Here is a 288,358-nt window from a genome sequence, read left to right on the forward strand (position 1 = left end):
CCGGAAGATGGCAGGAGGGTTTTTTAGCACAAGCTGGAAAAAACATGTTTAGATTCCTCTTTGCTCGCTAGATGATGTTGTTGTCACCGGCAAATTGTTCGCCATTTCGTTGTATGGGAAAACTCGAAGTGAACCATATTGTTAATATAATATATTTGATTACATCCACCACTGGGACATTGCCACCTTGCAGCTTAGTATTCTCTAAGCACTTCCACACTTATTAACTGCAAGGTTTCAAAGCCAATGAATCGCCTGCTTTGAGCGTGCTTACAGCGGCACACTAGGAGTTAACTTTCTGAAATCAGTATGGCGAAAGGCATCTAAGGCTCGATTTCTCAAAAATAAGCACTTTCATCAAAAAAATATTTGGTAGGCATGGTAGCGGACACCTTCCTGCATAATCGGTACCAAATAGTTTTTCATGAAAAGTTTCTTATTTTGAGAAAACCCGCGTTAGATGACTTTCGCCATACAAATTTCTGGCGATTAACTCTTGCTGGCTGTTTTGCGCATATACTATAGCGCCTGGATGTGACGGCGGCGAGTAGAAAATCAGCCACTGCCAATAATTCATTTACCATTTTTGCATTCGTATATGATGGGGCTAACATGATGATACTTTATGCCCAGGGTAGTCGAGACAATTTCCAAACCGAAATTTGCCTAGACTGGCACCGCCTAGAATCGAACCCAGTCAACTTAAGCATGGTCATGCTTTGTAGCGCGCATCTTACCATTAGGATAAGGAGGGCCCCAATCAGCGGCGTTTGGGTTAGATAAATAAAATTCTGAATATTTTTGTAATTGGTTTTGTTGATATTAAGGCTTATTCTTAGTTGGAATCACTTCCTTTTCAATGTAAAAAGGAACGAAAATAGTCAAGTAGTAGTCAAGTTTGCCTGGCAAATCGTTCGGGTTCAGCTTAGGTTCAAATAATTGAACTATTTGGGGTTCGGATCGGGTTCGGGTTTAAATGAAATTTATTAACCCGATTATCTCTATTTTAAACGGCAGTTACGATGTACCATCAAAATCAGACAATTTTGGATGTTTTTACTGTTATTATGTATTCGGAGCTATATTGGTGTCAAAAATAGATATAATGTTTCCATTTATTTAGGTAGCAAACTTCCTTCAAAATGAAATAAAATGCGCCAGCTTTTACAAGATCGAAAAATCTTCAGTCTTTTGATCGGACAACTGCAAATTGAAATCCCATCATTATCCAGAAAGAAAACAACATCAAGAAATCATAGAGATGGAAGACTGAAATAACAAAGTTATAACTTTGGCAATGTAATATTGTTGCCACGTTACCCTTCGTAATAGGTGTTGTAGAAGTTATACGCCTCCGCAATTGTGTATATTATGGTTGCCCGAATGAGTTCAGACGACTTAAAACGGCCAGCAAATTATTGTCGCCATTTCTTGATAATCAATTGTCTCGCGTACCACCCAATGGACACTTCATTACTGAGTCAAATGCCGAAGATCGTGATAAGTGTCGTCGGTAAATTCGATGGACCTCAAAAAACCAGTTAACATTGAACATAACCATCACAGCACATCATACTTGACCGCATGTGTATGCTTTGCAAATAGAAAAATAGCAATCCGCGCTCAGAAGATTAAGCCTGGGTTTGGAACGAAGCGTGAAAGAGTCATCCATCCATCCATCCACCCATCCACGGGCGCGACTTCTTCTAGGGTACATGCTATTGGAAGAGAGTGGGGTTGTGGTGGCTTTTTGAAAGGTTGTCCCGAACTGGTCCGTGATGGAACAAAGCAGTTATTATTGGCAGCTCACAAGTGAAGATGCACTTTTCCAGTTTGGCAAATTCATTGCTTTTGAAATGGTTTCTGGTGTTGCACTCGTTAATACCCCAAGTATATCTACAGCATCCGGATGAGGAATATTTCTCTTGTCGAGGGGGAGGGATTTGCGTGCCGCCTTATTTGTGCAAAAATGGTACAGTAATTACCAACGGCGATGGATTGATCGACACTAGATTGAGTGAAAACAATTGTCCTGCGGATTTAGTATGTTGCCGCGATGCAAGCACCGGGTCTCAAGATGTGGACTGTAACGCAACGTGTGTTGAGCTATATCAATGCTTGGATGATGTTTTCGATAGTGGATTACGTGCTATTGGATCTAGTGAGAAGTTTTCCTGTCCAGATAATAAAATATGTTGCAACAGAGTACGACCAGTGGAATCAATAAGCGAAGGTGCACCACTTCACAAGTGCACGGGGAAATGTGTTCCTATTGATCAATGCGACAAAGGAAAGTCGAATATTACTGGAATAGATTTGATTGATTTGAGGTTTTCTGGTGGAGAATGCAATCAACCTGCATTTGTATGCTGTATGGACTCACAAATAATAGTACCACAGTTTGGAAACGCAAACGTCTGTAATGGAAAATGTGTATCTATCCATGAATGCATGAATACAACGACGGATGGTGCAGGGTACAATGAGATTGATCTGAGAATCAACAATGTTGGTTCTTGCACCGGAGATTTAGTTTGCTGTAGCGATGCAACGAAGTCAAAATTTGAGTGCCAAGGTATGTGCATGCCAATTTCTCAATGCGGAAAAGATCTGATAGATCTGAGATATTCGAACGAAGGGTGTGAAAGGGCAGATTTCGTCTGTTGCTTAGAACGAATTACTCCAAGCCCACCTTCGCAATCAGTTTGTAACGGCATGTGTGTTCCAATGTCCCAGTGTCCTGATTATGCTGGAAATGGAATAATCGATCTGAGAATATCCGATAAAGCATGTCCAATCAATACAATTTGCTGTACCACAGAATTCAAACCCGACTCTCTACAGTGCACATGCAGTCCTATTCATCAGTGTTTAGATGACATCACGGTCAACACCAGTGGAGGAGATTTATTAGACTTAAGAGGTCACGTGGGAGAATGTCCTTCAGAACAAATCTGCTGCAAAAACATTAAACCAAGTGGACATGAAATGATGATACCACCAGCAAGTCGTGCGTGTCAAGGAATGTGTGTTCCTTTTAACAACTGTCCAGGTGACGCATCGTCCAACTATCATGGATGCGCTGATAGTTTCGTATGTTGCAATTCTATTCAATCCGACATTCCTTCTCATCAAATGTGTGAAGGTGAGTGTGTACCTCCCGAGGAATGTCCTGGCGAATCGACAAACCCATTTGGATTAGGTTTGATCAACTTAAGGAAAAGATCGCATAATACCTGTATGGATAACTTAGTTTGTTGCGTGAACAGATTAGTAACTCCTATTGTAGTACCAGATGATGTTCAAAGTGCTTATACTTGTGAAGCGTCGTGTGTACCATCCTATCAATGTAACACTCCTCATACAAATATTATAGATTTGAGGGCACATGGTAATTGTCCAGGTGATTTAGTATGCTGTGAATCAACTGTTCTTGTACCTCAAACACCTACATATACAGACGGAATTCAACAAGTTGGAACCAGCTGCGTTGGATATTGTGTCCCCTTGGTGCAGTGTGCCGACCCACCTGTAACAATGATGATGCACTTAATTGACCTCCGATTCAGATCCAGCCAAAGTTCTTGTTCGGACGGATTAATTTGCTGTGGTAATCCAATCCGAAAGTCACCCGAAGAAGAGAAATGGCTGCACTGGATAGAGGATATGAACAACTTAGTTGATCTTCCAAATCAAGAGGAGAAAAAATCAGGGCAGTGCCAGCTTAGTATCGATCGAAGCACGAACCGAATCCAACCAAATGGGATTCCCTGGTTGGTGTCGATTTGGGAAAGCCTTCAATACCAGCAAGAGCGGCGTAAGAAATATATCTGTACTGGGATATTGCTTAGAGCTGACGTTGTCCTTGTTTCTGCCGATTGCGTTCAAGATGTGCCGAAAGACAGGCTACTTGTAAGAGTTGGGAATAGCAATTTGAAGTCTAAAACTGGTTTTCAGGTAAGCGCAAAATAATTAATACCCATTTAATTGTCAAAATTTTGTAAATACAATAGTTGTATTGTGTTCAATATTTTAGAAGTATTCTATCTTGTGTTTAGCGTAAGATTGTCCTTTCCAAATTAAAACAATAAATTAAGTCGCGGAACGTTTTCTTTAACGTTCTGGAAAATGTGGCCGATTTTCCCGAATTCGCGACTTAAATCATGGTATATTTTTGCATGAATTCGGGATCGATTTTTATGCGTGAAGTTCAATTCTGTAAGGCATGCATATACAATACACCTAGATATTTTTTACACGTTTTTTTGCAAGGTTTTTATTTACGAGTTTTTTTACACCGATTTTCGAAATAGTTGACGCCCTTTTGTAATTCAAGATGTCCGACTTCCGGTTTGATAAAATGACCGGAAACATGATAATGGACATGCAATATGGGTAGGGGTGGTGGAAATTCGCGGCAAAATTTTCAAAATTTCGCGAACAGCCAATTCAGAAAATCTGAAAATTCGCGGTAATTTCGCGGTAAATTATATTTCGGTATAAAAAATAAAAAAAAAAGACTACGTATGTAGATTCCATATTTATTTAAATTGTTGCGTTAATGATTTTAATTTTTTTACTACTTTTTTGCATTACTAGTCAAAAGCACTTAGTAGGCCCAATTTTTTTTCCGTCAACTTTTGGCGCTGGGAAGTGTTGATTAAATTGTACTGGCTGACACTACGTTCAGCATCTACCGAGTTTCCAGGAATAGACAGATATTCCACCGCTATTTTGAAGAGCTGAGGAAAGCGGTCTCGGTTTGCAAACCAAAACGTGAGTGGATCGGCATTTTCCTGTATTTCCGTAACCGCATGTTTGTAGGTGGATAGCTCATCCTAAATCATAGAATTCCTCCGGAAGTTCCTCCAGGAATTCCTCCGGAAGTTCCTCCAGGAATTCCTCCGGAAGTTCCTCCGGGAATTCCTCCGAAAGTTCCTCCAGGAATTCCTCTGGAAGTTCCTCCAGGAATTCCTCCGGAAGTTCCTCCAGGAATTCCTCCGGAAGTTCCTCCAGGAATTCCTTCGGAAGTCCCTCCAGGAATTTATTGGCAGTTTCTTCAGAAATTCCTCCAAGATTTCTTTCGGAAATTCCTCTAGGATTTTTTTCCGGAAGCTCCACAAAAGATTTATCCAGAAGTGGTGCCGTACACTAATTACGTAAGCATGTTTTCTGGGTTTTTCAACACCCTGTCCCCCCACGTAAGATTTTCTCCACGCAAATCATTTTTAATTTATATGAAGCGTAAGAAAATGGCAGACCCCTTCTCCCCCCATTAGTGCTTACGTAATTAGTTTACGACCCTTATCTCCATCCGTCAAGAATTCCTTCGAAAAATCCTACAATAGTTCCTTCGAAAATTCCTCCTTCTCCCAAAAAATTAAAAATTACAAAAAAAGATGCTGTAGTTGTGAGTTGGTCACCATGCAATATTTTTTACCGTACCGTATTTAATTAGACGTAAAGTAGACCTTATTGTGCTGTCCCGTCGTAATCTAAAAATTCCTCAATTTGTCCCGTTTTTTCATTGTTTCTTCCAAAGACCACCAATATATTATTCAAACAAATTCAATATGCCAGGCAGAAATTCAAAATCAAATACATAGAAAGTGTTTTATTTTTGTTTTTAGTAGAGTGATTCGCAGCCCTTGGCTGGTCCATCTCTCAACAAAGAAAGTGGACGAAACCCATACAAAAATTGTGAGATATAGGATAGGATGTAGATTGTAGATGTTTTGCATTTAACATTGATTGACTTTTCGGTTTTTAACATGGCGCTTCTCCAGGAGATTTCATGATTCTTCTCTATTTATTCCGGAGGCATTACAATTTAGATTGAAAGAAATTAGCAACTTGGTAGGTAAGTATTTCCTAAAAATCAAGTCGAAGTAGGTAATACAATATTGCCTTCCTCGTTGAACAAAGTTGTACCGAAAGGGTATAGGATTACTCCAAAAATAAACTTTTGACAAAAGTCTCGGCGACCCATAGTTTTATATTCCGATCGACTTAGGCTCGTCGATCCGAGGTAGTGTCTGTATGTGTGTTTTTGTATGTGTGTGCATTCGTGTATGTGTACACATTTTGAAGACACACTTTTTGGTACTTAGCATTACCCGATTAACTCGCTACAAGTTGCATTCGTAGAGAAATGCGGTCCCATAGTTCGCTATTGAAAATTGGCCCAATCGGACATTGCATTTCGGAATTATTGAAAAATCATTGTTTTCTTCGTCTCGCATATGTAAAAATACATGGGGAAAATCCGTGGACCAAATTCCCGAGGTGTTCGAACAACTTGTTTAAAGAAATCTCAACGTGCAAATTTATGACAAATGTTTAGCTTTAGAAATAATGATATAATAAATTAGCAATCATTTGTCATAAATTCAAGAATTTTGTAGAACAACGACTTTTGGGGGAAAAAGTATTTTTATGCACTTAAAAGCCTGAAAATCAATTTAACATGGACAAAACGTGAACGGAACGAATCGCAATGTTCACAAGACTTGTAGAGCACACCCAAAGCTTCCGTATAAAGGTTGTTGCGATAGTTTTCGACGTTTATATCTCTTGTTAGATTTTTTACAAAATTGAAAATAGCCCAAAAACACTAAATCGACTTGAGCCACCTCGAAATTTTATCCGAATTAGCTGAAAATTTGACAGGAGACCTATTTTAGCATAATAAAGCCTGTCCACGTTAAATTTCGGATACTGTGACAATGTCCAATTGATTTGTAGCCATTTTATCACTTTGGACAAGAATGAAAACACGCTGAACGAATCACATAAAGTGGAGAGATTGAGTTGTCATGTAAATTGATCTTCTTAGTAGTTTGTGAAAATTTTAAAAAATCGCTCTGGATGATGGGTGTCCGAAATTTAACGTGGACAGGCTTTAATTGTGATTCTGGGCTAACCGGTTGAATTTTTCATACTTTTTGAAAACATGAACACAAGCCTTGGCTGTATGGATCGATAGGTCTGAGCCAAAAACGAAGAAAACAAAAACGAAAAAAAGAAAACATGAAGAGGTCTAATAATTATGGTGCTACCCAAAATTTTTTTTTTGTTTTCGGAATATTTACATGTTATGTTTTTCAAAGTTGTAACACAGCGTATTCCAATCAATTTTGCTAAAAAAAACTTTTTCTGTAGCTCTTAAGTTGGCTGATTTAGAGCAATTTTACCTAATTGGATTAGGGTGTACTTCAAAAAACAGTATTTTTGATCTACTTTTTTGTTTTAGAATTCTCGAAAAAATCGTCTTCAAGTGACTTTTAGAGCTCAAAAAATGCAGCTTTTGATGGGTAAATGTGCTCAATATCTTTTTCCGATCAAGAGTTATAATCGTTTTTCGGTTAAAATTACATTTCTCTCATAAGTCGATATCTCCGGTTAGGGCAGACCAAAAAAATATGTTTACACGGCATTTGTACTTTAGGCCGAAAATGCATCTTTTATCGATAATCTTGCAATACGGTGATAATGATAAAACTTATAAAAAGTAATCAAGCTGTAGATTTTTTATTTTTTATTTTTCACGAATGTCACCTTCTGAAAACTTTTAGGGCTTTTCAATACGCGTGTTTTGCTATAAAAATATCGTCCGACCGAAAAACGATTATAACTTTTGATCGGAAGAAGATATTAAGCATATTTACCCATCATAAGTTTTTTTGGGTTCTTTCGAGAAATCTGAAACAAAAAAAGTAGATCAAAAATACTGTTTTTTGAGGTACACCCTAATCCAATTAGGTAAAATTGCTCTAAATCAGCCAACTTAAGAGCTACAGAAAAAGTTTTTTTTAGCAAAATTGATTGGAGTACGCTGTGCTACAATTTTGAAAAACAAAACACGTAAATATTCCGAAAACGAAAAAAAAAATTTCAAATATTTTTTGTATGATGAACCACCCTATTTTTTGTAGCACCATAATGATGGCCTAACTATTTCGAAAAGTTTTGTAGAACAACAGTTTTTTCTAAAAAATATAGTTTTGGCTTAAAATGCATCTTTCCGCGTAAATCTATATCCTGGACCATAGTGCAATGGTAGGGAAGTATGGCCAATATGCGTGAGCAACTTGACAGCTCCAGTACATTGTCAGTGTACCCCGAAAAATTGGTTCAGGTGGTTCTGTCAAACTCGATTATTTCGTGAGCATTTCCTGAATATGCCGTAAAAAATTAAAAATAAACCCCAAATTTTAATTATATATATTTTTTATTCATTTATCACACAATTACACTACTCATTAGTTATTTTGATATAGGCTCGTATATACACAAGCACTACGGAGCTGGGTGATGAATTATATAGATATCATCACAACCTGGTTTGGCGCTGGAATAATGGAAACAATTATAGGAGTACTTAGGCCGTGAACCATTCCACCGATTAAACTTTTAGTTACAATTTGACAGTTTGATGGTTACTGTGTTGTTGTTGAGAAAGTTTTTGTTCGTTTGATTTGAGATGGGTGTGATAAAAGCAAATAGCAATTTTTTTTCTTTATTTTTTGTGAATTTCGAAATGAATTCAATTCTTCACTTTAAATAGCAAATATTGACACTAGTAGAAATGGTTATATTTGTTTCATTTAAGTCATTATATTTTTATTAAAATAGGACAACGTGTGACAACAGTTAGCCCATATATTTTCTGTCAAATTTTCCCTTTCCGTTGCCGTTCCGCTAACATTGTGTTTGGGGCTTTATTCGGTGCGGAAAAGAATCAGTTTTATGAGTTTTATTACGGATAAATTTTTATGTTCAAGCCAATATTTCAGGTTAAAATCAATGCCTAAGTTCATCAAAATACTTCGATGATTATTAATGGCTTCCTGTGCTAAAATGTGTTAAGCTAACTTGATAAGAAAACATGTTGGTGGTTGTTGTAGTTGTTCATAACGATGCTATATCCAAGCTGCGCAATGTTTCCCGACGTTGAAGTTCGTGTTTCGGTTAATCGTTAATAAGTATTTTATAATCCATCTCCGAGATCTTGCAAATTAAAAGATCATCTTTGTTGGCCTCAATATGTTCTGAAGTCTGAACAAGCTCATGTTTACAATGCTCACATTTTATTTTTCCAATAAACCGTTTTGAACTGGTAAATCAATGATTGAAGCGAAAAGTCATCAACCACAGTGGCGGACGCAAGCGTTTCAACAACCAGAACATCGGGATCGTTTTTATCTTCTATCGTAGTCGAGTAGTATTTTTGTCGCAACTGGATTACCACCCACTTTTATTTTGTATATTATACTCTGCGCTTCGAAAACTCAATACAAGAAAAATTTTATGAAATCAAATTAGTTTTGTTTTAATTTAGTTCAATTAATGGTTCCAATTATCTCTACGCCTTTTTGTACTGCAACTCTTGCCCGTGGTTTGGCATCAACAAAAGACGAAACAAAAATATATTTTCCCTTACAACAAAACCGTGTCGGCGATGCAGGATGGCCCGTTGTTTACGTTGTGTGGCGCCATCTGCTATTTTCCAAGTGGGTACGAAAAACTAAGGCTTTCTGTCATCTTGTGGGGGGGTTGGCGCCCCCTAAGCAAATCTTTCAAGTTAAAGTGATTTCATCCGAAACCATGTATTTTCGAAGAGTTTTCTAATATCTCACTGAAATAGTCACTCTTTTGCATACTTTAAGGTAGTCAATGTTTTAGACTGATTATAATAAGGAGAAAATGATTTTTGTATCTAAAGAAAAAGCATTGCTGACATAAAAATCGAAATTGCATAGCAAAGGGATAGAAAGCATTTTAATTTAAAAAAACCAACTTGATTCACCGAGTAGTGATACTGCCTTCCCGCATTTAGCCAAGACACCAACCTTATATGGTGAATATGGTTCGATGTACCATTTTGTTTATAACTTTTAAAAGCAACGGTCGATCGTTTTATAATTCAATAGTGATCAACTAGCCTTTGCCCCCTGTCGAATGAAGCGAGGAAATCGGTTAAGGATTACCATATGAAAAGTTGTCTAATGTTTTTCTTAACTTTTGTGCATACACATACACACACACATACACACATACATACACACAGACAGACAGACATTTGTTCAGCTCGACGAGCTGAGTTGAATGGTATATAACACTATGGGTCTCCGAAGCTTCTATAAAAAGTTCGTTTTCGGAGTGAAATGATAGCCTTTCGGTACAACTTTATTGTACGAGAAAGGCAAAAAAATAAAATGCATAGTTTTTGACAAAGTTTTTTTTTTTTGGTAACGAACGACTTGCAACAGTTTATTGGCCTCAGTCGTTCAGGATTATGAGACAAAATTTAGGCTAATAATTAGGAAAACGTGGTAGTGCATTTTATTGAAACGGTTGATTTTATTACGGTATATATTTCGCCTACATGATAAAGCAAGAATTGCCGCTATGGACAGATAGCGCTACTGTAGCGTAATTCAGTCAAAACATCTTGTATACTAACACCGTTTTTCAGCCCAAGCTGAAAATAGCCCAAGCGACAGCTTCGTGATTTCTCATGAAAAAACTTCTAGTGTCTCTGTAAAGTGCAATAGTCTCCATTCGCCATTCATGGAACCCCACGTGATGCCTTCGGGGTACCTGCAGGAAGGGACTAAAACTTATCATGCGACTGCTATGCCTTCAAGATTTCTCACGAATAAACTTTTAAGCCGTTAGACCACATCTGCCTCTTCCGGAACCCCACAGAGTGCCTATGGAGAACCTGTAGGAGGGGTCATTTCCTTTTCCAGACCAGAGCGTGTTATGCGATAGCCTTTTCTTCATATTTTTTTGTCAATTATCTTCTGTTCATCGTCAAAAAGGGCAAAGGGAGATCTAAAGCGGAGGACATTTCCATTTCTGGCGAATTAACCTATTATGATCCAATATACCTCATTGACCGGGTTCTCGAGTAGCCTCGCGAGAAAAGGTGTAGGATTACCAATCCGGTTAGATTGATTCTTGGTTCGGTCTAGGATGTTTTCGGGTTGGAAACAGACAATTACTCGCGCTTAGTTTCATAGGGGCGTAACTGTATTGATCGATTTTTCGTCGTCGAAATTTTCTTTTTATTATTGTACCGAATTGCGCTAGTTTGTCGATGATTTAATGGTTTGGTGTGATAAAGGATGATTGTATCTTGCACTAGAATCAATAATCACGGTTGTAGCTTTTGAAACAATTGAGTTAATAACAAAATATGAAATCGATTTAGATAAATCGATCAATACAGTTACGCCCCTATGAAACTAAGCGCGAGATTAGCATTGATCACCATTGAGGAGGTGATTTATGTAAAATTTTGGCATCGGTGTATAAGCTTTTTCGACAATAATTTGTTGATAATCAGTATTTAACCAATCTCTGATCCATAATTGAACATCATTTTGTGTATGTTGTGGAAAAAAAGTTAACTTTTCTAATTATAAACATCCACATGTATCTCATCATTATTATGTTATCAGTTGGGGTAAATTCGACACCTGCCATCAAATCACGAAATACCTCTGTTTTATTAGACTCATCATTCGTATAATATAAGTCAAGTATTGGAAAACGAGGCGCTGGGGAATATAACTGTATCATAGACTGGTTACATACCTTATTATCATTGGGCGTGACAATAGGTCTAGGGGGTACTATTGAGTCATCAAGGAAAACCTGCAGGTCGGATAACAATAGCGCCCAAAGAAGAACCGTATTTTAAGTTTCTTTTGCTTTTAGATATATTCAATCCGTTCTCTAGTGTTGTTCTTTCGTGATCCATTTTTACTCCTGTAAACATGTAGCTTGTCACTTACGGAACTAGTCATTTTCATTTCTTGTCATAACTGCACCATACGCATTTATTTTAAATCGTCATTATAAACAACTTTTTAAAATAAGTGAAATTTAAATGTAGTCAATATTTACAGTAGTTAGTAAATATGTTACTAACATTCTTATACTCTATATATTTCTCACCCGACCCACTAAAGAAACTAAATAAAATATGATATGTGGCGATGATTTAAAATATATAAAAAAAATTCAGCCATCGTTTATGAGTGACCCCTAAACATGAATTTCATACACAAATATCAAAATGAATGTTGTTAAACATTTTCAATTATGTTTCAACATCATTTAGAATTGTTCTGATGTTCGATTCCATAACGATTTGATGTGTCGGTTTTACCCTCATGTGATGTCGATCTTACCCACACCCCAGCTGGTTGGGCTGTAAGATGGACTGTTCATCTGTTTTCATCATAAATCAAATTCTATCAAAAAATATTGTCCTGAGACCTCATGGACTGATGCATGAAGAGCCAAAGTATGCTTGTATGAAATTTCTAGACCGGAAAATTGCTTCATAGATTGGGGAACTGTAAAGTTGCTTAGGGTGTCGGTTTTACCCACTTTTCCCGTACTCATGCAATGGCGGGCATAGAAAAGCTTTCAATTAAAACTGAGAAAATGGTAACAGAATACTATGATGAAAAGCCGGCCAAACTCTAGCTGGAATGTGGAGCCATTGAAGAAGATATCCCATTGACCACTACCGGAACCTCACAGTGTTTGGTGTTTACACCAAAGCGCGACATACGACAGCTCCTTCTTCGTAGTTTCTCATAAACAATCTTCTGTTGAATCTGTAAAGGACGATAGACCTTATTGATCACTCTCGGAACCTACGATGATGCACTGGAAGGATGCACCTATCCTAGTGACACACACAAACACTTTAAAAATTCTAAAAAATTAAACATTGTTTAGTGTGGTTTTTCTATTAAGTAATGTTTCAGAGGAGCTCCATGTGAAAAAAAAGTTTTCATCTAAATACACCAAACGCTACTAGTAGAAAATCTGGAAGATATCTATGTCTATTATGACAAATATATTTCCAGAAAATACACAACAAATAGAAGCAGAGTTACAAATATGAACTCCACAACTTTTAGCAACGAAGAGTAACCTGTTTCCATTCTTCATCTCAAAGCTAGCATGTTCCTATCAGAAACAAGGAAATTAAAATCAGTTTCATTTGTTTCTTGTAATGCTGTATCGTTTGTCAAAGTTAAGACAATCGGTTATTTTCTACTTCTACTAATTGAATTCGGTTATATGTAGCACATCTAGATATTTTATGGTAAATAAAAATCATCGACTGATTGTATAATCCATACGGACTTGTAAAACCCTCCTCCGCGAAAATCATCAGTCATCACGCTTCTCGTAATCCTCCCTTTTAGTATTTAGGGTCCGGTCGTTGTCGTTGTCGGTTACCCACAGCATTAATAAATGTGCACGAAGCTTCTATAGTTGGATCATTATTTATTGCAATAAATTGCGCAATGCGAAGTGATCGACAGTGGAGGAAAGCACATGATCCATCTTCTTTTTCCTAGCTATTTGGGTAAAATCATGCCTCAAAAGACAGCCTTCAACGTAGATCATAGAGTGGAAGCATTGCTTCAGGCGATTCGTGTTCGGTATACATAGGGTAGAGAACCATTTGGGCAGCATCCCCTATTCCCGTCCGCAACGTTCAGTACTCTATCGCATTACAACCGAATTATTTGTTTTTTTAGTACATGGTTAGTTTTTGTCGATATCTAGTGATGTACAAAAAATCAGGCCATTTGGTTGGAACGCGGTCGAGTTATTAACCTTAAGGACGGGAATAGGGGATGCTGCCCAAATGGTCCCGCTCCCTACAAGTTGCAATCAATTTTAACTTTATTTTGTTTTAAAGGGAAAGATGGATCCTCTGTTTTATTAAGAAGAACCAAAGCTGTTTTGTGCTTGCGTATATTTTTACTAGCGACAAATTTGACATGGGTGACTTAAAGAATTATATACACGCTTTTTTTCAAGTACTTATTTTGGTAGTTGTATATAAAAATGTAGTGAAATTAATAGCAATATAATACGGAATTATATCCAATTTGAAATATATTCTTTACATGTACTTAATATACGAGAAAGGCAAAAATACATTTTTTTTTGCTAATTTACGAGATGAACCAGCCAAGGGCCGAATATCTTGTTGATAAAGATTAAAATAATTTCTGCAATACCTTTTGTTACATTATATTTCGGGTACTTATTCAAAAGGACGTATGTGATTTCATAAACAAAGATTCAAACGTCAATTTGTCCGTGACGTATACGCCATTTTCCAAAAATGGTGTTCACGAATACTACTCAACAAGCTTTTTAACAGAGGAATGAAAAACATAAATGTTGTAAATTGGCGCTTACGTCACTTTTCCAGATTATGGCAGTATGCAAACCATCACCAAAGACAGATAGGGGGAGGTATCAACTACCTGTGTTGCTTTGCTTGGGAGTGCCATTAGATTGGACAAATCGACGTTTGAATCTTTGTTTACAAAATCACATACACGTCCTTTTGAATAAGTACCCGAGATATATTGTTACATTTTCTAACAAGACCGCCGCTATTGGTACTACTGTTGGAATATCAGGTTGTGTGCGACGCTTCACTGTAGATCGAACATGGATAGTAAGCAGACGCCAGTTGGTTGTCGTTGATCTTGGGTAGATTAAGGAATATTGTTATGGATTTATTGAATAGAACTGCAGCTGCTGGCAGAAGTATCAGTCAGTAGCCTGCCGTGGTGTAGAGAGGGAACTCTAGTTGTTATTCTTTGTGAGGGGGTTCCCTTTTCCGGCCAACAACTACATGCACTAAAATTAACATAATAGAGTTAGTGTCAATGAAATATAGTTTCTTTTTTGGAAAAGTTGAAAAAAGTGTTGGAATCAATCGAACAAAGATTTCTTTAGGGGGGTCCCGTAGCGTAGTTTGCTACACGTTCGCCTTACAAGCGGATGGTCATGGGTTCGATTCCCAGCCCCTCCACCAAACCCTCGTCAGTCGCCGGATCCGCAGCCCATACGGTGGCGTTTGGGGTACGCGCCTTACCATCACGGCTGCCTGATGACAACTGACAACTTGTTCTTCTCGGAGGCATTCCTCCAACGTTACCCGGATAAAGGCTCCCCCAGACCTAAGCGATTTCATCGCCGCGACGACGACAACTAGTCGCCGCGATTCTATCGTTGGGTCGCTGCAAGCAATTTGGTATTTACGCTTCCATATTACCGACGACAGAATCGCTGTCGCCAAGCGATAGAATCGCGTCGCAACTGTCGCATCGCGTGTGTTTGGGGGAACCTTAAATGGCGCAACCGAACAATGCAACGATCATTGGATACACGACATGGACAAACGGACACAATGGACTCACGATGAGATGGACTGGCAACGACAACAATAATGAATAATAGAAATCTAAAAATAGATTCTGTGTGGATTCTGTACAGCAGAATACCACAGTAGATCTCGGCACAGTAGAGGTTAAGAAACACAGAGTGCTTACCAAATAAAGAAAGGAATATATAAAAAAAGATTTCTTTGAAAGGATTGATCACCCTTTAACAATAATAAATCGATAAGCTGATATTTTATCATCAATTTTTATGTCATTAAGGCTGTTACAAATATCAAGGGGAGGGGGAAGGGCTGATAACAAATAAATATTAAACTGAAAATCAAAAAAACTCCACGAATTTGTTCAAGATAGTTTTGAAAATTCCTCAAAATTATCCAATTCTTTTTGTTGTCTTCTCAAAACATTATATTTAAGCAAAAAATCCGATTGTTTTTCAAATATTTGTATCGGCTTGTATTGGAATAAAATGGAAGAAACTTAATAGTAAACATAGGTTGTTTAGTTGTTGTAGGGCCATTATAAGTTAATAGAATAGTTGTCATATTTGTCATAGAATCGGTCATCACGAAATTAACCATTTATCGATTTTAAAATTCTTCTATTTTCAGGAGTACCCCGTAATCAGAGAAGTGATTCATCCAGATTTCAATATGCCAATGAACAGCAATAATATTGCTCTGCTCTTCTTGCAAGATCATAATGGCATGAAACACCCCACAGCGTGCGTGTTCGGCATAAATGAGAATGTTTACGGCCTGGACTGTATTGTGGCTGGATGGGACATGCTTGAGGTTTTGGTTCCAAGCAGCTCATCTATCGTTCCTAAAAAGCATCACTTATCCATAATACAATTATCTTCCTGTTCTTCGCACGAGTTATGCACGGGAAAAAATCACCACACAAAGGACTGCAATAAACTGCAAGGCTCAGCGGTGATTTGTAACGATCAGTACAGACAGAGCTGGAAGATTGCCGGTATTGTTGCGAAAAATAATCAACTCTGTGACATGAGCGGAATCCCTGAAAGACTTGTGGGGATTCCCCCGCTAATGCCTTGGATTGAAGAGCAACTTTCGCCCAGCTTTGTGCAGAAACCGGCTGACCTTGGACCGCTACGAAAATATCTACCGGCTACGTGATGAAAGTTAAATTAAAAGTTGATGAACGAACATTTTGATCTTTCAAAGTTGATTTTGTATCATGCAGTTCAACCATCAAGACTGAATGAATAGCGTTGTATATATATGTACATATAAAAAGGAATTGTTTTATTTTACTGATTCTGCTGTGAAATGTTGAAGTCTTTAACTGTCAACTTTTCCGCGATGGATAATAAATAAACTTAGCAAGAGCACATTTTACGTACAATTTGTTTTCATTTTTGAGATACCCATTGTTTCGAAACTTTCTGTTTGAAGGCCAGTTAATATCAGTAGATGGTTTTTGCTATTGAAAAACCGTGCTTACCTCTGCGTCTCCACAAAATTCACAGGAAGGATTATCAGTTAGTCGGTAGGCATCGTTGAATTTGTATTCACTCTCATACGTAATGCGACCCTGCTAGTTTTTTACATAATGATTTTAAGGTGAAACTGTCCAGAATCCAATTTATTTTCACCTCGAATATTAAACTAAGAAGATTGCGTCGCAGCAAGCGTGGACTAAAAAAATGACAGCTGCTCGTTGCATCATTATTGAAAGTGGTGCTCTTGAAAACGCGAAATGGAATAAAATTGGCTTCCGAAAGTTCGTCAAATCAGATCACAAATCAGAACTAACAAACTACCTGCACACCGAGCAGGAACACGATCAAACGCGCACCAATTGTTTTGATTGCACAAATGTAGATGCAAATGTTTTTAACTCATAATATCTGACATCAGAAGTCTGTTCTGGTACAATTAGAATCTGTTTCTGGATCTCCCGGGGATCTGGTTCTCTAGGGTACTGGATACTTCTTATTTGGACTCAGAGCTCCCTCTGAAAAGTGGACCAATTTTGATTGGCTTTGAAACCTATCGTGGGGCATATGAAGCTTCGTGATTCTGAAAGATAATTCCAACAGATGAAATTATGGATATCAGAAGACCATCTTGCGACGTACGCATGGTTTTGAAAGAAGAAACCGATGAATCAGACCAAATTCTGAAAGCTTTTGAATACATTGGCTATGTCCGAAAATATTTCTTTGATCACTTTTCCGAGGGAAAAGGTTTTCTGGAAAACATGCGAACGTGATCAATAAGGCCAGAAGCATTTGTTAAGCATGTCTTTCAACGTCGTGAAGTTTGATGCATCACAAGACGTCACCGAATGTCGCAAAATGTTCAGTATCTATCGAATATGCATTTGTAAGCCTGTCGACATTAAATTTCGGACATCCATCTCCAAACGCAATTTTAAACATTTTTTCAAACTACGGAGAGAATCCATTATATGACAGCAAAACCGGAGGGTTTATGTGCTGCTTTCAGCGAACTGTCCGAAATCTAACGTGGACAGGCTTTAGAACTTGCATTTTGTGAGGATTGATACGTCGCCAGATGCGCTTCGAATGTCATCGAAATTCGTTCACTTTTCCGAAAGTGCCAGGTTTCAAAGAACACTTCCGGACGTGAAGTATCGGAGCGTATCGAAATTTGGCTACTTCCATGATGGAACAAGATGTAACCGATTTCAAAATTTCAGCAGTTGGGATTGTCTTTGTCGTTTTCGCTACGTTGCAGTATGCGTGAAAAGGTGATTTTCATGTAGAACGCCGATGTGAGAGCTAAATCGGCCATTGTGGTAGCCATTAGCGGACTCCAACGTGATTGTACGTTGACATGCTGTCGAATCTTTTCCGAAAATTTCATGACATTCGGACAAAAATGAGCCCACATTGTCCATTCAGATTCTTGTTTCAAGCCCAGACAAAAAATGGGTGAAGTATGATGCAACATATTTGTCACCATTCCTGTTTAAGGTGAAACCCGACGAAAACCGAAAACCGAAAATGAAAACTTTTTCGTCTTTGATGCGTTGCGGCTTGCGTGAAAAAGTGTTTGTCAGGTGTGTTGATAGTCTATTTATTAAAATTTTTTCGTTCAAAACGGCGAGGTAATGTGTAAGCCGGCCATTGTGACCACCATTAGACCGGAACAAATATAAATTCCTTATTTTGTCCTGCTGGTCTTTGGATAATAAAGGGAGTGGTAAATAAAAAAAAATTGTCCAGCCTCAATGGGACACATCATGTATGTTCTTCATTAAAATAGAAGGGGAAGGTCTCCGGTTGAATACTTTTTGACATGTGATAGATACGACAAATCTGAGCAAAGTCAAACTAGTATAGTTGGACAGCATAAATAATCAGAGCCAATATCGAAGCATTCACATGCATATGGTTTCTTGCCGCAAGCAAACAAAAAAAATCGTAAAAATTTGTTTGTGTTTCAAAATGTGCGATAAATCGAAGCAAATCATTGGAAAAAAAAGGTAAGTGTTACACTTTATCATTAAGAAACATAACAAAAGAAAAATGTCCATCATTTCCGGTAGTGGGCTACTAAATGTACCTGCCGCTGCAAACTCCACCCATTGCAATGATTGCGATCGTCCCGTGCGTTTGAAGTGCGCTGGTATGGCACCAAATGCAAGAGTAATTTTCTTCCATTTTACTATAAAAAGCCATTATTTTGTGATTTTTGAAATTGAAGGCTTCCAAAATAAATAAACTATTATTTCCATAAGCATTTTACTTCATATTTTATTCATTTCCAGCGGCTTTAAGGGGTAGCTCACAACCGGATACAAATTTTCGGTTGGTCAAAATACAACACTTCATATAAGTAGCCGTATTTTTTTTTTCGTTTGTGTAAAAACATTCCAGTTACTTCGGAGAAAAGTTAGCTCAGGTATGTAGCTTGCCAATTGGTGTTCATATTACTGTTGACTTGAAAAAAAGTATTGAGCGAAACACGCAACTATGCCCACAACCGGAGACCCTCCCTTACACATTTTGTAGGAAAAGCACACAATGAAAGTTTCGCCAAGGACGCTGGGGAGTCCAAGCTACGGATGTAGCATTATTTATTTATCTATTACCAGACTAAAGCCGGAGTGGCATGTGCCATACATAAAAGTCTTCTCCATTCAGCTCGGTTCATGGCTGCATAACGCCAACCACGCAGTCTGTGGAGGGTCCGCAAATCGTCCTCCACCTGATCGATCCACCTTGCCCACTGCGCACCTCGCCATTCTGTTCCCGTCGGATCGTTGTCGAGAACCATTTTCACCGGATTACTGCCCGACATTCTGGCTACGTGCCCGGCCTACCGCAGTCTTCCGATTTTCGCGGTGTGAACGATGATGGAAGGTTCTCTCAACAGCTGATGCAACTCGTGGTTCATTCGCCTCCTCCACGTACCGTCCGCCATCTGCACCCCACCATAGATGGTATCCTGGTGCGCGTTTGTCCTCCACGAGCATCATCCAGGTCTCGTGTCCGTAGAGAACTACCGGTCTTATTAGCGTTTTGTAGATAGTCAGTTAGGTACGGCGGCGAACCCTATTTGATCGGAGCGTCTTGCGGAGTCCAAAGTACGTACGATTTCCAGACACTATGCGTCTCCGAATTTCTCTGTTGGTATCGTTATCGGCGGTCACCATAGAGCCCAAGTACACGAATTCTCGACCACCACCACCTCGATTTCGTCACCACCGATAGAAACTCGTGGTGGGTGGCTTACATTGACCTTGAGGCTCTTCCTATCATGTACTTCGTCTTCGACGTGTTGATGACTAGTCTAATCCGTTTAGCTTCGATTTTCAGTCTGGTGTAGGCCTCCATCCTCTCAAAGCTACGTGTTATGATATCAATGTCGTCGGCGAAACTGGACGGACTTCGTGAAAATCGTATCACTCGTGTCAATCCCTGCCCTTCGTATTACTCCCTCCAAAGCGATGTTCAATAGCATATACGAAAGACCATCACCTTGCCGTTATCCTCTACGTGTTTCTGAGGGACTCGAGAATGCCCCTGAAACTCGAGCTACGCACATCACCCGATCCATCGTCGCCTTGATCAACCGTATCAGTTTATCCGGATATCCGTTTTCGTGCATTAGCTGCCATAGCTGGTCCCGATCGATTGTATCATATGCGGCTTTGAAGTCGATAAATAGATGATGTGTGGGCACGTTGTATTCGCGGCATTTCTGCAATAGCTTACGTATGGCGAACACCTGGTCTGTGGTAGAGCGTTCACCCATAAATCCCGCCTGGTACTGCCCCACGAACTCTCTTGCAATTGGTGTTAGTCGGCGGCATAAAAATGTAGCATAGCCAGCCATATTTTGTATCGGGAAGTTCAACTGTCGAAGACAAGTTTAGTACTTTACATTTAATTCCACTACGTTTGGTTATCTTTACCGATACGTTTTTCGAGCTTAACTGTGAGGCCGTCTTCAGTAATTGACTTGACTAAGCCTAAGTCAAAAGACAGTTGAAGACATTCCACTAAAAGAGCTTAATTTGTTTTTGCGAATCAGGAAGTGTTGCATCATCATTCGTTCATTATTATTTTGCAATGCGAAATTTAAGATAGGTATAAGGCTATGGCGGTGTGGTTATCACTTTCAATTGAATTTATGGTCATCGTAGAAATCTGCATACCCCTAACCAATAGTGAACCCTCTTGCCATATTTGCATTATAACAGCATAATATGATTTTTTTCCATGAAATTCCATCAGGAGTATCTAATCTACATTCAAATGATTTGATTACCTGCATTGGAAATGCAATGTAATGTAAAAATAGATGATTTTTTACAATTTTGTTGAAAATAAGCACGAGAGTGTCCTTTTTTTTTTTTTTTTTTTTACTAGGGAGAATGCATATACACACTAACCCAGTACACGTGCATTGTAGTTGCCAAACTACCACACGGAAGTGTACTGGAGTGTCGGACTCGACCATACCGGTAATACCGACTAAAATCCCTTGGGCTCCACCATCGTTTCCCCCAGGAACTACCTCGCAGTACTACTTCTGGGGGGACGGCAGTACTAAGCGTACTCACTCATTATCGCTCACACAGGCACTCGTCCCACGCGAGACTGACTTGGGTGCACGCACCCCATTCACTCCATTTGAGTCTTACTTGGATGCTCTCCCGGACGCTCCGCTGCCATGCCTCGAGGTGTCAATAGCGGTAACTTCCTGGGCCTACAGATATTGCGCTACGACACTCTGCCTCAGCACGAGCAGATCAATCACACCACTGCCGAAGCAGACCATACGCTACCCTGCCGAAGCAGGGACACTCCTCATGCACCACATGTGCACAACTGTAGGTGTGTGGGTACAACCCACTGCTACCCTGCCGCCGAAGCAGCTTCTCCAAAGACCATTCGCTCCATGTGACCCTTTTTCGGGTGCTCACTCTAACACTCCACTGCAATGCCTCGAGGTGTCGATGGGATACCTCGACTCCTGCCTCAGCATGTGCAGTCCATACTCAAACTTCTGCTGCGCTTTGAGGTGACAATAGCGGCGGAGACACGCTATGACACTCCTGCCTCAGCACAACCAGATCACTCACTCCCTGCCGAAGCAGCTCACGCGCTACCCTACCGAAGTAGGTACACTCCACAACTTATTCTAACACTCCACTGCCATGCCTCGAGGTGTCGATAGCGGTATGTGGGGACTAATCAACGATACTACGCTACGACACTCTTACCTTAGCATGTGCAGTCCATACTCAGACTTCTGCTGCGCTTCGAGGTGGCCATAGCGGCGGCGACTCGCTATGACACTCCTGCCTCAGCACAAACAGATCACTCCCTCCCTGCCGAAGCAGCTCACGCACTACCCTACCGAAGTAGGGACACTCCACATGCCAGTTGGCACTCCCTCCCTGGGCTTGTGCTTTTGAAGCGGCACACAGTCGCTTTGATAGAGTCCGCTTACGGGCACTTGTGGTTTTTTGGGAGGGATTTTAGCAGAGCCCACTGCTAAATCCCACCACGCCCTAGGCAGTTCTCCCTGACTCGCAGACAGCTGGGGAGGGGTCGTCAAGCCCTTGGACATCATGCTGTTCCTGCTGTCCCTGCTGCCCCCACGAGAGTGTCCTTTATAGGGATAGTTTTGTAGTCCATTATAGGGAAGAAGAACATCCCGAAATAGAACATGAAAACGAATAATGTCGTGTATTTGAGTGTTTTAGGATACATACTACAAGAAAGATACAGTACTTGTTATTAGACATCAAGTGAAAACAATATGTTCGAAATCTCCTCGATTTATGACGGGAAGTTAAAAATTCCACTAATAGTATTCACTAGGGTGGCTCAAATTAGTATGGGAAAAACTTTTTTCAATTTTTTTGCTGGGCCGCCCTCTTTTTCGGTTCTATTTGATGCCATGATGCTCTGGACAAAATTTCAGCCAAATCTGTCAACGTTTGGGCGGTGCTAAACTCGTAAGAAGTTTATATGCAAAAATGTATACAGAAACATCCAAAAACAGTGAATTGTAGTTGGACGGCACAACTTATGATGAAGAACTATGATACTCATTCAGATCTTGAAGAATTTAAAAGAGAATGTTATGCAGAAAACCGCGAGAAGATTGAAGTTTTCCCGGCTAAGTTATTAGCATTTCTCTGAAGTGGGGTTTGAGCAAATTTCGTTTCTTTTACCTTTGAAAAGAAATAAATTCACCCCCACAATACTCCAGTAAAATGCTAATATCTTTGCCTAATAAACTCTAATCTTCTCGCGGTTTTCAGCATAACATTCTGTATTTAATTCTACAAGAACTGAATGAGTGTCATGGTTCTTGGTCGTAAATTGTGCCGCCCAACTCCAAATCACTGTTTTTGGATGTTTCTGCATACATTTTTTCATATAAACTTCTAACGAGTTTAGCACCGCCCAAACGTTGACCGATTCGGCTGAAATTTTGTCCAAAGCATCAGGGCATCAAATAGAACCGAATAAGATGGCGGGTCATCAAAAAAATTGTAAAAGTGTTTTTTGAGCCACCCTAGTATTCACCCTAGTATTTAAAAATTCAAAAATAAGTGCAACTTCACTCCACTCCATTTAAAAAGCTTTGAAAAATCAGGTTAACCGGGAAATTGAAGAATACTAACCGTGTAAAAAACAATGTGGATCCACAAAAGAGCATTATACATATTTTGTGGGTAATGGTTGAAAAATTAAGGGATTATGGGGTCAAATAAGCATCAAATTGTATTTTTTGTATTTTTTTATATTTGCTTTGAAAATTAATAGTATTTACAGATAATTGTTAATATTATTCAAAATGTTTAACAGGTATTAATAAATGTTTGCTCAGCGATTACCAAATGATGGAGTTGTATTATTTAAATTAATATTTATCATTGCTTAGCTGTACATATCAATAGTTGCTACTCCGTAAATGATCAGAACTGGTGCAAATTACACTACGATGTAAGTGAATAGTGGTTGCGATTTTCCATCTATTCTCGAAGTGCACGTTTCAGCAGCTCGCAAATGTTGATCAATAACGGTACCAACCAAGTCCTAACAGTCAGTTGGGAAAGGGAGGGAATGTTAGTTTGTGGTTATTGATACTACTAGAGACCGAGAGTACCTCTGCATCTCCACAATTTCCACGGGAAGGAAGTTTTGTTAGTTGGGTGGGGTAATCAGTAACAAAGTTCGCGATTCACCATGTAAAGTGATGTGATCTATGCAACATCTACACAACAGTATTTGCATTTTCTTGATTTGTTCAATTGTTCATCCTTCACGGGAATAAACAGTTGCTACTAATTCATTTGAATTCCGGATTAGGCGCCCGCGTCATCATTTCTTTAAGGTAAGGAAAGTCAAAAGAACCGGGATTAAAAATGAAAATAAAGTAATATTTACGGCTGTTGAACTACATTGATAGTAATCGGAAAGCTAATGTCAATCAGCAGTAAGTTGACGTGGTGTGATTCGCGACGACAAGGTGGACAATCCCCCGAACACTCAACCGTCGAAGAAAGGGGCAAAAACTGGCTATTTCGGATTGCGATTCAATACGGAGTACGCGCTAGGTTCGACTTTCGTGGACCAGTGATCTATTTCAACTAAACTTTGGTCCATTCGTATAGATATCTGATTTCATTGTGATGGTGTGAATTGGATCTTTAGAGAGAAAAGAGCTCTCGTTAGGGTTTACAAACCATGATAAATTCGCAAATTCATTGAATACAATCTGCAAATAAATAGATATGCGTAAGAATTCAGATTTAGACTAAATTAGGTAGTTTTATCAATAAATGAATCAATAATAATAAATTCATCTCTAAACACCTTATTTTATCTCTATTTGAGGTTAAATAAAAATATTCAGCCAGACATATTTCGTTAATTTACGTTTATTTTACAAGTGGTTTATTTTGCATTACTTTGGCGCGCGTGGGTGTGTGTCGTTTGTGACCAGTATACCGTAATCAGGATCTCACTGATATTAATCCTGATGTTTCGGTTGGCACTCGTGTTGGGCACACTTTGAGCGGCACACGGCCGCTTCCCAGTCAACATAAAATTGTACATGGTTCAATACAATATGCTAAATTGAAGACGATATACATACATGTTGTACAGAGCATTACCTCTATCGCCACCATTGCAGCATCCTACACGACACCATATACGATCATGTGTTGACTGGGTTTGATAGGGCCTGCTTATAGGCACATGCTGCTTTTTGTAGATGTTCAACAGAGACCACTGGCAAACCCCACTACATCCTAGGCAGGCCACCTAACTCGCAGTGGCCATGAGGAGGGGTCGTCAAGCCCTTGGACATAGTCACTGCTGCCCTTTTTAAATTAATATTTACCATTACTGCTTTAAAAACAACGAATTATTGTATACTGCATCAATAAAATGATTTTAAGGGGAATTTAAGGTTAAACAATCTTAAAAACTTTTTAAATATGAACTTTCAATACAAACATTCAGAAATTTCTTCTCGAATATCACAGACAAAAGCTCATTCAAAAAAGAATGTTTCAATAAATTCAGTCAGTTCTTTTTCATAGATAGACGGAAAAAAATCACAGAAATAAGATCTCAATTCTTTTTCATTGCTTGAGATGAGATGAAGTCCATGAGCAGCAACCCTAAGAGTAATGGTCGAACGAATATAGAACGACTTCATAAATCGATTTTAGATGCCCTATCTATTTACTACTGAATTTCTTATGGCCAATGAATTAAATTATATAAACTCAACTCAACGACATAATTTTACCGGCTCCGGATCTCAGTAATACAGGAAATACAAATACAAGGAAATACAGTAGGAGATTGGCCGGCTGAAGAACAACAAAGCCCCTGAGGTTGACCAACTACCAGGAGAGCTATTTAAACACGGTGGTGAGGCACTGGCTAGAGCGCTTCACTGGGTCATTACCAAGATTTGGGAGGAGAAAGTTTTGCCGCAGGAGTGGATGGAAGATGTCGTGTGTCCCATCCACAAAAAGGGTGATAAGCTGGATTGTACTAACTACCACGCAATCACATTGCTGAACGCCACCTACAAGGTACTCTTCCTAATGTTATGCCGTCGACTAGCATCTATTACAGGGGAGTTCGTCGGGCAGTACCAGGCGGGTTTTGTGGGCGAACGCTCCACCAGGCACGGTGGTACTTGGCGAATGGCGAACTCTCGGACCAGGTGTTCGCCATTCGCCAAGTACTGCAGAAATGCCGCGAATGCAACGTGCCCACGTGCGATGGATCGGGTGATGTGCGTAGTTCGAGTTTCAGGGGCATTCTCGAGCCTCTGCGGGTTTCGAAGGGGCTCGTCTTTCGTCTTTCGTGTCTGCTATTCAACATCGCTTTGGAAGGGGTAATACGAAGAGCAGGGATTAACACGAGTGGTACAATTGGTACAAGCCGACGACATAGATATTATGGCACGTAACTTTGAGAAGATGAAGGAAGCCTAGATGATAAAGTGGATCTATACTCCCATTATTCGTCCAAAACTGACATATGCTGCTCTTGTATGGTAGCCAAAAACAAAAGAGGCTACTGCACAGAAGAGGCTGACAAAACTGCAAAGGTTTTTTTCCTGTTCGGGCGTGCAACTTTCTTTTTTTTTCTTCCTCAGCAATGGAGGGGGAATCTGCTCAACAGACATCCTGGGTTGATCAGGAAGTGCGGGGTTAGGGATCACCGAGGGAGGCAGGACTACATCCCCGACCCGCTAAACCGTTTCCATTGCCGCCAAGCCCATAGTTCCTTCGGTACAACCAGAAAGTAATGCTTCAAAGGGGGGCCAGTGCACAACGCACCCTCGAGGTTAGCTGTCCTTGCAGCACCGAACATCCTAACTCGCTTTTTTAGAAGAACACCATGGTATCGTGCCAGCACGTTGCCGGCTTTCCAGTTGGCCTTACCACGCCCTATGTCCTCGGAAGGTGGGAACTGCGACCAATTATTAGATCTATTGTAGCGTTACCCGTATCCTTAGTGTTTAAGTGCATGTCGAATTACTCCAGTGCTATTGAGAAGCAATGCAGTATCGGTTTCGATACAGCTGTTGTTTTGTTTTCTCAAGACCAACATGACAAGGTCCCGCTATGTAGACCCTTCATAGAGAGCAATCCCATTGAAGGCGCGCCCCTTATCAATAGGAATTCAATCCTGTCTTGAGAAAACAGAACAGTAATATTGTTTTTGGCCATGCATTGGAGCCCTAGTCGCATCCTTGTCTTGCTTCTAGAATATCACCAGTAAAACTCTTAAAACCCAGGATTTAGCTCTGTCTACAAGACCATTTCAAGCAAGAGAATTTGTTCAGTAATAAGAACTTCTGTGTGTTCCCTCACTACCATTGTTCACCAGTTCAAAAAGAGTTAGTACGTATTTAAACCCCTAACTCGATTTTTTCCAGCAGTTAGTTCAGCCTAGGACCGGGTACCGAGGTTTTTTAACTAATTGCTTGAAAAGTTGTTTCCGCTGCATACAGTTTAGACTCAAACAAGAAGAATTCGAGTCTTTCAACTGTCTGCAAGGTAACATTAATTATGTTTTATTTCTAAGACTGCTGTTGGTAGCGGGGACTAAACACGATAAATCCTTATTTACCACAACTTATTGCCCTAGCTAGAAAAATGGATTAAGCTAGCTCTGTTTGGTAGATCTTACACCGCAACACACTACGTCAAAGTGATCTACCGTGTTACGGGAAACCTGCAAAGGTTAGTGTCCATTGCTATAACGGGAGTGATGCGTAGCACCCCTTCAAAATCGTTAGATGCAATTCTTAATCTGTTACCACTGTATGAATTCGTGCAGTTAGAAGCAGAAAAGAATATGCAAAAACTTAAACGATTGAAGTTATTCAAGTCAGGCGATTTAGTGGGCCACTAGAGTATCTCACAAAATATTTGATATGGGCCAGTGATGAATATGAATGGAGACTGGACGAAACCTGTGAAGAACTATGACATTCCTTACAACATAATGAAATGTGCTAATATCTGTGTAGAAAGGAAATATAGATATGCAAATAAAGCATTGAGTAGCACGTGTGCTAGGTTAGTGTGTAAATGCATTCTCCCTTGTAAAAAAAAAAGATCTGTACTGGGTTCCAGTACACTGTGGCATTGGAGGTAATGAAAAGGCAGACGAGCTTGCGAAACGAGGTTCAAACACACAGTCTATTGACCCAGAACCTTTCTGCGGTATATCATACTGTACCATAAAAATGGAATTAAAATCCTGGAAAGCACAAAGGTTGATGACCAACTGGTTGGTTGCCGAAAAGTGTGCTCAATCAGCTCTTTGCACCTTTACTGGCCTAATAACTGGACACTGGCCGAGCAGATATCACTTGAAAAATATTGGACAGATTCAGAATGATATCTGTTGTTTCTGTAACATGGAACGTGAAATCTCGGATCTGCTTTGCGGTTGTGATGCATTGTACAAGGGTAGATCTAAATTTCTAAATAGTGGCTTATGCAACCAGGTGAAGCGAAGCCGCGTCCTCTCTGGAGTGGCCTCAGCCATCTCCAGCTCCTAGGGAATGTGATATTGTCGGTGGAGAGAAGAACAAGCTCTACCTTAACTCTAATTTTATTATCTACTTACATACTATATATATACATGATCAGGTAACTATCGAGAGGTAAATATTCATAATTATTTACCTATCGATGAGCTGCCTGGTTTTCATTGTCCTGATCTACCTTGACAGGTAGATGCTTTGAGACAATGTAGTGGTAGATCACCACACAGGAGATATTTGGACTGCAAGTCCTGGAAAGGTAGTGGGTTTTATACTCAATTATATTGCACTGGGAAAATGCGCGTCTTAGGTTGTTTACTTGACAAATGGTGATCAACCTAGAAGATGCGAACACATAGTTAATAGTAATCAGGGGTTTACCACAAAAGTTCAACTCAATGGACGCAGTGGTTCTACACCCCAACAAAAAAAAAGCCCATATCAGACTGAAGAAGGAAGCTAAGCGGTTCAGACTAGTCATCAACACGTCGAAGACGAAATACATGACAGGAAGGGGTTCAAGAGAAGAAAATGTGAGCCACCCATCGCGAGTTTGCATCGGTGGTGACGAAATCGAGGTGGTAGAAGCATTTGTGTACTTGGGCTTACTGGTGACTGCCGAAAATGATACCAGCAGAGAAATTAGGAGACACATAGTGGCTGGAAATCGTACGTACTTTGGACTCCGCAAGACGCTCCGATCAAATAGAATTCGCCGCCGTACCAAACTGACGATCTACAAAACGCTAATTAGACCGGTAGTCCTCTACGGACACGAGACCTGGACGATGCTTGTGGAGGACCAACGCGCACTTGGAGTCTTCGAAAGGAAAGTTCTGCGTATCATCTATGGTGAGATGTAGATGGCGGACGGTACGTGGAGGAGGCGAATGAACCACGAGTTGCATGAGCTGCTGGGAGAACCATCCATCGTTCACACCGCGAAAATCGGACGACTGCGGTGGGCCGGGTACGTAGCCAGAATGTCGGACAGTAACCCGGTGTGAATGGTTCTCGACAACGATCCGACGGGCACAAGAAGGCGAGGTGCGCAGCAGGCAAGGTGGATCGATCAGGTGGAAGATGTCTTGCGGACCCTCCGTAGACTGCTTGTTTGGCGACGTGTAGCCATGGACCGAGCCGAATGGAGAAGACTCTTATATAATTCAAATGATTCAAAAGTACCTATCTCCACAGCTCATTAGATACGAATTAGGTGCATCTGCTACAAACTTGATTGACTTGAGTTATGTGTAAAGGTGAAGTCAAAAGATTTCTCTGCATTTGTACATTATTGCTCGACATTTAATTGTACCATGCACTCTTGAGCTACATATTCTTTTACTGATTTTAGGCCTTGCTCTCCCCCGCCATCAAACAGCAATCCTGATTGCCCTAATTACCAACGCTGATATTTGACGAATAAGACAAATAATCGTTGCTCTGTAGCTTCTGAAGAAGCGCTTGCGCTTCACAGTAGAAAGGAATGGCCTAAAATGCATTCCTGGCGATTTGTGTTTTTTTTTCTAATCGAATGTTTCTATTATAGCTCCGCATTAGATAACCAGCATAACCGATTTGCCACAGAAACATTGAGATACGTGAATTTCCATTCAAACACTAAGGTGTCGTACACTAATTACGTAAGCAATTTTTCTGGGTTTTTCAGCCTTTATTAATAGCTCTATAGCAGGTATCTGGCACCCCCAATCCTACCCACTACGTTTGACAATAGCTAACATCTTTGAGTTTCCCATTGTTCGGTTGAATTTGGGTTTCCTACTGACAATTATATTTTGTAAACATACCACTAATCTATACATTGTTTCCAAAGAGATTTTTCATCATTTTTCAAGAACTTATGCGAAAGTATGTATGCGAGGTGTGCTTTAAATAAATTCTAATATTTCAATTGGCAAGCGCACTACTACGCCAAAATATCATGATTTTTAAAACATATTTTCAATGGCAGGTTTTCGACGACTATGATTACGCCTTCGTATAATTAATGGATGATTTCGATGTTGGCATCAAAAACATGGACGCTTCGCAGCAGACCCCTGCTCCATAGCTTGCAACTTTCGCAGAGGTGACAATTCCATGGCTCTTCGAAGGTCGGTGGCTGAGCTCCTCAACAGATATTTTCATAACATTTGGAAACATTATTATTATAATTGTTTTTATTTAAGAGGATTTCAGCGCTTGGCTGGCTCACCTCTGGAAAACCTGGAACCATTACGGCAAGTCTCCTTGCCGGAGTTTGATATCAGGGCCAGCGTTTCACGTCATTCCCCAACAGAAGTTTTTCGGGCATTTTTGGTTTACTCCAAGGCTATAAGTCCCAACCCCTCCGCAGTGATCCGGCAGCCTGGGAACCTCAACTCGGGTTCTAAGTCCCTCGCAACATCAGCAATCGATTTCATTCAGGTCAGCCGATGGGGCCTCGCATTTTCCCAATCCCATTTCTGTCGCCTCATCTGCACTGCCACAAATTCCCTGGTCTTTTACTGCAGCAATGCAAGAATGAAAATGCTGCTTTCAACAATTCCACAGCTCTAAAGATGATATTCAGCTTTCTGATTTCGTTTAATTTATTTCTCGGCGTTCTGTATAGCTGGACCAACCGTCAGATAAATTTAAACAATTTCGGAGATTAATTTCTGAACTCCGTTCTGAAGTCTTATGACCAGAAGGAACAAGAGGCTTGATCACGACAATTGAGGTAAGTTTCCTGCATCAAGCCGTTTCAATTGTCTCCGAAGAGCAGCGCACTCAACGACGCTTGGGCCTGAATTAATGCTACCAAAGTTTACCTGGATTTCCCTCACTACTTTCTTAGAGTTGGAGTTTCAACCATTTTTATTCACTAATAACCAGTTCTACTTAAATTTTAAAGTTTTAGTAGTAAGTTTTAAAATGTTTGTATTACTTTTATTTAATAACAATTTGCCAATGGAAGATCCCGCGGTTTGACCTAAGGGACGCCATCCTGCCCCCTCCCCCTGATAAGTGCCTCTGGCTTTGGTGCTCTTGATGAATGAAGAACATAAGATTTAAAAATTCACATAGGGTAAGTGTACCGATTTATTTAGTCTGATAATAAACAAATAAATAAAGTGTACCGGTTTTGACCACTTTAGTGCCTAATTTGGCCAACCCTGAAAAATGCATATTTTCCAAAAAATATCGATAAGTTTTAACAGTGAATAAAACCCTCGAAAATTGCTTTCTTTTTGGAGTAGCAATAAACTGGCCAATTTAGGAATATGGTCAAAACTGATACTGTTCCCCAAAATAAAGAAAAAAAAAACTAAATGAAAAAACGAATATCTTATTTTGGTAGATGGTACTGGCTTTCTCGTATTTAGCCAAGACACCAACCTTTCCGGTTTGGTTTACCATTTTCTTTATAACTTTTGAACGCAATGGTTAATTTCAATTTCAATAATAATTTTCTATAGCGATCAACAAGACTTCACCACTTTTCGAATGCAACTTGTTGCAAGACAATCGGTTAAGGATTACTTTATGAAAATTACATTTTTTTACTTTTTGTGCACACACGCACAAGCGCACGGACGGACAGACATTTGCTCACTTCATCGAGCTGAGTCGAGCCTTCTATAAAAAGTTCGCTTTCGGAGTGAAATGATAGCCTTTCGGTAACACTTTGTTGTACGAGAAAGACAAAACATTAGAAATGCATATTGGACCTTTCTCCCCTGTGGGGATAGTGCGCGCGTGACTCAGCTTCTTATGACTCTTGAAAGGTAAGCTTGGCTAATATAAGAGTCTAACGTTCCAGTTTTATCGGTAACGATGGCACTCGATTATCTGTGAGAAGCATAGTAATATTTGCTCAATTCTCGTTATACAACGTTGTTAACTATTAATGGTCTATCGTAATAGAAGACAATACAACTACGGTACACCGTGTTGTACCGAAAAGCTGGATGCTCATCTCACGAACAATTCTTATTATTTGAATCAATATGTATTCTTTCTATTAATATTTGCAATGCACTAAAACTACATGTACGAATATTCAGAGATATGCATCTCTGGTCGAGTTACAGAACAATAATTCCACAATAATCAGCAATGATCTCTGATAGTAAAACATTTACATTTAGGTGCGTAAATCATTTGGATGCTAAATCTTCCCTGCCATTCCGGTAGTCTAGGGCTTCCCGGTGACGAGAAACTTGTTTTCAGTTCCAGCTGATGTATCGTTTGCCTGGCTTATGTACCTGTACTCTTATTTATTGACCTTGTGCGGTGGTTCCACAACTAGCGTTACAGACAAAGATTTGTTTAATTTATTTTACATCAATTTACGATATACTTTAAATATTTATTTATTAACTATTTACAGATTGCTAAAAGAATGGAATGTTACCTTGTTCAACGAAGACCCCCGTCACAGTCTCGCTAGCGATCGTTTTTTCGGTTTATGTTGTAGTCTCTTGCCGCAGTGTATTGTCGGCTTCGTAAGAGTGTAGATTGAAGCGTGATCGCGCGTTCGTGCTTTGCTTGATCCCTCAACGATCCAGTGAGTTTTCAATTTGTTCAATTTGTTTTACTGACCTGCTATTGAACGGCTCCAGGCCTGTTTGTTTTGAATAATGAGGGATTTACTAATTCTGATTAGGCCGGCTTGTAGAGATATAACGTCCCTCTTCATGTGAGCTAAATCGTTAATGCTGTGCGTCAAATCAGAATTAGGCGGCTTTTTGTTAATCACTATCTGCATTGCCGAAGGTCACACTCTCCACCATGATTAAGAAACCCAATTCGATTGGGGCTCTACTAGCAACCGAAGAGTTTAGCGAAGCAAATGTTTCCACTTGAGCAGAATTGTTTTGCTCGTTGAACCGTTCAAGGACCTTTGTTTGAGGATTTTCCTTTCGTCTTGCAGAGCTCCAAATGAAGGTGGCTTTTGTGGTAGCGGCAATGGCCGTTGCAGTTGCAACGGCTCAATCGATCGATAAGATATATTTCCCAGAAAATGAAACATCGATTCTGGATTTTGCGAACCGAGCAAGCTTCGACGAAGTGGTAACACCAGATCCGCTAGGGGTAAGCTCCGAATGTTTCTACCATTTGGTAGCGACCATTGGTACCGGTTCTGATGGACAAGCCAGTTAATCTACAATTTTTTTTGTACATTATTTTTACTCCATCGAATAGCCTAATTCGCCGACGCTAGCCCCAATGACATTAACCACAGCCCAAGGAGAAAAATGCACCTGCGTTCCTTATTTTATGTGCAAGCCCGAAGCAGAATTCGCTGATCAAAACAAGTTCAACGAGATCGATGTCAAGTGAGTATTGCGACTGTGATTGCGGGATGAAATATGATTTTTAGGACACCATTAATTAGAAATTAGTAACGATTAGCTTGTTAGCATTACCCAGAAATATTGTAGACCATTGACCAAGACGATTAACAAGATTAGTTTAAAGCTCCGCATCTTCATAAAAATAATGCTGTTTCATGGTTAGCTTGCAAATATTTGAATATTGAATTGCAATATTTGGGAACCGGTTTGCAGCCCACAACAAATGAGTTTTTTCGTATACATTATCACTGTGATAGATACTACAAACATGAGTAATAGAATATCTTGTGAATATCGTACACAATTTTAGTGAATACTAGTTGACCCTGCAGACGTTGTCCTGCATAGTACACAAAAATGGGCGTTATGAGGAAATATTATATAAACCTGTCGGAAACTATAACGAATGTGTAATAGAATATCTGCCGAAGGAATGAAGAAAATCTATCCAGCCGTTTTCGAGTTATGCGGATACGAACACAGACCATTTCATTTTTCAAATTTGAGTTGAGTATGTAAGCGAACTACATATGAATCATTTATTTGAGAAACTGCATATATCCATTTGAAACAATTCCGAGAAATCAACATAAAACTGTTTTTGAACAAAGTGACACCGAATCTTTAGATTTCTGCGATACAAATCCAACACCCGACCCTGGGGTACTGCCAGTTCAAATACTGCAAGTAGTACTCCATAATTGACCTTCAAAATGCGTGTACATTTATTTCCTCAAACGAAAAACGAACAGAATAAGAATTTTTGGACGAGGATTCCAAATATAAAAATATCTCATTTTGGCCAAAAATGTCATATAAGCAGTTTCATAATAGGGTCCATAATAGGGTCTCCACTCTATTTAGCTTTGCAAGCAATGGCCTAGGATTACCAATCCGTAGATGAAGAGTTCAATTTTCGGTCCGATGTAGGATGTTTTCGAATGGGAAACGTTCTCGTGTGTCCATTATTGTGCATATTCAAGCAATGGTGGGCATAAAAGTGGGGCGCAGTTGTATGGAAAACGCAAACTTCACCCAATCAAGTGAGATCAAGGTTTTTCTTAATCGTTTTGGGACCCCAATCAACTGTGCAAAATATGGGCTAGATTGGTTGTGTCCTCGCTTTCCGCGTAGCATTTTAAATTTATATGGAGATTAGTATGCGAAAACTTCAATTTATTGTCAATCACGTGACTCATTACGTTTGCATATACGTAGCCTGAAAGCTGGCAGAATAAACGTTTTTTTTTCATATGGTTTGAGCAATCAATCTTTGAAGCGTTATAACTTTTTTCGTAGACGTCCCAGTAACAGTAATTCTTCGGCAAAGTTTTTCGGCATAAAGCCATTTGTCAAAAAGGTCGTTTGGCATAACGGTCATTTGACATAATAGTTGTGTAATCACCGATTAAAGAACTAATGCACAGTACGTTCAATCTTCTCTTCTACATATAAAAGGACGTCATAAGGTATTATGACTCAAGAAAGGATGGACCGATTTTCAAGATTTCCTCACTGATCGGTTCGTCTTCGGATCAGCTGTGTTTATATGTACTAAGAGTTGATTAGTTTGACAGGAAGAGTTTAAAATTGTCAAAATGCAACGTTTTCATGAGTTCTGAACAAAGTTATCAAGCCCGAACTGAAATCGGGCTAGAGTACGACGCTGCAATCAACAAAATTCTAGAGATTTCTAAAATAAAACCCGAGCGAGATCGGGCAGATCCGCCTAGTTATTAATAATTATTGTCGCTTGAGCATTATAAAAGAGACGCTGTTTAAAAAATGTGCATTAAAGATTGTATTCAATCACTGCTCGAAGGCATAAGGAAAAGGAAAGGAAGGATAAGGAAAAAAATGCATTTGTCCGGCAGAAGGCAAGAGACAATTTGATTCTTTTATTCAATTCAGGCATTTGCTCGGTTCAAGATAAGGGAAGATATGGTTCATACTTTCAAAGGATTCTTTGGCCAGCAGAAGGCAAGAGAGAATATTATTCCTTTATTCTATTCAGGCATTTGCTCGGTTTAAGGCAAGGAAGCATATGGTCGGGTTTCAGCCAGAACGCACCAAGCGGCTTTTTGACTGACTTGTGATATTTTGTTCGTACGGACAACGGAAATCGTTTCATATCAATTCAAGCGTACATTTGCAATAGGATATCCTCATTTATTGGATTGAGGGATATCCGATACGCTTTGCGATCAACTAAATCTGCTAAACGAAAGTTTGGGCAGAAAAATTGGTAATTTTTCGTTGGCCCTTGGTCCGTTTTGGCTGAACCCCAACCATATGATCCCTTCATTTGAAGAATGTGTCTTCCTGACAAACGGCTAGAGAAAATATGGTCCCTTATTTTAATTCGAGCAGTTGCTCGGTTAATGTTAAAGGAAGATGAGATTTCTTCTTTCAAGGGATGAATTTGCCCGGCAGAAGGAAAAAAATTATATGGTTCCTTCATTTAATTCAGGCAGTTGCTTAGTTTAAGGCAAAGGATTATATCACAGACAAACAGACATAACACTCATCAAATTTCTATCGTTCATTAATTTACTGGTCAATTCAAATAATCATTAGTTGGCCAATCGATCACTCGTGGCGTGCGCATCGTTTTTGCTCGAGTTTGACGTTTGCTCACTACCGCACCGTCCGCACCGCCATCTGATTCGTGATTTGTCCAACTAACTAATATCAATAGATGTCGTTAGTGTTTGAACGACAATGAATTTGATGAGTAAATGTTCAAAGTGTCATGTCTGTTTGTCTGTGATTATATCTAGAGCAGCGGTTCTCAACCTGGGGTACCTTCACTGGCCCCAGGGGGTACCTCGGACAAAAATGCGTAATGGCGGATATATTACAAATATTATTCAATCCGATTAAAAAAGTTTTGATAATTGTGTATTTTTTTATTTCAAAACTTTGTCTTGAACATATTTATGGCGATCAGTTAATTAAAGCCAATTGAATCATGCCCTTTACAATCAACCCAGTGTATAAGGTCTCTGGGACAAAACATCAAAAGGACAAATTGTCGAAAAAACAAATTTAAAAAATCTTTAATGTCTACCTGATCAAGACAAAATGTTGAATAAAGTGTCAAAATATGCTTCTGAAAATAAATCTAGAATCTAAAGCTTCGGAAGCCTTAATTCGATAGATATAACAATCAGTGGTGCGAATTCTCAATCTCAGTGACTGAAATTTGTTGAAATTGATACCATATCCTCTTCACACTCACTTCCTAACAGTGAAAACTGAAAATGGTTAGCAGCAACAATCAAAGAAAGAGTAAACAAAAGACATCTCTTCTCATTGCACACGCAGCCCGCAGTGACAGTCCATTCAGTTCACTCGCTGCTGCGTGAATGCGACGGCCCTATATAAATGCATGGGTGAATACTATCACTTGAAAGACAATGACAGGAGATTTGTGCCGAATGATCATCAGCTTCAGCCCGCTGTTGGCAAACCGAGTAAGCTAATCTACTCCTGCTTTGTCTTACTGACTGAAAGACACCGTCATAGGCGAAGAGGAACAGAGAAAAATACAAAACAAAAGAATCACACTCAGCAGGCATTGTTGATAAATTGCACCACTGATAACAATAGCTTCATTGCACGAGACTTTTAAGCCTCCTTCTAAGTGTCTCGGAAGCCTACTTCCATGCATTAGCATTAGCATTAGCATTGAGCATTTCGCACAAATTCGTAGGTGGTACACAACCCCCGAACAACTTGACATTTAGCCTTAGTTTCGCGTACCCACTTGGAAATCGCAGATGGCGCTTCGAAACATAAACAATGGGTCCATCCTACGCCACCGTCACACTTTTTCTCCATAGAAGTCATGTTTTTTGTTTCGTCATTTGTTGTCTCCAAATAACAGACAGGATCCTCATTTGAATAGGGCAGATTTTTAATTACGAAGTAAATATAAGAAAATAAAATGAACAAAGAGGAAAACAAATAATGTTTCTATTATTCGTTCGTTTACTTATTATGCTCAAGTGCATTAAGCGCAACGGAGCCAAAACCATTATTCATTGTTTTACAATTTTGCAGCTTGATGCTCAAATAAGGATTAGATAATCAAGAGAACAGTAAAACTGACTGAAAAAAAAATCGAAATTCCTCTATGACAAGGCAGTTTCATTTTAATTCACAAAATTACGCACAATATTTTTCATTTGGAATTTTGTGTTTAATTTTGTGCTTTGAAAAATATTCACAGGGACTTATCCTGATTTGCTTGGCATGTATCAACTTGCTCTCATCGAGGAATAATGTCCCACTAATTTTCAGTTCTTAACCACTATACCAGGATACTTACAATCCTGTTCTATTTTACAGGATTCGCCAATGCGTTCAGTATCTATTTTTAAAATTAATAGCGAGAATCTGTCTTTTGCGCTAGAATTCCGCTGGTGTTACTGTTACATCTTCTGTGTTCATTCTTCCAACTTTCTTAATTACTACATGGAATGCTTGTAGAATAGATTGAATGTATCCGAGGACAAAAAAACTGAATTAAAAGAGACCTTTTTGAACTATTTTAGTATCCGCACTCCTGACTGTCGGTGAAGGCGCTGACCAATTCCCACCCCTCAGACCCATTGTCACCCCCGACGGTGGTACTCCATATTAAAATGTCTGTATTCCAAAGCTAATATAAAATTGTCTGCCTCCAAAATTTGAATAAATTTTCAAGTTAGGCGACATTCCCGCTGAACGATAAACCGATAAACCGTTATCCGAGAAAATGAACCCACCAGAAATGTTTGAGTAATCCTCCCCAACAACCTTAAGGCGGTCATCTTAATACTCAGCTACGGAAGCCCCATTCTCCTTTGATTAATTCAAGTTTAGATTGATTTTCATTTAATATTTTTCTGCATTGCACATCAATTCCATTTTCGCCCTATTCGTGAAATGATTCGATTAATCTCGAGTTTGACAGGACCACCAGGACCAAAATTTCGGGGTGCCACGGGAGGTTTTTGGATTGTTACTGTTGAAGGTTTAACAGTAGGAATCGTTCTGGCAGAACGTGAAACACAGAAAGAACTAAGATAGAAATACAAAGTAGGAAAGGGACGAGCCTGGAATTGAACCCACGACCCCCTGCCTATAAGGCAGAAGCGGTAGCCACTAGACCACCGAGCTCGTCTCTCGGAAGCCTACTTCCATGCAGCTCGAAAGTTTCAAGAAGCTCCGAATGGTCATTCAAAAAAAAAATTAATCTTTATTTAGGATATTTTTTAATTTATAATATTAAGTTTAACACCAGCCTACTATCAAGAGGCTCCGAAGCCGCTTTTTAAGATGCTCCGAATTCGCCTATCAAGAGGCTCGGATGTCTCGTTTCGAGAGACTCGGAAACCTCCTTTCAAGAGGCCTCGAAAGCCTCCTTTCAAGAGGCCTCGAAAGCCTCCTTTCAAGAGGCCTCGAAAGCCTCCTTTCAAGAGGCTCGGAAGCCTCCTTTCAAGAGGCTCGGAAGCCTCCTTTCAAGAGGCTCGGAAGCCTCCTTTCAAGAGGCTCGGAAGCCTCCTTTCAAGAGGCTCGGAAGCCTCCTTTCAAGAGGCTCGGAAGCCTCCTTTCAAGAGGCTCGGAAGCCTCCTTTCAAGAGGCTCGGAAGCCTCCTTTCAAGAGGCTCGGAAGCCTCCTTTCAAGAGGCTCGGAAGCCTCCTTTCAAGAGGCTCGGAAGCCTCCTTTCAAGAGGCTCGGAAGCCTCCTTTCAAGAGGCTCGGAAGCCTCCTTTCAAAAGGCTCGGAAGCCTCAAAAAGTCCTCAAAGTATTGTAGGTAGCATGCTGTATGCACTCAATTTTAATCGGAAAGTTTTACCGAAAAATTAAAATTTGAAACAACTTTTTGGTGAGCTTTATATCTCGGTAGTTTTCAAACCGCACCAAGTGGCTTTTTAGATGACTTGTGATATTACAAAGAAAACGGAGATCATTTCGTACATTTGTTGGAGAAAATCCCAAGTTGCGGGGGTTGAGGAATATCCAATGAGATTTGTTATCAATTAAATCTGCTAAACGAAAACTTGGACTGAAAAAAAAATAATACTTTTTAAGGTGCGTGTGATTTGGCAGAACCCCGGCCACATATTTTATGAGTTATTCTTATTTTCATTCACGATTAAAAGAAGGGGGTACCTCGATGAATGCAAAAGCTCGAAGGAGTACTTCTCAGGAAAAAAGGTTGAGAACCGCTGATCTAGACCAACATTTGAAACGGGCGTAATAGCCAAAATTTATTCCTTCTGATTTTTCGTCTACATATATAGCTAGACGAGAAATCAGAATGGTCTAGATATGATCACTTCTTAAAAAAAATGTATTTGCCCGGCAGAAGGCAGTAGAGGACATAATTCCTTTTTCCATATCACGCATTTGCTTGGTTTAAGGTCAAGGAATATATGATCCTTTCTTTCAAATGATGCATTGCCCGGGAAGGTAAGAACCGATATGGTTCCTTCTTTAAGGAAAAATATGATCCCGGTTTAAGGCAATCGAAGATACAAAGCAGGATTTTTTAAAAGCAAAGGGAGTAATCTTTTTAAGAAAGCATGCAGCAGTCCTGTCTAAGTAGAGAACATATGATAGAAGGCTTGAGGTTCCATAAGGTTATAAGGGAGATCCCCCAGCGCCGGACTCCTCTTAATACCGGACACTTCCCAAAACGGCACTTGCTGAGATCCCTCACCCATCTTATTTATTACAAAGGGAAGCTATTTAAAATTCCTTATCCTGCATGTAATATCAGATTCTTCTGTTGTAAACTTTGTACAAAATTTAAAATTGACCAAAAATGCTCAAAACTGCTGATGTTTCGCCTTACTTTAGAAGATTCGAATCAACCATACTGAAAAAAATGGGCAGCAGGAACTATGTCCAAGGGCTTGATGATCGCTCCTCACTGAGTCCTCAGACCAACTGCGAGCTATGGTGCCTGCCTAGGATGTGGTTGGTTTCGACAGTGGGCTCTGTTGAACTTCTATAAAAAGCTGCATGTATCCGCAAGCAGGTTTCGCCGTGTGCCGCTCAAAGCACACAAGCCCAATTCCTGGTGTTAGGTTGGACCCCAAACAGACCTGACACAACGACCCTTCGACGAGACAGGAGGTTTACGCAGGCCCAACAAGCCGCCTTCAAAACCAATCATTACGAACAACTTTAACGAGTTTGTAGTGTGTGTCCTTCCGGAGGTCCTTCGTAGCTTAGTTGGTTAAAGCACCAGTCTAGCGTACTGAGGGTCGTAGGTTCGAGTCCCATCGAAGGGAATGTGGTTACCTCTAATACATTTTTCAAATCAATATCTTCCACATAACGTGCTTATTCATTATTCACCTATGAGTTTTCAGAACATTGTAAATTAAAAACCTATGTTTGAATGAAACGTTTAGTTGTGCAGTGGAAAGGGTAATTGAAAGATATGCAATTTTAGTAAATTATTTTCCAATTTTTCTCCGTCTGTTGGTTTTACACTAACGGTTCGGTTCGGTGATCTCCCTTTAAACCCTAAAAATAGCCCCGCGCGTTACATAACATAGAAGATAATACGACTTGATACAATCGGCAACGACCCAGGCGACGAATAAAGGATCACAATTGGAAGCTGGGAACATGGAACTGCAAGTCACTAGGTTTCGCAGGTTGCGACAGGATATTTAAGCTACCATGGATTACATCTCCACAACATCCACGTTGTAGCGCTGCAGGAAATCTGCTGGACAGAACAGAAAGTGTGGAAAAGCGGGCATCCAGCGGCTACTTTCTATCAAAGCTGTGGTACCGCCAACGAGCTGGAAACCGACTTCATAGTGCTGGGCAAGATGCGCCAACAAGTGATTGGATGGCACGCAAGGATGTGCAAGCTGAGGATAGAAGGCCGTTTCTTCAACTTTGGCATCATCAACGTGCACTCCCACACGAAAGGAGACCCGACAACGTGGAAGAAGCGTTCTATGTAGACCTGTGCGCCGCCGCGCCACGCCACCGCCGCCGACCCTTATTGACGTACGCCGACGCCGGTCAAGGTGTCGGCGGCGCGCCATACGCCGGTTGGCTCCACGCCGCCGAATTTCGTATTTCACGCCGATGTTTGGTTAACACAAAAATCACATTATGCAGTGCGTTTGCATCTGCCGAACCCAGGCAACCTATCAAGCATTAATTAAATAGCTATTATACCTTTAACAAAATTGTTTACTTTTATCCCTGTCACTTTAACTCGCATTGGCGTGTTACATGTTAGGTCATCCAAAAACTTCTTGGCTACAAATCTACAAATCAATGAGCGTGGTGATTAACTTCTAATCTTATATGTAGCTTCATGTGCAATAAACTCATTCTGGTCGCATTGGGTGGTCCATCATCTTTTTAAAGGTTGGAATGTTACATATCTTAATTGGTCCAGTGCTTATACACTCAGTTTTTATTTATACAGCTCGGCAAATTCCACACAGTTGTTAACCCAGCAAAATAAAAACTGATATCCCAGCAAAAATAACGTTTGTTAGCTGGTTTTCGACGAATAATTTGCTGATTTTCAGCAATTTTGACAGAAATCTCCGCAAAAAACACGTTTGCTGGGGCTCGGCTGATCGAATCTCGGTAAAAGTTCAAAAATTGCTGAGATCCCGGAAAAAAAATTAAATGTGTACAAACGCGGCTACAAATTAACAGCATAATGAATGTTGGATATGGATTCCCAGTCTGGTATGATTTTTTTTTTGCTTCCCTGGGCATGGAGTATCATTGTGTTAGCCTCATGATATGCGAATGCAAAATTGATCTTTTGGCTTTTGGAGCTGAGCACAACCAACAAATTGAACATTTCCTTCACTCTTCCTTGTAATTGCTAGAATTGTTTAAAAAAAATGTTTCGATTTATTTCGATAAACAATTTCAAAAGAAATTTCTTGGTTTTCTTGAAATAATTTCCAGGAAGTCCTGGAGGAAGTTCTGAAGGAATATGCGAGGAAAATTCTTAGAGCCTTGAGGAATTTCTGAATTTATCTCTGTTGTAATTTCTGAAGGATTTTCTGAAGGAATCTCTGTAGAAAATCATGAAAGAACTCTACTAGGGATGTCCAAAGAAATTGTTTAAGAAATTTAAGTATGTCAGAAATTCCTATGGGAGATCCTTTGGAAATTGCTCTAGGAATTCGTACGTAGATATCTTAAAATTCGTCCTACAGTTTTGGAAGGAAATGGTGTTGGAAATTCCGAAGGAATTACTAGATTAATTTCCGAGGGAATGGAATGTCTTATGAAATACCTGGAAAAATTCCAGTGGAATCGTTAAAATAATTTCCGAATGAATTTTGTAGAATTTTTTAAAAGTATGTATGTATGTATGTGGTTATACATCACCCTGGCTTGAGTCTTGCTCTGCTTGCGGCTCCACCCAATAGCACAATCGAATTTAATTATCATTCTGCTTTCAATGCACTTCTGTGCGAAGGGCAAGAAACGGAGGTGCCGGACCCGTAGCCAGAGACACTTACGCGAAGCCCGCGGGATAGAGAGAATCTCCTTTCAGCAATGAAATCCAACATATTAATAAATAGATTCGCAATCCTTTTTGAGCTTTCTGAGGGATGGCTTCTTTGAAGATGGGTACGTCGAGTCCATTACAACTGTGGGGAAGTGCACCCATGTAGATGAGTAGAAATTATTAAAAGTATTCCAAAAAAGAATTTCTAAGGGAACTCTTTATGGAATGGTCAGCATGAATCTTATATGAATTTTTGAAGGAATTTCCAGAAGAATTCCTTAAGAAATTTCTAAGGGTCCTAAGCAGTTCCGAAGCAATTCCTAGGGAAATTTAAAAGAACAACCTGGTTTTATTTGTGGAGTTTTTTAAATGACTTCTTGAAGAAATTCATGATCGGATTACTGTCGGAGTTTTTAAAGGTATTTTAGAATGAGTTTCTTGATGACTTACCGAATTAACTCCTGAATATTTTTCCTAGGGAATCACTTAAGGCATTTATGAAAAAAAAATCTGTGGAAATTTTCGAAGGAACTCGTGCAGGAAATTCCCAAAGAATTCTTGAGAATATCCGAATATCTGTAATCTCGTTATTTTGGGAGTTGTTCTTGGCATGTAGTCTTGATTCTAGACTGAGCCAAAACTGAGTTTGTTTTACTACTGTCCGGACTTTCGAAGAAATTCCTGGAGAACTAGGCTAAATGTACCAGTTGTGGCTATAGCACCAGTTGTCGCACTAGTGCTTTATATGCCAAATGGCCAATCAAATCACCGCAAACCAAGTTCATATCGATAAAGCATATTCATATGATACGATAAAACCTTTGATTTCCTCCAAAACAAGCAAAGCATAATTGTAAAAATTGATTTTGCTTATTTTTTGGCGTCCTTTGCACCAGTTGTCGCACTAGTGTTCCCTATTTGGCCAATCCCATAAGAAAACAATGGGATTTGCCAAATAAGAATAGTGTCACAACTGGTGCATGCGTTCCTATTATGGATTAATCAATTTTGATGATTATAACACATTTTATTGTGGTTTTCACAGCTGTTCTAAGGAGCATGAAATAAAACCTTTCGCTTGATATATAAAGTCCACCCACATTAGCATTAGCATTAGCATTAGCATTGAGCAATTCGCACAAATTCGTAGGTGGTACAAGCCAAGACTATTGTATGAGAGTTGCATCACTTTCATCCGTTACCACAGATATTGATTTGGGACTAATCAATATCTCTTAGATGGGAGCAATGCACTTTCCAATAGTCGAGATCTGTCCTGGCCACGTCCTTGCGAATGCTGAGGAAGGGGAAGGATAGTTTGTTGAACACCTACTTAAGAAAGATGCAGAGAACTCTACGACCTCTCATAGATGCCACGGGAGGTTTTGGGATTGTGTGGAAGGTTATAACAGTAGGAATCGTTTTGGTAGAACGTGAAACACGAAAAGAACTAAGATAGAAATACAAAGTAGGAAAGGGACGAGCCTGGAATTGAACCCACGACCTCCTGCTTATAAGGCAGAAGCGGTAGCCACTAGACCACCGAGCTCCTCATATAAAGTCCACCCACATGCCTTTTACTTATTTAAAAAAAAATAGTTGATCTTATGTATGGCGACAATTGGTACACCCACCCTATAGGAATTTCTGTGTACATACCAATAGCTTTTTGTCCGGTAAATCCATTAAACATTTCTTCGTAAATTTCTTTCAGAATTCTTTCGGATATTCCTTCAGAAATTCATTTATTTATTTTTATTCTTTATTATAGAGTTGATGTGATACTTATATGACTGAAAGAGCCGATAATAGTCAAACAAAATTTAATATAGAGCTTTTCAGCCCTTGTTCACCTCTTAGAAATTCATTTAAAAATACTGTTAGAAAATCTTCTAACTTTCGGTTATTCTTTCAAGAATTGAATCGGAAATTCCTCCAGGAGTTAATTTTTTTTCAGAAATTCTTCCAGGTGGTCCATAGGAAATTCCTTCAATAAACTATACAAAATTCATACAAGAATAATTCCGGAAAGAATTCTCATTTGGAGGAATTTATAAAGGAATTTTCGAAGAAATTTCGAAGTTCTACAGGAATTTCTGGAAGAGTTGCTAAAGGAATTTCCGGAAGAATGTTCGAAGGAATTCCTATAGGAAATTCAGAAAGAATTCCTGGAGAAAGTTCTAAATAAATTCCACAGGGAAATTTCGAAAGAATGCCAAAAATATCTTCTTAGAGTTTCCGAAGAAATTCTTTAAGATATTACTGGAAGAATTTCTATTAGAAATTCCTAAAAGAAATTCTTAAAGGAATTAAAAAAAAAACTAAATCAAATTCCGAAGGCTTTCTCCTAAAGGGATTTCTGGATGTATTCCTCAAACAGTGTCCGTAGGTATTCCGACGGAAATTCATGAAGGATTTTCCATCGGTATTTTCTAAAGAATTCTTAACCCTCGAGGACTCGCGCCGTTGTAAAAAGTACAACACTACATAAAAAAGCTCGCTTGTCGTACTCAACGGAGGCGAAACTACATGAGTGATTCAGGACATGAGCGAGTCCCGGAAGGTTAAAGGAATTCCTAAAAAAGTTTTCGAATGAATTTCCGAAGAAATTCCCAAAAGATTCTGTAAAGGAATTTCCGAAGCAATCCCTAAAGTAATTTCCAAGGAAATTTCTGAAGGAGCTTTTGATGAAATTTTGGGTAGAATTTTCGAAGCAATACCCGAATAAATTTTCAAGGGAATTCTTGGAGAAAGTTCTGAAGGAATTCATAGGGTAATTCTAAATAAGTTCACCGAATTCTTTTTTCGATTTTTCTGAGGAATATATTGAGGAATTTCCAAACGAATATCTGGATTTATATCTGAAGTACTTTCCACTGAATTTATGTGCTGTGATGCGGCAATATCCTAGTGGAGGATGTAATGTAAACTTTTGCTGTGGAGATACAAGCTATAAGCATGTTCACCCGACTTATAGGGTGTAGCAATCAATTGTACAAAAACCTAAAATACAATAAAAGCATGATAGGCCTTGCTGCGTGATTTTTTTTTCTCAGCTTAAAATCATTCACGCCGATTCACGCCGCCGCCGCCGCCGAACATTGCTTATGGCGTGACGCCGCCGACGCCGCCGCCGCCGGTGTAAAAATGGCCTTACGCCGCCGCCGTTCACAAATACTTCGGCGCACAGGTCTAGTTCTATGCACAGCTGGAGCAGACATACGATGGATGCCCACTGCGGGACCTAAAAATTGTCATTGGCGAAATGAACGCTTAAGCAGGCAGGGAGGAAATGCATAGACCGGTTATCGGACCGGATAGTCTGCATACCGTATCAAACGACAACGGCTAACAATTCATAAACTTTGCAGCCTTCCACGAAATGGTAGTCCGAAGCACTTCCTTCACCCGCAAGAATATCCACAAGGCCACATGGAAAACCATATCGACCACGTTTTAATAGATGGTATATGCTTCTCCGACATCACGAATGTCCGCACTTACTGAAAAATTCGTATACCTACTTGGGCTCACTGGTGATCGACAGATCAAAAATAAAACCCGAGCGAGATCGAACAGGTTTGCCTAATTTGGTATATAAATCTCTATTTTACTTATTTCTGAGGGTGTATCTTGAACTTCTGTTTATGATCCACTCCACACTGGGACTAGGACATAAAAAATGTACGCTTCGAAGCAAATTTCTTTATATCTATTCCATTTTTAGATGCTTTGTCTGATTATTGATTTCATAAACGTTGGTTCTTCATTCTTTCTCTGGTTCATAATCTGAAAACCGGGAAGGGACCCCTGTTAGCAATGTTGTTACTTCATTATTGAAAGGTTACGGTGATAATAAATATGTCGTCATTTCAGCTACAATCCGGAAAGCTGCCAAGATGTTCTGGATGTATGCTGTCGGGCTGCAGATTCATTGGTGGTTCCCATGAATAATACACCGGGAGTAGTCTCAAACCGAAAACCTACTGGATGTGGTCTCAGAAACATTGGTGGTATAGATTTCACGCTTACTGGAAATTTCGTAAGTTCTCTAAATTTCGCCCAACTTTATTATGTACCTTTACCTTTGTTTGAGTTTCGTTCTAGAATAATGAAGCTGGCTTCGGTGAATTCCCTTGGACTGTTGCCATTATCAAAACTTCCGACGGCTCTAGCCATTGTGGAGGTTCGTTAATCCATCCCAACCTGGTACTTACGGGAGCGCACTGCGTCCAAGGCTACCGCAGAGGAGATCTTAAAATTCGAGCCGGCGAATGGGACACGCAAACGACGAAGGAACGGTTACCTTTCCAGGAACGAACGGTTATCCGTGTCAATAGCCACCCCGATTACAATCCAAGAACATTGGCTTCGGATGTGGCCGTCTTGGAATTGGAAAGTCCCATAACCTTAGCTGACCACATCAATGTGGTATGCCTGCCCCCTAATAACTACGATACCCGGCGATCCGACTGCTTTGCTAGTGGTTGGGGAAAGAACCAATTTGGTAAAGCGGGCCGTTACAGCGTGATCATGAAAAAGGTCCCTCTTCCCTTGGTGGAATCGTCAACCTGCGAACGCCAACTGCAAGCGACACGTCTAACGTCCCGATTCCGGTTGCATCAAACGTTCATCTGCGCTGGAGGTGAGCCCGGTGTCGACACGTGTGAAGGAGATGGCGGTGCTCCGCTGGTGTGTCCGATTGGCCCTGCTAATGAGAACCGATATACCCAGATGGGAATGGTGGCCTGGGGAATCGGATGCCACGGTAAAGTCCCAGCAGTTTATTCTAATGTGATGAGATTCCGATCTTGGATCGACAATGTGGTGAGAACGCTTGGCTTCGATGTGTCCGTTTACGATGCCACGCAATCGCAGTTCTCCGCACTGTTCGCATAACTACGCTGAATATTTGATATGCTTTAAATAAACGAATAAAGACTTACGCATGTTGGGCTTATTGTATTCGAAATAAATGGGAAAGATTATGTTTAAGATTAGATCTGAATGGCAAACCTGTATAGTAGAGTTCAATTATTGCTTCCTTTCGAGCACATTTATAGAGCCCAACTTAATTCACCGAGTAGTGACTGCCTTTATCGCCTTTAGTCAAGAAACCAATCTTATATGGGGCTTATCTGGTTCGATGTACCATTTTCTTCATAACTTTCAAATGCAACGGTAAGGGGGTAGCCAACCCAGGACTGCAAACCTCTTTTACTGTTGGGGCGTATTGAGTTGAACTTTTGTGGTATACCCCTGATTACTATTAACCTTTACGATACCAGCAGACGAAAACGACTAAAAATTATTTTTCAATTTGCTCTCATTTCGTCAATGATCACCCGATTTTAACGAAATAGGCATGGTTGGATCGAAAATTTAATATATTTTCAGGAAATGGCTTGAGGACGTGAATTTTCGTAATGGTTCCGGATTGAGGCCAAAACCCCGTGGGGTACCTATGGTAACCCAGAATGTAATTTTTCCAAGAAACTCACGAAAAATGATTTTGTTCATGAAAAATCTGAATCTAAATGCAATCATATGTTATATTTGAGATTTCAAGGACCCAGCAATTGGTTCCGGGTACATGGCTGCTTGATATCGGTTCCGGTAGGGACCTAAAGTGGACACTTCCGAAATGGATATATTGGAACCGTATAAATACCCAAATGACTTGAATTCATTCGCAAAAGCAAAAGGAGCTCATGCATTATACTTTAAAGTGTGTTTGACCACCTTCAGGTGGCCAACCTGGAGCCGGTTCCGGTGGGAACCCAATGAGGACATTTACGGATTTGATCATATTGGTGTCGTTCGACGGCTTAAATTTCGGGATTTTACTCGAATAAGCGATTCGAACTCATGCCGAATATTTCCAAGTGAATTTGGTCACACTCAGATGGCCAACCTGGAGCCGGTTCCGGTGGGAACCCAATGAGGACAATTACGGATTTGATCATATTGGTGCCGTTCGACGGCTTAAAATTCGGGATTTTCCTCAAACAAGCGACTAGAACTCATGCCGAGTACTTCCAGGGGAGTTTGGTAACCTTTAGGTGGCCAACCTGGACCCGGTTCCGGTGGGAACCCAAAGAGGACATACCGAATTGGGCATATTGGTGCAGTTCAACGGCTTGAAATTTGGTATTTTCCACACATAAGCAAATGGAACTCATGCTGAGTACTTCCAAGTTATTTTGGTCACCTTCAGGTGGCCAACCTGGAGCCGGTTCCGGTGGGAACCCAATGAGGACATTTACGGATTTGATCATATTAGTGTCGTTCGACGGCTTAAACTTCGGGATTTTACTCGAATAAGCGATTCGAACTCATGCCGAATATTTCCAAGTGAATTTGGTCACACTCAGATGGCCAACCTGAAGCCGGTTCCGGTGGGAACCCAATGAGGACAATTACGGATTTGATCATATTGGTGCCGTTCGACGGCTTAAAATTCGGGATTTTCCTCAAACAAGCGACTAGAACTCATGCCGAGTACTTCCAGGGGAGTTTGGTAACCTTTAGGTGGCCAACCTGGACCCAGTTCCGGTGGGAACCCAAAGAGGACATACCGAATTGGGCATATTGGCGCAGTTCAACGGCTGGAATTTTGGTATTTTCCACACATAAGCAAATGGAACTCATGCTGAGTACTTCCAAGTTATTTTGGTCACCTTCAGGTGGCCAACCTGGAGTCGGTTCCGGTGGGATCCCAATGAGGACATTTACGAATTGGATCATATTGGTGCCGTTCAACGGCTTATAATTCGTGTTTTTTCACGAATAAGCGAATGGTGAGTACTTCAAAGTGAGTTTAGTCACAATAAGTTGGCCAACTTGGAGCCGGTTCCGGTGGGAACCTAAGAGGAAATTTACGGAATTGAACATATTGGTGCCGTTCGTCGGCTTAAAATTCGTGATTTCTCATGAATAAGGGATTGGAACTTATTCAGTGTGTTTGTTTTTCTTGACCTGAAACCTTGAATCGTTCCAGTTGATAACCCAATGAGGACATTTTAAAAATCGAACTGTGCGCATATTGAAATGTTATCGGCGGCGACGTGATAGACCATTTTCAGTCAGCGACGGCGGCGCGGCATGGCGAAGTTCCTCCAGGAATTCCTCCAGAAGTTCCTCAAGGATTTTCTCCGGAAGTTCCTCCAGGAATTCCTCCGGAAGTTCCTCCAGGAATTCCTCCGGAAGTTCCTCCAGGAATTCCTCCGGAAGTTCCTCCAGGAATTCCTCCGGAAGTTCCTCCAGGAATCACTCGGAAGTTCCTCCAGGAATTCCTCCGGAAGTTCCTCCAGGAATTCCTCCGGAAGTTCCTCCAGGAATTCCTCCGGAAGTTCCTCCAGGAATTCCTCCGGAAGTTCCTCCAGGAATTCCTCCGGAAGTTCCTCCAGGAATTCCTCCGGAAGATCCTCCAGGAATTCCTCCGGAAGTTCCTCCAGGAATTCCTCCGGAAGTTCCTCCAGGAATTCCTCCGGAAGTTCCTCCAGGAATTCCTCCGGAAGTTCCTCCAGGAATTCCTCCGAAGTTCCTCCAGGAATTCCTCCGGAAGTTCCTCCAGGAATTCCTCCGGAAGTTCCTCCAGGAATTCCTCCGGAAGTTCCTCCAGGAATTCCTCCGGAAGTTCCTCCAGGAATTCCTCCGGAAGTTCCTCCAGGAATTCCTCCGGAAGTTCCTCCAGGAATTCCTCCGGAAGTTCCTCCAGGAATTCCTCGGAAGTTCCTCCAGGAATTCCTCCGAAGTTCCTCCAGGAATTCCTCCGGAAGTTCCTCAGGAATTCCTCCGAAGTTCCTCAAGAATTCCTCCGGAAGTTTCTCAAGAATTCCTCGGAAGTTCCTCAAGGAAATTCTTCGGAAGTTTCTCCAGGAATTCCTCCGGAAGTTCCTCAAGGAATTACTCTGGAAGTTCCTCAAGGAATTACTCTGGAAGTTCCTCAAGGAATTACTCTGGAAGTTCCTCAAGGAACTACTCTGGAAGTTCCTCAAGGAATTACTCTGGAAGTTCCTCAAGGAATTCCTCCGGAAGTTCCTCCAGGAATTCCTCCGGAAGTTCCTCCTGCAATTCCTCCGGAAGTTCCTCCTGCAATTCCTCCGGAAGTTCCTCCAGGAATTCCTCCTGAAGTTCATCCAGGAATACCTACGGAAGTTCCTCCAGGAATACCTTCGGAAGCTTCTCCAGGAATTCCTCCGGAAGTTCCTCCAGGAATTTCTCCGGAAGTTCCTCAAGGAATTTCTCCGGAAGTTCTCCAAGAAATTCCTCTGGAAGTTACTCAAGGAATTCCTCCGGAAGTTCCTCAAGGAATTCCTCCGGAAGTTCCTCAAGGAATTCCTCCGGAAGTTCCTCAAGGAATTCCTCCGGAAGTTCCTCAAGGAATTCCTCCGGAAGTTCCTCAAGGAATTTCTCCGGAAGTTCCTCAAGGAATTCCTCCGGAAGTTCCTCAAGGAATTCCTCCGGAAGTTCCTCAATAAATTCCTCCGGAAGTTCCTCAAAGAATTCCTCCGGAAGTTCCTCAAGGAGTTCCTCCGGCAGTTCCTCAAGTAATTCCTCCGGAAGTTCCTTAAAGAATTCTTCCGGAAGTTCCCCAAGGAAATCTTCCGGAAGTTCCTCAAAGAAATCCTCCGGAAGTTCCTCAAGAAATTACTCCAGAAGTTCCTCAAGAAATTCCTCCGGAAGTTCCTCCGGAAGTTCTTCCAGGAATTCCTCCGGAAGTTCCCCCAGGAATTCCTCCGGAAGTTCCTCCAGGAATTCCTTTGGAAGATCCGCCAGGAAGAACTTCCGGACGAGTTCCTAGAGGAACTTGCGGAAGAGTTTCTGGAGGAACTTGCGAGGTAGTTCCTGGAGGAACTTGCGAAGGAGTTCCTGGAGGAACTTCCGGAGGAGTTCTTTGAGGAACTTCTGGAGGGGTTGTTGGAGGAACTTCTGCAGGAGTTCCTTGAGAAACGTCTGGAGGAGTTCCTGGAGGAACTTCTGGAGTAGTTCCTGGAGGAATTTCTTGAGGATTTCCTGGAGGAACTTCTGGAGGAGTTCCTGGAAGAACTTCTGGAGGAGTTCCAGAAAGAACTTCTGGAGGAGTTCCTGGAGGAACTTCTGGCGGAGTTCCTGTAGGAACTTCTAGAGGAGCTCCTGGAGGATCTTCTGGAGGAGTTCCTGGAGAAACTTCTGGTGGAGTTCCTGAAGGAACTTCTGGAGGAGTTCCAGGAGGAACTTCTAGAGGAGTTCCTGGAGGATCTTCTGGAGGAGTTCCTGGAGGATCTTCTGGAGGAGTTCCTGGAGGAACTTCTGGAGGAGTTCCTGGAGGAACTTCTGGAGGAGTTCCTGGAGGAACTTCTGGAGGAGTTCCTGGAGGAACTTCTGAAGGAGTTTCTGGAAGAACTTCTGTAGGAGTTCCTGAAGGAACTACTGGAGGAATTCCTGGAGGAACTTCTGTAGGAGTTCCTGAAGGAACTTCTGGAGGAGTTCCTAGAGGAACTTCTGAAGGAGTTCCTGGAGGAACTTCTGAAGGAGTTCCTGGAGGAACTTCTGGAGGAACTCCTGGAGGAACTTCCGGAGGAATTCCTGGAGGTACTTTCGGAGGGATTCTTGGAGGAACTTCCGAAGAAATCCCTAGAGGTACTTCCGAAAGAATTCTTGGCGGAATTTCCGGAGGAATTGCTTGAAGAACTACCGGAGGAATCCCTTGGAGAACTTCCGGAGAAACTCCTTGAGGATCCGCCCGAAGAATTCCTTGAGGAACTTCCAGAGGAATTTCTTCCGGAGGAATTCCTTAAGGAAATTCCGGAGGAATTCCTTGAGAAATTTCCGGAGGAATTCCTTGAGGAATTTCCGGAGGAATTCCTTGAGATACTCCCAGAGGAATTCCTTGAGAACCTTCCAGAGGAATTCCTTGAAGATTTTCCGAAGGAATTCCGTGAGGAACTTCCGGAGGAATTGCTTGAGGAACTTCCGGAGGAATTCCTTGTGGAACTTCCGGAGGAATTCTTCGAGGAACTTCCGGAGGAATTCCTTGAGGAACTTCCGGAGGAATTCCTTGAGGAACTTCCGGAGGAATTCCTTGAGGAACTTCCGGAGGAATTCCTTGAGGAATTTCCGCAGGAATTCCTTGAGGAATTTCCGCAGGAATTCCTTGAGAACCTGCCAGAGGAATTCCTTGAGGAACTTCCAGAGGAAGGAACTTCTGCAGGAGTTCTTTGAGAAACGTCTGGAGGAGTTCCTGGAGGAACTTCTGGAGTAGTTCCTGGAGGAATTTTTTGAGGAGTTCCTGGAGGAACTACTGGAGGAGTTCCAGAAAGAACTTCTGGAGGAGTTCCTGGAGGAACTTCTGGCGGAGTTCCTGGAGGAACTTCTGGAGGAGTTCCAGGAGGAACTTCTAGAGGAGCTCCTGGAAGATCTTCGGGAGGAGTTCCTGGAGAAACTTCTGGCGGAGTTCCTGAAGGAACTTCTGGTGGAGTTTCTGAAGAAACTTCTGGAGGAGTTCCCGGAGGAACTTCTGTAGGAGTTCCTGGTGGAATTTCTGGAGGAATTTCTGGAGGAGTTCCTGAAGGAACTTCTGGAGGAATTCCTGGAGGAACTTCTGGAGGAATTCCTGGAGGAACTTCTGGAGGAGTTCCTGAAGGAATTTCTGAAGGAGTTCCTGGAGAAACTTCTGGAGGAGTTCCTGGAGGAACTTCTGGAGGAACTTCCGGAGCAACTTCTGGAGGAACTTCTGGAGGAACTTACGGAGGAATTCCTGGAGGTACTTACGTAGTAATTCCTGGAGGTACTTCCGGAGGAATTCCTGTAGGTACTTTCGGAGGAATTCTTGGAGGAACTTCCGAAGAAATCCCTAGAAGTACTTCCGAAAGAATTCTTGGAGGAACTTCCGGAGGAATTGCTTGAAGAACTACCGGAGGAATTCCTTGGAGAACTTCCGGAGAAATTCCTTGAGGAACCTCCCGAAGAATTCCTTGAGGAATTTCCAGATGAATTTCTTGAGGAGCTTCCGGAGGAATTCCTTAAAGAAATTCCGGAGGAATTCCTTGAGGAATTTCATGAGGAATTCCTTGAGGAACTCCCGGAGGAATTCCTTGAGAACCTTCCAGAGGAATTCCTTGACGATTTTCCGAAGGAATACCGTGAGGAACTTCCGCAGGAATTGCTTGAAGAACTTCCGGAGGAATTCCTTGTGGAACTTCCGGAGGAATTCTTCGAGGAACTTCCGGAGGAATTCTTTGAGGAAGTTCCGGAGGAATTCCTTGAGGAATTTTCGGAGGAATTCCTTGAGGAATTTCCGGAGGAATTCCTTGAGGAATTTCCGGAGGAATTCCTTGAGGAATTTCCGGAGGAATTCCTTGAGGAATTTCCGGAGGAATTCCTTGAGGAACTTCCGGAGGAATTCCTTGAGGAACTTCCGGAGGAATTCCTTGAGGAACTTCCGGAGGAATTCCTTGAGGAACTTCCGGAGGAATTCCTTGAGGAACTTACGGAGGAATTCCTTGAGGAACTTCCGGAGGAATTCCTTGAGGAACTTCCGGAGGAATTCCTTGAGGAACTTCCTGAGGAATTCCTTGAGGAACTTCCGGAGGAATTCCTTGAGGAACTTCCGGAGGAATTCCTTGAGGAACTTCCGGAGGAATTCCTTGAGGAACTTCCGGAGGAATTTCTTGAGGAACTTCCGGAGGAATTCCTTGAGAACCTGCCAGAGGAATTCCTTGAGGAACTTCCGGAGGAATTCCTTGAGGAACTTCCGGAGGAATTCCTTGAGGAACTTTCGGAGGAATTCCTTAAGAATTTCCGGAGGAATTCCTTGAGAACCTTACGGAGGAATTCCTTGAGGAACTTCCGGAGGAATTCCTTGAGGAACTTTCGGAGGAATTCCTTGAGAAACTTCCGGAGGAATTCCTTGAGAAACTTCCGGAGGAATTCCTTGAGAAACTTCCGGAGGAATTCCTTGAGGAACTTCCAGAGGAATTCCTTGAGGAACTTCCAGAGGAATTCCTTGAGGAACCTTACGGAGAAATTCCTTGAGGAACCTTACGGAGGAATTCCTTGAGGAACTTCCGGAGGAATTCCTTGAGGAACTTCCGGAGTAATTCCTTGAGGAACTTCCGGAGGAATTCCTTGAGGAACTTCCGGAGAAAATCCTTGAGGAACTTCCGGAGGAACTCTTGGAGGAACTTCGTCACGCCGCCGTCGCTGACTGAAAATGGTCTATCACGCCGCCGCCGATAACATTTCAATATGCGTACAGCTCTAGCTCCCATAAGCTCGATTTTTAAAATGTCATCATAGGGTCATCAACTGGAACGGTTCAAGGTTCAAGTTCCAATCCCTTATTCATGAGAAATCACGAATTTTAAGCCGACGAACGGCACCAATATGTTCAATTCCGTAAATTTTCTCTTAGGTTCCCACCGGAACCGGCTCCAAGTTGGCCAACTTATTGTGACTAAACTCACTTTGAAGTACTCACCATTCGCTTATTCGTGAAAAAACACGAATTATAAGCCGTTGAACGGCACCAATATGATCCAATTCGTAAATGTCCTCATTGGGTTCCCACCGGAACCGGCTCCAGGTTGGCCATCGGAGGGTGACCAAACTCACTTGGAAATATTCGACATGAGTTCAAATCGCTTATTCGAGTAAAATTAAGCCGTCGAACGACACTAATATGATCAAATCCGTAAATGTCTTCATTGGGTTCCCACCGGAATCGGCTCCAGGTTGGCCACCTGAAGGTGACCAAAATAACTTGGAAGTACTCAGCATGAGTTCCATTTGCTTATGTGTGGAAAATACCAAATTTCAATCCGTTGAACTGCGCCAATATGCCCAATTCGGTATGTCCTCTTTGGGTTCCCACCGGAACTGGGTCCAGGTTGGCCACCTAAAGGTTACCAAACTCCCCTGGAAGTACTCGGCATGAGTTCTAGTCGCTTATTTGAAGAAATTCCCGAATTTTAAGCCGTCGAACGGCACCAATATGATCAAATCCGTAATTGTCCTCATTGGGTTCCCACCGGAACCGGCTCCAGGTTGGCCATCTGAGTGTGACCAAATTCACTTGGAAATATTCGGCATGAGTTCGAATCGCTTATTCGAGTAAAATCCCGAAGTTTAAGCCGTCGAACGACACCAACATGATCAAATCCGTAAATGTCCTCATAGGGTTCCCACCGGAACCGACTCCAGGTTGGCCACCTGAAGGTGACCAAAATAACTTGGAAGTACTCAGCATGAGTTCCATTTGCTTATGTGTGGAAAATACCAAATTTCAAGCCGTTGAACTGCGCCAATATGCCCAATTCGGTATGTCCTCTTTGGGTTCCCACCGGAACTGGGTCCAGGTTGGCCACCTAAAGGTTACCAAACTCCCCTGGAAGTACTCGGCATGAGTTCTAGTCGCTTATTTGAAGAAATTCCCGAATTTTAAGCCGTCGAACGGCACCAATATGATCAAATCCGTAATTGTCCTCATTGGGTTCCCACCGGAACCGGCTCCAGGTTGGCCATCTGAGTGTGACCAAATTCACTTGGAAATATTCGGCATGAGTTCGAATCGCTTATTCGAGTAAAATCCCGAAGTTTAAGCCGTCGAACGACACCAATATGATCAAATCCGTAAATGTCCTCATTGGGTTCCCACCGGAACCGGCTCCAGGTTGGCCACCTGAAGGTGGTCAAACACACTTTAAAGTATAATGCATGAGCTCCTTTTGCTTTTGTGAATGAATTCAAGTCATTTGGGTATTTATACGGTTCCAATATATCCATTTCGGAAGTGTCCACTTTAGGTCCCTACCGGAACCGATATCAAGCAGCCATGTACCCGGAACCAATTGCTGGGTCCTTGAAATCTCAAATATAACATATGATTGCATTTAGATTCACCATTCATAGATTTTTCATGAACAAAATCATTTTTTCGTGAGTTTCTTGGAAAAATTACATTCTGGGTTACCATAGGTACCCCACGGGTTTTGGCCTCAATCCGGAATCATTACGAAAATTCACGTCCTCAAGCCATTTCCTGAAAATATATTAAATTTTCGATCCAACCATGCCTGTTTCGTTAAAATCGGGTGATCCTTGACGAAACTCCCCACCTGAAGGTGACCAAAATAACTTGGAAGTACTCAGAACTGGGTCCAGGTTGGCCACCTAAAGGTTACCAAACTCCCCTGTAAGTACTCGGCATGAGTTCTAGTCGCTTGTTTGAGGAAAATCCCGAATTTTAAGCCGTCGAACGGCACCAATATGATCAAATCCGTAATTGTCCTCATTGGGTTCCCACCGGAACCGGCTCCAGGTTGGCCATCTGAGTGTGACCAAATTCACTTGGAAATATTCGGCATGAGTTCGAATCGCTTATTCGAGTAAAATCCCGAAGTTTAAGCCGTCGAACGACACCAACATGATCAAATCCGTAAATGTCCTTATTGGGTACCCACCGGAACCGGCTCCAGGTTGGCCACCTGAAGGTGGTCAAACACACTTTAAAGTATAATGCATGAGCTCCTTTTGCTTTTGTGAATGAATTCAAGTCATTTGGGTATTTATACGGTTCCAATATATCCATTTCGGAAGTGTCCACTTTAGGTCCCTACCGGAACCGATATCAAGCAGCCATGTACCCGGAACCAATTGCTGGGTCCTTGAAATCTCAAATATAACATATGATTGCATTTAGATTCACCATTCATAGATTTTTCATGAACAAAATCATTTTTTCGTGAGTTTCTTGGAAAAATTACATTCTGGGTTACCATAGGTACCCCACGGGGTTTTGGCCTCAATCCGGAACCATTACGAAAATTCACGCCCTCAAGTCATTTCCTGAAAATATATTAAATTTTCGATCCAACCATGCCTGTTTCGTTAAAATCGGGTGGTCCTTGACGAAATGAGAGCAAATTGAAAAATAATTTTGGGTCGTTTTCGTCTGCTGGTATCGTAAAGGTCAATGTGTTTTTTTAATCTAAAGATTAAGTTCAACACCGGCCTCTTGAAAGAAGAATTCTGAGCCTTTTGAAGGGAGTATTTCTAGTTTCTTGAAGGGAGTCTTACGAGTCTTTTTAAAGGAGGCTTCCGAGCCTTCTGAGAGGAGGCTTCCGTGCTTCTTGAAAGGAGTCTTTAGAGCCTCTTGAAAAGAGACTTCCAAGCCTCATGGAAGGAGGCCTCCAAGCCTCTTAAAAGGGGGCTTCCAAACCTCTAGCAACGAAGCTACTGAGCTTCCCAGAAAAAAGGTCTTTATGTCTCTCAGAGGCTTTCGCCTTCAGATTCTTGATTTTAATTCAGAAATATATTCCTTACATATTATTCAACATTTTGTCTCTATGGTAGATTCCATTGAAGATTTTTAAACGACGTTGTGTCCTTGGGATAAAAAGATTCAGGATTCAAAGGTTTTCGATTTACTGATCGCCATGCATATTATGTACAATACAAAGTCTTAGAATAAAAAATTGTCAGAACTTTATCAAAAAGTTTTTTATTACAATTTTTATTCATCCGCCATTACGCATTTACGTCCGAGGTACCCCCTAAGGCCAGCAAAGGTACCCCCAGGGGTACATGTACCCCAGGTTGAGAACCGCTGATGTAGGATATCTAACTTCTGCAACTTTGTAGGACAACGCATGCCGGCTTTGGAACTGATGGTCAGAAGAACTTTTTTGGATTCATGACATTTCTACAGCTCGCCTTTGAAGTCGAAGACCAACATTATGCTTATGGGAGAATTTTGTTGTTACATTGCTGCGGTTCATATTCAAAGCATGATCGAATGAATCAACTAGTTTTGGACATTTTTAAAAGTCAGCCCTCCAAAAACCGATAGTTTCTGTTATTTTTTTCTTATAGTCAAACGGGTGAGTTGAACACATTGGTTTTGTTGGTTTTGATTTTTCAAATTTATTTAAAATGCAATCGGAGCTCCAGAATATTCTCATTTGGGGTGTGCTGTCCAGTTCTTACTAAGAACTAAGAATATTATCCAATTTACTACTATCCATGAAATTTAAAGAAATATATGGGAAAATACACCTCTGTTACTATTTCGTACAAGAAATTGAATGGAAGAGCCCGATTGAGCCAAGATTTGCAAGAAATGAAGTTAACATGCCCATGAACAGTCCGACATAAAATTCTACTATCTTCTATATATATAAAACTCAATGTTTGTATGTTTGTATGTATGTTTGTATGTATGTTTGTATGTATGTTCCAGCATAACTTCTGAACCCATTGACCGATTTCAACCAAATTTGGAACACACATACTTTATCTTAAGGAGACGACGATAGGGGGGTTAGGGATGCTCTTTGGAAAAGGGGGAGGGTGTGGGGGGAGGTGTATTGCTTAGTTATTGATCAACTCAGTGTACCTTATGAACCCCTTGGCCGATTTCAACCAAATTTGGAACACACATTCTTTATCTTAAGGAGACGACATTGAAGGAGGGCTAAGCATGTTCTTTGGAAAAGGGGGAGGGTGTGCGGGGAGGAGTATTGCTCAGTTATTAATCATCTCAGTGTAGCCTCTGAACCCCTTGGCCGATTTCAACCAAATTTGGAACACACATTCTTTGTCTTAAGGAAACGACGATAGGGGGGTTGGGGATGCTCTTTGGAAAAGGGGAGGGTTACGGGGGTATTGCTAAGTTATTGATCAACTCTGTGTAGCTTCTGAACCCATTGGCCGTTTTCAACCAAATTTGGAACACACATTCTTCATATTAAGGAGACGACGATAGCGTGATTAGGGATGCTCTTTGAAAATAGGGAGGGTATGGAGGGAGGAGTATTGTTCAGCAATCGATCAACTAAATGTAAGTCTTGAACCCAATGACCGATTTGAACTAAATTTGTATCAAATATTGTATGTCCTAAGGAAACAATATAAGTGGATGTGGGTAGGTAATTTTAAAAGGGAATGGTGTGAGAGAGGGGTATTGTTTAGTTATCGAACAATTCAGCATAACTTTTGAACCCATTTACCGATGTCCACTAAATTTGGAACCCATATTCTCTGTTTAAGGAAGACTATATCAGATTGGATAGGAGTGTCATAGCTGAATGAGAGAGATGGTATATTTTTTAAACGAACAGTTTAGTATACCTTTTTACCGCATGGGTCAATTCAAACCAATTTTGTAAAAACATATTCGCTGCCCAAAACTATAATATAGAGGCTGGGAGAAACTTTTGGAATGTAGGAGGTTGTTGGGGTTAGGTATTGTTCAGAATACGTCTTAATTTAAAATCCCTCTTATTTAGTTCATTCGAGGTTCTTTCACATTGTACAATGCTCCGAAAACAAATTTCCCGAATTCCTTAAAAATAGCAAATCCTCGACAATAACATTTTCCCGTTAATAACAGTTCCCCAAAAATGACTTCAACTTTAACTTCCCTGAAAATGACATATCCCTGAATGAAGCAGGCCATTAACATAACAATATTTGGCTTAAGGTCATTTGACATGAAGGGCATTTGGGATAATTATGAACAGCATCAGAAAAATCTTTCATAGAAAGTATGCATTTGTTGGGTATAGAGCAATGATTATTGTTACCCTTCATCGGAATCATGGTTTGCCCAGTGAAAAGCAATAATTAATGTGTTTCCTTCTGGATGGTGGATGTGATTGCTTCTTTAAAAGTAGGCATTTGCCCGGAATAAGGCAATGGTGAGTGTGATCCCTTCTTTAAAAATGGACGTTTGCCCGGAATAAAGCATCGGTGGATTTTTTTGTTAAATATCTTGGCTGTGCATATGCACAGCATATGTTTCGAAATGGACAAATTGATATGAAATTTGCGAAAAAGAATCCACGTGTCTTGGAGGGACTCGAACCCTCAACCTCCTACTCTCTAGATAGGCGTGATAACCCCTACACAACAAGACCACTTAAAGGTCACGTTTGCGGAAAAGCCATCAGAATCCGAGTACCAACCTCCACCGCGGTTAGCTCTCTTTTTTGCAAATTGTACTTGACTCGACTGAAGTACGAGACACTGAAGACGACCTTACAGTTGAGGTCGAAATACGTATATGTAAAAGTGTTACGAGGTGGTAGAATTAAATGGAATTGTGGACCCTCCTTAGCCGTGCGGTAAGACGCGCAGCTACAAAGCAAGACCATGCTGAGGTTGGCTGGGTTCGATTCCCGGTGCCGGTCTAGGCAAGTTTCGGATTGGAAATTGTCTCGACTTCCCTGAGTATAAAAGTATCATCTTGTTAGCCTCATGATATACGAATGCAAAAATGGTAACTTGGCTTAGAAACCTCGCAGTTAATAACTATGGGAGTGCTTAATGAACACTGCGAGGCGGCTCTGTCCCAGTGTAGGGATGTAATGCCAATAAGCAGAAGTTATATCTCCCGAATCAGTTCTTTATCATGACAGCTCGCGAAAAAAGTCTCTCGCGGTATGCTACATAACGTATTTTGTTGTATTTGTATACTGAGATGATAAGTGAAAGAGTTTTTCATTCTCTTCAGGTTTCAATCCCTGATGTGGAAATATCGGAAAACAGTAATTTGGAGCTTGATGGCACCATTAACTTCCCGCCCACAGAAGGAATCACCTTTGAGAAAAATGCTAAATATTTAGCATAACGAAAAAAAAGTTTTTGATTGTTTATCATTCATGTGTTTATTGATTGTTTTCAATAGTTTCACTATTGGTTCTCGCGGTTTTCAGCATAACATTTTGCATTAAATTTAGCAAGGAAAAAAAAGGTCGCAGCAAGCATTGCGCGTGGACGCATGCATCTTAAAGTTGCTGTCATTTTTTTTCATTTTATTTTTCCGTTTTTCTTTTGATATGTTTTAGTTAATTTGAAAGTTTGTGTTAAATGTGGTTCGGCAAGTGAAGCAAAAAATAGTAGATTAGTAGGTTCAAGTGGTTCCGGTGAATATTTTTAAGCCATAAGTGTCGTGTGTGATTTGAAAAAAGAAGCCAAATTATATGAAGATCCCGTTACCAAGTTAAGTTTTTACCCTTTTAATATTTTCATTTTCTTTGCTCAATGAAATGCTTTGTATGAAATGATCAAAAATCCCATATTAATAACACCATAATGGAATACATTAGTTCACGAGATCCAAATTAAAAATATTACTACCTCTGAACTGTTGATCCGATTTTCTGCTTAATTATTACAAGCAGATACAACTCCATTTCCAGATAAAACATATGTATTCTGTTGAAATTTACTTCACAACAAATAAAGTAAATGCCATTTCACGATAAATAAAATTATACTTTAAAAAATTTCATAGAGATTGATATAGGTTTGAAATTCACAACTTCTTAAATAATCCAAACTGTTTTCATGGCTTACAGTATTTTTATTTCTTAAGTATTATCAACCTACAGTTTTATTTAAAAAAAAAAGTTGAATACATTTCCTTTGTAAAATTCACCTCATTTTTGTAAAATAAGGTGTTTCAAAAAGATAAGACATGGCGAACATAAAATTGAACGGTTAATAGGCTAGGCTATTAGCCAGGGCAAGGCTAATACCTTCGCCCCATCCGAGGAAAATCATCGGCAAGGATAATGGAGTGACATAAATTTCTTAGCAAAGTCACTCCCAACGTATTTCCACAAATTTTCTATCATTTGCTTATAATGATACTCCTAAACCACATACCCTACCCACCATCCAATTCCTTGACATCTATGAGGGCGTCGGTGAGTCGCTGGCCTCTCGTTAGGTAGATGTCATATCATCATTTCCTTCCCTTTCCTAGTAACGGAGAAGATGGGCGTGGCCGGCAATGATAGCTTTCATGTTTTATCATTTTGGACCCCCAATTGGATTTCCATTGAATCCCAAATGGAAATCCATAAGCAATTGGGGTAAGAAAGGTAAAGAATATACATGACAACTATCAGTATGCAATCTACGAAATACTCCGTTACAACGCAACGCAACGCAACGCATTTTGCATTAAATTTAGCAAGAATTTACCGTAACATAGTTCTAACATAGTAACATAGTAATATAGTTCTTCATCGTAAATGGTGCCATCTAGTTCCAAACTACTGTTTTTCGATGTTTTCCCATACATTTTTCTATGTAATAAATTTCCACTGAGTTTAGCACCGTTCAAACAATGACGGATTTGGCTGAAATTTTGTTCAGACCATCAGGGCATCAAAAAGAACAAAATAAGCGGGCGGCTCATCAATAAATTTTAAATAAGTTTTTACATACTAATTTGGGCTATCATAGTGTGCGTATGTGTGGAAATTCTTAAATTTACATATCGCTCATTTTTAAGGTTAAACATGATTAATTTAAAAAAAATAATCGTCCAAGGCGAAATTCATGTTTCAACGCTATTGAGTTTCATTCAGATCATGGACCGATTTAGTTAGTTCTGGATTATTTAATTTTGACATCTCTGGAAATCACGAGTATACTACCTTTGTAGCAAAGTTACCAAAGGTACCTCATAGATAGGCAGCTTGATTTGCGGGTTATCATTCGTTTTTATTGTCACCGATCAAATTCACCTACTGGTAATTAATTTTACCTTGACACCCGCTCAGTCGTGTTGGTTAGTTGAGTAGTTTGATCTCGTTTTAAATACTGGAGACTGAAAATATTTCAAGGTGGATTAATCTCGGTTTTTAATGTTAAACATGTTACTGTTTGGAGTATCATATCTACCGTACAACGCGGCTTTGCAATTCAAAACCAAAGTTTGTTTGAAGTTTGAAGAGTTGATCAGTATCTACAATTACAGTAATATTTGAAAACGTGATAGAATCGATGGTAGACAAAAACGGGGAGTTACAAAATCGAGTCGACACTGTATCTGTAACGGCCTAATATATGAAATATTATTAAATATTAAATATTTTTAATGCAATTGTCACATTTCGTATGGCTTATAAAATAATTTTAAATTTTTATTTTCATTCTATGATGACGCACCTTATACGTCAATAAGTCAAAGAGAAGGTAGAATTATAAAATATGCGCCAGCATAATCACCTATGCTCAATACATCAATGGAAACATGATGCTACCTCCAAGTTCCCTCTGTATGCGTTTATGCTCCAGCGTCGTTGCTATGCGCTTGTGTATACCGACAGAAAAGCTTCTTTCGACGGTAGCCGGTGCTAGCGGGCGCCACCGCTCTCGCAAAGCTTTGCGCTCCTCGGTGTATGCGTTTTGTGATGGTATTGTCGAGTTGTGATGCGCTACGCTCGCTCAGTCTTTGAGAGACCGTCGTGCGGTGAAGGCGTACTGCGTTTCGATATCGCGGAAATCAGTATCAGTACCGTTTTTTTTCTTGATTCAGTTTTGTGCATTAGAACGCGCGGAAGGGTGAAACGGCAATAAAAATTGCTTGCATTAGTTGCCTCTCTGTCGGTGTTTTTTCTTTTCCGCCGTCCTCGTTTCGCGCTGGCCGTCGTCATCGTCTGTCGTTGGGGACGACTGAGGAAGCAGTGAGAAGAGGGTGAACTGAAAAGGCGACGAGAAAAACATCGCTTACTACCATCTGAAGGGGGAGGTGAAAACTCGGATCATCCGCAAACTTTTGTGGGCAGTGGATTCGCGCGAAGGACGGGAAGATTGTTTTCGGGGGGAAAGGAATAAAAAGAAGAAGATTGGTGAGCTTGTTGAGAATCGTCAGGCTTGGATCGGCTCTATTGTGCGTATTTATGTTGTGTGGGGTGGCAGGAAAAGAAATGAATGAACCCCTGAGATAGAGCGTACATGACACACAGGCTTACTCCAAATTGTGCGATAAGTATGTAAGTGCTCGTAATGACATTACATTGATTATTGATAATAAGATAAAACTACCGAATTAGAGGTCTGCGAAACAACCATGATTCATTACCGTTTTGTTTCTTACCGCACAAATGGAAGTAAGCCTGTATTGTTAAGTATTGATATTATTATGCTCGCGTATGGAAGGCCAGTCAATATGGAAATTAACCCTGTTGGTTTTATAGCGAGAGCTCTTGCATCACAGACTTGTTAGTTTACGAGCAGCTAACGACGTAAAAAGAATAGCAACACAGTGTACGCACATGTCGCATATTGTGTGTGCTTTGAATGCATTTTAATTGTGCATTTGCAAGCAATCCATCGTCGATTTAGAACTCCCAAAAGGTGGGTGTGCACTTGTGACATTAGTGCCATGTTCTAGTGTTGGTGCTTATTTGTTCCGTACGGAATGGGTCGATAGCTCGTGGATGCCACCTGAATGAGTGTGTGTTTTTTTCTTCCGATCGTTTTGGTAGCTTATGATTAATTAAAATAAAATTAAACAACTGCGCCGGGTAGAATTGAATGCTTAAGAAAATAGCAACCTAAAATTCACATGTGCAAAGTGAAATGAAAAACGAAAGTGTCGAGAAGAAAACCAAGGGAAGAAGAAACCTAATCAAAAGCTAGAAAGTTAAACCCACTCGAAAGAAGCAAATAAACGTGCAAAGAGTGCAGCAACATAACAAGTGTATCATTCCTGTCCACTGCTTACAGGCAAATACAATTGCTGTAACGACGCAGACACAAATATTTATGGATTAATTTGTGCTGCCATTCTTGTTGCTTTATTAGGATTTAGCTGACATCGCCGTAGATACCACTATGGATATTAAGGTAAGTTGTTTAATAGGGAAATTAAAGTCATGTATTTATAAAATAATTATGGGAATGGCTCGCCACTCATAGCTCCTATCAGTGGTGTAGCCACGGGTGGGGTTTTGGGCATAACTCCCCCCCCTCAAAGATAACATTTTCAGAAGAAATTTTTTTTCGAACCCTCTCAAATTGAAAGAATGTTCAGAAATGTTCAACCCATCAAAAGAAAAATAATGAAAAAGAAATTGATTTTTGCCTTATTTTTGTGATTTTTTCAGCAGTAAGCACGCATGTTAGCAAAAATAAGCAACGAGATTTGTTTTGTATTTTTTATTTTGCCATAGGGAGCATCCTTAAATTACGTAACGCTTAGAAGGGGCCGGAGTGTGACAATTCGTACAATAATTTCAAATGATTCATACATAAAGTGTGACATAGGGGTAGGGGGTTGGAAATGATGATTTTTTGCGTTGCGTAATTAAAGGATCTTCCCAGGAAAATATTCCTCACGAAAAATATTCTTATTTCCCTCACGTCGCATTACAGTCATTCATCCATGAGTCGATATTGAAGAGACCATCAAATTCCTCCGAATATCCTCGGAAATTTCTCCGAATTTCCTTGGGAAGTTCTTCCGACTTTCCTCGGAAAATTCCTCCAAATTTCCTTAGGAAATTTTCTCGGGAAATTCGGAGGAATCTCGGTAAATTCCCTCGAATTTCCTCGGGAAATTCCCTCGAATTTCCTCGGGAAATTCCCTCGAATTTCCTCGGGAAATTCCCACGAATTTCCTCGGGAAATTCCCACGAATTTCCTCGGGAAATTCCCACGAATTTCCTCGGGAAATTCCCACGAGTTTCCTCGGGAAATTCCCACGAATTTCCTCGGGAAATTTCCACGAATTTCCTCGGGAAATTCCCACGAATTTCCTCGAAATTCCACGAATTTCCTCGGGAAACTCCCACGAATTTCCTCGGGAAATTACCACGACTTTCCTCGGGAAATTCCCACGCATTTTCTCGGGAAATTCCCACAAATTTCCTCGGGAAATTTCCACGAATTTCCTCGGGAAATTCCCACGAATTTCCTCGGGAAATTCCCACGAATTTCCTCGGGAAATTCCCACGAATTTCCTCGAAATTTCACGAATTTCCTCGAAATTCCACGAGTTCCTCGAAATTCCCACGAATTTCCTCGAAATTCCACGAATTTCCTCGAAATTCCACGACTTTCCTCGGGAAATTCCCACGAATTTCCTCGGGAAATTCCCACGAATTTCCTCGGGAAATTCCCACGAATTTTCTCGGGAAATTCCCACGAATTTTCTCGGGAAATTCCCACGAATTTCCTCGGGAAATTTCCACGAATTTCCTCGGGAAATTCCCACGAATTTCCTCGGGAAATTCCAACGAATTTCCTCGGGAAATTCCCACGAATTTTCTCGGGAAATTCCCACGAATTTCCTCGGGAAATTTCCACGAATTTCCTCGGGAAATTCCCACGAATTTCCTCGGGAAATTCCAACGAATTTCCTCGGGAAATTCCCACGAATTTCCTCGGGAAATTCCTTTGAATTTCCTCGGGAAATTCCCACGAATTTCCTCGAAATTCCACGAATTCCTCAGGAAATTCCACGAATTTCCCCTCGGAAATTCCACGAATTTCCTCGAAATTCACGAATTCCTCGGGAAATTCACGAATTCCTCGAAATTCCCACGAATTTCCTCGAAATTCACGAATTCCTCGAAATTCACGAATTTCCTCGAAATTCCACGAATTCCTCAGGAAATTCCACGAATTTCCTCGAAATTCCACGAATTTCCTCAGGAAATTCCACGAATTCCTCGGAAATTCCCACGAATTTCCTCGGGAAATTCCCACGAATTTCCTCGGGAAATTCCCACGAATTTCCTCGGGAAATTCCCACGAATTTCCTCGGGAAATTCCCACGAATTTCCTCGGGAAATTCCCACGAATTTCCTCGGGAAATTCCCACGAATTTCCTCGGGAAATTCCCACGAATTTCCTCGGGAAATTCCCTCGAATTTCCTCGGGAAATTCCCTCGAATTTCCCCCCCAGGAAATTCCTCGAATTTCCCCCCAAGGAAATTCCTCGAATTCCTCGAAATTCCTCGAATTCCTCGAAATTCCTCGAATTATCTCAGGAAATTCCTCGAATTTCCTCGAAATTCACTCGAATTTCCTCAGGAAATTCCTCGAATTCCTCCGGAAATTCCTCGAATTTCCTCGAAATTCCTTGAATTTCCTCGAAATTCCTAGAATTTCCCCCCAAGGAAATTCCCCGAATTTCCCCCCAAGGAAATTCCCCGAATTTCCCCCCAAGGAAATTCCTCGAATTTCCCCCCAAGGAAATTCCTCGAATTTCCCCCCAAGGAAATTCCTCAATTCCTCGAAATTCCTCGAATTCCTCAGGAAATTCCTCGAATTTCCTCGGGAAATTCCTCGAATTTCCTCGAAATTCCTCGAATTCCTCAGGAAATTCCTCGAATTCCTCGAAATTCCTCGAATTCCTCAGGAAATTCCTCGAATTTCCTCGGAAATTCCTCGAATTCCTCGAAATTCCTCAATTCCTTGGGAAATTTCTTCGAATTTCCTTGGAAATCCTCGAATTTCCTCGAAATTCCTCGAATTCCTCGAAATTCCTCGAATTCCTCAGGAAATTCCTCGAATTCCTCGAAATTCCTCGAATTCCTCGAAATTCCTCGAATTCCTCGAAATTCCTCGAATTCCTCAGGAAATTCCTCGAATTCCTCAGGAAATTCCTCGAATTCCTCGAAATTCCTCGAATTTCCTCGAAATTCCTCGAATTTCCTCAGGAAATTCCTCGAATTCCTCAGGAAAATCCTCGAATTTCCTCAGGAAATTCCTCGAATTCCTCAGGAAATTCCCTCGAATTTCCTCGGGAAATTCCCTCGAATTTCCTCGGGAAATTCCCTTGAATTTCTCCGGGAAATTCTCTTGAATTTCCTCGGGAAATTCTCTTGAATTTCCTCGGGAAATTCTCTTGAATTTCCTCGGGAAATTCTCTTGAATTTCCTCGGGAAATTCTCTTGAATTTCCTCGGGAAATTCTCTTGAATTTCCTCGGGAAATTCTCTTGAATTTCCTTGGGAAATTCCATCAAATTTCCTTGGGAAATTCCATCAAATTTCCTTGGGAAATTCCATCAAATTTCCTTGGGAACTTGAATAAGCCTCGAATTTCTCGAATAAGCCTCGAATTTCTTCGGAAAATTCCATCGAATTTCCTCGGAAAATTTTTCTTGTTGTGTGTTTCCTCTAGAGTTTTTTTTTCATTATTTTAGCATTTTTTTTTATATTTCATAGATTTTCAGGAACAAATCTTTTGAATATGACAACATGTCTTACACTATGTACGGAAATATCCATAAATGAAATAAAAAAAATCATAATAAAGTAACTGATATCAGTTACACATATTATATTTCATTATAATAAAATAATAATTTCTCAGTCTTGTGCAATCTAAACGACTTAACTTGCTTTGCTCAGTACTGGAAAAGTCTGGAAATAACAGGAATGACATTCGATAGTCAAGTCAATAGTCAAGTTTCTTTGTGTGCATTTGTGTGCAATTCTGGACTAGAATAATCATACTGTGATAATGAATATCACTACGTCGCTAAACACAATACAAACAGTAGCTATCATATATTCCATACATCACCAATCCATCCGTATCCGTACAGATAAATCGTTTCTGATTAATTTGATACCGGAGATTAATGAAAACTTATTCAAGTTCACGACTTTCAAAACGGCTCTGTTTTGCTTCTATCTCCGCATTTTTTTTCTGCCTCCAAGAAGCACGTCATTACCGCGCTTATCGCGAACACCCCTTTGCCGTGTGTAACACACAAGGGAAGCGAGCTCGCGCAACTACCACCAACAGTAATTAGTGCTCCACCATAAAATCGCTCACGCTTTCGTTGCTGAATTGGATCACTGACTGTGTTGGGCAGGGCAAAACAAGTCGAGAGTCAGATTCGTGATAGAAGAGGTGGGTAGAGTGAAGATGCATGTACCGTACCTCGCAGAACAGAACGCAAAGTAAAATGGAGCAAGAGAGGTAAAGGAAAAACTTTACACTTAGCATACGGAAAGAAGCGAGATGGAAAATACGAAACTCCATGCGAGCTGGGATGGTTTTATCAAGTTGACTGGGTGAGGTGCACTGTAGATGAAAAGAGACATAAAAACTCAAATACAAAAACTTGTGACAAAGAGATGAGGAACACGTTCGACACAATAAGGAAGTGTGGTTCAATGGGCTATCTTCATGCTTTTTCACTTAATAACTTTTCATCTATAAATTTTACCGCTTTTATCGGTTTCATTATTGCATTGAATTATTATATCAGGATTCTGGCTGGATAGCTGAATTGCTGCAAAGAAAATGTTTGTTTCGTCGATTCAAATTGGTACTTGACTGCTTTTGCTATGCATTAAGCAACTTAACGTGGGTGAATCATTGCAGACCATTTTCCCCAATAGCATGTACAATTGTAACGACGAACATGTGCGAGCGATATTAATGTGACCAGTTGGGGTGGATGTGTCGATGCTAGATGAGGTGATATTGATGTCATGGAGTTGGATATAAAATTGACACTAAGTAGATATGCAAATATATATTCTTTTTAAACAATTTGAATATAAATATTGAAAATAACGTGTCAAATGGTTTTCCAAGTTAACGGCACAGTTTTTAGCAAGGGTTATAATCAACTATCAAAACAATCACTTATTCTAAACATACTAAAGTTTCAGTATAAGTCATTTCCTCTGACTACATTTACAGAGAGGCACAAACAACAAACAAATCGAAATCAGAGAGCTCTTCGCTCCCTGAATCGGACTACCATCAACACTTGAGACGCAGTGCGAGAGAAAACGAAATCTAATGAATCGTTTTTGCACATAACACCGCACTAAAATACCGAAAACTTCTTTTTCCCCTATTTGATATGAGTATAATCGGACCCTGGATCTGTCTCGCCTTACCGGTGATGGATATGGTTTCAAAGTGGATAACTAATAAAATGACTATATCCTTCCTGATCTGATTCGCTGTCGGACGGGTATTGTCATCCGATTCACATTAGCTGTTCGTAACCAATATGGCCGGACGTATCACTGCTAGGTGGATGCACTTGGCGATCGTGATGGTGCGGTTTCTCGTTTCTAAGCTCGCCTGCCTGTTCGCTTCGCCAAATAGCAAACAGAACCGGAATATGGTGCAGCGCGGTAGGCTTAGCATCGAGGACGTTGGTGGCGGTGGATGTGCGCCGCGGTGCGGCCCGGTCTCGACTAACGCGTATGGCGGGAGGAAGCACAACAGAATATTGTATAATTAAGTTTCCACTAAAGATCGCACAGTGAATAAAATGTGCCCACGGGCCACGGTAAATTGCTGGGGCGATGATTGACTTTTAAATTCACGTTGATTTGCACGGGAATATGTGCCACCAACGGGGCAGATGGGTTTAATTGTGCATCATTGTGCACAAGATGTTAAGCTCATTATATTGCCATTTTAATTATGCGGCATTATTATAGTTTGAACACAGATAAGTATAACGATATTAGTTGATATTTCTAATATACTACCGCGTATTTTTAATTTTTCAACAGTAGTGCCTATCGAGTAATGTTATTGCTCATACTTGAAGAAAGGTATTAACATACACAGTAAATAGTTTTGAAAATTCAACGACGTGTAAAATTGCAGCTAATCCCAATAAACGAATCAACATTTTAAATTTAATCAAATTAGACTGAATTTTACAAACGAGCACGAACTTAGCATTTATTTGTATGCTCCAAATATGTGTATGGAATATGGAAATACCTTAAAAATCACAACATATTTGTACCTGTTTATGTATTATGTTAAAATTTTAATATTTAACGCGATATCAACTAATACCAGGAATAATCAAAGAATTTCACTTGAATTGTGCTTTTATTTAGGGTTTGTTAAAGCCTGATAATTCGGATAAGAACTCTAATTTTAAGAATGAATTTCGTCTGTGCGTATTTTAAACGGTATACCCTTTATGCAGAATATATTTTCATTTCCGATAAAATCCATAAATAGAAATCATTGGATAACGATGACGAGTTCACTAGTTTCACTTTATAAGCAAATGATCGTGGATTCAATCCCAGGCTGGTCCCTTTTCTACTTTGTATCTCAATTTGAGTTTTTATTTTTCCTGTGTTCACGTTCTACCAAAACAATTGCTACTGTAATACCTTTCACACTAACAATTCCAAAAAAACTTCCCTTGGCACATATGGGAGGTCGCAGAGTTCTCTGCCGTAGGTGTCCAACTAATCACCCTTCCCCTTCCTCAGCATTCGAAAGGACGTGGCCAGAACAGATTTTTTTTTTTTTTTTTTTTTATTCTTTATTTGAGTGATTTTTAGCCAGAACAGATCTCGACTTCTGGAATGTGCTTTGTTTCCATCTAGGAGATAGTGATTAGTACCAAATCAATATCTGTGATAACGGATAGAAGTAATGCAATTCTCATACAATAGTTACAATAATCAATCGGCAGTAACCACAAGTCGAGCACATTTGTATATGGGCCTCCATATACAGATGTGCTCGACCTGCGGTTAGCGGCAGTTTAGGACTGTTTCACTTACGAATTTGTGTAAATTGCCTAAATGCTAATACTGATTAGAAATCATTGGATAATTACCTACAACCTACTGCAACTAGCATTCCTAGCTAAAAAAATGACTTTGTTTAAGGCGAAAAAATGTTTTATTTAGAATAGAAGGGGGCTGTTTTTCAGTCATTTGAGAACACTTCCAACTAGAATTCTAGAATTCCTTTGGTATTTTGGTCTGATATTATTTTAGCAGTTCATGTGGAATATGTTTGGAAATTGTACGAGTTTTTTTAAATTACTTTTCAACTTCTTCTGGAAATGCTTTAACTTCAAGAATTTATATATATTTTATTTTCTTCAGAAACTGTTTCAGGCATTCCTTCGAGAATTTTTACTAAAAGTTACACAATATCTACCAGGAATTCTTTCAAGATTTTATAAAAAAAAAGTCAGTTATTCACAAACCAATAATTCCTAGGCGAATTTCTCCAACAAATCCTCAGGGAATTACTTCATGAAATCTTTAAGGAACTTCTTTGGATATTTTCACAAAAATTACATCAAGAATTTTTTCTAAAAGAAGAATCTCCCAGAGCCGTTCCTGTTAATATCTCAAGAAGATCTCCTTGAGGAATTTCTGAGTTATTTTCGAAACGCATTTCCGAAGGTATTTCTAGAACAGTTCTTGAAGTATTTTCCGCGGATATTCCTAGATGATTTTTTGGGAGGTCGTGCGAGATAATTTCTGGAGGAATTTCCAGGGTATCGTCGTCGGGGGGCGAGAATGGGTCACTGCCCCAGCAGGAGCGATCAGGCACATAACATAAGTGTAACTCCGAAGAGAAACCACAGCAAAAAGTTGACCCCCTTTTGCTCCTCACCAAAGTTGTATAACTGGTATACGGAACATCGTTCTGTCATCTGCGAAAAACGACACGGCACTTAAAAGTGGTATAAAAGTGAAGCCCTGCACGGACAAATAAATGAACCCAAAATTGGAGTCCCATTAATTGCATATTATTCGGCGATTGAGTCGTACGAAAAAAAAGTGTCTAAAATTTTACTTTATGTGTGCTACGCAACCGTGTTACGTTTTATTATCACAATAAATTCAGTGAATTGTGAAATAAAATGTTTGGTCATCATCTTTATCATCATGTATGTACCTACTTGAAACAAATATTCAAATCGTACAATATTTTACAAAATTAGGCCTCTATTAGGCAAAATACATGTTATTGTTGAACGCTATTGAGTTTCATTCAGATCAAGGGCCGATAAAGCTAGTTCTGGGTAATTTAATATTGAGGTCCTTATAATAAAATACAAAAATACGACTAGATTTATAAAACTTGCTCATCTTGTCGATAGCAATTCAGCCTGTACACGCTCAATCTCAGGGGGAAAATGAGTAGTTTTCTTTCGATTTTAATACAGGAATAATCTGAAGGATCATAAGGGTCAGAATAAGAGAAGGGTCAAAATCACACTGCAGATCTTGGCTGCACAGCACATGTTTTCGAAATAGACAGATTGATATTGTTTTGCGAAAAAGAATCCACGTGTCTTGGTGGAACTCGAAACCATAACCTACTATTTTATATATCGGCGTAATAACCCCTACCCTACACAACAAGACCACCACAACCTCCACGGCAAAACATACTTTTGCATATAAACAATAAACACGGATCCTTAAAAAAACGAAAATCGATCCATAAATAACTTCTGAATGTTCCATAAAACGCTACCATAAATCCATAAAATAGTTCAGGAGATCCCATAAAGAATATTTTTTCGATCCATAACTAAACTAAAATTTAGCAATTAATGGGAAAATATGTTCCATTAACATAGTCAAGAAAAACAATACAATTCCTGCTATTTTACCATGAACGTATGACAAATGATCCATAAATCTTTGGAAAATGATCAATAAAAAACTATATTTTGATCCATAAAACTTCAAATTTGCGCATTTTTTTATCGTAAGGATGATCCATAATTTCAGTAATATGATCCATAACTCTGGCCATTTGATCTATAGCTTTGTTCAAATGATCCATATTTTTGGTGATATGATCCATAAATTTTGGCAAATGATCCATAGATTTTATAAAATGTGTGGATCAATTAATATAGTTTCATTGGCCTTCTTTCCAAGCATTATGGTTCAATAAACAAAATTATGGATCATATGACCAAAATTATGGATCATCATCAGGATAAAAATTGCGCAAATTTGAAATTTTATGGATCAAAATGTAGTTTTTATGGATCATTTTTCAAAGATTTATGGATCATAAAATTATTTTTTATGGAATCTCCCGAACTATTTTATGGATTTATGGTATCGTTTTATGGAACATTCAGATGTTAGTTACGGATCGTTTTTCATTCTTTTATGGATCGTTTTTGCACATTGAACGGTGCAAAGTAAGGGCTGCCCAACCTCCACCGCGTTTAGTTCTATTTTCAAATTAAAAATATTTCTGATTCTTGATTTGTCTATCGTCAAATGTGATTTACTGTTATCGTTATATTATTTTTTTTACTGTTTATCAACTTTCAAAAAAACTTTCCCAAAGAACCTATATTTTTTTGAAGCCTCTAACTATTTTAAAATCGAAAACAAAAACCGAAACGCTACACGTGTGAACCGGCCTGAAAAATTCACCCGATGTTCATTCAATATCGGAAAAATGTTAGGCCAATCTTAAAAAACCGCACTATTTCGACTTTTGTTTAAAATTTTAAAAATACTTAGAGGCGTCAAAAAATGTGGGTTCTTTAGGAAAATTGACCTTAAATAAGCCAAAGAATCGATTGAGTGAATAAAAATGTTTAACGGGAAAGGTCAATTATGCCAACTAGGCCATTATTGCAAAAGATATTCGTGTGTTCGTGTCTTGTGCCCAACGTAAATTACGTAAAACATTTTGATGGAATCATACTTGAATATTAAAAGATAATTATTTGATAACTTATGTCACTAGTTTCGAACAAAACTGGCGTAACTCAAAATATGGAAATAAGCCATTTTATAGAAAGCTCAAATGACAGGAGACCTAACACTAATATTTACATTTTACAAGGAACATTTGCGAAAATGGAATGAAATGATGATGATGATGACGAAATGATGATGGTTTGCATGCAAATTTACCAAAACAAAGACCGAGCCGTCCACTCAAAATTTCGATCAGCTGTTCGAACCTGTCTCGTAAAATGGCTTATTGTTGGATAAGATAACTTTAAATTTTCACTTAGAGCACCTCCACGGGAGTCCCCATCTGGGGCCCTATCGCTATTTCCGGGCCCATTATAGGGACCCACTTTTACACCGGAGGTATCTAAACGGGAATGTAAAATAAGAACGCAACTCAAAATTAGCCGTGAGTTTCCAAATTTAGCGCCCCATACTGGGTTGCTAAATTTCCATACAGGGTTGCTATTTTGTGAAACGTCACTTTGGTATTGATAAAAAATTGCAGAAAATTTGTTTTTCTTTTTCAGAACAATTTCGACGTAAATTAAATAAGCAAGGGAAATATTATTTTTTTGGATCTAGTGCCCCAGTTCAACTTCGCGACGTAATTACAGTAATTAATCAACTATAATGAGAAGCGTTTCGCACCAGCGCCCGCTAGAGCCCGAAATATTCATAGATTTTTCGCGAATGAAAATTCTACTGTTTTTATTTTGCAAGTTAATTCGAGGAGGTCTTCCAGGATTCCCTCAGAAAATTTCTTTTGTAATTATTCTGTATGTCCTTCAAGTAGAAGTAGCTCCTCCAGAAATCTCCAGAAAGTTTTTTTTTGCTGTAGTTCGTTTAAAAATTGTTGTATTGGAAATTCATCTAGGATCCCTAGAAGATATTTCCGGGAGTTCCCCAGCAATCTTTGTGTTCTTTCAAGAATCTTTAGCAGTTTTCCCAGAATAGTTTCAGGCTTTCTTCCATATTCTTTCGGGATTTTTTTTGGAATTGCCCTATAATTTTTTTGTGGTTCGTTTGAAAACATAGTTTTATCAAGAGAATTCTCCGGATTCTTCCGGATGCTGTTACAAATGTTTTCCTTCAAAAACTCTGGAAGAATACCTGCAGGATTTTGTCAAGAGATTCCTGTAGGAAAACTGGTGGAAATTTCAGAAGGACTTTCTTCGACTGGAAGTATAAATTCCCGAAGGAAATTTCCAGGATGAAGGAAATCCAGAAGGAATAATGGTGAAAAAATTTACTATGACGGGTCTCCAGTTAGCCTTGCGAGCAAAAGCGTAGATTTCCCCTATGGAGATGGCGAGCTCTATTCTCGATTTGACCAAGGATGTTTTCGAGTGGGCTCCTTGGGCATAGTTGTTACACAAAATACATACTCAAGCAATGGCGGGCACAGGAAAGCTTACAATTAATAACTGAGGAAATGCTAATAGAATACTAAGTTGAGCAGCTAGCCAAGTTCCAGTTGGAATATAGAGCCATTGAAGAAGATGATGACTACTTTTAGCAATGCCCGGTGAGAACTTGATATGTTTACGAAGTCGCTATACCTAAAACAGAAACCACCGGTGGGAAGATGGGGCGCTATCCTAAAATAGCACTCGGGAAGGAGCGCTATTATAAGAATAGCGATGAGGCCTCCCGTGGAGGTGCTCTTAAAAGCTCAAATTTATTCCCCAATGGTGATGATCCTTTCTCGATTCCCTGCCGGACTCAACTTAGTGTGGGTCATGTATTCTAAAGTTAATTGCCTACATTTTGGCGATAAAAAGTTCATTTAAATGCTTAAAGCGCCAATGAAGTACTTTATGTCAATTTTCATTAGTTTAACGCTGATATTCAAAAGTTTCAATAAAAGTGGCACATTGGTGGAGAGTTTCCGAGTTGATTGATATATAAATCTCAAAAATCCATCGAAAGATAAAGGCGCTATTGACGTTTAAAATCGCCAGTTTTAAAATTTCCGTTTTAAACCCAATTTCTATGCACACTTTTGTTTTCGATATTTTATCAAAATCAAACACTCAATGATGCTGCAATATAACGATGTGTTATGCTTGAGATACTTGCTTCATTAAAAGAACTAGAAACTAGAACTTAAAAGAACTAGAAAAATAATTTATTTGCAGTAACTAACCGAACATAAATATGATCGCATTAACGATTGCGCCCTAACACCGGTTCTAAGCTTCGATGCAGAGTACACGAGCTTTGTTCGCCAGTGACAGGCTTGGTCAAAACAGTACCCATTAATGGGTAAAGTCATCTATCCGTGTAAGGTTTGGTTGTGTTTACTATATTTTTTCCGTGTTGAAAAGTAAACTGGTATAATGCCTTTGACGTTACGATGTTCTCTATACCACCTTTGAATCTGTACTTGGGTACAACTTTTTGAACCCGAGTTACACATATGTTATGTGGATCAGGGCTGCCAATAGTCACCGTCACAGTACGGAATGCCACAGTAGCGACGAGTTGCAGTGTTTTCGTTGCTATTCTACAGGGTGTTCAATAAGTTCGAATACACTTTCAAAAAATGTTTAAAAATTGTAATTAAATTATTTCTTTTCCCTGTTACATTTCATTGAAAGTATTTTTTATAAGAAACGTTTGTAACATTTCTTCTGGAATGACCTCTATTTTGTACTTCTTTACGAGCCTCAAACGTTTCTGAAATCCATCGCAAGCGGCACGCACGGTCTGCATGGGCATTTTGTTCCAGATTTTGAGAATTACGTCTTGAACTGGTCCAAGTTACTGACTTTGTATTTGTACAGCTTTAATATAATAAAGGACCAAACAAGAAAGTTAAGAGGGTTCAAATCCGGGAAGCTGGGAGGTCGCAAAGTTTTGTCCAAAAAGTCGATGAAATTGTCCCCATATAAGGCTTAAATCGCATTTTCCGTGTATAAAGGGTTATCGGTATTGTCTGAAGAAATGACGACGAATATCGTCATCACTTTTGGCTGCGCGACTATCTTCGTGGAACGCATAAGGCGCGAAGAAAACGAATAGGTGTTGCGTCGTGCAATGTTATGACGAAGAATTTTTTTTCGTTTTCTTCATACCACGAGAATGACTATTGTCAACCCTGGGAGCGACGACCTCGATAACAGAAATTGGTATGAACTAGCCTTACATAAGAGATAAAATACCAAAAAATAATATCAAAAACTTATATACAGAATACTTGAGGCATAGGTATGCATGCTTAGGTATTTCAATACCAAACGAGTAATGATTGGTTATGCATTTGGTATTGAAATTCAATTTAATAACTGAGTATGTTATGGCTCGAGTATTGTACATATTAGTTTTTGGTATTTAATCTCTTATGCAGGGCTAGTTCATAAGAAAGTATGATATCAATTACGGAATTAGGTATTATTGAGCTAATTTCTTCTGACATAGCATACTATATGTAATAGCCCTTTTTGTCTGTCCGGTGACTAGCCAACCAGACGCAGCACGCGGGGAAATTCTCACAAAAAATAAAATATTTCTCGGGTACTTATTCAAAAGGACGTATGTGATTTTGTAAACAAAGATTGAAACGTCGATTTGTCCTATCTGATAGCGCTCCCACGCAAACCATCACCACAAACAGATAGTGTGAGGCTTTGGCTACCTATTGGTGGTGTTGGTTTGCGTTGGAGTGCCGTCAGATTGGACAAATCGACGTTTGAATCTTTGTTTACAAAATCACATACGTCCTTTTGAATAAGTACCCGAGATTTGACATTTCATTTCTTCTTTACTATCAGATGCAGAAAACAAAACCAGTGACAATCTTAGACAACCAGACACAGCATTTGATGAAAAAAAAATCACAGACAACAGACGTTGAAAATTTTGATTTTATTTTAATGCATGAATTCTCGCTTAACTTTTCAAAAGGACCTAAGTAACATTTTTTTCATGAATTAATTTGAATACTGCAATCGATAGCTTTAATGTTGTTCTGTTGATTGCGATATTCAAATTTAATCATGAAAAAAATGTTACTTAGGTCCTTTTGAAAAGTTAGGCGAGAATTAATGAACCGTTTATACTGAAAAAAAAAACACTTGCTGCGGGCGCTACTGCGTCCACAAATTAACTAGACTTTGTAGAATAGATGGAATATATATGAGGACAAGAGAAGTTAATTATAAGAGACCTTTTTGAACGATTTTGTTATCCATCCTCCAGATTGTCGGTGAGGGCGCTGACCTATTCTCATCCGCCAGACCCATTATCACCCCCGACAATGGTATTTTATTTATGATATTTCATTTCCTTTCGGCAGAAATAGCTGAATAAGTTTTCGTGGGAATTGACGAAAGATTTTGTTAAATAATTTTCAGAAAAATGTTCGGATCAGAGTTGGGCTTAAAAGAATTTCATGTGAATTACGAAAGGAAATCAGATGGAGTTTCAGGAGAGTTCTCGAAGTAATTTATGAAGAGATCTTCAGGGAATTTCTGGAGAAACTTTAAGGGAACCTTCGGCAGTGACTGGTAGCGGATTTTCTTAACAAATTATTGGTGGAATTTGTAGATGAGAAATTTCCCCCTGTCCATGGATAAGGGGCTTGACGTTGATATTTCAAGTGTCTTTAAAAGATTTTTATTTTATTATTATTTTTGTTGTTTAATAGAGTGCTTTTTTCAAACAAAGGTTAAGTTCAACACTAAATTAAAAAATTAGGATATTTTTCAATTTTTTATATCTCCTTCACAAGAATATCGTTATTTTGATGGTAATGGTTTGAAAATAAGCTCCGTAGAGAAACTTTTATCACATCTTACTTAAATAAGGTCAACAGTTATACCAAACACTTGAGGTACCATGCCTCCAAGTTAACTAATAGTTAGTGTCGCACGATCTAACAACAACTGCCTATTGGTAAATTTGGAGGTGCCGGCAGGGCTCAGTAGGGGTCTAACTAACATAACTCTAATACTAACAAGACCCTGAAACAAACGCTTATCCAAATAGCATACATCTATTTATACTTGTAGTAGTAGCTAACAATAATTCATTTTGTACCCGTATAGCTGAAGTAGAATTTTAGTAGTGAAAAGTAGAATTTGTAGATTTACTAATTTGGCATTGGAGATAGTGAATGTATCTATTATATCTTCTCGATAATCTTTTTATTTTAGTCTCTCTAGCTGCATGGATCAACGCAAAAAAACTGTTTCTCTCTTCCTTCTATTAGGTTAGTTAGAAAAATTAGCGGATATATAGGGGACATGACTTAGTGTTTCTCGTATTAAGACAAAGTCGCTGACCTTTACCTTATAATAAAATAAATGACCGATAGTAAAATAAATGACTGAAATTTAAAGATATCAAAAAATTATAAAAAACGAAAATAAATACATGACCATCGGTGGACAGAAAGACAAGAGACAGAGTTCTGTTTAGAATAGTTAATTGAGACCATTGCACTCACAAGATAGAGAATAACTAGTACCACTATTATTGCTACAAGACTAATAACTTGACCACTTACGGAAATGAGGATAGACCATATGATGCGTTCATCCACTATTATATTGAATATTGTATACCCTGAATCTGAATAACTGAATTTTAGACCTCATTATTTTAATAAATAATAAAGGTTTGAATATTAGAAAAGGGAATAGAACTTGACCAAAAAAAAAGCAATTACGGAACAACTGGACAGAAATTTTGTATAATGATCACTATTAGACTACTGAAACTTTAACATATGACATTACTGTGACTGATAGTATACAATTAACTCGACGACGTATTGACAAACATCCGATACTCAACCGTGTTAAAATAAGGGAAGCTCTTCAATGTGTCCATTTATTACAATAGTACTTAAATTAATCTATTTTGAAACTACCCTACCAGAATGATATCATTACATCTTTATTCGAAATTGTTACTTGGAAATGGCAACAGTACCACCCGTTGTCAACATAGACTACTATTAGGTATTGAATGTCGGCTCCAAGTAACTAATAATTAAATTTACATGTTAACTACTTATTCAGAAAACATCTAATGTACATGTTGAGCTTCCATTATTTGTTCGGTTTATAATTGACAGACTGTAGATAGAAAGAATAATGTATCGGTATGATCACAATACAAACCCAGGCCGCAGTGACCTAGTGAGCAACATAGCTTGAGTCGTCTGCTAGTATTGTGTATCACATGGAGAGCCCAGCCGAGATACCAGTCTATTAAGACTACAACTGGTCAACTCTCGAAAAAAAAAAAAAAAAAAAAAATTGTAGATGAGAAATTTCCATACAAATTCCTGGTGGAACTTCTGGAGGAACTTCCGCAAAAATTCCTGGTGAAATTTCCAGACGAATTCCTGGAGGAACTTCTGTAGAAATTCCTGGAGGAACTTCCGGGGGAATTCCTGGAGGAACTTCCGGAGGAGCTTCCGGAGGAATTCCTGGAGGAACTTCTGGAGGAATTCCTGGAGGAACTTCTGGAGGAATTCCTGGAGGAACTTCCGGAGGAATTCCTGGAGGAACTTCCGGAGGAATTCCTGGAGGAACTTTTAAAGGAATTCCTGAAGAAACTTCCGAAGGAACCCCTGGACAAACTTTCGGAGCTATCGGAGAATAACTAGGTCTTCCTCTATCTCTACCTCCTACCACCATGCACTTTGTCTTGGTGGAGTTAATGGTTAAGCCTATCCTCGCCGTCTCCCTCTTCAGTGGGACGAAAGCCTACACTACTGCTCTGCGATCAATTCCAATAAGGTCGATGTCGTCCGCAAAGCCCAGGAGTATATGCTACCGTGCGATGATTGTGACGTTCCTCTGCACGCCAGATTTCCTAATAGCGTCTTCGAGTGCAATGTTGAGCAATAAATTCGAAAGTGCATCATCTTGCTTCAATCCGTCTATGATCACAAACGAGGTTGAAACTTCGTCTGCAATCCGACTACTTGATTACGAGCCATCTAGCGTTGCACGTATTAGTCTAATCAGTTTCGCCGAAAAACTATGTTCGGACATTATCTGCCACAGCTCATTTCTTTTCACTGAATCGTACGCTGATTTGAAATCAATGAACAGGTGGTGAGTCTGCATGTTGTACTCCCGGAATTTATCAAGGATCATCCGCAGGCTAAACAGCTGATCCGTCGTTGATCGGCCCTCACGAAAACCTGCCTGGTATTCGCCGACGAAGGACTCCTCAAGCGGTCTCAGTCTGTTAAACAGGTTACGCGACAGAATTTTGTATGTCGAGTTCAGAAGGGTGATCCCTCTGTAATTGACACACTCTAGTCTGTGCCCTTTCTTATAGATTGGCCATATGAGGCCATCCAACCAGCCGGCAGGCAGTTCTTCATCCTCCCATATTTTCTGGATAATGTGGGGGATTGATTGCAGCTGCTCACTTCCGTGTTTGAAAAGCTCGACCCGGATCTCGGTCGTACGTGAGACTATAATGCTGGTACAGAGCTAACAAATTTTATACTGGCTCTGTAATAGCCCTATATAACCGAAAAGGCGAAATATTGCTAATGGTTACCTGGGGATAGCGCTGTAGTCGCTACGATTCAACTTATCGCCTATTTTGTAGATAGGACACACGACACCTTCTACTCCTGTGACACAACTTTTTTTTTGTCTTAATTTAGGAGACTTTCAGCCCGAGGCTGGCTCATCTCCGGAGGTGTGACACAACTTGATCTCTCCAACTCTTGGTAATAATTCTCATAACTCACCATCGCGTTTCAGTAGTTCTCCTGGAAGTCAATCCCAGAGGCTTTATTGTTTTCAACCGATCAATCTCTGCCTCGATTTCCTGGAAATACAGTGCTGGAAAACGTATGTCATGCGTGCGTTCTCCCAGGTTCGTAGTGCTGCCTCAACCTTTGGACCGTTTGTGTGCTTACAGATTAGGAATGGTTCATCTTCTCATATGATTTTAGTGTGTTATTAGCGTGGCTCAGTTGCTCCGTCTCTTCACGGTATCGATCTTCCTGCTCACGCTGGTTTTCCGAAAAAATCATGTTCAGTCTGGTTCAAACAAAGTTAATTGCCTATTTTCCGGGTATTGGACCACCAGTTGATTCAAAAGTATAAGATTGCTAGTGTCGCTCCTAGCTGCGTGACCAACATCTAGTTTGCATCGGTCTAGCAAAAAGATATTTTAGTTACTAGATAAAGATTGTCGCTTCGGTTCCCTTTGTTCTGCTGTCCGGAACATGTTGGGTACCAAGCTGTCAAATCGTATGGATTTTCCTTCTTTGACATTTAGCTCCCCTATCCTCGCCAGCAAAAGATGTTCCGGACAGCGACGACAGCCACAATCTTTTTCTGGTAACTAAAATATCTTTTGCCTACCAGCCATAGTACTGGTTCTATAAATGTCAAACTGATGTTATTGGTGAAATGAAACATTTAATACAACATAGTACATAGTAAACAGCAATGTTCAGCTTATAGAAGCATAATATACAACTTCTGAAAGCTCAGATGGGAATATGTACATTATGTAAAAGAGTTTGATTTGAAAAATGTATTAGAGGTAATCACTTTCCTTCGATGGGACTCGAACCCACGACCCTCAGTACGCTAGACTGGTGCTCACATAGCACACACAACCTCTACTTGATCAGTAGAGTTGCTGAAAGCAGCGGGATGATTAGACTTTATCCGGCTTAGTTAATAGCATTTAAGTGTAGTCTAAGTATGTTTCGTTTCTTCTACTCTATAATGATAATAAATTATATCATTTAAATAGTCTAGCTAGAACACACGATCATCGAGGCCATTGTCTATAAAGTAACTCTTTCTTCCAATTTTTACAATTGAATGGCACATATTACCACGCATGATGCATTAATGTTCAGAATGTTGCAACTATGAAAACGTCACAAACGGTGGAGGTGGTGCGGATCGTCGACGACCCGTTGCATCAGTGCAATTCGTTTCCCACACTGTCATAATTGCTTTGGTCGAACAGCAGCAACTTGCAACCCTGGGCTTCAACAAAGACAATATAATATCATAACACGCGAGTCAGTAGATAGAGGTAAAAACACGCAGCTTTTTTATTTTTTTTCTCCGTTTGTTTCATTCCGTTCGCTTCCAGCATGTTCCACACCGACTGAGTGACCGAAAATTGGCCTCGTCAGAAAATAGAGATAGGAAAAAAAGCAATCGTAGAAATATTCGATGTATCGCTGCTAGGGTGATAAATATGTGGAGTGAATATATGACATTACCGATTATCATAAAGGGAAAAAAAATCTTTTCAATTGTCTTAGGTTTTGTCAAGATTGAACACGATGTGAACATTTTTGTAAACCACTCTACCATTTTCATTGTCACCCTGGCAGCCATCAAAATACTTTAAATTTGGTTATTTTCTTTTTTTTTTGCGTTCGCTGAAGGCCTAATACCTACATGCACAACTACGCGCTCATTCCGGTCGGTTACGTCACGACAAGATTTTCATTAGATTTCGCTTTCCGTTTCGGTATCGCATCGCTGTATGAAAGTTGGTGCCAAAGAAGTTTTGAGCTTTTGTGTTGCTGTCGTATGGGCGATGCCCAGACTAGAAATTTGGGTTTGAACATCCGAAAGTTTTTGATAATGCCATTGGCACCATAATGAAAACAAAACTAAAAAAAACTTAATTTTGAAATAAACTGGATTTGCATTTACAAATATTATGTACAAAAATAAGTGAACTCAGACTGTTAAGCTTTTGAGCGGTTGAATCCGAGAAGTAGTAAGAGTTCAATTACAGAGTTAAAACTGCCCTATTGCGAGAAAGCAAATACGTAACCAGAGTGAATGAGGCAGACGAATAAGCTTCATTACTTGTTCTTCGGTGTGGTAAATACAACAGCATTGAGATTATGAGACGCCCTCAAATTTGGCATACTCTTGGGTTAATTATTTTGCTCATCTGTGTGTTTCCAACAAGTGAAATGAGATAAAAATACACGTAAATGAAGTTGTGGATCGAAATAATTTCAAGCCTACTTCAAACAACATTTTTACGACACAATTTTCAGTAGGTAGTAGTAGTTAGCTTATTTTGAGAATAGAAAAGTGCTCCATAGATAATTCCATCTCTTTTACCTGTGGGTCAGCCTATTGGAATCCAGCTCAACAATCCTAAATCAACAAAGAAAATATACGAATCATGAATTTCAGAGAGTAAAATGCAATAAGTATGTGAAGTAGTTTAGGGTGATAATCAGAGATGATAATGGGCGGGTTTTATTGCTGCATACTTCTTAATTTATTGTTGATAGCACGCCGAACGCGATAACTGAGGTATATACTGATAAGAATTAAGCGAAATGAAGTTGCTATCAGTGGCGAACCACGAACAATAAATTTCGCTTGATAGATGTTTAACAAACATTAATGAATCACACGACATTTTGTCAATGTATACGTTGATGAGTTACTATGATTACTTTCTTTTGCATGAGTTTTTGCTTGATGTTCAAAACATTATTCAACTCTTTGTTGCGTTTCAGAAAGTTGAGATTTAAGGGATTCGATCAACAACTGCTGCTCATCTCAAATTTATGTTGTAAAATGATCGTTTTAGTCAATTTCAATCGCAGGTCATTTGCTACTTTCTGGGTACCGACCACCCTTGCATAAAGATTAATTCAAGACAAAATTTTCAAAACGACTTATCTGCTTTTGTAAACAAAGATTCAAACGACGATTTGACGAATCTGATAGCTCTCCCACGCAAACCAACACCACCAATAGGTAGATGAAGATTTCCGCTACCTGTTGATGGTGTTGGTTTGCGTGGGAGAGCTATCAGATTCGTCAAATCGTCGATTAAATCTTTGTTTACAAAAGCAGATAAGTCGTTTTGAAAATTTTGTATTGAATTACAATGTTTGAAAACTCGAACGCGGACTGGCTCTAAGTATGTTTGCACTTGAAAAAAGGCTCTGGTATAAATAGAACAAAATCTTTGAATTGGTGGAAACCGGAAATTTTGATTTATATAATTTGTTTCCATATTATTATCAGTGGATGAAAGAATTACGTTATGGGATCAAGTGAACTTTTGAGTTATTCAATCTGACTACAACAAAGGCAAGACGAATTTTTATTACGTTGGTCTTAAAAATAACAAAACATAATCTTAGGTAACATTGTTTTGAGCTTCACATTTGAAAAGGTTTGAAGGCGCAATGTAAGTAATATTTGCTTCTAATTTTAAAATGAACTAATATTAATGTTGCTCTTCGTTGACTTGTACCTTTGTGTACCTTTTTCTCGGGCAGTTTATGGACGTAAGAGCAATGAATTATAAAAAACAAATTTTGATAGAAGACGCAAGAACCCACAGTATTATTTACCAATATACTCAGAGGGACTCTTTATGACTTCATAACAAGCAAAACATTCGTAGATGATTTTGAGCTTGTTTTACATCGTTATCATTTTTTTCTTCAATGAACCGAAGCAGGTTATTAGTTCACTGTTTTAAAAATATACCATAATTGATAATATTTTTCTGGACGAGCATTATCTTTTTCGGTCGCACCTTTATTTATTTATTTATTTTCGGTCGCACCTATCTACAAAGTACTTAATGAGGACGGTATTCTGTGGTGAGATGACGATGATGTGCACTGGTTCAGTGCTCTAAAAAACGTGCTTTCCTAAATTTTTGACGCGTCGGGTATGCAAAACTAATAATTAAATACATAATTAGAATTGCTTTGTTTCTAACTATTAAGCCCTTATTTACTCAAGCAAATGTAGGGCCTTTATAGATTTCTTATTGATGATAGTATTTGAAGCTTAAAAATTCTATTTATAAAATTTGCAGGCTTAGGCAAAATGTGCTATTTTAAGGAAACTGTCCCGTTTTCCAAACAAAGAAATACAGCACCAATTTCGTTGCTTTTTTTTGCTAACATGCGTGCTTACTGCTGAAAAAAGCACAACAGTAAGAAACAAATCAAGAAGCAGTAACCCTACTAAAATAGAGGAGGTACTGCTAATACATCAACGAAAAATTATTTAATGTTTTGATTCCAAACTCCGAGTCGACGTCAAGTTTAATAATTCAATTTCTTAGAAAATAAAATAACAAAGAATAAGATATAGTTTATTTAAGTTATTTTTTCGCGGATTTTTCTAAAACATTTACATGTAATACAGCGAAATTTCTTAATCTAAAATGGATATTAACACTATTGCTGATTGTGCATCTTTAATTGCTAATGCCTACTGCAAATAAATTAAATAATTATTTGAATCAAATTTTCATTTTCATCAGTGTGGTTTATTTTTTTTGCTGGGGAATCAGAACGGTTATAGTATAACCATGTTTCGAAGTACGTGTCGTTTAGTACCAAGCACAACTTAACATATGGTCAGTCATGTGACATGACTCGTACCAATTCCGGGATCATGTGGATGAGCAGACCAAATCTCTCTAATTTTATTCTTCTTCATCCACCTCCGCTGCCCTCGCTGCCATCATCGGCCACTAATCGTGAACTCTGAGCGATGCGATGGGCGATTGCATCCATCGCAACCGACACCACTGCATCCGACCATCATCAAGCACAGAATGACAAAAAATGCGCCCATGCATATTCGCAGACCCACCGGCAGCACTACCGCTGGCACTAGTGACTGCATGCTGTGACTGCAAAAAGCACGTCAGTACGCGCTGCTGTCACAAATTGTAATGACTCGCACACGGCAGGCACTGCTTCTATTATACACAAAGAAAATCTTGCGGTGGACCCGAAGGCCCGTGACATGTGTCCGAGTCGATTGATATATAAATCTCCAAAATCCATCGAAAGATAAAGGCGCTAGTAACGTTCAAAATCTTCCCTTCCAGCGCAACGCTCACGATTTCCAAAAATCTAAATGGCACCCAGTTAGGGATGAATCGATACTAGTAAATACGAGTAAATACTCGATACTTTTGATTCGATACCAAGTACTTTTGGAATCGATACTTTGATATCGGATACCAAGTAAGTATCGAATTGAAGTACTTGAATCAATTGAGTACCCGGTTTAAAGTCTATTCAATTTAATGAACCTCAATAGAAACATTCATATTTTCTCCGAAATAATCTTCTATGCTTTAGTATTTAATTCGAATAAAAATTACCAAATATTTTTTTTTGCTGTTCAACAGTTATTTGTGCTAATTGCGGTATGTTATAAGTGAAATTCATAAAAGTGTACTAAGCTTTATTCTATGGATTTCGAATCATTCACTTTAAATTGATGATCGTGAATGTGGCCTATGCTCAATCCAAAAGTTACCATACGTTTCGTATTATGCGGGGAAGTCACAGACAGTGAATTCGATAGACTATGGAGTATCTAGAAAACCCTAGAAATAGCATTTGAATAACCTTAAGGGTCTGGAGAATGTGGGAATATTGAAAATTAGTTTAATGTAAGGAACTAAAAATATGTCAAAACATTCTGAAAAGTTTAGGTAATGACTATGATCTGAGTCGGAAAGGTCTGAGTCACTTCCAGGATCTGAAAATCAGGATATCAGAAAATGTGTAAAATCTGAAGCATCCATAGATCTGTAAATATCTAAAAAATCTGTAAAATCAGGAAAACGCCTGAAGCACTTGATACATACACATTCTATACCATACGATCATACTACCGGCGCCGCAAACCGCATTGTCACGAGATCAAGGTTGTAAAACATTTCTTTAAAAAATATTAAGAAAATTTAAAGTAATCGTTTCTAAGAAATCGAGTAGTTGGCGTCATACTGGGTGTTGAAGGTTGATGGGACGCTACATTATTTTGAAACGATTTGATTAAATTTTGAATAAATTATTATTAATAATAGAATAATTACTCATAACAATATTGCTCAATAAAAACATCTTTCAAAATGAATAATGCATAAACTGACCCGGATTGATCCAAGAAATAACTGGTCACTTTACTCAATCCTATATTGGTTTTGAAAATTCTTCAAACCCGATAGCAAATGACTCAAACATCTGGAGTAATCTCGGATTTGAACTAATATTTGCAGCTGTGTTACGAAAGTCCCATCCCATTGAATAAGCATCAGAGAGATTCGCATTTTTAGGAACATGAGTTAAAATACAGAAAAATGCATTTACAATGCAATGGTCAAAAGATGAAATTGGTTTACATGTTTAATGTTGAAATAAAGTAAACGTGAAATAAAGTAAAACAGCTTTTAATACACTCTCGAGAAAAGTAATCTAAAGTATCGAAGAATAAATAGTAATGAAATGTGCTTCATTCATAAGTGTTCCATTCAACATAAATAACTGACAAAACAATCGTTTTCGAATTTTACTTCAAATGTATGAGTACTCATATGATACGAGTAGGTATCGATACTTTTAATTCGATATTTAGTGGTTTCGATACTTTTATACGATACTACTTCAAAGTAAAAGTATCGATACCTCAGTGGTATCGTTTCATCCCTACACCCAGTATAGTAAAGAAAGACGTCTATGTCCTACGTCAATAAATAGTCATTCCAGAGGTCCCCTGGATTGTATCGGAATGAAAATATCAATCAGATCATTGCTCTGTAAAATCATTAGGTTTGAGGTGTCACGACTTATTGACTCAATTTAGAAAATGGTCATTCCAGAGGTCCCTCGCATTGTGGCCGGATTGAACCCGAGTGGTCCAAGAACACTGAAAATATCAATCCCATCATTGTTTTGTGAAATCATAAAGTTTATGGAATCATACGACCTGTTTTGACTTAAATTTGTTAATGGCCACTTTTTCCCGGGACAACTGATTCTAACGGATTCTGGAATAATTCTGGAGGAGGATTCACACAAATATAGTATGAAAAAACTGGAATCCATACGGATCGAATGCAACTTGTTGCGATGGAATCGGTCATGAAATGTGATTTTAACAGCAGTTTTAATTTTTGAAAGCCCCTAAAGTCTTAAACAGACGTCAGTGACAGAAAGCTTAAGAGCCAGTTCACGAGAAGCGCGATCCCCTTTCCAAGGGACGTTGCAATGATGTTCTCCGATTTAGATGAAATTTTCAGGATTTGTTCATATATGTTAAAGGAGACATTTTGCAAATTTTCAGATTTTTTTCATCAAGGGGATGTGGGGTAAAACGGACTTCGAAAAATAATGTAAAAAATCGCCAAAATAAAAAAATGCAATAACTTGGGGTAAAATGGGGTAAAATAGTCTTGTAAAAATAAAACGCTAAAATTAATAAATTTTTATATTTGAGCTCTAGCAGAATATGCATTAGTATAAAACATGATTTTTTTTCTTCTTGTAAATTTATCAACATTTTCGTCTCAATAAATACGTATTTCCTTTTCAACTTGAAAATTTATTCAAACTTATTCCAGTGCGCCAACCTAAGAACAATCAATTAAATTATAAGTTTCTGCACACTGTTTGTTTGCAAGCCAGTTTGTGAGAATCGTGACTCCATTTTTATCGATGTTTCAGGATCTGGCTAAAAGTTACAAGGTTTATTCCTATATGTACACAGAAAAAAATCCGTGGTAAAATCTACTATTTTGTATACTACGCTCTGCTTTTGAAACTACCATGAAATTTCAGTAAATTTTACCATGGTTTCAGAGAAACTCCCCACTGTTTCAGTTTATGTGACAACATTCACAGTTAATTTTTACTGCGCGCATGGTAAAATCAAACGGGTTTGTTTTCTGTTGAAAATCGTCGGTGCATATTTTTAAAATAACCCCGGAATGGTAGTTTCGACTGCAATATTTTTTGCGTGTAGATGAAACTATTTGGCAAAATATTAGGATAGGGAGAGAGCGATAAAATAGATCTCCAAACATAAATAATGCCGCAGAACCAGATGAACGTAGCCGCACTTCTTAGATTTGATTATTCCGACCCAACTGGCAACTGTTGAACTAAATATAGCACCGAACTTCAGAACGATTTGATCTAGCGATTTTGCTAGTTTGCTTCAAAATTCTTCCAAGCGTAATGTTTTAACGATTTTTTAACTGTCAACAATTAAATACTTCACAATCTCTCAAAGTCAAAAAATAGCGGGAACTGGTCATCTAGTCATGTATTGTAAACTTAGCGCCGCCTTAGACTCCCGTTCAAAAATATTGTCCTACCAAAATATATTTCCACCAAGGAAAAAACAATGATTTTTCAATATTTCCGAAACGCAATGTCCGATCGGGCCAATTTTCAATAGCAAACAATGCAATGGGATATTCTCCGTCGAATGCAACTAGTTGCGAGTAAATCGGGTAATGCAAAGTTCCAAAAACTGTGTCTAAAAAAATGTTGGGGTTGTGTTCAAGACACGACCGCTCGACGTAAACTACGTAGGGAAAACTGGGGTAATATGGCATTTTTAAGTACAGTCTAGGCAGTTTTTCGAGAGTATTTACTACAGTGCTTGTAGTTCGGATCTCGAACATTCTAAAAATATTCATTCTAAAATATAAAAATAATGTTTCATAAACATTCTTGAAAATATTCTTGAAACACCGCTAAAAATGTCAAAAGGTCGTTTTGCCCGGGGGTGCATATTACCCCAGTTTACCCTAAAACCAAATATAGTTCACTGAACCAATTATTCCGCTCTATATAGAAGATAAGGAACTATCTAACCGACACTACTACTCAGCTTTAGTAGCATCTGGCACTCCGGAGGGAGTAGAAGCTCCACTGTCTAGTAGCTGAGCTACCCCATTCATACACAACACCCCAGTTCAACAACTGATAATACCCTAAAAGTAGGCAATTTCCAAGGATTGGAACGCGCTGCATAGTAGATGCGTGATGCATGAAAGAACTGAATTTTTCAATAGTTTAGCGTCGATACTCAAAAGTTTCAATAGTACTGGCATATTGGTGGAAAGTTTATGAATCGATTGATGTATAAATCTTTAAAATCTATTGAAAGATAAAGGACCTATTAATACCTCAAATCTTACATGATTTCGTGACGGTCCCCAATTTTGAAATTTTCATTTTACACCCTGTATCCGAGTCTTCCCCTTAGACGTAGTTTACGTCAAAAACATACACACACACATACAGACATCATCTCGGTTTGTCGAGCTGAGTCGATCGATTTATAACACTGTGGGTCTCCGGCCCTTCTTCATTCATTTATTTAGTCTACATCTAAACAGATAACACTGAATCAACAATTTGACGCCACAATACACGGTTCGAGGCCGCATCTCTCCATCCTCGAATACGCCCCACGCTCGCCAAGTCGTTTTGCACCTGGTCTGCCCATCCCGCTCGCTGCGCTCCACATCGTCTCGTACCTGCCGGATCGGAAACGAACACCATCTTTGCAGGGTTGCTGTCCGGCATTCGTGCAACATGTCCTGCCCATCGTACCCTTCCGGCTTTAGCTACCTTCTGGATACTGGGTTAGCCGTAGAGCTGGGCGAGCTCGTGGTTCATTCTTCGCCGCCACACACCGACATGACACGTTTGGTGCGGTGGCGATTTTTTTTTGACCGCAGTTTCTTCTGGAGCCCGTAGTGGGCCCGACTTCCACAGATGATGCGCCTTCGTATTTCACGACTAACATTGTTATCAGCCGTTAGCAAGGATCCAAGGTAGACGAATTCCTCGACCACCTCGAAGGTATCCCCGTCTATCGTTACACTGCTTCCCAGGCGGGCCCTGTCGCGCTCGGTTCCGCCCACAAGCATGTACTTTGTCATTCACCACCAGTCCAACTTTTGTTGCTTCACGTTTCAGGCGGGTATACAATTCTGCCACCTTTGCAAATGTTCGGCCGACAATGTCCATGTCATCCGCGAAACAAGTAAATTGACTGGATCTGTTGAAAATCGTACCCCGGCTGTTACACCCGGCTCTCCGCATGACACCTTCTAGCGCAATGTTGAACAACAGGCACGAAAGTCCATCACCTTGTCTTAGTCCCAGGCGCGATTCGAACGAACTGGAGTGTTCGCCCGAAATCTTCACACAGTTTTGCACACCATCCACCGTTTCTTTGATCAGTCTGGTTAGCTTCCTAGGGAAGCTGTTCTCGTCCATAATTTTCCATAGTTTTACGCGGTCTATTTTGTCGTATGCCGCCTTGAAATCAACGAACAGATGGTGCATTGGGACCTGGTATTCACGGCATTTTTGAAGGATTTGCGGTACAGTAAAGATCTGGACTGTTGTCGAGCGGCCGTCAACGAAGCCGGCTTGATAACTTCCCACGAACTCATTCACTAATGGTGACAGACGACGGAAGATGATCTGGGATATCACTTTGTAGGCGGCATTAAGGATGGTGATTGCTCGAAAGTTCTCACACTCCAGCTTGTCGCCTTTCTTGTAGATGGGGCATATAACCCCTTCCTTCCACTCCTCCGGTAGCTGTTCAGTTTCTCAGATTCTGACTATCAGTTTGTGCAGGCAAGTGGCTAGCTTTTTCGGGCCCATCTTGATGAGCTCAGCTCCGATACCATCCTTACCAGCTGCTTTATTGGTCTTTAGCTGTTGGATGGCATCCTTAACTTCCCTCGAGGTGGGGCTGGTTGGCTTCCATCGTCCGCTGAACTGACGTAGTCATCTCCTCCGCTGCCTTGACTTTCACTGCCTGTACTCACAGCGCCATTCAAATGTTCCGGCCCTTCTATTAAAAGTTCATTTTTGGAGTAACTCTATAGCCTTTCGGTACAACTTTGTTGTATGTATTTTTGACATTTATTTTTAACTAGCAGACCCGACGAACTTCGTTTCGCCTAAAATTGATTTACTCTTTGATTAGATCTCGAGTTATGAAAAAATGTTGTTTTATTTGTATGAGAGCCCCCCTTTCCAAAGAGGGGAGGGGTGTCGAACCATCTTAAGAACCTTCCCCGGCCCCAAAAACCTCTGCATAGAAATTTTCACCCGATCGGTTCAGTAGTTTCCGAGTCTATAGAGTTCAGACAGACAGAAATTCATTTTTATGTATATAGATTTCTACTTAGACAAAAACTGTCTTCACCAGACCGGAAAACATCAACATCTTTAGTTCCTTAATTGCCTTGCGGGCTTAGTTTTTTATCCTATATCTGTTGATAAAGCATATTCTCTTTGGGAAAACGATCATTTGTTACCGAAAAAGTTCATTCTCTCTTAAAGTCAACAACTTTATAACCATATTAACCACATGGTATAAAGTACTAATGGACTAGAAGTACAACTACCGTCGTCGGAGGTGACAATGGGCCAAATTGGGGTGAGAATGGGTCACTGTTTAAACTACTTAGAAATTTTGTAGAAAAGATTGAATATATCTGTGGGCAAGAAGACTAAAATATAAGAGACCGTTTTGAATGATTTCGCTATCCGACCTTCAGGCTATTTGTGAGAGCGATAACCCATTCTCACTCCCTAGACCCTTTGTCACCCCCGATGGCGGTTGCGTGCAAAATTTAAAAAAAATCGATCGGTTATTGTCAAAATTATTACTTTTTTTTTTAGTTTTGGCGATTTTTGAACAATAATTTTTGAAGGGCCGTTTTACACCCCACGGTTTTTCCCCTCAATGAAAAAATCTGAAAATTTGCAAAATGTCTTCTTTTACATATATGAACAAACACTGAAAATTTCATTCAAATCGGAGAATATCGATACAAGAGGATCACCATTTTGGTCGCAATTTTGGAATGCGTCTTACGATCTGGCTCATTTTCTATAGCAAATAGTGTAACAATATTCCGCATCGAATAAACTTTGTTGCAATAAAATCGGTTGACAAAAAGTGATTGAAAAGACTTTTTCCCGTGTTTTGTATGGAGTGGCATCACTGTGCGACGTTTCGGCTGTGTTAGGTAGTCTTGTTTTGGATAAATTAGTTGAGAACATAACAACTGAAACTAAACACAAATTGTAAAAAATACCACCTCTCCCACAGAAAATAGAAAACAAGAACGACCATACGTCACAAGACTACAGTGTAACAAAACAACGTTGTCAAACAGTAAGACCTAATTCACCAGAAGAAAGCTGCCAAACAGAGCCGAAACGTCGGGCGTTAAAACATTATTGACGTAGGTCTTACGTCTCTCTTTACTATACTGGGTGTCATTCCAAAATATTCAAATCGACCGCGTTACGCTGTGTTGAAAGATTTTAAACGTTAATAGCGTTCGTCTCAATGGACGAATTTCTGCAGTAAGCCCCTCAATCGACAGATTCAAATATGCCTTTCATGTCCATGCTTGATAAGACCCGAAAAACTTGTTTCAAATCAGCGCAACGCGATGTTTTCCTTTCATTCTGACAGGGACAAGCGAAGCAACCGCATCATCGATTGAACAGCACTCACACCTTTTAGCAGGGAATGAAGTTTGCACCGACCGCTTTTTCGGCTCGACACCATCATCAGCCGAAACCTAGCCAGTAAGCAGCAGTCCACCCTACAGACCCGACAAAGCAGCAATGCTGAGCAGATACCGGCAGCAGCATCAGAGTCGAGCCGAGACCGGCCGGCATCGGTGATGAGCCGAGACAGGCTGAAGAAAAGCCACATGATGCAGCATTTATGTCCAAAAAACAAACGGTTCTTCAGAGAGCCAATAATAGAGATCAATATCAAAGCTTTCAATACCCTTCGAGATAGAAATTGTACTTGGGTGCCAAATCCCATATTCTAGTGATAAAATTTTATGCGTGATTTTCATAAATAGCGTCAAAACTAACAGTGGATAATTTTTCTGATTTAACCGCGAAGTGGACGAAGGACTTCGCTTGACCATGCCTAAAAAAACATAAGATGTCCAAATCTCTCACATAATATTTGGATATTTGGATAAAAAAAACACCGATAACAGCTCAAACATTAATAAACTATCAATCGATTTTTCATCAAATGTTGGATTTTTTGGCATTGATCAAGAAATATCTAGATAAACATTGTTTGATACTGACCGCACACAAAGCGAACGTGACTGAATGATCGTCCCATGTTACCAATTCTAAATCTTATCACCCGCGATCCCATGTCCGGGTGTTTCCTTCCATCTACTACTAACAATGTTGTCTCAGAAAGGAACACGTACTTCTCACCGGAACTGCAATTCTAAGCTCGCTTGCCCGGCTTATTGGCCTGTATCAAACGAAAAGTTCCGTTAGGAAATAGACGCCAGCAGCGAGCAACAAGCGTAAAGGGGCCATCCAGAAACCACGTGGTCATATTTTTTAAGATTTTCAACCCCCCCCCCCCCCCCATGTGGTCTATCGTGGTCATTTGGCAGACCCCCCCCCCTCCCCCCCCCCTTTGACCACGTGGTTTTTTTCAAGTTCAAATAATTATAACTCAATTACCTAAATCATATGGTTAATACTATCAATTTTCAAGATAGCCGATTTTAACTGATTCAAAATCAAACTAAACCCAGCATGGAAATTATAAATTTTCATGAATTCGAACATTTTGATGATGATATCATGTTGTAATGTGTATCAGGTATTAGGATATCTATACTATAACTCGCAATGTAATTTGTAATGGTTTAGAAATTTTCCAAAATATCCCCATATATATTTTTTTTATTTGTTTTGGTGATTTTTTAAAATAGGTAATTATGAAGTTCATCACTGAATATCCCTATAGTATAAAAAGTATAAAAGAACTGAAAAGTCGTACTTTTTCGGGTGTCATAGGCCAAACTTCTCTGAAGTACATATCCTCGAAAGTATCAAAAATCATGTCAAGAAACAAAATGTCCTAAGACATGGTATTACGGAGTTTTAGAACGACCTGATCAACCAAGTCCTGAACGATGTATCCGTGCATCGCTAAGCATCCAAGCAGGTCCATTGAGCCGATGCGATTTCATTTATTACTCAGCCTAAAAAATTTAAAAAATTCTGACAATTAGGAAATTTCCAATAAAGAAATCATGGTATGAGAAATAAAAATATTTAATTTTCTACAAATAATGCAAAATCACAATAAACAATAAAGAATTTTTCACAAAACAAAAATAAATTAATACTTTTAAAATTGCAAACATAAAAGAAGAATTTTCCATAAAGAAATCAAAATGTTCCACGGAAAATACAAACATTCTATAAATAAATCAATATTAGAAATAAATAATTACAAAATTTTCCACAAAATAAATATTTTTTTATTAAATTTTTTATTAAATTATTAAATTTTATTAAATAATTAAAACCTTTCCACGAAGAAATCAATAAATAGCATTGAAAACTAAAGGAAATTTTTAATTAAAGAATATAAAAAAGCAATAAAATTGAGCATTTTTCCATAGATTACCCTTCTTTAAAAGCGTTTGAAGTTCATGGAAAATTTTTATAAATTTAATTGCTTTGTAGTATTTTTTAATTTTCTTAATTTTCATTGCTCTTCATTGATGTGAAAGAAACCCAGCATTGCTCAAGTGTTGCAATTGTCACAATGAACTATTTGCAGCACCGCACTCTAGATCAATTTCCGTGCGTTTGTTTTGTTTTCCTCAACAGCTGACCCAAAATCTTATTTTATTGACTTTTTCCACGTCCCGTTAAATTCACCAACGTTTTGTATATACAAACCTTGCGGATCCCACAACGAATCGATTACTGGAAAATCTTACAAATCGGTCAACCTGTTCGCGAGTTAAATCGTAAGGAAGGAAATCTAATTTTATTATATAGAGATTTTGTGGAAAAAATATTTTTTGTTGAAAAAATATTTATTTAGTGAAAATTTTTGTAATTGTTTATTGCTAATATTGATTTATTAATGAAAATTTTGTATTTTTTCGTGGAACATATTGATTTCTTTATGGAAAATTCTTATTTCATAATTGCAATTTTTGCTTGCTAGTTTATTATTGTTTTGTGGAAATTTTTCAACTATTTATGGAATTTTATATTTATTTAATACTCATACCCTGATTTCATATTGGCAATTTCCTATTTTGTTATGGAAAATTTCTATTTTTTCTTTATTAAAGAGATTTTCAGTCCAGAGCTGGCTCATCTCTCAAAATTTATAATTCTTCATTGAAATTTTATTTTGGTATCGACTACTACAGACACTTTAGGTTATACAAAACGTCCAGGAAGTCGTAATGTTTGAACTACTTAATCATTCAAGTCCGTGAACCCAGTGCTTATAAGGCCCTACAAAAAAGTTTGCGAACAAACCTCATTGTCATTGTGCAACTTGATGTTGACTCAAGATAATTTTGGGTACCTTGTCTCTTGGATCTCATGTAAATAGAAACTAGGATCATATGCTTATTGCATCGGATTGGGTATATACCGATGATGAGGACATTGCAAATGTCTTGATTGATCTGGTAGATATCGTGGGCTGAACTTGAGAACGTTTTGGAGTACCTTGAGCATCTCGTATGCCTGAATATTCATCACTGCCTTAACGTTCAGGATGACCCATATTATCTCAGTGCTCAGAATGATTCAAACATTTCAACTTCATTTGCATGCTCTTAGAATCGAAATCTTCCCAAGGTTTCAGATATCTGAGTTTTCAGGGTCAGTCAAATTTGAGCTCCTATATTTTTTCTGTAAAGCAAATATCTAGATGAATAATTTTGCTGAAGAAAATGGTGGCCTAGCTCTCTTTTGGGATTTTATAGACAATCAAAAACGCTGAGCATATATGACCCATCCGTCCTGGAAGGGTTGAGATTTGTTTTGGAATTCAATTTCAATCGTTATTATAACACTATTTTTAACCTACATTGTTTTAGGAAGTAGAGTTTTTTTTCTAGAACATTGCCACTTTTTTCATATCGCAGGAATCTCCTTAGTTCTAAGACCCTTTTATGAATTTAAAAAGCATTTTATTAAGAATTTCATGTTGATTTTTCAAATGCAAGCTTCTCTATGTCATCACCTTTTTCATACGCACTACTAGAATTTCGTGCATTTAGAAAATTTAGGTGCATAATTAAATATTTCGATCAGTTATCCCAATTGTTCAATATCATAAAAAACTAGGCTTCTTAAGCCTAAATTATTGCCTACATTTATTGCTAGGATTAATTTTAAATTCCAATATCTTCTGAATTTTCAATAATAATTATTCTGAAGTTGCAAGGGAAACCCTTCGGAATATTGACGAGAAACTCTTCGGAGTCTCCACGGAAAAATCTTTAGAATTTCAAGGAATTTTTTTCCGAAATTCTGTGGAAGAGTTCCGAAAAATGTATAGAAATTTTGAAGAACTAGAAGAATCCGTAGAAGGATCGTAAATGCATATTTACGATGAAAATTCCAATAAACATCAAATTCCGAAGAATTTCCAGTATAAATTAGAAAAAAATTCCAGCTCACTTGTTTTTAAAGAATCTCTAAACAAAATTTCAAAATCCTGGGCAAGATTTATTTTTTGAAAACCCAAAGATTCTTTTGGAGATAATCCATAGACTCTTCTGTGGAAATTTCAAATAATGCCTCGAAAAAAATACTTGGAAAATTAAAAAAATGTGATAGAATTCACAAAGAGCATTAAAACTATTCCGGAATTTTTTAAAAATATGGAAATGTTTTAAAAAAAATGGAAATTTGAAAAAAAAATATCCAAGAACTAAAAATCAACAGAAATATCAAAGTGTTTCATGTGGCATTGGCTGTTTAATATCCCTTGGAAATTCAGAAGAATTTTTCTTGAAAAATGTAGAAGTCTTCTTCTTCTTCTTCTTCTTCTTCTTCTATGGCTCCACATTCCAACTGGAAGTTGGTCTACTTTATAACTTAGTATATTCTATTAGCATTTCCTCAGTTATAAATTGAATGCTTTAATATGCCAGACAGAATTCACATGGAATTTTTATCGGAGTTTTAAGGAAATTTTTTCGGAACTTACACTGGAGATGTTTTGTTTTTTTTTCATTAACAATTTGTAGCAAAATTGTTCATTCTGAATGCCAGCACTTTATCAGAATTGTATGAAGTAATGTCAAAGTTTTTACAGGAAATTTCTTTACTGGATTTTTCCTGAATATCCACAAGAAATTCTTTTGAAGTTTTTTTCTTAAGATTTTTCTTGGATTATTGTAAAAACATGAACATTTTTCAAAATTGTAGTTGCAGTCCGCTGATGCAAAAGTGTCGGCGGCGTGATGCCAAAAACCATCTGCGGCGATTTTTTTTTGTGGAAATTGAGACTGAATTGCAACCTATTTTTTCGTTTATTTTTCATGGAAATAGGATCTACGGCTAAGATGGTCAAATAACGCAGATATGCATCGGCGTTGCGACCGACGCTGCGCTACCGGTTTTTTTTTCGATGCACACCTACGTCCTTTTAACGCTGAGTTGAAAAGGTGCTACGTGGCATCGGCCCTAAGATGCGCTTTGCGTTTATTGATTAAATCATTAAATTTTAATGATTTGTATTTTTTACACCGCTATTGTTATTCACCAAAAGTTTTTCGTGTAAAAAAAACCACGTGGTTCGAGGGCAACACCCCCCTCCCCCCATGTGGCTTATCGTGGTCATTTTCCAAACCCCCCCTCCCCCCATATATGACCACGTGGTTTCTGGACGGCCCCAAAAAAGAAGAAGCCCTTCTCGAACGCGTTGATGATGATGACGCTTTGGCTGACAAAGAAGCGGGATACAAGACACTAGCTGATTGGTCCACCAATTGGGAAGCAGAGAAGATTCAAAATTAAGTAGGTATAAAAGAAAAGTGCATTCGCTCGCAGAGCATTCAGTCTTTTTTATACCATCACTAGAAATTCGCGGTTATTTGAAAAGATCGTTTTCTTACTTTTTGCACTTAGCCGAAGCAAACAGCCTTTTTCAAGGCTCTAAGAGTTAAAAATAATGTTCTCCTTCTGTCGCTATCCTTTTGGATTAGGAGGCCCTACATCCCCTGCTGGACCAACTTGTGGTTTATTTCAGGCAGTCCTTCAGTGGGAAGGTTGCCACTGTCGAGGCTAATATTTCGTGACCGGACAGATACTTCCTGAATTGTTTTTGATGATTCTTGTTCGAGGTAGATTTGATTTCTGTGTCGGTTTGATGAGAAGATTTTGCCAAGGAATGGTATGCAACGCCGATTGTTTATCCAAAATAGTTGATTTGAGAAATTTGGACATATTATGTATCTTAAAGGCATGGTCAAGTCAAGTCCTACGTCCACTTAGCGGTTATGTCAAAGACATTACCCACTGTTCGTTTTATTTGCACAATTTAGACTGTAAATCCAAATCCCATTATATATATTCATCAGTCGTGAAATCCCAGAGATTTGATATTTTATTATTCTGCGTCATAGATTACAACAAGCTATTCAGTAGAGCTAAGGGCAGCTAAGGTGCTGTATGTTTTATTGTCACCCTACATATTGAGAATGATTGAAATTATTGTAGATTTCAAACGCAAACAATGTTTTTACTACGACAACCCCTTGAGCTTAATTGAGCACTCGTCTTAAGACGAGTTAGTACTATCCCACCTAACTCCATCACTTGATTGTAACTTTACAGATATGTACGTAGTTGAGTCAAGTACGAGACACTCAAGACGGCCTTACTGTTGAGGTCAAACTACGTATATGTAATGGTACAATCTGGGGTCCCTTTTTAGCCGTGTGGTAGCACGCGCGGCTACAAAGCAAGACCATGCTGAGGGTGGCTGGGTTCGATTCCCGGAGCCGGTCTAGGACATTTTCTCAACTTCCCTGGGCATAAATGTATCATCGTGTGACATGGCTTAGAAACCTCGCAGTTAATAACTTAGAGAATAGTAAGCTGTGAGGCGGTAATGTCCCAATTGGGGATGTAATGCCAATTAAAAGAAGAATGGTACAATCTAATAATCGAATTAAATGGGACAGTGCAAGCACTCACTAAAAGCTCTAAATAATTTTCTATTTAATTTAGTAAATCATAACTTAGGATTTCGAATACATACACTCACTGCGAATTGTATCCAATATATCTACCCAATGAGATTTTTATCCCATGGATCATAGCTATCAATTGTTATCGATTCAGTTTTAAAATGAAAAGATAACCATGCAGCAAAAAAGAGGTGCTATATACGTTTTCCGCATGTGTATATGTGGCGTGTGGTGCGATTTATCGGAGTGGAACGGGCGACGAGGCAAGAAGTGCAACGATGAGTAAAAAAATCGGCAAACAAAGAGTGGAAATGGTGTTGTGAAAAAAAGACTTTCAGAATATCGGGTTGACAGCAATCCACGAAGAAAGTTGTTGGGGGTATAATAAATAGTTGGAGATTTGATAAAATGACACCTGAAATCAATTTCATCGCATATCCTTATTTACAAGTTCTTGTGCTTCTCATTGCTCTGTTTTTGATTAGAGGAATATTAGAAGGCTAGATGAAAATCCGAACAGATACCTAAAATGTTAATGGACGTATTTTAGATTGATTCAATTATTAGGTTTTTTATGTTTTGTTCTTCAAACAAACAGAAATTTTGCCAGAATTTACCTCGATTACTTTTTTGTCATAACATGGTGCTTGTAAGAATCGTTGAACAGCTTACTGCCAGTCACCGAAGTAATATCTACATATCAAACCAGAGAAAAAGGAAAATGAAAATTCACGAGCGACAACTGAGCCAAACAAAAATCGATAATTCACCCCAAAAAGACCAAGTATCTATTCATATCAGCTCAAGCATGCACTGTTCCTGCTGTGAAGCCGTGGTTTCGAAGCAGCACCTATAAATAGAAAGCTAAAAATATCGGAAGAACCTTCGGCACGATAACGGCAACCAAAACCACTTCATTGCAGTCAGAGTGGATGCAGTTTGTCTTTGTACTAACTAATCGCAATCATCGATGCTTTTGTTCACGATGATGGTCAAGCATCCAATTGCAGTACGGAAACTGCAGCCATCCCGGGTGCAATGAACTGACGGGCGAGTGTAGGGATTTTCTAAATCCTTAAATCTGCCATGGACCAGCAACATCATTAAAGTGGTACGTGCTCGCCGTGTTCTCGCTACCACTTCCTCGTTCTGTCAGCAGTGTCGTCGTCGTCGTCGTCTTTGCCTTTGCCTACCACCGAGTGGCATCGCAACGTGGCACCCGTCGTCAGACGGCAAATGTGTGTATGTACGCCATTTTATCATCTCCGTACTTTGCTGATGCTTGCTTTTGAATTGGGGGGTTTTTAGATTTAACACTGGAGGGCATTTGGCGATAAAAGAGCTCATTGATATTAGAACTAGGCAAAAAATGGAAATAAAACATCGTGGTCGTGAATATTGTCCAAAATTATTAAACATGCCTTTTCTTGAAATTTTGATGGTTACCTTTGCCAAGTTTCTTGAATCACAATCAGGATATAATAAATGAAAATGGCAATAATTATTAATAATGACACTTTATTGACATTACATTTTACATTAGTGCTACTTTTGTACAGCTAATAGATTGTGACCAAATGACTACGCACATCGCTCATGTGTTTCATTTGTTTTGCTTACATTTTTTGCATTTCTCGTACACCATTCCTGTGATATGAACATCAGTGCAGATGGGTATGTATTATGTTTCCTTATGTCGAGTGTTCCGCTTAACGCAGTAACTGAAAACCTCTGCACCATATAAATACTAAACTCTCTCGGACTCAACACGGACGGTGTCTTAGATTGGTGTTTATTTGCTGTATACCGCACTTTGTTTGCGAAATCATTCCAACTGCGGCACGGTAGTTGCTGATTTTGTTGTTACTGCTGTCATTATTGCTAGTCTGCGCTGACCTTTATCATAAACTAACTATACTTGAAAAGTATGAAAAAAGTTTCATTAGCCAATAGACACATAATAGCTATAGGTTTCAATTATTGTTCAATATGATACTTAAACAATTTGATGTTGAACAGAAACCTTTTTGGATTAATTTTGAGGCTGCTTTTTATTGCTGTGGCAGTAAAAATACAAATTGCAACAATGTGGTAAAAGTTGATGTGTTTGATTCTGAAGCAACCTCTGAGTACCATTACGGTTGAGGCGAGCGATTAGAGTAACGGTTATCAACTGAGGAGTGAAATATGAGTTTGTATAATTTTGATGATCATAAAAACAACAATTTATTCTATGATATTATGTCACTACCTTCCAAAGTTATCATAATGGTATCGATTCGATACCTAATTTACAATACAACTTTTTTCATAAATTAGTTGCCATTCGTGGAACCAATTTGAGATAAAATGCTTAAACATCACTGCATAATAGAAAATCGATGTCGTAGAAGCGAAAGGAAAAGAAGACACAGCTGGTTGGTATGGGTTCCGTTCCAAGCCAAGAACAAGTCGTGAAACAGTTCCAAAGTCAGCGAATGCCAGATTTTGCTGCTCGGTGGAGAGCTGTTATGTGTGGCATGATGATGTTGTTGATGTTTTGCTTCGCGCTTGTTAGAGTGTTGTTTACACAAATCATGACGTGAAGTATTATCGAGATACTTTTGCTCGTCGAATAGAGGTCATTAGGCGTCTTTTTCAACAGCATTTAATTGAATCGTAGCATTTACAAAAAAAAACTGATTTTTGCAGAATCAATTTGTATCAATAATAATCAGACGATTCTAGGAAATGTCATTACTTATATAAAGTCTACCATTCATTTTGCGATTTTGCCTGTTAAGCATTTGTGTACTCAAGCAATACTGCTGCGTTGGTTGCTGAACATAAGAGCACGATTAGCGCCACAATTTACGGCCACCATTAGCTCTTTCAATCAGCGTTTCTGTGTCAGATCTCACTGCCGTTGGTCCGTGTCGTTGCGACTTAATTTCTCTCTAACTTATCTTGCCCTTACTGCGTTTCATCTTTTTGCACTATCAAGCTTATATTGTTTTTATATGAGAGCAGAGAAGGCGTTAAAGGGTAGAAGGGTAACTGCAGAATTTAAGGTGATTGAAATAGGTGACTATCAAAAATAAGTTTACTTAATGAAACATCATCAGCCTAGCGATAAGATGCGCGGCTATAAAGCAAGACCATGCTGAGGGTGGCTGGGTTCGATTCCCGGTTCCGGTCCAGGCAATTTTGGGTTTGGAAATTGTCTTGATTTCGCTGGACATAAAAGTATCATCGTGTTAGCCTCATGATATACAAATGCAAAAATGGTAACTTGTCTTAGAAACCTCGCGGTTAATAACTGTGGAAGTGCTTAATGAACACCAGTGGTGCAATTTATCAACAACGCCTGCTGAGTGTGATTCTTTTGTTTTGTATTTTTCTCTGCTAGTCTTTGCCTATGACGGTGCCTCTCAGTTAGAACGATAAAGCAGGAGTAGCTTAGCAAACTCGGTTTGCCAACAGCGGGCTGAAGCTGATGATCATACGGCCCAAATTTCCTGTCATTGTCTTTCAAGTGATAGGATTCACCCATGCATTTATATAGGGCCGTCGCATTTACACAGCAGCGAGTGAACTGAATATACTGTCAGTGCGGGCTGCGTGTGCAATGAGAAGAGAGGTCTTTTGTTTACTTTATCTTTGATTGTTGCTGCTAACCATTTTCAGTTTTCACTGCTAGGAAGTGAGTGTGAAGAGGGAATGGTGTCAATATTCAACAAATTTCAGTCACTGAGATTGAGAATTCGCACCACTGATGAACACTAAGCAGCGAGGCGGCAATGTCCCAGTCGGGTATGTAATGCCAATAAGAAGAAGAATAATAATAAAACTTCAGATCATCTGAAACAATTTTGTCTATATAAATTTCGTTTTGCTTTTTGAATTCAATTCCAATAAAGTTTTTTTCTGTACCTAAATAGAGATAGACTTTGCTGTACGTGTGTTTTTTTTTTCAAATGGGGTATGACATCTTCGTATACACTTTCCTTGGTACCCGCTCTGAGGATTGCGCATTCTATAAGAAATCTAATTGAATTACATAATCATTGCTTCTGAAACAATTTTTGTGAATGTGACAAAATCGATAAAATTTCATTTTTAGTTTTTGATTGCATGTTACAAATATGAAGCAGTTTGTGCTTTGGTAAAGCAAAATTGCGTTAACAGCGCTTGTTATTTCTTATCGGAAAAGGCTTTCAATAACCTTGACAAACATTCATAAATGATTCATAATGAACCACAGACGGTATAAATTATTTCATGAAAATGAGTGACAAAATTGGGTCAAACATTAATGTATACGGAGGATTCAATTACCGAAAATTTCGAAATAGGGACATAAGGAGCTACAGAAAAAAATCAGAAGGGTTGTGTACAAGACACAACCACAGAGTAGACGTTGATCAACGCGATGACATGGTTGCGGTTGATTTTTCTACCGTAACTAAGCGACTGTGTTTTGCATATTGAAAAAAAAAAATCTTCTCGGATTAGCTTTCTTTTGAGTAGAAATTTGATCTTGAAATAAACTGATTTACTTCCAATAATGCGCCTTCCCAATCACAAACATCAGCAAAACCAAAAGAGAATCTTAACCCTCAACACCAATTACAATGAAACTGGGCGGCTGCCCAAACTTCATGGAAATACATACGGAACTCAAAAAATGGTATTTGAATTTGAAATTGACTTTCTGAAATTTCGATCAAAATTCAGGATTCAGGGGTCATAATGGGAAGAACAGTGCCCATAACACCAATCACAATGAAACTGGGCATACGGCTGCTCAAACTTCATGAAAACATATCAGGATCTCAAAGAATTCTGAGTGCGATTTTTTTTACCTAGTCACGTAGCTTCGTAGCTTCTATGTCCGACAACAACCCGGTGAAAATGATTTTTCATAGCGATCCGCCAAGTTCATGAAAGCGAGATGGGCAACGAACTAGGTGAATAGATCAGTGATGATCGAAGTGATGATGAAGCGAACCCTCGGTAGACAAAACAACATGGAAAACACTGCTATTGAGAATAACATTAGACATGCAAAAAGAATTGACAAAATTGGTGCTTCATTTTCATATTATCTGGCGAAGTTTAAGTAGTCGTATGACTTTACCCATTTAATTTTATTTTTTGACCTCGTCCAGCAATTATGACCCCTGGGCTTATGGACAAACGTGTTTTTGACAGCAGATTTTTTTTTCGCTGCCGAGACATTTTTCGCGGCTAGCAAACGCTGTAAAGTTCTCCGATACGGCTGGTAATGAATGTGGATGAAAGTCCTAAGTGACCCCTGGTGAACCGACTACAAGGGTCGAAGTTACAGCTTTCAAAGATGATGTTTCGCCCGGGCACTCCGTTTGATCCTGTCAGAAGAGGGACTTGGCGTCATTATGACCGAAACGACAAAGAAAATTGAGCCTAATTACAAGCAAAACTGGAATCACGATTAATACTGGAGACCTTTTAATACCTTTGGACAAATACGGAAGCTACGTCACGAATTTGAAGCTTGTTAAACATTACTAAGACTAGAGAACTGACACGTGTTGAAGGTGAAGATACCCGCCATGACCCTTACTAATTTTCTCTGGGGCAGTAAAAATTCTGTAATGCTCAATCACCCCCTCCCACCTGTCTTGGAATATGAGGAACAGGTCAAGATTTTGAAACTGTAATAGTGGAACAAGCGCTTGAGAGAAGATTCGATGAAGTTTCAGCATTTTAAGAAGACTTGGTGATAGCACAGCTGAACGGAAAAGGGTTCTACGTTTCCGGAAGTCAGGATTCAAGATTTTTTATCTTCGAACGACTTCGGATATCTGGTTCCTCAATCAAGATATTGGTGCATAATGAAATATACCCTCAGGATATTCATCGAAAGGAAATTTGATGAGGTAATTCCAATATATCTTTTAAACAATTTATACTTGATATTGATTATGAAACCATTATATGAAACCATCACCCGATTGAAGCGATTTGGATAGGAAGAGTGGAACCGCCAACTTCCTATTGTTAACATCTCGTGGACAAAGGGCGGGCTCTTCTCCCCATCTATGGGGTCAATCTGAAAAACGAGGGATAGATTGTATTAGAGTATGTACGAACTTTCTTCTGGAAGGAGATTCTCTATTCATCCCGTGGATTCGCACAAGTGTCTTTGCTTATGGAACCACCCCACCCATTTTTGGCCCTTCATACAGGACCCCTGAATGCGGCACAGGTCATCACCCCAGAAGATTTATTTCAAATTGAAATGGTTGATTTTGCATTCCTGATGTAATTTTGTGTAGTTTGAGTAGTTGCAGGATTTTCCTCATTCAGTGTTATTTTTTTACCCCTGGTGCAGCAATTATGACCCGGATGATTCGAATTGAAATGGTTATTTTTGCATTTCTGATGTTATTACTACGTTGGTACTATAGTTATTAGTTCGAGCAGCCGCATGCCCAGTATGATTGTAATTGGTGTTATGTCTTCTGCTCTCCCCCATTTCGATCCCTAAATCCGGATCTGGTCGAAATTTCAGAAGATCTTTTCGATTTTTTTGCTTCATAAGGGCAAAAGTCGTAAACGTAAATAATCATTTTTTTCCGCAAATTCCTCGATAATAAGGACTGCTCCCAGAACTACTATCGAGAACTGCCAGAGCATTGCGCCTTCTATGGAATAGAAGTGGAAAATACCTGTACTATTCATGGAATCTGCTGAAAACCAGATCGCAAAACAATTGTTTGCGATTTTCGCCCTTATGAAACAACAATGTCTAATTTCAAATTCAAATAGCATTATTTGAGCCCTGGTGTGTTTTCACGAAGTTTGAGCAGCCGCATGCCCAGTTTCATTTTAATTGGTGTTGTGGCCCTGCTCTTCCTGTTCTGACCCCTGAATTTGGCTCTGTTCGGAGTGTCAGAAGGTCAATTTCAATTGCAAACAGAATTTTTTGAGCTCCTAATGTATTTTCATACAGTTTGGCCAGCCGCATACGCAGTTTCATCGTTATTGGTGTTATGGCCCTGCTCTTCCCATTTTGACACCTGAATCTGTTCTAAATTTTAGAAGGTCAATTTCAATTGCAAACAGAATTCTTTGAGCTCCTGTTATATTTTCATGAAGTTTGAGCCACATTACCAGTTTCATTGTAATTGGTGTTTCTCTGACTTTTCTATTTTGACCCCTGAATCCGATCTGGGCGACATTTTAGAAGCTTAAATTCAGTTGCAAGAAAAAATCTTTGAGCTCCTGTTGTATTTTCATGAAGTTTGAGCCGCATGATCAGTTTCATTGTAATTGGTGTTATCGCTTCTGCTTTCCCCATTTTGACCCCTGAATCCGGCCCTGGCTGATATTTTAGAAGCTCAAATTCAATTGCAAACAGAATTTCTTGAACTCCTCAAAACCAAACCAGCCGTCATCAAGCGATTATGATTTGCACTATGAAGAAAATTTGTCTTGGTTTAACCATTTCTTCTAATTGTGGTTTTGGAAAGAGCTGAATCATTTTCCATAATGCGCCTTTTTAGTTACTAACAGCAACAAATCCAATCTTGAGATTAAATTTCACATGATACTGATACTGTCGTCATCCATGTGAATATTTTTTTTGAAGCATCTCTTCTTCTGTTGTGACCGCTACCAACGCCAGAGAAAATGAAACGGTGGGTTTAAGGGTCCGAGGCTTACATCATTTTGATGTCCGTGTTTGGAATGCGGAAACGGAATTGGTTGGTTCTGATATTTTTACTGGGTAGGGCAAGAATTGAAATATTTAATAGTTCATCATCATATATATAATAGCCCTGTTTGTCTGTCCGGTGACTAGCCAACCAGATGCAGCACGCGGGGAAATTCTCACAAAAAATAAAATATTTGACACTTCAATTCTTCAATTCAATTCAATTCAGATGCAAAAAACAAAACCAGTGACAATCTTAGACAACCAGACACAGCATTTGATGAAAAAAATCACAGACAACAGACGTTGATAATTTTGATTTTTTTAATGCATGAATTAATGAACCGTTTATATTGCAAAAAAATCACTTGCCATGGGCGCTACTGCGTCCACAAATAAACTAGTTGTAAATAATCAAAAGTTTCAAATAAATTGACAAATTGCTGGAGTGTTTCCGAGTCGATTGTTATATAAATCTTCAAAATCACTGAAAGACAAAGGCTCTATAAACGTTCAAAATTTCGTGACGGTCCCCAATTTTATATTCTGATTTGATACTCAGTACCTTCGGGTAAGACGATGTCAATGTAAAATTTAATATAATATCATCCACGTTTCACCAAACATTATCCACGTCGTAAAAACATGTTTAGTATATTACATCAAAGTGACAAAAAGCGACGTAATTGTATTTTGACTTCGAAATAAACCGATGTAATATTTTTGGTACGTAAAATTGGTTAATGTATTTTTATAACGCCGTAAAACCAGAGGCGACTCGTCCATACGTTCTACCTGTTCATGGAACAGGTAACCATTTTTAGGTCAGAAGTAGGAAATTAATATCTTGGCAATTAATTATTAGGGCAAATAATTTACTCAGTAAATTTTAACAAAGTTTCGCGTAATATTTCCAATGATTTTAACATCTAAACATCTAAAGAAACAAAATATTTCGTAGGCAGATCAAGTTAACGCCACATGCTTGGCGTACAGTCAAATTGCAGCTAAATGTGTGTTTCCCCGACACACCACACCCCATCACATAGAAAGCTTTTGCCATTCGTACGATCCATAATGAAGAACCAACAGCAGCGCTGCTAGAAGTCAAATTTAAAGTTTTGCGCCATGACAAATGATTTGAAATAATTTCCTTCTTGATATGCTCACTCGTTCTCCGCGCGCAGAGAACCAGCGTGAGCGTTGCCAGCATTCCCCGTTTCCTCATATCATCCTCTTTCGCATGTGAAGCAAGCACGTTTAGATGCAAGTTCTGCTATGCGCGCAGCAGGAGTCAAACCCGTTCGACGCGCTGCGAGAACAATCAACGACGCGATGCACCTTCGGTTAGACTCGATCGTAGTGTCGGGCTGTGCTTTGCCGAAAGGCGCACCGCGCACGCTTTCGTTCATACTTCGATGATTGGAAACAGTTTGTTTTTCTTTTTTCTCCTGATGAATATGCAATGCATCAAGAACAATATTAAACTAATGTTTGCGTTTTCAAAAGAGACATTAAATAATGCTTTTTTACGAATACTCAGAATCGATCAATATAGAGAAAAAGTATAGTTTTCACTAAATTTGAAGAATTAAATAACTGGAACACATTTCAACTTCTAAATGTGACTCATTAGACGTCACAATCTGGGGTCGCATCAAACAATAATTGTATAATTTACAATGTTGTGAAAACTCATATGTGAATATGTACGTTCAGTACGCTAGACTATTCACATATGATTTTTCACAACATTGTAAATTAATGTCCAAGTCGGTGGTTTAATCCCCGGAAATAGGCAATTAACTTTGATTGAACTGAATAATTGTATAATTATATACTATTATTATTATACTAATAATGGTTAATAACATTTCTTTCATAGCAACAAAATATGTGAGAGTTTAAATATTAGCGGCGATGGGACCCGTGTACCCCGAATGGTGGAATGAGCCGATGTGAAAGATCTCTATTCTGAGCAATATCCAGTTATTGCCAACTGTTATCAAGTTAGATTTCAGACGATTTGCGAGAGTTTAGAATTTCAAGTGCATCTAAATTTAAAACATTTTTGTAACAAAAGAGATTAATAAGCTATTTATTGTTTTGTAAATCCTATCTATTTAAATTGTTTTTTTTCCAATATTGTACATATAGTTGTACAAGAAAAGGTTGTAATATTAGATTAAATGCACAACTTTTATTCGAAAACACTCAGCTAGATGAATATTTTTTTATTAGCATGGTAGAACAGGTGTAGCAAAAGTCCACGAGACGCCCCTGCGTAAAACCCCTGCTCTGTCGAAGTCCCTGCTAAATCGAATGATTTACGTTTTCCCAAGATACTGCACATTTATGTGGTTTTTCATCACGTTTATGCGATGTTTTACGTGAATATTGGGATCTGTGCGATGTTTTACTCAGATTTTAGAAACTATGCCTTTTTAAATATTTCTTTTTATGTGATTTTCTCACGTGATTGTTTACGCGCATTCTGAGTTTTGATCGATTTTGGGATTCAATCGCTATTCTCATTGCGATTGGCTGTTTTCAATTGGTTGCATGTATAATGGATTCCTCCGAAAGTGTACCCAGAAACATTGCTGGACAAATTCCCGGACCAAATTCTGAAGGGAAAACAAGAAAACTTCCATCAGAAATTTTACACAGGATTTCGTGAAGAAATTCACAGATTATTCAGCAAGTCCTTCGACAATGTCTCCAGGAATTCTTCCAAAAATGTTTTCAGCGAGTCTCCGAGTCTTCCACGAATGCTTACAGCAGTTTTTCCTGCATTTTCTCCGGCAATTCCTCCGAAAACAACTTCAAGATTTTTTTTGCGAGTCATCCGGAAATTCTACATGGAATTTCATCAGAAAAACTTTCGGGAGTTCTCTCAGGAATTATTCCATACATTTTTTCGGGAGTTCCTCTGAAAATTCATTCGGGAATTTCTCCAAAAATTCCTCCGGAATTTTTCCCTAGATTCTGTAGGGGGTTCTCACGAACAATCCTAAAAAAAATCTGCGATTTCTTCCAAACATTTTTCTGCGAATGCCTCCAGGAATTCTACCTGTTATTGCTCCTGGAATCTCTATAGGAATTCCCACTAGAAAGTCTTTTGGGAGTTCCATCAGGAATTCTTTCGTAAGTTTTTTCAGGAATTTCTCCGAAAGCTCATGCATAAATTCTTCCATAAATTCTTCTGGGAATTCCTCCAGAACTTCCTCCAAAAATTCTTCTTTCTTTTATCAGTAATTCCTCCTGGGTTTCCTCCTGAAATTCCTTCAGGACTTTTTTCCGTAAATTCATCCTTTGGAAATAACTGATAATTCATCCAGAATTGTCCAGGAATTCCTCCGAAAGTTCCTCTAGAAATCCCTCGGATATTCCTCCACTACTTCTTCCGGCATTTCCTTCAGGACTTCTTCCGGAAACTTCTCCAGGAATTCCTCCAGAAATTCCTCAGGGAATTCCTTCAAGATTCCTCAGGGAATTCATCTAGGAATTCATTTCGGAAATACTCCTATAAATCCTTCCAGAAACCATCCGAGAATTTCTTCCGGAAACCCTTCAGGAAATCCATCCGGAAATTTCTTCGGGAATTCATCGAAGAATTCCTATGGGAATCTTTCCACGATTTTTTTCCGTAAATTTCTACATGATTTCTTCCAGAAATTTCACCACCTCCTGGATTTCCTCCAGGAATTCCTCCGGGCTTCCTCCAAGATTTCCTCCGTCGAAGAATTCCTCCACGATTTCCTCTGCAGATTCCTGTAAGATTTTCTCCAGGAATTCTCCCGGAAATATGTCCAGGAATTTTTTTTCGGAAATTCCTCAAGGAATTCCTTTGAAAATTCTTAAATAAACTTCTTCGGAATTTCCTCCAAGAATTCCTCCGGAATTTTCTTCAGGAATTCCTTCCGGAATTCCTCTGAGCCTTGAGAAGCGTAGTGTATTGTGTGAGGAAGATACACCTTTCTTTTGGCCCAGTGAGAGTTTCCCGAGTTCTTAGTGTTTTCTTGATTTTAAAAAGCTTAAATCTTAAATAACTTAAATAACTGTTGTTACTCAATACTGTAGATTGTTGAACCTGAGTTTGTAATCCTCCGATCGTAAGTTATTAGGAAATTATAAAAATATTGCATTAGTAAATATGTAAGTAGCCATTGTGAAACTATTTATTCTCTCAGAGTAAATCTTTGCGAGAGTTTTCCTTCTGGCAGAAGTATGTATCCATGTGTTCAGTTGTTTCGACGAACAAATCCGTTAATGTGTTAGTTCAGCTTAACAGTGATTTCTACGATATTGATACCACTGACCGTCACATTGAACCTGTTCTTAACCACAAGAACAAAAAGTTCATAGTAACAGCGGTGATGTATTATTTGTATTATCTATCAGTGATTTGCTGTTCTCTATACGCGTGATTTACGTTTAATTCATCGCATTGACAAACCACAAAAACATTTCTGCATCGAGTTTCATCGATTTATCACACTCCTATTGTGTGCTGCAAATTGATGTATATGTGTTTGAGCACATAGGTAAAATGTATCTACCCCTACCATTATCATTATCGTTTCATCTTTGTTCCCAATCAGTGCATTGCCTTGTTAAATCGGACATTTCTTAGATATATTTTATATTAAGGATAATTCATTTCATTTATTCAGACTAAGGCCGAAGTGGCCTGTGCGGTATATAAGAGTCTTCTCCATTCGGCTCGGTCCATGGCTACACGTCGCCAACCACGCAGTCTACGAAGGGTCCGCAAGTCATCTTCCACCTGATCGATCCACCTTGCCCGCTGCGTACCTCGCCTTCTTGTGCCCGTCGGATCGTTGTCGAGAACCATTTTCACAGGGTTAATGTCCGACATTCTGGCTACGTACCCGGCCCACCGCAGTCGTCCTATTTTCGCGGTATGAACGATGGATGGTTCTCCCAACAGCTGATGCAACTCGTGGTTCATTCGTCTCCTCCACGTACCGTCCGTCATCTGCACCCCACCATAGATGGTACGCAGCACTTTCCTCTCCAAAACTCCAAGTGCGCGTTGGTCCTCCACGAGCATCGTCCAGGTCTCGTGTCCGTAGAGGACTACCGGTCTAATGAGCGTTTTGTAGATTGTCAGTTTGGTACGGCGGCGAACTCTATTTGATCGGAGCGTCTTGCGGAGTCCAAAGTATGTACGATTTCCAGCCACTATGCGTCTCCGAATTTCTCTGCTGGTATCATTTTCGGCAGTCACCAGTGAGCCCAAGTACACAAATTCTTCTACCACCTCGATTTCGTCACCACCGATGCAAACTCGCGGTGGGTGGCTCACATTGTCTTCTCTTGAACCTCTTCCTATCATGTACTTCGTCTTCGACGAATTGATGACTAGTCCGATCCGCTTGGCTTAACTCTTCAGTCTGATGTAGGCTTCCTCCATCTTCTAAAAGTTACGTGCCATAATATCTATGTCGTCGGCGAAGCCAAATAGCTGGACGAACTTATTGAAAATTGTACCACTCGTGTTAATCCCTGATCTTCGTATTACCCCTTTCAAAGCGATGTTGAATAGCAGACACGAAAGACCATCACCTTGCCGTAACCCTCTGCGGGTTTCGAAGGGACTCGAGAATGCCCCTGAAACTCGAACTACGCACATCACCCGATCCATCGTCGCTTTGATCAACCGTGTCAGTTTATCCGGAAATCCGTGTTCGTGTATTAGCTGCCATAACCGGTCCCGATCGATTGTATCATATGCGGCTTTGAAGTCGATAAATAGATGATGTGTGGGCACGTTGTATTCGCGGCATTTCTGCAGTACTTGGCGAATGGCGAACACCTGGTCCGTGGTGGAGCGTTCGCCCATAAAACCCGCCTGGTACTGCCCCACGAACTCTCGTGCAATTGGTGCTAGTCGACGGCATAAAATTTGGGAGAGTACCTTGTAGGCGGCGTTCAGCAATGTGATTGCGCGGTAGTTGCTACAATCCAGCTTATCACCGTTTTTATAGATGGGACACACGACACCTTCCATCCACTCCTGCGGCAAAACTTCCTCCTCCCAAATCTTGGTAATGACCCAGTGCAGCGCTCTAGCCAGTGCCTCACCACCGTGTTTAAATAGCTCTCCTGGTAGTTGGTCAACCCCAGGGGCTTTGTTGTTCTTCAGCCGGCCAATATCCTCCTGGATTTCCTGGAGATCCGGAGCCGGTAGAATTATGTCCTGCGCGCGTTCCCCCAGGTCCATCACCATACCGCCATCTTCGTCTGCCACATCGCCATTCAGGTGCTCTTCGTAGTGCTGCCGCCACCTTTGGATCACCTCACGCTCGTTCGTAAGAAGGTTCCCGTTTATGTCCTTACACATATCAGGCTGTGGCACGTGGCCCTTACGTGAACGGTTCAACTTCTCATAGAACTTTCGTGTGTTATTAGCGCGGTACAGTTGCTCCGTCTCTTCACGGTCTCGATCTTCCTGCTGACGCTTTTTCCTCCGGAAAATCGAGTTTTGTCTGTTCCGCGCCTGTTTATGTGCCTCGTTTGCCCTCGTGCGGTGTTGCAGCAATCTCGCCCATGCTGCAATCTTCTCTTCTACTAACTGTTTACATTCGCCGTCATACCAGTCGTTTCTCTGATCCGGGGGCATCGTGCCAAGTGCAGCGGTTGCGGTGCTACCAACGGCGGATCGAATATCTCTCCAGCCATCTTCAAGAGTCGCTGCGCCTAGCTGCACTTCCGTTGGGAGTGCCACTTCCAGCTGCTGCGCGAATTCTTGGGCTAGTCTACCGTCTTGTAGACGCCCAATATTAAGCCGCGGCGTCCGACTTCGACGCGTGTTGTACACCGTCGAGAGTTTTGAGCGCAGGCATACTGCAACGAGGTAGTGGTCGGATTCAATATTCGCACTGCGGTAAGTGCGGACGTTCGTGATGTCGGAGAAGAATTTACCGTCGACTAGAACGTGGTCAATTTGGTTTTCCGTTTCTTGGTTAGGTGATCTCCATGTGGCCTTGTGGATATTTTTGCGGGATACTGGTAGAATAATTTCCAAAGTGTTTCTTTTCTATCTTTATTTGTCGGATCAATTATGTCCCGCTCACGGTAAGCTACTATATCTGCGATATAAACGTGAAGCGTGATGTATTTTAAATAATTACTAAACGTTTTCAGTGCTGACTTGCCTGCAGCATGCTCCAAGCCTTCTAAAGATGGCGAAAAACTGCATGAATCCGGTATCGACTCTATTAACATGGATGTCGGTGGTGAATATGAATCGTCTATCGCTGCAAACGTAGTGAACGTATCGGCTCCATGTGACAACGTTAACCCTACTGGTTCAAAAGACGACGTTCTGGTGATGTGTCTCAGAAAATGAAGCTGAACCAGGAACTCGCTCTCGTCGGTCAGGATTCTGACACTCCAAAAACTAAGTTCGCTTCGGTAAGCCGTACTCGTGAATTAACTTCGGAAGACCTGAATGAACTTCTTTGTAAGATGTATCCGAGGCTGGACAAAATACTTCATGCAAATTTCATCCCAAAATTCTGCGGGCGCGGTATTTCGTCTGGTAGAATTTGGTTTGAATGCATGGATATGGAATCTCGCTGTTGGATGGAGAAGCAGGTCAAGGAGATTTCCAATACATGGTCGAGAGGAAGTTTCGATGTAATCGAATATGGGTTCCAGCTCCTCCACTACAACGCGTCTGTGTCTCGATTCCATGGTAAGTAGTCGAGCGTACTCCTGCGCAACTCGTTGTATCGCGATTGGATAGCCTGAATCCTCATCCTGGAGTTAACGGCAGGACTTTATTCAAGGCGGTGAAGCCCTGGGAGGGGAAGAGGTTATTCATTTTTGGCCTCGATGATGAGGCTCTAGATCTCTTGGAACACAATGAATTTGAACTGTTCTATGCTTTCAACAAACTTACGGCTTTTAAATATACAAATAGAAAGTACATTATTAAAGCATGCTTCCAACTAGTGTTACGTTTTATATTTGCACTACAATGAAGAACTAAAATGGACTTTGTAATGAAATTATGTAAAATAAAATCTTGCAAATCCTGCATAGCACGTATTTTGTTATTTTTAACCTGAAAAAAATGAACAATCCGCACAAAGCGTGACTCCTTGAAGCGTTTTTTTGTCGTCTTTTTTTTACAAAAGATTTTTTTTATTCACACTTGTTTATTGACTTTATCTTTCTATCATTCTCGATGGTTTCTCTTATAGTGATTTCTTCTCAGGTAAATGATGAAAAAATTGAGATTTAGCACAAAGGGCCCGCCTGTGTTGGCCTATGTGCTTTGGGCGTTAAACGTTCACTCCACCCTTACTGATACCTGATACCTGTAAGATTTCCTCCAGGATTTCCCCCGGAAATTCGTCCCGGAATTTTTCCAGGATTTTTTTTCGGAAATTCCTCCAGGAATTCCTTCAAAAATTCTTAAAGAAACTTCTTCGGAATTTCCTCCAAGAATTCCTCCGGAATTTTCTTCAGGAATTCCTTCCGGAATTTCTCTGAGCATTCCTCCGTGAATAGTGTGATGCGTGGAAGAAGTAAGACGGTAGAAGAAAGAAGGAAGAAAAAGAAGAATTAAGTAAGAAAGAAGAAAGAAGAAGGATGAAGATAAAAGAAAGAAGGAAGTAGGAAGAACTAATAAAAAAGAAGGAATGAGGAAGAAAGAATAAGGAAGAAGATAGAAGAAATAACGAAGAAGGAAGGCGGAAGAAGGAAGAAGAAAGAAAGAAAAAGAAAAAAGGATGTGTGGAATAGGAAGAAGGAAGAAGAATGAAGGAAGAAGAAATAAGGAATAAAGGAGAAAGAAAAAAGAAGAATGAAGAAGACAGAACAGAGAAGAAAAGAAGAAGAAAGAGGGAACAAAGACGAAAGAAGAAGAAAGAAGAAAGAGCGAAGAAGAAAAAAAAGAGAAAGAAAAAAGAAGAAAGTATAAGGTGGAGGAACAACTTTTAATTTCTCACGTTTTGTTTTTTTCTGCTTATTCGGCCTAATGGCCATGCGGCCATAGGTACCCCTTCGATATTTTATATTCATTGAGGTACCCCCTATTGTTTTTTTTTGCTGTAAATGAATATGGAAACCGGACCTGAAAATTAACTCAATATATGGCTCTTCAAAATGTTGTATGAAATCTTCGTTATTCTGTAAAACTTTGCAATTCAAATTAAATTTACACATCAAGCTTTCTATAAAGACTTTGATGACCATTGTAGGCTTCCGAGCCTCTTCAAAGTAAGCTTGAAAGGAGGCTTCCGAGCCTCTCAAAAGGAGGCTTCCAAGCATCTTGAAAAGGAGGCTTCAATACCTCTTGACGGGAGGTTTCCAAGCTTTCTGAAAGAAGGTTTCCGAGCCTCTTGAAAGGAGGTTTGGAAACCTCTTGAAAGGAGCTTTCCAAACCTCATAAAAGGAGGTTTCCAAACCTCTTAAAAGAAGGTTTCCAAACCTATTGAAAGGAGGCTTCCGAGCCTCTTGAAAGGAGCCTTCCAAGCCTCTTGAAAGGAGCCTTCCGAGCCTCTTGAAAGGAGCCTTCCGAGCCTCTTGAAAGGAGCCTTCCGAGCCTCTTGAAAGGAGCCTTCCGAGCCTCTTGAAATGAGCTTTCCGAGCCTCTCGAAAGGAGCTTTCCGAGCCTCTCGAAAGGAGCTTTCCGAGCCTCTTGAAAGGATCCTTCTGAGCATATTGGAAGGAGCCTTCTGAGCTTCTTGAAAGAGCCTTCCGAGCATCTTGAAAGGAGGCTTCAGGACTCTTGAGATGAGGCTTTCGAACCTCTTGAAAGAAGTCCTCCGAGCCTCTTGTAAGGAGGCTTCTGAGCCTCTTGAAAGGAGGCTTCTGAGCCTCTTGAAAGGAGGCTTGAGCCTCTTGAAAGGAGGCTTCTGAGCCTCTTGAAAGGAGGCTTGAGCTTCTTGAAGGGGGGCTTCTAAGCCTCTTGAAAGGAGGCTTCCGAGCCTCTTGAAAGGAGGCTTCCGAGCCTCTTGAAAGGAGGCTTCCGAGCCTCTTGAAAGGAGGCTTCCGAGCCTCTTGAAAGGAGGCTTCCGAGCCTCTTGAAAGGAGGCTTCCGAGCCTCTTGAAAGGAGGTTTCCAAGCCTTTTGAAAGGAGGCTTCCGAGCCTCTTGAAAGGAGGCTTCCGAGCCTCTTGAAAGGAGGCTTATAAGCTTACGAGTTATCAACGAAGTTACTGAGCCTTCACGCCTCTCAAATAGAGGTTTTCAGACCTCTTAGTTTTAGATTTAAGTCGTTAAAATTTTTGTTCTTTTAATCTTTTGTTGCACAGACCATCATACACTATGCAGGTTGTAGTGGGCAGGATTCGATAGGTTTTGATTTGCTGACCGCCATGCATAATACAATACAAAGTTTTGAAATCTAAAAATACATAAATATTAAAACAATATCAATAAGTTTTATTGGAATTGTAATACATCCGCCATTACGCATTTTGGTCCGAGGTACCCCCTGGGGCCGGCAAAGGTACCCCCAGGGGTACATGTACCCCAGGTTGAGAACCGCTGTTCTATTGGGACGTAAATCGATGTAAGCGATTCTTACGTGACGCTAGAAACAAATTAGGGTTAGAGATAGGGGATCACGAGTTCTGCAATTTAGTTCAAAGTATGTAGTTGCCCGGTTTTTGAAAATATCCTGACTCAACCAACTTGTATTTACTACAAGCTTTTTATGCGCAATCGTGAGTTATTAAATTTTTAGACTTGAATTCAGAAGTCTTACAATTTTCCTATTTCAAATTTGTTTATACATTCAAAGGTCTGTAGACATTTAAATTTATTGCTTTTTAAATTTGTAGATTTTTAGATATTTACATTTTTAGTTTCTTAGGTGTTTTAATTTCTATATTCGTGGATTAATCGCACTGTAGGTGGTAAGCAGCACTTTCCTTCAAAGATTCCAAGTGCGTGTTGGTCATCTACGAGTATTTGAGCTAATCACAGCGGACTTCATTAATTGAATTTGATTGGCTTTTCTCGGTGACTTTATAACGGTAACTGTTACAACACTTTTATACTGTGTACTTTTCTTCAGCCATCATCAGACGTCTAAAATTACTAACAACATTTCCTTTGCCAACTGATATAGTCTAGCTTGAGCTAATCACCGTGAACTTCAGGTTGGTCGGCCTCTACGAGCATTGTCCAGTTCTGTCCGTAGAGAGCTACCGGTCTAATGGGCGTCCTCAACGATTCGTGCAAAAGTTGTTGCTGCGCTCTCGAAAATATGATTTGAAATGCTTTCGTTGCTCCATTTGGTTTTAAAAAGTGCATATCTGGTTGATTACTTTTGTTTCACTCTGCCATCTTAATCTTTTACTAAAAGTAAAAACCCCATACCTACAAGTTCTGTGAGTGAAATAAACGAAAACAAGGACGAAAAATAAGCAGCAAAATGCTCTTTTTCTACTCAACTATGTATTGAACGTGCCACGTTTCTAATCTTTTATTTCTCATCCCATATCATGTTATTGCGAACGCTCTTTGTTACAGTTCAGATAGCGCAATTTCAGCATTGATTTACTTGCATTAATATTATCGATAGTGTTATGTGAAATTTTAACCTTTGTGAAGCTGAAATATGTACCACATCGCTTATTACATCGTTCATCACAGCTCTAAATGTATGGTAGGTGACGTGCAAGGTGCCCTGATATTTCATCCACCATATCTAGCTGGTTGAATTTTGCAGCTCTGGTTAGCAAACTCACATTCTCCTACGTCTACACTGTGGCTTGATTCCTGTTAAGGAAGGCATTCCTTTCGCCCAAACGGAGGAGCCACACGTTCGAGCCAAACAAACAGTTTGAAGGGGAGAATTCTAGCATATGCATACAACACAGTATGTAATACAGTTGGACTCGTAAATACAGCCATTTCAACAATAATGCGGTTATCGTAAAGACTTTTGATTGTGTTTATACTGTTTAGTCTATCTCTATATACGTTGCAGTCAAATCACACACTATACGTGTTCCTAATTTTAAAATTTACCGTAATTAATCTATGAACAAAAATATGTATTATTTGAGACCTTACTGTTGACGAAAACTTTACATAGAGAAGGGTAATATTGTCGACAGTTCAATAGGAAATATCTGTACTTCCAAATTGGCAAATTAAATAAAGCGAAACGTAGATGAATGAAATTTTATCAGAAATTATTTTCGTCTGTTGGATATGTATTGTTGCAGTAACATATTTTTATTATTACTACTCATATTTCTTGTAATGATATTTATTGTAATCAGTCTTCTAACGAAATGTTCATCTGCTGTAAAGCTTGGAAACGTTTGATCATAATTGGGTTTTACGGAACTTGTAAAATATGACATGCTGGAATTTCCTCACAATGTATCAAAATACTGCCGATATTGAATGTCTATTTCTCGTGTAAAATTGCAATGACCATGTCTTCTTATTCGCCACCTAATCCTCTTCTTCGTATCTCCATTCTTCACAGGTCGTCGGTGCAGCATGTGCCTACCGGGGATCATACACATTCTACAAGGGCGTTAAGATCACATTTTCCAGCAGAGACTCCTTGTCGACGGTTGCAGCCACAGCAACGACGGACGTGACAGGCGTGTCCGGTCCATCGACATCCTCGTTATCATCCTCGTCGCACCAAACATCGACCCCGTTGTCCACCGCAACCGGGACGGTACCATTGGTGACCGTACCTTCCGGTCAGCAGGGCCAGAAAAGCGCCAGTCAAAGTAGTTCCGACAGCAACACTAGTAGCAACAACAACAATAACAACAACAGCAAAACGCAAACCAACGCCAATGCGAAGCCAAAACAGACGCAACGAAAATGTGTCAGTGAAAATAACAGCACCGCGACCGGTGTGAATAATTTATGTAATGCCACGGCAGCGGAAAAAGAGTAAGTACTTGGGGTTCACCCACCCGGGAGGGCGGTGGAGTATTAGATATGTAGCGAGAAAAGGGAAAATTCAAAGTGGCGGCTGAACATAGCGGCTCTATGTTGGCGAGGGAATCGTATTATGAGTTTTGATCGTTTTCGGTTTTCATAGAGAGAGAGAAAGAATGCAAACCACTTGATGTGGAGGATTTTTAATAGGCATGATGCAGCCGTGATTCGATGGGTACGAATTTCAAGACAACTCACGTTAAAAATTTATTTGCCATGGCGCCTGAAATGCCAATGAAAACGATATTCAAATATTAAAACTTATCAAATAAAATTGGTGTCAGTTGAACTCATTTTAATGATTACCTTTTAGCATTATGTGGCTCAGCAAAAAATACCAAGTGTAACTTGGAGCACTGATTGCCTATTTTTTTCTGTGTAAGATTGTACAATTCTTACACAGAAACAAAAACTTCTACAGAAAAATTATTATGGCTTTTTAGTGGAATGTCTTCAACTGTCTACGTTTCGTAGTGGAATTAAATGGAAAGTACTAAACTTGTCCTAGACAGTTTAAAAACTTCTATATTTTGTTATTATTCCGAATTAGATGGATCTTTTTGCAAGCACAAAAAATAATGAAAAACAACCAGCGCTGGAAAACTAGTTACGTATAGAAAAATATACTTTTCCTATCGGACATGATTGTTTACCAACGAAGGAGTTTGCCGTACATCTGTAGTGTTCAGTATCAACATGCAAAAGAATTTGCTATAAGCCGTTTACATTAATGCTGTTTTTTGGCATTTCCTTTATGGAACGTACACACGGTCAAGCAGTTTGACCAACATTGACTCCACCTCTCGTTTATTTAAACATCCATCAAGTTATACCAACAGCGGCACGAACAATCAATTTATTCGACCAACAATATCACACACGAACGACTGAAGCGCCAACTTGAGCACCAACCATCAAAAAGTATATGAGGGTTTGTGCAACTTCACTACAAATGCTCAAACATGTTCGGCGAACCTTGGCTCCACCCCCGACAACTCAAACCAAAATCAAACCGTTTTAATTTTTTCCAACCGAGTCGCCAACTGTCAAATGGTTGTTCGAACAACTTCACACACGTTCAAACAAAGCAGCAACCGAAGCGTTTTCTTGGGGGCGGAGTCAATGTTTGTCAAACTGCTTGACTGGTGTGTACGTTGCATTATGTGCATTGTTTTCGTGTAGTCTTCAACAACATTTTTTGTTTGTACGAGATTAGTTTTGTTTGTTTCACCGAAAAACTTTATTCATCGATTTATATGGACTTTTTGAAGCATTTAAAAATAAGCATTAGATTTCCTGCGAATTTCAACCTAGGTCTTAGCCAGACCAGGTGTAACTTTATACTATTTTATTTGTTTTGTTTTCAAAATGTCAAACACGAAAAAAAATTGTTGTGTCATTATTGCACGAAACTGTCGATATAAATGAGAGTTACTTTTAGTCTCAATATCCGCAACATGATCATCATATTTATTATTTTGAGCGTCATTGATCTCTACCAGCCTCGCTGATGTTGTTTGTCTAGGTTATTAAAATTAAAATTATGACTCCAAACATCCACGTATTACGGTTTCAATCACAATCATATCTACATGCTGTTAGCTATTCAACATAAAAGTTAGCGTAATTGCGACTCAAATTAGGGTAAAGTGCCCAATAGTGGACCCCCAACCAATAGTGGACCCTTCAGACATTTTTTCATTATTACAGCACAATGGAAATATTTTGCTATGAAATTCCTTCGGGAGAACCTACCTTACAGTCCTATGATTTGATTACATGCATTGAAAATGCTCTGGAAAGTAAAATTAGTTGATTTTTTACAATTCTATAAAAAATGAACACGAGAGTGTCCATTATAGGAATATTTTGGGGGGTCCATAATAGGGAAGAAGAACGTCCCGAAACGAAACATGAAAATCAAATGAAGTGTCGACTATAGGAAAGCAATTTCCTATTATGGACCCCCAGGGGGTCTACTATAGGGCAAATTTAGTCCAACTTTAGAATGTTAATTTCAAAGAATAACGTCGAGTATTTGAGTGTTTTATGTATGTATCGTGAAGAGGAGATGCAGAGCTTGATGTTAGACATCACGCAAAATTAATATTTTGACAATTTCCACTCCTTATGCCAGGAAGAGCAAAATTTCGCTACTAGGGGGTCCACTATTGGGCATTTTACCCTACAAATTCAAAATAAAATATTGACATATTTTTTATCTTTCCACTTCTGCAGAAACCCGCGACCGATGGTGCTGGCCCTGGGCGATTGCTTCCCAGTACGGCCATGGTCGGACTCACCGATAGCGTGCCTCGCCGAGCTGCGGATGGTCTGGAAAGATCGCAACGAGCAATGCCTTTTGATTGCGCTTCGATTGTACTTCCTGCCCGAAAACACACCATCCGGCCGAAACTGCCATGGAGAGGTAAGTCCAACGAACACTTGCTGTCACTGGATGGTGTTGATATTCATGATTCAGTAGAATTTTCTATATTTTTTTTTCATGTCACTTCATCCGTGTACCCGCATTTCGAACAGATTTAAATTTCTTCACCGCTAACCACCGACTCTAATGTCAGCGGCATGCTAAATAGGTTTCTGAGCAGATGAGAGCCACATAGACTTTCAGTTTTGCTTCCAAAAGTTACGCCCCAACAACCAAATGACTGCAAAGTTTGTCAATTAGGGTGGGATAAGTTTGTCTTTCTTCCTACTAATGACTACCACAAATTTATTTTTCACTATGTAATTTTTGTGAGAAATAGTTTTATTTAAAAATGTTAAAATAATTTTTCTTAAAGGTAGTAACAAAGTATTGAGTGAAGTATTCGAGCGGTAGTTTTCATATTGTCCCACCCTTGTGCCTATAAGCATGTATTTCTGCTCACCGATTACCCTCTCGCTCCAGTTGCCACACTGTACTAACTTGTACCTCGTCCACGTTCAGCTGGGTGTAGGAATGGAAGATAACAGGGTGTGCATTTCAGATAATGGTGTTCAACATTAGAGAAAAAACGAAAGAGCTTCAATTTAAGTTTCCCTGTTCATAATACGTTCTGCTTCGATAATAGCTTCTATGTGAATCGGATAACATTTCTCCATCATATTGACAGAGGAACCACCCTGTTTAGTTTCTCCGCTGCGCATGGATGTATCCATGCCAATGACTGATGGAAGTGTGAAATCTGTTTCGATTAGTTCCAAAAGCTTATTCTCAATCTACATTTAATATCGAAGAACAACGTTTGCGATTACCACATCAGATTAGTTTTCTCGGGGTGGGCACTTGTATGTTTTCTTACAACTAGGCCATAAGAGAATTGCTTTATTTTCACTATCAAATCTCGAAAGAAAAGAACAAAGCGCCTATTTCTTTGATTTATTTTGCAAATTTGTTGAAAATAATCAAAGAAAAATAAGAAACAAACTAATCTGCTCTACATTTCTTCAATTTTGTTGAGATAAATATAGGCACTATGGAATGAGAAACCTGCACACTATTAACTGTAAATTGTATCTCTCGAACCAAATAAAGATTCCAGAAACATGACGTTGGTTTCATCATTTTCATGCCACAGTACCAATGCGGCTTTAGCCTTCGTCTTGTTTGGCACGGAAACAATATGTCCCATGACCTTGCTTCTTCTTTATTCTTCCGTGGAAAATGTGTTTGCTGAAATACTGTCTCTTAGTGCGTCACTTATCAATTCCAATTTGAGACACATTTTGATCAGTTTACGTAAGTAGCATTAGAGCAACGCCGCGAGACAAGTGTGATCTAATGCATGAGTGCGAACTCACCGTGATTCTAGTTGTGTAATTCGACATCGCATTATCAGTCGGTGCATCGATATATAATCGCATTCGTATTTTTATTCTGTTTGATTGTTAGCTTAATCTTTCATTGCTGCTATTTTTATTGATACGAAGCTCATTGACAGACCATACTAATTTCTACGAATTTTGCTTGCAATTTACATAATTAATGATGGTACCCTTGGAATTCGTAGGAAACACTTTGTGTCTCATAATCTTATTGCCCATTCACTCAAACCGCTCCGCTTTCGGTTTCCTCGCCCATCCATGTTCGGCTTGCTCTTTTATCTATCGTACATGCTCATGAAGGGATATGAGGGTGCTACGGGCAATACGATGATTTTGGGGCGTATCCACTTGGAAACAAATTATCTTTGGTGCACAGATCAGATTGAAATACAAATAATACAACAATTATTGTTTTACGGTTTAGGGTCATTTGGCGGAAGGGGTTATTTGGCCGAACGCCTTCTGGTAGAATAGTTGAAATTTGTTTTCTTATTAGGCGCTAAGCAGCGAGAAGTGAGTAAAGAAAAGTTGGCACTGTGTACATATTGAGAAATGACAAGTGAAGTGGGAAGTGAGTAGTGAGATGTGACAAGTGAGAAATCAGTTATAAAGTGGCGAGAAAGGAAATGTTATATGGAAGGAGTGAAGGGTGAAGTAAGAAGTAAATAGTAAGAAAGAAGCCTGAGGCGAGAAGTAAAAGTTCTCACTTACCACTTCTTACTTTTCATTCCTCATGTCTCAGTTTTTCTTATTTCTCACTTCTAATTGAGAAATCATGATTTTCTTTTTAAATTTTGAGATCAAATTTAATGAAGTTTTCCGGGAAAATTTCCTGAAATTTGTAGGAAGTTTTTAGAAGAATTCATTCCTCCTAAGGATGATTTTAACCACTGGATTTTCATTGAAAATTCAACTGGAAAGCTGCTCTGCATTTCCACTGAAAATTCTTCTGAATTCGCATTAAAAATTCATCTTAATTCTCACTGATATTCCATTTGAATTTTCAAATGGAATGAAATTCCACACAAATAATCTTAGAACTTCCGTTGGAAGTTTCTCTAACTTTTTTTCACATAAGCTGTTTGTCGTTGTCGTGCACTCTCTCCGGTGAACGAAGCTAGCATACACAACAGTTCTGTATGCAGTAGTGTTAGTTATTATTGAGTAGCAGATGCATTGTAGAGGTGAAAGTATTGTGCACCACAATAGAGTGAGACGCTGAGAGTTAATAAATGCCCGGAAACTCTGTGACAAGTGACAAGTTCCTGAGGGCGGTGTGCACATTTAACTGCTTGGTTCTTGCTGGTTGAATAACCATGGTGCTAAAAATTGAGGATATGATAAACTATGATAGTTTAGATACTTATTTTAAAAAATCAGCCTATTTCAAGCAACTATATTATAATTTCCAGAAACCTTGAATAAACGCTACTGATTTAGAAGTGCAATTACATATTAATGTACTTCTTCACCATCGCTTCTTCAAAGCGATAAACACATCAAATTTCGCTACTTGTTTATACAAAACCTCTCCTTAGAAATTAAATAGAGAGAATTTGTAGTCGGATATTGCGCGAAACATCCTTAAGAAATCGTGTAGAAGTATTGAAACACACGATAGAAACGGAAATTTAATTCAATTTTTTTTGCCAGTTCATCGTATATTTTTTATGTTTCAACGTTTATTCTAATTAACAATCTGCACTCAAATTATTCAAAACTTTAAGAGCTTTTTTAGATTCAATTATACATTGAAGCCTGGATGAAGTTTGATTTGTTAGGCCCAACATTATATAAAGAGCTTGCCGAAAGTTCAAAAACTTCTTAAACATAAAACAAATTATAATGGTGAACAGGTGTCGATTTTCATCACGCGACGCCTCTCTAAGAAAATCTTCGAAATTTACTCTGGAAAGTCTTCTGAATGTTTGAGGAATTTCATCTGGAAACTCTTTTAAATTTAATTTTTTTAATTTTCTCGGGATTTATTAGGGAAAATCTTCAAAATCAGGCATAATTTTTTCGGGATTTATTAGGGAAAATCTTTGAAATATCCTTGGGAAAGTCTTCGAATTTTCGTGAAATCAAACAGGATTTTTTTGAAAAACTTTCCGAGGAATCTCGGGAAATTCTTCGAAAATCCCTCGGGAATGCTTCGGAATGACTTTGGGAAGCTATTCAAAGTTCCCGCGGATTTTTTTTTTTGAAATTCCTCTGTAGATTCTTCACGAAACTCTTCGGGAATTTCTTTGGAATATCTTTGGAAAACCCTGCGGATCTTCCTGGAAAGTTTTTTGATTTTTTTTTTCGGGATTCTAGATCAACGGCGTGCCAGACTTTGAACAGGGTGCGCACAAAAATGTCTAAGGTAGCATGACGCCAAAAACTGTCGGCGGCGGCGTCAGCGTAGCCACACCTCTACTTCTAACTCCATATTCCTAATTTTCCACTTCCTCCCTATTACTCCTCAGTTCTCATTTAACACTTCGCACTTCGAATTTCTTACTTCACACTACGCACGCACAATCCGAGGAAATTTTTGAAGTAGGACTACGTCTTTTTCTATACTGGGGTACACTTTGCGATTGCGAGATTCGAAGACCGTGGGGGCAGCAGGGACAGCAGGGACAGCATGGACCATGTCCAAGGGCATGACGACCCTTCCCCAGCTGTCTGTGAGTCAGGGAGAACTGCCTAGGGCGTGGTGGGATTTAGCAGTGGGCTCTGCTAAAATCCCTCCCAAAAAACCACAAGTGCCCGTAAGCAGACTCTATCAAAGCGACTGTGTGCCGCTTCAAAAGCACAAGCCCAGGGAGTGCCAATTGGCATGGGGAGTGTCCCTACTTCGGTAGGGTAGCGCGTGAGCTGCTTCGGCAGGGAGTGAGTGATCTGTTTGTGCTGAGGCAGGAGTGTCATAGCGCGTCACCGCTATTGTCACCTCTAAGCGCAGCAGAAGTCTGAGTATGGACTGCACATGCTGAGGTAGGAGTGTCGTAGCATAGTATCGTGGATCGGACCATACATACCGCTATCGACACCTCGAGGCATGGCAGTGGAGTGTTAGAGTGAGTTGGGGAGTGTCCCTACTTCGGTAGGGTAGCGCGTGAGCTGCTTCGGCAGGGAGTGAGTGATCTGGTTGTGCTGAGGCAGGAGTGTCATAGCGTGTCGCCGCTATTGTCACCTCGAAGCGCAGCAGAAGTCTGAGTATGGACTGCACATGCTGAGGTAGGAGTCGAGGGACCTATCGACACCTCGAGGCATGGCAGTGGAGTGTTAGAGTGAGCACCCGAAAAAGGGTCACATGGAGCGAATGGTCTTTGGAGAAGCTGCTTCGGCGGCAGGGTAGCAGTGGGTTGTACCCACACACCTACAGTTGTGCACATGTGGTGCATGGGGAGTGTCCCTGCTTCGGCAGGGTAGCGTGTGGTCTGCTTCGGCAGTGGTGTGATTGATCTGCTCGTGCTGAGGCAAGAGTGTCGTAGCGTAATATCTGTAGGCCCAGGCAGTTGCCGCTATTGACACCTCGAGGCATGGCAGCGGAGCGCCCGGGAGAGCATCCAAGTAAGACTCAAATGGAGTGAATGGTGAGCGAGCACCCAAGTCAGTCTCGCATGGGACGAGTGCCTGTGTGAGCGATAATGAGCGAGTACGCTTAGTACTGCCATCCCCCCAGAAGTAGTTCTACGAGGTAGTTCCTGGGGGAAACGATGGTGGAGCCCAAGGGAGTCGGTATTACCGGTATGGTCGAGTCCGACACTCCAGTACACTTCCGTGTGGTAGTTTGGCAACTACAATGCACGTGTACTGGGTTAGTGTGTAAATGCATTCTCCCTCGTAAAAAAAAAAAAAAAAAAAGATTCGAAGACCGTCACGAAAATATGATAGACTTTGAACGTCAAATTATATATCTTCTCTCGGCCGTTTCTCAATGGATTTCCAATATTTTTGGACCATTCGATCGAGGATGAGTCAACGCTTTATTGTATTGTTCTAAAAATACTGATTTCAACTAATAAATATTGAAAATAGGCAAGCAATTTAGAAATAGTAAAACAACCAATCCCGTGCATGCATCTCAAGCACAGACATCAAAATCAAGCAACTTGTGGGTTTAGATCTAATACTCAGTTCGATCAAGATTTCTCCCTGGCGGACGCAGTGGAGCGGAAACAACTGCGCGATGGTACTGACAGCATTTTCAATGGAAAACCATCGCATGGATGATGGTCATTATCCAACCTCAACGAACCAGCATTTTATGTGAAGAAAAGGTTGATTACAAAAAATGTCGTTTTTTGGTATCCCGCGTGATGCAGTGGCGATGCTGAAAATGTATTTCAAATGGTGGCGCCTTACGGAAAAGTCATCGAGTTTGGTTGCAGTTAATTATTAGAGAAGCGCATTGGGGAAAAAATTTGTTCTTCTCAGGACCAGCATTTTCTGAACAGAAAGGGTTGATTGCAAAAAGGGTTTATTTCGGTGGCATCGCCGTGATAGCTTGATTGCTGTTAGTGATTTCATCCATTCGAACAAATTTAGTGCTTCATCTCCATCGCGCGCGCTGAGATTCTGCTACCCAAGGGCAACTTTCTGTCGTCGCCAAACGATTATGCTTTGTACTTTGAAGAAAATAAATCTCGGATCAACCTTCTTTTGTCTTCTTCTTCTTCTTCTTATTGGCATTACATCCCCACACTGGGACAGAGCCGCCTCGCAGCTTAGTGTTCATTAAGCACTTCCACAGTTATTAACTGCGGGGTTTCTAAGCCAGGTTACCATTTCTGCATTCGTATATCATGAGGCTAGCACGGTGATACTTTTATGCCCAGGGAAGTCGAGACAATTTCCAATCCGAAAATTGCCCAGACCGGCACCGGGAATCGAACCCAGCCAACCTCAGCATGGTCTTGCTTTGTAGCCGCGCGTCTTACCGCAGTTCATTTTCTGCGAACGGCAGCCAAATCGATAAAGACGCTACACTAGATGAAAATTTTTACAGCATCCACCCACAGGCGACCTTCGCTCAGACAGACCGACAGACGCCAAGCGACTTTATGTTTTGCACTATGAAGAAATTTCGTCTTGGGTCAAATTTATTTTGTAACTCTTTTCAACAAAACGTATTTGAATCATTATAGCTGATAACCAAATTCAGCATCTTGCGAGAATATTTCAAAGGATACTTTGAATGTTCAGTATCTCCCATGCTTCAGGACCACTCTCTGTAGAATCCCGTTCAAAATGGTTCGTACGCGCCGGAAAGCAGCTGACTTGTATCTAATAAAGTAATCCCATTTACCCCGCCTTTTCGTTAATCATTATGAGTGCACATCATATTTACACCCATATCAAATCACAAAGGGGCGGGGCTAACGGGCTTACTTTATTGAATACAAAAAAGCTGCTTCCGGGCGCGTGCGCGTGCGCATGCCATCGGACGAAGTGAAATTCCAACGCAAGGTTCTGACAAGCGTTTGATTTCAGTTAATTATTGGAAAGGCGCACTGGGGAAAGAAAATTGATTCTTCTCAGGACCAGCATTTTCCGAAGAGTAGGGGTTGATTGGAAAAATAGGCTACTTTGGTGCTGTAAATTCCATCCTTCCAAACTAATTTATTGAATTATCCCTTCCGTCGAGCGCTTATGATTCTGCTACCAGTTTAGCGCTTTCAAGAAAATTTATCTCGGATTAACCTTCTTTTGTATAAAATGTATAAATCGATTTCAATTGCAATGACTAACAGAAACAAAATCAAATAATCTTGCCAGAAAATGTCACTATCCGCCGATGACAGCCAAATCGATGAAGATGCCGATACAGTAATATTCCGATTTATCACCCCCCCATTGGTGAATAGGCTGATAAAATAGGAAATGTGACAAAATCGGTAAAAACATATTTTCAATGTTTTAATTCATTTCACAAATATGAATCAGTTGTCCTTGGAAAGGTAAAATGCTTTATTGGCACCCGTTATTTCTTGTCGAAAAGGCTTGAAAATCGTTGACAGGTACTCAGAAATGATTTGTAGGCGTGATTTGTAGAAGTGACAAAATCGGGTCGAAAACGTGACAAAATCGGGTCGAAAACGTGACAAAATCGGGACGTGATAAAATTAGGTCGAAAACGCGGCAAAATCGGGGGTAGACAAAATCGGATCGACACTGTACACTGAACCTCTTCTTGGATAAATAATTTAAGTCCTGAGAAGGACTGTGTGTAAATAATTTTTGAAGTTCTCCTCACTTTGCCACGTACGCTTTTATCGCGGGCGAAAAGCGAAGGGTTGTGATGTCCTCCACTGAAAACCAGTCGAGTGGCTTCAGCGGCGATGCGGCGGATGAGTCATGTTAATTCCACAGTTGGAGCAACAATTCGACTTCTTGATTCAGTCGACCTCCGAGCAGTTTGCTCAATGTTGAAAAAGAGATACAAATTATTATGGCAAATACCATCAATTCCGTATAGCTACATTGTCCTACGTCACCTTTGCGTACATCCCAATTGGGCTGCACCTTTGAGTTTTTCAATTGTTCGGCCAAACAATATTTGATCAAACAACCAGTTCGGCCAAATGATATACGGATGATGACATTCGATCAAACGGCATAGGTCATTGATGGCCTTACACCTGTTTTATACAATCATAAACAAAAAACAAATCATTTCAACTTTATTCAATGTATTCATACAAACCATTAACAAAGAGTGCATAATTTTATTAAATCATATAATTTCTAGTTTAGTGACAAACTAGAAGCTTGATATCTTATGTCGATTTTGGTATCGTTTTGATTGATTAAATTATCGGTATCGTTTGCAGAAAAAAACTTTTTTGAAATCAAATGAAACACTATTTTTACGAATAGTTGAACATTTTCCTACCAATATAGTGTAAAGTGTAAGCAGGGTTTGCAGAAATTGCTCTCAATTGATAACAAACGACGAGAATATGGCTTCATCATTTTCCATTAGAGGCCATACTGTCTAACCACTCAGCACCATGCGAAGTAAGTAGTGAGGTACAGGGTCGTTCAAAGATACGTACGATACGTCCACAGTTTTAGGAGCGGGAGGGGGTCCAACATTTTATGGAAACCCTCGGTATTCAAAACGCCATGACGCCATGTTTGTATAATGATACGTTTTTATTTTCACTTCATACATTCAGATGTGATAAGAAGGAATACGTCTAGTTTCTCAAATCTTACTTCTTTGATAAGGGGTCGTACACTTATTACGTAAGCAATTTTTCTGGGTTTTTCGACCATTGCATAAAAGTCTTCTCCACGTCGCTTACCACGTAGTCTGCAGAGGGTCCGCAAATCGTCTTCCACCTGATCGATCCAACTTGCTCGCTGCGCACCTCGCCTTCTTGTGAACGTCGGATCGCTGTCGAGAGCCATTTGCATCGGATTATTGTCCGACATTCTGGCAACGTGTCCGGCCCACCGTAGTCGTCCGATTTTCGCGGTGTGAACGATGGGTGGCTCCCACAACATCTGCACCCCACCGTAGATGGTACGCAGCATTTTCCTTTCGAAAACTTCAAATGCGCGTTGGTAGTTAGTCAGTTTGGTATGGATGAAATCAGTAGAAATAGAAGAGATGATCTGCAAGACAAAGTTATAGGATAACTTGAGATTTACATGGTTAAAGACCCCTAAGACGCTCTAAAATAATTAATCATAATCATGAGATTTACATGTTTATCTTTCCTTAGCCTTCCTTAGTCGTGCGGTAAAATGCACCTCTACAAAGTAAGACCATGCTGAAAGTGACTGGGTTCGATTCCCGGTCTAGGATCCCTGGGCATAAATGTATCATCGTGCTAGCCTCATGATATATCAATGTAAAAAATGGTAATCTGGCTTATAAACCTCGCAGTTAAGAACTGTGGAAGTGCTTAAAAAACACTAAGCTACGAGGCGACAATGTCCCAGTGGGTGATGGTAATGCCAATAAGAAGAATGTTCATAAAAAATTCCGAATTGTAAATAACCTTTGAAAAAAGTTATTAGGAAATTTGCAGTTTGCCTATAAAAATGGATTATCGATGCACTTTGATAATTACACTTTTTTTTTATTGCCGACAGTTGCCGACTTGTTTCTCTCGAATCCCACTAAATAATATTATTTTTTGAAGGAATAGTTATAAAATTGCACAACTGGGAACCTTGGCCATCATTTAGAAGGAGAAAATGCAAGAAGTTGCAAAATGCGACAATTTCAGAAGAAAATGTTCAAAACAAAAGCACGTGTTTCTCATACCGTTTGCTTACGTCTGCCATTTATCGATGTAAAAATCCATTGTAATCGATACCGCCACACTTCTGATCACAGTTTGGAACCGTCACAATTTCAAACTGTGTTGTTCGATTTAGTGTGCAGCGCAATAACAATCTCATGACATTTTTATTACATTTTCTCAACACAGCTACCAAGTTACAAGCATTTGTAAAAGGCGAAATAGAATTTTTGAGTATTTTTTTAAAGCTATTTGAAGAAAAAAATGTGATCTGAAAATTGTTTAATTCTCGCTAAGACGCTTAAATAAAAAAAAACTATATATACTGTTTTTCATCGATGTACATATTGCAAAATTGTAAATGCAGCTACTATATTATTTTGCTCCAATTCTATATCTTATTGAACAAATTAAAAATTTGTTCCTCATAGCTTTTGAGGTACCTTTTTTTTGAATATTTTTTAACTACTGACTTATTCAATGGGTTTACATTGCTTGATGAGTTTAATCCAATATTTTTGTATTCATTCCGTCCAACTAAAAAAACGCCATTTTTTATATTTTATTAATACCATGTATAAGTAAAATGATTTACAAATAAAATGTTTTCACAAAATCTCCTACTAAAATGCTCCCTCATAATACCCATTTCACTCCGTCTCCCCTGACAATCTACTTTGGCTGACGTCTCCGGTGGAGTCAGCTTGCTTCTAGTGAGCACCGTAACATCATCGTCATCATCGACATCCATTCCATACCCAAATACCGAATCTACCGGCACCACCACCATACACATCGCTGTCGTCGATGTTTTGAGCTCGCGCCGCAAAACGCAAAAGTAGTAACACAACAAAAGCAATAAGTGGCCATCTGAAAATGACGTTCTCAGTCCACAGTTGTGATTGGGAGTGATCTTTTTAGATGCCACCTCAACTTTGGGCTCGCTACAGTGGTTACGTGCGTTTTCTACGGAATTCAATTGATTGTTTCCATGTTACGCATTGCCTTCTTTAACGTATCAGAATGGAAGCAGAAGTTGGCCGTCCCCCTTTACACAGGTCACAGATTGATTCCAATGAAAATGAAAGGTTGAAGTTCAACATTTTTTAATGAATACATATGACAAAGGAGACGTACTTTCGAAAATATTAACAAAAATTGAAGAACGTTTTATTGGAATCGCCCCTAATAAGTTGAAATAAAACGGATGGAACGTTGTTACGAACAAGACGGAAATCGGAGAACACGCCGCAAATAACGCATCGTCAATTCATGGTCGGGTCTCTAAATTGGGCACTGATGAATACTGGTTTTAGAGCATTGTGGTGGATTCTTCTGACCATGATACAATGCACTGCTAATGGATCGATATGTTTGGGAATATGTCTACTCTACTACGAATGGCTTGAATTTGATGATACTATGATTTAATGTCCATACTTATCAATCGGGAAACGGCGGCCTCGATAAATGTATTGTGCACACCGAAAAATATCTCTCGTTAGGGGTCATCCGCCGATAGAATAGTCCTCTATCCGTATTAATCATATAACTACTTGAACCCCCATCCAGGATTGGTTGGGCAGTGAAAGAGAAATGAACCAAACGACATGATATTGGACTGCGGCTAGAGGGGTACCATATATAGAAGTGCCACTCGGGTAGCTCACCATAATGTGTCTATTTAAGCACAGTGAGAGGTAAATTGATTATGTTTCTGTAATTTGTGAAAAAACGCTTATTGGTTCTGATTTGTTATCAATATTTGTTATATTGATTTGGTTGACAGTGATTTGTTATTTCATTCATCGAAATACATCAAAATCAGCAGGGTTTCGTCTACAATAAAAAGGAACATTTGGTGAAAAATTGAATAAGAATTTCGAAACAACCCGTTTTATTTAAATATTAAAATCATCCAACTGATGATATTAGTAGAAAGAATTGAATACCATGTAGTAAAATGGGTTGGGTAAAATCGTCGTCTCAAATTGCACAGTCACAATCAATTACGCCAATATGAAAAAAAAAATCCACAGAATTGATAACGGGTTATAAATTTAAACAGAATACAGCGCCGAACCCCATCGCTTCTACTTTTCGCTCCGTTTTGTCACTCACACCCCGCGCACCCTGGCGCTCCTCGAGTTTCTAGCGAGACTTGCAACAACAACCAGTCGAGAGCTCGGTCGGAAAGAAGACCTGCCTTTGCACATGACACGCAAAGTGATTTATTTAATATTTATTTTGTTTGGATTTTTTTCTGCTTTGCTTCATACATTTCTCGACTTTTAGGATTGTACTTGAAGGAATTGTTATATTTTTAAGAAGAATTTGTCATTTGTTTAGATAATGATAATCTTTTTGCATCCAGATAATAATAGGTCAATCGCATTGCCATAAATGTGTTTGAGATAATTGTTCAAGCTTATCATTAGATCGATAACGAGTAGATTCTGCATAAGGCAATAGTAATGCACCGTATTTAATATATATGTACATAGCTGGTGCCGATAATTTTGTTAGTTATATTGCTGCGTAGGTTTACTTGTTTTGTATTTCAGATTCATTCTCTAGTTTGCGCATGTATGGAATGTACTGCGATGCGATGGCACGAATCAGCAGTCTCCAACTTATGTGTGTTGAATGTTGGTTTAGCAAAGGTATCACCTGATTTTCGTGATTTTCTTTTTGTTCGTTTCGATTTCGCGATAGATAAGGTATATGGCTCAAACCTTTGCATAATATGCTGTGGCTGAACACATTTATCGTTGTAAATCTTCATATATCGAAGCTCTAAGCAAAATTATGCAAACGTGGCTTGCTTAATTTTGATTATTACACTTTACACTGTAGTCAAAAACAACATTAATTGTGCATAATCTCTTATTTAAGCCATCAAAAGTTTTAAGCGAAATGGCCTTTATGTTCGTCAAATTTTCCTACTGAGCTCTGGTGGTAGATGTTTTTTCAGCCCATGAAAGGTTATTGCATTACTCACTATGAATGTGCTGCTTCAAATGAAAATCGTAAGCTGTATTTTGGCAACGAGTGCTTCAAATATTGTCCAACAAAGTTTTGGTTAATCGTGTCGCTATACTAATTAAAATTGTGAATTAAATATGAATGCTAAAATAACTTCCTAGGGTAACATTAGCTATCGTTTCCCAATGATTATTCAAGCAATGTCACCATTCATTTGAGTTAAAACAAGCTGCATTGGATTCCACAGAACCAAAGCTAAAAAGATTCAAATTCCTTGGTTGAATAGAAGAATTTCACTAGATTATGCTTCGTACTAAGGGTACGAGCAAAATTATTGTCAATACTGACGCCCTTATGCGTCGGTCCGACAGCAATTGAATTTACAAGCGCTGATAAGATGTTGCAAGTGGAACACTCATCTTATTTGTTTTCTTGAGGCAGATTCGTCCCTAATACTGTGTGATAAGAAAAGAAATAAAAATGATAAAAGCGTCATAATTCATCACCGTCATCAACACGTCTTCATTTATAGTAATCATTGCTAATTATCAATATCAATTCCGTTATCAACATCGTCGAAATTAAATCAAATCATAGTATATAGTCTGCTCTATTCAAATAACATTTATCTCTGGTTGTTATCTCTTACATCGGTCAAATTAGTTATACGTACAACATGACACAATAACAACTCATTTCACACACTCTCGTAGTTCAATGTCAATGCAATTTTCAGCACTTTGAAAAGGAGCAGAAAATACCAACCGTCGAATGGGGAAACGTGCTACGTTCTTCAATTCTCAGACTAAACTGTTTTGAAATGTATCATTCTACAACTTCGAGTCGTAGTTCATTCTATAGAAGAAGCTAAGAAGAACACCACTGAGTAACTACAAAATTGGTCAAACATCTATCGTGCTGTAGCATATTGTTCATATTGGGAGTTAAGTTCTGTAAACTTAGCATCTGTTTGCAGCAAATGCATTGTTTTGGACAATCGGATACACTGCCACTGCAACTTACCCCGCCTGACGGTACCAGCAGAGCATTCTACCCACAATGGAAAACGCTAATCGCACAACCGTGCCGTGTTGTTGGTTTGATGCCGATTTTTAATGCTTTCCTGCCTGCACCGCTAGACGCTCTCGGCCATAACAAACGCGGGAGAATAAAATACTAAAATCAGTTAACTTCAAATATGTATGGCAAATTCTCCTACCTGTTTGGCCTTCTTGACCCACCACCGACCAAGCGAGCGACACAGCGCGGTCCGTGACTCTCATTTTAAGCTAAGCGGGGTAAAGCGAAATAAACCATTTATTGCGCTCCGTGGATGTGGTGTTCGTGCTGCAGCGTGACTTGTTTGAAGAATCACATCGAGAGAGTATAGTTTCCATTCCGGTTCCGTAGCGACGGCCATGTGAGCGAACGGGAAAGATTTATTCCGTGTGTATATGAGCTGCAATTGTCTTCTGCTGGGCTTTTGTGCTAATCACTTATGAAATCCCAACCCGGGAACACGTGCTGTTTTTCCTATGGGCGTCGGAATTGCGTTTTTTTTTCAATGCCTGCTGGTTGGGTAGCCGCCAGGTGCATCTCGTCACTCATAACTGGAACTCTCACTTTCACGTGACGCGACAGATGCTATGAGAAATCTTGCTCCTTCACCTTGACGATGACCGCATCGAACGCGACGTGGCGGATGATTTTAGTCTGCTGAGAAATGATAAACAGTGGCGAATTATTGGACTGGACACAAACGTCTTTACTGATATGCAAATGATTTTTATTTGTTCGAGATGAACCATTCTGTAAGTAGAAGGAAGGAATTGCAATTGAGGAGCTTAGACAACATGTTTAAGATTATACTGATTTTGATCATGGTTACATTTTTGTGCATTTTTAAATCTTGTCTTTACACAGATTACTGCAGAATTTCATAGTAAAGGCAGTATCAGCCGAAATGCGATCTATTTCCGGCTAACGGAATTTCAGCAGTAGAATGATTCATTAGTTTATATGGGTATTTGTTTTATTTTTTCCCAGTACTTTGGCGCTACGTTCCACCCATAAAAAAGGAACGGACTAAGTGTAGGGGAAACTGAGGCAACTTGATTCAATTTTCTTATTTTAAGTCAATGCCACCAGCTATCCTAAAATTAACTGTGACTTGATGACTTTTTATGATTTGTTCTCAATAAATATTTTCTCGACTAACCCCTTTATTAAAAAAAAATTATATTATTTCGATTTTTTCGTTGTGTTCCTATAATGAGTCATTGAACGTTGAAAGGCTAAAATCATCACGTATTGTGAAACGCCGTATAGTCTAAAATGAACAATAGACAAGAATTTAAGCCATTCACAGTTTAAAGCACTTAGGGCCAATTTCTTCACCTTCGCTTAACTCTTAAGCGGTGCTTACCCATACGTTTAAACCTGGTTTAAGGCCTAAGTGGAGGTGAAGAAATCGGCCCTTACTTACTTTACATGTTTATAGACTCTATTATGAAAAAAAACTCCGAGATTAAATTGCCTTGAATTACGGTCCGTTCCGTACAAAAAAAATAACTTTCCATAAAAAAGGGACGATTTTGAACCTCCATCCTCCCCCTCGTAACACTTCTTGTATGGAAGGTTTAATTGGTTTGTATGAATCGTAACGCACGGCCTAACCGGCTGCCTCTCCTTTCAACGTTTCGTAATTTGTGAACAGCCTCAATATTTATATGAAAGAATGGTTGTTTCGCCAACGGTGGTCCATGTATAGATTCAAACACTGGAACTGGTGTACGCATAGTAACAAAAAAAAACCTTGTGTTTTGGGAACATCCATTAATTACGTAACGCTTAGAAAGGGAGGGTGGTTCCCTAAGTGTGACAATCCACCCAAATTTTTTAGATACCTCATACAAAAAGTGTGACATAGGGGTGAGGAGTATAGATACTATAGGTTCCATAGAGGAGCGCAGGCACGGTTGGGTAATTTCGATTAAGTGTGTTTTTTCCACTTTTTCAAAGTGTACCACGCGAATTTGACGTCACACGCTGCGTTGCTTGGGTTGCAATAGTAACGTTTGGCTACACTCGCCATCCCCTCAGCTCGTCTATGGAACCTATAGTGTCTATAGTGAGGAGGATTGAAAATGGCAATTTTTTGCGTTACACAATTAATAGATCTTCCCTTAATCATGAAATGAATATTTTCATTTTCTAAAGAATCACTCGGTGGCCAAGGAGATCCATACAGAATGTGAAATTAATTCCGTTGTTAGAATGTCAAATGGTGCTATGCAATGAAATTCTTTATTTTTTGTTTTATTTCACGAATGTTCCGGAATTTTCGGAAGGCCACAGCATCTATGAGCCACAACATTAGCGCATACTCATAATACAAAAACAAATGCATCAGAAAAATCTTGGTGATTAACGATAAAATTTAAAAGTTTTCATTTTTGGGATCCTCCAGATTTCCCGGAGGACCAAACGGTGGTTAGAGATGTGCGCCATCGCCGCCGACAGTTTATGGCAATCCCGTTGAAACTAAAGAGGATTTCTCGTGAAAAGGCTATTGTTCTTAAAATTTCCTTACATTTTTTCGTTCAAAAATCGAAAAAGCTTTTCGTGGAAACTAAGAACTTTCAATGAAAATTTTGAAGAATATCCTTCGAAATCTCGAAAACATTATCGTTGAAATTCTGAGTAAATTTCCTTAAAAATTAGGGAGATATTTTTGTAGATTTTAAAAGAAACGAAGACAGGATCACCATCTTTGACCCATCTTTGACCAGAGCTCGCACAGACTGAATACTTAACACTTGGCATTAGACAACGGACAGGACATTCACACAGCACCTAGTGAACAAATGGAGCGCTTTCCACTTCACAAAACGTTTCCTTACTAGGGCGGGAATCAAAGTTACACTCCATGGCTTGCAAATACGCTTAGACGACTGACGCCACTAACAATGCAAATTCCAGAAATTTCCCGGATAAACTATAAAGAATTTCCTTTAGGAATCTCGAAGAATTATTTCCTGTTGAAAGGATTTCCTGATGAAATCCACAAAATTTCACGTTGAAATCAAATATTTTGACGCGGAAGGGCCGTTTGTTGTTTGGTCAAATATGTCATTAATCCGAAACTAGACTGGCATAAAATCATTTGGCCGAAATAGACATATGGCCGATAATGTCGTTCGGCCGAATAGGTCATTTGACTGAAAAGTCGTCTAATCGAATAGGTCATTTAGCCAAAAATGTCTAGATGGTCGTTTGGTAGAAAAGGGCCATTCAGCCCGATCATTTGACCGATGACGACATTTGACGAACAAGGCGTTTGCTCCCACAGTTCATTTGCTCGAAATTGGCGTTTGGCTGAACGGGTCGACGTTTTTCGATCGGCCAAATTACCCTTTTTGCTAAACTACCGTTTCGGTCAAATGGAATTTTCGATGACAAGGCCTATTCGACCAAACGACCTGTTAGGGAATACGGCATTTTCGGCCAAATGACTAGTTTGGTATTACCGCCAAACCATTTTCCACATAATAACCGTATCGGACAAATGGAATTCGGCTAGATAGCTTTCGGCTTATCGTATTATTCGGCCATGGGGTATTCGGTGAAATGACTTTCAACCAAGCGACCCTCCGTCTTTTGAAAATTTTCTCGTAGAATTTCCGAAGAATTACTAATAGACAAGATAAGGAATTTCACGTAAAGATCTAAAGAAATTCCGTAAAAAATCCAGTTGAAATTCCGTTGGAAACAGTTTTTCTGAAAAAAAAAAAAATCAAAGGAAATTCTGTTAATTCGAAGCATGCATGCCCGGTGGGATAGGCAAACTCCTAAACAATTTCCCATGAAAACTTCAAAGGAATTCCCATGAAAACTTTAAAGCAATTCCTGTTGAAAATTCGAAAAACTTGGAAGAATTTCCTGGGAAATTAAAAGGATTTTCCCGTTAATGTCTTAAAATATCCTTAAAAAACTTTACGTTAAATTAAAAGAATCGCCGATAAAAATTATGACAAACGTTGCCGCCGACGATTTTCGGATCGGCGCTGACCTCTAACGGTAGTCAGAATCCATGAACGGACCAACGGGATATTTTATTAGATGTTATATAACCAAAATAAAGATAATTTGAGCAAAAGTTAAATTTTCAGCAACAACAAAAAAATGGCTCGATTATCCGGAGTGAAATTTTTTCAGCACTCCGGATAATCGAGTCCAGCCTGTAATGAAAACATAACGACATCATGTCGATGGAGAAGTTGAAAGTTTGAAAAGAAGCTATTTTTGGCTCAAAAGAAAACACATGTATTTGACGCCGAATCATGATTCCCGAGTCGATTTAGAACAGTTTTTCCTAAATATTAACGTTTTCGAGATATTTAATTTAATTTTTGAAAACTAAAAAATATATTCCGCCCTTTTCAAAACACGATTCTCCAACATCAACACTGGAGAGAACGATACACTCAGGCAAATGAACATAAGAAATACATAAGGCAGAAATTATGAATCTACAAGATTATTGAAAATCATTGAAACATAAGTCTCTTATGCTTTTCATCATGAGCTCTTCATATTTCATTATTGGGTATGTCGTATGTCGTATGTCGTTCATTAGTTGCGTGTAACGAATTTCATAAGACTCATTTCATGTTTTGTTCAAAGTTGATTTGAAGGAAATCATAAGGCATTTTATGAAACACATCATGTTCATTTTAAGTTACCCTAATTGGAAGGAAGAGCTTCAGCCAAGAGAATTATGTTCTCACAAATTGTAAAGTTCTTCAAGTCGAGGGAGTCTGAAGAGAATATTGAGTTGAAGATTTCTCAAGTGTTAAATGTGAATAATAAGTGTTTAACAGCAACAGCAAATTTTTAATTTCGCTAGCAATTGCAAGTGAACAGTTTAATTCGAATGAGTTGAGCAACTTTTTTTTCTAGATTCGAAGACATTATAGAATGCGTTCGACACCACTTGTTTTTTCATACTCCCTCGATGTCCTCGATACAACCGAAAAACGATTTGGAAATCACATGTATGCGTAATCATGAATGAATCAAACATTTTAATTATTTTCTGCCATTAAGCACATGGTCATTATTCGAGAAAATTTTCAATATGCTCGAATTAGAAACTCATAATGCGGCATTATGAATCGAATAATATATAGGAAAACGGAATAATAATTTCATTAATCTGCATTATGAATTCGTTAAGATGTTTCATTGGAATTACGAAATTCATAAGGCATGATTATGGCCTCTAAACACTACTTTTGCAATTCATAAGGTATGGGATATGAATTGATTAATGTCTAGCGTACAGCGTTCATGATGCTTCATTGGGATTTCATAAAGGTGCCTTAAGAAAATATTATGTTTTGTATTAGCCATAAAATCTTATTCATAAGGAGTTCTTTTGAATTTCAAGTTCAAAACTTGTGGAAAATTTTCAAAAGGCTGAATTATGATATTCGATAGTCAATTTGCCTGAGAGTAGGATTGAGCACCCACGGTTTGGACGCGAAGGTCACTCAGGCAAATGAACATACGAAATACATAAGGCAAAAATTATGAATCTACAAGATTGGTGAAAATGGTTGAAACATAAGTCCCTCATGATTTTCATCTTGAGCTCATCAGATTTCATTGTATGGACGTATGTCATTCATTCGTTGCGCATAAAGAATTTCATAAGACACCTTTTGGTATTTCGTGCAAAGCCAATTTGAAGAAAATTATAATGCATCTTATGAAAATCATTTCAATGACCATGATCATTTTAATGTTACTCTGATTGGAAGGGACGCGCTTTAGTTAGAAGAATCATGTTCGCTCATTTTGTAAATCTTTTCGTGTCGTTCGGTTGACTTTAACATCGAGGGGATCTGAAGCAAAGTTGAAGTGTTCTCAATGTTCTCAAGTGTCAAGTGAATCAATAAGTCTTCAACGGAAAAATAATATTTGTTTCAATACGTGCATGGAATCAGTTTTAATTCGACGAAAAAGTAACTATTAAACATTGAATCAACGATTCGAAGATATTTTGGAACACTTTTGACACCGCTTATTTACTGATATCCCCTCGATGTCATCGATGCAACCGAGAAGAGAGGTTGCAATTACATGAATTATGCATATGAATGAACCAAAATGTTGAGTCAATACCTTTTCAAATTAAGCACATGTTCACATATAGATGAAGAAAATTTTCAATATACTAAAATTAAAAATTTATAATGTCACATTATGAACTGATTAATATATGAAAAATTGCAATAATAAAAACATAAACCTGCATTATGAATTAATTAAGATGCTTTATAGGAATTAAGAATTTTATAAGGTGTGATTATGGCTGCCAAATACTACTTCTGCAAAACATAAGGTGGAATTATGGATTGAATCCAGCATACAACATTCATAATGCATCATTGTGAGTTCATAGATGTGCCTTAAGAAAATGTTATGGTTTGTATTGACTATGAAAATTTATTTCATAATGTATCCTTATGAATTTCAATCTTATAACTTGTGGCAAATTTCCAAAAGGCTGAATTATGATATTCGATAGATAATTTGCCTGAGTGTAAAGAACAAATCACAACGGCAGAACCATACTGTCCTGCTTTTTACGCAGGACATGTTATAAACTTTGAATCACCCCTACTGACGTTTCGTGTGTCCACTATAAATATTGTAATTCGATCAAAGATGCTCTGTAAAAGTTATCAACAATTACTTGGAAACGTCAGATAAGTAAAAGTTTTCTTACACCCCTTTAAACCGCAATTGTTGTAAAATGTTTCAAATTTTTCTTTTTTCGATAACGCAAGAGCTGCTGTTGTTGACCGTCTCTAAACTTTACACGGAAGAAAAAAAGTACCCAGCGTTGAGTTTTTTTAAACTTACTTTTGAGTTACTTTTTCTCTTCTCTTTCATTCACTCTTTATTCTGTTGTCAAAAACAAAATAGCGGAACAATCCAACGACGCCAGTTCAATACGGGAAGCCAATTTTGAGTTTTATTACCTGAGGTCGAAATTGAGTGAAATAAACCTCCATTTGTGTAAATAAATTTTCCGTTGGGTACTTTTTTAACATGGGAGTAAAGGCAAACTACTTCGACCCCATTTACTCAATTTTGGCTTCCCGTACGGATGTTCGAGGTTGGGTGAATTGAACTCACTTTTGGGTAGTTTATTTCTTCCGTGTACAGAAGACAATGACGGGTGTTCAGCCATAGATATAATAAGCGATGTGGAGCAAACTATACAGCCGCTCCCTCCGGACAAAACTGATTAACGGCGACATACCTAGTAGCTTCTTGTTGAACCCCTATCTCTTTCCGTTCACGTCGTAGGGTCTACGTTCCTTGTACACCTATTTCTGTGTCTTGATCAATTAGGTAGGTATTTTAACTGTCCGAATTCAATGAAGGTATAGACAGGAATTTAATCTTACTCCGTAAAAGTTACGTAAGCGCCAATTTACAACATGCCTGTTTTCCATGTTTCTGTTAAAGTTCTTCATGAGTAGAACTCGTTTACACCATTTCTTAAAAATGGCGTATACGTCATTTTTTAAATTACGGCAGAATTGCCGTTCCCAGAAGGACAACAATAAATCTTTATTTCGAGGAAAATAAAAGTTACGAAGAAAGGAGAGGGGAAATATGCCTCCGCACGGTTTCCTCTGGAATAATACTATTGAAAAAACCATCCGCAAATTATAGACTTCGTGTCCAGGTTGACTTGGTACCACTTCTTGCTAAATTTAAGGTTTTGAATAGTTTGCAATAGCCATCAAGCAGATAAGTACGCACTGCACTTATCTGCTTGATGGCTATTGCAAACTATTTTATTCGCCGGGAAAATAATTAAATCTCGGGTACTTATTCAAAAGGACGTATGTGATTTTGTAAACAAAGATTGGAACGTCGATTTATCCGATCTGATGGCACTCCCACGCAAACCAACACCACCAACAGGTAGCCGAAGGCTTCCCCTACCTGTCTGTGGTGATGGTTTGCGTGGGAAGGCTATCAGATCGGATAAATCGACGTTTCAATCTTTGTTTACAAAATCACATACGTCCTTTTGAATAAGTACCCGAGAAATATCTATTTGGTCTTCGGTGGCTATAAAAAATAGGGTAGCCCATCATATAAAAAAAATTAAAAATATTTTTTTTATTTTTCGGAATACTGACATGTCATGTTTTACAAAGCTGTAGTGCAGCTTATTCCAATAAATTTTGCTAAAAAAAGCTTTTTATGTTACTCTAAAGTTGGCTGATTTAGAGCAATTTTTCCTAATTGTATTAAGGTTTACCTAAAAAAAACAGTATTTTTGATCTACTTTTTTTGTCTTATATTTCTCGAAAAAGTCGTCTATGGGTGACTTTTAGACCTAAAAAAATGCAACTTTTGATGGGTGAATATGCTCAATATCTTTTTGCGATCAAAAGTTATAATCGTTTTTTTTTTTCAAAATTACATTTTTTTCATAAGTTGACATCCCCTGTTAGGGCAGACCAAAAAATATGTTTACACAGCATTTGAAAGAGCAATTCATTTTCTTCATTATGTGAAAAAAATGAAGATATGTTATTTTTTTATCTCAAGTTTTACCAATTTTACTGTTTTTTCAAGTAAATTGATATAACTCGACAACGGAAAAGGATACATACAATGTTATTATAGCAAAACACGCGTTTTGAAAAATCCCCAAAAGTCTTTACAATGTGACATTCGTGAAAAATAAAAAATGAAATGAGCAGATCATAAATATGTTTTTTGAGGGACACTCTAATCCTGGTAAGTAAAATTGCTCTAACCAAGTGAGCTTAAGAGCTACATAAAAAGTTTATATAGCAAAGTTGATTGGAAAAAGCTGAGCTACATTTTATGTCAATACTCCGCAAAAAAAAAAATTTTACATTTTTATAAAACGACCCACCCTATTTTTCGATAACTCTATAATAATAACCTAAGTATCCAGAACCACTTTGTAGATTTTTTTTTCGAAAAAGTATACTGTAGGCTGAAAATGCATCTTTTCTCGTTAATCTTGCAATACGGTGATAATGATAAAATAAGTGTTGAAGCTGTAGATTTTTTTTTTGTAACCTTCTGAAGACTTTTGGGGCTTTTCAAGACGCGTGTTTTGCTATAAGAATATCATCTGTATCTTCTTCCATTGTCGAATTATATCAATTTACTTGAAAATACATGATTTTAGTAAAATTGGTGAAACTTGAGATAAAAAAATAACATATCCCCAATTTGTTGACATAATAAAGAATATGAATTGCTCTTTCAAATGCCGTTTGAACGTATTTTTTTGGTCTGCCCTATCCGATATCTCCCAATTTCTGAAAAAAATGTAAATTTCTTGACCAACATTTGAAAAGGGCGTAACAGCCAAAATTTATTCCTTCTGATTCTTTGTCCACCTATATAGCTTTATATGCAGACGAAGAATCAGAAGGAATAAATTTTGGCTGTTACGCCCTTTTCAAATGTTGGTCTAGATTTGATAGAAAAACGATTATAACTTTTGATCGGAAAAAGATATTGAGCATATTCACCCATCAAAAGTTTCATTTTTTGAGCTCTAAAAGTCACCAATAGACGACTTTTTTGAGAAATCTAAAACAAAAAAAAGTAGATCAAAAATCTATTTTTTTAGGTACACCCTAAACCAATTAAGAAAAATTGCTCTGAATCAGCAAACTTTAGAGCTACAGGAAAAGCTTTTTAAGCAAAATGTATTGTGTCGCCAGCACTAAATTGTATTCCGACTTCCGACGTTTTACTTCCGAACTTACTTCCGACATCATGAACGTCAGAACAAAATTCGAAATTGCTACCAACACATTGTCGGAAGAGCGTTCGGAAGTGTGGAAATAGACTTCCGAACTTCAATTTGGTGCCAGCGACGTTGTCAGCGACAAAAAAGCTCGATTTTGTGACAGATAACACTGTGCAGTGCTGCATATTTATTTTATTTTTCCGTGTGAATCTCGTCGGAAGTGGGCCTTGCTGCCAGCTCTGCTGCGTCATACAAGCAGTTTTGGTCTAAATGCACAATATTGGAATAAGCTGCGCTACAACTTTGTAGAACATAATATGTCAGTATTCCGAGAAATAAAAAAAAATGTTTTCTCATTTTTTCAAATGATGGGCCACCCTATTCATTGGTAGCACCATAATGATGGCCTTACTATTTCGAACAATTTTGTAGAACATCAGTTTTTTTTTAAATGGCGTAAAATGCATCTTTCCGCGTAAATCTGTATCCATAGTGCATGGCTATACCGGACTTTAAAAGTGCAAATCTCGCGCTTAGTTTCATAAGGGCGTAATTGTATTGATCGATTTCTCGTAATCGATTTTATATTTTGTTAATAATTCAATTGTTTCAAAAGCTACAATCGTGATTATCGATTCTGGTGCAAGATACATTCATCCTTTATAGCACCAAACCATTAAATCATCGACAAACTAGCGCAAATCGCTACAATAATAAAAAGAAAACATCGACGAAAAAATCGATCAATACAGTTACGCCCCTATGAATCCAATACAGTTATTTTCAAGCTTCCCAAGTACGCCCACATTTTTGTAGCTCCGCCGCTACTCAGAAGTAGTGCGCCGTTTTCGCTTTCTGCGTGCACGAGAGTGCAAAAGTCAAGTCAACTGTCATAGTTGAATCACCCATTACTAGATTTATGACTAGCGTAAAAAGCGCAAAGCTCGAATCAATTCGGTCAAATCTTAAACTAATTGAGAATCAATTTTTAAAAGCTTCTAAGAGTAAAATCGGCAATAATTCAGTTTCATTGGAAAAAATTAAACACTACTCTAGTTTGAATCTTGAGTAAATTAGAAAAACTTGGTTTTCCAGCAGTGTTCTATTCATGTTTGAAAAAGATTAATCCGTCAATAAACTAATGCATCCAATCCATACACCAACATAATTCAAACATATTTGAATCTCGTGATTCATTCGTGGTTCAAATGCGCAGAAAATAGAACTGTGCGATATAAAAATTTTAAGCGCTCTTGAAACTTAACTGTTGTAAAAAAATGAATAACTGCTGGAAACATGGATGTTGCAGATTCAAAATGACAGCCCCGAACAATTTGAATCATTGCTGATTTTGCTCTAACTATTTTAAAAATCCATAGCTCTAGCCCAACATTTGGAAAAAGAGTAATAATCAAAACTTATTATTTTTAGTTCTTTGTTTTTGTGTCTTGACGACGTACCACGAAAAACAAATGTTGGCTGTTATGTCCTTTTCAAATGTTAGGTTAGAGTTAACATTAAATAAATTAAAATATCCGTTGTTATCGATCATTCAGTAATCTGCGGTCTATCACTTAGTAGTTTGTCAATAACTCATTCCAGAGGCTATATTTCAAAATGTCTTGTATGGTGGACTTCTAGTGCAAAGGTTTATCTACAACTCTTTCTAATAGTTCGTTGCATGAATTTCACTAATAACGGAGCTATAGCTCCAGTAGCAGTAACTTATACTAAATGATTGAAATTTTGTTATCATTTAGTATAAGTTACTGCTACTAGCGCTTTAGCTCCGTAATAAGTTAAGATCAAACATCGACCTGTTAGGCAGAGTTGTAGAAAAACCTTCGCACTAGAAGTCCACCATACAACACATTTTGAAATTTGGCCTCTGGAATGAGTTATTGACAAACTACTAAGTGATCGAACGCAGATTACTAAATGATCGATAACATCCTTGCGTTGAGCGAATAAATATGTTTGCATTTGCCAATATTTTGGCATCGATCTACTCCAACACCTTCATGTTTCAGAGATGACCCAGCCTACACACTTAAAACAAATCGCAGATTTCTGTGAAATTTCCCCGAAATCTCAACAGCAGAACTGTTCGGTGAATAATTTTACAGATTTTTGTTGGTTTTGACAGTTGAACAAAGGAAAAATCGCAGAAAATTTGGTGAAATAATTACCGAATAATTCTGCTGTTGAGATTTCAGTGAATTGAAGCAAAATTCATCAAAATCTGTGAAATTGTGTGTAGGGCTGTAAATCCCATTATTGAGATAATAATGAAAGGTAATAACCTCTATGTTTTTCATTGCTTGTTACCAATCTATAATTTTTTCCTCAATTTTCAGTTTTTGAGACTTATTTTACCTTGAACAGTGAATAATTATGGATTTGATTATTCATACGGTTGCTACACATCCTGATCCTTTTTATAGCATCATACTTCATTGTTTATGCCAGTATCTCTTTCATCATTATGCTAGTTTACGACAAAAAAAAACTGCTCATTAATTTAAAGCACTTCTCTAGAAAAAATAAAAAATAGAAGTAAACGTCGAGGAGTAGTAGATGGAGAGTTCGATACCCTCAAAATACGTGGATTCTTTTCCGCAAATGTTATATCAATTTGTCTATTTCGAAACATGTGTTGTGCATATGCGCAGCCAAGTTATTAACAAAAAAAAAAGTAAACGTTAATTAAAAGTACTATTATAAAAAAAATATAAATATTCCAGTGTTGGTGAAAACTCAAATTTTCAAATCTCATCCACGATTCAAATCAAGCGCGAGGCAAACCTCACCCGACTAATGGCCCAGAGAATCGTCTATAATTCGACTCGCAATTTGCATCATTGCGTGATTTTTGAGTGTTCTTCGTTAAATTCATCGGAATAACTTTCTCTGCTTAAAACAATGGATAACAAATCCATACGTAAACATAAAATACGTTTCGATTGGGTATTGACATTTTTTGGAGCGAAATCATTTTTCGGCGAATGAGCGAAACGATGCGATTCTGCGTGAAAAACTCATGCGCGATGCTCTCTATGCAGAATCGCAAGCGAGTCAGCTCGCGCATGAGGCTTCGTCGAGTGAGATTTGAGCATGATTCTACCAACACCGGTGGTGAAGACTGAAGAGGACCATCTAGAAGGGTTGTTATATTAACTGTGATTTTCTTAGTTCTATTTTCAATTTGGTACAAAGGTGAAATTTAAAATCACATTTAGAATCAGTAATATTATAAAACACTTTCAGTAAATTGTGGTAACCAAAATTGACAGTTCACGTGTATTTACTTTTTTTTTAATATATTTATTAAAGAGTCTTTCAGCCCTTGTCTGGCCCACCTCTAAAGGGTATTTACTGAGAATTTAGTTCTAGGTTGCGCGGATTTTAGTCGGTGCGGACAATATTTTAGGATTTCCGTAACAACCCTGAATTAACTAGCCTTCCACAATAAATTTTTCTGAGTACTGAAAAGAAAATCCAAATGGCGCTTTGATGTTGCATGAAGAAGAAGAAGCAGAAAGATGATAATCGAAAAAATCTCCACGGGAAACCATACGAAGAAGTTTTTAAAACTCTTCTCAAAAATTCTAGAAGCAATTTAATTATAAACGGTAAACAGTACGGGTTGGACTTTTCTTATACTGTGTATTAAGTGTAATTTTACAAAATAAAATTTCGAATAGAAATATTATGTTTATTATGCAGTAGAAGAAAAGTCCAACCCCGAACTCAGTGGCGTAGCCAGAAAATCGGTCTGGGGGGGGGGGGGGGGGGTTTTCCGAACAATTTTTTTTTCGAAAAAAAAATTTCTTCTAAAAATTTGGTCTCTGGGGGGGTTTTATGTCCAAAACCACCCCCGTGGCTACGCCACTGCCGAACTGCTTACCGTTCATAATTAAATTGCTTCTAGATGTTTTGAGAAGAGTTTTAAAAAGTTCTTCGTATGGTTTCCCGTGGAGATTTTTTCGATTATCATCTTTCTGCTTCTTCTTCTTCTTCATGCAACATCAAAGTGCCAATACTATACTATATATTCTCAATTGTTCTGCCCTCAGGTTTGACTAACAACGTTAAATTCAATTTTTCAAAATATGTAGTATCATATCGCTTCAGAAGGTGTTCAGAATCAATAACAAACTATACGGGGGATAGAAATTTCCCCGAATTCACCGGGCTTTAGATTGATTGACATAAAAAGTTCTCAATTATTTATTGTGGAAATGCAACAATTTATAATTGTGGCTATTGAAGCAATACGATATTAGACATAAAATTGATAAGAATCCGTGACACACTTCGCACAAACACCAATTCATGCTAAAAAGTACGGCAGAAACATCAATCGCTCAAGAGAATAAAGAGAATAACTTGACTACTCCGAAAGCTCGCTATGTTGTTTAGCATCACTATAGTAACTAACATGAAGGGAAAGAGGCAAAACACCTCGAGAAATTTCAATGCCAAACTTGAAACCCCAAGAAGTAGACGAGAGGGAAAAAACACACACGCAAACGGTGTTCAGCTCAAAAAACCGGATAATGATCGCTGGTCTGTCATCGAAAAGCTGCTATTGCTTTATAGCTGCATATGCGATACGACTCAATACCGTAGTGCAACAGTTTCCGGGATTAATCATTTTCCGTACCTAGTAATTAATAATTCTGTTCTGTCATTCTCCGATTGCTAGATTACATTGTATTGAAATATGGGGAGCAACCTACAGCATCCGATAACCGGTGCTTGACGGTATCGCGGTTTAAGCTCTGCCACATTGCCCAGGAGCGCGTCTGCTGCTGGAATGAGTGTTAAAATTAAAGCACCACTAGTAGTCACCGCTAGGCGATATGCACGGGACGGCTGTGCTGGGTAGGACGCAGTTATGCTTCTCTGCATGTATTTACTGCTGGCAGCAGCGGCCTATATAGCGTTGCCGTTCGCGCAACACCCACGTCCGCGTCCGATGTACAACTGAAGAAAGTGATAAGGGGGAGATTACGAATTGCTTGGCATGGCGATAAAATTAGTAAAAATAATTTATTTTCCTGCGCCTATTTCTCATTCCACTTGTTCAGACCTGTACCATGTTGTTGTCCATGAGCTCATCACTCATGATGTTGTTAACTGGAGTTGATTGCTAGCGAAATGCATGAGTATACCTACACAATTACTGTTAGACTACTATCTTAATAATTGGTATGCCTGAGTTTACTTGTAGACCATTGTGGCGATTATTACCTATAGATAAATATGTCGTCTAAATGATTCCATCTCCATGATTCTCATATTACGGTTCGATTCTTCATATACTTTTTGATATACCATAACATGTAGGTAACCACCATGTCTGTACGTGGCTTCAAATAATAATAATAAAAAGTCATATTTGTCTTATGACATTGATAAATGAGCTGATATTGTCGCTTGCGTATTTTCACTTTCGATAATTAATACACAAAAGTGATGCTAGATAATGCATAATTGACCTTTCATAATACGACTAGAAGGCATACTCGAAGTCGCTTGTTTTTCTTCTTCTTATTTGCATTACGTCCGTCACTGGGACATTGCGGCCTCACAGCTTAGTGTTATTTAAACACTCCCACAGTTGTTAACCGCGATGTTTTAAAGCCGAGTTACCGCTTATGCATCATATATCCATGAGGCCAACACGATGATACATTTATGCCCAGATAAGTCGAGAAAATTTACAACCCGTAAATTTCCTAAATCGAACCCAGCCACCTTCCGCATGGTCTTGCTTTGTAGCCGCGCATCTTACCGCACGGCTAAGGAAGGCCCCACACGGCAAAGTCACCAACACTCAACAATGTGTGAGCTTTCAATTTTATTCGAGGCCCACATTTCAATAATCACCGCCGATGACAGAGGAAGCTTTTCAAGTCGACTGCAATGTGCTTACGGAGTTTCCATCTGATGCGATCTGCTCTGTGTGAGTTGCACTGTAAAGTATCGCAATGTCGACAGCTGAGCAAAGACACACACTGCCGGCCGATAGAGGTTTTTGTCAAGAATACTGCATGTTTCCTATCGACAAACATAGTGTGGCGCTTCAGTTAGTATAAAGAAGGCTTTGAATCCGCCAATGAGCGTTTTAAGTTTCAGTCGTTTTGCAACTTGGGCCGGGTCCCGAACGCAGAAAGTGTATTTCTAGGAACTTTTTGTAAATTGGTAAATTGGTAATTGGTACTGGAACGGCAATTTTGCTCTTAAAATCGAACTATTTTAGTGATCTTATGTGCCTAACGGAAGGAATATATTCCTATCTTTTGCAGTTAGTTCTATTCACTTTCGCATTTAAAATAATAGTTGTTTATCTTCTCAGCTTTTAAATTCAAACTATTAGAATATTTATGTTCAAAATAATTCCTACGGGACCATCAAGAAAAAAAATACCCGAAATACATTCAATTAACTTTGAATGAACTGTAAGAAGTAATCCTACCTCCTATGTCCCTTCAACCTCAAATTATATATACAGTAATATCCCGATTCTATTATTCCCTGGTGAATTTTGGGTGGATAAAATAGGAAATGTGACAAAAACGGAAAACATTATTTACGATTATTTAATTCATTTAGTTCAGCCTAAGTCTGTCCGAGCAGGAGCGACGACCTTGGTAACAGAAATTGGTATGAACTAGCCTTGCATAAGAGATAAAATAGGGGAACGGTTCGGCACTTCATCCCACAGCTCCTATTTCCATCCCATCAAAAACAAAGCAATGAAAAGGAATTTGGTTGGTTTCTCATTTTTGTGATTTTTTTCACCAGTGAGCACGCGTGTTAGCAAAAAGAAACGACGAGATTGGTGCTGTATTTCTTTGTTTTGCGGTGAGATGAATATATGTTCAGTGAGATGGAAAACGGAACAGTTCCCCTACCAAAAAATAATATGCAAAATACTTATTTGATACTTGATGGGCTACAGCTCTTCGATGAACCTACGCCGAATGGAGTATCCTTCTCCACTGGACTCGATCCTGGGCCAATCGCTTCCAGTCGCCCTGAACATTGAGCGCCCTCAGCTCCTCTTCAACTGCAAAAAGTCATCGTGTACGCGGCCTTCCACGAAGCCTGTGGCCTCTTCCGGGTTCTCTACTAAATATTATCTTCGCTTGACGTTCTTCCGGCATACGAACAACATGACCAGCCCACCGTAGTCTACCGTGTTGTATAAGATTAATAATATACAGCCCTTTATACACCTGGTATAATTCGTGATTCATGCGACGCCACCAGATACCGTTATCCTGTTTACCGCCGAGTATTGTCCGCAGCACCTTACACTCAAACACTTCGAAAGCTCTCCGATCAGCCTCCTTTACCGTCCATGTCTCATGGCCGTATAAAGCCACCGGAAGAATCAGAGTAGTATACAGCACGAAATTTGTTTTCGTTTGCAGACTACGGGACTTAAGCTGGTTACGAAGTCCGTAAGAAGCCATATTTGCAGCTGCAATACGCCTTTTCAGCTCGCAGGTAACATCATTATCGCACGTCACTAATGTTCCAAGATACACAAATTATTCTACCACTTCAAATGTTTCACCATCCAGCACCATTTCGCTACCACCACCGCTAATGAACCCACGTTGATAGCCAGCGACCATGTACTTCGTTTTGCTGGTATTGGTCGTGAGTCCAATCCTCGCTGTCTCCCTCTTAAAAGGCACAAAAGCCTCTTCCACGGCACGGCGATCAATCCCGATAATATCGATATCGTCCGAAAATCCCAGGAGCATACGCGATCTTGTGATAATGGTACCACTTCTTTGCACGCTAGCTCTCCTAATCGTTCCCTCGAGCGCTATATTGAACAGTAGATTCGAGAGTGCATCACCCTCTTTTAATCCATCTAAGGTAACAAATGACGTCGATATTTCATCCGCAACCCTTATACATGATTTTTGATCCGTCCATCGTTATACGAACCAGCCGTATCAGTTTCGCCGGAAAACCATGTTCAAGCATAATTTGCCTTAATTCATTCCGTTTCACTGAATCGTACACCGCCTTGAAATCAATAAACAGATGATGTGTCTGCAAGTTGTACTCCCGGAATTTATCAAGGATTTGTCTCAGGGTAAACATTTGATCCGTCGTTGATCGGCCCTCACGAAAACCTGCTTGGTATTCGCCGACGAAAGACTCTTCAAGCGGTCTCAATCTGTTGAACAGAATACGGGACATAATTTTGTACGCCGAATTAAGGAGGGTTATTCCTCGGTAATTGGCGCACTCCAGTATGTGCCCTTTCTTAAAGAGAGGGCAAATGAGGCCGTCCAACCAGCTAGCAGGCATTTCCTCGTCTTCCCATATTTTCGACATAATATGGTGCAGAATTTCTTAAAGCTGCTCATTGCCATGTTTGAGAAGTTCAGCCGGGAGCTGGTCCTTCCCCGCAGCCTTATTGTTTTCAGCTCTTTAACAGCTTTTTCAATCTCATCTAGTGTAGGTGACTCCACAGCTTGTCCATCGTCACTAATATTTATTCTGCTCACCGACGCACCGTCACTTCCTCTATTCAACAAAGTTTCGAAGTGTTGCTTCCACCTGGCAGTCACTTCGGTTTTATCTGTCAGCAAATTCCCTTGTTGGTCGTTGCACATGACGGGAGATGGCGCTGTCTTCCTCCGCACGCCATTGACATACTCATGAAACCTTCGTATATCGTTCTGCTCCATTTTTTCCTGCACCTCACTAATAACTTGTTCTTCTTCCTGCGGTGAGTTCGTTTTTCGGCTGCTCTTGCTTCCTTTTACCGATCTCTATTCTCTATTCGGTACCTCGCAACCACCATCCAGATTCTGGCAACGTTCTTCTCGTCTGTCACTCTTTGACACTCCACATCGAACCAACCCGTCCTGGGTCGCCTCTGTGCAGTGCCTACCACTTCTCGTGCTGTTGTGCTCTCACCGCTCCATGGATCGACTCCCATAGATCGTTGATATTGTCGCTAACGTTGATTGCACTTATCTGTTCGTCGAGCTTCTGGCGGTACTCAGCCGATACTCCTTCCGCTGACAATCGCTGGATATTGTAACGCATCGTTCGCTGTGATCTTTCGTTCGATACAGTTGACAACCGTGATCGAATTTTACTGACAACGAGGTAGTGATCAAAGCGACCGTGTGCCGCTCAAAGCGCACTAGCCTAGTCCTGGTGTTGGGTAGGACTTTAAACAAATTTGACCCGACTGATCGAGCGTCTGTCCACCAAGGAAGTGCGGCTCCAACAGCGTCTGTTCTGGCATCCAGCGGCTGAGTATGAAATGCTATTCCCCGGAAGCTATACCTAAGATGGCAGCCCCATCCCGGTGGATAGGGAACCTTGGGCCAACAACCTACTGTTCCCGAAACATCAATTTGTTCGAGAATCCGATAATGAAAGAATACGGACTGATTTTACGGCGACGACTCTTAGCGCGAAACAACGGACACGAATAGGAACATGGAACGTTTTAACCCTAGCCCAGCAGGGTAAATTGGCACAACTTGCCAATGAGGCACGCCGCATGAAGCTTGAGATCCTGGGACTGAGTGAAGTCCGTTGGCCAAACTTTGGAGAACACAGGACGCCGTCGGGACAAGTTCTGCTATACTCTGGTTTACGAGGTGAACACGCTCCCCGGCAACGCGGAGTTGGCTTCCTACTAAGCGCTCAGGCACACTCTGCGCTTATGAAGTGGGAACCTATAAGTGAAAGGATAATCGTTGCCAGATTTAGAACACGGGTCCGAAACCTTACTATAATCCAATGTTATGCGCCAACCGATGCTGCCGATCTGCAAGACAAAGAGAACTTTTACAGTCAACTCAATGCCGTCGTAGATAGAATTCCGAAGGGTGATATCAAGATCTGTTTGGGCGACTTCAATGCGAAGATCGGATCCGACAACTCGAACCATGAGCGCATTATGGGACGCCATGGTCTCGGAGAAATGAGCGAAACGGAGAGCTGTTCGCAGAATTTTGTGGTAATAACGACATGGTGATCGGGGGATCGCTCTTCCCTCATCGACCGGTTCACAAGGTCACGTGGGTCTCCCGTGACGGCTTTACAGAAAATCAAATCGACCACATCTGCATCAGCCGAAAATGGAAACGGAGCCTTCTTGATGTACGGAATAAACGTAGTGCCGATATCGCGTCTGATCATCACCTCCTCATCGGCGAAATACGCCTGCGCATTGCGCGGATTCGTCGGCAGGAGGAAAGAGTTGGACGACGATTCAACACACGCCGACTGGAAGATGCCACGGTGAAACGGTCCTTCGTTGAAGAACTGGAGACGCGTGCTGCAGATATTCCGGAAGGTGGCAGCGTGGAAGACCAATGGACCGCCATCAAGAATGCCTTCATCGCCACCAGCGAGAACAATCTGGGTGAACTACGCACCCAGAGAAAACAATGGATCACCGATGAGACCTGGAGGAAGATAGAGGAGCGAAGAGAAGCCAAAGCCGCGATAGAGCGATCGAAAACCAGAGGAGCCAAAGTCTTAGCCCGTCAACGATACGCGGCTCTTGAGAAGGAAGTAAAACGCTCATGTCGACGGGACAAGCGAGCGTGGGCAGACTCTCTGGCCGACGAAGGAGAGAGAGCCGCCGCAACCGGGGACATTCGCCTCCTCTACGATATCTCACGACGCTTAAGCGGGGCGAAGATGAATGCAACGATGCCTGTGAAAGACGCGAATGATCAGTTATTGACCGACCCAACTGACCAGCTGAAACGCTGGTTCGAGCACTTCGAACAACTTTTTCAAGTGCCAGCCAGGCCATCACCACCTCGGCATGATCTGCCTAGGATCCGACGTATAACACGCGTCAATACCGAAGCTCCATCGCTGCTAGAGATTCAAACAGCCATCCAAAGCATGAAATCGAATAAAGCCCCAGGGGTCGACCGCATATCAGCCGAGATGCTCAAAGCTGACCCCATGACATCCGCTCAACTACTGCATCGTTTATTTCATAATATCTGGGACACCGCAACTTTCCCGGTCGACTGGATGCAAGGTATCTTAGTAAAGGTGCCCAAAAAGGGTGACCTGACTGTATGCGATAACTGGCGAGGCATTATGTTGCTGTGTACCGTTCTCAAAGTTCTATGCAAAATTATCCTAGCCCGGATTCAGGAGAAGATCGATGCGACTCTCCGGCGGCAGCAAGCCGGATTCCGTGCCGGAAGATCCTGTGTGGACCATATTGTCACGCTCCGCATCATTCTGGAGCAGGTCAACGAATTCCAAGAGTCCCTTTACCTGGTATTCATTGACTACGAAAAAGCTTTCGACCGTCTCAACCACGAGAATATGTGGGGCGCCCTGAGACGCAAGGGAGTTCCTGAGAAAATCATCGGCCTCATCGAAGCACAGTACGAGGCCTTTTCGTGTAGAGTGCTGCACAATGGGGTCCTGTCCGACCCTATCCGGGTCGTAGCTGGTGTGAGGCAAGGATGAATCCTATCACCGTTACTGTTCCTCATCGTAATCGATGAGATTCTGGTAGGTGCGATTGACCGTGAACCAAACCGCGGGCTGTTATGGCAGCCTATAACCATGGAGCATCTAAACGACTTCGAATTGGCTGATGACGTTGCACTCCTCGCGCAACGGCGCTCTGATATGCAGAGTAAGCTCAGCGACCTTGCCGAGCGCTCCTCTTCGGCAGGTTTAGTCATCAACGTCAACAAAACCAAATCGTTGGATGTAAACACGGCGACTCCTTCCAGTTTCACAGTAGCCGGGCAACCAGTGGAGAATGTTGAAAGCTTCCAATATCTTGGTAGCCAAATGGCGTCAGACGGTGGTACCAAGATCGACATAGGCGCACGGATCAAGAAAGCAAGGGCTGCCTTTGCGAGTTTAAGAAATATCTGGAAAAACAGGCAGATAAGTGAACGCACCAAAATACGAATTTTCAACTCTAACGTGAAATCTGTGCTGTTATACGCTAGCGAAACATGGTGTGTATCAGTGGAGAACACTCAACGGCTGCAGGTGTTCATTAACAGATGCCTGCGGTATATAATTCGGGCCTGGTGGCCTCACAACTGGATCTCAAACAATGAGCTCCATCGTCGTTGTCACCAGAGGCCGATAGCAACAGAAATTCGGGATCGGAAGTGGGGCTGGGTCGGCCACACTCTACGTAGGGGCGGAAACGAAATCTGTAAACAAGCATTAGACTGGAACCCAGCGGGACATCGCAGCAGAGGCAGACCCAGAGGCTCATGGCGGCGAAGACTCAATAAAGAAATAAAAGAAGTCGACCGAAATCTAACCTGGCAACAGGTTAAAGCGATAGCCGGGCAACGCTCAGGATGGAGATCTTTCAAGTCGGCCCTTTGCACCACCGGAGGTGTACAGGATCCATAAGTAAGTAAGTAAGAGGTAGTGATCAGAGTCAATGTTCGGACCTCTGAATGTCCGCACATCGAGAAATGGCGCCCATCCACCAGAACATGGTCTATCTGGTTGCAAGTTTCACCATTTGGGTGTCTCCAGGTGTGCCTTCGGATGTTCTTTCGTGCAAAGTAGGTGCTACTGATGGCCATCCCTCTGGCAGCAGCAAAATTTACTAGCCGTAGGCCGTTGTCATTGGTAGCGGAGTGAAGGCTATCCCTACCGATTATTGGACGGAAAATGTCCTCTCTATCGACCTGAGCGTCAGCGTGTCCGATAACAATTTTCACGTCATGCTTTGGGCACTCTCCATAGGCTTCATCAAGACATTCATAAAACTTGTCCTTCACGTCGTCGGATTTATCGTTTGTCAGTGCGTAAACGTTGATTAGGCTGTAATTGAAGAATTTGCCCCGTATCCTCAACACACAGATTCGTTCGCTAATGGGTTTCCACCGCATCACTCGCTTCAACTGCTTGCCCATCACTACGAAACCAACTCCATGCTCTGCTTTTTTCACCGCCGCTGTGATAGATGTTATACTCGAATGCAGTGTTGGTCGTGGGGTCCACGGCTCGGAATTCACGTTCTCCGGATCTAGGCCATTGGACTTCTTGAATAGCAGCCACGTTCACTCCAACCTTCTGCAGTTCAGGAGCCAGAAGGCTCACTCGTCCAGGTTCATTTAGGGTCCTGACATTCCAGGTACCGAGTTTCCAATTATAGTCATTATTTCGTTGCCGAGTCGGTTGCCAAAAATAACGTTCTATCTCCATTTTTCATGGTATTTGAGAGGCTTCAGTAAGCTACCTTACCGGGGTCGCGTTACCTACATCGCGATGATGGGGTTGCCACCTTAGGTATAGCTGACGCGATACAGCATTTCGTTAATCAGCCGCTGGTTACCAGGCAGACGCTGTTTGAGCCGCACCTCCTGGTGAACAGACGCTCGAGGCGTACCTTCTCACTCTACCTGATGTCAGAAGGACAACAGTGCCCAGGCTGCACTACTAGCTAAGTACACAACCCTTAGCTGGCGGTCTTTTGTCATCGGACGACCCGTGGAAGCGTGAGATAGGAACTTGTGGGGACCAGAGCGCTGTTGGGCGTTCCTTCCTTGATGTCAACCCACCATTTTGCAGCCCTATACTTTAAGCATAAACAATGAAGTGGTAGATCACCACACACGCTTAGGTATTTCAATACCAAACGAATAATATTTGGTGATGCGTTTGATATTGAAGTTCCTTAGCATGTTATGCTTGATCTGATGCTGAACAAAGTGGATACTTTTTTGCCAGACGAAGTGGTCTTAATCGGTCGCTATGGACGCCAGGGGTAGGCGACAGAAAGGAACGTGGTAAGGCGGAGGAAGCGCAAGTCGAGATCAAAATGGATGGCTCCATTCTGACCAAGGTCATTAACGAGGCTATGACAAGCCACCATGAGGCCAGAAAATGGAACTGATCACGACCATCACGTGATCATGTCCATTCTGAATTACCGCGGGAAATGCAGCAGGGATCTAAAGATGTCTGTGATGACCCTCTGCAACGTCATTGTAGAGGCAAAGCAGGAATTAAGGTCCCTGCTGGAGGCCAGTAAGGGGGCGGAACGAAAGATCCTCCTATTTACTGAGAAGGAGTTGTCAGTGAGCCAGGCTACGGAGGCCAGGAAGGAGCCCGAATTGAAGATTCGGCTTCTTTCTGAGAAAACCAACTTGCAGAACTCCGAAGACGCATGGTCGTCACTGGTGCAACTCCTAAGCTCAGTAAGGAGTTAGTAACTCAGTAAGGTTGGGTTGAAAGCCGATCATAAAGGAGCTACTGCCAAGCCAGTACCAGCAGAGAGGAACGGAACGGCAGCGGCAAGTTTCTCCACCAAAAGAGGTTCGCCTTCTATGGAAGGAGGTCGTGAACCCCAAAAAAGCGAAACGAGCGGAAAAGGAAGCCGCAAAGAAAACCGCTGAGAGGCAGAAAGGAGCGGTGGTCAAGAAAGGCAACGTCCGTATACGAAAGGGCGCACCATGCAATGGCTGTAGTTTAAGGGGCAAAGGCGACGCAATTATTGTCAAAGCCGAGTGTAGAGAATAAGGCTTGATCAATAAATACAACATTATTCAAATTGATACATTATTTCGTTCAACAATAAATAATAAGTTAATCCGCCACTCTATGGCATTTTCGGTGTTTGCATCACAATTTCTAGAAATTCGACAAAATGGATCATGGTAGGTGGGGTTAAGTATAACAAACAACACATAACCGTTGCCAACGCCAAACTGTATAAAAGGCGGGTGTCAACGGGGCAAGAGGTCATTCTTACAACGGATGGCATGACGAACGGATCAAATTTGAAGAAAAGGAGAAGATCAAGAACAGATTATCAAGAATCCATAATTAAAAGAGGAGCAAGACTTATCAAGAGACTCCAAACCTCTTCTGGCATTTTGTGAATTAAGAACCAGAAATCACGACACCGAGGGCAAAAGCTACGCCGGTGTACTGAGGGCCATAAGCAGGTTGAAAAACTCGTTGGCATGAGTGAGGATGTATTGTATTAGCAGAATGCAGAAGAGTGAGATGATTCTTGTTCTGAAGTGGGATGCTGCGCAAGAGAGTGCCGCGTATAAAAAAAATTGACAAAAGAGGTGCTGGGTAATGAGGTGCATGTCTAGGCACTATGTCCAGTAGAAGTAGTCCAGTGTCGGGGCCTGGATGAAATAACCGCAGCCGGAGACCTGGTGGCTGCACTAAGAGAACAATGTGGCGTCGAAATCCAGGATACCGCGATTCTGTTAAAGAAGGGTCGAGCGGACACGCAGGTTGCCACATTCCAAGTACCCTTTCCTAATGTCAAGAAGGTGCTGGATAAGGCCACGTTGAAGGTGGGTTGGTCAGTATGCCCGATGAGCATAAATCAACAAACTCAGGTCTGCTTTAAGTCCTTCGATTTGGACATAAGTCATATATGACTGCAGGGGTCCAGATTGGAGTAGGCTACGCCGAAGGTGTAGAGCCGAAGGATACAACGCTCACACCTGCCAGGCTGCATCGAGGTGTTTGATCTGCGCTCCTGGCGTAGACAACAAACACCCATCCGGTGAACTGGCCTGTCCGGCTTCCGAACGGGTTCGGACATGCAGATATCTCAGTTGAATCTCAACCACTGATCTTCGTAGCACCTGTCATAGAACTAAAAGAAGATTGCGAAGTGCTAGAACCGAAGTGGACAGTATCGAAAGACTCCAGGTGTTCAAGACAGCGAGCAGAGCTCTAAACTACGAGATCAAACGTAGGAAAAAAAGCCTGCTTTGAGTAGCTGTGTAGGATGACTAATGACACTCCATAGGGGATGCATACAGGATAGTGATGGCTAGAACTAATAACACACCTTCTGAAAAGTCACCGGAGATGTTAGCCAGTATCGTAGAAGAGTTATTTTGGATTGGCCCGTTACACCGTACGAGTCAGTTGACGTGGTACCACTAGTAACTAGCAACGAGCTTATCGTCGCTGCAAGAAAACTTAACATGAATAAGGTACCAGGTCCAGATGAAATCCCAAACCTGGTCCTTAAACGTGCGATTCTTACTAATCCGAATAGGCTCAGGAGTTGCCTTCAACGATGCCTGGACGAAGAAAACTTTCCAGACCGTTGGAAACGGTAGAAACTGATGCTGTTGCCCAAGCCCGGGAAGCACCCGGAAGACCCTTCGGTAACAGACCAATCTGCCTGCTCGATACAATTGGTAAGTTGTTGGAAAAGGCGATCCTGAATTGATTGCCGGTTTACACGGAATGTGCTGGCGGCTTATCAAGCAACCAGGATGGGTTCCGTAAAAGTCAGTTCACCATTGAAGCAATTCGATCGGTAGCGGATACGGCTAGGGTAGCGCGTGGTTTGAATAGAAGAGGTATTAGGTACTGTGTATTGATTACATTAGATGTAAAAAATGCTACCACCGCCAAACGGATGAATTCTCATCTAGACGGAAGGCCTAGATGTCCTGAACAACTTTGTTTAATATTGTAAGCGTCCATCTCATTAGCATTAAGAGATATAGGGGAAGATGGTCGCTGGCTCGTTCTATTAGTTAAATAAGTGAAAACTAAATAAGATATTTCACTTCGATGAATATATTTTTTAAACAAATTGAAAAAAAAATATGCACTAACCACGTTGGAGAATGAGTGAAACTTAGTCCAAACTATCGATCACATCACTGACTTCAAATACAACTTTAAAACCTTCCATTACTAAAGAGAAACTCTTTTTTCACTATTTTTTCATTCCAGGACGAAGTGCTGGCCATTTCCGATAAAGTAATCCTCCGAGCGGATGATCTGCTAACGTGGATAACAAGTGATCTGGAGTGGAACTGGGGCCTTCGGACGACGTACAATAAACACAGTGCGAAAGATGCAATGGCAACCACCCGCTTTCTCAGCAAGCATGCGTCACTGGACTTCGGAGATGTAGACAAGGAGAAGCATACCGGTAGGTTAACTGTTCCACTTGATTTGGGATTAACATACTTCTTTACATAAATCAATTGGTAAGCAATGCGCATAAAAATGAAACTCCGGATGATCGTTGTTTCTCAAAAAGTTCATTTATTAACACGCTTTAGATCAACATTCCTCTTCAATTTTATTTTAAAACCAAGTACAAACCTAAATTAACCGCTTCGTATTAAAAACACTTTCTCAGCAGAATATTGCCTTGAAGTATAAACAAAAGCTTTGTTTCCGTCCGTCTTACGCTCGAGAAATAATCGTGCAAGTCTTGAAATTCATTCTGGATCAAATTCGTGTTTTGGTATCGGTCGAGGCGCAGCTCTCATGTTTCACAGCAGACTTTTTCGTGATGATGGCAATCTCGCCTGTGTAAAGAAAGGTCGCCAAGGCAAAGCAAAAAACCGAAATGAGACGTTTTGGAGTAAATATTGATCATTACTATTAATAACACCCGTCTAATATAGACAGGGAGCTGACCGCAGTGCAACACTTGTCGGGCAATTGTCTAGACTGATTATTTGGAAAATTATTTAAATAGATTTTGTACTTACGATCGCAAGGTAATTATGTTACGTGGCGAGTGGCACAGGTACTTCGAAATGCACTCGCACTGTTTCCTCTCGAGGATGTCCTCTTGTATGATTACGCTCGCCTCGAATCTGTTGCTGGTCAATCGCTGCTCTCCGACTGACTCGAAATAGGTACGATGTTTCGGCACCGGAAGCGTGTGGCCAGAGTAGAAAATAGATCCATTTACCAGGGTCAGCAACGCACCGAATGAACTCAACACCAGTAGCCAACGGAAGCATGGTAAATGCATTTTTAGCGACATGGATTCTGCTTATACGAACTCCAACAGAAGAATGCGATCGGTTGGTTTACTTGGTGCTGACTAAGCGCCGGTCGCGTTTTATTACAGTTAAACTTTGTTGTCGGACACCCATGAGAAATTTACGTGCGTTCAACGGCGAAGAATTTAGTTGTTCAACATTTTGCAATTTACCCTACCAGGCCTCGCTAATTGAAGAAAATTGAGTTCTGAAAATATTTTTAGAAATCCCACCATTTGATGCTCTGGATAAAATTTTATTGTAATCGGTCAACGTTTTTGTGGTGCTAGATTCATTGTAAACTTATATCTGAAAAAGGGAATATAAAATATTTATTTTCTATTTAATATTTAAATTCTGTTCTTGACGCTAAAATGCGTTATTTGTGGTTAAAAACTACAGAATCACAATGCTATTCCCTCGTACACACGGATTTGTGTCAAAATACTGATTTTTAATGTTACTCCAAACATTTTGCTTTAAACTTCCAATAAGTTTAGCACTGACAAAACGTTGACTAACTTGGAGAAAATTTTTGTCGAGAGTATAGGGGCAACAAAAAGAATAGAATAAGCGGACAGCCCATAAAAACTTAAAAAAGGTTTTTTTGGGTCACCTTGATATGCATATTGCAAACACATATTTTTTTTATTCTAATTTTCAATGACAATTTTTATGACACTCTTTTTGCCTTTCTCGTATACTAAGTATACGTAAAGGCTATAATTTCACTCCAAAACCAAATTTTTGATAGAAGGCTCGGAGACCCATAGTGTTATATACCAATCGACTCAGCTCGACGAATTGAGGTGATGTCTGTTTGTGTGTATGTATGTATGTGTGTGTGTGTGTATGTGTGTATGTGTACAAATTTTGTAGACACACTTTTTAGAACTTAGCATTACCCGATTCACTCGCAACAAGTTGCATTCGACGGGGAATGCGGTCCCATTGTTTGCTATTGAAAATTGGCCTGATCGGACATTGCATTTCGGAATTATTGAAAAATCATTGTTTTTTCCCAAGGGTCCCCCCTTGGAAAAAAATTTCAAAATCGAAAAAAAATTTTTTTTCAAGAATGGTGGGAATGCATAGTAATTAATGCAAAAACATGCAAAATGATAGAAAATATGCGATCTATCCCCCTAAAGTGCTTTTTTGACCTTTCCTATGTGATTTTTTCAGTACATTTTACGATGCACGAGAAAGGCATCATCGCCGCTAGGTGGATTAATCTGGGTTTTTTTTTAACTATTTTTGAAAAATAAGCTAACCATATGACTCATGTAAACTCAACATAAAATCTAAAATAGAGAGAAAGATGTAATCAACTGACTTTTCCAAGTGAAGTAATTGTTTATGTAAATGTTATTAAATATACTAAAGGATCTGTGGAATACTTGCATTATTTTAATAAATATTATTAATTCTTATAAACGAGTTGCACTGTCGATTGGCTTCTTGAAACCATGACTGTAAGTGTACGCTAAAACGAATACTACTGTATCCGTCCATCCACTGTGAAAGCAAACAGAAACTAAATATTCGTTTTAAAAACAAACTCATCAGCAAACCATCAGCTCTGACCGCCCTGACTGCTAACAAAACATAAATCGTGCTCGATCGACGGGTTGTTAAATTATATTGTCCAATACCGAATAGAACTACAAAGTTCGTTTCGTTAAACCTAACGTGACCAGGCGTTTCGCGGGACGCTGCATTTTTCGACTTAATTTTTTAAAGTTATATAAATTTATGCAGCCTCACAAACATTTTTAAATATTTTTTCAGGCCAAAATCTATGCGGAATGCACTTTTGGCGTGATCATTTTCAGGCCAGTGACGTAATACGGATAGGCGTCCCGCGTTTCGCAGGACGCTTGCTGGTCACATTAGTTAATCCTCTCCTATTTTCGGTTTCCTTCCCAACAGCCGAGAACGTCGCATCGAAAATTGCAGTGGTCAGCTTTTCCCGTTACTGTCGCTACCGAGCCGTACTGAAACGCCTGGAAGGAGTGGACGATGAGTGGCTTCGGAATACGCTGGTGGAGACCCTCAGTGGGTATGTGGCCTCTACACCCAACCTGAGGATCATGTTCTGCAAGGACACGTTCGACTATCCCGAGCTGGAAACTCACGAGCTGTTGTGCAACCATTTGGCGCCAAAACTGAAAGGCCGACCGCGGGGCAAACGGAAGAAAACGCTTTCGGATTCGTCATCAATGGTCGTCAAAAAGGAGGGCCTTTCCGAGGAGAGCGAATCCAACGATACGGATGTGTCGGATTACTCGTACAGTAAGGTACTGTATAGTCGTTGAATATTAGGAATGATGAAGTTTAATTGTAAAAATAATTTATTTTTCCCTCATTTTTTAGGTTTCACCCTCCAAAAAGGTCGATCTTCAGACAACCCCTCGGTATAATCCCAGGCCATCCAGGGGCGCACAGACCGTGAAAACGCCTGTGGATCCAATTGCGGTGCCTCCCGTGCCTTTGCCGGTTCCAGCGAGTAAAAAAGACAAAAGTAAACCGAAGTCCACAAAGAGCAAAAGCAAAAAGTCGAAGGCTGGCCGTAAACCAAAGGTTTCCCCAACGACCAAAGCGGCAGACGAGAGCGAAGCGGAAGAGGATATCGAAGATACCTCTGTGTGCGAAGAAACCACTCTGGGTGACAAAGCGGAACCGGAGCACACGCCTGTGGCAGAGGAGGACGAAGCAGGGCGGGAGGAAGAACTGGAATGCAAGTTGTTCAGGATTCAAGACGGAATGGTACCAGATGAAAAAGATTTCCTTCAACGAGTTGAGCAGTATCTGGACGATAAGGCATTGTCGTATGCAAATAGTCAGGCGGTGGCGCTAAAAGATGGTATGTACCTATCAAAAAACTTTGCAATGTGGATTATATATTTTCAAATAAGATGTCATTCACGCTATCAACCATTGGTGCCTAGAAATCTATTCTGATAGTTGCCATATCTTATAATAACTATTTATTAGATCTGTGATCTGGAAATCAATTGATTATTTGATATGCACAATCCTTATACTAAGTACGCCTCTCTGGACCAAATATCAGCTCATATGGTGAAGATGAAGACTTGCTTCGAATTGATTTGGAGATTAATGCAATTGATAAGCTTATAGTTGCCTATTTCAAGTTTCTTATTTATTGTTTGGATATGTCTACAAAATGCAGGAGGGTCCCTGATGCTTGTTTTGTTGTATACTAAAAGCAGTTTAGATCTACTCCGTTGAATGCTTGCAGTAGACCTACCAACGCATCTTTTTCTTCTTTATTAGCATTACATCCCCCACTAGGACATTGCCGCCTCGCAGCTTAGTGTCCATTAAGCACTTCCACAGTTATTAACTGCGAGGTTTCTAAGCCAAGTTACCATTTCTAACACGATGATACTTTTATGCCCAAGGAAGTCGAGACAATTTCCAATCCGAAAATTGTCTAGACCGGCACCGGGAATCGAACCCAGCCACCCTCAGCATGGTCTTGCTTTGTAGCCGCGCATCTTACCGCACGGCTGAGGAGGGCGCATGTTGTCCTTAATTGCTTCTTCACAAATGTATATATTCCGTCGAAGAGGCCGGAAAAGCAGCGCTACGACTTCAATGAACGAGTTCTTTTTACGATAGTAATGCAGAAGGATATTCCATTGTATTTGTAGGTCTTTCACCGTCATTAGTCGTTTGAGTACATGCGACCGCATGCGTAGAACAATCATACTCATCAAATGCTTTAGCCAAGCAAGCCTTTGGTACAGCAGAGTGTGATTGCTTCACACTCTACAAATTCACCCAGCCCGTTGTTGGGGGCATAAAGTGTAATGTTCTCGGATAAGGTGCTTGACTGTAAATATACAACAGTAAAGCACATGTAAAGATTGGAAAAATCAAGCATTCGAAAGATATTCAATTTGCAAACAAAAAAAATCTGAAGGGTTATGTACAAGACACAACCGCCCACCGTAAACTACGTAGAACAGCCTGGTGCATTGAGGAATGTAGTCATATTTTAAGATAATTCATTCGATTACTTATGTCACTGGTTTAGAACAAAATTACCATAACTTAAAATATTAAAAAAAAAGTTGGATACCGTAGTCAGGGGTGACGTCCGAGCCCTCACCGACAGTCTAGAGGTCGGATAACAAAATCGTTCAAAAAGGTCACTTATAATTCAGTTTTATTGTTCTCAGATACATTAAATCTATTCTACAAGCATTCTATGTAGTTGAAACAGTGACCCATTCTCACCCCCATTTGACCCGTTGTATCCCCGACGACGGTACGATAACTTAAAATTTTAACTTTAAAACCTCAAGTGGTAATAATGCTTTTCGCAATTCCAACTGTTGCATTCGACTTAGAGTAAAATTAGTAGGGATTCAGTTTCATTCCAAATTTTCGCCCACTATTCTAGTTTATTTGTAGTAATATATAGGTGGATATAGTGGAGTATGTTTATTAAATAATACTATTCTGAAATAAAAATAACTCACTAGCGTTACATGGTTATGATATCCCAAGCAGCACACGTTGAGCCAATCTTGTTGAAGTAACCATATTGTGAGAGAATTCAGGCATATATAAGTTACTGTGATCGATGTGCAATATGTTTGTTGCTGGGGGTGTATACTGGTGAGTGCGTGTACCACGATTTAGCGATTTTACGACAGACAGAAGAATCTTTGCTCTGGCTACGGACAAACAGGTACCTCTGTCCAATGGTAGTCAGAGCATCGAGTCATCACTGGTGGAAGAATACGAGCCTTGGACCTTTGGCAGAATCTCCGCCTTCTGTTATTTGGAGTGACCAGGAATAGTTGGCAGAGAAGGGATAGTCGTATTGTTAGTCCGACAAAGAAGCGCGAGTCGATAAAACCCGGTTGCGCCAACTAGAAATCAACAAATACTAGCCATGTACCGTTTTGACTCAAATTCCGAACATGACTCATATTCCGAACTTTAGCTTTTAAAAGCCCATTTTAACTTTATTCGTGTAATTTTCTCCACAGGAGTTTGAATTCGTTTGTTATCTTGATCCTCAGTGCGGAAAACCAATGACAGTTTTAGTTTTAGGGCGCTAAAACGTCAGTGTTCGAAATATGAGTCATATTCGGGATTTGAGTCAGAACGGTACCAAAAACCAAGCCATTCGCCAGAGTAGTAAACGCTGCAGACGGGAATAGGGTATTTGTGCTATTTTATTACAATCTAACTCCCACTATCTGGCAGTGGCATTATGAATAACATATTCGTCCAACCATATTATCAATATGATTGCAAGAATCTTAGATCCGGGAGCAATAAAGTAATAGTTCTATTGTAACCTATAGCCCGTTTCAATAAAGTATGCGTTCCGAAGCTATAGCCGTATACAATAAGCCCCGCACGATTGTACCCACAGAGTATCTGAAGTGCATTCAAACTTCCTGAATTAAAATTGAAATCTTTTGATTTTGGCGCATATTTAATAATAAACATATAATTCACAATTTGCAGTTTATCATAAAATGGCTTACCATTTTCCTAAGTTATCTTTGAATCGAACATGTTTGTTCATTTGCATTGCGATTATCGCATTATGACATTGCATTGCCGTTGCTAACAATCGATCATCCTATCTTTGCACAAATATGCGCTTGTATGTATATCGCCGACTGCGGTCACTGCTCTGGCCCTACTTTTTGTGGCAAACTGGTGCGAAGCACCGCACAAAAAGAAGAGCCCAAAAACCAACTACACTGAACGACGGCCGAATGAGACTCACGTTGCGAACGGGAAAAAGAGGTGCTGCCAAAATGGTCCAATACCCTACTTTAACGTTGATAATCAAATGTTTCAATATAACTGGAAAATTGGTGGAGAGTTTCCGAGTCGATTGATATATAAATCTCAAAAATCCATCGAGAGATGAATGCGCTATTAACGTTCAAAATCTTACATGATTTCGTGACGGTCTCGGATTTGGAAATTTTCATTTGTCACCCTGTATCAGAGTCTTCCCCTTAGACGTAGTTTACGTCAAAAAAACTTCAAGTGTTCTTGTTGTGTAGGGGGGTTATCATGCCTATCTAGAGAGTAGGAGGTTGAGGGTTCGAGTCCCTCCAAGACACGTGGATTCTTTTTCGCGAATTTCATATCAATTTGTCTATTTTGAAACACGTGCTGTGCATATGCACAACCAAGATATTTTCAAAAACCCAGATTAATCCACCCAGCGCTGACGATGCCTTTCTCGATTCAATGGTTTAGTTTCACCTTGGTGTGATACACATCATAAATAATTGCTTACATTACGGCTCTTGCAAGCGTTGTATAGCAAATCAACCAACCAAGCTTATATGGTTAAACACACCATTTTTTCATATCTTTTGAACGCATTGACCGATCGTGATTACATTCAATAGTGATCAACTAGTGTTGAAACTGGATCCAAACTTAATTTCCGAGCAGTGTTTTTATTGTAACAGCTTGAAACTAAATAGTTTTTATTAGACAATAATCTTAACTTAATTAACAAAACTTACATAATATAGTTCTTGAATTCACTTCCCAGTTCAACTCGATGCGGGTGCCTGCGTGCCTCGGTGAGATCTAAAATTCATTGTTTAGAGAATCTGTTTCCAATTCAATTGATTTCTACTACATCTAGCCTTTTATAACTAAAATTAAACTAAAAAATCACGATAGCTCTTAATAATTCTCCACTGAACGCAATATGTATGTTGTTTGTTTACTTTTACGAATTCTTCCTACTCTGGTCCTACTTCATGATATTCGCCTACCAAAAATTAAGCCATTTTTACACCTAATCAATCTACCTACCAAAAAGGTTTTTCGGGTCTTTCTGCATTTGAATTAGGGTGGTGCTAACATTCTCCCCCCTGTAATTCTGGTGAAGCTGCTTCCAGCGATATCAGATTTACGCTGAATATCTATAGCACCATCTAAGTATTCATGTTCATTCTTAAACCTGTATATGTGTCCTCTTCGCTAGAAACTGGATCCATCTTAAACCTCTCCGGTTGAATTTATGACACTCATATCTTCGAAGTGAAGTAAAGGATTGTGAGCTTTATGGCATTGACCTACGTTGCATCGAATATTTAGTCTGCATATGGCTCTTCCATGTTCGTTCAGGCACTGGTAACAGAGTTTCCATTCTCGAACTGCTTCCCACCGTTTCGAAAGACAGAGCCTTCTGAATGCCTCACAGTTCCGAATCCGGTGGTTCTGTCGACCGCAAATTCTGCATGGTTTTTTTCCGTTCTGGTGGTCTGGTTCTTTGCTCTCCGTTTCGCTGTGCGTATGGAGAAAACTTTCATGCTCCGATGTTTCATCCTCGTCTGCCGTCTCGTCTATTGAATCACCGTACTGGATTATTTCGCTTGCATCCCGAACGATTTCCGATACAAAATCAGCAAAAGTTTTTAGAGTGACTGTTCGAAACTTTCTGCGATAACAAACCCATTTTAGCTGCGTGCTAGCTGGTAGCTTTTCTGTAAGTTCCTGAATCAGCATAGGATTTATCATGTGCGATGAAAGTTGTGTGGCTTCCAAATGATCCGTCAGTTGCTGAACGATTACGCCGAACCGAATAAATGATGCTAGTTTATCTTCTTGTGGAGGTGACGCTTGTCTTACCTTCGACAGCAACATGTTCAACAAGTGTTCTGGCCTTCCGTATAGCATTTTCAATGTCTCAATTATCTGAGGTACAGCACTTGGAAGAAGTAATCGGCTCCTAACCACCTCGAGCGCCTGTCCTTTCAAACATTCTTGAAGTCGAGCTAAGTTTTCGACATTGGAAAAGCCGCAAGCTTCATTTGACGTATTGTAACTACTGATGAACATTGGCCATTCTTCAACGTTACCAGAAAACTTTGGCAACCTTTTGGACAAGAATTGACGAGCGGATAATTGTGCTTTCGATGGTTCTTCGTTTTGTTTTCGTCGACCTGCTCTTGATTTCGTACGTTTTTCATAATGTATTTTATTCTTTTTACGATATTCAGAACTTGTCGAACTGTCATACTCACTGAAACCTTCTTCTTCATCACTACTTTTGACTGCTGCATGTTAGGAAGTATGTGCATTAATTGATTAACCTGTGTAGCCAGTCTCATAAAATATCAAACTTCATTTAAAAACTAGAGTTTGTCCCCCGCCGAATGGAACTTGTTGTGTGAAAATCGGTTAAGAATTACTATTTGAAAAAGTGGTTTTCGTGTGCAATGAAGCAATTTAATCTGGGAGACGTCGAAATGACAATCCGGCTAAGAAGGGGCCATTCGGTACACGGGTCGCAGGTATTAAGCTTTCGGTAGATGCTGCCGACAAAGCATTGAAAATCGGCAAAGTCAAAGTCGGTTGGTCGATGTGCTCACTGAGCCTTTCTCAGCAACCAGAGGTGTGCTTCAGGTGCCAAGAGTTAGGCCATCTGGCACGAAATTGTAAAGGTCCAGATAGATCGAAACTTTGTAGAAGGTGTGGAGAGGATGGCCACAAAGCGCAAATCTGCAAAAAGCCACCGAAATGCATAATCTGTAGGAATGATGGATGTAGAGACCACGTTACTGGCGGTCAGAAATGTCCAGCGTATAAACAGGCGATGTCTGGTAAATCACAGTGGAGGTACTGTGGAGGTACCATATTCTGCGCATTAAAGAAAATTTTGAAATAAAATCGTTGTTATCGAAAAACCATAATGATTTATGAATACGTTTATGTAGTAGATGTGTAACTATAATCCACGGAAGAATATGAATCATGAAAATTTTGTTTAAATTGACTAAGAACATATATTGTCAGATTTTCTGGATATGATACACTGCGCGGCGTTTGTAGTGTTCCCAAATGGGTACTTGCTCAAAACTTCACGCGGCGAATGACTGTCGAAAGGTACGGTCGCGCCAAACGATACACCGCAATGCTATTCACCCATATGAAACAAGTAAACGGGGTGCAGAAAGCGCGGCGGTACCTTCCATGAAGGGTTCGCCGCGTGCAATTTTTAGAAAATCAGGCAATATTATTATTCGATTTGTAAATTGCCATATGGTGCCTAATTCTCCGCACATATTTTGAAATGTTCCATATTCTGCGCACAATGTTCCTAATTCTGCGCAAAATAATAAAAGCTCAATTTGGGTTATTTTTTGTCTTATGAAACGGTTCTGAACATTTATACAAATATTTCATTACTTTTGCACGTTTTTAGTACCTTGTATGCTTCCCAAAGTCATTCTGGTTACAACGTTTTACCGTCCGTTTGAAAACGTTTGCTCCAAGACGAACTTTAATATAAGACTTGGCGAATTAGACCCAAACCCAATAGACTCAGCTACGATGAATGGAGATGATGCCTGTGTGTGCGTGTGCGTGTGTATGATGTATGTGCACAAAGATCTTATTCATTTTTCAAAGCCATATCCGATTGCTCGCCATCGCCATAAGTTGCTTTCAACGATCCATTTTTTCGTTAAGACAACTTTTCAGATCGGTCATTGTGTTCATGCCAATGGTCAAATCACTGTTTTGTCTTGTTTACTAAAGTTCGCCATTAATAAAAAGGCATTTTTTTTATTCCAATCAAATCGGATATTTATATGGAATGGAAATAAATGTAATCCAACGCGAATAATAAGACCAGTCCTTCATAAATGCTAATATTGCCCAAAGTGCTATTTTCTCAAATGTCGGAACGCCAGTCCGACCTAGGAAATGAGGAAGTGAGGAATTATGTCGATTTTTCAGAGAATATTATTCATGCTAGTCACGTGATATACACATTTAGATCAGATAGGTACCTCGAAGTTTAAAAAACGCTCAGTGTGTGCGCAAGGCCAAGTAGCAGATATCCCTTGTCTCTTTCCGGATAATCTATCTTCGCATTTTTTGCTCTTCTCGTTTTATTCCAGCATTTTTAAATATGTTTCCTTGCCAAAACAAGTGCTAGGTCCAATTTGGGTTGACAAGCCAAGCTTATTGTACCTATCCATTTCGCGCGTACAATTAGGAACAGAAGTAAAGAAATTTTGTGCCATATTCTGCGCAACATAAATTGCTTTCTATAAGATAGAGATTACACTTTGAAAGCCGATTTTCATCATACTTAAGCAAAAAAAAAGCTGCTTTTGCACTTCGCTTTTAAAAAAATGATCCCGAATTTTTTTTTTGCTCGAATTCGGGAAAAATTTGTTCACGTGCGTTTTAGCGCTGCTGCTAATGGAGGCCATTTTTTACATTCTTCGGTTTTACCGATTTTGTTTTTCTTAATATTCCTTCCTGTCTTGCTTTATTATCTGCCCATGACAACAATAAATTCCCAACATTTTGATGACATGTAAGTAAATATAATAATAACAGTAAAGAAAATTTAAAAAAATGTTTTAGTGTCAAAGTGCGCAGAATTAAGAGCCGCGCAGAATAAGGCACGCTCACGGTAATACAAATTAATCTCAACCACTGTGATACCGCACAGCAACTGCTGTGGCAATCCGCAAGGGAATTGAAGTGCGACGTTGCAATCATTTCGGATCCATACTGTATTCCATCTTCTTCTTCTTCTTCTTCTTCTTCTTCTTATTGGCATTACATCCCCACACTTGGACAGAGCCGCCTCGCAGCTTAGTGTTCATTAAGCACTTCCACAGTTATTAACTGCGAGGTTTCTAAGCCAGGTTACCATTTTTGCATTCGTATATCATGAGGTCAACACGATGATACTTTTATGCCCAGGGAAGTCGAGACAATTTCCAATCCGAAAATTGCCTAGACCGGCACCGGAAATCGAACCCAGCCACCCTCAGCATGGTCTTGCTTTGTAACCGCGCATCTTACCGCACGGCTAAGGAGGGCCCCTAATTATTTTACCGTATTCCATCAGGAAACGGCAATTGAGTAGTAGATGACGCTGGAACCGCCGCAATATGTACAGTAGGGAGATATCCTTTCCAAGACATCGTGTACCGTGCAGCTAAAGGCTTCGTGTTCGCCAAAGTTAACGGTGTCTATATATGCAGCTGCTACGCACCCCCACGTTGGACAAGTGATCAGTTTAATCAGATGCTGGATACGTTAGTAGCGTAGCTTACCGACAGGAGGTCAGTCGTCATCGCTGGTGACTTTAATACCTGGGCGTTAGATTGGGACAGCCGTCTCACTAACCAAAGAGGTTGGAGTCTGCTGGAAGCACTTGCTAGGCTAAACGGAGATCTGGTTAACGAAGGATCGACGAGTACCTACCGGAGAAATGGCAGAGAGTCCATCATTGATGTTACCTTTTGCAGTCCTGCATTAACGAGGAACATTAACTGGAGAGTCTGCGAAGGCTATACACATAGCGATCATCAGGCGGTCGGAGAGAAAGTAGCGATGCAAGCACGTGAGTGTGGTACCAAAGAGCTTAGGTGGAAGACAGAAACCTTTAACAAGGAGGTGCTAGCAGAGGCAATTAGATTTGAGCGCAACTTGGTAAACCTGAGTCCAGACGAGCTGGTTGCAGCATTGACTCGAGCCTGCGATGCAACCATGCCGAGAAAAGTACAGCCACGACATGTCCGCCGTCCAGTCTACTATTGGAATGGAACTATCGCTGAGCTCCGTCGCAACTGTCTTCGAGCAAAGAGGAGAATGCAAAGAGCCCGCAACAATGTCGAAAGAGAAGAGCGTAGACCTGTGTTCAGCGCCAGAGGTGCCCAGAAAAGCTTAGGGCAATTATCGAAGGTCTGTTTCCACACCACGAGCCAACGGTCTGGCCACCACACCGTATGGCGAAAATAACGCCAGTACGAATGAAGCTCTGCTTACGAATCAGAAACTCATCACTGCTGCGAAAAGCCTAAAAGCAAACAAAGCTCTTGGACTAGATGGTATCCCCAACCTGGTCTTGAAAGCAGCGATCCAGGCGAACCCGGACATGTTCCGTAGCACATTGCAGAAGTGTATTAATGAAGGAAACTTTCCCGATTGCTGGAAGCGGCAAAAACTAGTATTGCTGCCGAAGCCGGGTAAGCCACCCGGGGACCCATCGTCCTACAGACCTATTTGTCTGCTAGACACGGTCGGAAAACTCCTGGAGAAGGTCATCCTCAACAGATTAGCTATCTACACAGAAGGCGATAACGGATTATCGAGCAAGCAGTTTGGGTTCCGAAAGAGCAGATCCACAGTTGACGCTATCCGGGAAGTTGTAGAAGCAGCTGAAGCAGCCAAGAAGCAAAAGAGGAGAGGTAACCGCTACTGCGCTGTGGTTACCTTAGACGTGAAAAATGCGTTCAACAGTGCGAGTTGGGAAGCAATAGCTAACTCTCTACACAGGATGAGAGTTCCGGGATACCTTTGCAGAATTCTAAACAGCTATTTCGACAATCGGACACTAGTTTACGAAACACATGATGGACTAAAGAGAGTACGAATAACAGCTGGTGTTCCACAAGGTTCTATCCTGGGACCGACGTTGTGGAATGCTATGTACGACGGGTGATTGCAGCTTAGACTACCAAGAGGTGTAAAGATAGTTGGGTTTGCGGACGACGTGGTACTCTTGGTACTCGGAGAAACAGTAGATGAGGTGGAAGTATGTGCAATGGAGGCCATAGGAATAGTGTGCGGATGTGCGGAAAAAAGCTGGTATTAGCCCACCATAAAACCGAAGTGATACTACAATCACGGTCGGGGAGGTCACCATCGAGTCGAAGCGAGAAGTAAAGTATCTGGGGGTGTTGATCGATGACCTGCTCAACTTCAACAGCCATGTCGATTACGCCTGCGATAAGGCAGCAAAAGCCACCACAGCATTGACCAGAGTAATGGCGAATAGCTCTGCGATTCGTACCAGAAAGAGGAGACTCCTAGCCAGCGTTTCTACTTCTGTACTCAGATACGGTGCCCCCGTCTGGGCGGCAGGAGCAATCACGAAGAGGAACCTGACACGGCTCAACAGCACATACAGGTTAATGGCTATGCGGGTGGCAAGTGCGTACCGGACCATATCGATGGATGCGGTCTGCGTCATCAAAATTTTATTGGAGGAAGATTGTGCCTGCTATGAACTACGTGGAACCATGGGAGCACGCAAGATTGCGAGAGTCGATTCGATGCGAACGTGGCAGCAGGATTGGGACAGTAGTTCGAAAGGAAGGTGGACCTATCGGCTCATTCCGAACCTGCAGTCGTGGGAGCACAGAAAACACGGAGAAGTCAACTTCTTCCTGATGCAGATTAAATTATTAAAATACAGATCAAAAATACACCACAATCAAAAGATATATTAAAATTGAATATTGTGCACAGATGTTTGTATTGATACAAATCTAAATTTATCATATAATTTTTTTTTCCAAAACCAGTCTCTATGGGGCAATATGGACATACCTGCACAGAGCAAGATATCAGGCCTTAAAATGCGAAAAAGTTCAAATTTCAGTAGTCAAATACAAGAATATTATCATATGTAAGATTCATTGCGGAAAATTACAACATCGCATTACTGCGATCGAAACAGAAAAAATGACCATTGACCAATTGAAATGTGGCGGTTCAAACGGTAAAGAGTGGTGTGGGAACCTCATGTTCTCCAGCGCAGCAAGGCGAGTTAATTCCAAGCTAAGCAGATCTTCTTAATAGCTTTGACTTCCTGGACAACTTTGCAGAAGACACCCACTTTCCTAATCCCACCGAGTTTGAAATATTTAACTAAACTAGAATTCTCATGTTCACTATCGCTGCTAAACGAATGAATTTAAAACTGTGCTGATCTCCTTGAAGGTTTTAGAATTCAACTTACTGTAAGTCTCATGTTCAGAAAACATGTTGAAGACATTTATTTTTTTTAATCTCGGTGGGATTAGGAAAGTGGGTGTCTTCTGCAAAATTGTTCAGCTAATCCAAACCAATGAACTCGAAATTATTCCAGGCGCATCATATCTTCCACAAGTGGGAAATCGGTTCAGTCCGCTGTTGTGCGGTTTATTATTTTTTTTTGGTATGCAGTACTCTAAACTGTTGTAGGAATATCATATTATTCCATATTACGATACTTTTTTCGCTTAAATAAACGTTTTGGATGGGTGGCCCATACTGCCCCAAACGGTGTCTCATATTGCCCGTATAGTCGGGAACACACATTGAAATCAATACATTTTCAAAAGCGCATTCGAACAATTTCCAAACGCATTTTTCGTCAGTTATCGATGTAATATGAAAGGTAACATTCTCTAGTATAAATCAACTACATTTGAATGATAGTTTTTGTGCTTTTCAGCGCTTTTCGGAACGATTTCCTTAGGTTGCCCATATTGCCCCGATCACCCCTAAATAAATGAATTAAAACTGCGAAAAACAATTGATCGGTGGATTACCGAACACTTAAAAATATGAACAAATCTTCTTCTAACTGATGCACAATTTCTGATTACATATTATTCTTTTCTTTCTTTACAGTCAAACTTTACACCATATACACCCGAGTACTCAACATCGGAGGCTACAGCGAAGTGAGCTCAAAAAACCAATGGAATCAATTGCTTGAAGGCACAGGTGGTGAAAATGGAGTCATGTCTCGAAAGAAGTACGAAAAGATATTGCTGCCATACGAAAAGCATCAAAAGGATATTGCCGAGGCCATCAAAAAGGAAATCGACGAACAGCAGGTTTGCCACGAAAGTCAAATTTCTCCTACACCTCGAGAATCGGACTTCAAGGAAACTATCGTGGAAGTTAAGATCGAGAGACAAAAATCCATCGATGAAAAAGAGATTGTTGTCAAGGAGGAATTCATTGAAGACAAGGAGAATAAGGAGGCATCTGCTGAACTACTGGAAGACATTGCAGTGAAAAAAGAAGTGGAGGAAACTAAGGCATCCGAATCACCGAAAGATGATTCTGTGGAAGTACAAAGTAAATTAACAGCGAAGGCGCTATCTCCTCTATTGGAAAGTACCAACAGCAACAGTAGCACAGTAATGGGTAGTCCCAATGGGGTCCATTTGGGCATGTCACCAGTATCCGTACCGTTGACTGTTATCGTGCGCCCCAATATTGATGAAAAGGATCAACAATCGTCACAGATACAAATCAATCAGCCGCATACAACTATTACGGTGCACCAAACCACCATCCATCCTCAAAATAATCAGCAACCAAATAGTCAGCAGATCAGTGGACAAAGTCCCCAGCATATAACGAATCAAATTCAAATCACCAACCAGATACAAATACAGCAAATTACCGTGCAATCGAGCGATAAAAGCTCTAGTGGTGGTCAAAATGACGCCTCACAATTTAAGTATAGCTTTAAGCAAGACAAATCTGGTCAGGAAATCAATATCGAGTCACCATCAGCGGACAACTCTAAAGGTGCTAACTTTGAGAACAACATAAGTGCAACATTGTTCCCTGTCAACACGGATCCCGATCTAACAATCAAAGAGGTTTCGGTGTGTCCCACCAGTGGCACAGTGTCGATTAGTACCTCCAGCGCCAATCCTCCGCCAAGTTCAAATACACCATCGAAAACATCATCACTTCGAAATGTACGCATGAAGGCTGACAGAAAGTTATCTGGTAGTTCGTCAAATCTTACCTCCGTGCCAGCTGGTAAACCAATTGAAAAAGAAAACATTGCTTTACTCAGTGCTGCTAGAGGTCTTTTCGGTAGGGAAAGCCTTACCACAATAACTCCAATTGCATCCAGTTTGTTGGGTAGCTCAGCAGGAGCAGCTATGTTGGCCGGCTTAGCTTCGGGTTTGAGTGGAAACGCTATGGGATCCGTAGAAAGTGGAACATCCAAACCCAATGTTCCATCTCCCACTGAAGTAATTGATCTCGTTGACAGCGACAATGAGAGTGATTCATCCACTCCTACGAAGAGCACTCCTTGTAATATCAACACAGCCAAACAAGCAGGGCTATCGGTTCGACCAAATCCTTCGCTGCTCCCTCCAATGAAAAAGCGCAAATTAGACATTTTACGGGAGGGTGGCCTCGAAGTCACGCCCATATCTAACGAAGCCATTCTCTCTGCCATGATGCAAAATCCAATTCCGCAGCCGACCACCAACCCAATGCGTATAAATATTACTGCCGAGTTAAGTCCCCAACGGGGAAAAGCTTCTGACGAGTCCCGATCTCGAGATAGAAAATTTATTCCCATTCATGCACAGGGAATGTATGCGAAAACTGGACAAATCTTCGGAAATCCCAAAGATATTCCCGTTGTTCCCACAGTCAAAACTAGGGAAATTGCAATTCCGGAACCAATTGATTTATTAGACCTAACAGGAAGTGGAAATTCATCTCCTGAAAATCTATCCGCTAAATGTTCAGCTGGACTGGACTTCACGGCAGCATCTTCTAAGCAGCGAACGATTTCGAATTCCAGCGCAGGGCGCGCTCCTCGAACTGCTCCTAGTTTACAAATTACGCTGGTACATGGATCAAATCAAACGCCATTGCAAATTCCTCAACCACCTGCACCAAATCCGCAGCAGAAAAATTCTCCGAATGTGAAGAAAAAGCCTTTCGAGATCGTGCCATTGTCCACTGCTGGCGGTACACCTCCAACTGTTTTACCGAAAATACCCAGTCCCAAAATCTCTTTGGGACCATCATCCTCCGGCTCGTCAACATCCAGCTCGAATGGAACCGGGTCGAATCCAAACTCACTCCTTGAAACCGGACTTCTTTTGGCAAACCTGCAAAAAGCGAATCCACTTCTTGTCGCCAGCATCCTTTCTTCATCTGGACTGTCAAAAACATCAATCCCTGGTTTGACACAGCTTCTGGGCACTTTCACGGAGCAGCCACCAGTTGCGCCGAAGAAAACGACACGCCGAAGATCCAATTCTCAGGCCCAACAACAGCCTCAACAACAACAACCACCTCCTCTCTTGCAGCAGATGACTCCTCCCCAAATTCCTCCACATTTTCAATCCACTCAAAAGAGTATTCCATCGCCACAACACCCGCCCCCCGCGGATTCCCCGTTGTCCCACCCGTTGAGTCAGCAAATCAAACTCTTGCAGCAAGTACAGCTGCAGCAGCAACAAAAACTGCTGCTTGAGCAGCAACAAAAAGCTGCCCACGAGCAACAGCAAAAGGCAGCTATGGAACAAAAACGCATTCAGGAGCAAAAGCAAAAACAGCTGCAAATGCTTCAACAGCTTCAAGCGCAGCAGCAAGCTCAAGCGACGGCAGCTGCGTTGTCTGCAGCGGTTTCTTCATCTTCTGCAAGTACACCGAACGTTCGCGGTGGGCCTTCCAATTCGCCGGCACCGTCAGGACAAACAGCAGGACCTTTGGGTGGAGGTTTTCCTTTTGAACCGCTTTACCTTTCGGCCATCTACTCGAATCCTGCCCTATATCTGCAAGCGCTGACTCCGGACCAGTTGATACAGTTCTGCAAGAATCTTCCCAATGTTCCAGGCATTCCACCGAACAGTAAGAGCTAGCTGCGCTAAGTTCGAACCGTATTTGTTTCGGCGTAATGTGTCTAATGAACAGTCATGATATACGTATCGTATGTACCTACATGCATAAGTTAGAAGCTTGGAGTGAAAATGGACAACAAGGAACGATAAATTTAGACTATAGATATGCGAAGTAGAACAAATAATGATTTTATGTACTGTTAGTTTGTAAGGTCATCGAAAACTGTATGATTTTCTGTTGGTTGGATTAGGGACTAATTAGAGTAGATATTTGTTTTTGTTTAGTTTTCATCTCGTGAGGATGAAGCTGAATTGTTTTTTTTTTCTATTTTCTTTGAGTATGATTAGCTAATTTGGATCACCTTAGCAAAAAATCAGAATGTATGGTTATTGAATGCAAATGAATTGATTCTGCTATTGATGTTTTGTAACATTCAAAATGAAACCATGAGTGAGTTTTTAATGAAAGAAATTATCCTTTAACGTTGGGGACCTGATCGTTGAGAAAAGTTATCGAAAAAACCGGATTGGGCAACCCACTTGAACTGAATGCAGATTGAATGAGTAAATTTCTGTACCGTACACTAATTATTATATAAAGGCTTGTTGGAACGGAACACGATTTAAGAGGAAATTAGCGCGGATTTAACCCTTGTGTGGCCGGCTGGGTACCCGGGTACCTTTTTGGAATTCTATTCGCGATATCTAAATGTATTTTCAGAGTAGGAGGTTGAAACTCTGTCATATCCACAATAATGACGGCCAAAAATGATTGTACGGGTTAACTGAAATTTTGATTAAGGAGGGGTGGAGGGAGGGGTTCCGACATTTTTTTACCCTTCAAATGGCCGGCTGGGTACCCGGGTACTCACGAAACTAAAATGCTTATATCTTAGGCAATTATTAACCGTTTTTAATCGTTTTGGGCTCATTCGATTCCAAATTTTGTCCTTTATCATACTGTTTTAGGATTGGACCGGTCCGGACCGTCGGATCACCGGGAAATCCGGATTTCTAGGGACATGTCCTGCATAGATTACACTGATCGTGGATTTAGATAGGTAAATGGCAATATGGGTATCAAACTTCTTGATATTTCATCGGCAGGTTTATTTTGATTGATTTGGGTCCATCAGACGTGCAGATCTTCAATTGGCCATTCCAGAACAGGTTCCTCGAGGGGTCATTGGTGGCCATGGACACTTTTCAAGGAAACATCATATGGGTATCAAACTTATTGAAATTATTTCTAACGTGTGTTCTTGACAAGTTGAGTCCGGAGTGGTCACTTTGGAACAAGTTTCCCGGGTGGGGAGGGGAGGAGCGGGGTGTTTCGTCAAGGATGGCCGAACACATTTCTCATTGGATCCCCAACAATATGGATGTCAAAATTCTTGAAACTTCCACAGCAGGCTGTTGTTTATTATCTTGGTTCCAACAGATGTGTAAAAATTTAAGTGGCTATTTCGGAACAGGTTCCCAGTGGGGCCAAGAATGGTCATAAACATTTTTCAATGGAACCTCAACAATATGGGCATTGCCTCAGCAGTGTGTTTCTGATTGTTTTAGAGCCACCAGACGTGCTGACTTTATAGTTTCCATTGCAGGACATGTCCCCGTAGGGTGTTAAGTGGCCATAAATACTTTTCAATATAAATAAATACAAATAAAAAAATAGAAAGCTGCAGTTTTTTTGTAACCTCAGAAAACTGAGACTTTTTAGAATTTTAGTATTCTAGCGAACAAAATCAATACAAGGACTACTCATTCATCCCGGATGGCCACTAAGTGGTTTTAGAAAGTTCTGGAACATATTGTTGCGATTGCGATTGAAGTTGCGATTTTTTTATAAATCTATTGTTGGCGTAATGCTAATTCTGGAAATCCTAAAAACTATTACTTGTTGTAGCATTGTGAGAGTTAAATCATTGTATGACCAACGCATCTGGCGCTGAATGTCCGGAACACCCATAGTAAAGACAAATTCTTGAGAATCGTCGTAGAATACAGTGGTTTGCTTTGAATGTGAGAGCAAAACTCCGCTAAATAGTCCTCCGGGAACTCCGAAACATTCCGAGAAAAGGGCCAGTTTTTAAATTCATCATCATAAACCGTACTGTTTCACAAAACGATTTATGCATCAAAATGAGAGCAATATCATTTCAAAAACCAAACGTTGACACCGGGAGGCCACTAAGTGGAGCACCAGAAGCTCCGGAATAGCCGAAAAGGTAATCAACTCGCCTTAGAAAGCTGCGATTTTTTTTGAAGTTGTGTGCGATCAAAATCAATTCGAGGATCATTCATTGACACCGTGTGGCCGTTAGGTGAGCATCTGGAAGCTTCGGAACTTTCGAAGATGTGCCAATTTTTAAGTCGTCCTAGAAAGTTGTGAGTTTTTAGAAATCGCTTGTTCAGAAATATGAGAGCATAATTGATGCAATCTCAACGGATAGCCACAATACATCCAATAATGCTGCGACTTTCAATAAATCGTTCGTTCACTTCAAGTGGTGGAATAAAATGGGATATCGAAATCGTCTTATGACAAGTGAAGACACTCCACTAGAAGCTCTAAACAACCTTTGACTGACGTAGTGTAGAGCTCCATAATTGTCAATCTTGGGTGATGTTCCTCCAGTTTTCATAAACGTTTAGGGCTCCCAGGTCCGATGCCACCGCGTGCAGGAGCCACGAAGTCGCTGGCCTCTATCCGGATCTCTGGTGAATATTGTTTTTGCTATTCTTTCTTCCGACATTCGCACCAAGTGACCGGCCCTCTAGAGTTTGCCGTATTTTATACGATTCACAATATTTTCTTCTTTATACACTTGATACAGCTCGTGATTTAGGCGTCTGCGCCACTAATTTTTTTCGAATTTCCCATCGAGAATTGTACGTAGCACTTTTCGTTCGAAAACCCCAAAGGCTTTCCGGTCCTCCTCTTTTTACATCCTTACGAATCAGAGCAAATTTCGTTTCCAATATTCGATGAAGCCCCTATTCGCAGCAGCAATACGTCTTTTCACTTCACAGGAAACGTCATTGTCACATGTCAAATGTCATGTGTTCAAAAATAAACAAATTCTTCAACAACTTCCCCATCAAGCACTACCTCAGCACCAACACCAATAGGTCTACCTTTATCTTTACCCGCAACCATGTACTCCGTCTTGGTAGAGTCGATGATTCAGCTTATCTTCGCCTGCTCCCTCTTCATTAGGGCAAAAGCCTCCACTACTGCCCTGTGATCGTTACTGTTGTATGCAAGTTTGAACTATACTTCGGTAAAACAGAAGAATACCCTTTTCGAATATAAGAGGCAGTGGCGTAGCCAGAAAATTGGTCTGGCGGGGGTTTTCTGAACATTTTTTTTTTGAAAAAAAAAAATTTCTTCCAAAAATTTTGTCTCTGGGGGGGGTTTTGTTCCCAAAACCACCCCCGTGGCTACGCCACTGATAAGAGGTAAAGCAAAGGTTTCATAGAAAGAGATAGTTGCACGAAAAAGAGATAGATTAAGAAAAAGGGAAATTAGAAGTGTAATGAGAAACAGGAGTAATAAATCAGATCAGAAAGTGTTTGATATCGAACTGAGACAGAAGTGTTTCTTTTCCAAAGGAGTGTCACGAAAAACCCCAACTTAACCCTTCGCCTATATTTTACAGTGGCGACGAGGATAAAGTCAGTTAATCGCGTCTTGAGTGAAATAAGTGAGAAGTGATTTTTTTTTCCTGTAATCGACGAAAGTTCATCAGGGAAAGAATTTGGAACCTGTGACGGTTTTGCGGATTTTATGGAGTATTTTTTTTGACACAGTCATTTTTTTTCCCACATGCTTCCTTATCTTCAGTATTTTTTTTATGCATCAATCGCGTGCTAACTAATATAGTGAATTTCGCTTGATTAGGATATCAGCGTCATTTAGAAGGGTTATTGTTTAGTGAATTTTAGTGAAATTTGGGTGAAAACAAGCGTGGAAATCATCAAGAAAATCGCAATTTTTAGACAGCAAAAACGCCATTTTGTATTGTGCTCCTTTTTTTGGTTCTTATTGATACGGCAATTGATGCTCATTGTTCTTTTGAATTCTTTTGTTTTAGCACAGTGAATGAGGCTTTTTATTTTCACCATTTTTTTTTTGACATCGTTTTTCTCAGTGTAGTTTTTTGAAGAAAAGGACGACAATAGCGCTGTTAATCCCTTTGTTTTCTTCAACCATTTTACCCATTTTACCTCAGCATTTTACCACACACTGCGACAAAGGAAAGCTGACAGTGTGTCAACTGTGGATTTTGATCGACAAAACAGCCAGTCTGCAGCCAGCCAGTTGGTGCATCAAAAGTGCAGCTTTATTTCTTTTGCTTATTGTTCGTGCCAGTGCAGTGAGGTGAATCAGCCAGACCGTAGGCCAGTGATCCAGGTTAGAAGATTTAGTCGACCAAGAATACGTAGTGATTCTTATCACGAAGACAACCAGTGAGTAGTATTGAATTACTTTGCTGCTGTTGAAATTGCTGCTTGGTGGTTGCTGTTGCTTTGCTGGTGGCCATTTTGTCGTCAATCCGGTGGATTTCGGAAGCTGTTTTGGTGCGAGAAAGTCGTCGAGGATTCGGAAGGCTGCTGTGCTGTTGCTGGGACTGCTAGGTGCTGTTGTGTTGCTGTCTGAGGTCATTTCCTTTCTCGAGGAGACGGAGTGAAGTTTTGATTGAAAGCTATCAGGTACGTGATTTCTTTTTAATTTGATTTATTGAATTTATTTTGATTGTGAGCATAAACCATTTGAACTGAATTTTAATCCGGATTTGTATTTGTTGTTCTTTTTATTATTTTACATTTTTGTTTCTCTACTGTAATATTTAGTATGTTGCAAACTACTACTGAACCCTATTTGCCTGGTACTATACCATTTGCTCAATACCAGGAGCAGCTTGAATGGCTATTTTTGCATAACAACATTAAAGAAGATCAGTACAAAACTTCTTTTTTGGCGGTTTGTGGCCGTGAAGTTTTTATGCAGCTAAAACTTTTATTTCCGGGGAGAGATTTTAAAGATTTGAGTTATAAGCAAATGACTGAGGAGTTGACAAAGAGGTTTGATAAGAAGGAGTCAGACGTCATTCATAGTTATAAATTTTGGACTCGGCGTCAAGGACAATATGAAAAGGCGATTGATTTTGTCCTTGCCGTTAAGCAGTTGGCAGAAGAGTGCGATTTTGGGGGTTTAAAAGACAGAGCTATTCGTAATGTACTTGTTATCGGTGTTATTGATCGTCAATTGCAAAAGCGACTATTTGATGAAGACGATCTAACTGCTGCTAAAGCTGAGAGGATCATCGTAAATCAGGAAATTTCCAGCGATAGGACTCGGTATTTGAAAGAAGATGATGATAAGAGAGGTAATGCCCGAGGCAGTGTTATTGCGAGATTAGGTGCTAGGGTAGATCGCTCTCGCGTAAGATTTGAGCGTAGAAGCACAAGCAGGAGCAGGAGTTATAGTAGAGACAGATCGTTTTCCAGAGGAGGTCGAAGAAATCGTAGATTTGATTTCAAGCACGATAATAGTAGTAAACCATCATTTTTATGCTCGTTTTGTAAGAAGCGTGGACACACCAGAAAATTTTGTTACAAGCTGAACAGAAAAAGCCCAAGCAAGGATAGAAGTAGTATAAATTTCATTCAATCGCCAAAACGCACAACAGCTTCTACGTCAGGGCTGTTTAAGAGGTTAAAAACTGATATACAAGATACAGAGTCAGAAGATGAATCCCCATGCATGATGATTTCAGCGGTTAACAAGATCAATGAGCCATGTTATGTTGAAGTGCTAGCAGACAGGAAGAGGCTGTCGATGGAAATAGATTGTGGCTCGGCAGAAAGCGTTATTTCAGAAAGTTTGTTTCTCAGAAATTTTAGTACCCGTTCGTTGAAACCTTGCAACAAAAAGTTAATTGTTATAGATGGAAAACGTTTGGCTATTCTTGGAAAAGTTTTTGTTCCTGTACAAATAGACGACATCAAAGCCCAGGAACTATCCTTGGTAGTACTACAGTGTGACAACGAATTTGTGCCATTAATGGGCCGCACATGGCTAGACGTTTTTTATCAAGGATGGAGGAACACTTTCGCTAAACCTACGACAACAGCGGGGAGCATAAATGCTTTGACGGAAGAGGATACTATTGAGAATGTTAAAAGTAAGTTTCCCAATGTTTTTGACAAGGATTTTTCAAATCCAATAGTTGGGTTTACTGGGGACTTAGTTTTGAAAGAGGATAAACCAATATTTAAGAAAGCGTATGACGTTCCTCTACGGTTGAAGCAAAAAGTCATTGATTATCTAGACGCTTTAGAGAAAGATTGCATAATAACCCCAGTAGATGCCAGTGAATGGGCGTCGCCTGTTATTGTTGTCATGAAGAAGAATCAAGAAATCCGTTTGGTCATTGACTGTAAGGTCTCTATTAATAAAGTAATTGTGCCAAACACATACCCTCTTCCTCTAATTAACGACATTTTTGCTGCTCTTTCGGGATCAAAAGTTTTTTGTTCATTGGATCTCGCAGGTGCTTATACACAGCTTGTACTTTCTGAAAAATCGAAAAAGTTAATGGTCATAAACACAATAAAGGGACTTTATCGTTATAACAGGTTGCCTCAAGGCGCCTCATCAAGCGCAGCGATTTTCCAGAAAGTTATGGACCAGGTGTTGAGAGGAATAGAAAATGTTCGTTGCTATTTAGATGACGTGTTGATTGCGGGCAAGGATTTCGAAGATTGCAAGAATAAACTTTATTTAGTTTTAGAAAGATTAGCTAAGACCAATATTAAAGTGAATTTTAAGAAGTGCAAATTTTTTGTAGAACAGCTGCCATATTTGGGACATGTGTTGACCGATAAAGGGTTACTTCCTTGCCCTGATAAGGTTCTAACTATTCGAGAAGCGAAAGCTCCTCGAAATGTTACCGAGCTTAAGGCATTTTTGGGGTTGCTTACTTATTACTCCAAATTTATTCCAAATCTTTCATCTCGCATACACTGTCTTTATAACCTTTTGAAGAAGAATGTTCATTACACCTGGACCCTAGAATGTAACAAAGCATTTGAGGATTGTAAAAAGTTTTTACTGAAGCCAAAACATTTGGAATACTTTGATCCAGACAAACCAATTGTAGTCGTAACTGACGCATGTAACTATGGTGTTGGTGGCGTTATTGCCCATGTTGTGAATGGAATCGAAAAACCAATAAGCTTTACTTCCTTTTCCCTCAACAATGCACAGAAAAACTACCCAATATTGCATTTGGAGGCTTTGGCGATGGTCAGTACGGTTAAAAAGTACCAAAGGTATCTGTATGGTATGAAATTTACCATTTTTACGGATCATAAGCCTCTTATTGGTATTTTCGGTAAAGAAGGCAGAAATGCTATGTCTGTTACGAGATTGCAGCGTTATGTCATGGAGATGTCCATCTACGATTACGATATAGTATACAGGCCCGCATCTAGAATGGGAAACGCAGACTTCTGCTCCCGATTCCCTCTTGAAGAAGAAATTCCAAAAGAGTTAGCGATTGAATATGTGAAGAATTTGAATTTTACGGATGAATTTCCCATTGACTATTTGGAGATTGCCAAAGCGACAAAAAAGGATGATTTTATACAGGAAATAATTTATTTTCTTCACAATGGCTGGCCAAATAAACTGAACAAATGTTTTAAGGACGTATACTCTCTACACCAGGACCTAGAGGAAATTGATGGTTGTGTTTTGTTTCAAGACCGAGTTATTGTTCCTAGAAGTATGAAAGAAAAAGTACTTAAGTTATTGCATTCAAATCATTCGGGAATCAGTAAAATTAAACAACTTGCGAGGCGAACCGTTTACTGGTTCGGCTTGAATGGTGACATAGAAAGGTATGTGAAATCCTGTAACATTTGTAACGAAATGAATGCCGTTACAAAACCACCACCGTACTCTCGTTGGATACCTACCAACAAACCTTTTAGTCGACTGCATGCGGATTTTTTTTATTTAGAGAGGAAAACATTTTTGGTCATCGTAGACAGTTTTACAAAATGGATTGAGTTGGAATACATGAGGAATGGTACGGACCATAAAAAGGTAATCAACGTTTTCTTAAGCATATTTGCTCGTTTTGGGTTGCCAGATGTTTTAGTGACCGATGGTGGACCGCCTTTTAATTCTGACAATTTTGTTAAGTTTTTTGAAAAGCAGGGAATCCGGGTCATGAAAAGCCCTCCATATCACCCCGAGAGCAATGGCCAAGCAGAAAGGACGGTTCGTTTAGTAAAGGATGTATTGAAGAAATTCTTTCTGGATCGAGAAATCAGGGGTTTGGACACGGACGAACAAATATCCTACTTTCTTTTTAATTACAGAAATATTTGTCTTGAAAAGGAAGGCGAATTCCCCTCAGAACGATTACTTTCATACAAACCCAAAACCCTACTGGATTTGATTAACCCTAAAGCTAGTTTTAGAAGTAATTTAACCGAACATTATGATGATAATGGAAGGAAGATGAAACCTGATCCTTTCGCTAATCTTAGGGCTGGAGACCTGATTTATTACAAGAATCATAACAAAACTGACATAAGAAAATGGGTTCCAGCCAAATTTCTGAAACCTGTATCTGATCACATTTTGCAGATTTCCCTTGGTGGCAGAATTGTGTGGGCGCACAGACGTCAGCTGAAACCAAAGCCTGAACCATACCAGAAAATGGAGCGAAAGATAGTTTTTCGAGGAGAAAGTGTGGTTGATGCAGCGCAGCAAGCAGATTGTTTATCGCATGAAGAAAACGATGAAGTGCAACAAGATAGAGATGAAGGCAATAACGGAAAAAGAAGAAGAGAAGAAGAATTATCTGATTCAGATTCGTCGTTTTATGGTTTTCCTGCCGATTCGTTTATTTTTCAAGAACAAACCTCGGATAGATTAAATTTTGAAGATGCCAATTCAGAGATTCAAGAGAATCTTGTCAGAAAAAGCGAAAGAAGATCGAAAAAGAAAAGAAAGAAAGATTTTGTTTATTATTAGAAAACATTCAGATTTAAAATAATTTGAATTGGTTGTAAATAAGTGATTTTTGATTTTGTGCGAAGCTATTCTAGAAGTTGCTTAAAGGGATAAGAAGTTGTTGTATGTAAGTTTGAACTATACTTCGGTAAAACAGAAAAATACCCTTTTCGAAGGTAAGGTAAAGCAAAGGTTTCATAGAAAGAGATAGTTGCACGCAAAAGAGATGAATTAAGAAAAGGGAAATTAGAAGTGTAATAAGAAACAGGAGTAATGAATCATGTTAGAAAGTGTTTGATATCGAACTGAGACAGAAGTGTTTAACTAAAGACTGTCACGAAAAACCCCAACTTAATTCGCCTATATTTTACAGTTACCAATGTAGTCAATGTCATCCGCAAAGATCAGGAGCATATGCGACCATGTGATGATAGCGCCCTTCTTCTGCACACCAGATATCCAGATACCCCCTCGAGTGCAATATTTACAATAAATTTGAAAGCGCATCACTCTGCTTCAATCTCTCCACGGTCACAAACGCGGTTGATACGTCGTCTGCAACCCGAATATTTTATTTCGAGCCATCAAGCGTTGCACGTATCATCGTAATCAGCTTCGCCGGAGAACCGTGTTCGAACGTTATCTGCCACAGCTAATTTATTTTCACTGAATCGTACGCTGCTTTGAAATCAATAGACAGATGGACTGTACTCCCAAAATTCATAAAGGATCATCTTCAGGCTAAACATCTCATCCGTCGACATCTCATCGGCCTTCACGGCCAGACAGGTAGATTTTGAAACTGGAACGACGAAACTGATTAGACTAGCCAGTTTCTTCATCTACTGAGGGAGCGCATATAGTTACAAATTTTTGTTTCACACAGATTATCAGTTGGATTCAGAATGCAAGTCAATGTAGGGAAGTGGGTGGAAATAATAATGCAATCACTCGCCCACTGCAAGCCGAATATACCTCTGTTCGTACGGAATTTATTGGAATTGTTGGGTTAAGGTTCGAGAGGCAGAGGTCCGTCTTGGTTAACTGTCAATGTTATAGATAGAAAGCAACTGATGGAATTTCTAATTGGATGTATAAAACGAGCTCTTTAGTTCATTTCCAATTCTAGCAGAAACGGCTAGAATAGTCAAGTTGAAGGTATAGGAAAAGAAATGGAAATGGTATGGAAGTCCATTTCCAGTTCTAGCTATTGCTAGAGATAAATATAAAGAAAGATACAAAGTAGGAGAATGGAACGGACTTTGGATTGAACCCACGATCTCCTGCGTATAAGGCAGAAGCAGTAGCCTTATGACTACCAAGCTCGCTCTCTTCTCCTTTTTTTTACTTTGTTACACAAAAAATGTTCATGATTACGTAACTGTTGAAAACAAAATGTAAGAAATAATGATTGCATCTTCTACCTGAAGCAAATATAAAATCGATGAAGAGAAATCGATCAATACAGTTACGCCCCTATGATTCTAAGCGCAAGCAAAGACTCTGCTTCTATACTGCTATTACAAACGATTTCTACGAAGAAACGAAGTTTCTAGAACGAACTGCAATAATTGACCACTACTCTGGATGCCTCTGCTCTTCTGGAGCACCATCTGGGTTCCACCAGGTGACCCTTGCGTTAATTTTGCTCTCACAACAAATGACGAATCTCAAGAATTAACTACTGCTCCGGATGATTCAGAGCTTCCCAAGGATAACTTAGTGTCCACCTGGAGTCAATTAATGGCCCTGGACATTACTTTACAACGGATTGCAAATTTCTAGAACAAACTTTCGTAGTATCAGACAGAGGCCACCTAGGATCGAAGAGTAGTGCATGTATTGGTTTTGATCAGACAATATTAAAACAAACGGTTTATGATAAGTCACATCTGTTTAGAAGAATTTCTGGAATCGATCATATCTCCGAGTGTCCGGAATCTTATGGTGGGTCTCCTGCTGGTCACCCGGCGTCCATGAGTGGTCCTTGCATTTATTCTGCACTCACATTGCTAGATAAATTGATTTAAAACAATGAGCTCTGAAAATGTCAATGGACATTCTTGATTCCTCAGGGAACCTATTCCGGAATTGGAGATCCGGGGTGAACTTGTTTGATGAACCAAATAGATCAGAAATAAACGCTTAAGACAATTTCAAGAAGTTTGACACTTATATTGTTGGGGTTCCAATGAGAAATAATTTTGGCCAACCCCGGCTCCCGGGGAACCTGTTCCAGAATGGCCACTCCTGAGTCAACTTGTCTGGTGAGCCTAGGATCATGAAGGACATACGCAAGAGTTAATTTCATGAAGTTTGATACCCATATTGCTGATGTTCCATTGAACAATGTTCATGGCCACCTATGGCCCATCGAGGAACCTGTTCTGGAATGGGCAATCGGCACTTCTGATGGACCCAAATCGATAAGAATCAATCTACTGATGAAATTTCTAGAAGTTTAATACCCGTATAGCTGATTAGCTATCGAAATCCACGATCAGTATCATTTATGCAGGACATGTTCCTGGAAATCCGGATTTTCCTGGAATCGAATTGACCGGATCGGTTCATCTTTAAAGAAGAGAAAATTCTGAATCGAATAAGCCCAAAATTGTTGAATTCGGTTGTAAATTTCCAGAGATATAGGCATTTTAGTTTCGTGGGTACCCGGGTACCCTGCCGGCCTGTTAAGGGTGTTTTTTTGCCGGTCACACAACGGTTAACAAATAAATCGATCTCTATTTTTCTTTTTACAAGTGGGTTTTGTTTTTTTTTACAAATTAAATAAGCACAAAGCGGACGGAGCAAGGTAAATAACCGAGGATAAAAGGGCCTGGTAAGTAAAAGGGCCTCAGTTATTGAACCACACTGGTGGCAAGTGAACGTTTTTTCAATATCTGATGATGGCTGAATGGAGTAAGCCGAAACGTTATTAAAAAACGGAAATTTTTGTATTTTTCATCACCGATAAAAATCAACAAACCAGAAAAAATAATTTCAAAATATGCCTATTAGATGTGTCAAAATTGAGCGTACAGCGATTTTTTTCTATAAAATTTCTTATTATAAACACGATTAATGTATTTTAACATTGTTTTTTGGCTTTTAAATAAAGTTATACTTAATTTGAAATATGCCATTCCCAACCAGTCATGCCAGATTTGAAAACATGTCTTCAATTTGAAGACATTTGAATTTCTGTGAAGGCATTTATTTCATGAAGACATTTTGAAGACTTTTTCAAATATTTGAAGACTTACCTTCTTATTTAAAGATATTTAAAGATACAGTCGCCACTCCACATCTCGATATTGAAGGGACCATCGAGATAGGGAGAGATCGAGGAATGGAAGGAAAACTGAATATGGTTTCACAGTGTGACGTCACACGTATGTAGCCACGGCTGCGTTCTGATGAATTTCTTCCATATTTGACAGGTAGGTGGTTTGTATATAAACAAAGGTTCATCCGCTTGCTGCGGGAGATATGATGAACCTCACCATGAACCATGAACCTACCACCGATAAATGTCAAATTGAGTTCATTCGTTTGAGTTTTTGAGGTTATGTTTATTTGATGTAAAACCTTACTGGGTACTAGATTCAAAAAAACTTGTTGCTATGAAAAACGACAACAAAACAAATGCCGTTTCCTGTTGTTGATGTGTTTGTTATTGTACAAAGATGGTCTAGTAGCCTACAAATTTGACCATATCGACAGAGTGGATCCTGAACAAAATATGATCAGAACCCATCGAGATAGAGAGATATCGAGATAGGGAGATTATCGAGATGTAGAAAGCCCAAATGTATGTAGATTGAAGGGACTGAGGAAACCATCGACATAGGGAGAGATATCGAGATATAGAACATCGAGATGTAGAGAGTCGACTGTACTTCTGATTTAAAGATACAAAGAGATGAAGACAATCAATAAGCGTTTTCGACGTGTTTGCTTTACTATGAGTTGTTGGGCTAGAATCATTTTAAAAATTTCTTTATTATTCATCTGATCTTTTCGGTATTCCTAGAATACCCGTCGAGAAAGAGAATACATTATGAAGAACTAGATGATTTTTTCGTGGGTTTTAGAAAAAAAAAATTCGTTTTAAGAAATTAATTCGTGTAAAATAAGGAGAATTGGGTCCCAAAGCCCTACCTCGTTTATGTTTGCAAACGATAGTGCATCGGTCATGAATACTTGAACCGAAATTATAAAAATTCTGGTAAAAAATCAGTAAAAATAATATTTTTTATTTAAGACATATTAAGGCAAATTTTTTGGCTGTGCAACATTTCAGAATGAATGAACCATCAGCCCAAAACGTCAGGCCCATATTTTATCTGTCAAAAGGGTTGAGTCAAGTGCCCTGCGGTGTTTGAATCATATTATTCCGTACGTCAAACAAGACCGAAAATGTCGAGGAAGCATTTTTCATCTATTTTTAAATTTCAAATTAAACAATGTTCCTTTCGATTTTTTGAGTCAAATGGATAACTGAAGCGTTCAGGATGATTAACTTCATCGTTCTCTGAAAGAAAATCGAATATCGATTCTTCATTTTGGGACCCAAAAAAGAGAATTTCCCATTAATAGTCCGAGGGTCCGAGGAATTTCTCATAAAAATTCAAGAGAATTGAAATTGGAAATTATTTTCAAATAATCTTGGAAATTTTTAATAATTCCAGAATGGGCAAATAAAGGAATTTCCCCAAACTTCAAACGGGAAATTCATTTTAATTTCCACAATTTTTTCTCTAAGTTCTTGCAGGAAAATCATCTGTACTCCTACAAAGAATTCATGTTTATTTCCACAAGAAATTTGTCTAAATTTTCGTGAGATGTACTTCGGATTTGTATTTGAAAGTTAAGGGATGTCTCTTCGAATTTTCCATGTACTACATTTTAACGAAAATTTTCACAGGAAATTATTTTCATTTTCTCAGAAAATTTTCTTTAGTTTCCATAGAAAATTCTTACGAATGTCGACAAGAAATTGAAATTGTTCTGGAGTTAAATGGATATTTTTCAGAATGGCCACGGTTAATTATTTTTAATTTGTTCCGGAGAATCTTCTAAAAAAAAATCAGAGGAATTTCCTAAACAATAATCCGCCTGAGTTTTTATTAAAGACTCAGTACAAAGTTCAGGGTAAACTCGTTACAGTTCCTTGTTGAGTTCTTCTTTGAATTCCTTTGATATTTTTGCAACAAATATTTTTGGGCACTCTTCCAGTATTTTAACTGGAAATGTTTCTTAGAATTCCTACAGTTAATACATACATCTCCGGAATTCTTCCTGAAATTTCCCATGAAATTCCTCCAGGAATTCGTCCTACAATTCCTTCAGATTTTCAGAAAATTTCTCCAGAATTTCCTTTGGAAGTACCTCTAGCAGCTCCTCCATAAATTCGTCCAGAAATTTCTCCGTTAGATCCTCCAAGAATTCCTTCGCTCCTTCAGAAATTCCTTAGTTTGTTTCTTTCACAAGTTCCTTCAGCAGATCTTCCAGGAATTGCTCTCGAAGCTCCTGCAGGCATTCGTTCGGAAATTCTTCCAAGAATACTTTCGGAAGTTTCTCCAGGAATTCTTCTGGATTATGCTCCGAGAATGTTGCCGAAAGATTCTACAATAATACCTCTTGAACTATACTCTGAAATTTCTCTGTTATTTCCTCCAGTAATTCTTTCGGAAATTCCTGCGCAATATTCCTGATCAATACCTCAGGAAGTTCCTCCAAAAAGTTATCCAGAAGCTCCTCCGAAAGTTTCTTCAGACATTTCTTCAGGAACCCTTTCAGTAATTGCTCAGGAAAATCCTTCAGGAAGCCCTCAGGAAAATCCTTCAGGAATTCTTCCAGAAAATCCCTCCGAAATTCTCCTGTAATTCCTCCGGAAGTTCCATTAGCATTTCATCCGGAAGTTCTTTCAGAAATTTATCTGAAAGTTCCTTGAGAAAATCCTTTGGATGTTCCAACAGCAATTCCTCCGGAAATTCCTTCAGGGATTCCTTTAGAAAGTCTCCGAAAAATCCATCAGGAATTTATCCTGAAGATTCTCCAGAAATTCTTCCGGAAATTTCTTCAGAAAATTGAAGATTTCACGGGGAATTTTTCCGAATCCCTACAGAAGAATTCCACAAGGAAATTCAGTTAGAAATATCCGTTGGAATTATATTTAAAGACTCATTAGAAAATCCAAGGGAAAGTCATTTCCCTTACTCATGAAGATTTAAAAGAGTATTCTCTTGAATTTACAATAACAATTTGAGTGTTGAAAAATAAACGATACATAAAACAAGGAGATGATTGAAATTACAAACCTATTGGATTTTAAAATTTTTTCACTGGTAATCATAATTTTGATATTGAAGACATTTGAAGACATTTTTACTCGACTGTGAAGACATTTAAAAATATCCCCTGGCATCCCTGTTCCCAACATTTGTCGTTTTCTTTGTATGTTTACATCTGTTTTCATCATTTACAGACTGAATACCGACAAATTTATCATATGTCTCGCTCGATTTAGATTATCTATCATATATAAGACACGATGCCGGTGAAATAAATATCTTAAAGCATCTATTTTGCTCAGCAGCATTGAATTGTTAAATAGCATTGTTTATACATCTTACTTGTTCGCCATTTTGATTAAAACATGGTTTAATTTCAAAACATTGAATGTTTAAGTAGCGGATGTTTATTATTATAAATATAAGCATGAAAAAACAAAATTAAAATACATTAATCGTGTTTATAATAAGAAATTTTATAGAAAAAAATTCGCTGTACGCTCAATTTTGTCACATCTAAAAGGCATATTTTGAGATTCAATCAATAATGATTGAGTCATGTACGGTGATCAAAAAACTTTCCCAATTATATTTTGAGATTATTTTCAAATAAATAAACTTTAGAGAAAAAATTTCAACAATTTTATGTACGCATACATTGAAGGAAGGGATGAATATTGAAATGCATTAAAAACAACCGAGCCAACCATTTAATTTCCTTTGAAAATTTCGAATGTTGTCAAGTAATCCATACTGTACGCTCAATTTTGAGAGTGACTGTAGATTGGTGATACTGATAATAAAATCAAACACGTCCAGTTCTGGTTTCAGAGCTCTCACAAGAACATTTCCTTTTTATGAACAAACTATTTCATATTCTTCTAATTGTTATTGCTCTCTTGCACTAACACAACTTCTTCCTTCTTTAAGAATTCAGACTACTTAAAAAATTACTTTAAAATCGAACTTCAATCTCTCGAATCTACTAAAAACAATAACTCATTATTTCAAATCTAAACTAATATTATTTAAAACCTTCTTACCTTCCTGAATTTTGTTTCCGATCAGAAAGTGAGCTTGTTTCTCGTGCGGTCAAAGGGGTCATTGGAAAAGAGTTAAGGAGTTGTCGGGCTAAAGGGTGGTATGGACTTCTAAAGTACTGTGCAAATAGATAGGACAAGTAGCGGTCAAGGAATGATTCTGCTGCTGACATTTCTTGAGCAGTACGGAGCTGCCAAGGAAATCGAATGTTTAGCTAATAGTAGGCGTATTGCAGTGAAGAAAACACAGACTGACGTCTTTCCTTGCGGAATAATGCACTGATGCATTATTCCGCAAGGAAAGTGACGTTTGTTTTCCATGTTTCTCCATACTGCTTTTGTTTTTTGTGTTCCTTTTTGATTGCAGGTGTACTGTCTTTCCGGCTGTGCCGATCTCCGGGTGAGTAGCAGTACAGAAGCAAATACTTGAAAAAGGTGCTGCAAGTGGCCATGCTTGGATGTAGTGAAAACGATTATTTTGGCCGTTCTTGTTTGCCAGCAGCCGGTGGGCGCAGAAATTTCCAATAGCCGGCAAATCAACCTGAGCGTTCAAGATGATTTTGATGGCATAAGAGTAAAATCAGCAGTGATTCAAATCGTTCGGGGCTGTCAGTTTGAATATGAATCTGAAACATTGAATTTCCCAGCAGCTGTTCTAGATTCAGTTTTTATACCAGTCAACTGTCAAAAAATAAAACTGGTATAACGCTCCGTTCTATTTTCTGCAGATTTGAACCACGATTGAATCACGAGATTCAAATATTTTTCAATTGTTTTGGTGTATGGATGCGTCATTTTATCTACGGATCAATCCACTTTGCAATTCCGGCGCCTTTCTTGGCAGTAACATAATGATTTCAACTAACTGAAAATTTGGAAAACATGAATAGAACACTGCTGGGGAAACCAGCGAGTTTGTTCTATTTTGCTTCAGATGCAAACTAGAATAGTGGTCGAAAATTTAGAATCAAACTGAATCACTCCTGATTTCACCCTAACTAGTGCAGCTGCTGTACTAACGTTTGATCTGCATATCAGCTATCGCTATAAAAACTATTCCCAGCTAGTGCTTTGCAGTGCCCCACTGCAGCGCTATGATATAGGACCTGCGGTCCCCGGCAATTATGCGTGTGCTCTCGACAAAGTTTAAAAATTTTCAGCTCTATCTATTGAATTTCCAATCGCTTGACCATTATCGCCACTGTGATCTTCGCCGATCGGATGATGTTAACCGCCACTAACAAGACAAACGCTGATGAAATCCAGACTTAATTGGTGAACAGACGCTTGACGAATCCGTACCTCCGGAAATAAGTAAACCCTCTTCCCTTCAAGATAGGTCAAAGTTCCCACTAGGGTTGGTTACCCGATTGATCAGCACCACGAAGATGATGGGATGGAAGTTGTATGGCAGAAGGATAAGGACCAATTTTTCAATTACACAAAGAATAAATCGTACGTTATTCACAGTATTTACTTTGCCAAATTTGCCTTATCAACATCATATCAATACGTGTTAAAACATATAAAATAAAAAAACATCAGCTAACGTTTAGTACTTCATGTAGTATGCATCAAAAGATGATACAAAATTGAAACGAATAATAGTTAATAATTATGGCTAATTTCCTGAGGGCTTGCAATCATTAGAATTGTAAGTTCGCACTATTGCCACACCATATTTGACGACAAAACCAAGCAAAGCTTGGAGAGATTAAATCTCAGTGATTTCGTGCTAGAGAAATATAAAATCGAAAAAAATATAAATTAAATAAATAGAATATTTGTTCCATGCTCCTATCTCAAAAACATTCGCAAAACTGACAATAGGGAAAATCCATAATTTAGGTAACATAAAAAATGACCATTTTCAAACCCCCCCTCTCCCCTATGTCACACTTTTTGTATGAAGCATCTAAAAGTTTGGTATGGTTTGTCACACTTCGGGCAACTCCCCTCCCCTTTCTGAGCGTTACATAATTTATGGATGCTCCCATATATATAACAAATAATTGAAAAGATATTCATCGCAAAATTAAAGCATAACATAAGTTTGTATTTCAGACTATGTAACTTAATTCAACTAGTTTTTTTTCATATTGAACGTACACTGGCTCGTAATCCGGAGGTCGTATTCTGCCCACACTTGATGGAAATATAAAGTAAAACGGTGAATCCTCAATGACTCGAGAATTAACTCACTTTTCTGCCTTCTTTCATGGCCACAATTTCAAATATTAATAATACAAGCCCATTTTGTGCAAAAGTGTCTAAATGAATAAGACTTGCTCGACATCTTCTGGGTGAGCATGTTCTTATTGATAAAAGTTTCCATATTTTTGCAAATGCATCATGCCCTGCAAAATACAACGAGAAACAAATCTAATTATTGTTGTATTGGCCGATAATAGAGTTCAATGGTATTACGTGGTATTACTCCTGAAATTTTCTCAATAAATTACATTCTCCTTTACTGCCTTTACAGTGTCGTAAGTAAACCAATATATGCTGCATCGCCGACCGCCAGCAAAGCTAATTAATGACATCCCTGATATATATAAACAACGTTAAATGATTAATATCTATTCATACAATTAAGTGAATAAAGCTAGCTGAGATCACATGCATTACATGGCATTTGTCGAAAATAATAAATAAATAATCTAATAAATACCAATATATGTATGTATTGTTGCTATATACTTCTGAACCCCTTGGACCGATTTCAATCGATTCGTTTACTCACATTATCTATTCTACGGGCAAGATTATAAGGGTGCGATAATCGTTAGGAAAGGAGGAAGATGTGGGGGAGGAAAGAACAGAACAACTCAGTGCAGAGGCTATAGGGTAGAAAGAGCAGGATGAAGAAATAAGTTGAAATGGAAGGAGGAAGAAGGATGAGAGTGAAGGAAAACACGAAAAAGAAAAAGGAAAGGAAGAAGAAGGTAGAAATTTGGTACACATATTATTTATCTACCCTAAAGAGAATATGACAAAAAACTCATTGGAAAAAGGAGGAGGGGATGGAATAGACTATTCATTGTAACTTCCGAACGCCTGTCCCGATATTAACCAAATTTGGTACACATATTCTCTAACCTAAGCAGAAATGCGGAAGGTATGAGGGGAAGAGAAATGTTCACAAAAGAAACAATTTAGTGTAACTTTTCAACCCTAGAACAGATCTCAACCGAAAGTGGTACAAATATTCTTACTAGACCTGTGTGCTGATCGGAATTTTATCGACGGCGGCGCGGTGGCGTGGGCTAGCGTGAGCATATTTCATTGATTAATTTTTTTTATGAAATTTCTCCAGAAGTTCCTCCGGGAACTCTTTCTAAAGTTCTTGTGGGAATTCTTCTAAAAGTTCCTGCGAAAATTCCTTTCTGAATTCATCATCTTTCTGAAGTTCCCACTCCTCCGGAATTCCTCCAGAATTCCTCCTAGGAATTCCTCCAGAAGTTCCACTAGGAACTCCTCCAAAATACCTTTGGAAGTTACTCTCAGAATTTCTAGGAATTCTTTCGAGAATTACCCAAGTAGCACAATTCAGCTCGATTTAGTTGCAGCAACTCATATATGACTAGATTTGGTTGTAGATAGGTTACAGCAATTCATTTATGCCAAGTGTGTTGCTTGGGTATAATGGATATCCCTGGATGTTTCTCTAAAAAATCCTCCAAAAAAAATCCAGGCACTGCTCCGGAGGTTCCTCTCAGAATTTTTCCGGAAGTTCTCTCGGAATTCTTTCTGAAATTAATAAGAATGTTCTTACTGGAATTACTGCGGAAGTACCTACGGGATTTTTTCCACGAGCTCCTGCGAAAATTCCTCTGTGAATTTATCCGTAAGTTCCTCTGATAATTTCTCCAGATGTTCCTCTGGGAATTCCTCCGTAAGTTCCTTCAGGAATTCTTCCGGAAGTTCCTCCTGGAATTACTTCAAAAGATCCTCCGGAATTTCCTGCAGAAGTTCCTCTGGGATTTTCTCTGAGAATTCCTCCGAAAATTCCTCGGGCAGTTCCTTCGGGAATTCTTCTAGAAGATTCCTCCGGAAGCTCTTCCAGGAATTTCTCCGGAAGTTCTTCCAGGAATTCCTCCGGAAGTTCCTCCAGGAATTCCTCCGGAAGTTCCTCCAGGAATTCCTCCGGAAGTTCCTCCAGGAATTCCTCCGGAAGCTCTTCCAGGAATTTCTCCGGAAGTTCTTCCAGAAATTTTTCCGGAAGTTCTTCCAGGAATTCCTCCGGAAGTTCTTCCAGGAATTCCTCCGGAAGTTCTTCCAGGAATTCCTCCGGAAGTTCCTCCAGGAATTCCTCCGGAAGCTCTTCCAGGAATTTCTCCGGAAGTTCTTCAAGAAATTTTTCCGGAAGTTCTTCCAGGAATTCCTCCGGAAGTTCTTCCAGGAATTCCTCCGGAAGTTCTTCCAGGAATTCCTCCTGAAGTTCCTCCAGGAATTCCTCCGGAAGTTCCTCCAGGAATTCCTCCGGAAGTTCCTCCAGGAATTCCTTCGGAAGTTCCTCCAGGAATTCCTCCGGAAGTTCCTCCTGGAATTCCTCTGGAAGTTCCTCCTGGAATTCCTCCGGAAGTTCCTCCTGGAATTTCTCAGGAAGTTTCTCCAGGAATTCCTCCGGAAATACCTCTTGGAATTCCTCCGGAAGTTCCTCCTGGAAATCCTCCGGAAGTTCCTCCAGAAAATCCTCCGGTAGCTCCTCCAGGAAATCCTACGGAAGTTCCTCAGGAAATCCTCCGGAAGTTCCTCCAGGAATTCCTCCGGAAGTTCCTCCAGGAACTCCTCCGGAAGTTCCTCCTGGAATTCCTCCGGAAGTTCCTCCTGGAATTCCTCCGGAAGTTCCTCCTGGAATTCCTCCGGAAGTTCCTCCTGGAATTCCTCCGGAAGTTCCTCCAGGAATTCCTCGTTGGGAATCAACGGCGTAGATAAGCGTGAACTTAAGAAACTTCTCCAAAATTTCTTCCAGAGGAATTCCTAAACGAACTTCCAGAGGAATTCCTAAACGAACTTCCGAAAGAATTCCTAAAGGAACTTCCGGATGGATTCCTAAAGGAACTTCCGGATGGATTCCTAAAGAATGAAACTTCCGGAGGAATTCATAAAACAAGTTCCACTGGAATTTCTAAAACGTCCGGAGGAGTTCCTAAAGGAACATCCGGAGGAATTCCTAAATGAACTTCCGGAGGAATTCCTAAATGAACTTCCGAAAGAATTCCTGAAGGAATTTCCGGATAAATTCCTAAAGCATCTTTCGAAAGAATTTCTAAAGGAATTTACGGAGGAATTCCTATTTAAAGCAACTTCCGGAGAAATTCCTAAATTAGCTTCCGGAGGAATTCATAAACGAAATTCCGGAGGAATTTCTAAAACAACGTCCGGAGGAATTCCTAAAACAATATCCGGAAAATCTCCTGAAGAAACTTCAGGAGGAATTCCTTACTGAACTTCCAGAGGAATTTCTGAATGAACTTTCGAACTAATTCCTTAATGAACTTCCGGAGGAATTCCTGAAAGGACTTTCGGAGGAATTCTTTAATGAACTACCGGATGAATCCTTAAACGAACTTCCGGAGGAATTCCTAAAGGAACTTCCGGAGGAATTTCTAAAGCAACCTCCGGAGGAATTCCTAAATGAACTTCCGGGAGAATTCCTTAATGAACTTTCGGAGGAATTCCTTAATGAAGAACTTCGGAAAGAATTCCTGGTCGATCTCTCGGAGGAATTCCCGAAGAAACTTTCCGAGAAAAATAAACTTCCGAAGAAATTTCCTAAAGAATTCCTTGAAGAAACTTTCTAGAGGATCTTTCAGAGGAATTCTTAAACGAACTTCCGAAAGAATGTCTCAAGGAATTTCTGGAGGAGCTTCCCTAGGAATTATTTGAATAGCTTCTGTATCAATTCTTGCATGAACATCGGAACAAGAATTTCGTAGAAACTTCTGGTCGATCTCCTAGAGGAACCTCGGAGGAATTTCTGACGGAACTTCAGAATGAAATTTTGGAAGAACATTTCGGAGGAACTTCCGGGGGAATTCTTGAAAGAACTTTTGTATGATTTCCTGAAGGAAATTTTGGAGGGAGTTTTGAAGGAACTTCGAGAGGAACTCCTGAAGGATCTTCCGGAAGAAATATTCACGAAGGAATTTCCTAATGAATTTCTGGAGGAGCTTCCGGGGATATTCCTATAGGGCCTTTACAGGAATTTTCTAAGACACTTCCCAAGAAATTTTGGAGAAGTTTCATAAGTTCACGCTTATCTACGCCGTTGATCCCCAACGACGTGACGCCGTCACCGTCGTCAGGAAATATTTCATCACTTCGCTGCCGATACAATTGCGGATCAGAGTTCTAGTTCTGTCATAAACGTCATATATTTCGTTTCCGCTCGTCTTTAAAAATATGGTTTGGAGAAAAACTTTATGTATATCGCGTTTATTTGTAGGCCCTAAAAGTGTTCTTGGGTATAAAACCAATTGCCTCGTATTAGCTGTTGGGATGAATGACCTTTTGGTAATATCCCTTAAAAAACAAACCAGAACCAGATTCCCTCCCCTCGGATATGTTACCTTGCCGCGGTGGGTCGGTCTACGCCAATAGTACTGAGATGGTAATCAAAGACCACCCTGTCGTGGTGATATCACATGTTGATTTTATTTTAATGCCACGTCACAATCTGGCATTGACGTACTGATTTTACGGATGTGATTCAATGGACATCTTGTCTTGGAACCTTGAACGGTAGTGCAGTCAAGCTGGCCTCTTCAGTGATAATGATAAGAGATTCCTTCTTGTCTGCAATACTTTTCTGAACGTTCACTGATGGTGATGAATCGTAGCTAGGCTAGAATATGTTTATTATAATTGAAATTGTGATCAAGTATATCGACATTAATATAGGGAATTGACTGTTAGATTCACTGAGTAAAAGTTTTATTAAAACTAGGAACGTGACGCCTGTATTATTTTGTTATGTCTCACTCAAATGAGGCATAACTAAAAACACCACAAATTATAACAATGGTATGCATACAATCTTTCATTGGCTTTATTCTCGATAATTTTTTCTAATAGTTAGGGATTAGGCGTGATAAAGCTTTATTTTGCCACCGAAAATTGAATCTTATAGCTATACCCATACAATTATAGTTATGCTATGCCTTTAAGGCTTCAAGACGACTTGCGGACCATTTTATCATTTTCGCTTCACTCTCAAACTTGCTTACTTATACGCTTTAATTAGATTTTTCGTTTAATCTCGACATAATCTTTTAATCTGACATAATTAAAACTGATGAAATGCTAAGATTGGCCCAGGTTCAACCACAGAGTTAAAGATCGACCATAAGACTTCCCAAGCCCATTATAAAACCCAGGAACTTCTATAAAACATTTTGAAACTTTGGAGACGATTCCGATTCTGTTGAGACCATCATAGGCACATAATGATAGCTATAATTTAAGTAAAAAAAATGAACTTCCATTAATGGCCTAACCCATTGAACGACGCAAATAAGAACGTATGAACGGGGAGGCAGAACTAGTGGCAAAACATCGCACGATGAAGTGGATCTCGAGCAATTGGAGCAGTATCTTGAGCATACAGTACTAGAAGTATAATTCCGCTAGTAAGATATTATAGAGTTATCTGCAGTGTAGCATCTGAACTGGTCCTTTCTACACATCCACGGAATCAAACCCTGTTTGGGCTCTGGAGCCACCCGTTTCCTCGCCCATTGAAGGAGTCTTCGGCGCCATATCGAAATAATCTTCCATGTGGACATAAAGGGCATTTTGATTAAGGCGCCATGGCTGAAAAATAGAAGATCGTTAACGACACTGCAGCAGGTAGAATCAGGCAAAGTTCCAAGATCTACCACACACGACGAGCAATTCTGTTAACAACCATCCCAGCAAGGAACGGGAGAGTGAGGAAGCTAGGCTCCTTCTCTTCTGCCTCGACCCGAACGGTCACTGCACCCGTCCGATGTGTCTCGATCGGCACGTCGTCCACGTAGTTCCTCAAGGACGACGATAAGTTCCGATCAACCCGATTATTTCCACCTGGTTGGTCAGTCCACGACCCTGAGAGGTAGTCAAGCATTACAACACCTACGACGAAATGAGCTACGAGGAAATGATGCAAAAGATTACTATTTTTAGAAAAAAAAATGCGCTGTTTATTTCCAATCTCTTACCTGCTTGATGACAGACGAGAATTCGCCTACTTTATCGACTGCATTTCCGTCCAAATTACTTTGGTAATTTGATCAAATTTTCCTTGACCATTTTCCTTGAGAACTGCATACTAAGCTTAAGAATGGGAATTGAGTTTTCCGAATACACACATGAGGTAGATCGTAAACTAGTAGCGTATGCGACCAACAAGCCAATCGAGATTCTATAGGAGTGTTCAGCGCGGTTATTAGAGCAGGAGAGAAGCAAGCGGATGCGAGGTTTTACATTGCACAGTAGAGTGGCCCAAGCTTATATGAAAAAAGTGAAAAGTTTGGAATTTCAAACCTTGCACCCTTGAATGACAGTTTGGGGGTCCCAGAAGATCCCCTGAAAATTTCAGCTCATTCGATCCAGTGGTTGGCGTGCGCAAATGACTCAAAGTTTGTATGGGAAAAGTGATCCAAATGTATGGGGAAACGCAACCGTTTCAGTTTTTTGCTTCTAGGTGGCGCTGTAGTCGACGGATTCCTGTTGTGGACAAAATGTAGAACCTTTTTTATATATGGAAGCGACTGGTGAAGACCGGATGTAAATCCCTTTGAAATTGGCCAAGTTATAAGCATCCAAAGTCGAGGGTGTCGGGCGTGTCCCCCAGGGGTGTTTAAAATAAGAGCAACGTACCACCGACCATTGCGGCGGCGATGCAGGCGTATTCGGTGCCATGCAAAATTAAATGCATGATTATCACGCAATCTCGCGAATTTTTATCCGAATGGTAAATACTTTCCGTACTCTGTACAGTAGTGTAGCTAGACAGGGAGGGGGTGACTTACCACTGAAGCCAACGAGCTGAAGTTTTTAAGGGGAGACAAAATTCATGAAATATTTGTAACGAGTTGTTTTCGGACATCGTGATGCCCGTTGCATCAATTTTAGAACGATATGATATAATCGTTACAGACAGAGGGACAGAAGGACAGAAAGACAATTTAATATTATAATTTATTTAATATTATAATTTATTAACTGTATAAATCTACAAAGTTACCAACAAACAACACTTATACCTATATTAATTATTTATTTCAACTGCTAGGCCTTCCTTTATAACAGAGCGAGTGCAACCTGGAAAATTTGGCCTATGCTGTTGAATAACTTTGAGAAGATATTGAAGCTGTTCTTCATTTTTTGTCAGTTTTCCACCAAAATCTTGAACTAGTTTAACTCCTCTTTCAGCACAGTCATTCACTACCAAAAATGAATTAATTATATTTCTACTTTCAACAAATTCTTCCAATTCATCCCATATACTAAGATCTTCTTTGAGAAAATTTGCAGATATTCCAGAAATTTCAAAAAAAATCATCGTTTTTTGAGAAACAAAATCCGAAAGCGTACCAGAAGTCAACTTATCGATCGTAGATACTTTCAATTTTATTTTTCTTACTTCATCACCCTTACAAGATTTTGAATTGTGTGCCATTTCTTTTCTCTCATCAGTAGATATTTGTAGGTCGAAAAAAACCAGAGCGACTAGTTCTTCACTCAAGTACCATAGATGATTTGCAGATCTTGAAACCGCAGCCATATACACATTTCTTGATTGATCAGGGAAAGCATCTCGTAAAGTTATCTTTTTTTTTTTTGCCAGGTTCAGATCATTTCGTGCTGCTGATGAGGGTAAAAGAGCTTTAAACCAAGACCAAATGTAAACTCGTAAAATAAAAGCACACATTACTGGAATTTTTCGCCTTTCATCATCGGTCATGTCAAATTGGCCTCTAAGAGTAAAATCAGCAGTGATTCAAATCGTTCGGGGCTGTCAGTTTGAATATAAATCTGAATCATGCACTTACCAGCAGTGGCTCAAGATTCATTTTTTATAACAGTCGAGATTCAAAAGCTTAAAACTGTTATACTGCTCAGTTCTATTTTCTGCAGATTTGAACCACGAATGAATCACGAGATTCAAATATTTTTCAATTGTTTTGGTGTATGAATGCGTCATTTTATGTACAGATCAATCCACTTTGCATTAACCGCGCCTTCCTCAGCAGCAACATAATCATTTCATTTAATGGAAAAAAAATCAAACATGAATAGAACACTGCTGTGGAAGCCTGTGAGTTTGTTCTATTTTGGCTCATATTCAAACTAGAATAGTATTCGAAAATTTGCAACCAAACTGAATCACTACTGATTTCACCCTAAACAGCCATATTTTAAGATAATATATTGCTTTCGCCATCCATCTGGCATTGCTATGTGCTCCTGGTGCCGAAAATTTAATTCTTTTCACACCAAGAAATGCTAAAGATAAATTTAGCAACTCTTTATAGTCTTGTCGTTGCTGTTGAATATTGAGTTGGGTTTTTAAAAAATTCAATCAAATGTTGTGTTTCATCACCAAGGATCTCAATAATGTTTTCGTCTACCATATTTTCATCAAAGAATTGATCCATAGTAAGCCATGCCGATTTAAATTTTATAAAAATACTCGAATACCTTTGAAGGAAATAGTTTTTCCCAAGCTGCTGTCGTCAAAACTTCGGCAATATGATGCCTACACGCCAGCAATAAAAGATCTCTGCCAATCCACTTCTCGATTAGGGTACAAGCGCCTTTTTTGATTCCTGTATTTACTGCTGTTGTATCAAATCCCATTGCACAGATGCGATCGCTTAGTTCCCATGCATTCATCAATTTGCAAACTTCGTTTGCCTGTCTTTCACCAGTTCCAGAAGACAATTTTGGGACTCCAAGCAGCTGAACATTTGCTCCAGAAGATACCAAAACTGGCAATCTTTCTACTTTGTCAGTATCTGAAAAGAAAAAAAAAATCAGATAGATTCTTTAAAAATATGTTACAAATAGCTTTAAAAAAAACAAATATTACCAAATGTAATCTAAAATTGTAGGAAAGAAATTTCAAATAACAAATAAAACCTTCGATTACTTCAAATCATGCTTAATTAGAAGATATCCAAAAATCATAACACAGAATAACACATTTCAATGCTATAAAAAATACTCAAATATATTACCTGTAAGATCTTGAAGCAGCTTTTCATCCCAATGTACAACAAGTGGTCCATTTAGATCAAAATTGCTTTGGATATTTTGAGCAATCTCTTCGCGATATTCTGCACGGGCCCTTGAGATTGTTTTAGTTACAAGATACTATCAATATAATAAAATTAAACTCAAGGAGAAAGAACAATACAATAAAAGTACTGTTAAGGAGAACTTACCTAAGTTTAGTCCAGCACTTGTTAAAACCGCAGAAATAACATACATAACCCAACTAACATTTAATGTCAATGTAAATATTATTTCAACTCGTCTATACGGCTTCAAGCTGAATATGTGTGCTAGAACTTCTATTCAATGCTTTTACCAGCGAATCTGGCGAATCTATTCAGCTGTTTTTGACGTGCCTGCACAACTACTTTACAGCATGTTCAGTCCGCAAGACGGGCTGAAGTACGATGATTGGTCAGATACAATCAACCAATCAGAGCGCAGTAGTCATCTCGATTCAACTATAAAACAGCGCGCTGTTCTGCAAGCGTAATTCAGTTGTTCAAACGCCACGGACGAAGCAAGCCGAAGCAGCAGACCCGAAAAGGAATACAGCAACGAGCGAGAACGAGACCGATCCGACACCCGCAGCCGTGCGGCGATCAGCAGCTGTGCGTCGAGCTACAGCCGTAGGAGTGCGAGGGGTGGTGCAGCTGATTTTTGCTGATGCATCGTCACCGACGTCGCCCGATATCGCAAGCGTTGCGTAGTGGTAGTGGTAGCAGCGAGGCTACGAAGAAAATTTGTGTATCCCGAAGAAAATGAATACATAGAATGAAGAACTAAACTGTGCAGCTCTGTGTTTTGCTCCAACGTTCGCTCCCTTTTCAACACCACTCCAACCGGCTCTTTTCAGAGCCAATTCAGAGTTAATAATAATTTTCCAACTGAAAGAGTTAAATAATTTTCGACGGCCGTTTCAGCCTATCCAGAGGGACGCTCCATCGTCAACAGGCAGCCAGTCCCAGACATGCCTCACATAACATATGTGTAACTCGGGTAGCAAAAGTTGTACCCTTATAACAGATTGAATGTGTTATACACTGTGCCGCCAAAGTACTCTTTAATGGGTAAAAAAGTACCCATTATGAAGTTAAATAGTTCAACTCATTAAAAGAGTAAACAACGTTTACTCATTAATGAGTAAACAACTTGTACGTCAAAATAACGAGTAAATTTCACCCATTATTAGAAAAAAAAATTTCTTGACGATGGGTAAAATTCACTCTTTATCATTTTAAAAATCGCTAATAATAATAAAATCAAATTCATTCGTAATTCAATCAATAAAACATTTGCCGAATATTTGCATTCAATAAAATCATTTTATTTCACCAATAATGAATAATCCACATCTTTATATGGCGCTTCCGGCATTTCTCGGAACCATAGTATATTTTTCACGGGGATTTACTTTAGCGGGCCAGCGATTACTTTAATCGGACTCATCCATCGACATTTGCCCTCCAATGCTTCTCCGACAATCAATAGCCCGCGAAGAAGGAAAACAATCCATTTGCTGAAATAGATATAAAACTATATTATATTAAAACATACAAACCAAATAAAACTAAAATAATTCTCACTTTAACTTCAGTCTACTTTTCGTATCGGCAGTCCTATGTAGATTTGCCGCAAACAACTATTTTTTCACCCATTAATGGGTAAAATTATTGAACTTGAAAGTGGACACAAATTACCCACTATCAAAATTTTTAAAATACCCCTTATTTTGACAGTTTCATATATCGTCAAAAAATGGGTCTATTTTACTCTTTAATGAGTAATGCCGGGTTTACAGTGTACACTGTGCCACCAAAGTACTCTTTAATGGGTAAAAAAGTACCCATTATGAAGTTAAATAGTTCAACTCATTAAAAGAGTAAACACTGTTTACTCATTAATGGGTAAATGGCCTGTACGTCAAATTTAGGTGTATTTTTTACCCATTATTGGGATGAGGTGATTTGACATAATGGGTGAAATTTACTCTTGTTTTGCAGAATAATTCGTTTTAAAAGATAATGATTTGATTTATGTAGATTTTTTTTTTTATGGTTAAAGGCATTTAGTTTTTATTGATCAACTTTAATAGCATGTTTACATAGAAGACATAGAGGAAAATATTAAAGCACTGCCTAAAATGTTGTGCTGCGCGGTGCTGCGATCATCTTCCGTCGTCCTTCACATTGTCCTAAGGAATACCGGTTCACTTTCAGCTAAATGCTTAATTTAAAGTTAACCACATCTTCCGGCTACCGATCCCTGCATTTTGGACGAAAAGTTTCGCTGACGCTAGATCGTGGTCGTTTGCTGAAATCAGTAAAATGTATTGAATTTTTTTTTCATAAAATAAATTATAAAAATAGAAGTTTTACCTTATTTGACCATTAGATTTTTTTGAATGTCAAGATGAAAAGGCGACATCATATGTTGGATGCTTGTTTCATATTGGAGCAGTGGCAACAGCAGATGAAACAATTCGTTGGATCCACATCCGGATCAGATTTACGAATCCAGGCTCTTAATTTTTTAAAGCTTTTAATCGATATCACCGGTTGTTGATCAACGAGATTCTTTCGTTTTCACATTGAGCTGGAATAAAGGAATGTTGAAATAATTGATAATAGCAGCAGAATACTTCTAATCTTACGTTTCATCGCCATTGATTGCACCGGATTATTCATTTTATCACATCAAGTTACTTGCTTCCGCACACAAGAAGATTTTCACCCATTAATGAGTAAGCATTCAGTTCGATAGAATGGGTTCAAAGTACGCATTATTCAAAAAATCAATATACCCATTATTTTGACAGCTTCGTATATCGCCAAAAAATGAGGAATTTTTACTCCTTAATGAGTAATGCCAGGTTCACAGTGTGGTATAACAGTATTGAATTAGCAAGGGGTCGCGTGATTTTTACTATTTATCTGATTGCACCAAAATTAGCCAAATATTTTTTTAGATTACAACGTCGTGGTGGAATTAAATTGAATAGTACTAAACTCGTCTTATGACAGGAAAAGACATTCCACAAAAAAAGGCTTATTGTTTTACAGTTTTGTAACCCAATTCTTCCATATTGATGGTTCAAAGTGCTGATGTTGATTGAATAATATCTCTAAATAATAAAAATTAAATCCTATCCGCATAATCCGAAAACGGCTGGATGGATTTTCTTCATTCCTTCAGCAGATTCGTTGTCGTTTCCGACGGGCTTGTATGATATATCCACATGCGAAAATAATGAGATTCGTATGAAAATTTCGCATGGGCAGTTCACAACGCGCACTTTCGCCTACTATGCAGTAGAACGTCTGCCGGGTCGACTAGTCGACTAGTTACCGATCTTGAGGAAAGACAGCTCGTTTTGTATTCGTTGATCTTGATGTCACCGTTAACCGGTCACTGTGAATCAGAAAAGTAACCAGCAATGCAAGCCCACTAGACACAGAGGAAGAAGAAGAAGACGCACATAGTAAAGAAACTCTCTGTTATTGAGCTAAAATCTTTCTTTCTGCATAACCATGCGAAAAATGTCAAATAAAAGAATCGAACTTCGTTGCCTCAAATAGTTAACATAGACCATTGGTTCATTGAATATAAAAATGATTACAGTCAAATCTCCATGAGTCGATGTTCTATGACTCGATGTCGGCTCATGTATACTTATAAGCAAATTATGCCATATGAAAACAATATTTTCTGGGTTACTGTGATGGTCCCTCCAAATAGCTTTCCAAGGATTTTCTATTCCACATCTCGATATTTCCATGAATCGACTGTTCCTTTCAATATCGACTCATGAAGGTCAGTCACAATCATTATAAAATTGTATGATTATTATGAAATTGATTATAAACATAATTACACGATTAATCTTTTGAAGTTTTGAAATTACCTATGAAATATTTTGAACATGAAACTTCAATATATCATAATACAGTAACACCAAACTTTTGAATAAAGTATTACAAAATTGGTTCACAATATCAGTGTTTTGCTGTTTGAACAATAAATGTAATCAATATTTCAACTTATCGGTACAAATTTGGAAACGTTATTACCAGAATATTATCAAGCAATTTGCCAAGTTATTCAAATTTACCTAATGCTTAGTTAAAGCGTATTAAGTAAATAAGTGTTGAAACAGCTTTTCAATTCTCAAAATGGTCAGAAACATCGTTAGAGTAGAGTGGGGCAAGAGTACGCACTTAGTTTTCAATCGATCATGTGGCCCGTATGAAGCAAGCTTCTGCATATCAAATCAGTGTCGATGATTCATATACTCTTCCTTTATGTTACCCAGTGGAAAAAATATTGAAATTATTGAGATTCGTTTTAGTAGAACCCTTATTGCAAGACAAGTGAAAAACGCACTCTTACCCCACCGGTGGGGTAAAAGTGCGCATCGGGTGGGGTAAGAGTACGCATTCATCCAATCATGTGCTTTAAGTATATATTAACACAAATAAGAGTTAATAACATTTAATTGATGTTTAATGAGCATATATTAGGGAGTGTTTAAAGATTACGTAACTCTTAAAGGGGGAGGGGGTCCTAAAAATGTGCACTTTCATACGAAAAATCATTGTTTTTTATATATACAAAAAACCACAGAGGTAAAAATATATATATCAGGTTTCGCGTGGCGTATACAAAGGCATTTTCCTTAAATAAAGTCCACCAATCACATAACGTAAAATTTGGCTATTTCATCACCCCTTCCCTCCTATCTTACACTATTTGTATGAATCCTCTAAAAATTATATGGATCGTGACATATCTCACAACCCCTCCCAGCTAAACGTTGCGTAATTTATAAATGTTTCTTTTGATTAAATGAAATTATCATTTAGATGAAGTTTTGTTTTCGTACTATGTTTAGGCGTACAATAAGTCCTAATACAATTTCATTATTTCGCTTCAGTGCTTCAGTGCTCAGTCCTTTCTAACATCGAATTACTTCAACTTATCCTAAAAACTTGTGATAATTTCGAATTCTGTCCCTTTTTTCTTAGTTGTGAATCTTTACGCTTTGCAAGTAGTCTTATTTCGGCCGGAGATACGGGTTTGACATCATAACTTGAAGGTTAATGTGCGTACTCTTGCCCCACCGGTTCCTGCGTACTTTTACCCCACAGTCCCAAAAATTATTCAAGTAATGGTTTTGACTATAGATAGTAGGATCTATAGATGAGCGAAAGCATGGCTGAGCCAATTTTTTGCCCGTGCACACGCGCGTATGACGTCACAGCCCTTAACGTTTCCATTGAAATCGTGACGTCATGCTCGTTCGGAGACACGTTTGACAGTTCGTTTGGAGACATAGGATTTATCTTCGCTCATCTATATATTCCACTATCTATAGTTTTGACTTCTTGGAAAACCAACCGGATTGGTGTTCTGTACCATAAAGTACTCTATACAATAGGTTATCGAAATGGTATAATGTTCACCTGATTGAACGTATATATTAGAGTGGGGCGTCATGGTCATTTTTTCAAATCAATGGTTTTTCGAAGCCATTCTGGGTCCTGAACAACTGTGCAGAATTTGGGACCGATTGGTTGCTTCCTCGCTTTCCGCATCGTGTTTGAAGTTTGTATGGAAATTAGTATGGGAGAACGTATATTTTTGCATTTCTACTACTAGAGGTTTCAGTTCATCGTAAACCAAGTGGCACATTGCGTTAAAGTATAACCCAAAGGATGCCGAAAAACTTTGCTGAATAAGGCATGTTGCTGGAACGTTCACGAAAAAAGTTATAACGCTTCGAACATTGAGTGTTCAAACCATATGCAAAAAATCGTTTATTCTGCCAGCACTGCCGTACTACGTAGACCAATAATTTAACTGAGTGTTATTTCAAAATAATTGATCTTATAGGGCTTTAGAGCTAATGGGAGCTATTTGGAATCATTTCACAAAGAAAAAAATCCGACAAGAAGGAAGATGGGTTTTGCCCTTCGATAACCATAGGTTGTCCGGTAGTGCTGGCAGAAACATTGATTTCTTGCATATGGTTTGAACAATCAATTTTCGAAACGTAATAACATTTTTTGTAGACCTTCCAGCTACGTAATTTCTTCGGCAAAGTCTTTCGGCATCTTCCAGACTATATGCTAACGTATAGAGTCACGTGATTGGTAATAAATTGAAGCCGCTAAGAGTAAAAATGTAAAAAAGTACGTTTTCCCATACTAATCTCCATGTAAATTTGAAACGCGATGCGGCATACGAGGTTGCAACCAATCGAGCCCATATTTTGCACAGTTGATTGGGGTCCCAAAACGATTCAGAAAAACCTTGATCTCACTTGATCGGACGAAGTTTGCGTTTTTCCATACAACTGCGCCCCACTCTAGTATATATGGTAATGAAATACTAGTTGCGGAAATCCAATTATTTTTAGCAAAATGATCAAAAAGTTATCTAACTCCATATCACCCTTGTTGTTTATTCAAATCATTTACAATGACACATGATAATAGTTGGCCAGAATACCTGTCAAACTGATGCAGTGCTGCTAGTTTATCTTTTTTTATCACTTCAAAAAATCGAAAACGTACTCTTACCCCACGCGCACTCTTGCCCCACTCTACTCTAATATAGTTCATTATTATTCCAAACTAAAAACACCTCGCGACGCCGTCCTGGAGTTTGCTTTCGTATACTTGGTTAATGAATTAGGTTAGAGGATATACATAAATTCAACATTGCAGTCTTTACGGAATAAAAGTATTAACAAGAATGACATCTAGTCAATAATTAAACTTTAATTTTGAAAACTGTTTAGTTTTTTTTCTCATTTCATTCCGCAACTCATTTTTGCAACTTGTAAACCAACATTGGTGTATCCCTCGCCATCCTTTTGAAAAAATCGAAAACTGCATATTCACAGATTAGTTTCTAATGTAGAACAGTTTTAAACGACATCTTAATTAACACTTTTTGAAAAAACTTCAATTTTCCTCAATTCATACACAAACTTATTGAATCGGGTTCAGGATCATTTCATTTTCGATAATAGTAATCGGTAGAAAAAAGATATTGTCGATATTGATTTTATATCTTGTCCATTGTTGTGAGAAGCGCAAAAGAGATTTGTTTTCGGATATTATCTCCCATTTCTCATGCTAAAATTGAATTTCTCCACACATCGGTTGTCTATCCTGACCTTTGTACTCTTTGAAACAAAGTGTTCTATTTTTCTGATCATATGGTATTTGTTTACGTTTGAGGATGACAGAACGATGTTCCCGACGCTCGTTATAACAGTTTTGGCCCACCGAAAGGGGGTCAACTTTTTGATGGGGATTTTGTTCTAAGATCCACTTATGTTATGTGCCTGCCTCCATTGCGACGGCAACCACCGGTGTTGTCCATCCGTGGCTCGGTCCCACGAGGGGAACGGGCAATCCATCCGACCAGCAGCGCAACATACAGTCCAGCTAGCCTTCAACACAGCATGTTACACATTTTTTTCTCAATCTTTACTAAATCATTTAGTAATATAATTCGCTTCAATGGCGCTTATTCAGATTTTTTGAATCTGTTAAATAAGTTTTATACAGCCACTGAATTCAATTTGATTAAATATTATTTGAGAGGAGAGCAAATTTCGGAGTTTAATGTTTTTTTTTTTGTGAAAACTCAAATATCAATTTTGTTGCTACCTAGATTCGAACTTCTGATCTCCTGATTCAATGGCCGCTGCTCTGTCATCACCGTCACTTTGACATATGGGAATAACAAAGAAAATTATGGATGTGTTTCTTCGCATACCCTATAGGTTATTTTACTAACGCTATAAATAACGCAGATTCATGCTGTATAAACGTTAGAAAGAGGCCTACATGCTGCTTTCAGCACATAAGCTTAAAACATATGTTTTCAGCATTATTTCAACCATTATTCAAACATCTATCAGCATGTTTTGTTGGCTAACTTTTATGCATCATCAATCGCTGAAATTGTTTTTAGGCAACATTTTCTCGATCTGTATAGATGCTACTCTGCTGCTAATCGTTTAACAGTACCCGTCAACAGAAATATCGCTTCTAAATGGCTTGTTTTCTTACATCATCTGCTAACATTAATGACAGCGCTTTGTCAGTTGCTATAAGGGGCCATCCAGAAACCACGTGGTCATATTTTTGAAGATTTTCAACCCCCCCTCTCCCCATGTGGCTTATCGTGGTCATTTGGTAGACACCCCTCCCCCCCTTTGACCACGTGGTTTTTTTCAAGTACAAAAATAAAAAAAAAACCTTATGTAACTAAAACATATGGTTAATCCGATCAATTTTGAAGATGGACAATTTCAATTGATTCAAAATTAAACTAAACCCAGCATAGAAATTGTAAATTTTCATGAAGTCGAAAATTTTGATTATGTTATCATGTTGTTATGTGTATCAGGTATTAGGATATCTAGAACTCGCACACCTTCAATGCTTCAGGAGGATACAAAAAAATGTGGGCTCGCGAATATCTTATAAAAATTTCGAGAAAAATTTATAATGGTTTAGAAATTTTCCAAAATATCCCTATACTTTTAATTTCTTCTAAATTTTTTTATTAGTGTTTTTTTTTTTGAATAACTTTGAAGTTCATCACTGAATATCCCTATAGATTCCTTAGAGTATTTGAGACCTTCCATAGCTCTGGAGCTACTGGAAATTCTTAAGATATTAACCTCAGCGAAGCATCTGAACTGAACTTATACAATGAAAGGTTTATCAGAGAACCACAAAGTTAATATGTAATATTAGAGATGCAAATGAAACCTCCTACTGTTGTTTCTTTTGAGTAGCATTCCTGTAGAAATTTCAGTATTGTTTTCAGAATCATCAATATTAGAAATAAATAATTATAAAAAAAAATTTAGTTGTTCATTGCTAATATTGATTTATTCATGAAAATTTTGTATTTTTCCGTTGAACATTTTGATTTCTTTATGGAAAATTCTTGTTTCATAATTGCAATTTTTGCTTTTACAAGTGCTAATTTATTATTGTTGTGTGTATTATTGTTCTTTATTGGCAATTTCCTATTTTATTATGGAAAATTTCTATTTTTTCTCTACTAAAGAGATTTTAAATCCAGAGCTGGCTCATCTCTCAAAATTTCTAATTCTTCATTGAAATTTTATTTTGATATCGACTCGTGGAAGCAAATGATGCCATACTAAAAATATTTTCTCGGTCACTCTGATGGTTCTTTGGATTCATTTCCAAGGAACTTCTATTCCACATCTCGAATATGCTTCAGTCAATGGTCATAAGCGACTCATAGAGAAATGGATGTATTATAGACCAATTATTATTTTGGAGTTTGGATCATTCGATTTATCCAATAGTCTTATGAATGATGTATGATATAATATCCCAGTAGGTCCATTGGGTTAATATGACTTCAATTATTATTTATACAAGCTACTACAGACTTTTTAGTTTATACAAAACGTCCTGGAACTACTTGATCATTCAAGTCCGTGAACCCAGTGCTTCTAAGGCCCTACAAAAACAGTTTGCGAACATACCTCATAGTCATTGCGCAACTTGCTGTTGACTCAAGATAATTTTGGGTACCTTGTCTCTTGGATCTCATGTTAATGGAAATTAGGGTCATATGCTTATTTCATCGGATTGGGTATATACCGATGATGAGAACATTGCAAATGTCTTGATTGATCTGGTAGATTCGTGGGTTAAACTTGAGAGCATTTTGAAGTACCTTGAGCATCTCGTGTTCCTGAATATTAATCACTGGCTTAACCTTCAGGATGACCCATCTTATCTGACCACCCATCTGTTTGGAATGATTCAAACATTTAAACTTTATTTACACGCTCTTATAATCGAAATCTTCCCAAGGTTTTAGATATCTGAGTTTCCATGGTCAGTCAAATTTGAGCTCCCATATTTTTTCTGTAAAGCCAATATCTAGATGAACAATTTTACTGAAGAAAATGGTGGCCTAGCTTTCTTTTGTGATTTTATAGACAATCTAAAACGCTGGGCATATATGACCCATTCCTGAAAGGGTTGAGATTTGTTTTAGAATTCAATTTCAATCGTTATTATAACACTATTTTTTAGCCTAGATTATTTTAGGAATTGGAGAGTTTTTTTCTGGAACACTGCCACTTTTTTCATATCGCAGGAATCTCCTTAGTTCTAAGACCCTTTTATGAATTTAAAAGCATTTTATTTAGAATTTCATGTTGATTTTTGCCTTTCTCGTATACTAAGTATACGGTAAAGGCTATATGATCGCTCCAAAAACAAACTTTTTATAGAAGGCCCGGAGACCCATAGTGTTATATACCGATCGACTCAGCTCGACAAATTGAGGTGATGTCTGTGTGTATGTGTGTGTGTGTGTGTGTGTGTGTGTGTGTGTGTGTGTATGTGTGTGTGTCTGTGCGCACCCGCAATGTCACTCATTTTTCAGGTACTTATCCTTAACCGATTTACTTGCAACAAGTTGCATTCGACGCAGAATACTCTACCATTGTTTCCTATTGAAAATTGGTTAGATAGGACTATGGGCTTGGAAGTTATGGCCAAAATACCACTTTTTTATAGAAAAATTGAGTAAAAAAATGTCACTCATTTTTCAGATACTTATCCTCAACCGATTTACCCACAACAAGTTGCATTCGACGCAAGATACTCTACCATTGTTTCCTAATGAAAATTGGACAGATCGGACTATGGGCTCGGAAGTTATGGCCAAAATACCACCATTTTATAGAAAATTTATTTAAAAATGTCACTCATTTTTCAGGCACTTATCCGATTTACTCGCAACAAGTTGCATTCGACGCAGAATACTCTCCCATTGTTTCCTATTGAAAACTGGCCAGATCGGACTATGGGCTCAAGAGTAATGGCCAAAATACTATTTTTATAATGCACGAGAAAGGCACCATCACCGCTAGGTGGATTAATCAGGGTTTTTAAATGCAAGCTTCTCTATGTCATAACGTTTTTGATGCGCACTACTTGATTTTTTTGCATTTAGAACATTTAGGTGCATTATTAATTTTTTCGATCAATTATGATAATTATTCAATATCATAAAAACTTAAACTTCTTAAGCCCTAATTATTGTCTACATTTATGTCAAGGATTAATTTTAAATTCCAAGATCTTCTTAATTTTCAAGAATAATTATTCTGGAGTTGCAAGGGAAACCCTTCGGAATATTGATAAGAAATTTTTCGGAGTCTCCCCGGAAAATCTTTAGAATTTCAACGACATTTTTTCCGAAATTCTGTGGAAGAGTTCCGAAAAATGGTCGGTAGAAATTTTCAAGAACTAGAAGAATCCGTAGAAGGATCTGAAATGCATATTTACGATGAAAATTCCAATAAACATCAAATTCCGAAGAATTTCAAGTATAAAAAATCCAGCTTACTTTTTTACAAAATCTCTAAAGATTTTTTCCAAAATCCTGGGCAACTTTAATGAATCTTCAAAGGAAATTCTCCTAAATTTCCAATGGATTTTTTTTCGTTTTCCAAAAGAAATTCTTAGACATTTTCAGCAGTTTTGCCTTTCTCGTATACTAAGTATACGTAAAGGCTATATGATCGCTTCAAAAACAAACTTTTTATAGAAGGCCCGGAGACTCATAGTGTTATATACCAATCGACTCAGTTCGACGAATTGAGGTGATGTCTGTGTGTGTGTGTGTGTGTGTGTGTGTGTGTGTGTGTGTGTGTGTGTGTGTGTGTGTGTGTGTGTGTGTGTGTGTGTGTTTTTTTCTTTTTTTGTTTTTTACAAGGGTTAAAGGCCATAAAAAATCTGCGCGACAGACACCTCGAGCATCCACACTATGCTCGAAGGCGAACAGGGATGGGCTCCTCCCGACCTGCTAAAAATGTGCCTCCCGGATAAACCGGGTCCCTTATCCCCCTTGCCTCGATCCCCCCAGGACCACTGGAAGCTGCGCCTACTTCGGGGGGGGGGCTGTGCTCATGCACTTCTTCTAAAATTCCGGCCCCTAAGCTTAGGCTAGTTCGCCGACTGGCTTGCTGAGATCCACTGCTACATTGTCTCGATCCCTCGGCGGTCGTGCCGCAAACTTCCTCACTCGAATCCTCCTGACTTCCCCCGGCGTCGAGGGTGGTCCACCAGTTCCGGTGAAGGAAACTTCCGCACTGATGGTGCCCCGACTACCGGCGGCTATCGCAGGGGACGCTTTCGCGCATTGCGCCGACTACGTCTTCGGGTTGCAGAGGTGGTCCGGCAGTTCCGGTGGTGGATAACGTCCGCACTGGCGGTGCCCTACATACCCAAAGCACTTCCTTCTTCTTTCTTCTTTCTTCAGCAGGTTGACTGATCGAGTGCCGAAGTCGGTCCGACGATTCCGGTTGGCAGAAAACTTCCGGTTCACACTGCTCACTATGCTGGGTTTTCCTCCGAGCCGACGCTTGTTTGCTGGTCCTTCTCCATCTACGCTGCAGCTCTGACAATATTTGCCTCACGACTCTGCTTACCACATTCCACGTATCTTCATCGTGACACATTCGCTCTGCGATGTTGTCCACGCTTAGGGCAGGCATTCCTCTACGTGCTTCCGCAAACCTCGGACAATCGAATAACACGTGCTCTGGAGTCTCCTCTACGTTGATGCACGCCGGGCAGAATGGCGATGACGCATGGCCACATCGGTGCAGATATTGGCGGAAACAACCGTGTCCGGATAGGAACTGAGTGAGGTGAAAGTTCACCTCTCCATGCTCCCTGTTCACCCACGTCGACACATTGGGGATGAGCTGGTGGGTCCACCTTCCATTGTCTGCATTGTCCCACTCCTGCTGCCACTTCACCATTGAGTCCAGTCTCATCGTCTCCCTCACATTTCTGGTACCTCTCCGTTGGTAGCACTCGATATCCTCTGCTAAGGTTATGCAGATTGGAATCATCCCTGCGATAACGCAAACTGCCTCTGACGAAATTGTTCGGTACGCACTCGTCACTCGAATGGCCATTAGACGAAACACGCTATTCAACTTCCTGCAATTACGTTTCGTCTTGAGCGCAGCTCCCCAGGCTGGAACGCCGTACCTAAGTATTGAGGATGATACGGTCGCCAGAAGACGCCTACAGCTGCCTCTCGGTCCGCCAACGTTCGGCATGATCCTAGCAAGCGCACTGACCATCTTTGCCGCCTTCTCGCAGGAATAGTCGACATGGGTGTTGAAATTCAAACGGTCGTCGATCATCACTGCTAGATGTCTCAAAGCGCGCACGGACGGTATGTCGTGCTCTCCGACGATAATCTGCATTCGCTGTATGATTCGGCAGTTGCTGACCAGCATCACTTCCGTTTTGTGGTGAGCAAGCTGCAGCTTGACCCCTTTCATCCAGTTTTCAACTGCGTCGGTCGTCTCCGCCACCAGCATATCTACCTCTTCCAGCGACTCTCCGGTTATCGTTAGAACGACATCATCCGCGAATCCGAAGATCTGCACGCATTTGGGCAACTTCAGCTTTAGCACTCCGTTGTACATAACGTTCCACAACATTGGGCCAAGTATGGAGCCTTGCGGAACACCCGCCGTAACCCTAATCGACTTCTGCCCCGAGTTCGTATCGTAGACCAGAATCCGGTTTTCGAAGTAGCTCTTAAGGATTCTACACAAATAGCCAGGAACCCGCATTCCATGCAGCGCGACGGCGATGGCCTCCCAGCTGGCACTGTTGAACGCGTTTTTGACGTCAATTGTTACTACGGCGCAGAACCGATTGCCGCACCTCTTTTTCTTGGATGCTTTCTCTGCAACTTCAACGACCGCCTTAATTGCATCCACCGTCGATCTGCCTTTTCGGAATCCAAACTGCTTCTCCGACAAGCCGATCTCACCCTCCGTGAACTGCGTCAGCCTGTTAAGGATAATCCTTTCCAGAAGCTTCCCCAGTGTATCCAGCAGGCATATGGGCCTATACGAAGCTGGACTTCCCAACGGTTTTCCTGGTTTTGGCAGTAACACTAGTTTCTGAATCTTCCACTTATTCGGAAAGTAACCATCTGCTAGGCATTTCTGCAGCACCATCCTGAACAAATCTGGAAACGCCAGTATCGCAGTTTTTAAAGCCACGTTTGGAATTCCATCCGGACCCGGAGCTTTCTTCTTCTTCAGACCTTTCGCCACTGATGACAGCTCGTCGTTGGAGACTTGCATACCTGCAATGGTGACACGGTCTTCATCTTCGTACGGTGCAGGCGGCCACATCGTAGAATCATGTTGCGGGAAAAGACCGTCCACGATGATCTTCAGCTTGTCCGGACACATCTCCGCTGGCGTCGCTGGACCCTTGATTTTCGTTATTGCCACCCGATAAGCATTGCCCCAAGGATCAGCGTCAGCTTCTTGGCACAACTGCTTGAAGCAGTTGGACTTGCTGACTTTGATCTCTCGTTTGAAAGCCGCTCTAGCTTCCCGGAAAACTATCTTACGTTCTTCTCTTACCGTTTCAGACCTTGCCCTCTGAAAACGTCTCCTGGCCCTGAGACAGGCAGCACGAAGATTGGCAAGAGATTCGTTCCACCAGTAATTTGGGCGTCGGCTGTCTGTGTGTGTGTGTGTGTGTGTGTGTGTGTGTGTGTGTGTGTGTGTGTGTGTGTGTGTGTGTGTGTGTGTGTGTGTGTGTGTGTGTGTGTGTGTGTGTGTGTGTGTGTGTGTGTGTGTGTGTGTGTGTGTGTGTGTGTGTGTGTGTGTGTGTGTGTGTGTGTGTGTGTGTGTGTGTGTGTGTGTGTGTGTGTGTGTGTGTGTGTGTGTGTGTGTGTGTGTGCGCAACACGACTCAAAAAATGTCTCTCATTTTTCGGGAACTTATCCTCAACCGATTTGCTCGCAACAAGTTGGATTCGACGCAGAATCCTGTACCATTGTTTCCTATTTGAAATTGGCCAGATCGGACTATGGGATCAAAAGTTAAGTATCTTCTACCGATTTGCTCGCAACAAATTGCATTCGACGCAGAATCCTGTCCCATTGTTTCCTATTTGAAATTGGCCAGGTCGGACTATGGGATCAAAAGTTATGGCCAAAATACAAATTCATAGAAAAAAATCGCGTAAGAAATTTCACTCATTTTTCGGGCACTTATCCTCAACCGATTTGCTCGCAACAAGTTGCATTCGACGCAGAATCCTGTCCCATTGTTTCCTATTTGAAATTGGCCAGATCGGAGTATGGGATCGAAAGTTATGGTCAAAATATAAATTTATACGAAAAAATCGCATTAAAAATGTCACTCATTTTTCGGGCACTTATCTTCTACCGATTTGCTTGCAACAAGTTGCATTCGACGCAGAATCCTGTACCATTGTTTCCTATCTGAAATTGGCCAGATCGGACTATGGGATCGAAAATTATACCATTTTTTATGGAAAAATCGCTAGAAAAAACTCACTCATTTTTCAGGCACTTTTCCTCAACCGATTTGCTCGCACAGCTCACTTTTTTAGCATTTAAACTTCATCTATTCGCTCGTAACAGATTGCATTCGACGCAGAATCTTGTCCCATTGTTTCCTATAGAAACTTGGCCGGATCGTACAATTGGGTCAAAAGTTATGGCGAAAATACTAATTTTAAAACTACAAAATAAAATGCCATTTTTTGCTCTTATGCACATCCGATTTGTTTGCAACAAATTGCGTTTGGCGAGAATTTTTTTTATGCATATAAACAAATATGAAAAATAAGACCAATCCACATATTGGTGTTATTTGCAGGCATTGCAATATCATCTGAGCACAGGATATCATCATTGCTTGTGCAAAGATATCATCCCTAATCAAAGAGCACTCTGGAAGATATTATCATTTGAGCATTTGATGATGATCCTGATAGCCAGCGCGGTTCGGGGTTTGTTCACGTTGATAGTAATTTTCCTCATCGTGAGTGGATTGTGAACCTTCCAAGTCTTAGCAACTCCTGGCTGATGAAGCTAGGGAGCACCACTGCTCTATAGGAGTTTTAGGTGCCAGACAAAGGCTCGCAACGCGCACTGTACAGGGTCGTTTCTGTTGGGCGATCTCTGGATAAATCCTAAGCAATTAGGTGGACTGACTTACCACTTACCTTTCGATATCGGCGAACAATGGATAAGGGAACAAAACACCAATGCTAAATTTCTGTTTAGTTATTAAAGAACTACTATAAATTGACTTGTAGTAACATTGTGTGAATTTATTTAATTAACAAATCGTACTAGCACGAAAAATTTATTATTCTAGGTTTAGCATACTTGCGCAAATTATTAATTAGGGACACTTTTCACTGTTGCGGCCGTTGCACGTTGGTCGACATGGATGTGATGCACTGGGACGGACTTTGACGGCGGGAACTAATGGCACCGACTTGGGTACCGGCGTGGTGATGCTGAAGACACGTGGTTCAACTTTCCGGCGGCAACTCGGCCCGTGTATCGGTGGGCCTGGCGTTTCACTGATTCTGCAGGCCCGGGGAGCGGTACCTTGTGCACTGTTTTCGCGAGTGTTTTCTGATCGGGTGGGAACGAAGCAAATTGGTCGGAAACAAGCAGTATTTTTGGCGGTCACTTCACTAGCGTCTTTTGCTACTAGTCCCGATACACACTATGGTGGAACCTCACTGGGTATTGTTCACCTCGACTTCGGATGCACTCGCGACGTACGACGTACGATTTTGATCTTTCGGACCGCAGAAATGTAGTTTACTGCCACACAGATGCCACCCGATCGACCGGATTAGAAAACTCACTAAGTTTCCGATCACTTGATCCTTAGGATCATTATTAACTAACGGACTACCGAAACGCGTGTTCAGAAAACTTGACTATCTGAAAAGTCGCTACCGCAATCGTCGCTCCTCCGGGCTGGTTTCAAAGATACAAGAGCCACATCTGGGCTCCCAACCTTTTTATACAATCCCGATTCCTCCTTCTATCCTAGTTCGTTGGTGATCTTCATTCACCGTCCCAGTATGATGAAACCGCTGCGACGATGCTTGCATTCCGGATCATTACGGGGGGTTACAATTTTTGTTTTGTGTCGGTTTGAATTTGAATTTCTTGCATGCAAGTCGTTTTATTTTATCATTTTAAATTAGATTTTTATTGATTTTAATTGGTTTTATTTCTATAAATTTAAGTTTTATATAAATAAGTTTTAACAAAATAACATTTTCTTTTATAAACTGAATAACTAATAACATTTTAAATACACTGAATTTTTAACAAAAACTAACAAACTCATAGAACAAAATATCAAGTCGATGTTCGCCGATAAAGGTTTCATTGTAACCTACAAACGGTTGGTTACAACTGTGTGGCCCCAAATGGCCGGAGCGAATTGTTGTGACAGCAGCTCTCCATGGGTGCGTGTGCACGCTGCGGAGGTCTGACCAGAAAAGGCCGAGTCATGGCTTGCTGCGCACTTATCGACACGCTGAGGTGTTAATGTATAATCACACGCTGATGGTAATATACTCAAACCCCACATTTCCCTTCTTCTCTCATTAAAAAAAGGCAAAAAAAATCCTCTAGCATAGAACGCTTTGATTTTTTTAAAGTTATTTGCGCGAGACGAAGATGAACATATTGCTTTTGAAAAACCGATGATTTTCTTTGAAAACTGAACTCCAAAATAAACTTGTCTGATCATAGTGGTTTTTAATCGCAGAACAACGAAATGAAAGTCAATAGGTTGTATCATTTAAATGTTAAATTAAATTGGTTATTAATCTCACAAAAACATTTTATATTGTAGCAATAATCAAATATCTTAAACCTTCCATTAAATCCAATTATCAGCTTCATATATAGTAATACCAGCAAGCTGACCTTCAGCATATCGATGTTGAACTTGCTAACAACCGCTTAGAACATGTGTTCCCAGACTATGGGCCGCGACTCTTAGTGAGGTCGTGGGCTGATCAATGACGAGTTGGAAAAGACGAATCTTGATTCATTCTTTTGTCCCTATTTTGTCCCACAAATCTATCACAGCCATTAGATTTGGATCTATGTAGTGAATGGAGAACAATAAATTTTGAGATTTTGTCAAATACAATGAAATCCAATTCAATCCAATTCCAATAAAAATTCAAGCCACATTCAATCCAATTCCAATCAACATCCAATCTCAATTCAATCTAAATCCAACCCAAATCCAATCCTAATCCATTCCACAGTCAATCCGTATCCGTTCCATATCCATTCCAAAACCGCTCCAATCAAAATCAAATCCAATCCAAAACCAATCTAAATCCGTTCCAAATCCAAATTCAATCAAATGCAATTCTAATCCAAATCTTAATCAAATCCAATTCAAATCCAGTCCAAATCCAACCAATGTCTAATCCAAATCCAATCCATATCCAATTCAAATCTATTCCAACCAAATCCAATTCCAACCAAAATCTAATCCAAATCCTATCTAAATCCAACCCAAATACAATCCAAATCCATTCCATATTCAATCCAAATCGAACCAAAATCTAATCCATATCCAATCCATATCCAATTCAAATCCATTTCAATCAAATCCAAATCCGTTCGAATTCAAAGTAATATAATGATGAGATATGAAGCAATTCATAATGGTTTGTTCAATCTAACGCAAACTTATTTTTATCCAAATTCTAAAAGCCAATGTGGGAGGGTCGTAACCAATATGCGATTGTTCTAAGTGGGTCGCATGTACAAGTAGTTTGGGAACATCTGGCCTAGGATATGATATTTATCTAAAATTTCGCAGAGATATAATACTTAAATGAGATAGCATAAGTATATACCTAAATTTTAGACTTTTGTTAACCAGTCCATTTAGCCAATAACTCCAAACTTATGACTTTGTGAATGCTTGCAACGTTTTTTTGAGCTTCGTGAATGTTGGATATCTCATCCAACGGGTAATTCCACTACGACTACTAAGTCAGTAGATTCCAAAATAAGTTTCAAGATAATATATTAAGCCTTCCAAACAACTTTGTAGCATACGATAGATCTCCATATCTCTCAGATTTCGATAGAACTAGCTTTACTGGTAGTCTCATGTACACTAAAGTCGCCAAGTTGTACATTTCAATCTAAATTTATTTTAACAAAAATAAATGCTTCCATGACCCACCTTGGGATTTTGTAGATTGTCAACTTTTTTTTTCTCGGCAGTCTCCCAGACACGCCTTGTGATATTGCAAACCACAAACCACCGTTCTTCCAGACGCGCTTTGTAGCAATACAACCCTTTGCCTTGTGTTTTTTTTAAATTATCAGATATTTTAACACATTAGCACATTGCCGATTCAACTTACCTTTTGAAATCAGCGTCAGGATCCAACAAATCTCCTGGCAGGATCGCCAAAATGTGTGGCCCCAAATGGCCGGAGCGAATTGTTGTGACAGCAGCTCTCCATGGGTGCGTGTGCACGCTGCGGAGGTCTGACCAGAAGAGGCCGAGTCATGGCTTGCTGCGCACTTATCGACACGCTGAGGTGTTAATGTATAATCACACGCTGATGGTAATATACTCAAACCCCACAACAACGTTGCGAGAACGTTGCTACAACAAAAGCAGTGAAAAAAATTTTCTCCATGGCGAACATTGCACTTTGTTTACTGAGCAGATAGATAACTAAGATCGATATCCCAGCATATCATCAGTATCTTTGCTCAGAAGATCGAATGATGGGATAAATTGCAATGCCTGGTTATTTGAATTTTTTCCTTTTGAACGAACGAGAAAGGCACCATCACCGCTAGGTGGATTAATCTGGTTTTTTTTTAATTTCCAAAAGAAATTACTCGGAATATGCCAAAATATTTCCGATGGCAATTCCTAAGATTTTCCAGTAGAAAATCGAAAAAAAGTTCATCTGAATCACAAATAATGAATTTCCCGAGGAAATTCCGATGTTTTTACAAGTGGAAATAACGAAAAAAATGTACACCCGATTCTTTTTTTACACGGATTATTTTCACACGGATTTTTTACACGGCTTTTTTACACGGATTCTCGAAATAACACGGATTTTTTTACACGGTTTCTCGAAATAGCACGGATTTTTTTTACACGGTTTCTCGAAATAACACGGATTATTTTTACACGGATTTATTTTTACACGGAACGCATCCCCCATATTAACAAAGAGCCAATGACTTTTTTTACACGGATATTTTTTGCACGGCTTTTTTTACACGGTTTCTCGAAATAACACGGATTATTTTTACACGGATTTTTTTCACACGGCACGCATCCCCCGTGTAAAAAAAGAATCGGGTGTACTTTTGTAGTACTTGTGAAGGTTGTACTTTTGAAGCATTTCCAGTAGGAATACCTTAAAAAATTAAATCAAAATTTTAAAGATTTTCTGATGTGAAAATTTCTTAAACTGTGCATCTTTGCATGGTAAAGATTTAAAGCATTGTTTAGCTGAACCTACAAAGAAATCAAAATAACATCCCGAAGAAGAATGAATTCCCGATGAAATTTTGAAATGATTTCTGGTTCAAATTCAAAAAACATGAACCTTGAGAATTCTAAAGATTTATTGTTTGAAAAGAATTTTTTGAAGGTAATCCATAGACTCTTCCGTGTAAATTCTAAATAATGCCTCGAATAAAAAAATACTTGGAAAATTTAAAAAAATGTAATGAGTTCTATACTATAATGTGAGTTCTATACTCACAAAGAGCGTAAAAATGTATTCCGAAAAATTTTCATTTCAAAATTCCAAAATTGAAAAAGAAATCAACGGAAATATCAAAGTGTTTTATGTGACATTGGCTCCATATTCCAACTGGAAGTTGGTCTGCTTTTCACCTTAGTATATTCTATTAGCATTTCCTCAGTTATAAATTGAAAGCTTTTATATGCCAGCCATTGCACGATTATATATCTTGTGTAGCAAGTACGATGGATACACTATACCTAGGGTGTCGAGAATGTTTCCCATCCGAAAACATCCTAGACAGGAACGAGAATCGAACTCGTCATCTCCGGATTGGCAATCCTACGCCTTTGCTCGCAAGGCTAACTGGAGACTGAACATTTTGAAGTGCACTCTTTAAAATGTTCGAAAAACTTCTTTTGTAAATGAAGAAGAATTTGTGGTGAAGATTCGGAAGAACTTGTCGAAGAAATTCATTAGAATGTTTTTCCACCGAAAATTAGGCCGATACAAATATTAAATTTATTTTATGTCACCCCCCCCCCCCCTTCAACTTTCCAAAAATATTGAGGGGGCGAAAAAAATATTTTTTTTAAAGTATTTTATTTTTTTTAATTTTGAACATTGTACATAACTATTTTTATCTTGTTACACTGAGGGGACTCTTGCTTACAGATTCCGTCCTCCCTTGCAATATGTGGCCATTTCCATCCACGTTTTCAGCATCTATTGTTATCTGTATCTGATGGCTTTTATGTTGCTCGGCACACAATATCCAGCTGTAAGGCCGTCAGAATTATGAATTTTAGACATCATCTGCGTTATATCTGCCTATACACAACATGTTTCACAATAGAGTAGTACATTCGAATTTTGGTGCGTGGAACAATCCGGTTGGGTCTCCGAATATTTCGAAAACTCGCGAAGGTAGCCTCTCTGACTCGTGCTTTCATGTCGATCTTAATTTCGTCGTCTGATGATATCAGACTGCCAGGATATTGAAATCCTCCGAACGTCCGGCTACTGCAAAGTTTGACGGGCTGTTGATGGTGAGATCCGTCGCAATAGAGCATACGGTTAGCTCGTTGTACTAGATGTTACACGAAAAAAAAACTGTCAAAGCAGCTCAAGGTATGGTACACAGTCAATCGCATCCACCAAGATCTTATCGATTACGCTCAGAAGTAACAGGGAAGATCAAATCCTTGCCTCACATCAGCGACTATCCGAATGGGGCTAGACAAAGCTCCGATCTCAAAATCTGAAAGTCCCTTGCACCCCTGGGTGCCATACAGATTTTCGTGACTCAGACAACAGAAATCCCTTCCGTAGTCAATGAATTACAAACAAAGGGACACTTCCAACTTGTTTCCGTGCTCCAGAATGATGCGGAGTGGGGAAAAATATTGCGAAATAGTTGCTACAACATTCGCACAGACAGTATAGGATCAGCCCTGAACACCTCCACCGACATGATTTGGATGGCTGCTTCATGAAGAACACTGACTGAGACTTGAAGAAAGTATTAGAAGTGCTCGCAACAACATTTCAGCTGTCCAAGTCAGTGAGTAACTGATAATCTCCGGTTGCTGCAACCATCTTTTCTGTCCTGTCCTGCCTGCAGCAGCGCCCGCCTCTTACTTACAGAGACACATACCGTTGCGTTGACGTTGACTCACACTCCTCTGATTCTCTCTGTTGCTCATTCTTTTCTTCTCTATGCTCCTCAATCTTCCGTTCTCTTCGCTGAGTGCACAGCACACCCAAGTTGTTGTCGCCGGTTGCGATAAAAGCATTCTTCGTCGCCCACTTCTCTTCTACGCTACTACCATCCAGAATATCAACTACCAGTGCTCCAAGTTCTTCAAAGAACGATTTCTTCACAGCTGGATCTTCAAGTCGGTCTATTTTGATTCGTCGCCCGTACCTCTCCTCCTGCTGCTGAATCCGAGCAATGCGTTGTCGGGTACCGTCTCTACTTTCAGCTGATCCATTACCAGAGGAGCCAAATACTAGACCTGTCAATTAAAAGCCGCTTCAGAGAAGTAAGTCAAACGCTGCTGGCTGCATATGGGAGAAATGGGCGCAGGTGGGCTCCACGGTCGACGATGGAAGGCAAGCCGAAACAACCGTCAATAATAGCCTCTTCTACGATATTTCACGACGCATGATTGGAGCAAGGACAAATCTGTGAATGTCAGAGAAAGACGCGACGTGTCAGTCACTGACCATACCAACTGATCAGCTTAAACGTTGGCTCAACCGCTTAGAACAACTTCTTGAAGTTTTGACGACATATCCTAATTCAGATATAGGGAAAGGTTGACAATTCTCCGACGGCAGCAGGCAGGATTCCGCCGCACACGATCAAGTCAGAGCCATTCTGTAACTGCATCATTGAATTTCAAGAGTCCCTCTAGTTGGTACTAATTGACCACAGAGTCCTGCACAATAGAATCGCTAGAATGAGGCAAGAATGGATGTATTATATCTCTGTTGCTGTTACCCATCGAAATCGACGAAATCATGGACCGCTCTAGCAGCCCACCGCCATAGAGTAATCGAACGACCTCAACCCAGATGATGATACTGCCTTATCATTGCAAAAGTGTTCTACCGTGTAGAGTAAACTGAATGACCTGGTCGTGTGGCTGAATGACACTCATCAACGACAACAAGACCAAATTGTTGGTTGTGAACAACTTCAACTGTGCGGTTGCCGGGCAAACAGTGGAGAAGGTCGAAAATCAACAACGGGTGGCAGACCGCATCGTGCTTTCGTGCTGTGCGGTTCTTTCTCTCTTTGCGGAAGGAAGTTTTTAATACTACCCGAAGCTATTTTAATTTCAACGGTGCTTCTTAGCGCTATTTGTACCCACTGATCCCGTTACGATTTTTGCAAGGACCCGTGCCTTCGTTTTACGTTGGACCCGTTTGCGGAAGTAAAATTCCGACAAGCGGTGGTAATCCTGCAGGGACACCGTTCTGGGAAAAAACCTCTTAGAAGGTCACGTCTCCACGCTCAGCAATGAGCATTAATAAAAACAAGAGGAAGGCGGAGTCTCTGAATTCTCCACTTCCTTCAAAGAAACAAGGTTTCAAGACCGTCCTGCCAAAGCGCGGAAAAAATAGAAGGAAGCTGGAGATTTCAGATATTCCTTCTAACTCTAATATCGGAAATAATTCTTCTCCAATCGAACTGAGCAATCAGTTCGATTTGATTAATGATGAAATTGAGCAAATCGAATATACCTCTAGCCCAGGTGATTCGATTCATGCGAAAAGCAAAGGATTCCGCCAATTGTGGTATCTGTTGCCGAGTTTTCTGGCTTCCGGAATGAGATTTTGAGTAACCTTCAGGGATCAAGGTTTCATTTCAGATTGCTAGGAAGGGTGACTGCCGCGTTTTGCCGGGATCCTTTGACGATCGCAAACGTCTTCTTCAGTATTTAACTGAGAAGCGCCATAAATTCTTCACATACGACGACAAAACTGAGCGATTGTTCAAAGTCGTCTTGAAAGGTCTCCCCAGTGATGATAAATCTCTGGATGAAATTAAAATTGAAATTTCTCAATTACTTGGATTTTCACTGATATGTATTGCAAATACTATCTGAGTGTATTATTTTTAAAGTGCTTGATTCAGCAGCAGGCAGCGCTGCGCGCAACACTGCTGCTGCTTTCGTGTTTAAAATAAACGAGAGCTGAGCTCTCTTCTGTTTCGACAGCCTAACGAACAACACCTATTTATTTATACCTCCCGAGAAACCCCAGCAAATATCGGTACGACCCAGTTGATTTCCTAAATATAATATTCACCAGTCCAAGTAATTAAGATGAAAAAGAAATCCCACTCTGGTACTTCCAAGAGGGGCATTTCTCAAGAATTTTATTTAGTTCATTTTAACAAAAGTGAACTAAATAATATGAAAAGTTTGGAAAAGGCCTGTATTATGTCTCATGTCCGTGTTACATGGGAACATTTCCGCAGGCCTGGGGGAAATTTCCAATTTCCACCCAGTGCCAAAACTGGGGTCATGGAACCAAACATTGTCACATGGATGCTAAATGCATGATTTGTGGTGGAACCTCTCACGCCAAGGACGCATGTCCTGTGAGAGAAGATTCCAATAAATTTAAATGTGCAAATTGTGGGGGCAATCATAAATCCAATTTCTGGGAATGCCCTTCACGCAAAAGTTTTGAATTCCCGTGCAAAATTGATGACGGAAATTCCAATCGGATCACAGATTCGACGGGTAGAAATGTTTCAAACGCTCAAATTCCGAAACCGGTTACCGGTCGAGCAATTCATACCCACCACAATTCACAAACAAATTTTGCCGCTCGTCAACGGGTAGCAAGCACTTCAGTAAATTCCAATTTTTCCAATGTACCTACGTATGCAAACATCGCTGCTGGTAGACCAAATTTCTCTTCTCAAAATGAGGTTTATACCCATGTCCCAACGGAAAATAACGGTCATGTTGCCGATTCAGGTAGCATGACTGCTTCCGATTTTGTTTATGTAACTGAAAAATTGCATCCCAGGATTGTTGCAAGTTTCAAACCAAATACCATTCCTGAAGCTGTTCAGGTTGGTATAAAGAACACCCAAAAAAAAGTTTTCGGCCCCCGTTTCAATGGATCCAAATAATTGTGTGAAAGTTCTAAATTGGAATGCCCGCTCTCTAAAGGGTAAGGAAGATGAATTATTCAACTTCCTAAAAGTTCATAATGTGCATATTGCCATTATAACAGAAACTTATTTAAAACCAGGACTCTCCATTAAAAGAGATCCAAATTATTTTATCTACAGAAATGATCGTCTTGACAGCGCCTGTGGTGGGGTCGCCATTGTCATTAATAGACGTATCAAACATAAATTATTTTCTTCGTTTGAAACTAAAGTTTTTGAAACCTTGGGAGTTTCTGTTGAAACAAATTTTGGACAATTTTCCTTCATTGCAGCCTACTTGCCTTTTCAATGCAATGGGCAGCAAAAGAATTTGTTGAAAGCTGATCTTCAAATTCTGACTCGCAACAAATCAAAATTCTTCGTAATTGGTGACTTCAATGCCAAACACCGTTCATGGAATAATGCTCAAAGCAATTCCAATGGTAAAATTTTATTTGAAGATTGTTTTTTTTTTTTTTTTATTCGTATATTTATTTGGTTGGCACTCTGTGTTCTTAACCGCTACTGTGCCGTGATCTACTGTGGATTTCTGCTGCACAGAATCCACACAGAATCTATTTTTAGATATCCCTAATTCGTTATTGTTGTCGTTTGCCAGTTTATCGCATCGTGAGTCCATTGTGTCCATTTGTCCGTATGGTGTATCCATTGATCGTTGCTTTGTCCGGTTGCCATTTATCGAGGATTCTTCTTATTCTTATTGGCATTACATCCCCACACTGGGACAGAGCCGCCTCGCAGCTTAGTGTTCATTAAGCACTTCCACAGTTATTAACTACAAGGTTTCTAAGCCAAGTTACCATTTTTGCATTCATATATCATGAGGCTAACACGATGATACTTTTATGCCCAGAGAAGTCGAGACAATTTCCAATCCGAAAATTGTCTAGACCGGCACCGGGAATCGAACCCAGCCACCCTCAGCATGGTCTTGCTTTGTAGCCGCGCGTCTTACCACACGGCTAAGGAGGGCCCCCATCGAGGATCGTTGGAGGAATGCCTCCGAGAAGAACAGTTTTGTCAGTCGTCATCAGGCAGCCGTGTCGGTTAGGCGCGCCTCCCAAAACGCCACCGTACGAACTGCGCTTCCGGCGACTGACAAGGGTTTTTGTGGAGGGGCTGGGAATCGAACCCATGACCATTCGCTTATAAGGCGAACGATTTGAAGATTGTTCTGCGGGATATTATACTACAGTGAACTCTCCCTTACTCGATATTGAAGGGACCATCGAGTTAGGGAGGTATCGAGATACAGAATATATTTATATTTGGCCGAATGCCATTTAGCCGAATAGTTTAAATTTGTTTTCCTATAAAGTGAATTGACAAGTGAAATGTTCAGAGTGAATAGTGAACAGCGAGAACTGGGAAGTGAGAAATTAGATGTTTGAAATGAGTGCAGAGTAGTGAGAAGTGAATACTGAGAAATTGAAGTGAGTATTAAGTAGCGTGATATGTGCAGTAACATGTGAGTAGTGGGAAGTGAGACATGAGAAGTGAGGAGTGAGAAGTGAGATGTGATAGTTGCAAAGTGAGGATAGTGTGATATGAGTAGTTAGATAAACAGAAGCAAAGGGTGAGCAATGAGAGATGATAATTGGGTAGTGAGAAGTGAGATGTTGAGTAGTGAGAAGTGAGTGGAGGGACATAAGACATAAAATAGAAGGAAGACACGAGAGTGAAGATGATAAAAAAGAAGGAAACAGAAAAAAATTCGTTTCTCACTTCTCGTTCCTAGGCTCTCAGTTTTCACTTCTTACTGCTCCCTTCTCACACCTCATTTCCCATTACTTACTTCTTACTTCTCTCTTCTCACCTCCCTCTCTCCACTATTCACTTCTCGTTTCGAACTTTTTGCTATTCATTTCTCACTTCGCACATCTCACTTTTCAGTACTACTTCACACTACAAATGTCACACTTCTAACTTCTCACTTCCCACTATTAATTTACCACTACTCACTTCTTATCTCGAATTTCTCACTGCTCACTTTTAACTTGTCACTTCTCACTATTCATTTCTCACTTCACACATCTCACTTCTCACTCCATACTTCTCATTTTTCACTTTTACCTTCTCACTTATACCTTCTTATATCTCACTTCTGACTTCTCATTTCTCACTTATTACTTTTACTTCTAACATATAATTTTCCCTTCTTGCTTTTCACTTCTCACTCCTCATTTCTCACTTCTCACGTCTCGCTTCTCATTTTTCACTTCTTCTAATTTCTTTAAACTTCTTCAAATATCTCACTGCTCATTATAAACTTTTCACTTCTAACTATTCATTTTACATTTCTCACTTCATACATCTCACTTCTCGCTTCGTACTTCTCATTTTTCCCTTTTCACTTCTCACTTCTCACTTATACATTCTTATATCTCACTTTTGACTTCTCATTTCTCACTTACCACTTTTCACTTCTAACTTCTAACTTTTTCCTTACTACCCGATGTGATACAAAAAACAAAACTTGCAATATTTTACAGAATTTTATGATCATCATAACATGTTTATAACGAACGGTACCACCTCCAGTATAACTTGAACCTAGATTCAAAGTTGAACCAGCTGGACAAAGTTAATTGCGTACATTATGGATGATCATAACGTTTTCAATAACATAATTTGTTATATAATAAACTATTCTCACTACTTTTTATGTAACAATTCCAGTTATATTTTTGTTCAATTAATAACATATTTAGTGATATTTTTGTTAAAACTAGAAGAGATTTTGTTACAATTTTTGTTATTTCAACTACTAATGGTACATGTTTTATAACAACCGCTGTTATAAAAAATTACTGTAACTGAATAACAAGATCTGATATAAATATGTTACTGTATACTGGTCGGGTACTTTTCACTTCTCACTTTTCTCTCCTCACTTCGAGTTTCTAACTTAAAACTTCTCACTTTTCATTTTTCAATCGCCACCAATCACTTCTTATTTCGCACTTCTCACTCCTCATTTCTTACTTTTCACATCTCACTTCTCATTTCTCACTTCTAACTTCTTATTTCTCACTTCCCATTTCTCATTCTCACTTCTAACTTCTAATTATATCGTGCATGTAACTGTTTCAGACAACATCGAGTTAGCGAGGTAAAAATACATTGGAAAATTACTTCGACTTAGAGAATATCGAGTAAGGGAGATATCGACTTACGGAGGGAACGCAGTATGCTAGATTCAATGGACTTTGAATTTCATCGAGTAAGGGAAAATATCGAGTTACAGAATATCGAGTTAGGGAGAGTTCACTGTATTCAATATCCCAATGGACCAACTTGTTTTTCTACCAGTCGAAATTCTTCTACAATTGATTTAGTTTTAACGGATTCAAGTCAGCTGTGTGGCCAATTGATAACTCATGCTGACTTTGACTCTGATCACCTTCCTGTGACATTTGAAATCTCACAAGAAGCCATTTATAATCCAATCAGCTCTACTTTTAATTATCATAGAGCTGATTGGGATTTATATAAAACGTATATCGATAGGAATTTTGATGTTGATATTCCTCTCGATACCAAAAGTGATATTGATAATGCTCTCGTATCTTTGACAAATTTAATTGTCGAAGCCAGAGGCATTGCAATTCCGAAATGTGAAGTTAAATTCAACTCCATTATTATTGACGACGATCTTCAGCTACTGATCCGTCTTAAAAATGTGAGAAGAAGGCAATACTAAAGAACTCGCGATCCCGCGTTGAAAGTTATTTGGCGAGATTTGCAAAATGAAATTAAAAAACGTTTCGCTATTCTGAGAAATACCAACTTTGAGAATAATGTCTCGAAGTTGGATCCCAGTTCGAAACCCTTTTGGAAATTAACAAAAATTCTTAAGAAACCTCAAAAGCCAATTCCAGCGCTTAAAGAGGGAAATAAAATTTGATTAACAAATGGCGAAAAGGCTCAAAAACTTGCTCAGCAGTTCGAGAGTGCCCATAATTTTAGTCTAGGTCTCACTAGTCCAATTGAGGATCAGGTTACACGGAGCTTCGAAGACATTCTCAATCAATCTCTTATATTTTAGTCTTTTTGCCTTTGGACACATTAAATATATTCTACAAGAATTCTAAGTACTTGAAACAGTGACCCATTCTTACCCCCATTTGACCCATTGTCACCCTCGACGACGGTATATAAGTATACATTTAATTTTATTAGTACATTCGTGAAGACCTTGTTGTTAGATTATTTAACAAATAAATAGACAAATAGACAATTCCACAAGTGATAGTTGAAGCTTGCAGTATGAATAGACTACAAAGGGTATGGTTAGTTATATCTGAACCACTTCATTAATTGAACTTCAAATCAGCAAGTGGGCGGACTTTTGTACCGCGAGATATGTAAAGGGTAGCAAAACGTATTGTTTTAAGTATTCATAAACGCTATAGCTTATAAGGTTGTGCTGAAAAATCAACGTTTCAACCCCATTCCCTTTTATTAATAACAAAAAATCTATGTTTTTCATTTTAGCCGACTTTGTATTATCTACGCATATAACACTTCGTTCTTGGAAGGTAGGCTGCTTACTTTCAATGAAATTGATAGAAAACGTTCTTTTTGATTTTTTGTTCATAATTCATATTAGTTTATTCAGAATCACAAATTATGCTACTTTTAAAACGGAAAAAAACTTAATCTCTTTGAGTTGTAACAGTTGGAAACATAACAATTCAACGGCAATTAACGACTTATTGAAACCTGACATCGGTTTTTGGTTTTTCCAACATTAACTTGGAAATATGTTTTGAAGCAATACCTATAACGAATAAAGTAGGTTTTATTTTTTGTCTTTTCAAAGCGAACGGTCAATTAATATATAAATAACTACATTACACTGTTTATATAAATGAATATCGTGGTTGTTCAAAGCCAGGGATTTTGCCGTTGTTTGAATCTGATTTTCCTTTCGATGGACTGGACTGCTGTAAACAAAAATAAGATGGTTATTTTTATTTCTCAGTTTTAAATGGATTTGCCAACTATCTGAAAACAGTTCATACCTGTTGCAACCCTTTCGCATCGGGTCGTTTCGGGGTCCGCGTAAGATTCATCTTCTGCAGCTCATATTTACGTCGCATTTGCAAAGCCCTCCGGTGCTGCCATCGGAAGTAAGCGTACGTAACGATGCCTATCAGGATCAGCGTAACCAACAGGATCAGCAGAATCAGGTTATTGTTGTGAGTCAGGAAGAACACCGGCACGCATCCCAGCAACAGCAGCAGTATGATGACTACCGAGAACAGGATGCCAACCTTGTAGCAGCCATAATGTTTCTCTGTGAAGAAAGTTCCGGAGAAGGGTAAACTTTATGGATGTTGTTTGAGAAACAATGAAGAGGATATGTACGTAATCAAATAAATATGGGTGCAGAGGGAGAGAAATTCCGGTTAGTTTGGAAATGCGTGGCACGTTTTATTTGACAAAAGTTTGCCCAACCTTGTCTGGGATATGATGTCCGGTGTGGTGTGAGGAGCCTTCGATAAGAGTAAAAGAGAATCACGTGTCTAATCTAGGCACAACGTGCCACAAATGTAGTTTGAAGGAATATTGAACCTCGTAGTTCATTTCAGCAAGCAATCATATCGTTAACTGCTATATTTGTTGAGTGATTTATTTCCAGCAAGGTGAATCAGCTAAATATTACCAAATGGTCTAAAAGTTATTCAATTGAAACATTGCTTTGATTTAGACATTTAGACGAAGGCACCTTAGAAGTTGGTCAATAGTTTAATATGTTTAAATAACGTAATAATACTGGTAATACTTCTTTCCGCCATAGCCAAGGTTTGTGATTAATGTTCATGTAGTTAAATATTTCGTTAAATGCAGCTTCATGACGGCGTTGAAATATTGTGAAAACTGAAATGCTTACACGATTATCGCCTGGGAAGTACCCTTAAACATTTTCAGGTTTAAAGCAGCCGGCTTTATACATTTACGAATGCGCCCTAATGTTTATAAGACTCGTTGCAGGGTGTACGTTGTTTGTTCGCCGGGAACTGGCATGCTGTTGTCCCGAATGACAGACAGCTGAGTTATCATTTTCCAATATCAGTCCATCCAGTACCCTCCCATGAATTTTATGGCGACAGTATCCAAAGGCTATAGACCAAGTAAGAGCGTGCTCCCTTGGCACACTGTTATGCTAATCAATTGACCTCTTTTTATTGCGTTCTCCTAGACAGATGCCGTAATCTTTTGCTAAGCGAAAAATAAATGAGCGGCACATATGGGAACGGCAGGCCGTGCCTGTAGATAGCGCAAATGCTTCAAAGTGCGGGAGTATGCAGAAAACGAATAGAGCAAGGCCGTCTTCTGGAGCGTTTCCCTGTGGCGTGCAGGGATGTAGTGTGGTTCATTCCTTAATTTGAATTTAATTTAAACTTAATTTGAACTTTTAATTTCAAATTAAGTTCATGATTAAGGTTCATATTTGATTTTTTTTTAATTTATAAAACCGAATTAGTTTGTGCAGTACGTAACAGTTGCCTAATTTTAGCTCGGTCTATAGCTTATCTATAGATACCAACTCACTATTTTGTATTTGACGAATCATTATCGAGAACCATTTTTAGCGAACTATTCTCCAACATTCTGCTCTAAAGTCCAGCCAAACGCGGGCATTTGAACGACGGAGGATACTTACTAAGCATATGCGGTATTTCGAAAAATTTCGTTTTAGGGCATTCGAAACGAAATTCCGCGGAATTCCGCGGAATTTTAGTATGGCGAAATCTGATTTACTGATTTCGTTTCGTATCGTTAAATTTAAAAAATTTCGACAGAAAAATCATTCTTTTAACGAAATTTAACGGAATTTCGCGGAATTTCGAAATTAATTTTTAACAATTCCAATTTCTATGTTATAAAAAAAATTCGGCTGCACCGCACAATGAAGCCAATCAAATTCCACTCAATATTTTATACATATAAATTCTTTCATTTAATCTCACTACGTAATACAATTCTGTATCTTCAACAGAAACGCCTTTAGCTTTCCGCTTGAAAATTTCTTCGATGTTTTGTTAAAAGTGTTTAAGTATAAAACGTAATGCATATTTGTTAATTTAAATAATATTTATTATTATATGTTCAGTGAAGTAAAAATAATTGTAATAATTTTGTTTCCGTATATAATGGAAATCTATATATGATCAGAATCAGATCCAGATTATTCAAATGCTTCAAAATCGTACCGATTTTCTGTCATTATCGTGCCGGTGCGGTGCGTTTTTCGTAGGGCAGCTTGTTGTTAGTTTGGACGTGATGCTGCTTTTAACAGTTAATATTTAGCAATAATCGTAAATGTCTGCGTTCGAGTTGTTGGCATAAAATAAGTAATGACCAAAGTACATGTAAGTAATGTACAAAAAGCGTATAAATAGTCCAGACATTTTTTTTTCTTGCACGTATTCTCAACGATCAAGTTGCATTCAAATGAAAATCCTGTCTTATCATTTCATATTGAAAATTGGCTGGATCGGACTAAGGACTCAAAAGTTATGGCAAAAATACTATTTTTCCATAATACACCAGAAAGCCGCAGGTGGATTATTCAGAGTTTTTTTTTTTTAAATAATATCTGACTACACCGCTGCAAGTAAAATAAAACATAGGTTTTTTAATTGCAGATTTAATTTTTTATTGTGATTCGATTATTCGGAGTGAAAATAAAATCTATACAGAGATAATCGAGTCCAACCTGTATTTGAAAGATTCTTTATTTATTCCTTCATGTATTTAGTAGGCACTCTGTGTTCGACGACCGCTACTGTGCCGAATCTACTGTGGTATTCTCGTTTCTGAATCCACACAGAATCTATTTTTAGATGACCACCTATTGTCCATATCATCGTCCGTTCATTGGTCCATATTGTGAGCCCATGTAGATGCTTTGTTCCGTTTGCCATGTATCGAGTCCGTTGGAGGTATGCCTCCGAAAAGAGGGTCAGATTGTCAGTCGCTGTGCTGGTCAGACGGTAGCTGTGTTGGTCAGACGCGTTCCCCATTACGCCGTACTATTGCTGCACTTCTGGCGATTGACGAGAGGTTGATGGGGGGGGGTGGTTGCTGGGAATCGAACCCATGACCATCCGCTTATAAAGCCACGGGACCCCTATTTGGAAGATTCTGTGCTAAATTAATTAGTTTACACTGGCGATCACCTTTTCAGAGCTACCGACTGAATAGTAACAAGGCAGTCTCGATTGAATTGTTATATCATGTCCTAGCTTTCATTTTATTGCTAAAATCAGCAAATAACCATATTTTTTACGGAAATTTGTTCTTTATTTTGCTGAGCTGCGGAAATAACGGTTTTACAGATTCATCATGGAATACGGAACGTTTTCCGGGGCACCAGGAAATGCGAGACAAGTAGACTGTGCCACTGTTCCACATAATCCGAGACGTTTGGCCACTGTAAGCCTACGTAATGCCTACATTAGAGTGATTCAAATTTTCACTTTTTCGCTCCCCTATGCTTAAACGATTGGTTTTGTCATTTTAATAGACCTCCTAAAGTTTTAGCTAATTTGGATGTAATTTGACTGTGCACGCGTCATCTAAAGATTGTACGGAAATTGCTATGGAAAACGCCACTTACGTGAAAGAATATTTCCTGAGTTGGCCAATAAACTATTAGAATATAATTTATATTTGATCTTTGTAGAATGCTTTTTAAGCTAAAAGTCAGTGGTTGTTGCGAAAGGATCTGACTGTTGTAAGTAAAGTTATAAAGAAAACAAAAATGCTCTTTATTGATATTGATGTTATTCTTTTACATGTTAAATTTAATTTCACACGATTCAGTATTTCCGTAATAACTTTTCATGCCAGCATCAAATGGTTTCGCAACAAAGACGATCTGTTTCCTGGCTAAATGGTCTATATTGGCAGTGTATTCATGTATTTTTAAGCTTAGTGGGCAACGCTGCGAAACGGTTTTCCACAAAAGTTACTGTTTTCATAGTAATTTTCATACAAACTTCAAACTGCATGTGCTCAGTCAAATTACAACCAAATTAGCTGAAAATTTAGGAAAACTATTTGAATATTAAATGGCATCGTTTAAGCATAAGGAAGCGAAAAATTCAAAATTTGAATCACTCTAGCCTACATGCAGAGAGCGTGAAAATGTTGCTAGAGTCAGCGCATTCCAGGGATATTATTAATAAGGTTCAACTCCCACCGCAGCGCACCAAAGAATTTGTGAAAAAGTGATGAAACGAAAAAAAGGTTTTCATCTAGCAGTCACGATTTTCGTTTATCTTCCAAGGCTGTGATGGATGAAAAATGACCCTCACCATAACAACGTAAAAAAATTACTTTAAATTAAAAAAGTAATATTTCCAACAGACCTTAGCAAATGTTTTCAAAATTTCTCAAATTCTTTTCGAAATGGTGAACAGATCTAATCAATTTGAAATTTGTTAGTAATATTGAACGATATTAAGCGATGAATATTTTCACGTTGTTTATGGTGAGGGGCATACTTTTGAAAATGGTGAATAGATCCAAAATGATGTTACTTACCTATGCCCTTTTGTAAAATTAAGTCACATTTTCCTTATGGCATTTGGGTAACAATTATGTAGAATGAAATCAGTAGTGATTCAGTTTCATTTTAAATTTACGATCACTATTCAACTTTGAATCTGGAGCAAAATAGAACGAACTCGTTTGTTTCCCCAACACATGTTTTTAAAATTTTAAATTAATTGAAATCATTATGTTGCTGCCAAGAAAGGCGTCGTAATTGCAAAGTGGGTTGATCCGTAGATAAAATGCCACATTCATAAACCAAAATATTTGAAACTCGTGATTCATTGGTGGTTCAAATCTGCAGAAAATATAACTGAGCGTTTTGCCAGTTTTAAGTTTTTGACAGTTGACTGAATCAGACAGGTGTCTGAATCTAAAATAGCTGCTGGGCAAATAAATGTTTCAGATTCATATTCAAAATGAGCATTGCTGGTTTTGCTCAAAGCCCGTTACATTTAATAAAAATTATGCCCTACTGATGCCGGAAAGGTCAAGGGGGAGGGGGTAATAAAAAATAAATATTAAAATGAAAAAAAAAATCAAAAGCCTCCTCGGATTTGTTAAAGAATATTTTGAAAATCCTTATAATTTTCCGATTTTTTTTTATTGTCGCGTCAAAATTTTATTTTAGAGAAAAAAAATCTAGGGAGGGCATCGACCTTATTTGACTCTAAAAATATTAAACAAAATTATTTTCACAGCGGATTTTTTTATTCGTTTTTTGCATTATCTATATTAGGGGGCATCCAGAAACCACGTGGTCATATTTTTGAAGATTTTCAACCCCCCTCCCCCCCTGTGGCTTTTCGTGGTCATTTGGCAGACCCCCCCTCCCCCCCCTTTGACCACGTGGTTTTTTTTTCAAGTACAAAAATTTGAAAAAAAAACCTTATGTAACTAAAACATATGGTTAATCCGATCAATTTTGAAGATGAACAATTTCAATTGATTCAAAATTAAATTAAACCCAGCATGGAAATTATAAATTTTCATGAAGTCGAATTTTGATTATGTTATTATGATTCCAGTTGAAAATCGAATTTCGAAGTCGCGAAAACCGATTTTATTCGCATTCAACTTATAGCGCATCATTGCGCAACTGGTGCACATTGTTCGCAACCAGATGCGCTATACAGCGCACCAGATGCGCAGTAATAAAACTTGCGACTAGTAGGAGAAAAATTGATTGTCGTGAGTTCAAAAATTCGGTTTTGAGCTGCACATATAATATCATGTTGTAATGTGTATCAAGTATTACGATATCTAGAACTCGCACACCTTAAATGCATCAGGAGGATACAAAATAATGTGGACTCGCGAATATCTTATAAAAATTTTGAGAAAAATTTATAATGGTTTAGAAATTTTCCAAAATATCCCTATATTTTTAATTTTTTTAAAATTGTTTTGTTAGTGTTTTTTTAATAACTATAAAGTTCATCACTGAATATCCCTATAGATTCCTTAGAGTATTTGGGACCTTCCATAGCTCTGGAGCTACTGAAAATTCTTAAGATATTAACCTCAGCGAAGCATCTGAACTGAACTCCTACAACGAAAAGTTTACCAGAGAATCACAAAGTTAATATGTAATCTTAGAGATGCAAATAAAACCTCCTACTGTTGTTTTTTTTTGAGTAGCAATCTTGTACAAATTTCAGTATTGTTTTCAGAATCATCAATATTAGAAATAAATAATTATATTTTTTTTTAATTGTTCATTGCTAATATTGATTTATTCATGAAAATTTTGTATTTTTTCGTTGAACATTTTGATTTCTTTATGGAAAATTCTTATTTCATAATTGCAATTTTTGCTTTTACAAGTGCTAATTTATTATTGTTGTGTGTATTATTGTTCTTTATTGGCAATTTCCTATTTTATTATGGAAAATTTCTATTTTTCTCTACTAAAGAGATTTTCAATCCAGAGCTGGCTCATCTCTCAAAATTTCTAATTCTTCATTGAAATTTTATTTTGATGTCGACTCGTGGAAGCCAATGATACCATAGGGGAGACTGGGTAGACTTGATCCCCTTTTATATTCCCGATGTATCACAGCCAAAAATGAATAAACATACGCGTTTTCTACACAGACTCTCTAAGAAATATAGTATTTAACTTTGCTGATGTATGACAGTCCTTAAATTATTGTTGTTATTGATACACAATCGATTTTTTGGAGTGCTGTCAAAAATCGACTTTTAAAATATTCGGGGGAAATTGATCCCTCTCCAAGAACTTGCTTTGATAAAATTAGAAAGGTGCCCTCAGGTTTTTTTTAAATATTTTTCCTTCAAAATACGCGGAATTTTCGAATGGCTGTGCATACACGTGAACGATTTTTGTTATTGAATTTGACAGCACATGCAATTTTAAAATTTGAGGAGACTTGATCCCCTTTTTATGATATCTACGTAATAAATAATTTTTCCTGACAACCCTTCATCAAATCTGTCAAATTTACGAAAAAATAGAAGCCTGAGAATAGATTTATATTTTTTTGAATTTTTTCGCCAAATTTTTGTATGGGTGACTTATATTGTCCCCATATTGAGGCAATAACATCAAATCCAAATATCATAAAACTTTGATAGAATGTTTACATTTTTGTCAGTACAGATCATTTAGCGTATTTATAACTTTGTGTTGTGAAAAAATGAAAGCATTTGGTCATTGCTAGGAAAAATTATTCAACTTTTGCTTGGCCAATAAAAAAATCTTTAGGAAGGTCAAAACATACAAGCCGCCCTGCAGAATAAATAAGGTTGCCAACCCAAAAAAAAAACTCACCAGATAAAGGTAATTTGTCTAGAGGATTAATACTAAAAAATACGCTAGAACAAAACTACTTTAGTCTTCGATAAAACAGGGGGTGATTAAGTCTCCCCGGGGATCAAGTCTACCCACCTTCCCCTACTAAGAATCTCGAATATGCTTCAGTCAATGGTCCTTTCATAAGCGACTCATAGAGGAATGAATGTATTATAGACCAATTATTATTTTGGAGTTCGGATCATTCGATTTATCCAATTAACCAACTTATGAATGATGTATGATATAATATCCCAGTAGGTCCATTGGGTTGATATGACTTCAATTATTATTTATACAAGCTACTACAGACTTTTTAGGTTATACAAAACGTCCTGGAAGTCGTAATGTTTGAACTACTCAAGTCCGTGAACCCAGTGCTTCTAAGGCCCTACAAAAACAGTTTGCGAACAAACCTCATAGTCATTGTGCAACTTGCTGTTGACTCAAGATAATTTTGGGTACCTTGTCTCTTGGATCTCATGTTAATGGAAATTAGGATCATATGCTTATTTCATCGGATTGGGTATTTACTGATGATGAGAACTTTGCAAATGTCTTGATTGATCTGGTAGATTCGTGGGCTGAACTTGAGAGCATTTTGAAGTACCTTGATCATCTCGTATTCCTGAATATTAATCACTGGCTTAACGTTCAGGATGACCCATCTTATCTGACCACCCATCTGTTTAGAATGATTCAAACATTTAAACTTTATTTACACACTCTTAGAATCGAAATCTTCCCAAGGTTTCGGATATCTGAGTTTTCATGGTCAGTCAAATTTGAGCTCCCATATTTTTTCTGTAAAGCCAATATCTAGATGAACAATTTTACTGAAGAAAATGGTGGCCTAGCTCTCTTTTGTGATTTTATAGACAATCTAAAACGCTGGGCATATATGACCCATCATTCTTGAAAGGGTTTGGATTTGTATTGGAATTCAATTTCAATCGTTATTATAACACTATTTTTGATAAGAAAATTATTTTGAGCTTTTTAGTGGAATGTCTTCACTTGTCATAAGACGAGTTAATACCATCCCATTGAATTCCACCACTTAATTGTATCTTGACAGATACGTATTTCGACCTCAAATGTAAGGCCGTCATCAGTGTCTCGTACTTGACTCGACTTGCGAGTCGAGTCAAGTACGAGACACTGAAGACGGCCTTACATTTGAGGTCGAAATACGTATCTGTCAAGATACAATTAAGTGGTGGAATTCAATGGGATGGTATTAACTCGTCTTATGACAAGTGACTATTTTTGAACCTAGGTTGTTTTAGGAATTGGAGAGTTTTTTTTCTGGAACACTGCCACTTTTTTTCATATCCTAGTCCTAAGACCCTTTTATGAATTTAAAAGCATTTTATTTAGAATTTCATGTTGATTTTGACGTAGGACTTACGTCTTTCTTTACTATACTGGGTGTCATTTAGATTTTTGGAAATCGAGAGCGTTACGCTGGAAGGGAAGATTTTGAACGTTACTAGCGCCTTTATCTTTCGATGGATTTTCAAGATTTATATATCAATCGACTCGGACACTCTCCACCATTTTGCCTATTTCATTGAAACTTGAGATTTTTAACGATAAACTATTGAAAATTTCAATTCTTGTCAAAGCCAGTAAAAATTTCATATGTAACCAATCTCGTGCATTCCTAACACGGACATCAGAATGCGGTATGTCACGGGCCTTCGGGTCTACCGGAAGATTTTTTTTGTGTATAAAAGAAGCAGTGCGTGCCGTGTGCGAGTCATTACAATTTGTGACAGCAGCGCGTACTGGCGTGCTTTTTGCTTGCGCGTTTTTTGTTTCGTTCGTTTGTTCGCTGTGTTCACCTACACAGCGACAGCATGCAGTCACCAGCGGTAGAACTGCCGGTGGGTCTGCGAATATGCATGAAAGAAGTGGGCGCATTTTTTTTTGTCATTCTGTGCTTGATGATGGTCGGATGCAGTGGTGTTGGTTGCGATGGATGCAACCGCCCATCGCATCGCTCATAAACTTAGAGAGATTTGGCCGCTCATCCACGAAAAGTAATTGGTTTCATAATCCACATGATCCCGGGATGGGTACGAGTCATGTCATATGACTGACCATATGTTAAGTTGTGCTTGATACTTAACGACACTAACATTAAACCATGGTTGTACTATTACAGTTCTGATTCTCCAGCAAAAAAGATCAACTACACTGAATAAAATAAAAATTTGATTAAAATAATTATTTTCATTTATTTGCAGAAGGCATGAGCAATTAACGATGCACAATCAGCAATAGTGTTAATATCCATTTTAGATTAGAAAATTTCGCTGTATTACATGTAAATTAGGGTGTCCCAAAAAAATCGATGTTCGAAAAGTCATGGTGCTCAACCCTGAAATGAAAGATATACCTGTCTGGATAATTTTTGTAGAACAAACCGAATTTCTAAAAAATCGTTTAGAGGTCGCGACAGATCGATTTTTGAAAAATGAGCTTTTTTTAGGTCAGGGTCACCCATTCGATTTATATTTTTTTATTTTTCTGTGGATATTTGCCTATATTCTCCATGAATTAGTTTTTAGTATTATACGTGTTTACAGTCAGAAGAACTTTTTAAACAACGAAAAAAGCGCATTTTTTTGACTAATTTTTGTAGTTATTTCATCCTTACACAAAAAATATTTTTTTCTCGTTCAGAACAACTTACATACTACGAAGAGCTATTTATAAGGAGTATTTTCATAAAAAAATATCCAAGACATGTTGTTCTGGGGCTGAGATATTGCAGTTTTAGTAAATAGTCAAAAAGTGTACAAATTCGGTACTTTTTATTTACATGTTATATTCATTCTTTGCCGATCGCTTGAAGCAGCCGGATGTGAATGTCCGTGTCTCCATCGCAGGCAGTTATTTTTTCAAAACAGTGGAGTTTTTTCTCACACAAAAGTGAGTTTTTTATATCCTCCCGCGTCATTCCCACTGTGGATTAAGTGGCTGTCTAAGGCGATTCGTGATCGTCGAAGAAGGTGCACGTGTAGCTAAAGGGTTACGCGTGCATTTCCAAGTGATTTATTTCGGTCTCCATCCAGTCAACAGAGAGGCCGAACGGAGTTTGGAATCAAAACATTAAATAATGTTTCGTTGATGTATTAGCAGTACCTCCTCTATTTTAGTAGGGTTACTGCTCCTTGACTTGTTTCTTATTGTTGTGATTTTTTCAGCAGTTGGCAAAAAAAACAAAGGAATTGATGCTGTATTTCTTTGTTTGGAAAACGGGATATGCTAACCCTCAAAATAGCACATTTTGCCCAAGTTTGAAAAAATTTTAAATAGAATTTTTAAACTTCAAATACTATCATCAATAAGAAATCAATAAAGGCCCTACATTTGCTTGAGTAAATAAGGTCCTAATAGTTAGAAATAAAGCAATTCTAATTACGTATTTAATTATAATTTTTATTTCCAGAAGTTTTGAATAAACAAATTGCTAATAATTCTACGCAGTTTGTCGTTTCCAATATCAATACTATAATCAAACTCCATAGACCCAAAAGTTAGAAGTTAAATATAAATACGCTACGTTTATACAAGTCCTACGTCTACTCGCGGTTAGGTTGAAAACATTACCCATTGCTCGTTTTTTCTTAAAAGGTACCCCTTCAAACTTTTGCATTAATTGAGGTATGTTTTTCGCTGTAACTGAAAATAATCGATATATGAAAAATGGGCCTGAAAACTAACGGAATATATGGCTTTCCATAAATAATTTCTGAAATTTTCATTTACTTTGAATCTTTTCAATTCAAATTAAGTTCATAAATCGAACTACAGAACTTTTTTTTACTATTAAAGGTTTCCGAACGTATTGAAAGGAAGCTTCCGAGCATCTTGAAAGAAGAATTTCGCGTCTCTTCAGAGAGAACCTTCCGAGCATCTTGAAGAAAGACTTCTGAGTCTCTTGAAAGTGGGTTTTCTAGCCATTTGAAAGGAAGCTTCCGAGCATCTAGAAAGGACGCTTCTGAGCTGCTTGAAAGTATGCTTCCAAGCCTCTTAGAAAAAGAATTCCGAGCCCCTTGAAAAGAGGGTTCCGAGTCTCTTGAAAGAAGGCTTCTAAATACCTTCAAAGGAGGCCTCCGAGCGTATTGAAAAAGACTTCTGAGTATCTAGAAAGGACGCTTCTGAGCTGTTTTGTAAATACGAATCCAAGCCTCTTAAAAAAGGATTCCGAGCATCTTGATGGAAGGTTTTCTAGCTCATGAAAGGAGGCTTCCAAGCCTCATGAAAAGAGTCTTCCGAGACTATTGAATGGCGGCTTTTGAGCCCCCTGTGAGAAGGCTTCGGAGTATCTTGAATAAACACTTTTGAGCCTTCCGACCCTCTGAATGGCGGCTTTTAGCCACTTAAAAGAAGGCATTGGAGAATCTTGAATGGACTCTTCTAAGCCTCTTGAAGGGAAGAATCCGAGCCTCGTAAAGGGAGGCTTCAAGCCTTTTGAAAGGAGGCTTCCGAGCCTCTTGAAAGGAAGCTTTTGAGCTTTTCAAAACAGCCCGAGTAGTACACTTGTCTTACACTCATATACGACCAAATCGAGTCACATAAGTGCTGCTACAACCAAAGCAGTAAGATTTGTGCTGTTAGGGAGTCTTCCTATCTTTTGAAAGAGGGCTTCCAAGCCATTTAAAAGGAGGCTTCGGAGTATCTTAAATGAACACTTCCAAGTCTCTTGAAAAAAGAATTCCGAGCCTCTTAAAGGAAGGCTTCGAGCCTTTTGAAAAAAGGTTTCCGAACCACTCGAGAGGAGGCTTCCGAGCCTCTTGGAAGAAACCTTCCAAGCTTTTTAAAGAGAGCCTTCCGAGCCTTTTGGATGGAAGAATGCTTCCAAACCACTTTTAAAAAGGTTTTTGAGGTTGAAATGAGGCTTCGGAGTATCTTGAAAGGACGCTTTTGAGGCTCTCGAGAGTACGGTTCCAAGCCTCTTGAAAGGAGAATTTCGAGCTTCTTTAAAGGAGGGCTTCCGAGCCTCTTGAAAGGAGTCTTCCGAGCCTTTTGAAAAGAGCTTTCCGAGTTTTTAAAAGAAGAAGAAAAAAAAAAACTTTAAAGAAGAAAGTTTCAAAAAAAACTTCCCGGCCTCTAGAAAGAAAGCTTCTAAGCCTCTTGAAAGTATGCTTCCGAGCCTTTTAAAAGATGGCTTTCAAGCCTGGTGAAAAATGCCTTCCGAGCCCCTTGAAAAGATTCTTCCGGGCCTCTTGAAAGAAAATTTCCGAACATCTTAAAATGAGGCTTCCGGGTCACTTGAAATGGGGCTTCCGGGCCTCTTGAAAAAAAAAAGGTTTCTGAACCTTTTAAAAGGAGTCCTCCGAGCTGCTTGGAAGGAGGTTTCCGAGAAGCGTAGAAAGATGCTTCCAATTTTCTTGCAACGAAGCAGCTGAGCTTTTCGGGTAAAAGCCTTCATGTCTCTCAAATGGAGGCTTCTAAATCTGTAGAATCTAGATTTTAGCTAAAAATCATATTCTTAACATATTATTCAACATGCAGTTTTGATCAGGTAGATTGCACAGAAGATTTTTAAAATCTGTTCATTTGAGGTTTTGCCCTCTTGATCTTTTGTCCCACAGCCCTCTATCCATTGTACTGGTTGTAGAGGGCAGGGATTAATAGGCCATGATTTACTGATCGCCATGCATATTATGTACAGGACAAAGTTTTGAAATAAAAAAAATACAAAATTAACAAAACTTTATCAATAAGTTTTGATTGAAATTGTAATTCATCCGCCATTACGCATTTTTGCCCGAGGTACCCTCAGGGGTACATGTACCCCTGGTTGAGAATTGCTGCATTAGGCCAAAACCCATCTGACCGTAAGTCATTTGGCCGAATAGGACATTTATCTGAATAAGACGTCTCACTACTAACTTTGCGCTTCTCACATTTTACAGTAAGAATTGTAAAATGATGAGTGAAAAGTTAGACGTCTCACTTCTCATTCCTCATTTCTCACTGTGAAAAGTGAGAAATGAGTAGTGCGAAGTCTCACTCTTCACTTCGCCATACTCACTTTTTACAGTGAGAAGTGAAAAATAAGGAATTTTTCACTTATTACTGTGAAAAGTGAAAAGCAAGAAGTGAGTAGTAAGACGTCTCACATCACACTTTTCACAGTGAGATGTGAGAAATGAGGAGTGAGAAGTCAGTTGTGAGACGTCTCACTACTCACTTTTCTAGCAGCACACATGTTCCATATAGGTTGTTGCAACTCATATGTGACCGGATTCAGTCACAATCAAGTTGTGGTAACCATTTTTGTCTGACTTGTGCTGCTCGGGTTCTCACTCCACATCTTTCACATCTTACTGTGAAAAGTGAGAAGTTAGACGTTCCACTACTAATTTCGCACTATTCACTTTTCACAGTGAGAAGTATAAGATGAGGAGTGAAAAGTGAAACGACTCACTTCTCACTTCTCACCTCCCATTTCTCACTTACCACATATCACTCCGTAAAGTGAGATGAGCAAAGTTAGAGGGAAGTCACCTCTCTTTTCACTCATCACTTATAAATTCTTACTTCTCACTTTTCACAGAGAGAAGTGAGATGTGAGACGTCAAATCACACATTCGGCCAAACGACCTACTCGGCCGAATTACTTGTTCGGCCAAATAACTCATTCGGCCAAATGACTTTTTCGGCCAAATGGCTATTCGGCCAAATGATCTTTTCGGCTATTTCAGCCAAACAACTTTCGGCCTAGTGGCCTTCGGCCAAATAGCATTCAGCCGAACGGTATTTTTGCAAACGGCCCTTCCCCATTCGGCCGAATGGGCCATTTGTGCCGAATAGATCATTTAGCTGAATAGGTCATTTGGCTGACTAGGTCATTTGGTCGAACAGGTCTTTCGGTCGAATAGATCGTTTGGCCCAGTAAGTTACATCGCCGAATGTCATTTGGCCAAATAGGTCATTCGACGGCTCACTTCTCACTTCTCAATCATCATTTCCTACTTCTTGCGGCGAAAAGTGAGAAATAAGAAGTAATAAATTATGAGTGAGAAGAGAGGCGTCCCCTTCTCACTTTCCACAGTGAGAAGTAATAAGTGAGAAATGAGGAATGAGAAGTTAGAATTGAGACTGTTGAGACTGTCTCATATTTGCACTCCATTTTCGCAGTGAGAGGTAAGAAGTGAGAAGTGAAACATTTCACTGCTCGCTTCGCACTACTCATTTCTCACTGTGAAAAATTAATTTATTGCCTTTTTCCGGTTATTATTATACTACTCAAAGCGAAAGGGAGTAGATTGACGATTCGATTGACACCGCAAGCGAGCGGCAAGTTTGAAATTAATATAAACTGAAGATTAGCAGAGGGACATATGTGAACAAGATATCTCACTTCTTACTTCTAACTCCTTATTACTCACTTTTCATTGTGAAAAGTGGGAAGGGCGAAAAGAGAGGCCTCTCACTCGCTCTTCATTTATCACTTCTCACTATTCGCAGTGGTCCTTTTTTTTTTTCAAACGACAATCAAGGCCAAACGGCGTTCCCGACCAAATGCTCTTTTTGGCGTAACGACTTTTTCTGCCAAATGATCTATTGACCAAATGACCTATTCGGCCAGATGACCTATTCAGCTGTATGACCCTTTCGTCCATATGACGGACTAATGGTCTGTTCGGCCAAATGGTATATTCAGCTAAACAACTTTCAGCCTAGTGGTTTTTGGCCAAATTTCATTCGGCTGTATAGTTTTCGACCAAACGGCCCTGCCCCATACTTAAAATTTCAAAATCATTTTATCGAGACGTATACTCCCTGAAAGTAAAGTTTTTTGCTCCCAAGGGCTCTATGAACCCGAATGGACATGATAGGTTCATATCGTTTCTGTACCAGGCGTAGTTCTCTTGGTAGACCATTCAGTCTGAGCTCCTGGGCCTACGCATGGGCTCTATGAACCTTCTCTGATCACTGAGGACCTATGTAAACATTATCGTCCTCTAGTGGAGCAAATTCCTAACACCTTGTCCAATAACGCAATATATCTAAATAGTCAGGATCTTTAGATCCCGATTCTCAATGTAAATGAATAATGAAGGGTATGGTAGACCAAATCATTTAAACCCAATGTATACTCCTTGAAAGTAAAGTTTCTTGCTACTTCAGCCAGATCCAACAAGTCTAAGTGAATGCTTGCGAGCATGAAGTTTGTATGGGAAAAATCGACTGAATGTATGGGAAAATGCATCCCATCCACTTTATTACCTCTAGGTGGCGCTGTAGTCATCCAATGTCACTTATTAACAGCGCGTAGAATCTCTACATTATTACGAAGAGGCTCCCGAAAATCTCGAGTTATCTTGTCAAACAACAAAAAAGTTATAATATGCAGAATAAAAGTTATAAGTTGAATATAAGTTTAATTAGGGGGAAAGACGGCTTTTGCAGATTTTGTTATATTATTGGCAGGGGGGTTTTTGTCGAACAAATTTTATGAAATTTGGCCACAATGTTCTTTGATATGCAATGAATGTTTAGGCCAAATTTGAGCATAGTCAGACATAAAAACCCCCTGCCAATAATAGAACAAAACCTGCCAAAGCCGTCATTCCCCCTATTTAAATTATCCTGAAAAAGGGATTATCATGGGTTAAAATCTTTCACATGTTGGGCATCATATGCACAAATCGAGTTTTCAAATATGGTATGTCCACTAGAGTCGGATTTTACGTGGGGAATACGTGTATAGGATGCATCAAGTACGTAACGCAAAACTGGTCATTTTAAACATCTTTCTCCCTATGTCACACTTTCTGTATGAATCATACGCCATCCCCATCTGAGCGTTACGTAGTTTATGGATGCTCCCAATTAGTTTTACATGGAATTTCTCAAACATATGCTTTGGAGCACATGAAATAAAAAATACCTATCCAAAGAATGCTTCCCCTTATTGGTACCGATTTCAACCCTTCCACTGAATCTGAGTCAGCTTAATACGTGCACTAGAAATTACTCCCAAGAAGCAACCCAACTTAGGCAAACGATGTTCAAGAAAGGAGCAAGGCGGCACACACGCAGCACATGTTTGGGTGGCATCCCACAGCGAACGGCTGCCAGTCAGTGGACCCATACACGGAGCTATAGGAGACCCATCGGAATGATGCGAAGAAATGATGCTGATTCTGCTCTTCACTTGACCCGGGCGAACTGGCGAAATGCCGCCTCCCGTTTCTCGTGATTATGCTGATGTAGAAGACAAACTGGATTAGGTTAGTACAGTATCTACTAACTATCCTCGCCCCAGCCAACAGAGCCAGCATAGCAGAAACAGATATCAACCTACCTACCTATGTATGCATAATATGCGATAGGGAGCAGCTTGCGCGATGATGTTTCATTTTCCTATCAATCAGATTCACATTACATTAGGTACCTACATCTTGCTTGCGCGGCAAACGAGAGGAAAAGTCCCGTCCGGATGCTGCCGATCGAATGATTGCAAAAGTAGCGGAAATGAGACCTACTATGCACGGGAGCATAATTTTTCATTTTGCGAATCAATTATCTTTAATTGATGAAGTAGAAACTAGGTCAGTGGAAATCGTTCGTTTTTCTTGTTCTTCGTCCTTCATTTAGGTGGGTTTGGCACAATCTCGAACCGGAATCTTATTTTTCATAATGACTGGGAAGAGCCCTTGTTAACCTACTGGAAGGGTCCTGATTATGCAGCGACATTCTCTTATTGTCAGTGACAGGCCTGGAAAAAGTCAATTTTGCGAAAGACTGTTCCGTAAGATCGTTCATTAATACCAACTTATATTTATATCATTAATATGCATAAGAAAGCTTTAACTATATTAGTTGGTAAATGGTTGACATGAATTCACTGAAACTTACATATCAAAAGCCAATCGACCTCGAGCAAGGTAGTGTTAAATTTAAACTTAATACAGGTAATGAACAGTCGAGGTTGCAAGGCGATCTGACCCTGGCAAAGAAAGTTTCTGGCAATTATTCACAAGCTTTAATTCGAATTAAAGACTTATAATCTATATTTAATATTTCTCTTTCGGAACAGTGTTCCTCGTACCGTGTTCGCGAAAGCATGAAATTAAAATAAAAAATATTCCAATTAACGAAATGGTCATTCTAATTGCCTTCCCTATTTAACGTATTTCCGCTAAGTGAGTGTGTGATTCTACTTAACAGCTCATTAACCTTAAATATAACTTAAAAGGAAAAATGTATATCACATATGTACATATAGATGCACACATAAATCCACCATAAACGTTTTTCCTGTTCCACGCCGGGGTAAACCCCCCACCCATACCCTTCATATACCAACATACCAACCTGTTACATTTCCACCGTCTTGGTCGTAGGGATAGCGAGAACCATTTTCGCCACTTGTCGCACTGCTGCTGTTGCCGCTGCCGCCGCCGCAAGAACAGCAAGAGCACGGCATTTTACGATTATTGCTGTTCTATAATTGCGCACTATGACTTCGAGTCGGGTTTCGAAAGCGTGCCACTTTCTCCTCCATACGGAACGCAAACGCTCGCTGATAGTGGGACTCCGACCGCAACACTGTGGGTGCGTATACGATGTTTGCTGGTTTTCGGAATGACGGCGCTGGTTTAATTAATCCTCTCGGTGGTTTGGGTAACTGGAAGAATGTGACAACGATTTCAATGTACGACAACTGTCCAGAATTTCGTACCAACGAACGCCTGTAATGTGAACTACAACAATTCATCTTAGTTTCAATACGCGGAGTTCTAGTACGGTGATGTACGCTGAAGTTTATTGAACATCTACAACTGAGATCTAGCTAAAACTTTAAATTAAGTCATGTATTATGCAACAAGTAGTAATTTTAGAGCGCATATGTTTGTAAAGAAACACTTTTCAAAGCATATTTCTGTCAAACAAGCATATTATGGGAAAATATTCATAAATTTGTATGTAAATAGATTAGTTTTTTCTCCAATTTTCAAAACCGATTTTTTTATTATATATTTTTTTTATTTTATTATTTTTATACTCAAACAACCGCTAATAATACATATGGAAATAATGGAATCCATTCACCTAAAATGCTATTATGAATTCTCTGAGTTTTTGCATTACTCGTATACTAGGTATAAGCAAAGGCTAAAGGATCGCTCCAAACCAGGGATTGAACTTATCATTTCATTATCATTTAGTATTCAGCCAATAACTCATTCCAGAGGCGGAATTCCGAAAACTGTTGTATGGCAGATTTCTAGCGCTAATTCCCCTTTACAACTTTGTCAATGGTACATTGCTCTATGTCTAACATTAACAGAGTGAAACGCTAGTATCATTTTATATACTAAATGATAATAACACTTACTATCATTTAGTATTTTGAGTGATCCTAGCGTTTCACGCTGGTAATATTAGACATAGAGTAATGTACCCTTAGACAAAGTTGTAGAGGGGAATCAGCACTATAAGTCCGCCATACAACACTTTTCGGAATTCCGCCTCTGGAATGAGTTATTGGCTGAATACTAAATGATAATGAAATGATAAGTTCAATCCCTGCTCCAAACCCAATCTTTTTATAGAAGGACTCGGAGGCCCATAGTGTTATATATCAATCGACTCCAACTCCGACTATCCTATTCGCTCGGAACAGGTTGCATTCGACGCGAAATGTGGCCTAGTGTTTCGCTATTGAAAATTGGCATGATCGGCTATTGCGTTCCAGAGTTAATAAAAACAATATTTATTTCTCGCTTTTTCTCAATTTTTTCAAAAATTTCAAAATTTATTTTTTCAAGAACTACTGCAATGCAAATGTACATAATTGAATGTGAATTGGTGAAAATAATTGAATCTATCTCTCTAGAGGGCAATTTTGACCTCTCTTATGGGTTTTACTTGTGGATTATTCTGGGTTTTTGTTTAGGGAAAATATGGCCAATATTATTCTTTCTTCAGGAAAAAAATGTATTTTCAAAGTATTATCAAAAATAATGCAAAAAAAAAATTATTCCAAAATTGTGTATTTCTATTTGAAATGAACGATGCTGGGCAATCTGTGCGACCCAAAAATGACAATCAAAATCTTCCATTGTTGTGAGCATGAGCATGAGCATGATTGACCGCCCACGGTTGCTACTCCGTTATTGCCAGGTCAGCTGTAATTACACAGAGAACCAACAGATGAAGTTTGGGACTAACATCATCTTCAATGTGTAAGAACTGGTGACCCAAAAATAAGCAATACCAGCGCCGGCCGTGTCCGAATGCAGGTCAATTAGGGAATAGGTAGGAAATTGTTGACGTGATACTCGCTTTGATAGAAGCCGACGAGTCATCTGCACTTCCACGAGAGATCACTGGGATGTTGGATATATGGGGTAGGGAGTGTGGCAGGGTTCGTTTTGATAAACGGCATGTCGTGTAGGGGAAGTGGGGGTAGCACGCCCATAGGGGTTAAAACGCGCCACCCCTGAATAAGGTTAAATATCCCCATTTTGATTATTTTCAATAGTCTATACGATAAAGCAAAAAAATGAAAAATATTGCCATTGGATACATATATTTCATGATTTTTCTCTAGTCATACATGAAAAACTCGAAAAAACGATTTATGCGTGTTTTGATGCAATTCTAGCTCGGTGGAATTTAGTCTTTCTGTCGCTGTTATACATTGATAAATTAATAATTGAGCCATGAGCCATGCTGCTTACTCGTGTTCTTTATGTTCCACACGAAATCGTCGTCAAAAATGGTTTTAAAACGATTTTTTGGGCCTTCAAACTTCTGAGGTCGGTGTGGGGCATTACGCCCATGCTCATTTCGTATGACCGAAACAGCTGAAACATTCGGTTAATTGCCTTAATGTAGGCAATTAAAATGTAAATCAGTACGATAAGCACATGCGCGTTTTAACCCATCCACTGGCGCATCTCACCCCGCATGGTTTCAAAATCATTTTTTTCGGGTGCTTTTTAAAAATCAAATTTCTGTGCAATAAAATGGACAATTAGATATCTGTTATCGGTAGTCAGTCGCAGATATGCTGTTCTTCAGTATGCGCTGATGAAAACTGGCTGAAATGGTGGTTTTCATTGATAAAAATGGCATTTTCCTTAACGTGGGCGTCCTACCCCCAGTTCCCCTATAGCGTGTAGTTTGATCGATGAAAACAATACTAATTTCTTTAAATGCCGTACAAAGCAGAACAAATTTTCGGTGATCGGCTGATCATTCTGCTTACCGCACAAAGCAGAATAAAACTATGATGACCGGCCGATCGTTCTGCCTACTGGAGAAAACATGCCTAGACGCGATTTAAACTTTTACTTTCTAATTAGTTTACACACACGCACGAAGCAGAACAACATTTCGGTTACCGGCCGATCGTTCTGCTTACCGCACAGAGCAGAACAAAATTTCGATGACCGGCCGATCGTTCTGCTTACTGAAGAAAACACGTCTGGACGCGATCTCCGATCGATCTACGTCCAATGCAAAACACGAACAAATCTGCACTGCCTCAATCAAAATCTTCCATTGTTGTTCACTAAAATTGTCACAACCACACAAGATTAATGTCAGTTAAATCCTTCAACCTTCCTAACGTGTTCGGGTCAATATGACCCGTATCGCACTTTCAAACTGTAATAACTTTTTAACGCAACAATGTGAACGTCTAAAACTTCTTGAATTTTCCTATTTCGTGGAAAACTATGAAACGTTGACCTACTTTGTACGACGTTCCTGAAGGGCTCCAAAAAACTCACACTTACGGTGTTCGGGGCATATTGACCCGGATTTGACTTGGCAATATCTCAGAAAATTCTCAGCCAAATTCACATTGTTATGTACCCAAAATAATCGTCAGCTCATAAATTTTCCGAAACGCCCACATCTACATCTTGTAATCGTCGGAGGAAGGATATATGGACGGAAGTTTCGTGAGTTTCAAGCAAAAAACGAGAATTCCTCCAACCATGTAGTAATGTCAATACCATTGTACCAACCAATCCTAATTCTTTGCCAAAATCAGTTTCCACATCTGTTATACAATTCCAAGAATCCATCTATGATTCAAATATCAAATTCTATTACTTTGAATATGATAGGCTAAAATCCTTCCTACAAAAACGCTCCAGGAATTTTATCAAAATTGGGCTGCATAATGCCCGTAGTCTAATTGGCAACATCGAAAACTATCGATTGTTAACCATGTCTACATTAGATGTTTTTGCAATTGCTGAAACGTGGCTCAAATCTTCCAACACCAATGAGTTTGCTGAGATTGCGGGATACACTATAGTTAGATCTAATCGACGTAATAAGAAAAAAAGAAGTGGTAGTGTCTCCTTTTATTTAACCTTCTTCGGATATTAGAAAAAACTTACGAATAAGATGTTAGGGTCATATTGACCCAGAAATGTAAATGCTTATAAAACAGTCAAACTATAACCGAATTACAAAGTTTATATACCGTTCGAAAGATAAACTCATCAATTTTATGGCTATGTGGTGATATGCTGGTTCTGGAGACAATGGCCACCGGGAAACGACTTCCACCGGGGCCTTGTCGGTCATATAAGGGGAGCATAGAAATCGCTCCATATATGCCATTCGATCGCTAATTCTTCATAGACTCCCTTAAAACGGTAATGTATGGTCTATGAGAGGGCTTCCGACGAAAGTGGCCACTCCTGGTACATGCAAGGTACCCCCGGGGAACCCGCAGGAGGGGACATTTCCGTTTTAGCACCAAAATATGCCGTGCAGCGGCGCTTTCGTCATGATTTTCCACAAAATAGATGATTATGCGCTCGAAATCGTTAAGTGACCACATTGGCCACTCTTGGAGCCTATGAGGTGCCCCCGGGGAACCCGTAAAAGGGGACATTTCCGTTTTGATACCAAAATATGTCGTGCGACAGCTCTTTCGTCATGATTTTCCACAAAATAGATGATTATGCACTCGAAATCGCTAAGTGACCATATTGGCCACTCTTGGAGCCTATGAGGTGCCCCCGGGGAATCCGTAAAAGGGGACATTTCCGTTTTAACACCAAAATATGTCGTGCGAAAACTCTTTCGTCATGATTTTCCACAAAATAGATGATTATGCGCTCGAAATCGCTAAGTGACCACATTGGCCACTCTTGGAGCCTATGAGGTGCCCCCGGGGAATCCATAGAAGGGGACAATTCCGTTTAAACACCAAAATATGTCGTGCGACAGCTCTTTCGTCATGATTTTCCACAAAATAGATGATTTTGCGCTCGAAATCGCTAAGTGACCACATTGGCCACTCTTGGAGCCTATGAGGTGCCCCCGGGAAACCCGTAAAAGGGTACATTTCCGTTTTGACACCAAAATATGTCGTGTGACAGCTCTTTCGTCATGATTTTCCACAAAATAGATGATTATGCGGTCGAAATCGATAATTGACCACATTGGCCGCTCTTGGAGACTACCAGGGGCCCCCAGGGAACCCGTAGAATGGAATATTTCCGTTTTAACACCGAAATATGCCGAGTGGCGACTCTTTCGGTGTGTTTTCCCACCAAAGAGATGGTTATTCGCTCGAAATCAATAAGTGACCACATTGGCCACTCTTGGAACCTATGAGGTGCCCTTGGGGACCCCGTAGAAAGGGACATTTCCGTTTAACACCGAAATATGACGTGCGGCGGCTCTTTCGTCATGATTTTCCACAGAATAGATTGGCCACTCTTGGAACCTATGAGGTGCCCCCGGGGAACCCGTAGAATGGGACATTTCCGTTTTAGCACCAAAATATGCCGTGCGGCGGCTCTTTCGTCATGATTTTCCACAAAACAGATGATTATGCGCTTGAAATCGATAAGTGACCACATTGACAACGCCTGGAATCTATGAGGGGCCCCCAGGGAACCCGTAGAATGGGACATTTTCGTTTTAACACCGAAATATGCCGTGCGGTGACTCTCTCGGTGTGTTTTCCCATCAAAGAGATGGTTATTCAGCTCGAAATCGATAAGTGACCACATTGGCCACTCTTGGAACCTATGAGGTGCCCCCGGGGAACCCGAAGAAAGGGACATTTCCGTATTAGCAAAAAATTATGCCGTGTGGCGGCTCTTTTGTCATGATTTTCTACAGAATAGATGATTATGCGCTTGAAATCGATAAGTGACCACATTGGCCACTCTTGGAATCAATGAGATGCCCACAGGGAACCCGTAGATGGTGACATTTCCGTTTTTATACCGAAATGAATAAGTGACCACATTTTCCATTTTGGAACCTATGAAGTACCGCCGTGGAGCTCATAGGAGAGGACATTTCCGTGCATACTCTTACTCTTACTTAAAGACATGCCGTGTAGCGGCTCTTTCACTATAATTTTCCATCAAATAGTTGGTTATGCTCTTGAAATCTAATATCAATCCGGGGGAACCCCAGGCCCAGTTTCGGTAATTGTGGAGTGCCGCGAAGAATCCATTGAAAGTGTCTGTGCACACAAAATCTCACTCACTTTTTAGGAACTTTTCCTCAACCGATTTGCTCGCATTAAATAGCATTCGACGCAAAATCCTGCCCTATTGTTTCCTATTGAAAATTGGCCAGATCGGATTATGGGCTCCGAAGCTATGGCCAAAATACTAATTTCAGCACCTGCATGAGAAAATCACTTTTCTGGCACTTATGCTCACCCGATTGGCTTGCAATAAGTTGCGTTCAGCAGGAAATTTTAGAATGCAAATAAACAAATATGAAAAATAAGAGCTATCTACCTATTAGTTTTATATTAGACTTTTCTTATATAGGCACCATCACCACTAGGGACTGAGTGCTAGTAATGGACCCCGTGCGTATAATGGACCCTCTAAACAAATTGAAACAGATTTTACGATAAAGCCGATAAGAAAATCATTCACCTCTAAACAAAAACTAAAAAATAACGCTGGAATCAACGATTTCCTGCAAATTTCCGTTTGATAAAAATGCTTCACATATCAGGGTAATTGTTCCATGCAATTGTTTTGGCTTGGGATACTAAAATTAAGTAATATTAACTAATTTGTTAGAGGGTCCATTACTAGCACACAAGGGGGGTCCATAATAGGCAACAGGAACATGTGGAATTGGAACATGTAAATCAAATGGGGGGACCATAATACGTATGTAAACAAACTCTGTGTTGCGTTTTATGGTCCCGGGGGTGGTCATAATAGGCAATCTGGCTACATTATTTTAAAATAGTTATTTTAGTGGAAAAAAATGAATGTTGCAGCATGCTTTATGTACGAAACGTCTCACAGAAGGAGAAATTTTCTTTTTTATATCAAAATGTTGCGTTTTCATATCATCCACGGCGATGGGTAAAAACCTCAAACTTCTATGAGTCGATATTGAAGGGACCATCGACTAATGGTAATATCGAGATGTGGAATAGAAAATCCTTGGAGAGCTGTTCGAAGGAACCATCACAGTAGCCCAGAAACTATTTTTTAATTTGACTCAGTACTCAATTTCAAATGAAGAACAATTTCAAGCGCATAACCAACTTTTTGAAGACTTGTGGCCAGGGTAGACAATGTGATCTAAATCGATTTCAAACGCATAACCATCTATATGTTGGAAAACATGGAGAGCTGCCGCTAGCGGCACAGTACATTTGATTTAACCATGAAAATGTTCTCTCCTACGGGTTCGCAGGGCACCTCAAAGGTTCCAAGAGTAGACAATATCACTAATCAACTCCAAGCACATGACCATCTGTTTGGTAGAAAATAACAAAGAAAGAGCCACCGCTCGGCATATTTTGGTGTTAAAATGGAAATGTACTCTTCTACGGGCTCCCGGGGGCACCTCATAGGTTCTAAGGGTGGACAATATGTCAATAATCGATTTCGAGGGCACCCATTTGGAGGAAAATCACAAAGAGCCGACGCATGACATATGTTAGTGTAAAAATGGAAATGTCATCTTCTACGTGTTCTCCGAGGGAACCTCATAGATTACAAATGTAACCAATGTGGTCACTTAGCGATTTCGAGCGCACGACAATCTGTTTGGTGGGAAAACACGCCGAAAGAGTCGTCGCACGGCTTATATTGGTGTAAAAATGGAAATGTCCCCTTTTACGGGTTCCCCGAGGGCACCTCATAGGCTCCAAGAGTGGCCAATGTGGTCACTTATCGATTTCGAGCGGATTATCATCTATATTCATCTACGAAAGAGCCGCCGTACGACATATTTTGGTGCTAAAACGGAAATGTCCTCTTTTATGGGTTCCCCGGGGGCACCTCATAGGCTCCAAGAGTGGCCTATTTGGTCAATTATCGATTTCAAGCGCATAATCATTTATTTTGTGGAAAATCATGATGAAAGAGCCGCCGCACGGCATATTGTGGTGCTAAGGCTGTGAACCATTCCACCGATTCGTTTAACTTTTAGTTAAAATTTGACAGTTCGATGGTTATTTCGCCGTGGTTAAAAATAACCCTGCTCCGGAGCATGGTTAGATTTGACAGTTCGATAGTTAAACTTTGTTCGCGAGAAAATTGGCGCCAAATCCATTTCGTTCCGAATAACTATCAATCTGTCAGAACTCAAATGGGTCGGCTTCAGAGTAAAATTTTAACCACGATGGGGAAATAACCATCGAAGTGTCAAACTTTAACTAAAAGTTAAACGAATCGGTGGAATGGTTCACAGCCTAAAACGGAAATGTCCCCTCCTGCGGGTTCCCCGGGGGCACATTGCATGTACCAGGAGTGGCATATGTGCTCACTCCCCTCCAGCGGGTTCCCCGGGGGCACCTTGCATGTACCAGGAGTGGCCAATGTGGTCACTTATCGATTTCAAGCGCATAACCATTTGTTTGGTAGAAAATCATGACGAAAGAGCCGCCGCACGGCATATTTTGGTGCTAAAACGGAAATGTCCTCTTTTACGGGTTCCCCGGGGGCACCTCATAGGCTCCAGGAGTGGCCAATTTTGTCAATTATCGATTTCAAGCGCATAATAATTTATTTTGTGGAAAATCATGACGAAAGAGCCGCCGCACGGCATATTTTGGTGCTAAAACGGAAATGTCCCCTCCTGCGGGCTCCCCGGGGGTACCGTGCATGTACCAGGAGTGGCCACTTTCGTCGGAAGCCCTCTCATAGACCATACATTACCGTTTTAAGGGAGTCTATGAAGAATTAGCGATCGAATGGCATATATGGAGCGATGTTTATGCTCCCCTTATATGACCGATAAGGTCCCCGTGGAAGTCGTTTCCCGGTGGCCATTGTCTCCAGAACCAGCATATCACCACATAGCCACAAAATTGATGAGTTTATCTTTCGATATTTTTCGTAACTTTTTTTGTGGGGTCGTTCCTGTTGCACCTTAAAATACTTTTTTCATCTCAGATGCTTCATTCCCACAAAACATTAAAAGTCAAGAAATTTCAGAACGATCGGATTATCAGGTAGAAAGTTATTCTACTTTGAAGTTTCATTTTGGGTCATATTGACCTCAAAATCGTACTAAGGTTAAAGAAAAATTTGAAGTATTCGGTCATCTTCAAATCTGAAAGTTAGATTGACTCTCTATTCGTTAAATTGAAACACATGAACCTGGTGTGTGGTGTCATATACAAGCCCCCTGATATAAATGTATCCAGCTTAATTCGTATTTTCGCCATTATTCGAATATTATATTCCCAGAATTCGAATAAATGCACGAAATTGATTGAAAATCTGAATTCACTGTCTTTCAAGTTAATTCTTACTTCCCCTACATGCCACATGTCTGGATCCTTTTCCGTCATCGATTTGTTTACTGGAAACTGCACGAAAAGCATCAATAATGTTTATCAATCTTCTCTTAGTGACTTAGATAAGTGATCACGATTTTATTTGTGTCGATTATAAGTATAAACATTCGAAGGCACTCCCAGAAGTTTACTGGGCTCGTGATTACCATAAAATTGATAAAAACTTATTTATATCTGACCTGCGTGATTGTGCTTTTGATCGTATTTTTTGCTGTGCAAATGTAAGCGATAAGCTTCGCTGTTTTAACAAACTTTTCTTCGAAACTCTTAATAGTCATGCCCCTTTAAAGAAGAAAACGGTGAGAGATCCTAGTAATCCATGGATTACTACACGTGTTGAGCGTATTTTCAAAAACCGATGTGATGCGTATGAATGTTCGAAACGAGATAGAAATGATTGTAAGAAATGGAGCTAAACTTCGTAATCTACCTAACCGTGAAGTGAAAACAAACGAAAAGGGAATATTTTTCTTCACAACTTAACATCGATTTTTCGGCTAAGCAATTATGGAAGACTATAAAGCGACTTGGTATTAAACAAACTAGCAGCAATATGGGCGGCGGTGATGTAAGTTGAATAATTATTTTGGGTCACATTGTACTCCTTCTACCTTGCATGAAAACGAAAATGCCGTTGGAGCACCATCAAACTTTTCTTTTGAATGTTTGTCTAATAATGATGTTCTTGCAGAATTCGTGTCTGCAGATTGCGAAGCAGTCGGCAATGACTCAATTCCACTACACATTTTGTTATTAGTTATTAGTTATGTTTATGTGTAACTCTACCGTACATTACCGATATTTTTAACTGCTGTATTACTACTTCTGAGTTCCCCGTAGATTGGAAAATAGCAAGGATTATACCAATAGGTAAAATTGAAAATCCTGCTACCGATAATGACTATCGTCCGATAAGCATAGCTACTATGCGCTCTCTCGAAAGTGTTTGAATCCATTATCTCAAAACAGTTAAATCTTTATCTTACCCGTAATAACTTATTATGCCCTCTGCAATAAGGCTACCGTAAAACATGTAGTACTATCACTGCATTAATGAAAATTGAAAATGATATTAGAGGAGCTCTAGACAGTAAAATGATTACGGTCATCTTTTGGATTTCAGTAAAGCTTTCGACTCAATTAATCATCGTCTACCATGCAAAAAAAAAATACAAGAAAATTTCAAGTTAGATTCATTCTCCGTGAACTAGATAAGGTCTTACTTATCAAATCGAATCCAAAATGTTGATTTTAATTACACTCAATCCGACAGAATTCCCGTATCAAGTGGTGTGCCTCAAGGGTCTATTCTCGGCCCACTACTTTTATCTATGCATATTAATGACCTACCACTAGCCATATCATTCTGTCGATTTCATTTGTATGCCGATGATTGCCAGTTACACATATCTGGCTCGCCTGAACGTATCACTGAGGTTGTAAATCTGATCATTCTGGATCATTCTGGAATCTTGACAGTAGACTAATTGTTCTACCAAGACAACTGGGCTCGGTACAAAGCCAATAGCAACCCATGGTGCCCATACAGGCCCTTAGAGGATTCATACGTCTTAAATCATCACTGGCAAAGTAGACAAAATATGCTCATCTTTTGTAAACAATACCACTAACGCTTGATAAAATGATTGGCCCCAAGCGCCATTTACAGAAGCACATGCAATTTGTTGCTGATGGGAATAAATTCACTAAATGCACTGCTGGTTTTGTTTTTTCGTTTGATTAATCAGGTTTGATTACGAACGGGCGTTACGGACATGCTCATAGCGGATGTATTCCTGGAATCACGCCGTTTGTATACCGTCGGAACACTCACAAAATATACCAGAATGCTCATTGAACATTCTTTAATATCGTTCACGATTTAAAAGTTTTTATACCCGCGAAATAATGGAAAAAACTTACAAACGACCCGAACAGTACAGCTACAGTATAGCTAGCGATTATATTTTTTGCACCAGACCACGTGCATTATTTACGATTTGGATATGTCCAAATCGTATGTTCAAAGTTCTCCAAATCATGCTGAGTTTAGAACACTTGATCTACCATGTCAACTGGGCATAGTATAAAGCCAGCAGCTACCTAAATATGTCCAACCCGGATGTTCTAAGTTCTCCAAATCATTTTGGAGCTCAGACCAATTGATATGCCAAGTCAACTAGGCTCAATTCAAATACAATAGCAACCCATACAGGCCCTAGGCCCTAGATCTCTAAATCATTGTGGAGTTCAGACCAAGCCAACCAGGCTCAATAGCAACCTATGATGTCCATACAGGTCATGAGGCTGATTTACGATCAGGCCATGCACCTGATTTACAATCTAGATATGTTTAAACCGAATGTTCTCCAAATTTCTCAGGAGTATAGACGAATTGGTTTACCAAGTCACGTGGGCACGTTGTATTCGCGGCATTTCTGCAATACCTGACGTACGGCGAACACCTGATCTGTGGTAGAGCCTTCACCTATAAATCCCGCGTGGTACTGCCCTACGAACTATCTTGCAATTGGTATTAGTCGGCGGCATAAAATTTGGGAGAGTACCTTCAGAGTGGCGTTCAGCAATATGGTTGCGCGGTAGTTGCTACAATCCAGCTTATCGCCCTTTTTGTAGATGGGACAAACGACACCTTCCATCCACTCCTGCGGCAGAACCTTATCCTCCCAAACCTTGATAAATATCCATAAATATCCAGTGCAGCGCTCTAGCCAGTGCCTCATCACCGTGTTTAAACCGCTCTCCTGGTAGTTGGTCAACTCCAGGGGCTTTGTTGTTTTTCAGCCGGCCGATCTCCTCCTGAATTTCCTGTAGATTCGGAGCCGGAAGTCGCATGTCCTGCGCGCGTGCTCCTAGGTTCATTTCTATACTTCCACCGTTGTCTGCCACATCGCCATTCAGGTGTTCTTTGTAGTGTTGCCGCCACCTTTGGACCACCTCACGCTCGTTCGTAAAAAGGTTCCTGTTTATGTCCTTACACGTATCGAGCTGTGACACGTGGCCCTTACGCGAACGGTTTAATTCTCATAGAACTTTTGTGCGTTATTAGCGCGGTACAGTTGTTCCGTCTCTTCACGGTCTCGATCTTTCTGCTGGCGCTTTTTCCTCCGAAAAATCAAGTTTTGTCTGTTCCGCGCCCGATTGTATCGTGCCTCGTTCGCCCTCGTGCGGTGTTGCAGCAATCTTGCCCATGCTGGATTCTTCTCCTCAACTAACTGCTCACATTCGCCGTCATACCAGTCGTTTATCTGATCCGAGGGCACCGTGCCTAATGCAGCGGCTGCGGCGTTTTCAATGGCGGATCGAATATCTCTCCAGCTATCTTCAAGAGACGCTGCGCCTATCTGCTCTTCCGTTTGGAGTGCCACTTCCAGCTGCTGCGCGTAGTCTTGGGCTAGTCTACCGTCTTGTAGCCGCCCAATGTTTAGCCGCGGCGGATGACTCGGACGCGTGTTGTACACCGTCGAGAGTTTTGAGCGCAGACATACTGCAACGAGGTAGTGGTCGGATTCAATATTCGCACTACTGCGAGGTGAACCGACCCAGGGCCGAAAACCTCATTAATAAAGATAATAATAATATTCGCACTGCGGTAAGTGCGTACGTTCGTGATGTCGGAGAAGAATTTACCGTCGATTAGAACGTGGTCGATTTGGTTTTCCGTTCCTTGATTAGGTGATTTCCATGTGGCCTTGTGGATATTCTTGCGGGGGAAGAAAGTGCTTCGGACTACCATTCCGCGGGAGGCTGCAAAGTTTATGCATCGTTGGCCGTTGTCGTTCGATACGGTATGCAGACTGTCCGGTCCGATGACCAGTCTATACATTTCCTCCCTTCCTACCTGAGCGTTCATGTCACCGATGACGATTTTGACATCCCGCAGTGGGCATCCATCGTATGTCTGCTCCAGCTATGTCTAGAACGCTTCTTTCTCGTCGGCGGGTCTCCCTTCGTGTGGGCAGTGCACGTTGATGATGCTATATTTGAAGAAACTGCTTTTTTTTTAGCTTGAACATCCTTGCGTTGATTGGTTGCCACCCAATCACGCGTTGGCGCATCTTGCCCAGCACTATGAAGCCGGTTCCCAGCTCGCTTTGGTAGAAGGTCCACGCTCGATGCCCGCTTTTCCACACTTTCTGTCCTGTCCAGCAGATTTCCTACAGCGCTACGACGTCGAAGTTGCGGGGATGTAAGTCATCGTAGATTATCCTGCCGCAACCTGCGAAGCCTAGCGACTTGCAGTTCCATGTTCCAAGCTTCCAATCGTGATCCTTTATTCGTCGCCTAGGTTGTTGCCGATTGTATCGAGCCGTATTATCTTCTATGTCGTTCGTAATGGTTGTTTTTAAAGGCCGCTTATTGGGGCTGCGCAAACCTCCTGTCTCGTCGGAGGGCCGTCGTGTCAGGGCTGTTTAGCGTCCCACCTAACACCAGGACTTGGGCTTGTGCGCGTTGAGCGGCACACGGTCGCTTTGGCGGAGACTACTTGCGGATACATGCAGCTTTTAATAGAGGTTTAACAGGGCCCACTGTCAAACCCCACCACATCCTAGGTAGGCACCACAACTCGAAGATGGCCTGGGGAGGGATCGTCAAGCCATTGGACATAGTCCCTGCTGCCCGTGCAGGGCGTTCGTAATGGTTATTAGACTGGCCCAGCTTAGTATGGGGATAAAAAAAGTTGTCGAATTGCCGTAGGATTGTGTCTTTTGGTGAGAAAAGCAATCTCTCAAAATTTCAGCTCGACCGCTTGTTGCATAAGCTGGCGCATTTGATTTGAGGTTTGTATGGGGATTCCAGTCAAAATGTATAGGAAAATACACCTCCGTCACTCATTTGATCTGTAAATTTGTTATGATTGCTCGATTGGGCTCCGAATTGCAAAAAGGGCAGTTGGTATGCTACAGAATAATTTCACAGAACATTGTACGATGATTAAATGAACTTTTACTTAGCTTTCGGCTGATTTATTAGGAGCTGGATTGTGTAATTTTGGATTTATTGATCGAATCGCATCAGCCGAAAACTATATAAAAGTTCATTTGATCATCGTACAATGTTCTGTGAAATCGTTCTGTAACATACCAACTGTCCTTTTTGCAATTCTGAGCTCAATCGAGCAATCAGAACAAATTTCCAGATCAAATGAGTAACGGAGGTGTATTTTCCTATACATTTTGACTGGAATTCCCATCAAATGCGCCAGCTTATGCAACAAGCGATCGAGCTGAAATTTTGAGAGATTGATTTTCTCACCAAAAGACACAATCCTGGGGGGTGCCCCGTGGAATCCGACAACTTTTTGTTTCCTGGGCCAGTCTAATAGTTATTTTTAAAGGCGGCTTATTGGGCCTGCGCAAGCCTCCTGTCTCGTCGGAGGGCCGCGCCGTGGTGTCAGGTATGTTAAGGGTCCCTCCTAACACCAGGACTAGGGAGCTGCACGCAGGACGAAACGTAATCGTAGAAAGTTGAATAGCGTGCTCGTCTGATATCCATCCGAATCGTGAATGTTTAATGAACCATTTCATAGGAAGCAGTTTATGTTATCGCCGGGATGATCCCAATCTGCATAGCTCGAGCAGCGGATGTCGATTGCTACCAACGGAGAGGAACCAGTAATGTGAGGATCACAGTGAGACTGGGCTCTATGATCAGGTGGCAGCAGGACTGGGACAATGTGGAAGGTGGAAGGTGGACCGGCTCATCCCCAATGTATCGACGTGGGTGAGTAGGAAGCATAGAGAGCCGCCGGTAGTCGGGGCACCATCAGTACGAAAGTATCCTTCGCCGGAGCTGGTGGACCACTCTCGATGCCGGGGGAGTCAGGAAGTTCGTGCACGACCGCCAAGGGATCGAGACAACGTAGTAGTGGATCTCAGCCAGTCAGACGGCGAACTAGCCGTTATTGAGGAAGAAGTGCATGAACAATAGTCGCAGCATCCCGTGATCTCGAGGGGGGGGAGTGTCAAGGCAAGGAGGATAAAGGACCCGGATTTCACCTTCTGTGTTTCCGGGAGGTACATTTTTAGCAGGCCGGGCAGGAGCCCAGCCCTGTTCGCCTTCGAGCATTGTGTGGTGCTCAGGTGTCTGTCCCGTTCCTGTCGGCATTCCCCTGATGTATTGCTTAATTGCGGGCCGGGGGTACGGACTGGCGAAAGGGTTTTGGTTTTAGTGGGTCGGGTAAAAGTTACATGACATACCCACCCCACACTACCTGAGTTACCTCCTCAGGTGTCTGGTTGCAGATTTCCGTTTACCCTTGCTCAAGAAAAAAAAATAAAAAAAAGGATTCTGTCGCGTAGATTTTTGATGGCCTACAACCCTCGTAAAAAAACACGCGAGGACGGACAGTCATTTGCTCAGTGCGTCGAGGCTGTGTCGATCGGTATATAACACTATGAGTCTCCGAGCCTTCTGATAAAAGTTCGTTTTTGGAGTGAAATGATAGCCTTTCGGTTCAACTTTGTTATACCTACGAGAAGGGAAAAATTATGAAATTACTACGAACCATGTATAGCATTTGAGTAGCTATTAATAACATTTCATTTTAAATGAAAAGCAATTAATCTATAAACATGTAAGTTGTAAGTCGATAATAAATTGAAAGTGCATGGATTAACAAATGCAAAAATATATACACAAGAACTATTCTCTGCTGCATTCTGATTAAACTGATGCGAATGTCTCAACTCACAATTGAACAGAAATCTTCGATAGACGGTCACCAAGTTATCTTAAGTCATGACCTATGCCGTGCATGTAAACAAGATGACTTCATTTGTAGCAACGAAAACGGGAACGTTTGACCTTCTTGTCGCTCGCATTTGGTACACACTTAGTACGAGTTTGGTTGTCTTCGGTTTTGTTGTCACACATTTCCAGCTATACTAACACTAACTTTTCAACTGGTAGCCCTCGTAAGTAGCACGCAACGATACACGTGAAGTTTGGTTTACCCAAACAAAATACGCCTCAAGCGCTGTTCTAACGGTTTGCGATCCAAATGGAGCAGGTGCTACGGGAAAATTCTTCACTGACACAGATATTTAGCACCAACGCGCGCCCGGTTTCGATTGCGGCGCAATCAACCTATACGGGATAACAACTCGAAACGAATCGAAAAAGTAAAAACTTCCGAGGTCACCATGCCAAACAAGAAACGCCACCCGAGAGTGATGACGAAGGCCGGTGAGAGCCCACCAAGCATCCGATTAGATAATGCAGGTACGGTTGACTGAAGGTGGAGTGAAATTTTCTGCTTGGAAGCTGCGCGATCCATGCGCGGGAGCGCTCTTGGTCTGCTCCGCGGATTATTGGTGGCCAAGATCGCGAGAGTATGGCGTTTCTGTTTACGTCGACGCGCACGACGACGGGAGCAAAACCCATCACGCGGAAGATCGTGAGAGAATCCGCACGCGAGCTGAATGATTGCTCTTGGTTCAGACATACGTGTGATGAGGCGATATCACTTTGAATGTGTCTTGAATAGTTTAAAAACACGTTTTACGGTTGGCTTCACTGATGGTGAATGGAATTAGTAAGAATATTAAATGTAATATAACCATTTTTATATAACTTGGTTTAATATTCTGATCGAACATTGAATAAAGTAACCTTGTGATTATAAACATTCTCAAATTGAATTGAATTAATTAAGTCATTAATTGTTTGTCATGTTTTAGTAGGGAATGCTTATATCCTATACGCATCGTTACTCTTAGAATCATCACATCCATTGTGTCGTTAATTGAGATTCACCTAAATCCAAATAGAGATCTACATATTCGTTTAAGTTTTTTGTTGCAAGCTAAGCCAAACCTATTTGAAAATTGCAATTTTCTTACAAGTTTAGCTAGCAGTGCTAAATTACAGGGACCTTCCGTAGCTCATCAGTAAGACGAGCGTATGTAAAGTAACCCAAGCTGAAGCAGGTTTGGTTCGAATTCCAAATTTTCCTGGGCCCGAGCTGGTCTATTAAATTTTTATGTGGGAACTTTTTTGTCTTCAAAGAGTAGATTTTTTTGTTTGACTGTCTGAGCATGAAAATGTACTGGCTACTGGCTATGATAAAGCATTCCACAGGGAATCCAGTTCCATTTGTTAAATATTAGGTTTCATAGTATGGAAAAGCGTTTGCACGTTTTTGTTGCTTAACCAAGCGTTTTGATGAAATGTAATTGAACGGTAATTGAAACTATCCTAGGGCAGCCTAGGGCTGCAAATATAATTATAAAGGCAATAATAATGATAACTGAAATAAAGTATGTATAATAAGAAGGTAAGAGGCGCGGCTAAAAAGCAAGACCATGCTGAGGGTGGCTGGGTTCGATTCCCAGTACCGGTCTGGGAAATTTTCGGATTGGAAATTGTCTCGATTTCCCTGGGCATAAAAGTATTATCGTGTTAGCCTCATGATATACGAATGCAAAAATGGCAACTTGATTAAGAAACTTCGCAGTTAATAACTGTGGAAGTGCTTAATGAACCTTAAGCTACGAGGCGGCGATGTAATGCCAATAAGAAGAAGATAAGGAGAAGGCAGCCCCCTATCTTACCGCCTGCTTGCGTTCACTACTGTGCTGTATTCAATCCGCATTACTTGGTTTTTAATTCATGGCTAGCATCTGTAGATTTTTTTGTGATGTACAAAAAATCAAGTCATATGGTTTAAACGCGGCCGCGGGAGAAGCCACTTTTGGAGACACTCTTCCAAATACCCCTGTCCAGTCAAGTTGCCTGTGGTAACCAAAGGTATATTTCGCTTCCCGCAAGTACAAATCGCATGCCAAATCAAGAACTGCTTGGCTTACTTCGACATCTTCTGTGTCCGCAGGTACTCGGGAACATCACACTTATCACTTATCCTTGGCAGTCATATAGAGGTTTCCTGGAATCTGATTGTAGTCCACCGTCACATTTGTCTTTTTATTCATTCGGGGCAGTGTGGTTTCGTTTACTGGGTCGTACAACTTCCGGGAACATCTATTTGCGACCACATTCTGTTTCTCGTCACGGGTTGGGGACTACTGAACCCATAATGTACGTAGTTCATCTCGAATTTTGTAATTCTGCACGAAAATCTTGCTCATATGCAACTTTTAGGCCACATCTCGAACTGAGGTGTTCGATTTCCGTTTAAAGGCTCCAATCACGCGTTTGTGATCGCTCTTGTTGACCTGACGGTTTTGTTATCCGGATCTTCTCTTTTGATCTACAATCAGACGTTCTTTGAACCGTTTTATGATACCAGACACACTGGATTTCGCGATTCTCAATTTTTTTCCCGATGGCACGATGTGAATGATTCGAAACATTCACTGTTCTTTCGTCGCTATTTCGAAAACTTTTGCCCACCTGATGGAGGGTAAACCGCTCATGGAGGGTAAACAATACACATTAAACCAGTGATCCCCAAAGTGCGGTCCTCCAAGCCTTTTTCTGCGGCCCACGAAGGGTTTCAGAGAATACACTACATGTTGCCCACTGTTAAGCATTATACATAGAAAAGCTTTTCATTGTGCCCATTTTTTTGTTGAAGTCGAGTATTTTATCAAATTTGCACCATTATGTTGTTGAAGGGCGATATCAAGCATGAATCGTGTTATCATCATGGTTAATGAAATTCATCACTTCATAAATATTTTACATACTTCGATGTTATTGCCCCGGGCTAAAAAGCAATTTTTTTCTTCGCATGTTTGAACGCGCTTAATGTTGTACTTCATGTAAGAATAATGCTGCTCTGTAATAAGGATGCGCGATGCTTTTATTCTTAAAAATAAGTAAGGGCTCAGTGAAATCCAACTGAAAAATTGCTAGATAAATAACTCTACGAAACATGTTGTTAATCAACTATTATTTAAAGCTACGGAAATTTTGAACGAAATCAAGATTTTTTACTTGCTCTGATATTGATGAATAGAAGGTTTCAGAAAATTCAATTGATATTCGGAATGCAGATTTACTCAAGTTTTATGCAACACTGCTGAAATGTTCACCTGACTTCTAAAACACTTTCGAAAATGCTGTCGTTATTTGCGCGACAATTTATAGTGAACAACAATCCTTAAAATTAAATGTTGTTGGTCCTACATCCGACGTTTCGGTTAATTTATTATTTAGTGTAGGAGCAACAAAGTATTCGCAACTTATCAATACTACTATTGCCGAAATGAATCAATCTTATTAGCAAAACTTTAGCCGTCAACCCCCAGATAATCTTAATCATAATAGTCGAAGTTTTGCTAAATCGCACCAAGCGGCTTTTAGACTGTCTTGTGATACTTTGCTCGTAAACAGAAAACACAAAACAATATTCATATGTCTATGTTTGCGCTTATTTGATAAAAATCTCTTCGATTACTAATACGAGTATAGTTCAATGAGCTTTGTAAACAATTACAACCTCAACATATTTTGTTCGCAAAATTGGGTGATTTTCCATTGGCAGTTGGTGTGGATTGGCAGACCTCCGACCATATGATCATTTAGAAAATAGCTTACAATACTTTCTGCCTACTGATCCGAAAAAATGATGATGCATTGGAATTATTCCCTGTCAAATTTGAGAGGGCAGAAACATTATCGACTCATAGTTAGCTATGGCGATAAAGCATCATTTTGTACTAGCTTTAAAATTCTATTTGGAATGAAAAATAAATATTGCAAATATACTGCGGCCCGCTTCAACAGTTCAAAATTGCAATGCGGCCCTTGATAGTAAGCATGCTAGGGACTACTGCATTGAACTATGTCTACGCCCTCTTCAGCCGTGCGGTAAGATGCGCGGCTACAAAGCAAGACCATACTGAGGGTGTCTGGGATCGATTCCCTGTGCCGGTCTAGGCAATTTTCGATTTGGAAATTGTCTCGACTTCCGTGGGCATAAATATATCATCGTGTCAGCTTCATGAGATACGAATGCAAAAATGGTAACTGGCTAGAAACCTTGCAGTTCATAAATGTGGATGTGGTTAATGAACGAGGCGGCAATGTCTCAGTGGGGGATGTAATACCAATAAAGAAGAAGATGTCTAGGCAAAATTTCAATTATTTTAATCAACGGATCAAAAGTTAGAGCTATTTTGGTACACTGTTTAAGCAACAAAAACGTTTATACGCTTTTTCACACTCCGAAACCTCTTATTTAACAAATGGAAATGAATTCTCGAAAGATAACTTGCAAAACTCAAATCTTAGGATTATTTAATCCTAATACATATTTGCTTACTGGCTTGCTGACCCGGTGATCTTCGTCTCGCTCAGAATGAATTAAATTACAGATCCGTGTAAAAAGATGAGCAAAACTTATTTAAACAACTTCAATTTCGTCAATCCATTTTTGAACGATGCATGGACGTACAAATGTGAACTTTGTTTTTTTTTTGTATTTGGAGGAAGATAAGATAAGCAAACAAATATTAAACAGATTCACTGTGCAGTGAATTGATCTCACCAAGTCCACTTCACCCGCTTTTTCAAGTGTTCGCATCCTTTTGAATTGGCACAGTTGTTTTTGATGTTTCCACTTTTCAACGTACCTCACCCAGCCCGGAGTTAATCTGTCGGAGGAATTTCTCTCATTTAAATGTAGGTGCGTGTGTGTTTAGAGAGCGAGAGTTGAAGTTGGTGTAAGCGAATGGAGATTCTAACGCAAATTACTTGGCTCGATTTGTACAAAACGTGCGCTCATAGTATTTCACATGAAAGCCAAAATGTCAGTATGCTGCAAAGTTGATGCATTGAAGCTCGTAGCCAATCATGCCCGATTATAGGGCTAAGGTTTTTGTTTTTACGTCAGACAAAGTCATAATAGGAGATGCTTTGGGCATTGACTTTCGCCGTCTGTAATGGCACTCTCAATGGCGAAGACAGCAAGTCTTGCACGAGATTATGGAAATAACATAGCAACACCACGAGAGATGTATATCTGGGCAGTTAAACAAACAGATAACAATATCACGAAGCTAAATTTCTGCTACATATCCACTGAGCAGTACATCAAAATGCCGGAAGAACTCGAAGAACTATATAATAACGCCAATACAATATCTGGCACTTAGAAATTCCACAGCTTTGTGCCTATTCCTGGTGATAAAGTAGAGGCAAAAAGGTATTCTAATTCAAAAGATGCACCAATGAATTTCACCTTGATTGTAAAAAATAAAAATTGCTTATATGAAAATAAGTTTAAGACAAATTTTATATGCATATGATATTAAAATATATAAGAATAAAAAATAAGTGAAACTTCATACATATTAAGACCATACATTTCTCTCCCTGATTCTGCCACGCAACTTATTAAATATTGGATTAATATAATTTGTTTAAAGATATACACCCTTGCCAAATGGGAATCTCGATTTTTAAAAGTACACTTGGTTATTGAATTAGATAAAATACTATAATAAATATATATAAGCTCTATACTGCCGTTATACGCATAACTGTCCCATGTACATAGGAAATCCCAGCAAACATGGGACAAATATGCGTATGACGGCAGTATAGAGCTTCATTGGATTCTGAAATATAAGAATTTTACTAGTTTAATTTCGGATGAAAACACACTGAAAAAAAATCAATTCGAATTATTGAGATGAGATTTCATCCAAATTAAAAGGGGTATTTTTTGCAAATCGCCTTTTAATTTAAGAAATCATTTTTTCAGTGTATGACTCAATTTGAAATTTTTCCAATATTTTTATTTAAAAACTTGACTGATTTGCGATAGTCATCCATAAAACACTTTTTTGTAGGAAGCGTCGTTTTACGATTATATCCATTTGTAAAACCATTAGTAAAAAACTTTGGCCCTTTTCAAAAGGGTCAATTTTGGAAAAACTAAGGCAAATAGCTCACACAACCTCGTTCGATCAGCGCCAGATATTCTAAATACTCACGCTCCCCTAATGTGAACGTGTATTATACATATGTGGAAGTGTTGGCTTGACAATTGGACTGCGAGTGATTTAACTATGCGTCCAATTTGGGAATCTCGAGCCCATTCAGTAGCCGCTAGATTGCGAAGGCCGACGGTAGTCCTTCGTAGTTTAGTTGGTTAAAGCACCAGTCTAGCGTACTGTAGGGTCGTGGGTTCGAGTCCCATCGAAGGGAAAGTGGTTACCTCCAATACATTCTTCAAATCAATATCTTCCACATAATGTACATTGTACATATTTACATATGAGTTTTCAGTACATTGTAAAAAAAACTAATTGCATACGTAGTGGCTTTTAGTAACAAAGTTTACATGTCCAGAAAGTTTAATTCAAATCTGATTGGGTGCTGCCAGCCCCATATACGAGCGACTGATTGGAATACATTTCTCGTGAGGACCGTTCAATATGCGGCCCCAAGCAAATCTTTGAATTTAACGCTGATAATAATCGAAAGTATGTACTTTCAATTTTTAATAATTTAACTTACCATTTATAATACGGAATAAAAAAGTGGACGAAAACCTAATTATATTCCCAAAAAACAAAACATGCGGGTTGATACGCGCCACCCGAGGCCAAAACGCGCCAGCTTAAAAATGTAAACAAACAGCTGTGAAACTGTTGGAATAACTTATGAAACGGTAATTATTTTCTGCGAAATTGTCGTTGTTACACGTTGATGTGTTCAAGATATTCATTCATTTATTTAGTTAACATCTAAACAGATAACACTGAATCAACAATTTGACGCCACAATGCACGGTTCGAGGCCGCATCTCTCCATCCTCGGATACGCCCCACGCTCGCCAAGTCGTTCTGCACCTGGTCTGCCCATCTCACTCGCTGCGCTCCACGCCGTCTCGTACCTGCCGGATGGGAAGCGAACACCATCTTTGCAGGGTTGCTGTCCGGCATTCTTGCAACATGTCCTGCCCATCGTACCCTTCCGGCTTTAGCTACCTTCTGGATACTGGGTTCGCCGTAGAGTTGGGCGAGCTCATGGTTCATTCTTCGCCGCCACACACCGTCTTCTTGCACACCGCCAAAGATGGTCCTAAGCACCCGTCTCTCGAATACTCCGAGTGCTTGCAAGTCCTCCTCGAGCATTGTCCATGTTTCATGTCCGTAGAGGACTACCGGTCTTATTAACGTCTTGTACATGACACATTTGGTGCGGTGGCGGATCTTTTTCGACCGCAGTTTCTTCTGGAGCCCGTAGTAGGCCCGACTTCCACAGATGATGCGCCTTCGTATTTCACGACTAACGTTGTTGTCAGCCGTTAGCAAGGATCCGAGGTAGACGAATTCCTCGACCACCTCGAAGGTATCCCCGTCTATCGTAACACTGCTTCCCAGGCGGGCCCTGTCGCGCTCGGTTCCGCCCACAAGCATGTACTTTGTCTTTGACGCATTCACTACCAGTCCAACTTTTGTTGCTTCACGTTTCAGGCGGGTGTACAGTTCTGCCACCTTTGCAAATGTTCGGCCGACAATATCCATGTCATCCGCGAAACAAATAAATTGACTGGATCTGTTGAAAATCGTACCTCGGCTGTTACACCCGGCTCTCCGCATGACACCTTCTAGCGCAATGTTGAACAACAGGCACGAAAGTCCATCACCTTGTCTTAGTCCCCGGCGCGATTCGAACGAACTGGAGCGTTCGCCCGAAATCTTCACACAGTTTTGCACTCCACCGTTGCTTTGATCAGTCTGTTAAGCTTCCCAGGTAAGCTGTTCTCGTCCATAATTTTCCATAGCTCTACACGGTCTATACTGTCGTATGCCGCCTTGAAATCAACGAACAGATGGTGCGTTGGGACCTGGTATTCACGGCATTTTTGAAGGATTTGCCGTACAGTAAAGATCTGGTCCGTTGTCGAGCGGCCGTCAACGAAGCCGGCTTGATAACTTCCCACGAACTCGTTCACTAATGGTGACAGACGACGGAAGATGATCTGGGATATCACTTTGCAGGCGGCATTAAGGATGGTGATCGCCCGAAAGTTCTCACACTCCAGTTTGTCGCCTTTCTTGTAGATGGGGCATATAACCCCTTCCTTCCACTCCTCCGGTAGCTGTTCGGTTTCCCAGATTCTGACTATCAGTTTGTGCAGGCAAGTGGCCAGCTTTTCCGGGCCCATCTTGATGAGCTCAGCTCCAATACCATCCTTACCAGCTGCTTTATTGGTCTTTAGCTGTTGAATGGCATCCTTAACTTCCCTCAAGGTGGGGGCTGGTTGGCTTCCATCGTCCGCTGAACTGACGTAGTCATCTCCTCCGCTGCCTTGACTTTCACTGCCTGTACTCACAGCGCCATTCAGATGTTCCTCGTAGTGCTGCTTCCACCTTTCGATCACCACACGTTCGTCCGTCAAGATGCTCCCATCCTTATCCCGGCACATTTCGGCTCGCGGCACGAAGCCTTTGCGGGATGCGTTGAGCTTCTGATAGAACTTGCGTGTATCTTGAGAACGGCACAGCTGTTCCATCTCCTCGCACTCCGCTTCTTCCAGGCGGCGTTTCTTCTCCTGAAAAAGGCGGGTCTGCTGTCTCCGCTTCCGTCTATAACGTTCCACGTTCTGCCGGGTACCTTGCTGCAGCGCGACCGCCCGCGCTGCGTCCTTCTCCTCCAGAATCTGTCTGCACTCTTCGTCGAACCAATCGTTCCGTCGACTTCGACCCATATACCCGACGTTGTTCTCCGCTGCGTCGTTAATGGCTGCTTTGACTGTACTCCAGTAGTCCTCAAGAGGGGCCCCATCGAGCTCACCCTCTTCCGGCAACGCTGCCTCGAGATGCTGCGCGTATGCAGTGGCGACATCAGGTTGCTTCAGTCGCTCTAGGTCGTACCGCGGCGGTCGTCGGTACCGAACATTGTTGATGACGGATAGTTTTGGGCGCAGTTTAACCATCACCAGATAGTGGTCAGAGTCGATGTTAGCGCCACGATATGTCCTGACGTCGATAATGTCGGAGAAGTGCCGTCCATCAATCAGAACGTGGTCGATTTGTGATTCTGTCTGCAGTGGTGATCTCCAGGTGTACCGATACGGGAGGCTGTGTTGGAAGTAGGTGCTACGAATGGCCATATTCTTGGAGGCGGCGAAATCAATTAGTCGTAGGCCGTTTTCGTTCGTCAGCCGGTGAGCGCTGAACTTTCCAATAGTTGGTCTAAACTCCTCCTCTTGGCCAACCTGAGCGTTCAAATCTCCTATGATGATTTTGACGTCGTGGCTTGGGCAGCTGTCGTACTCACGTTCCAGCTGCGCGTAGAATGCGTCCTTATCATCATCAGTGCTTCCGGAGTGTGGGCTATGGACGTTGATTATGCTGAAGTTGAAGAACCGGCCTTTGATCCTCAACCTGCACATTCTTTCATTGATCGGCCACCACCCGATCACGCGTCTTGCATATCGCCCATCACTATGAAAGCTGTTCCCAGCTCATGTGTGTTGCCGCAGCTCTGGTAGATGGTATGATTACCTCTAAACGTTCGCACCATTGATCCCTTCCAACAAACCTCCTGCAGCGCTACGATGCCGAATCCACGGTTCTTGAGCACATCGGCGAGTATGCGTGTGCTCCCGATGAAGTTGAGAGATTTGCAGTTCCACGAACCGAGTTTCCAATCGCTAGTCCCTTTTCGTCGCAGTGGTTGTCGCCAATGGTTCGATCCGTACTCTCTTGTTGAATATCCATTGCGTTTGTTTTTAAAGGCTGTTTTGAGGGCCTCCTTATTCCCGGTGGACCATGGTGCACAGTTTCACTTAGAGTCCCTCGCTGGCACTCAGACGATGATCAGCCGCCCCTAACATGAAGAACAGACGCTGTTGTGAGCCGCCCCTGCCATGGAGAACAGACGCTCAGTAAGATTTGCAACACCGGAGAGGAGGGGGAGGGGCTTCCCTGTCAGCAAACGACCATAGTTCCCATTTTCAAAACATATTTGGCGTAGAATAGTGCATGAAGAAATCAAGGAACTGACGTCGTAGAATCATATTAACCATAAAAATAATGATCGGTGGTCAGACAGGCTTTGAAAAAATAATATGATAATCGTACAAAACTTTTGATAAAAAAAATTATACACATGTGATTTTTGGACACAATATAGGCTTAGCTTTCCAAAAATGTATTAATATTCAAAAAGGATTAATGAATAAGCAAAATCTGCCGCTTTGAAACGAGTAGATAGCGCCACCGTAGACTAGTTCCTTCAAAACCTCTCAAATGTTAACCTACATATACAGTGGCGGCTTTGTTTTGATGCGGTGAGTGCAAAATGAATTATTCTCAATCCAGTTGAAACCCGGAATTGGGGGATAGCGAAGTTGGATTTTTCTCACAATCCGTACGTTAAACCTAACTTCGGAAGTGGTGCGCTGTTTTCATATCGCGAAGCGTTTTTCAGCGCACCACTTCCGAAGTTAGGTTTAACGTACGGGTTGTGAGAAAAATCCAACTTCGCTAGCACCCAATTTCGGGTTTCAACTGGATTGAGTATACCTAAAATAACCAATTGGTTGCGAACCAATGAGAATAGATAGAAGGAGAGGAAGAAGACCAAATGCAATTGTATTAGTGGATGACGGAAAATGTAAACAGCAAATGGTGACGTAGGGGAAACTGGACACACATGATCCCCACTTTTTGTTTAGCATATTTCTCGATGTAACATGCACAGATTTGCATGCTTCTTGATGGACTTGATAAAGAATTTAATTAGCTATTCAAAAACGTCATTGGTTATAGAAAATTTGGCATTTTCAAAACTTGCGGGAGACTTGATCCCCATATAGGGGGAAATTGATCCCGTTATGAGCTGAACATGTTTAGGTTCTTCCAAGTCTAATGAAAGGACGAATCGGTCTAGCCTCAAATCCTAACAATTCTTCATAGTCTATCGTAATAACAGTCGTGCGAAAATTAAATAATGTTGGTATTAAGTAAGGCAAGTATTTTGGTTCTCGAATAGAGTAATAGTGACAGATAGAATGACTGCTATAGCAACAAAATTGGCATAGTGATGAAGATTCATCTGCAAACCATTTGCTCCATTAAAAGACAGTGGTCATATCACGACAACCATGATGTGCCCAAGAGGATCTCGTTTTGTGATTGATACAATTTTGATTCCAAAAATGGTTGATCGATACGATACATAAATAAATCTTTGTAATTTTAGAATCTATTTTTTTTTATTAAATCTCTGAAAGTTGGCCACACTGCGAATGCCATGGCCAATGGTAAATATCCCTAAGTACCTGTTTTGAGATCAATAAAAACTTATGATACATCGGGATCGCCAGACTATTTACTACCAATACCACAACCGTGATCATACCAGGATGGTGACTTCATACATCAATATGGTACTGTCACGCATCATCATTTTTGTAGTGTGTGTTATTATTACACAAATGCTATTTCTCTAAAACAACTGACTAAAAGTTGTTGAATGTGCCTATTATTGAAAAAATCTATAAATGGTGATTGTAAGCAAACTTCTCTTAGTTCAAACGGAATTTAGTGCCAGATCGAACAATACTGATTTTCATCCCTGTGATTTGTTGAATATTTTCAAAGCCTAATTTATACACTTTTTCATTGAAAATAATGTTAAAATGCATTCAATAAAACTAATCGAAAATAAGTAGGGTAAATCACTACTTGGGCCTATGGACCCCATTCCCGGCTCACTGCTCAGAAAGCTAATGATTTATACTGTTTAGTAGCCGTAGGTTTATGATTGATCATTTTAAAAAAGTCTCCTATTTATCTCGCACAATACTCAATATTTTTCAACCATTTATTTCACTCCTAATCGATCCAATTATAGAAAATAAAAATAAAACTTTTGCTCTTCGTTGCAACACCACTGAGCCGGAGTGATTCTTTCCACTTTAACAAAACGGTATCATCAAATAAACACCTACCTGAAAATCGTCACAGTGCTCGATCCAACTATTGCTTCAGGCTGTTTATCACCACACAATAATGCTAAACTCACGCACTTCAATCTTTTGTAATTTTTCGTATCACTAGATTGTATATAAACATATTGGAATACATTTAAAAATGTATCCTCAAACCGAACAAAAAATCACCTCGGCCCAAGAACTTCTAG

At 39.7% G+C, this 288,358-nt stretch overlaps 5 protein-coding genes and 1 long non-coding RNA gene across 20 annotated transcripts; 3 read left to right on the plus strand and 3 right to left on the minus strand.

Moving 5' to 3' along the window:
• Positions 1 to 1,818: 1,818 nt before the first annotated feature.
• LOC134226325 (uncharacterized) lies at positions 1,819 to 16,609 on the plus strand. The gene is made up of 2 exons (XM_062707042.1): positions 1,819 to 3,957; positions 15,857 to 16,609. Exons 1-2 carry the CDS (start codon positions 1,819 to 1,821, stop codon positions 16,385 to 16,387), a joined length of 2,670 nt encoding a protein of 889 aa, XP_062563026.1. The 3' UTR covers positions 16,388 to 16,609.
• Positions 16,610 to 32,693: 16,084 nt separating this feature from the next.
• Positions 32,694 to 48,095, plus strand: LOC134220533 (phenoloxidase-activating factor 2). The gene is made up of 5 exons (XM_062699613.1): positions 32,694 to 32,852; positions 33,219 to 33,379; positions 33,491 to 33,624; positions 47,027 to 47,192; positions 47,258 to 48,095. Exons 2-5 carry the CDS (start codon positions 33,227 to 33,229, stop codon positions 48,047 to 48,049), a joined length of 1,245 nt encoding a protein of 414 aa, XP_062555597.1. The 5' UTR covers positions 32,694 to 32,852; positions 33,219 to 33,226; the 3' UTR covers positions 48,050 to 48,095.
• A 16,282-nt stretch (positions 48,096 to 64,377) lies between these two features.
• Positions 64,378 to 184,486, plus strand: LOC134220547 (uncharacterized). 6 transcript variants are annotated; one of them, XM_062699633.1, is made up of 9 exons: positions 64,393 to 64,820; positions 65,128 to 65,287; positions 65,419 to 65,779; positions 122,422 to 122,846; positions 125,133 to 125,322; positions 165,540 to 165,741; positions 168,524 to 168,891; positions 168,968 to 169,457; positions 181,055 to 184,486. In XM_062699633.1, the coding sequence occupies exons 3-9, from the start codon at positions 65,768 to 65,770 to the stop codon at positions 184,060 to 184,062; spliced, it is 4,695 nt and encodes a 1,564-aa protein (XP_062555617.1). In that variant the 5' UTR covers positions 64,393 to 64,820; positions 65,128 to 65,287; positions 65,419 to 65,767; the 3' UTR covers positions 184,063 to 184,486. The 6 variants fall into 6 exon arrangements, with proteins under 6 accessions (XP_062555615.1, XP_062555620.1, XP_062555617.1 ...); XM_062699635.1 differs by having other exon boundaries at positions 64,393 to 64,779; XM_062699631.1 differs by lacking the exon at positions 65,128 to 65,287 and having other exon boundaries at positions 64,378 to 64,820.
• On the minus strand, positions 165,791 to 166,739 carry LOC134226332 (uncharacterized). Its single transcript, XM_062707051.1, has 2 exons — positions 166,313 to 166,739; positions 165,791 to 166,126 (listed from the first exon to the last, which is right to left on the minus strand). Exons 1-2 carry the CDS (start codon positions 166,591 to 166,593, stop codon positions 166,084 to 166,086), a joined length of 324 nt encoding a protein of 107 aa, XP_062563035.1. The 5' UTR covers positions 166,594 to 166,739; the 3' UTR covers positions 165,791 to 166,083.
• A 22,851-nt stretch (positions 184,487 to 207,337) lies between the features above and the next one.
• Positions 207,338 to 208,742, minus strand: LOC134226336 (uncharacterized). Its single transcript, XR_009983454.1, has 3 exons — positions 208,625 to 208,742; positions 208,304 to 208,553; positions 207,338 to 208,238 (listed from the first exon to the last, which is right to left on the minus strand). It is a non-coding gene; the product is annotated as an uncharacterized LOC134226336 (long non-coding RNA).
• Positions 208,743 to 241,643: 32,901 nt separating this feature from the next.
• Positions 241,644 to 276,536, minus strand: LOC134226350 (uncharacterized). 10 transcript variants are annotated; one of them, XM_062707080.1, is made up of 5 exons: positions 275,979 to 276,536; positions 259,798 to 260,110; positions 242,093 to 242,367; positions 241,926 to 242,011; positions 241,644 to 241,848 (listed from the first exon to the last, which is right to left on the minus strand). In XM_062707080.1, exons 2-4 carry the CDS (start codon positions 259,907 to 259,909, stop codon positions 241,931 to 241,933), a joined length of 468 nt encoding a protein of 155 aa, XP_062563064.1. In that variant the 5' UTR covers positions 259,910 to 260,110; positions 275,979 to 276,536; the 3' UTR covers positions 241,644 to 241,848; positions 241,926 to 241,930. The 10 variants fall into 10 exon arrangements, with proteins under 10 accessions (XP_062563064.1, XP_062563060.1, XP_062563063.1 ...); XM_062707076.1 differs by having other exon boundaries at positions 241,926 to 242,014; positions 275,979 to 276,531; XM_062707079.1 differs by having other exon boundaries at positions 241,644 to 242,011; positions 275,979 to 276,535.
• Between the last annotated feature and the right edge of the window lie 11,822 nt (positions 276,537 to 288,358).

The sequence above is a fragment of the Armigeres subalbatus genome, chromosome 3, assembly GCF_024139115.2.
Source record: "Armigeres subalbatus isolate Guangzhou_Male chromosome 3, GZ_Asu_2, whole genome shotgun sequence".
Classification (NCBI taxonomy): Eukaryota; Metazoa; Arthropoda; class Insecta; order Diptera; family Culicidae; genus Armigeres; species Armigeres subalbatus.

Coding starts and splice junctions, on each gene's coding strand:
- LOC134226350 (XM_062707078.1), bottom strand. CDS start 259,909: ATGCCGTGCTCTTGCTGTTCTTGCGGCGGCGGCAGCGGCAACAGCAGC. Junction 242,368..259,797: donor AGACGGTGGAAATGTAACAG/GTTGGTATGTTG, acceptor CTTTCTTCACAG/AGAAACATTATGGCTGCTAC. Junction 242,015..242,092: donor ATGCGAAAGGGTTGCAACAG/GTATGAACTGTT, acceptor TTTTGTTTACAG/CAGTCCAGTCCATCGAAAGG.
- LOC134226332 (XM_062707051.1), bottom strand. CDS start 166,593: ATGTCGCTAAAAATGCATTTACCATGCTTCCGTTGGCTACTGGTGTTG. Junction 166,127..166,312: donor AACATAATTACCTTGCGATC/GTAAGTACAAAA, acceptor TTCTTTACACAG/GCGAGATTGCCATCATCACG.
- LOC134220533 (XM_062699613.1), top strand. CDS start 33,227: ATGAAGGTGGCTTTTGTGGTAGCGGCAATGGCCGTTGCAGTTGCAACG. Junction 33,380..33,490: donor TAACACCAGATCCGCTAGGG/GTAAGCTCCGAA, acceptor TCCATCGAATAG/CCTAATTCGCCGACGCTAGC. Junction 33,625..47,026: donor TTCAACGAGATCGATGTCAA/GTGAGTATTGCG, acceptor TCGTCATTTCAG/CTACAATCCGGAAAGCTGCC.
- LOC134220547 (XM_062699631.1), top strand. Junction 122,847..125,132: donor GCCACGGCAGCGGAAAAAGA/GTAAGTACTTGG, acceptor CCACTTCTGCAG/AAACCCGCGACCGATGGTGC. Junction 165,742..168,523: donor AGACAAGGAGAAGCATACCG/GTAGGTTAACTG, acceptor CCTTCCCAACAG/CCGAGAACGTCGCATCGAAA.
- LOC134226325 (XM_062707042.1), top strand. CDS start 1,819: ATGCACTTTTCCAGTTTGGCAAATTCATTGCTTTTGAAATGGTTTCTG. Junction 3,958..15,856: donor AGTCTAAAACTGGTTTTCAG/GTAAGCGCAAAA, acceptor TTCTATTTTCAG/GAGTACCCCGTAATCAGAGA.